This window comes from Bos javanicus, chromosome 5 (assembly GCF_032452875.1).
Source record: "Bos javanicus breed banteng chromosome 5, ARS-OSU_banteng_1.0, whole genome shotgun sequence".
Lineage (NCBI taxonomy): Eukaryota > Metazoa > Chordata > Mammalia > Artiodactyla > Bovidae > Bos > Bos javanicus.
In genome coordinates this window covers 102,976,940-103,185,013 of record NC_083872.1, presented here as the reverse complement: position 1 = coordinate 103,185,013, position 208,074 = coordinate 102,976,940, and the positions used below count along the sequence as shown (strand labels likewise).

At 41.6% G+C, this 208,074-nt stretch overlaps 4 protein-coding genes and 1 long non-coding RNA gene across 5 annotated transcripts; 4 read left to right on the top strand and 1 right to left on the bottom strand.

The window, feature by feature from the left end:
* Positions 1-12,082: 12,082 nt before the first annotated feature.
* Positions 12,083-42,551, top strand: LOC133248779 (antigen WC1.1-like). The gene is given in 13 exon segments (XM_061419087.1): positions 12,083-12,510; positions 12,608-12,922; positions 27,348-27,662; positions 31,227-31,291; positions 31,293-31,536; positions 31,628-31,945; positions 36,767-36,859; positions 36,958-37,272; positions 40,966-41,280; positions 41,625-41,666; positions 41,747-41,766; positions 41,768-42,062; positions 42,319-42,551. Coding segments are annotated over 12 exon segments (2,553 nt in total). The 5' UTR covers positions 12,083-12,510; positions 12,608-12,624.
* Positions 42,552-42,812: 261 nt separating this feature from the next.
* On the top strand, positions 42,813-46,522 carry LOC133248199 (antigen WC1.1-like). Its single transcript, XM_061418019.1, has 3 exons — positions 42,813-43,844; positions 44,350-44,493; positions 45,948-46,522. The coding sequence occupies exons 1-3, from the start codon at positions 43,778-43,780 to the stop codon at positions 46,091-46,093; spliced, it is 357 nt and encodes a 118-aa protein (XP_061274003.1). The 5' UTR covers positions 42,813-43,777; the 3' UTR covers positions 46,094-46,522.
* Positions 46,523-57,206: 10,684 nt separating this feature from the next.
* LOC133248200 (antigen WC1.1-like) lies at positions 57,207-119,438 on the top strand. The gene is made up of 20 exons (XM_061418020.1): positions 57,207-58,195; positions 65,646-65,975; positions 80,105-80,413; positions 80,504-80,821; positions 88,877-88,969; positions 89,071-89,385; positions 90,443-90,757; positions 102,065-102,379; positions 105,848-106,156; positions 106,248-106,565; positions 110,958-111,050; positions 111,128-111,442; positions 112,658-112,972; positions 113,318-113,359; positions 113,442-113,756; positions 114,008-114,040; positions 114,583-114,720; positions 115,106-115,195; positions 116,066-116,203; positions 119,151-119,438. Exons 1-20 carry the CDS (start codon positions 58,123-58,125, stop codon positions 119,294-119,296), a joined length of 4,320 nt encoding a protein of 1,439 aa, XP_061274004.1. The 5' UTR covers positions 57,207-58,122; the 3' UTR covers positions 119,297-119,438.
* On the bottom strand, positions 110,500-126,635 carry LOC133248205 (uncharacterized). The gene is made up of 2 exons (XR_009736635.1): positions 126,027-126,635; positions 110,500-112,456 (listed from the first exon to the last, which is right to left on the bottom strand). It is a non-coding gene; the product is annotated as an uncharacterized LOC133248205 (long non-coding RNA).
* Positions 126,636-132,180: 5,545 nt separating this feature from the next.
* Positions 132,181-195,434, top strand: LOC133248203 (antigen WC1.1-like). Its single transcript, XM_061418022.1, has 20 exons — positions 132,181-132,308; positions 136,089-136,409; positions 145,395-145,703; positions 145,797-146,114; positions 151,550-151,642; positions 151,718-152,032; positions 153,140-153,454; positions 160,576-160,890; positions 172,988-173,296; positions 173,390-173,698; positions 180,584-180,676; positions 180,753-181,067; positions 182,189-182,503; positions 189,452-189,493; positions 189,581-189,895; positions 190,146-190,178; positions 190,726-190,863; positions 191,251-191,340; positions 192,214-192,351; positions 195,160-195,434. The coding sequence occupies exons 1-20, from the start codon at positions 132,236-132,238 to the stop codon at positions 195,303-195,305; spliced, it is 4,302 nt and encodes a 1,433-aa protein (XP_061274006.1). The 5' UTR covers positions 132,181-132,235; the 3' UTR covers positions 195,306-195,434.
* Positions 195,435-208,074: the final 12,640 nt, after the last annotated feature.

The following is a 208,074-nucleotide window of genomic DNA, read 5'->3' as shown; positions in this document are numbered from 1 at the left end:
ATTGCTGGATCATAAGGCAGTTCTATTTTCAGTTTTTTAAGGAATCTCCACACTGTTCTCCTCTGCACTTTCTGCCATAAGGGTGGTGTCATCTGCATATCTGAGGTTATTGATATTTCTCCTGGCAATCTTGATTCCAGCTTGTGTTTCTTCCAGTCCAGCGTTTCTCATGATGTACTCTGCATATAAGTTAAATAAACAGGGTGACAATATACAGCCTTGATGAACTCCTTTTCCTATTTGGAACCAGTCTGTTGTTCCATGTCCAGTTCTAACTGTTGCTTTATGACCTGCGTACAGATTTCTCAAGAGGCAGGTCAGGTGGTCTGGTATTCCCATCTCTTTCAGAATTTTCCACAGTTTATTGTGATCCACAGAGTCAAAGGCTTTGGCATAGTCAATAAAGCAGAAATAGATGTTTTTCTGGAACTCTCTTGCTTTTTCTATGATCCAGCGGATCTGATCTGATCTGACACTGTTCTCCATAGTGGCTGTGCTAGTTTGCATTCCCAAGAACAGTGTAAGAGGGTTCCCTTTTCTCCACACCCTCTCCAGCATTTATTGCTTGTAGTCTTTTGGATAGCAGCCATTCTGACTGGTGTGAAATGGTACCTCATAGTGATTTTGATTTGTATTTCTCTGATAATGAGTGATGCTGAGCATCTTTTCATGCGTTTGTTAGCCATCTGTATGTCTTCTTTGGAGAAATGTCTATTTAATTCTTTGGCCCACTTTTTGATTGGGTCATTTATTTTTCTGAAATTGAGCTGTAGGGGTTGCTTGTATATTTTTGAGATTAGTTGTTTGTCAGTTGCTTCATTTGCTATTATTTTCTCCCATTCCGAAGGCTGTCTTTTCACCTTGCTTACAGTTTCCTTTGTTGTGCAGAAGATTTTAAGTTTAATTAGGTCCCATTTGTTTATTTTTGCTTTTATTTCCAGTTTTCTGGGAGGTGGGTCATAGAGAATCCTGCTGTGATGTATGTCGGAGAGTGTTTTGCCTATGTTCTCCTCTAGGAGTTTTATAGTTTCTGGTCTTATGTTGAGATCTTTAATCCATTTTGAGTTTATTTTTGTGTATGGTGTTAGAAAGTGTTCTAGTTTCATTCTTTTACAAGTGGTTGACCAGTTTTCCCAGCACCACTTGTTAAAGAGATTGTCTTTAATCCATTGTATATTCTTGCCTCCTTTGTCAAAGATAAGGTGACAATAGGTGCGTGGATTTATCTCTGGGTTTTCTGTTTTGTTCCATTGATCTATATTTCTGTCTTTGTGCCAGTACCATACTGTCTTGATGACTGTGGCTTTGTAGTAGAGCCTGAAGTCAGGTAGGTTGATTCCTCCAGTTCCATTCTTCTTTCTCAAGATCACTTTGGCTATTCGAGGTTTTTTTGTATTTCCATACAAATTGTGAAATTATTTGTTCTAATTCTGTAAAGAATTCTGTTGGTAACTTGATAGGGATTGCATTGAATCTATAGATTGCTTTGGGTAGTATACTCATTTTCACTATATTGATTCTTCCCATCCATGAACATGGTATATTTCTCCTTCTATTAGTGTCCTCTTTGATTTCTTTCACCAGTGTTTTATAGTTTTCTATATATAGGTCTTTAGTTTCTTTAGGTAGGTATATTCCTAAGTATTTTATTCTTTTCGTTGCAATGGTGAATGGAATTGTTTCCTTAATTTCTCTTTCTATTTTGTCATTATTAGTGTATAGGAATGCAAGGGATTTCTGTGTGTTGATTTTATATCCTGCAACTTTACTATATTCATTGATTAGTTCTAGTAATTTACTGGTGGAGTCTTTAGGATTTTCTATGTAGAGGATCATGTTATCTGCAGACAGTGAGAATTTTACTTCTTCTTTTCCAATTTGGATTCCTTTTATTTCTTTTTCTGCTCTGATTGCTGTGGCCAAAACTTCCAAAACTATGTTAAATAGTAGTGGTGAGAGTGGGCACCCTTGTCTTGTTCCTGACTTTAGGGGAAATGCTTTCAGTTTTTCACCATTGAGGATAATGTTTGCTGTGGGTTTGTCATATATAGCTTTTATTATGTTGAGGTATGTTCCTTCTATTCCTGCTTTCTGGAGAGTTTTTATCATAAATGGATGTTGAATTTTGTCAAAGGCTTTCTCTGCATCTATTGAGATAATCATATGGTTTTTATTTTTCAGTTTGTTACTGTGGTGTATTACATCGATTGATTTGCAGATATTGAAGAATCCTTGCATCCCTGGGATAAAGCCCACTTGGTCATGGTGTATGATCTTTTTAATGTGTTGTTGGATTCTGGTTGCTAGAATTTTGTTAAGGGTTTTTGTATCTATGTTTATCAGTGATATTGGCCTGTAGTTTTCTTTTTTTTGTGGCATCTTTGTCAGGTTTTGGGATCAGGGTGATGGTGGCTTCATAGAATGGGTTTGGAAGTTTACCTTCCTCTGCAATTTTCTGGAAGATTTTGAGTAGGATAAGTGTTAGCTCTTCTCTAAATTTTTGGTAGAATTTAGCTGTGAAGCCATCTGGACCTGGGCTTTTATTTGCTGGAAGATTTCTGATCACAGTTTCAATTTCCGTGCTTGTGATGGGTCTGTTAAGATTTTCTATTTCTTCCTGGTCCAGTTTTGGAAAGTTGTACTTTTCTAAGAATTTGTCCATTTCTTCCACGTTGTCCATTTTATTGGCATATAATTGCTGATGGTAGTCTCTTATGATCCTTTGTATTTCTGTGTTGTCTGTTGTGATCTCTCCATTTTCATTTCTAATTTTATTGATTTGATTTTTCTCCCTTTGTTTCTTATGAGTCTAGCTAATGGTTTGTCAATTTTATTTATCCTTTCAAAGAACCAGCTTTTGGCTTTGTTGATTTTTGCTATGGTTTCTTTAGTTTCTTTTGCATTTATTTCTGCCCTAATTTTTAAGATTTCTTTCCTTCTACTAACCCTGGGCTTCGTCATTTCTTCCTTTTCTAGTTGCTTTAGGTGTAGAGTTAGGTTATTTATTTGACTTTTTTCTTGTTTCTTGAGGTATGCCTGTATTGCTATGAACTTTCCCCTTAGGACTGCTTTTACAGTGTCCTGCCGGGGTCCAGCCCCAGCTGATCCAGGGTATTCGAAGGAGAGATGGCCTAGGCAACTATTTATATGCTAATTAGAGATGTAAAGAGTAATAGAATGAGGATAGCTCAGTAGGAAAATTCAGTGGAGAAAAGAGGCTGAGTAGCTTGGTTTACGCAGAAAATCAATATAACCTGTGACACCAGGTTAGCCCTGACCACGGAGGCCGCAGGCGCCCTCTCGAATAGCAGAAGGTGCCCCACCTTAGACACCTTCTCGAGTGGGTCTTAGAAGCCCAGGCAAATAAATGGCCGCAGAGGACCTCCGTGCTCCAGATGGAGACTTCAGCCAGAAGTTAAAGGGAAGAATGACATGGGGAGACCAAGCGTTGGTGAGCAAGGCCCGTAGCTTTATTTTCAACAGGGGTTTTTATACCCTAAGTTACACATAGAGGATAATAGGGGATGCAAAGTCAGCAGTTTTTGATCCTTATCAAAAACCAGGGTTTCTTTCCTGCAAATTTATCATATACAAATGGTTTAGGTGATTTACATCATCTTCTGGCCAGAAGACCTATTAACATTTTATGACTCTTGACAAGGACTTATCAACAAAGACTTATTTTCTCTGAGAGTAATTATTTTAAGGTTTGGTGCCATCTTCCGAAGATAAAATTGCATTCCTATAGGGTGGATGTGTAATGGGTTTACAACAAAGGAAAGAATTTATTACCTTAAGGGTCTAAAGTTACTAACACCAAGGCCACTACTTATTTTTTCTATATACCAACTATTAATTAATATATATTCAAGAATACAATTCAGGGGATGTGAAAACTTGGCAGCAAGCATTGGCTCATCAATGAAATCTTTTACTAGTTTTATTCTGACAGTTTCTAACTCTCTAAGAGGCTCTAAGCTATTTGAATATCTTAAGCTTCCTGTGTCTCTCGAGGCTGGGAGACTGTAAACAATCGTATGCATAGCTGTGGGAGTCTGGGTAAACTTGTCAGGCGAGTTAGAGAGCCATCTGAGGGGTTTGGATTTAAACACTCCTTATTGCCCAGGAACTTTATTAATTGGAGCTGTAAGTTAACTCTTTGACAGAGAGAGCAAGATGGTGGTGGGGGACAGCCCCCAGTAAAGTCAGAGGTGAGAGCACAAAGCAATAAAGTAGGCAGACTCTGGTTTTTTGGGGGGTAGATGCTCGAGAATATCCAGGGGGACTCCTGAGGCTCGATCCCGCCTTTGCCTATGCCAATCTTCCTTCTTCATGACCTTTGTCACGAGTGGAATGCCTCACCGGCTCCCAGCAGTGTCCCACAGGTTTTGGGTTGTTGTGTTTTCATTTTCATTCATTTCTATGCAAATTTTGATTTCTTTTTTGATTTCTTCTGTGATTTGTTGGTTATTCAGCAGTTTGTTGTTTAGCCTCCATATGTTGGAATTTTTAATAGTTTTTCTCCTGTAATTGAGATCTAATCTTACTGCATTGTGGTCAGAAAAGGTGCTTGGAATGCTTTCAGTTTTTTTTGAATTTACCAAGGCTAGATTTATGGCCCAGGATGTGATCTATCCTGGAGAAGGTTCCATGTGCGCTTGAGAAAAAAGTGAAATTCATTGTTTTGGGGTGAAATGTCCTATAGATATCAATTAGGTCTAACTGGTCTATTGTATCATTTAAAGTTTGTGTTTCCTTGTTAATTTTATGTTTAGTTGATCTATACATAGGTGTGAGTGGGGTATTAAAGTCTCCCACTATTATTGTGTTATTGTTAATTTCCCCTTTCATACTTGTTAGTATATGTCTTACATATACATGTTGGGTGCATATATAATTGTTATATCTTCTTCTTCTTGGGTTGATCCTTTGATCATTATTTAGTGACCCTCTTTGTCTCTTTTCACAGCCTTTGTTTTAAAGTCTATTTTATCTGATATGAGTATTGCTACTCCTGCTTTCTTTTGGTCTCTATTTTCATGGAAAATCTTTTTCCAGCCCTTCACTTTCAGTCTGTATGTGTCCCATTTTGAGGTGGGTCTCTTGTAGACAACAAATATAGGGGTCTTGTTTTTGTATCCATTCAACCAGTCTTTGTCTTTTGTTTGGGGCATTCAACCCATTTACGTTTAAGGTAATTATTGATAAGTATGATCCCATTGCCATTTACTTTATTGTTTTGGGTTCGAATTTATACACCCTCTTTGTGTTTCCTGTCTAGAGAATATCCTTTAGTATTTGTTGGAGAGCTGGTTTGGTGGTGCTGAATTCTCTCAGCTTTTGCTTATCTGAAAAGCTTTTGATTTCTCCTTCATATTTGAATGAGATCCTTGCTGGGTACAGTAATCTGGGCTGTAGGTTATTTTCTTTCATCGATTTAAGTATGTCTTGTCATTCCCTCCTGGCTTGAAGAGTTTCTATTGAAAGATCAGCTGTTATCCTTATGGAAATTCCCTTATGTGTTATTTGTTGTTTTTCCCTTGCTGCTTTTAATATTTGATCTTTGTTAAGTTGATTAATATGTATCTTGGGGTGTTTCACCTTGGGTTTATCCTATTTGGGACTCTCTGGGTTTCTTGGACTTGGGTGATAATTTCCTTCCCCATTTTAGGGAAGTTTTCAACTATTATCTCCTCAAGTATTTTCTCATGGTCTTTCTTTTTGTCTTCTTCTTCTGGGATGCATATGATTCGAATGTTGTAGCATTTAATATTGTCCTGGAAGTCTCTGAGATTGTCCTCATTTCTTTTAATTCGTTTTTCTTTTTTCCTCTCTGATTCATTTATTTCTACCATTCTATCTTCTAATTCACTAATTCTATCTTCTGCCTCTGTTATTCTACTATTTGTTGCCCCCAGAGTGTTTTTGATCTCATTTATTGCATTATTCATTATATATTGACTCTTTTTATTTCTTCTAGGTCTTTATTAAACCTTTCTTGCATCTTCTCAATCCTTGTCTCCAGGCTATTTATCTGTGATTTCATTTTGCTTTCGAGATTTTGGATCATTTTCACTATCATTATTCGGAATTCTTTATCAGGTAGATTCCCTAGCTCTTCCTCTTTTGTTTGGTTTGGTAGGCATTTATCCTGTTCCTTTACCTGCTGGGTATTCCTCTGTCTCTTCATCTTGTTTGTATTGCTGAGTTTGGGGTGTCCTTTCTGTATTCAGTCAGTTTGTGGAGTTCTCTTTATTGTGGAGTTTCCTCGCTGTGTGTGGGTTTGTACAGGTGGCTTGTCAAGGTTTCTTGGTTAGGGAAGCTTGTGTCGGTGTTCTAGTGGATGGAGCTGGATTTCTTCTCTCTGGAGTGCAATGAAGTGTCCAGTAATGAGTTATGAGATGTCTATGGTTTTGTAGTATCTTTGGGCAGCCTGTATATTGGAGCTCAGGGCTGTGTTTTTGTGTTGCTGGAGAATTTGCGTGGTATGTCTTGCTCTGGAGCTTGTTGGCCCTTGTGTGGTGCTTGGTTTCAGTGTAGGTATGGAGGTATTTGATGAGCTCCCGTCAATTAATGTTCCCTGGAGTCAAGAGTTCCCTGGAGTCAGGATTTGGACTTAAGCCTCCTGCTTCCGGTTTTCAGTCTTTTTTTCCAGTAGTCTCAAAACTTCTCCTTCTATATGACACCATTGATAAAACATCTAGGTTAAAGATGAAAAGTTTATCCACAGTGAGGGACACCCAGAGAGTTACATGGAGAAGAGAAGAGGGAGGAGGGAGTTAGAGGTGACCCAAATGAGATGAGGTGGAATCAATAGAGGAGAGAGCAGGCTAGCCAGTAATCACTTCCTTATGTGCACTCCACAACTGGACTGCTCAGAGACGTTCACGGAGTTATACAGAGAAGAGAAGAGGGAGGAAGGAGACAGAGGTGTCCAGGAAGATAAAAGGGGGGAATGAAAAGGAGAGGGACAGATCCAGCCAGTAGTCAGTTCCCTGTGTTCTCCACCTTCTGGAACACACAGAAATTCACAGAGTTGGGCAGAGCAGAGAGGGGTTGGGGAAGAGACACAGGCGACCTGGTGGAGAAAAAGGAGAGTCCAAAGGGGAGAGAGCAGTCAAGCCAGTAATCTTTCTCCCAAGTAAAAATGGGTACTGAAGATTGGGTTATTAAAAGTACAAAATTGATAAAATATACCAAAAAGCAAAATTTAAAAATCTAGAGTAGAGTTTGGAATTTCAAAAATACAATGTTAAAGAAAAGAAGAAAAAGAAAGAGAAAAAAAAGTCACAAAAATTATTAAATATAGGTACAAAATTGATAACAAATACCAAAAAGCAAAAATTCAAAATCTCCTTATGAAGACAATAGGCTGCTTTTCTGGATGCCTGATGTCCCCTGCCAGCATTCAGAAGTTGTTTTGTGAAATTTACTCGGTGTTTAAATGTTCTTTTGATGAATTTGTGGGGGAGAAAGTGGTGTCCCTGTCCTATTCCTCCACCATCCCAGAACAAGTTTCCCAGGAGGTTTACTGTATTCCTTTGGTGGGATTTTGCTTCTCTGATTCTTTTTGATGTCTTATTCTCTTGTAGATGTCTGCACATTTAAAAAAGCAGTCATCTGTACCAGAGTCTATATTATGATTTCAGTAGGGAAAGCCTTTCACCTCTGGGTAGGGGAACACTGGAATGTTCAGCAGGGTGCCAAAAGCAGAGGCATAAGGTGGCACTGGGTCTGAGAGGACATGAGATCCATTTGGCTCAGGCTGCTGATGTCCACAGCATTGACAACTGTGTGGTGTTTTGCAAGTGTTGCAGGGGGCTTGCCATCACTGGAATGGTTGTTGGTATCCTCAATAGTGCCTCTGGCTCCAAAGCCTAGAAATCATGACCAGCAGTGGTGGTGGCCAGAGCCAATGGTGTGCACACATTAGGCTTTAAGGGCCTGTTGCAGGTGCCTCTGTGGGGGGAGATGATGGTTGCAGGTGCTCAGGTTGTGAGAAGGCCTAGGAAGGCAGCAAAGACTGAGACCAACAATGGTTCATTGCTCAAACTCATGTCCATTGAGTTGGTGATGCTATCTGACCATCTGATCCTGTGCTGCTCTTCTCCTTGTCCTTCAGTCTTCCCCAGCATCAGGGTCTTTTCCAACGAGTCAGCTCTTTGCACCAGGTGGCCAAAGTATTGGACCTTCAGCCTCAGCATCCGTCTTTCAATCAATATTCAGGGTTGATTCCCTTTAGGATTGACTGGTTTGATCTCCTTGCTGTCCAAAGAACTCTCAAGAGTCTTCTCTAGCACCACAGTTCAAAAGCATCCATTCTTCGGTGCTCAGCCTTATTTATGGTCCAACTCTCACATCCATACATAACTGACTACTGGAAACAATCATCTGTGCTGTTATTAATTCTTTCAGGGGTAAAATCTGCTGCATCTGTCTGTAGAGCAGGTCACTGTGGACTGTGATTTCTCCTGCCATGTGGTTGCTATTGGTCCTTTGCTCTTCTTTCTTATGCCTAGCCATCTCTATAAGACTGGCTCAGCTTTGCAGGTCTGCGTGAAGTGAACCTGAAGCAGGACTTTCATATGGTGCCCCCAAAGGCTAGGGACACTGGTTACTCAGTCTGCTCTTACTCTCCTGGTGAGAGAAACTCTGAGTGATGCTGGTTTGAAGGATGGAATGATGCCACCAAAATGACAGTGTCTTGGCATGGTCAAACTTCTTAGAGTACTCCAGATCTTTCTGGAGCTGTTTTTATTACTGATCACTGTCTACCTTTTGGTCTTTTTTTAAAAGAGGATGGAGGCTGCTGTTTCCTACATCAGCATTTTGGTAATGGCACATTTGAGGTCTTTATTCCTTGAGAGACTGGTTTTGAGTGTAGAATTTTAGATTGGCAATTTTTTTTTTCCTTTCGATAAATTAAAAGTTTCAATCTACTCTACCCTGGCATCTCTTTTTGTTCTTGGGGATTTAGGTGTTAGTATAGGTGTTTATCAATTTTATATATCTAATCTTTATCTCAGTGTTTTTCTATTTGTCAGTGTTTTTCTATTTGTCAGTGTTCTGCTGTTATTGTCCATTTTAGTAAAAGTAAGCTAGGTTCAGGTCAGTTCAGTTCAGTTGCTCAGTCGTGTCCAACTCTTTGTGACCCCATGAATCACAGCACGCCAGGCCTCCCTGTCCATCACCATGTCCCGGAGCTCACTCAAACTCACATCCATCAAGTGGGTGATGCCATCCAACCATCTCATCCTCTGTCGTCCCCTTTTCTTCCTGCCCCCAATCACTCCCAGAATCAGCGTCTTTTCCAATGAGTCAACTCTTCTCATGAGGTGGCCAAAGTACTGGAGTTTCAGCTTTAGTATCATTCCTTCCAAAGAACACCCAGGGCTGATCTCCTTTAGAATGGTCTGGTTAGATCTCCTTGCAGTCCAAGGAACTCTCAAGAGTCCTCTCCAACACCACAGTTCAAAAGCATCAATTCTTTGGCACTCAGCTTTCTTCACAGTCCAACTCTCACATCCATACATGACCACAGAAAAAACCATAGCCTTGACTAGATGGACCTTTGTTGGCAAAGTAATGTCTCTGCTTTTCAATATGCTATCTAGGTTGGTCATAACTTTCCTTCCAAGGAGTAAGTGTCTTTTAATTTCATGGCTGCAGTCACCATCTGCAGTGATTTTGGAGCCCCCCAAAAGAAAGTCTGACACTGTTTCCACTGTTTCCCCATCTATTTCCCATGAAATGATGGGACCAGATGCCATGATCTTAGTTCCTGAATGTTGAGCTTTAAGCCATCTTTTTCACTCTCCTCTTTCACTTTCATCAAGAGGCTTTTTAGTTCCTCTTCACTTTCTGCCACAAGGGTGTTGTCATCTGCATATCTGAGGTGATTGACATTTCTCCTGGCAATCTTGATTCCAGCTTGTGCATTTTCCAGCCCAGCGTTTCTCCACAAAAAGTGCTTAATTCCACAAGCACTTTAATCATGGCTATTTAAATTCTCTGTCAGATAACTCTAGCAGCTGAAAACCCTGGGAAATTCTTTCCAGTATCTCCTTTTTCCTTTCTGTTTTTCATGAGATCTATTTTATGTGTTTGTTTTAAAGATAGATATTGAAGAAATTGTAGAACTCCTTCAGAAAGAATTTTGTTTTGCTTCTACTTAGGTGTAGATTTGGGCTTCCTGGTGGATTAGATGGTAAAGCATCAAAGCTGGAGACGTGGGTTACATCCCTGGGTTTGGAAGATCCCCTAGAGGAGGGTGTGGCAACCCACTCCAGTATTCTTGCCTGGAGAATCAGCATGGACAGAGGGGCCTGGAGGGCTACAGTCCATAGGGTTGCAAAGAGTCAGATAAGACTGAGTGACTAAGCACAGCTCAGGGATAGATTTAGCGACAAAACATCTTACTTAACTCATTCTTACAGCAACACTTGGGTTAAAACAGAAATTGTGGTACTGTCAGAAGCAGAACTCTCCTTGGAGAAGGTGAACACTAAGATTATGATAACTTTACTACTGGGTCACAACTTTCATCTTAGGCTCCATCACTAGGTCATTATTTCCTTTAACAGTTTCTTATTATTCAACCCTTCCAGACTTCTGATCATTGCTGTTTCTGCAGGAAATCACACCCAGGTGCTGCTGAAGTGCAACGACTCCGTATCTGAACCAGCAGGCTCTACGGCCTCAGAGGAGAGCGTCCCCTACTGCCCAGGTAAGGGTCCCACAGAACAGAAGACCCTTCTCAACCCCTGGGGTCACCGCCCGATTGTCCCATTTCTCCTTCCTCAGACAGCAGACAGCTCCGCCTGGTGGACGGAGGAGTTCTCTGCGCCGGGAGAGTGGAAATTCTTGACCAGGGCTCCTGGGGCAACATCTGTGATGATGGCTGGGACCTGGCCGATGCCCGCGTGGTGTGCAGGTAGCTGGGCTGTGGAGAAGCCCTCAATGCCACAGGGTCTGCTCACTCTGGGGCAGGATCAGGGCCCATCTGGCTGGACGACCTGAACTGCATAGGAAAGGAGTCCCACGTGTGGAGGTGCCCTTCCCGGGGCTGGGGGCAGCACAACTGCAGACACAAGCAGGACGCCGGGGTCATCTGCTCAGGTCTGCGCTGCACACTGTCCACAGGCTGGGAGAGGGGTGGGGCCCTGGAGGAAGGGGGTTTGAGTCCTGAGGGAGAGATGCTGAAAGGACCAGAGAAGGAGGCTTCCTTCCATGGAGCCTGTCTTTCCAGAAGATATGAAGATGAGGTGCTTTCACTTCCTTCTGCAGCAGCTGAGATTCTGGTCCTTTCTTTTCAGCAGTGTTTCCTGGCAGAGCCTTTTCTCACAGGTTTTCTTGAAAGCAGGGCTCTCTCTCCAGTTACATACAAAAAATTTAAACCCACAGTACTAGTTTTCATTTGCTTAGGTAACAACATACCAACTAGTGGTTTAAAACAGTATGTGTTTACTGCCTTACTTCTGCTTTTGAACTGTGGTGTTGGAGAAGACTCTTGAGAGTCCCTTGGACTGCAAGGAGATCCAACCAGTCCATTCTGAAGGAGATCAGCCCTGGGATTTCTTTGGAAGGAATGATGCTAAAGCTGAAACTCCGGTACTTTGGCCACCTCATGCGAAGAGTTGACTCATTGGAAAAGACTCTGATGCTGGGAGGGATTAGGGGCAGGAGGAGAAGGGGACGACAGAGGATGAGATGGCTGGATGGCATCACTGACTCGATGGATGTGAGTCTGAGTGAACTCCGGGAGTTGGTGATGGACAGGGAAGCCTGGTGTGCTGCGATTCATGGGGTCGCAAAGAGTCAGACACAACTGAGAGACTGATCTGATCTGATCTGTAGCTTAGATGTCCAGCATGGATCTCACTGGGCTGGGATCAAGGCTTTAGCAGTGCTGCATCACTTTTGCGGCTTTAGGGATGAATCTGTTTCTTGTCTTTTCAAGCTTCTAGAAACTGCCTACATTCTTTGGTTCATAGCCCCCTTCATCCATTTTCAGATCAGCAATGCTGCCTGTCTTCAACCATTATCCAGAGTCACATCCCTCTCTCTAACCAGAGCTAAGAAAAGTATTCTACTTTTAAAGACAGTGGGTCTAAGGATGTGGTTAGACTCAGCTCACATTGTTAATACAATATTCTAGCTTAAACTCACCATCCCACGGTCCTTACCTTAATCACATTTGTAAATCCCTCTTGTCAGATATGGTAACAGATTCACAAGTTGCAGAGATTGGGATGTGGACATTCTGGGGTTAATTATTCTGCCTATCTCCCCAGTATCTACATCACATCACTTTGATATACTCTAAAGATTTTGTAAAGAAGCAGGATTTAGCTTCCTTCCCTCACTAGCACCCACAAAGTTTGGTCTTCCTCTCAGTTCATTTCCACTACACCATTGTGGTAGAAATAGAAAGACAGACACAAATGGACAAAGTCAGTTAAAAGGGAGGCGATGTTAGTCTTGTCATCTAGTGGGTATCTCTTGAACAAGGTCAGAGATGAATGTTCACTATTTCTAGAAGAAAGGAAAACCTAGAACATCCAGCAAAGTTTTTACTGTGTCCTGTCTCCTCTCCTTTCAACCTTAGAGTTCCTAGGCCTCAGGATGGTGAGTGAGGACCATCAGTGTGCTGGGTGGCTGGAAGTTTTCTACAACGGGACCTGGGGCAGTGTCTGCTGCAGCCCCATGGAAGACATCACTGTGTCCATGATCTGCAGACAGCTTGGCTGTGGGGACACTGGAACCCTCAACTCTTCTGTTGGTCTCAGAGAAGGTTCTAGACCCCGATGGGTGGATGGAATCCGCTGTCAGAAAACTGACACCTCTCTCTGGCAGTGTCCTTCTGACCCTTGGAATTACACTTCATGCTCTCCAAAGGAGGAAGCCTATATTTCGTGTGCAGGTGACTCACTACATGTTTCTGTGTGTCTGTCCCAACCCTGTAGGATGCAGTGAGATTTGATATTTTAAAATCTAAGTGATATTTTAGTAATCTAAGTTTAATTTGGGTCCACAAAGATGACATTGAGTAAAAATGTTAGTCACTCAGTCGTGTCTGACCCTTTGCGACTCCGTGGACTGTATAGCCTGCCAAGTTCCTCTGTCCATGGAATTCTCCAGGCAAGAATACTGGAATGGGTTGCCATTCCCTTCTCCAGGGGATCATCCTGACCTGAGGTATCAAAATCGGTTTTCCACATTGCAGTCAGATTCTTTACCGTTTGAGCCACCAGAGAAATCTAAATCAGGTAAGGATGGAACTAATTTAATTCACATATTCCAACCTTGATTGTTAAAATTTCTGAGATGTAATTCTTGTAACATTGTACTAGTCCTAAGTGTACAACATAGCATTTACGTATTTGTACATATTGGTAAATAATCACCACGTGTATAGTAATATCCATCGCAACATGTAGTTACAATTTTTTTTCTTATGATGAAAACTTTAAGATGTATTTTCCTACCTACTCTCAAGTATAAGATACAGGGTTAACTGTAGCCACCATGCTGTACATTACATCCTCATGACATTAATTTTAGACCTGGAAGTTTGTATCTTTTGGCTACCTTCACCCATCCCATTTTGACCACATTGACCTTCTGGAAACCACCAAACTGTTCTTTGCATCTCTGAACTCATTTTTCTGTTTTTTTTTTTTTTTTTAATAATGCACATGTAAATAAGATTAAACGGTATTTTTCTTTATCTATCTGACTTAGTTCATTTAGCATAAGGCCCTCAAGTTCCATCCATGTTGCAAATGGCAAGATTTTCTTCTTTTTTATGGCTGGATATATGTACATAGCAAATTTTATTTATCCATTCATCCATCAAAAAAAGCTTAATGTTGTTTGGCTATTTTAAATAATTCTGCAATGAACATTGAGTTGCACATATCTTTTTAAGTTAGTGTTTTTATTTTCTTCTGGTAAATACCCCAAAGTGAAATTACTACCTCACATGGCAGTTTTATTTTTAGGTCTGAGTTTCTATTGAGGAACCTTAATACTGTTTTCCGTGGTGGCTGCACCAACTTATCTTTCCCCCAACTGTGCACAAGCTTTCTCTTCTCACCACAGTCTCAAAAATTCTCATTATTTCTTGTCTTTTTGATAAAAACAACTCTGAGGTGATATCTCATTGTGGTTTTGATTTGCATTTTCCTGATGATTAGTAATGTTGTATATCTTTTCATGTACCTTTTCATGAACAACTGTATGTTTTCTTTGAAAAAATGTCTATTCAGGTCCTCTGCCCATTTTTAAATGAGACTGTATTCTTTTGCTATTGAGTTATATGAGTTCTTTATGTATTCCACATATTAACCCATATCAGAAATACATTTTGCATATATTTTCTCTGATACTAAAGATTGTCTTTCCATTTTTTTAAAAAATATTTTTCAGCACGATATCTTTGCCCTTTATTTATATATTTACCAACCTGCATGACCTACTGGATCTTAGTTCCCCAAACAGAGATTTCATCTGGGCCATGGCAGTGAAAGCACTGAGTCCTGACCACTGGACTGCCCTCTAAGTTCCTCATTTTGCTGATGGTGTCCTTTGTTGTGCAGAAGTTTTTTAGTTGTATGTCATCCCACTTAGTTAGTTTTGCTCTTGTTGCCTAATCCAAAAAGCCACCACCAAAACTGATGTCTATAACTTTTTCTTCCAGGATTTTTATGGCTGCAGGACTTATGATTAAGTCTTTGATCCATTTTGAATTAATTTCTGTGAATACTACGAGAGAGTGGTCCAGTTTTATTTTTTGCATGTAGCTGTCCAGTTTTCCCAACACCATTTATTGAAGAGAATGTCCTTTCGGCATTGCATATTCCTAGTTCCTCTGTCAAAAATTAATTAACTGTATGTATTTGGGTTTATTTCTGGGCTCTCTATTCTATTCTGTTGATTTCTGCACCCATTTTTATACCAACACTATACTGTTTTGCTTAATACAGCTTTGAAATGTAGTTTTAAATCAGGAAACATGGCACCTCCAATATTGTTCTTCTTTCTCAAGATTGCTTTGGCTATTCAGGGTCCTTTGTGGTTCCATACAAAATTTAGATTGTTTGTTCCATGTCTGTGAAAATTTCCTTTGGAATTTTGATAACAAAATCCACTATCTTTCATCAGTGTCTTAGAGTTTCATTGTACAGGACTATCACCTCTTTGGTTAAATTTGTTCCTAATACTTTATCAGTTTTTTGTTCAACTGTAAATAGAATCGTTTTCTTAATTTTTCCTTATGGCAATTTGTATCAAAATGCAACTGATTTTTGTATATAAAGTTTGTATCTTGCGACTTCTCTGAGTGTATTAGTTCTAACAGATTTTGGTGGGGACTTTAGGGTTTTCTGTATATAATATTATGAAATCTCCAAATAGCATCAGTTTTGCCTTTTCCTTTCAGATTTGTGTGTCCTTATTTTTTTTCCTTGCCGGATTGTTTTGGCTAGGAATACCAAAACTATGTTGAATAAAAGTGGTGATTAGGCATCTTTGTCTTGCATCTGATCTCAGAAAAAAAAATATTCAGCTTTTTGCTGTTGAGTAGGAGGTTAGCTGTGAGTTTGTCATATGGTCTTTATTATATTGAGATATAATCCCTCTATATCTACTTTATAGAGGTTTTTAAAATCAGAAATGGATGTTAATGTTTTCAAATGTTTTTTCTACATCTACTGAGAGGATATGATTTTCATTTTCATTTTGTTTACTTGGTGTATCACATTGATTAATCTGTGAATATTGAACCATCCTTGCATCCTTTGGAACAAATCTCACTTGATCATCATGCATGATCCTTTGGATGCATGATTGAATTATGTTTTTTAATACTTTGTTGAGGATTTTTGTCCCTCTGTTTATCAGAGATATTTCTTGTCTGGTTTTGATATCAGAACCTTGTTGGCCTCATAAAATGAGTTTGGCAGTGTTCTTTTCTTCTGCTTTTTGAAGAGTCTGAGAAGGTTCTACCACTTAACACCATTACACTGGGAATTGGGATTTCAACAGCAAGTGCTGAATGAAGTAAATAAATGTTGGGGGGTGACAGATATTCAAACCAAAGTGCTTATTCCCTGCAACACTTCTCTCTCTCTCTCTCTTTCCTACATACACAAACACACACATGCATTCAGATATATCTTGAATGATATGCTGGGTGTTGCCTGAGAGAATGTGGTGATAGATATTTCAAAAACATACATTCACCACCCCTTGCCTCTCTTGCCTCATCTCTTTGTCTTTTCCACTTGAAGGCTAAAGAAGCATTAAACTGTTAAATCTTTTATTGATGATATTTTTCCTACAGTAAAGCACCAGAAAGTGGGAGGTGGTTAAGTCTCTGACCCTGAAAGTGAGTAACCACCTCGCAGAAATCCTGCCATCACTTTCTCAGAGGATCTCTGTATAGATTGGGTAGGAGGCTTGATAGGATGATGTGGAAAGAATACATTAATTCTGATATTTTTTAACAGGTAGATTTTATACTTATGTATATTTCTTTCAGTTTCAGGCTTTTGTGCCTTTTTCTTGGTGTTTTGTTTGTAATTTCTGTTTCCTCTGATTACTTAGCTTTCTCAGTATATCTATTTGAGTCTATTGCAGACAGTTTTACTTTCAGTTCAGTTTAGTCGCTCAGTCATGTCCAACTCCTTGTAACCCCATGGACTGCAGCACACCAGGCCTCCCTGTCCATCACCAACTCCTGGGGTTTGCTCAAACTCATGTCCCTTGAGTCAGTGATGCCATTCAATCATCTCATCGTCTGTCATCCCCTTATCCTCCCCCTTTCAATCTTTCCCAACATCAGGGTCTTTACCAATGAGTCAGTTCTTTGCATCAGGTGACCAAAGTATTGGAGTTTGAGCTTCAGCATCAGTCCTTCCAATGAATATTCAGGACTGATTTCCTTTAGGATGGACTGGTTTGAACTCCTTGCAGTCCAAGGGACTCTCAAGAGCCTTCTCCAATACTACAGTTCTAAAGCATCAATTCTTTGGTGCTCAGCTTTCTTTATAGTCCAACTCTCACATCCATACATGACTACTGGCAAAACCATAGCCTTGATTAGATGGACCTTTGTTGGCAAAGTACTGTCTCTGCTTTGTAATATGCTGTCTAGGTTGGTCATAACTTTCCTTCCAAGGAGTAAGCATCTTTTAATTTCATGGCTGCAGTCACCATCTGCAGTGATTTTGGAGCCCTCCCCCCCAAATAAAGTCTGTCACTGTTTCCATTGTTTTCCATTTACTTGCCATGAAGTGATGGGACCAGATGCCATGATCTTCGTTTTCTGAATGTTGAGCTTTAAGCCAACTTTTTCACTCTCCTCTTTCACTTTCATCAAGAGGCTTTTTAGTTCTTCTTCACTTTATGCCATAAGTGTGGTGTCATCTGCATATCTGAGGTTATTGCTATTTCTCCTGGCAATCTTGATTCCAGCTTGTGCTTCATCCAGCCCAGTGTTTCTCATGATGTACTCTGCATAGAAGTTAAATAAGCAGGGTGACAGTATACAGCCTTGATGTATTTCTTTCCCTATTAGGAACCAGTCTGTTGTTCCATGTCCAGTTCTAACTGATGCTTCCTGAGCTGCATATAGGTTTCTCAAGAGGCAGGTCAGGTGGTCTTGTATTCCCATCTCTTTCAGTATTTTCCACAGTTTGTTGTGATCCATACAAAGGCTTTGGCATAGTTAATGAAACAGAAACAGATGTTTTTCTGGAACTCTCTTGCTTTTTCGATGATCCAACGGATGTTGACAATTTGATCTCTGGTTCCTCTGCCTTTTCTAAAACCCGCTTGAACATCTGGAAGTTCATGGTTCATGTACTGTCGAAGCTTAGCTTGGAGAATTTTCAGCATTACTTTGCTAGTGCGTGAGATGAGTGCAATTGTGTGGTAGTTTAAACATTTTTAGACATTGCCTTTCTTTGGGATTGGAATGAAAACTGACCCTTTCCAGTCCTGTGGCCACTGCTGAGTTTTCAAATTTGCTGGCATATTGAGTGTAGCACTTTCACAGCATCATCTTTTAGGATTTGGAATAGCTCAACTGGAATTCCATCACCTCCACTAGCTTTGTTCGTAGTGATGCTTCCTAAGGCCCACTTGACTTCACATTCCAGGATGTTTGGCTTTAGGTGAGTGATCATACTATCATGATTATCTGGGTCATGAAGATCTTTTTTTGAATATTTCTTCTGTGTATTCTTGCCACCTCTTCTTAATATCTTCTGCTTCTGTTAGGTCCATACCATTTTTGTCCTTTATTGAGCCCATCTTTGCATTAAATATTCCCTTGGTATTTCTAATTTTCTTGAAGCAATCTCTAGTCTTTTGCATTCTATTGGTTTCCTCTATTTCTTTGCACTGGTCACTGAGGAAGGCTTTCTTATTTTTCCTTGCTATTCTCTCCCTTCAGGGAACTTCCATAAGCCTCTTATCCTCCTCCATCAGAGGGCAGACAAACTGAAAACCACAATTACAGAAAACTGACCAATCTGATCATATGGACCATGCTTTGCCTAACTCAGTGAAACTATGAGCCATGCCAATATGGCCACCCAAGATGGATGGGTCATGGTGCAAAGTCTTGACAAAATGTGGTCCACTGGAGAAGAGAATGGCAAACCACTTAAGTATTCCTGCCTTGAGAACCCCATGAACAGTATGAAAAGGCAAAAAGATAGGACACTGAAAGATGAACTCCCCAATTTGATAGGTGCTCAAATTGCTACCGGAGATCAGTGGAGCAATAACTCCAGAACGAATGAAGAGACAGAGTCAAAGCAAAGACAACACTCAGCTGTGGATGTGACTGGGGATAGAAGCAAAGTCCAAAGCTATGAAGAACAATATTGCATAGGAACCTGGAATGTTAGGTCCATGAATCAAGGCAAATTGCAAGTGGTCAAACAGGAGATGGCAAAAGTGAACATAGACAATTTAGGGATCAGCGAACTAAAATGGACTGGAATGGGTGAATTTAACTCAAATGACCGTTATATCTACTACTGTGGGCAAGAATCCCTTAGAAAAAATGAAGTAGCCATCATAGCAAACAAATGAGTCCAAAATGCAGTACTTGGATGCAATCTCAAAAATGACAGAATGATCTCTGTTCATTTCCAAGGCAAACCATTCAATATCATAGTATTCCAAGTCTATGCAATGGCAACCCACTCCAGTACTCTTGTCTGGAAAATCCCATGGACAGAGGAGCCTGGTAGGCTGCAGTCCGTGGGGTCTCTGGGAGATGGAGACGACTGAGTGACTTCACTTTCAGTTTTCACTTTCATGCATTGGAGAAGAAAATGGCAACCCACTCCAGTATTCTTGCCTGGAGAATCCCAGGGACAGGGGAGCCTGGTGGGCTGCCGTCTATGAGGTCACACAAACTCGGACACGACTGAAGCAACTTAGCAGAAGTAGCAGCATGCCCGAACCAGTAATGCTGAAGAAGCTGAAGTTGAAGCTATGAAGCTTCTATGAAAGCTTCTATGAAGCCCTACAAGACCTTCTAGCACTAACACCCCCAAAAGATGTCCCTTTCATTATAGGGGACTGGAGTGCAAAAGTAGGAAGTCAAGAAACACCTGGAGTAACAGGCAAATTTGGCCTTGGAGTAAGGAATGAAGGCAGGGCAAAGGCTAACAGAGTTTTGCTAAGAGAATGCACTGGTCATAGCAAACACCCTCTTCCAGCAACACAAGAGAGGACTCTACACATGGACATCACCAGATGGTCAACACCAAAATCAGATTGATTATATATTCTTTGCAGCCAGAGATGGAGAAGCTCTATACCATCAGCAAAAACAAGACCAGGAGCTGATTGTGGCTCAGATCATGAACTCATTATTGCCAAATTCAGACTTAAGTTGAAGAAAGTAGGGAAAACCACTAGACCATTCAGGTATGACCTAAATAAATTCCCTTACGATTATACAGCAGAAGTGACAAAAAGATTTAAGGGACTAAATCTGATAGAGAGAGTGCCGGATGGACTATGGACGGAGGTTCATGACATTGTACAGGAGACAGGGAGCAAGACCATCCCCAAGAAAAACAAATGCAAAAAAGCAAAATGACTGTCATGGAGGCCTTACAAATAGTTGTGAAGAGAAGCAAAAAGCAAAGGAGAAAAGGAAAGGTATACCCATTTGAATGCAGAGGTCCAAAGAATAGCAAGGAGGGTTTTGCTTTACTCAGTAGCTATTTGTCTATCTTTTTCTGAAGTCTACTTGGTAAATCTGTATATTCCCTTACAGAGTTTCTTCTTACTACAGAAATATTCTCTTGTGCGTATGTCATATTGAATAATAGATGAGAGTAGTTTAGAATCTATTTAACAATTTTCCACTGAAACCCGTGGCAGATTCATGTTGATGTATGGCAAAACCAAAACAATATTGTAAAGTAATTAGCCTCCAATTAAAATAAATAAATTTATATTAAAAATTATGTAAGTGAAATTTTAAATATAAATTTATTCTGTGTTTATGGACTAATTTTCTTTAATACACTTTATTTTCATAAACCATTATCATTAATTTATATTTGCTTCACTATTTGTTGATTAGCATTGATTTAAAGAAAATATATTTCACTGAATTTTATTCATCTGCTCATTTATTTAATAAATATTTAACAAGCACTTATCATGGTATTTGTCCAGCTTCCCTGGTGGTTCAGATGGTAAAGCATCTGTCTACAACGCGGGAGACCCAGGTTCGAGCCCTGGGTTGGGAAGATCCCCTGGAGAAGGAAATGGCAACCCACTCCAGGACTATTGGCTGGAAATCCCATGGACAGAGGAGCCTAGTAGACTACAGTCCACGGGGTCGCAAAGAGTCAGACACAACTGAGCAACTTCACAACTTCACTTCACTATCATGGTATTTAGAAAATGTTCTCCATCCATACTTGTTGAATGAGTGCATACAATGTGTAAGCACTGTCCTAATAGAATAAACACAGGGGAATTAAAGTATGCAAGGTCTTTCCTTCATTCAGGGGTGTGTTAGTGTGTGTGTGTGCCTTTGTAGACGCCTGTGTTTATATTTGTTATTGAATGTGGAGAGTGATTAATAAGTAAATATTTATAGGTGTTTCAGATATCTTTCTCTATCTTCAATTTTTTCTCTAGAATATTTTACAAATTTTCTTATTTATTTTTAGGAACTCTATAAACTAACATAATTTACCATTTTTCTTACATTATTTGGAAATATTTCCCCATCTTTTGTGTATGATTTTAGGTTTGTATATGTATATGGGAAGTTATGTGATCAAATTTGTAACATTTTAGTTTTTTGACTATGCCTTTACTGCAATGTTTCAAATGCCATTCTTCATCTCAAAAGAACTTTTAATCAAGTTTATTTTCTACAAATGATTTTATAATTCCACTAAATAATATTTAAAACCTTACTGCATATAAATTTATTTTGCTGTGTATGGGTGTAATACTGTCACCAGTTAGGAATTACACTTTAGATATGTGGTATTTTTACTTATAATTTCAAAATAAAAATATATTATCTCATGATCTCATGGGTATGACACCAAAAGAATAGGTAAAAATAGACAAGTGAGATTATCCCAGATGGCTCAGTGGTAAAGAGTTCACCTGCCAGTGGAGGAGACACACAAGACATGGATTCAACCCCTGGGTCAGGAAGATCCCCTGGAGAAGGAAATGGCAACTCACTCCAGTATTCTTGCCTGGGAAATCTCATGGACAGAGGAGCCTGGCAGGCTATACTCCGTGAGGTCGCAATGAGTTGGACATGACTGAATGACTGAACACCAGCACGACAGTAAAAGAAACAACAGTAGAGTGAAAAGGCACCTTATAGCAAATCATATAAGGGATTAATTTGCAAAATATATAAGAACCCTACAGCTCAAGAGCAAAACAAAAGCAACAACAACAAAACCGCTAATAAACTGATTAAAAAAATTAGTCAGGGACTAGCCATTTCTCCAAAGAAGACATATGAATAGCTAACAGGTATATGAAAATATACTGACATCTCTAATCATCAGAGAAATGTAAATGAAAACCACAATGAGATGTCATCTTACACCTGTCAAAAGGGCTATAATTAAAAAAAAAGACAAATGTTGACAAGGTTGTGGAGAAACTGGAACTCTTCTGGATATTTATCCACATTAAATGTGTATATTGCACCTCAAAACTATGACCAAAAAATCTGTATAATTTATAGTGATTTGCCTTTTCATTCTGGTATTAAGTTTTTTCTCTCTGCTCTTGATTAGTATTGCGCAGTGTTGATCAGTTTTCAGTGAGCCATGTTTGAACAGCTTTCCTCTGTTGTCTTTGTCTTATGCTTACTTTCTTTTTTAGATTAACTTTATTTTTTTCTTTATTAATTCCAATCTTATACATTCTTTAGGCTTTATTTCTCATATCCTAGCTTCTTAAATGAAAGCTTACATTTTTACATTTTCTGTCTCCCCTCTTTTCTAAATCTAGGGTATAAATTTCCCTTAGACACTACTTTAGTTGCATTGGAAGAATTTAGTTACAGCATATCTTTGTTACCATTATTTCACAATATTTTCAAGTTTGAAAGTTATTTCTAGACCCAGGAATTCTTTGGAAGAATATTTCTTAATTTTCTGAGTAGGAATGGCTAAGTATATTTTCTTATTAATACTTAACTTAATTTCACTCTGGTCAAAGTAAATATTCTGTATAAATTCAATTCTCTGAAGGTTTTTGTTCTATCACATGATCATCAAAACATCTACTTCTGCTTTGTTGACTATGCCAAAGTCTTTGACTATGTGGATCACAACAAACTGGAAAAATTCTTCAAGAGATGGGAATACCAGGCCACCTGAGCTACCTCTTGAGAAATCTGTATGCAGGTCAGGAAGCAGTAGTTAGAACTGGACATGGAACAACAGACTAGTTCCAAATAGGGAAAGGAGTAAGTCAAGGCTGTATATTGTCACCCTGCTTATTTAACTTCTATACAGAGTACATCATGAGAAATTCTGGGCTGGATGAAGCGCAAGCTGGAATCAAGATTGCTGGGAGAAATATCAATCACCTCAGATAGGCAGATGACACCACCCTTATGGCAGAAAGTGAAGAACTAAAGAGCTTCTTGATGAAAGTGAAGGAGGAGAGTGAAAAAGCTCAACATTCAGAAAACTAAGATCATGACATCCGGTCACATCACTTCATGGAAAATAGATAGGGAAACAGTGGAAACAGTGACAGACTTTATTTTGGGGGTTCCAAAATCACTGCAGATGGTGACTGTAGCCATGAAATTAAAAGATGCTTACTTCTTGGAAGAAAAGCTATGAACAACCAAGACATCATATTAAAAAGCAGAGACATTACTTTGTCAACAAAGGTCCATCTAGTCAAGGCTATGGTTTTGCCAGTAGTCATGTCTGGATGTGAGAGTTGGATTATAAAGAAAGCTGAGCAACAAAGAATTGATGCTTTTGAACTGTAGTGTTGGAGAAGACTCTTTTTTTTTTAATTCTTAATTTTTTTATTTTTTTAAATTTTATTTTATTTTTAAACTTTACAATATTGTATTGGTTTTGCCAAATATTGAAATGAATCTGCCACAGGTATACATGTGTTCCCCATCCTGAACTCTCCTCCCTCCTCCCTCCCCATACCATCCCTCTGGGTCGTCCCAGTGCACCAGCCCCAAGCATCCAGTACCATGCATCGAACCTAGACTGGTGACTCGTTTCATTCTTGAGAGTCCCTTGGACAGCAAGGAGATCCAACCAGTCCATTCTAAAGGAAATCAGTCCTGAATATTCATTGGAAGGACTGATGCTGAAGCTGAATTTCCAATACTTTGACCACCTGATGGGAAGAAGTGACTCATTTGAAAAGACTCTGATGCTGGGAAAGGTTGAAGGTGGGAGGAGAAGGGGACAACAGAGGATGAAATGGTTGGATGGCATCACTGACTCGATGGACATGAGTTTAAGTAAACTCTGGGAGTTGGTGATGGACAGGGAGGCCTGGCGTGCTGCAGTCCATGGAGTTGCAGTCAGACATGACTGAGCGACTGAACTGAGCTGAACTGATGATCATTTAAGAATGAAAATTTCCAGTGAATTTACAATAATGTAAATAACAAATTCTTTCATTGTTGGGTGTATTGCTCTATATATGTTATTTAGCTAACTGTTGTTTACATCTGCTATGTTCTTCATTCTTTTTTGTATACTTGGTCTGCATGCTATTGCAAAATGCATGTTAAAGTCCCCACATTTTGATTATGATTTTGTCTATTTCTGTTCTTCGTTCTGTCAAGTATTATTCTATATTTCAAAGCAATGTTTTGACTTTTTCTTGGATTTTAATATCTATAATATCTTCATTAAGGGTGTATCCTGTTATAATCATGAAAATACCCTCTTTAACTCAATTAGCACATCTTGCTTTGAAGTCTACTTTCTGTGACATTTATATAGCTATTCCAGTTTTCTTAGTTAGGATTCACACAGTATGTACATTTTCCCCATCATTTTACTTTCAACCTTTCTTTACCCTCATATATAAGCTGAATATCTTCATGGTAGCATTTACATGGATTTTGTGGTTTTATCAAGATGGGCATTAATTTGAAGTATCTAATCAATTTACCACTCCAGTACTCTTGCCTGGAAAATCCCAGGGATGGGGGAGCCTGGTGGGCTGCTGTCTATGGGGTCACACAGAGTTGGACACGACTGAAGTGACTTAGCAACAGCAGTAATCAATTTACTGTAAGTGCAGTTATTGGTATTGTTGGGCTAGTATCTGTCATTTCCTTTTAATTGACCCACATGCATTATGTTCTTTTTTCCTCTCTTTTCCCCCTTCTTTTGTATTAAACAGATCTGTTATTATTCCAAATTTTCCTTTTTCCTTTGATTTTCAGCAGCTTTACTAGGTGTGGGAGTTTTCATGCCCATCCATCCATTTTTTAAAAAATTATCAGTTATTATATCTTCAATTATTACTTCTGCTGCTCTGTCCCTCTGTCTTAGCTTCTCTTCTCCTCCTATCCCACTCCTCCTTCTTCTCATCTCTCATCTCTAGGACTCCTCTAAGTCAGTAATTCTGTGTTGATTTCTATCTAAAATTCTTCTAAACTTACTAATTCAACTCTCTAGACATTTTATTTTCAGTTGGTAACTGTTCCTTGATTTTTATAGTTATAATTAGTTGTTAATGTTTTTCATCTTTTCACCATTTATTCTCTCATCTCCTCTTTTTTCCTCAATATATTGATCGTAGTTAAAATCTATATCTGCTAACTCCAGCACCTCTATCATGTGAGTCTCTGCCTTCTCTTATTTTCTTTTTATTTCACTTTGTTAATATGTCATGTCATCCCATGTCTTCAGCATTGAAAAAATGATCCTCCAGATACATTTTCTAACCCTTGAGAGGATTCATATTCTGTTTTGTTAAGCAAGTAAGGGAAGGGTTGAAGATCACTCAAATATATAAATACAACTGAGAACTGAGCTGTAACAAGTCTAGGTTGCGGTTTTGGTAGCACTCAATCCACCTCTTATCTCTCTGTCCATGTGGCATGGGCCTTCAAAGATTTTGGTTGAGATATTTTGGTAGCTCAGCACCCAAGAGAATGAGGGAATATCTACTCTGCTCTCCAAGACTTTTGACATAGATCTTTGGCTTCGTGCCAGCTTCATGGCTTGTATAATGAGCACGTATTCGAGGAAAAAAATCTGTTGTGTGAGAAAGGCTTTCAGGTCTCCAATTCTGTATCACCACCAGGTAACCCCAAATTATGCTGGCTTCTCTGTCCAAATAGGAGTCCTTTGTTTCTCTGAGCCCAAATTCTGAGCCATTAATCCAGGCACCAAATTGGGAAATTCCTCCAGAGAAAAAGAAGCTGTAGATCCTTGGCTAACATTGAAACGTATTACATGATCTCCACTCTTGAGAATTTTAACATATTTAGTCCATGTTGTGTCCACAAATTTCTGATACTTTTCAGTTCAGTTCAGTCGTTCAGTCATGTCCGACTCTTTGCGACTGCATGAATTGCAGCACGCCAGGCCTCCCTGTCCATCACCAACTCCTGGAGTTCATTCAAACTCACGTACATCGGGTTGGTGATGCCATCCAACCATCTCATCCTCTCATCCTCTTCTCCTCCTGCCCCCAATCCCTCCCAGCATCAGTCTTTTCCAGTGATACCTTTACTTAAAGAAAATTTCCACCATTTAAAGTTGTGTCTAACAAGACCATTGGCCTGCTTTCTCTTCCATTCTTCATGGAAGTACAGAATTTGAGGTTTTATTCTCTACTTTTCACTTACTTAAAATACGACAGTGATAGACATCATTTAACCTTTCTTTCCATGACTGGTTATGTATCAAAGGAGAGAATAATGCAGTGTGTCTGTCAATATTGTTTGTTCAAAGGCTTTCAAAGCAGGAATATAACATATTTTTGCTCTGAGAGTTAGAAATACATATTTTACCCTAGAGAACAAATAACTCCAAATTTTAGATAATAGCAATTCCTGACACAAAGTCCAAGGAGTGATTATATTCATTTGGGAGAAGAAGCTACATTCTGTGATTCCCAGTGGAATCTGGCCAATGTCAGTCAATATCTTCTGACATAATCTCTCACGCAGGGTTGTTTAATCTACTCAAAGAGATTATATTTTTTTGAAACTAAGTATCCAGATCTGGAGTTTGAAGCTTAGAATCATAAGTGAACTATTCTGGGGTAAACCATGGTGTCTCACAGACCATTTGTTTTTCAGTTCTCATGACTATACCAAGGAGAATGATTTTAATGATAGAGGATTGATGGCTGCTCCCCGAGGCTTCTGATGAGGCCACTGCCTGACTCTAAAGTCAATGACCAAGAGTGTGTAGCTTATAAAGAATACATACAGCTACCAGCCTAATCCTGTGACTCTGAACTCATTTAACCCCTCAGGGTAGAGAGACCAACATTTCCTGTAAATGTTTCTCAGATTCTGTGCAGAGCTCTACAAATCAGAATGTTAACTCTGATAGGACCTTGTAACACCATCTGTCTCAGACTACCTAGTAGTAATATTTCCTGTTTTTGTCCATTTTCATCCTTGTTATACTCTTATCACTTCCATAAGAAACCAGATCCAAATGTTCCACAGGGCAATGGCTCCACAGCATCAGCTTCTGAAGAGAGCACCCCTAACTGCTCGGGTGAGGGTCCCACAGGACAGAAGATCTTTCTCATCTCCTGGTCAGCACCCCATTGTCCCATTTCTGTCTCCTCAGACAGCAGACAGCTCTGCTTGGTGGACAGGGGCGGGCCCTATGCCGGGAGAGTGGAGATCCTTCACCAGTGTTCCTGGGGCACCATCTGTGATGACAGCTGGGACCTGGATGATGCCCGTGTGGTGTGCAGGCAGCTGGGCTGTGGAGAAGTCCTCAGTGCCGTGGAGTCTGCTCCCTTTGGGGCGGGATCAATACCCATCTGGCTGGATCATGTGTATTGTGAAAGAATGGAGTCCCACGTGTGGCAGTGCCCTTCCCAGGGCCGGGGGAGGCACAACTGCGGTCATGAGGAGGATGCAGGAGTTATCTGTTCAGGTATGATCAGTGAATTGCCCACTGACTGAAAGAACAGAAAGCTCCAAGGAAGCTGGTGTCTAATCACCAGGGCAATAGATGTGTAAGCTAGAGACGTCTGAGATATCCTCCTTGAATGCATAAAGTATCTGTGAGTGATCAGTTCAGCTCAGTCACTCAGTGGTGTCTGACTCTTTGCTACCCCATGGACTGCAGCATGCTAGGCTTCCCTATCCATCACCAACTGCCAAAGCTTACTCAAACTCATGTCTATTGAGTCGGTGATGCCATCCAACCATCTCATCCTCTGTCTTCCCCTTCTTCTCCCATCTTTAATCTTGCCTAGAATCAGGGTCTTTTCAAAGGAGTCAGTTCTTCCCATCAGGTAGCCAAAGTATTGGAGTTTCAGCTTTAGCATCAGTCCTTCCAATGAATGTTCAGGACTGATTTCTTGATGGGCTTCATTTATTGCTACTTTCCTCTTACAAGTCTCTGCTATTTCTTCTCCAGTGATCTTACCTGATATAGCTTAATCTATATCCCAATGAAAATTGATACTCATTTTTATACAATTTACTTTTGGAAGAGTGAAACATTTGCAAATCACCACATGCACCTGCTTTGCACAGTGAGCCCATGGGAGGAAAGGGCTAGAATGAGGCTGTACCTTCCAGGACGGAGTCCTTTCTGTATATATAGTGCGAGACACATTTTTGTGCTAGGTTAGTAGGAGTGGAGGCACGGGGGACATCATCAAACAAATCGGAGAGGAACTTATGGATTTGTGCCAAATTGCAAGTCCCCTTTGAAATTTTAGATTTGAATATTCATAGCTCTTTGACTGGTAGGACAATAGAGTTGTGGATGAAATGTTCTGAGTCTGGGTTCTCCTTTCATTGTTACTAGAAAGGATTGTCTGTTCTTTTTTTTTTCTTTAAAGCCTCTGTATTAACCAAAATTTTGGAGGAACACTTAGCCACACACTGACAAGTCAAAGATATAGGCAATAAAATATGAATTCCTATGTTTTGTGGTAGTAAATCATATTTTATACCTGATGTCTTCAATGATATAAGAGAATTGTGTTTGGGGGCTTGTTTGATAGGAATAGGAGTAAGAGGACACCTGTAATTTTTGAAGAAGGTGGAGGAGACTTATAGTAGCTAAGAGGAAAAAGAAGGGCAATGGGAGATGTCAAAGGCCATATAGGTTTCTCTGAGCATCACTGTGGGTCCAGGTGTGGTGTGGAGGATGCTACGTGTGCCTAAGGATACAGGAGGTCTGTACAACAAGAGACCAGACAAGGATGTATTTTTATTATATTTAATACCTTTATCCACTCACACCAGCCTCCTATTGCACAAATTTTCTTACAATTTTCACACACATATCCTTTCATATAAAATTTAAAATCAAGTAGAAAATAAAGAAATAATAATATGTCTCAGAAGTATCTATGGTGATGTGTATAAGACTTTATTGATTATTCAGCATATATTTGAGTGTTTAGCATGTATCTTGGTATATGAAATAGCATACAAGAAATATTTCTTTCTTGTTCTTTTTAAATTTGTAATCTCATGGGATTGATATAGAAACTAACAACCTGTTAAGTAAAAATGTTTTAATTAGAATGTGTATCCTATGACCAAACTCCCAGCCAGACCACACCAGATGTCCTAACCTGGGCTGGGGAGTTGAAAGTGGGTAAGTAACAAAGGCTAACAGATCATCCTGGCTCTCACCATTGCCTCTTGGATAAGTGATCAAGCTGGTCCTTCGATTCATTAATTTCTATAGTGTCTTTTCTGTTCTCTCCTGTTCTCTATAGTAGATTTTTATTCTGTTGAAATATTCTTTCTGAACCTTCAATGTTCTCATACTTATGAAATCAGAGTCCTTTACCAAAAAGAATTCCACTGTGTACATAAATAATTATAAGCACAGTCAGAAATCAGGCAAATGTATTTAAAAATTGTTCTTTATGATAAGAAGTTTTATTTTTTTCATCAGGTTACCTTTCCTCTATCCAAAATGTGGTCCCTGAAGGTCAAATCATGTTGTGAGTCTTTCCCTTAGTCTCCCTCTTTCAGTTTCATACTCCATCCACTCCCAGTTTAACCTACCCCTCATCCCACCCACACTCCACTCCTACAGAAGTTCTTCCCTTTCAGAGTCTCTTTTCCATCCATTTGTAGCTCTTAGGATTGTTTTCTCTTGTCTGCAGTGGGAGAAATGGGAAAGGGAAACAGGGTTAAGTCATAGATGAAAGGAGCAAATGGAAGGGGTAAAGTGTGTTAAAAACTTGCTGGACAAATATTTTCCCCAAATCTTTCTTTCATCCATATCAAGGCTTTTGTAATGTAGAAATCTGTAAATTATATATGGCTGTTTGCTCTGTCTTCTCTTATTCTCCCTCTCCTTTTTTTTTTTTTTTTACAGCCTGATGACTATTTCTCAAGAAATAGGAAAGTAGTTTGCAGTTAGCATATGAGTGCATGCTAGGTCTCTTCAGTCATGTCTGACTGTTTGTGACTCTATGAACTGTAGCCCTTCAGGCTCCCTCATCCATGGGATTCTCCAGGACAGAATACTGGAGTGGGTTGCTATGCCCTCCTCCCAGGGATTGAACTTGTGCATTGGCAGGGGGCTTCTTTACCACTAGTGCCACCTGGGAAGCACCATTTAGCATATAGATAGAATTTAAAAACATTAAATTACCTCCACTCCATAGCATTTGCTAAGATTCTCATGTGTTGGAAGAAAACCAGTAATATGAACTAATCAACACAGTTAGTCATCTTGTATAGTCCCACTGAGAACTCATTCTCTCCTGGGTTCATTGGTAAATCCTAGGCTTTCTTGAAAGATGGCTAGGACCAACCCTTTCTCCTATGACTCTGACCTTTCTTCATATTCAAACTCATCTGTGGACAATTTCTTTTCACAATTCAAGTTGGATAAGAAATTCTTGGAATTTTTCACCATCAGAGATTATGAGAAATACATGGGAAACATAAGAAGTAGACTTGTTATAATATCTAGCTTTCCTTCCATGAGTCATAAGTCTGTTTATAGATTGACCTGCACTCAGATCTCTCAGTTGATTTCCCTTGTATCAGTGACTTGAGTACTGACTCCTGAGAAAAATCCGGCTGGACTTCTAGCCCCAGAAATGTCAGGATGGCCTTCTAACCTTGTCTGGATCTCAGTTCTCTAAACTCTTGAATCCCAAGGACCTATTTCACTCTGGGTTAGTTCAGTTCTGTACCCAAGTCTGATGCCCATTGCAGTGCAGTTTCCTTGGGCCCTATAGTTTCCAGACCCTTAAATGAGGAATTCACATCCTAACCAACATCAAATATAGGTTTTCGGAATTCAGCCATTCCAAACTGACTCTGCAAATCCTTCTGGATTTCTTTTCTGAAACTCGCCCATGAAAATGCAATTCTGAGACTGTCAAATTTTCTATTCATGCCTCAGTCCTGGAAAATAAAAGCTTTCACACCATTGCCTGTGACATGTTTCCAGTTGCCAAGCCAGGATCATGAACATGCAGTGGGTTTATTTATTTGTTTCTCTCAGGATTTGTGTGTTTGGTTGGAGAGGATGGACCCTGCTCAGGGCGAGTAGAAGTTTATTCTGGAGAAGACCGGGATCCCAGTGTCTGATGGAAACTTCACACTCCCCACTGCCCAAGTCATCTGTGCAGAGCTGGGGTGTGGCAAAGCTGTGTCAGTCCTGGGACATGAGCTCTTCAGAGAGTCAGATGGCCGGGTCTGGGCTGAAGAGTTCAGGTGTGAGGGGGAGGAGCCTAAGCTCTGGTCCTGTCCCAGAGTGCCCTGTCCAGCGGGCACTTGTCACCACAGTGGAGCTGTTCAGTTCGTCTGTTCAGGTGAGATGCAGGTCAGGACTAACCTTCCTGCACACTCTGTTCAGGTGAGAAATCATGAGATATTTCTGAAATTCTGTTGTCTCGTATCCAGCATACTCAGAAGTCCAGCTCATGACAAACGGCTCCTCTCAGTGTGAGGGGCAGGTGGAGATGAACATTTCTGGACGATGGAGAGCGCTCTGTGCCTCCCACTGGAGTCTGGCCAATGCCAATGTTGTCTGTCGTCAGCTCGGCTGTGGAGTTGCCATCTCCACCCCCAGAGGACCACACTTGGTGGAAGGAGGTGATCGGATATCAACAGCCCGATTTCACTGCTCAGGGGCTGAGTCCTTCCTGTGGAGTTGCCCTGTGACTGCTCTGGGTGGTCCTGACTGTTCCTGTGCCAACACAGCCTCTGTGATCTGCTCAGGTAAGAGAGAGGGAAAGGCTACTGGTACTTAGGATGCTCCTAGAGTGAAATGTCCCCAAGAGCAGAGAGTAGGGAGAACTGGCTTTAAAAGGTAATTTCTCTTTTAAAAATTTATTTATTTTAATTGGAGGATAACTACTTTATATTATTGTGATGGTTTTCACCATACATCAGTATGGATCGGCCATAGGCATCCATTTGTCCCCTCCATCCTGTCCCCTCCTCCCATCTTCCTCCCCACCCCATCCCTCCAGATTGTCACAGATCACCAGATTTGGGAGCCCTGCATTATACATCAAACTCTTGTCTATCTATTTTGCATATGGTAATGTATATGTTTCAATGGTATTCTCTCAAATCATTCCCCCATCAACAAATAGATTCAAGAGATTAGATCTGATAGACTACCTGAAGGACTATGGACAGAGGTTCATGACGTTGTACAGGAGGTGGTGATCAAAACCATCCTCAAGAAAAAGAAATGCAAAAAGGCAAAATGGCTGTCTGAGGAGGCCTTACAAATAGCTGAGAAAAGAATAGAAGTGAAAAGCAAAGGAGAAAAGGAAAGATATACCCGTATGAACTCAGAGGTCCAAGGTATATCCAGGAGAGATAAGAAAGCCATCCTAAGTGAAGAATGCAAAGAAATTGAGGAAAACAATAGAATGGGGAAAACTAGAGATCTCTTCTAGAAAATTAGAGATACCAAGGGAACATTTCATGCAAAGGTGGGCACAATATAGGACAGAAACAATATGGACCTGACAGACCAGAGGATATTAAGAAGAGGTGGCAAGAATACACAGAAGAGCTACACAAAAAATCTTAATGACCCAGATAATCTTAATAACTCAGATAATCACTCACCTTGAGCCAGACATCTTGGAGTACAAAGTCAAATGGGCTTTAGAAAGCATCACTACCAACAGAGCTAGATGGAATTCTAGCTGAGCTATTTCAAATCCTAAAACATGATGCTGTGAAAATGCTGCACTCAATATGCCAAAAAATATGGAAAACTCAGCAGTGACCACAGGATATGGAAAAATGGACTGGTTCCAAATTGGGAAAGGAGTGCGCCAAGGCCATGTATTGTCACCCTGCTTATTTAACTTATATGCAGAGTACAGCATGAGAAATGACAGGCTGGGTGAAGCACAAGCTGGAATCAAGGTTTCCAGGAGAAATATCAATAACCTCAGATGTGCAGATGACACCACATTTATGGCAGAATGTGAAGAGGAACTAAAGAGCCTCCTGATGAAGGTGACAGAGGAGAGTGAAAAAGCTGGCTTACAACTCAACATTCAAAAAATGAAGATTATGGCATCTGGTCCCATCACTTCATGGCAAATAGATGGGGAAACAATGGAACCAGTGGCAGACTTTATTTTCTTGGGCTCCAAAACCACTGCAGATGATGACTGTAGCCACGAAATTAAAGGACACTTGCTCCTTGAAGGAAAAGCTACGACCAACCTAGACAGCATATTATAAAGCAGAGAGACATTACTTTGTCAACGAAGGTCCATATAGTCAAAGCCATGGTTTTTCCAGTAGTCATGTATGGATGTGAGAGTTGAACCATAAAGAAGGCTGAATGCTGAAGAATTGATGCTTTTGAGCTCTGGTGTTGGAGAAATCTCTTGAGAGTCCCCTGGACCGCAAGGAGATCAAACCCATCAATCCTAAAGGAAATCAGTCCTGAATATTCATTAGAAGGACGGATGCTAAAGCTAAAGCTCCTATACTTTGGCCACCTGATTCGAAGAGCTGGCTCATTAGAAAAGACCTTTATGCTGGGAAAGATTGAAAGCAGGAGGAGAAGGGGACGATAGAGGTTTAGATGGTTGGATAGCATCCCTGACTCAGTGGACATGAGTTTGAGCAAGCTCTGGGAGATGGTGAACCACAGGGAAGACTGGTGTGCTGCAGTCCGTGAAGTTGCAAAGAATCAGACATGACTGAGCGACTGAACAACAACAACAACTCCTCCCAGTGAGTCCAAATGTCTGTTCTTGCATCTGTGTCTCAAAAGGTAGATATTCCATGGTGAAATATTATAGCAATTTAATTACTTTCTCTTGCATATAATTGTACATTTCTTCTGGGATTGATATCTGTGTAAGACAAGGGTCAGGTTGCCATTTCCTTCTCCAGGATTCATATGGACATCCAACTGACTCAGAATCCTTTACTGAACAGGCTCTTTCCCCATTGCAGTGTCACCTTTGTCATAAGCAGAAGGGCATATGTGTCTGTCCTTTATGACAGTCTACTCTGTTCCATTGTATTATTTGTCTGTCCTGGCACCAATACTGTATTTCTTAAGTATTGTATCTTTACACTGTCTGAATGATTTTAATTTATGAGTGTTACTTTTTATTAACTCCTCTAATGCTGTTTCTTTTCTTGCCAACTGTGTTGGTCTTTCTAGGCCTTTTGGATTTTGTATAAGTTTTGGAATCAGCTTGTCACTTTTCACCTCCACCCCCCCCCCCAAAAAAAAAAGCCTAAATGTATTTTGATTGTGACTAGATTGAATCTATGTATAAATTTGAGGATGATTAACAATTTTGAGTCTCCCAATTCATTGACATCATATATTCCTCCATTCAGTTAGGTCTTGAATTTCTCTCAGAGGTTTTGCCCATCTTCTACTAGGTTTCCTCTTAGGCATTTTGTTTTTGATGCTATTCATATTTTTTGTGTGTAAAAGTGTCCTAAGAATGAATTTTTTGGACTTGTTTCACCTTTTAATATTTTTTGAGACTTAAAGAAAAGCTGTAGAAATAATATAAAAATTCCCAGATGACCTTTACCTGATTTCCCAATGTTCGTATTTTGCTTTAATCTTTTTAAAAAATACATATATTTTAAATACATATTTTTTATTGAAGTGTAGTTCACTTACAATGTTTCAGGTGCACAGCAAAGTGATTCAGTTACACAAATACACATTATTATTTTTGAAATTATTTTCCATCATAGGTTATTAAAAGATATTGCTTATAGTTCCCTATGCTGTACAGTAAACCACTGTTACTTGTTGCATATCTATTTTTAAATCAGAAATCTAGCATTCTATTCATACTAAGTCAAACAAGTGGAATCAAAATGTCATAAACTTTTTAGTTAGGCAAAAATTTATGTTTTCTAAAATATACATATTATACATAACTATATATGTGTACAAAAGCTTTTCTACTACACTTGATAAAGGCTTGAGAAAGAACATCAAAAAAAAAAAAAAGAAGAGATGGAGAAATTGGAGAACATAAACTAAATGAAATGGGAGCACTGAATATGAAATAGAAAAAGTGAAACATGGTCTTTTACTTTTATCTAGTATGTTTCACTTTTTCTATTTCATATTCACTCTTTCTACTCTGCCATCTTGAATTGGAAGTCCTATTTTGCTTTAATCTTTATCTCTCTGTTTGTCTCCCTCTCTTTTTCTGTCTGTCCCCCTCCTGTTCCATTTGCCCCTAAATATGTAAACTCTTTCTGAATTAGGTTGCAGACATGATGTCCCTTTATCTCTAAAATACTTCAGGGAATTTCCACAGTTATTAACCACAGTTCAGTCAAGTCTCAGAAAACTTCAGCCCCAGATGACATCTAAGTGCAACCACATGAAAAACCCCAAGACAGAACTGCCAAGTTGAGTCTTTCTCAGATTACACCCAGGGAATCATAAGCAAACTGAAGTATATATGTTTTGCTTTAGTTGCTAAGTTTTGGGGGGAATTTGTTTTACAGCATGATAACTGGGACACTTACCATGTGACCAGCATTTCTAAATAGAGGAATATTAGTCCTCTGATCTTCCATTGTACTCTTTCTACCTTATGCTGATCTAACACTGAGATACACTCGTTCTCTAGTTCTTAATTCCAGCTATTAAGTTTTTTATCTCTAGAATTTTTGTTTTTGTAATTATTTCCTTGCCAAGATACATATCTTGTGAGTTAATTTTATGAGCATTTTAATCATGGCTGTTTAAATTCTCTGTCAATGGAATCTAGAAAAAGGGTACAGGTGAACCTATTTTCAGGGCAGAAATAGAGATGAAGACCTAGAGAACAGATGGGAACACACTGCGGTGGTTAGGATAGGGCAGGATGAATTGAGAGAGTAGCACTGACATGTATACACTGTCACATGTGAAACAAATGGTAACAGGAAGCTGCTATATAGCACAGGGAGCTCAGCTAGATGCTCTGTGATGACCTAAAAGGGTGGGATGGTGGATGGGGAGGGAGGGAGGCTTGAGAGGGAGGGTATATATGTATACTTTTGTCTGACTCACATTGTTGTACAGCAGAAACTAACACAACGTTGTAAAGCAATTATCTTCCAGTAATAAAAATAATAAACTAAAAAAATCAAATAAATTCTCTGTCTGGTAACTCTAATAGCTGGGTACCCTGGGATATTCTTTCCAATGTTTCCTTTTGCCTCTTGAGTTTCCAAGAAATCTCTTTTGTGTAAGTGTTTGTTTAAATGATAGACACTGTAGATGAAAAATTGTAGAAATTCTTCAGAAAGGATTTTGTTTTGCTTCTTCTACTTAGGGATAGATTTAGGAGTAACATACCTTATTCAACTCATTCTTAGTGCAACACTTGGCTTAAACCCAAATTATGGCACTGTCAGAAGCAGAATTCTCCATAGAGAAAGTGGATACTAAAGTTATGATAACTTTACTAATATGCCACAGCTTTCATTTCAGGCTCCACTGCTAGGTCATTTTTTAACCTTAATTTAGTTTTCTTTATGTTAACCCTCCCAGCCCTCTGATCATTGGTGTTTCTGCAGGAAACCAGACCCAGGTGCTTCCCCAGTGCAATGACTCTGTGTCCGAACCAGCAGACTCTGAAGCCTCAGAGGAGAGCGCCCCCTACTGCTCAGGTGAGGGTCCCACAGGACAGAAGACCCTTCTTACCCATTGTCCCCTCTCCCCCCTCACCACCCGTCACCACTCCATTGTCCCATTTCTCTCTCCTCAGACAGCAGACAGCTCCGCCTGGTTGACCGGGGTGGTCACTATGCTGGGAGAGTGGAGATCCTTGACCAGGGCTCCTGGGGCACCATCTGTGATGATGGCTGGGACCTGGATTATGCCCACGTGGTGTGCAGGCAGCTGGGCTGTGGACAAGTCCTCAATGCCACGAGTTCTGCTCACTTTGGGGCAGGATCAGGTCCCATCTGGCTGGACGACCTGAACTGCACAGGAAAGGAGTCCCACGTGTGAAGGTGTTCTTCCCGGGGCTGGGGGCAGCACGACTGCAGACACAAGGAGGACGCGGGACTCATCTGCTCAGGTCAGCACTCCACGCTGTCCACAGTTTGGGGAAGGGGTGGAGCTCTGGAGGACGAGGATCGGAGCCCTGAAGGAGAGATGCTGAAAGGACTAGAGAAGGAGGCTTCCTCCCATGGGGCCTGTCTTTCCAGCAAACGAGAAGATGAGGTGCTTTCACTTCCTCCTGCAGCAGCTGAGACTGTGGTCCTTTTTTCTCAGTAGTGTTTCCTGGCAGAGCCGTTTCTGACAGTTTCCATGTGAAAGCAGGGCTCTCTCTTCAGTTCCCTGTGGTAGTACAGTCTGGAGATCCTGTGGATGATGTAATGAAAGCACAGACTTACTCTGTTCAGTTCTGTATGCTAGGAGTCTGTTGAGGGTCTCCGTGGGCCAACATCCCAGTGTCCACAGGGCTGTGTTCTTCCTGGAGGACCCCTTTCCCAGCCTTTCCTGGTTTCTGTGTGGTCTAATTCCTTGGCTTGAGTCTTTCTTCTTCAGCAACAGCGCCTCTTCTGCCCATTCTTCCTCATTTACATTTCCCTCTGACTGGAACTGGGAAAGGTTGTCCATTTCAAAGGATAGTGTGGCTAAGGAGGTGTTTAAACTGTGGTCTATGAAAAGGTAAAATGATAGGATACTGAAAGAGAAACTCCCCAGGTCAGTAAGTGCCCAATATGCTACTGGAGATCAGTGGAGAAATAACTCCAGAAAGAATGAAGGGATGGAGCCAAAGCAAAAAGAATACCCAGCTGTGGATGTGACTGGTGATAGAAGCAAGGTCCGATGCTGTAAAGAGCAATATTGCATAGGAACCTGAAATGTCAGGTCTATGAATCAAGGCAAATTCGAAGTGGTCAAACAAGAGATGGCAAGAGTGAATGTCGACATTCTAGGAATCAGCTGAACTGAAATGGACTGGAATGGGTGAATTTAACTCAGATCAGATCAGATCAGTTGCTCAGTAGTGTCCGACACTTTGCGATCCCGTGAATCACAGCACGACAGGCCTTCCTGTCCATCACCAACTCCCAGAGTTCACTGAGACTCATGTCCATCGAGTCAGTGATGCTGTCCAGCCATCTCATCCTCTGTCATCCCCTTCTCCTTCTGCCCCCATTCCCTCCCAGCATCAGAGTCTTTTCCAATGAGTCAACTCTTCGCATGAGGTGGCCAAAGTACTGGAGTTTCAGCTTTAGCATCATTCCTTCCAAAGAAATCCCAGGGCTGATCTCCTTCAGAATGGACTGGTTGGATCTCCATGCAGTCCAAGGGACTCTCAAGAGTCTTCTCCAACACCACAGTTCAAAAGCATCGATTCTTCGGTGCTCAGCCTTCTTCACAGTCCAACTCTCACATCCATACATGACCACAGGAAAAACCATAGCCTTGACTAGACGGACCTTTGTTGGCAAAGTAATGTCTCTGCTTTTGAATATGCTATCTAGGTTGGTCATAACTTTCCTTCCAAGGAGTAAGCGTCTTTTAATTTCATGGCTGCAGTCACCATCTGCAGTGGTTTTGGAGCCCAGAAAAATAAAGTCTGACACTGTTTCCACTGTTTCCCCATCTATTTCCCATGAAGTGATGGGACCGGATGCCATGATCTTCGTTTTCTGAATGTTGACTTTAAGCCAACTTTTTCACTCTCCACTTTCACTTTCATCAAGAGGCTTTGACATCAGTTGCTAACTGATCTGATCTGAAACATCCCAAGGTCCTTAAGTTTGTTACATCTGTAAAGTTCCTTTTGCCACGTCAGGTACATATTCACAGGTACTAAGGATTTGTATGTGGACATTTGTGGCTCCGTTATTTTGCTTCCCTCCCCAAATACCCACATCACATTCCATCTACAAACCATTTTAGGATTTTTTTCAGGAAGCAGGAGTCAGTTCTCCATCCCGCAGGTGGCCTGGTAGGTCTTTCTCTGTTTGTACCCGCTACACCGTCGTGGTAGAAATAGAAAGACAGACACAAATGGATATAATCAGGTAGAAGTGAGGCAATGGTAGTGAAAGGTTGTTGTTGAATCACGCAAAGACGTTGGGATTCTTGGCCCCTGGAGGAGAAGAATTCAATCCATGGCCAGAGACGAGGCTTGACCGCTCAGAGCTTTTGTATAATAAAGTTTTATTAAAGTATAAAAGAGATAGAGAAAGCTTCTGACATAGGCATCCGAAGGGGGCAGAAAGAGTACCCCCCTGCTAGTCTTCGGCTGGATGTTATATAGTGACTAGAGGTCTGTTAATGAGAGAAAGGAATGGCTTAAAATTCAGATTGGCACCAGGCCCGTCACCCATAAGATGCATTTTGGGATAATCTTGGGACCAAATGTTTTATCCTGGGCCATAAAATGATTAACTTGAATCTTGAAGAAGGGCAGACCACCATACAAATAGTTTCATTTACATAGATTAGGGGAACAATATCTGAGTATAACATACTGGTTTGTCAAGTAGGTTCTGAGCCAAGAGGCGGAACCTTGGGGTAAATGGGAACCTTGGGAACCTTGAAGACGGAGCTTGGGGTAAATGCGTAGTATATTAGCATCAGTTCAGTTCAGTTGCTCAGTCGTGTCTGACTGTTTGCGACCCCATGAATCGGAGCATGCCAGGCCTCCCTGTCCATCACCAACTCCCAGAGTTCACTCAGACTCACGTCCATCGAGTCAGTGATGCCATCCAGCCATCTCATCCTCTGTCATCCCCTTCTCCTCCTGCCCCCATTCCCTCCCAGCATCAGAGTCTTTTCCAATGAGTCAACTCTTCACATGAGGTGGCCAAAGTACTGGAGTTTCAGCTGTAGCATCATTCCTTCAAAAGAAATCTCAGGGCTGATCTCCTTCAGAATGGACTGGTTGGATCTCCTTGCAGTCCAAGGGACTCTCAAGAGTCTTCTCCAACACCACAGTTCAAAAGCATCAATTCTTCGGTGCTCAGCCTTCTTCACAGTCCAACTTTCACATCCATACATGACCACAGGAAAAGCCATAGTCTTGACTAGACGGACCTTTGTTGGCAAAGTAATGTCTCTGCTTTTGAATATGCTATCTAGGTTGGTCATAACTTTCCTTCCAAGGAGTAAGCGTCTTTTAATTTCATGGCTGCAGTCACCATCTGCAGTGATTTTGGAGCCCAGAAAAATAAAGTCTGACACTGTTTCCACTGTTTCCCCATCTATTTCCCTTGAAGTGAATGGGACTGGATGCCATGATCTTCGTTTTCTGTATGTTGAACTTTAAGCCAACTTTTTCACTCTCCACTTTCACTTTCATCAAGAGGATTTTTAGTTCCTCTTCACTTTCTGCCATAAGGGTGGTGTCATCTGCAAGCTTAAGACAAACATTTTCATAAGAAAAAGGCATTGGTTATCTCTAGGTTTGCGAATAGTTACCTTCAGGCGAAACCAGGTGACATTATGGCAACACATTATTTTAAGAGAAACCTCCATTTAAATTTGTATAGAGAAGGAAAAAATATCACTAGTTTGTTTCCTCCTGCTGCTTAAGAGAGATAAAAATGTCTAACACTTGCAGGCTATTTCCTCCGTTTGGAGACCCCTAGCTTTCCTGCCTGTTACCCTCTCAATAGTCTTGTCAACTAGTGGGCATCTCTGCAGTTGGGTCAGGGATGTATGGTCACAGTTTCTGGGAGAGAGGAAGACCCAGAGCCCTGAGCGGAGTGCTCACTGTGTCCTGTCTCCTCTCTTTCAATCTTAGAGTTCCTGGCCCTCCGGATGGTGAGCGAGGACCAGCAGTGTGCTAGGTGGCTGGAAGTTTTCTACCATGGGACCTGGGGTGGTGTCTGCTGTAACCCCATAGATGACCTCACCGTGTCCGTGATCTGCAGACAGCTTGGCTGTGGGGACAGTGGAACCCTCGACACTTTTGTTGCTCTTAGAGAAGGTTCTAGGCCCTGGTGGGTAGATGGAATCCAGTGTCAGAAAACTGACACCTCTCTCTGGCAGTGTCCTTCTGACCCTTGGAAATACAGTTCCTGCTCTCCAAAGGAGGAAGCCTATATCTCGTGTGCAGGTGATTTACTGTCTGTTTCTGTGTCTGTCTCAACCTGGAAGGATGTTGTTAGAGTGATTTATGCTTTCCAATCTAAGTGATGATTTTAAGTTGAGTCTACAAAATGTCTATGTGCCCATGTCTGTGTGTGTGTTTGTATTTGTTGTGGGGTGTGGAGACCAATAAATGATGAACAGTTACACTTATTTCAGCTGATGATCACATGCACTGAATGTCTCAGACCAGGAGATAATGAGCCTGTGTTTTCACATGTCATTTGCACTGAGTCAGACCTTAGATAATCTTATGTGGAGACAGGACCACCCCCAGCTGTCCCTGATCCACTGTTTCCCCATTGTGTGCAGGAAGAAGACCCAAGAGCTGTCCAACTGCTGCACCCTGCACAGGTATGTCAGCCGCCTCCCCTGTGGCTTCCAGGGGCTCCCTCCCACCGGGGCAGTCACAGGAGGGGCTGCTGCCTTTTCAGACAGAGAGAAGCTCCGGCTCGGGTGGGGGAGACAGCAAGTGCTCAGGGCGGGTGGAGGTCTGGAACAGCAGCTCCTGGGGCACCATGTGCGATGACTCCTGGAGCCTGGCAGAGGCTGAGGTGGTGTGTCAGCAGCTGGGCTGTGGCCAGGCCCTGGAAGCCATGTGGTCTGCAGCATTTGGCCCTGGAAATGGGAGCATCTGGCTGAATGAGGTACGGTGTGGGGGCTGGGAGTCTTCCCTGTGGGACTGTGCTGCGGAGCCCTGGGGGCAGAGCGACTGCAAGCACGAGGAGGATGCTGGTGTGAGGTGCTCTGGTGAGTGAGGGGCTCAGGGTCCACCCTGGGTGAGCTGGGGCAGCACGGGGACAGTGGGCTGGACTGGGGGTGGTGGGGAGTTTGTGTTCAGAGAGTGTCTGGGTGCTGGGGCTCTGATCTAGCGCAGTGAAGCTGGGAGGACTGGGCACTGATGTCATGGAGACTGAGGTGGTAATTTCAGAGCTCAGGAGGGAAAAATGGGTTACCCTGTGATCTGGCCAATTCCCTTTACCCAATCTCCTGTTTTCCTCTTTAGGTGCAAGGACAACATTGCCCCCTACTACAGCAGGTACTGTGGTCCATCCATGGGCAGGGGAGAATACTAAGATTCTGGTAACCGGTTCTATGCGCTCTCTGACAACTCAGGAGATGAAAGAGCCTGAGGAGTCCTGGCTGTTGGGAAGGAGCCGGGGCATTATGATGGGGAACGCCCCTGCCTTGGTTCCCAGGGCCACATGTTTCTCAGGCCCAGGATCCAGGAGAGTCTAGTTCTGGTGTTGCAAATTCTAAAGTTCTCCCATTCTCCTACCTGCCCCTGAGTGTTGCTCCTCATCAGTGAGGTGCGGGTCTCAGGACTGTTTGAGGCCCAAGGAGAAGGGATGAGCTGGGTCCTCAGGCTGTCTCGGCAGGGAAGCTCCCTGACAATCCCTGGCTTTGCCTCAGGGCCACACTGGCTAGAGTGGAGTTGATTTGTCTCTGGATGAGACCTGGAGTAGCCCAGTCACTATTAGTATATTTGTGTCTGAGGCTAGGACACCATCATCCAGAGCCCCCAGAAATGCTGGTACAGGGGGTTTCTCTGTGCCCAGGACCTTCTTCACACTCTGTTGCCTTGCTTTCCTTAGGGGCCAGACCAACCTCAAATCCTCTCCCTGGCATCTTCTCCCTGCCTGCGGTCCTCTGCCTCATCCTGGGGTTTCTTCTCTTCCTGGTCCTCATCATCCTGGTGACTCAGCTGCTCAGATGGAGAGCAGAGTGCAGAGGAGGGCTGCAGGGGGAACTGGGGACCAGAGAGAGTGTATGCAGGCGGAAGATGTGGCAGGTGTGAGGAGGGGAACCTGGGCCAGTCTCTGTTTTGAGTCTGTAGAGCTCCACGTGCTCTGTGCTGAGCTCTAAGGCTGAACATACAGAGGTTCTTAGGGCTGGGGTGTGAACTCTCATATGTCATGGCCTCTCCTGTGAGACCAGAAAGAGTCAGGGCTGAGCTGTGGATTCAGGTCAGATGAGGAGAGAAGGTGCCAACACGGTGCATGGGGTAAGAAATGATGCTGAGGTCGAGGCAGCCTCTGTGTGAGCATAGGGGAGATGAAGGTGGGTCTGCTGGATCGGGGTGTCTGGGGTGGCATCTCTGACCTGCTAGGGGATCTCTCAGCCTTATCCAGCTATGAAGATGCTCTTGCTGAAGCTGTGTATGAGAAGCTTGATTACATTGTGACTCAGAAGGAGGTTCTTCTGGGAAGCTCAGGTGGGTGTCTCTGCCTGCCTTCCTGGGACCTCTGGTTGTCACCCCCCACTGGCTGTGAACATCTTCTCAGTGTCCACAGACCCCACGTGTGCCTCAGGCTTACAGAGGCATCTCTCCAAAGTGGCAGGGTGGCCTCTCAGAGCCTCATGAGCCCCCAGCCCCCATCTACACTGCAGGATCCAGGTCTTCCCCTTCCCAGTCTTAACACAGGTCCCGTGAGTGTGGGGAGGGTCATTCTGTGTGTTGTGTGATGTTTGTCTCCACTTTAGGCCTCCTGTCAGATGGTGAGGACAACAATGACTCCATATCTGCTCCAGGTAATAGAAGTAGACCTGCCTCAGCTGGGCTTTGGGGAGGAGAGTTTCCCTCATAGAGACGAGATGCAAGGGGAGCAGTCTTCATTTGATGGACCAGAGGCATCCATTGTGTCCAGATGGGGTCCGTCCTTCCCTTTCTCTGACTGTCCTGTGACGTCTCACATTGGGGTGGGGCTCTCTGTGTCCGGAATCACAACAGGCACACACTGATTTTAAAAGTAATTTCTGTAAAGCACAATTTGTTAAAATAATTGAATAATGCTCAATGGTAGGACAGTTACTTTGGAATATATATTTTTCAAACAGGAAATATTAAGATACGTAAAATCATGTTTTGGTTTTTGGACACATCAAAATGAAACATGGTCTTAGAGAAAAAAATCTTTTAAAACAAGGAGTGACTGGTGCCTCTAGCAGCTCAGAAACTCTGGGTCAGAAGGATCTTAGGTATTTCTCAGACCAACCCCCTTACTGTGGTTTCATCTGACCCTTGCTCTGCCCTCAGAAGCGCCAGATCAGAGGACTGTTGCCCTTGGTGAGGATTACGATGATGGTGGAGAGGTACCAGTGACTGGGGCTCCTCATGACTCTCAGGGGAGTGAGGAGGAAGCGTTCCCAGAGAAGGAAGATGGGATGAGGTCTCAGACAGGTGAGTGGGGAGATTAGCTGATCCCCTGAAATCTTCGGTCTTTGTCCTGGAAAAGGTGAATTTGAGCTCCTCAATGCCCAGCCTCTCTGCAGTTTCAAAATATGGATATCTCATACATTTGATGAGCCACCCTGATGGCTCAGATGGTAAAGAATCTAACTGCAATGCAGGAGACCTGGGTTTGATCACTGGGTCAGGAAGAGCCCCTGAAGAAGGGAATGTCTACTCACTCCAGTATTCTTGCCTGGAGAATCCAAGGGACAGAGGAGCCTGGTGGGCTACAGTTCATAGCGTTGCAAAGAGTCAGACACAACTGAGTAACTAGCACTTCACTTCTCAACCATATGCCATCTTTAATGCTGTCAGACTCCTTGGGCGGGGGGGGGGGGTGAGGAATCACTCTACTTTTGGCATTTATGTCCCCATAGTGCAACATAAATTTTCATTTTATTTGTGATATATCTACATTAAAATTTATAGATTAGGGGCTTTTCTGGTAATCCAGTGGTTAGGACTCTGCACTTTCACTGCTAGGGCCTGGGTTCAATCCCTGGTCAAGGAACTAAAATCCCACAAACATTGTGCAGTAGTCAAAAGAAATAGATAGCTTACAGATTAATTGAGCATATTTACCAAATCCAAAAATAGACAAGTGTTTTGATAACATCTCTGTGCTGCCCTGAACATGAAAGACAGAAATTTTAAAAATGTATTGCAGTATTGAAATTTGTGAGTCATCTGATAATTTAAGATGAGGTCTGTGTATAAGGTTGCAATGACATATACAAAGTCTATGGTATATGGTGGCCTTAACATTAAGCCATGTTGGTGGATCATTGACTCGGAGCTGATGGTCAGCTAAGGTCTAATTTCCCCCAGATATTTCAGTTGTCAAGAGAAAACACTCTTTCTCTGGAAGAGAGTATTTATCCATCTGAGGGCCTGTGTGGTCCCTGGGAGGGGCCATCTGTGGATGCTCCCGTGATACTCTTTGTGGACATTTGGGAACATGCATCAAGGCTACTAAGAGCAGAGTTGGTTTATGAGTGAGGAACTCAGATTTTCCCTGTGTCCACTCTCCCTCTCACTGTGATTTCACATCTGTCGGCTGTGAGAGGAGAACATTTAAGTTTGTTGTTATGCTCTTACTGTTCCTGGGCATCTCCTTGCTAGTGTGTAGCCTGGAAGCAGATCTTCCCAGAGCTCCTGTGTGAGCACAGGTCTCCTGTGATGCAGAATTTCCATATGAACTGAGGCCCCAGAGACCACATGGACCGGATCTGAGAGGACAGCCTGGATCCATCCGCACTGTAACTGGTGTGAAATAGTCTGAGCCTCCTGCCCACACCTGGGTCCCAGGGATGCTTTGTCATCATCACTTGTTTAACAGGCTTCCAACACACTGTCCAGTTCCTTTGTCTCCGTTCTAATTATGCTTCTCTTTGCTCTTTCAGGTTCTTCTCTAAATGTCTCTAGAAAGGAAGCTGATCCTGGGAAAGGAGAACAGAGCCCCTGCCTACTCCAGGGGGAGAAAGGGGACCCTGGGTACGATGATGTTGAACTCAGTGTCCCGGGAACATCCACAGTGGCTTTCCTGTGATGTTGTATTAAATACAAGATGATGCCTCAGATGTTCTGCTGCTGCTTCTAAGTCACTTCAGTCATGTCCGACTCTATGTGACCCCATAGACGGCAGTCCACCAGGCTCCCCTGTCCCTGGGATTCTCCAGGCAAGAACACTGGAGTGGGTTGCCATTTCCTTCTCCAATGCATGAAAGTGAAAAGTGAAAGGGGAGTCACTCAGTCGTGTCCGACTCTTTGTGACCCCATGGACTGCAGCCTACTGGGCTCCTCCATCCATGAGATTTTCCAGGCAAGAGTACTGGAGTGGGCTGCCATTACCTTCTCCGTCAGATATTCTAATTGCCTGTATTTCAATAGAGGCTGACCTGTGATGGTGTTATATGGAAATTGCTCAAAATGAAATATTCTGATTAAAGTAACTTTTTCTTTTGCTTGTTAATAATTACCAAGTTCCATATCAAATGCTTTTAGATGGTTGGTCCTCAAACACCATTTTCCTCAAAGGAAATACACGATGAGTGCACTGCCATATTTTCTCACCTTCTTCAAAGGCTAATGAGACTTTGCCTGGGATCACAAATGTTCCAGGTCACTCTTACCTAGAAAAAGCATCTAAACTTGGTCCACATTCACACTCTCCTTCCTAGCAAGATGAATTTGCCAACCAGAAAATGTAGTCAGAACTTTATAGAGTTATTTTATTTGGTGGGAATGCTTAGGAGTCTAAGCCCTGGAGACAGCATCTCGGTAGCTCTGAGAAAACTGCTCCAAGCAGGCAGGAAGGGAAGTCAGGTTATATACAAGTTTGCAACAAAGGGAGAGGCAGTCTGAACATCAAAGATCAGGTACCAAGTTAAGGAATTTAGCGTTCTGTTTCTGGGAAGATGCAAGCCTCTGGACTCACTTGATTCAATCCTTCCATATGCAGCTCAGCTATCTGGGGCCAATCCTTGCTCCCCTTAAGGAGTGGCAGATGGCTGCTTCTTGCTTTCCCCAGCTCCTCAGCAATCACCATGGAGGGGTGGCAGCATCCCCTGGATCAGTTTTGGGAGCCCTCATTCACAACTGGAGACCAGAAATCATTGATGTCTGTGACATTTCTTGTTTATTGATATGGCAGGAGATATTTTTATTTCACAAACTCATGAAAAAAACCCAATCCTGAACATTCCTGTATGTTCTCCTTGAGATGTCACATCACCTGTTTTAACCTGTTCTTGGTCACCAGACTTGGATGTGAGTTTCAAAGTTGGAGTTTGCTCTTTGGAGAAAAGGGATACAGTTTTCCTTAACCTGCCTAAGTGTTCACGGGCCAATTAAAACTCTAACTCTACCTAACTACCTCTCCCTTTTTCATCTCTCATTCCCTAGGTTACTTTATCTGTTTATTTCTCAAGCAGATATAGACTCCTCCTTGCTCTCTCCCATGTCTAGTCGGTTATCAAATCCTTATGAATCCATTCTTTCCATACCTTCGTACTTTTTCTTCAGGACATTACCATTTCTTGTCTGTCCAATTATCTATCCTTCTGAGTGAATTATATCAGCTCATCTCTCTCCCTAATTGATGGATGGCAAATTGTTGCTCACCCACACCCTGTATTCACGTGGGACAAGAGGGCAAGAAAGTGGAGACCTAGGCAGAGGGGATCCAGAAGAAGGGATATAGATGGGAAGATCAAGTACGTTTGTCTATTTATGTTTCAAAGATGTGGATGGAGCGACCTGATATGATTGAATTCTTAAAAGAAGTTCAGTTCAGTTCAGTCTCTCAGTCGTGTCCGACTCTGTGACCCCATGGACTGCAGCATGCCGGGTTTCCCTGTTTATCACCAACTCCCAGAGCTTACTCAAACTCATGTTCATTGAGTCAGTGATGCCATCCAACCACCTCATCCTCTGTCGTCCCCTTTTCCTCCCACCTTCAATCTTTCCCAGCATCAGGGTCTTTTCCAACGAGTCAGTTCTTCCCATCAGGTGGCCAAAGTATTGGAATTTCAGCTTTAGCATCAGTCCTTCCAAAGAACATTCAGGACTGATTTCCTTTAGGATGGACTGGTTGAATCTCCTTGCTGTCCAGGGACTCTCAAGAGTCTTCTCCAACACCACACTTCAAAAGTATTAATACATTGGCGCTCAGCTTTCTTTATAGTCCAACTCTCACATCCATACATGTCTACTGGAAAAACCATAGTCTTGACTAGACGGACCTTTGTTGGCAAAGCAATATTTCTGCTTTTTAATATGCTATCTAGGTTGGTCACAGCTTTTCTTCCAAGAAGCAAATGTCTTTTAATTTCATGGGTGCAATCACCATCTGCAGTGATTTTGGAGCCCCCCAAAATAAAGTCAGCCACTGTTTCCCCATCTATTTCCCATAAAGTGATGGGACCAGACGCCATGATCTTAGTTTTCTGAATGTTGAGCTTTAAGCCAACTTTTTCACTCTCCTCTTTCACTTTCATCAAGAAGCTCTTTAGTTCTTCCTCGCTTTCTGCCATAAGGGTGGTGTCATCTGTATATCTGAGGTTATTGATATTTCTCCCAGCAATCTTGATTCCAGCTTGTGCTTCATCCAGTCCAGCATTTCTCATGATATACTCTGCATATAAGTTAAATGAGCAAGGCGACAATATACAGCCTTGACATACTCCTTTCTGGATTTGGAACCAGTCTGTTGTTTCATGTCCAGTTCTAACTGTTGCTTCTTGACCTGCATATAGATTTCTCAGGAAGCAAGCCAGGTTTTCTGATATTCCCATCTCTTGATGAATTAAATCTAGAACTTAAATAAAGAATTTAAGGCTAATGGGCTTCTCTGAAAACACACTGTTTCAAGATTGCTTTAATCTGGTTACTACTGAAAATGTAAATGTGATACTGTTGTGATTCTTCAGGGTAGAGAGAGCTGTCATGTAGAAGTGGCCAAGTATTACATTTCACAACACCCCCTTGCCCCCAATTCTACTGTGGACATGTGGAGAGGCTGCTGAACTTATATAAGACCTGAGAGTGATGGCCTGGTTGTGAGCTGAACGACCCAGTCCCTGGTTGATGGCTCTGCATGGTGTCCAGTGCTCAGATCTACAAGTCATGCTTACAGTCTTCATAGTTCTAGGCTGTTCTTAGGGATGGGAAGATACCCAGGAATTCTCCCAGGGCAGCTCACGTAGCTATTCACCATTGGGAAGTAATGAAATAAATGACATACGATGAAAGAAATAAAGTATACTCACCAAGAAGCTCAGTGAACTCCAAAAAACACAGATAAACAATCAAATTCAGGTAAAGAATATGTGAACAAAATAAGATTAAAATTATTTATTATAATTATTGTTATTGTTTTTAATTTTTGGCTTTACTGGGTCTTTGTTGCTGCACATGGGCTTTCTCTAGTTGTGGCAAGCAGGCACTACTTCTCTTTGTGGACAGCAGGCTTCTCTATGCGGCGGCTTCTCTTGTTTGGAGCACAGGCTCTAGGAGCTCAGGCTTCAGTACTTGCAGAATGCAGGTTCCTGTTTGTGGTTTGCGGGTCCTACAGCATGGGCTCAGCACTTGTTGTGCACGGGCTCTGAGTCACTCCACAGAATAAATTCAGTTTTTTGTTTTTGTTTTTTTTTTTTTTAAAGAGACAGAAATCATAAAAAAAGGAAGCAAACAGGGAGTTTGCTGTTGGTTTAGTGGTTAGGATTCGATCCTTTCACTGCTGTGCCTGGATTCAATCCTGGTCAGAGAACTGAGATCCCTGAAGCTGTGCAATGAGGCAGAAAAAGAGAAGGAATCAAACAGAAATTCTTTTTAAGATTACAATGAATGAAATGCAACAAAATGGAAAATGCTACAGAAAGCATCAGCAATAGCAGAAGAATCTTTGAGGCAGAAGACAAGAAAATTGAAACTAACCAGCCAGAGGACAAAGAAAAAAAGAATGAAAAAATTGTGAAAGAACCTGTGTGAACTATGGTATAACATTCACAGTAACAACCTGCACATTATTGGAGTCCCAGAAGGAGAAGAGAGGGAGAAAGGGACAGAGATTGTACTTAAAGAAATAATACCAGATAAGTTCCACATCTGATGAGATTTAGACATCCAAGTTCATGTAGCTAATAGGTCACTCCTCAGAGTTCATTCAAAATGATTGTCTCCAAGACACATTGTTCGTAATCAACACAAAGAGAGAATTTTAGAAGCAGCAAGATAAAAGCAAATGCTCTCTCACACACAAAATCTCTGAAGAACCTTAAGAATATCAGCAGACTTCTCAGAAGAAAGCTGACAAGCCAAGAGAGAAAGGGATGATATATTCAAACTGATGAAAGAAAAAAAAACCTGCAAACCAAGAATACTTTTCTCAGGAAGGTTGTCTTTCAGAAATGAAGATGCGTTAAAAACTTTCCCCAAAAAATAACAGTTGAGGAAGTTTACCAACAGAGTTCTGTCTTAGAAGATTGCTGAGGGGAGTTCTTAGGTCTCCCACATTGCAGGCAGACGGTTTAACCTCTGAGCCACCAGGGAAACCCAAATGAAGGATACTAATTATTATATTAAAGAAGTGAAAATATACAGCAGACGTGTAAATGTAAATATGTAATGCAATTCCAAATATTCTAACACTGAGCATGGTAGTGTGCTAACCAGTTAGCTCTAGTTTAAGGGGAGCATTAAAATAACTATAGAGAAAAATATTTTATTAGTGATATACAATATAAATACAGATAAATTCTGACATCAAAAGCAGAAAGTATAGGAGAGGATCAAAAGGTAGAGCTTTTGTATGCGATTGAAATTAATTTGTTATCAGTAAAATATAGACTATTGTGTCTTTAAGATATTTTATGTGAGCCATGTAACAAACATGTAAAAACCTACAGGAGATTCACAAAAAATAGAGAGAGAAAAATCAAAGCACATCATTATCCAAAACGATCAGTTCACAGTTCTAACTGTTGTACAGAAAAGTCAAGTTATCGTGGTCTCTACAACATCCTTCAGTATCAGCCCCAGAGGACCTTCCTTTTACAAAGTGAAAGACTAAGTAGTCTGTTTGTTATTTTAAGCCAAAGAACTCTATCTGCACCTCATCTCCTTCCTTATGTCATATAGATGGTGTGGCTGTGCTTTTTTAATTGCAAATTTTCTTCTTGTGATGTTCCTGTGTGGTTTTAATTGAAAAACTTCCAAGTGATAAATCATCCAAATACCCTGTCTCCTCTGTTGGGTCTGATTAAGACTTAATAAGAAGCCACATGTGAGTGTGTTGTGGTTTGTCTTGTGTATCCTTAGAGATAGAGGTTTATAGTGTTTGTTGTGATGTATCTGGTGGTGATATGCACATTCTTTTTTGAAAATCAAATTTTGGCCTGTTAATTGCTGAAAACATTTATCCTTAAAACAAAAATGTCAATTAGCTAAATAATGTCCTCAAAAATAGTTCTTCATAGTTAAGATAATTTCTCTTAAATATCTAGCATAGTGCCATTCAATCATTCAATAAACCTTAGATGAGCATCTATTAACTTATAGAGAGTGGAAATACAGAGCTTATACTCAGGTACAGGCCTCACTCCAATCCTGGGCCCTGGCAGGGCCTCAGCAGATGCCTGTAGCCTGTAGGAGCCTTGGATAGCATGCCCAGATGGGGAAGAATTCGATAATAAGGAAAAGAGAATCTGTTCACAGACTTTAAGATGTTAAAGAAGGAGCACATTTTGCTGTATTTCCAGTGTTCTTAGGCTGGTCCTCAGACTGGACTCAGCTGCACCAATGCTCCATGTGCAATAGAGCATCAGGTCATGGAGTTCAAATCTGAGCAACCACTCAGCCTTTGAACTCTGAGTGCCATTCCAGTGGCACTAATCTTGGATTTAAGTGGCTTAAGAATGACCACCCACAAAAACTCAATAGCTCTGGAGTTGGCAATTACATAAACTCTGAACAGAGGTGGATTAATCATGAAGCTAACAGCCTCTCCTTACACGTGCCCCTTCCAAGTCCTGTTAGGGGAGCCCTAGGGCTGTGCTCATAAGAATATAAGTTTTGAATGTGCCATTTTCTTGAGTTGAGGGGAAAAATTCAGCAAAATTATTTCTTAACCAAAGGTGAAGTAGTTAATTATCTGCATGGAGCACTAAACTCAGGAATCAGATGTGTTCAGGAAACCAAAAAAAAAAAAAAAACTTACAGGGCTTAGAAATACATGCTGCCTTTTCATTAGTATACAATTGGTAGAAGGCAAAAACAGGATCAAAGATGATGGATAGGCTAACTCAGAGTAAAGAAGAGCTGTTTAAGGATGAATGTCAAGATGCCAAGAGTCAAATTTGGGAAACTGAGCCTGATAGTCAGCATCGAGTGATGTAAAGGGAACAGGAGATGCACTAGGGGCAGGTGCTCTTAAACAGGACTTGGATCTAGGTGTTGGTCAGTCAGAAATGGTGACTGAGAAACAACCAAGCCCAACAGAGGAAGCAAGGTGAGATCAGAGGGAGTAGCTTAAGACGAAGACACAGAAGGAAGATATTTAGGAAAGGACCTGCTTCATGTGACAGATTCTGTCTTCAAGTCTTCTTTCTCCTTGGTATCCATCAGAAGAGACTCTGTTCTGCTGCTGGAAAAAGTGACCCACAAATCTCAGGGGCAACACACACACACACACACACACATATACAAGTGAACACATACTTAAATACTCATATACAGACACACACATACACACACACTCATCACAACCTACAGACATCTGTGGTCTGTGAGGCTCTCGCACATGCACCATCTGGAACATGCAGCTTCTGGGGCAGGAAAAAGAGAGAGACTAGAAAGTCACACTTGGGCTTTTCCTGCCTCCACTCAGAAGTGACACAGGTGACACCGCCCACGTTTCATTGGCCACAATGAGTCACCGGGGAGTAGAAATACAGCTATTTGACAAGTATTACTGTCTATCTACATCCTTCAGTAGAACTCCTGAGAGCAGTGCTGTCAGTTTTTTCTCACCTTGGAGAAGCTTCTTAGGTACAGCTTTGTGCAGAGATTGAACGTGATCTGACCCTCTCAGAGTGGGATTTGAAGGCAATTTCTATCTGGCTCCTTTGGTGTGTCTCTGACTCCTTACTCCACTTCAGCTTGTTCGAATGGGATTAATCAGATTTGTGTCTCCCCTGCCCTTCTCCCTTCCCCACTCAGTATCACTAACTGCAGGGTGATTGTTCAGCATTTGTTCATGCATTCATTTCTTATCTGATATTTGTTAAGCTCTTTCTATGTGTCTTTACTTGACCTTATGGAGGCATTGAAGAACAAGACACAATACTTGCTCCCAAAAAATACCACTTTAGAGACAAAAAGAAAGTTTTTACAGATTAAATAGACACAGCAGTAATTCTGAACTGGAAGAATTAGAAAGTATTTCCAGAAATGACAACTCTGTGCTTTTAAAAATAAAGGAAGTTATACATATTTTCTTTCTGTAGTGGGCTTGAACATGTGTCCTCTAGATTCAAATATGCATAAATGTAATACTCGCTATTTTTATAACTGATTTCATCTTGTGCAATAGCAAGGGGTGTTTACATGGACTGAAACTTCCGTGAAGTTAACATAGACTCTCCCATTTGAAATTTGTCCCCCAAGTTAGCTCGGATTTATGCTAATAATTATCTTGTCAAATCCAGTTCCAGCTCCTGCTAAGACTGGTTTTCCTCTATTTCAGGAGGCATCTTCTTGTCTCTCCTCCCACAGGTGGTGTCTGGGGTGGGAGGGCTTCTTCCTTTCCAACAGCAGCAGGGAAGGGCCCTTGGTCTGCTTGCTCACCACTTAGAATATGCTTGTCTTTGATTTAGTAGCTTTGATCTGCTCTGGTCTCTGGGTATTTGATGTTGCACTATGGAGGAATGAATGAGGCCAATTCAGTGCCATACACTTTGTTTGATGTTGCCAGTCATATATTATAAAGGGTTGAACAGAGATGATGGGTTGGACCTCAGTCAGCTCATGACCAGCTCATGACCAAGCTCATCACATGCCCTTGTGAAGAAGTTGTCTTTAGTAAAGAAGCCTTTACAAATCTTGGTCCAGCCATGCAAGGAACACAGATGGTGAGGTGGGTCACCAGTACTTTTGTGTAACAACTCAATTGATTGTTTCCTTTTAAGGTCATATAGTTCTTTTTTAATTCAAAAATATTTTGTATATTAGTCCCTCTGATTGGTCCCCAAAATGTCCCTCTACCAAGGATATTTAATTATTAACTTTCCTAGCAAAGAGATTGCTGAACCTCTGAAACCTCCATATTTTCATGGTGATTTGGGATTAATAATGCTACATATTGTATTGCTTTACAATCCATAAGACTGAATAAACAGTTAGTCTAAGTTAAAGAACAGGATTCTTCCTGCTCTTTACTTCTGCATTTCTAATTCAATATAGAGCTGTTAAACTAAAATTTTTTATAACAAAATTTCTTCCTGTTACAGTTATGTGTGGTTTGAACTGAAAATATGCCAAATGATAAATATATAAACATCCGGACCACATGGCCATATCTGATTAAGACCAGAACAGGAGGCTTCATGGTGTTCACCTGTCAGTGTGCTGAGGTTTGTCTTCTTTATCTTCAGATACATAAAGACGCAGTGTTTACACATGTTTAGAACTGGCTCTCTCAGCACTGCTCTTGGAATGGGGCTAGCCTTGTTTCTGGTATTTCAATTTACTGCATTCATTGTAGAAAAGTGTAGAAGTTAACCAATACATAGTTTATACCATTTAATCATATAAATATCATTACAACAAGCGACACAACTTGCATTGTGCTGTTAAGTCCTCACATCAAGTTAAATTATATCTCAAAAGATTTCTTTGGATTGAAATGATTTGTGTAAAATACCTGGCTGACATTCATTCATTCAGGTATACAATAGACATCATTTGGGATTTTTAATTAACAGGCATCGGGGATAAGGAGGTGAATTAGACACAGAACTTTAACAAGTCCATTTATAAAGTAAAATTAGCAAGTAAACAACTTAATTCATGAGGTTCACAGTTGATAAGGTCGAGGTTTATGAGCAGTAGAACCTCTCTCTGGGGCACAGAGAGAAGGGGCGATGTGTGGAAGACTCACAACTCTGGCCCCAATCACCGTCACAGCATGTGGTTCCTGGGAGAGTTCTGACAGCTCCAGTCAAGGCTCCAGGTAACAGAATTAAATTCCTGTTCTAGAGTCCTGGGGTTCCTGGGATGGGATGGAGAGAGGGGCCCTGATATTGCTTTTCTGCCAAGATGATGTACTATTGTTGACTAGTTATATCTCTTACTAATGCCAACTCATTTAATTCTAACCAAAACTCTGTCATCTATACACAAGTATAACTCTTCTTTTACAGACGAAGCCACTATACAAAGAGTGTAAGGATCCTGTTCAAGGTCACACACATGGTATGTGGCTGAGCTCTGAGTCAGGCCAGGCAGACTGGTTCCTGAGCCTGTTCTGACCCCTGAAGTTCACGTGGACAAGTTTAGTGTCCTCCCTAAAGCTTTCCTCCTTGAAATCTTGGATGAGATGGGACATTGAGATTTCCTTATGTGTCAGAGAAGATAAACCTTCATCAGAGGGTGAGTTGGTCCATGTTGACCTGCATCCCAGCTCTGGGGTACAGGGTTCTGCCTGGACACAGCCTGCAAGCCCTGGGTTAACCTCTCCTTCCATCCCACTCCATCCTTATAATGGGGTATGGAGTCCCTAACAGTATGTTACCTACGAGATCTCAATCCCGAGGTGAGATCATGTGTACCTGGTTCACTAAACACATCCCTGTGTCATCCTGTGGGAGGAATGACTGGAGTCCAGGAAGCACGTCCTGTGTTCTAGGTGTTTGTCCGGTGGTTTCTGGTGATGCTGCAGAGTCCATAACTGGGTAGGGAATGGTGACTCTGGGACCCACGGGGAGTAGAGCATCGACTCTAGTGACTGAGCAGATCCTGTTCCTACTCCAGTCCCTGAGTTTATATTCTGGTTTTGATATTTATAATCAGTTATTATCACTACTGTTTTAAGCATCCAGAGGAGATGGGGTTCATGTACAGATGGAGGCTTGGAAGTCAGAGGAATACAGGGCAAATAAGTGACTATTGTAAAATAATGGATTAATATTAGCATATTTAGAGGGAGAAAAACATATGTTCAATTGAACTTTCTCCGTTTTCATTTACCTGAGTCTCAAGGACAGAGAAGCTATGTCTGCTGACCAGGATGAGGTGTTCTCCCAGTGGGGATGTGACAGGGCTGTGGACTGGTCCACAGCTGCCCTCAGGTGTGGGAGGGGAAGGGTGTGAAGCCGTTTCTGAGCTGTGGTGGGGACTCTGGGGCATGTGTGTCACAGGTGGGTCCTTCCCACATTTGTGCTGAAATGATGAGAGTCAGGGTGACGGGGCCTCAGGGTGGGTTTGTGTAGACCACAGAGGAGCATCATGGGAATCTTGAGCCTGAGGGAGCATGAGGAATGAAGGCAGTATGTTAGTGACCTTGAATTTCAATGGGGGAGCTCTATCTTGCATCATTTACGGCCCTACTCAGTCTCTATACTCATCCCCGGGCTACTTTCTGGAAAGCATCTGGGAGCTTCTCTGATCAGTGGAAACAGAACAAGGCAGCAATGGCCACATTGGACATCAGACCCTTCTGCTTGGCTCTGTGCACCCAATCTACCTGGGCTTCCATTCTTGCTGCCACCTTCCCTCTTAGGCTCAGAAGAGGTTCTGTTTTCTGCTTCACTTGCCTCTTCTTTGCCCCTTGCATGCAGCCACTGTGCAGCAGAATACTTTCTATTTATCCTTCTGTCTGGGGGCAGTTGCTTTAAATTATATTTTACATCTTCTTTAGTTATGGCTTATAATACAAGGGTGTTCTGAATCTTATAAAACCAAACTCTCAATATGCAAAGAGGGACAATGTGAAGTTTAGAAAACCCAAATCTTTCTAAGTTATATATTTTCTTCTCTTAGATCCCCAAATCTTATTTTGGCAGGCTAGAGTTGAATGATACGTCCTACTTTCTCTTTGTTTCCTGTAACAGCAATCTCTTTCTCTCTTGAAGCATCATTTGTTGACTAGCTGAGAGGGACATTTCACATAAAATTAATGAAATAAAGGGAAAGGGACTTAGCATGTCTGAAAATCCCTTATAAGGCTTCCCAGGTGGCTCAGCAATAAAGAACCTGCCTGCCAATGCAGGAGACACAGGAGACGTGGGTTCAATGCCTGGGTTGAGACGATCCCCTCAAGAAGGAAATGGCAACCCATTCCAGTATTCTTGCCTAGGAAATCCTGTGGACAGAGGAGCCTGGCAGATTACAATCCAGGGGTCACAAAAAGTAGGACACAACTGAGCATACATGCACCTTCTCTGGGACCCAGTCTCCAGATCATTCTGTGAGGAGAAGACCTGCAATCTCATCCACTCAACTTAATGGTTCCCTCCCCACCTTCTCCACGGTCACCTGTGAATTCCTGAAATCCTTGTCCTCATTTTCTGCTGGCCCGAGAAATGTTCTTGTGCTTGAAGCTTTCTTGTAGTACTCTGCTTGATCCTGAGCTCAGTGCTGGGGAAGATCAATGCTTGATACCATCAAAGTTATTCTACGTGGTCCAGTGAATTCCACAACCTGACCCTGCAAGATTTTACAGTTCTTGGGGATTGGCCAAGGTAATCAGAGGAAAGAATGGTACTCATAGTTTTTGATGTGACTTTTCTACTCTAGCCCTGGTCAGGGGGCCTGGCTCTCAGGACCACGGAAGCAGGAGGTCAAAGGACCGTGTTGCTCATATAAGGAGATGTTGAAGATTCAGAAGCTCATTGGTGTCTGAGCTGCAGAAAGTGGCAGATGCAGCCTCCGATACTGCCTGAAATGGTGAGAGGTGTCGCTATTGGCTCCCAGGAGGGAGGGTGTAAGGGGTGGTCTATATAGACCCCGGTCGGCACCCTGACGCCTCCTCACAGGCTGATCCTGCAGCTGGGACTGTGACCTTGAGGACGTGGGGTCAGGATGGCTCTGGGCAGACACCTCTCCCTGCGGGGACTCTGTGTCCTCCTCCTCGGCACCATGGTGGGTGGTCAAGGTAAGAGCTGCCCCTCTGCCCTGGGTCCACACCAGGCAGTGCACGCCTTGGTGAAGGGAAAGGTGTCTGTAGCTGTGGAGCTGAACCTCAGTGTTTTTGACCAAAAAGGAGCCACGCTGACTGTGAATACTTGTCCGTCTCCTGTGGGGGGTCCACTGCTAGTTGTGGCAGATTTTACAGAGCAGTGAGGTTTGCTCTGGACTGAGCTGGGTCAGCCTGAGTCCCCTCCACTCCCTCAGGGAGCTTCTAGGGCCCAGTGGCTCCCAGTGTGTGGAAGCTCCAGTGACTGACCTCAGCTGGGACTCTGGGCTGTTCCCACATGCTCCACATGCTTGGTGTGTGAGCACTGCCACTGGGTCCCCATGTTTCCTGTGTGTATGTTCCTGTAGGCTCTGTGTTTGTGTTTGTGTGTGTTTGTGTGAGGGTGAGGAGTGTGTGTGTGTGTGTGTGTGTGTGAGCGGGTGAGTGAGGAGTGTGTAAGATTGTGTGTGTGTGGAGTGTGTGTGTGTGTGTGTGTGTGATTGTGAGGCATGTGTGAGGGTGTGTGAGGAGTGTGTGAGGGTGTGTGTGTGTGGAGTGTGTGTGAGAGAGTGTGTGTGTGAGGAGTGAGTGAGGAGTTTGTGTGTGTGTGTGTGTGTGTGTGGAGTGGGAGTGTATGAGGAGTTTGTGTATATGTGTGTGTGTGAGGAGTGTGTGGATCCTGTCTCTGTGAGAGGAACAGAGCTGATGAGCAGGGACTGAGTCCATTGGTCTGTGAAGCAAACAGGGTCCCACAGGGCTGGGTGTCTTGGCCACTGCTTGTAACCAGATCAGAGATAATGGTGCACCTGCCTGCCTCTCTCTGGCTCCTCTCTCCCCATCCTCCAGGCTCCCCTCTGCATGTTGCTGTGTCTGCCCAGCACTGGGCTCTGTGAGACACTCTGCCTGCTTACCTCACCTGTCCCCACCAGGTGTCCATTACAGAGCAGAAGCCCACAGCCAGGAGAGGGGACCTCTTGTCTGTAGAGATCAGTTGATGTGCAGCCGCAGGTGTATAAGTTCCCTAGTCTCTGCCCTGGTTCCTGTGACATTTCCTGATGTGCTGGGGCCCTGGGATGGTCCTTTCCCCTCCCAGGATCTGCTGTGACTCTGTAGGGAGCACTTTCTGCCTCGCGCCCTCTCCTGTTCCTCTCTGGAGCTGGTTTCCCCTGAGTGAGAGGACGGCGGGCATCAGGGCTGGGGCTGCGGAGAATCTGGTCTCCAGCCTGGAGAAGGCAGCTTTCTCAGATGTGGGTGCTGATCTGGCTGAGACTCCGGGCAGCCCCATCTCGTCTCAGAGCTCACTGTCATCCCCTAGACCTCAGCCTTGCGTCCACAGCTCTCCTCAGGAAGTCCCCTCCCTCCTCATCTCTGCTCCTTGAGTGCTGGGCAGGTGCTGGTGAAATGTCTCCTTCTGAGGGCTTTGGAGGTCAGAGGTGGGTTTTGGTCGCAGAAGGGGGAGATGATGGGTGTTTTGATGCATGGCCCCCTCCTCTTACAAGAAAAACTGTAGGAAATTTCATCAGTTGTTTTTTAAGAAGCAAGAATATTTCACCAAAGCAAGCACTATTTTCATTTTCTTTGAAACAACACCATTCAGAGTTATCCTATAACATTTTATTCTTCTACTTCATGTTACAGTAGACTTGCTCCTTGTAGAATAAGAGTCTTGGCCTTTCTGAACACCTGATGATTTCTCACATGTTACAGGAATCTCCACCTTGAAATTCATGATAGGCATTGGCATAAAACTCTCTCTCAAATGCAATTGATGCCATTAGCATAGATCCTCAGGATTAGATAATCTGGCATATATGTTTTGTATCCTGTTTTTACAATCCAGAATATATTTTGGGCATTTTTCTATATCATTAACTATTCTTTTACACACTAAAGCATTTTATTGTAGAATTAAAAAATACAGGCTATCACAGGGATAGTACTGAATTTTTTAACTGCCTCCAGCTATTTCACTATATGCAGAAATGCAATATGCTCACCTGACCATCTGTATTGAGCATTTAGTTGTTTTCAACATTTTTTGCTATTATGAAAATGTTACTCTGAACTTCCCTGTGTTTAAATGTAGGACCATCCATGACTGCTTCTCTTAATCATATTCTAAAGGTGAGGTTTCCAGGAATTCCCTGGTGGTCCAGTAACTAAGACTCCCTGCTCCTAGTGCAGGGTCCTAGATTCGATCCCTGGTCAGGGAACTAGATTCCACATGTGGCAACTGAGAGTTCGCATGCTGTAGCTAAAGATCTTGCATATGGCAACTAAGACCTAGGCAGTCAAATAAATAGATAAATAAACAAATATTTAAATGTCAAAAAAAAAAAAAAAAGTGAAGTTGCTGCTTTATAGATTGAGTACCTCTAAGGCTTTAAGGCTTTGTACCCTATACCTTTACAGTTTTTGGTACATAGAGATTAATGCTTGCCAGAAATAGCTGCACTGAACTTTAGTTCTACAAATGGTGAATGAGAATGTTAGTTTCCACATAGCTTCACCAACTTTGTCTTCTTACGAGGTTCTAAAACCTTAGCCAGTTTGGTAGGCAAATACTGGCATATATTAGCTAATTTAATCCTTCGTTTGTCAATTACTTTGCTTATTACATTTGTCCTTTTTACCTTGTGATGGCTATCATTTTTGTCATGATTTGTATTGAAGCTCTTTATACTACTACTATCATCTACTGCAAAACCTACAGTGCACTTACTTATATGAACTCATTTGAGCACACAACAGTCCAACAAGCAGAATATATATTTTATCCACCGAACAGATCACTGAGGCAAAGCAAAGTCACTTGCCCAAGATGAGTCAGTTGTAAGACACAGAGGTAAGACTTGAAACCAGGCAGTTTGGGTGCAAGTCCCTGTCCTATTGAATTACATTATTTATAGACCGAATATGCTTCCTTCAGTTTATTGTTTGATTTTTTTGGCTGTACCAAACCAGACCAGGAATCAAGCCTGTGGTACCTGCATTGGAAGTGCAGAGCCCTAATTGTTGGACCACCAGGGAAGTCCCTCACGGAAGTTTCTAATAATATTAATTGCCTGTTAAAATTTCCCATTTTTGTTTCCACTTTCAGAGCCTTGTCAAGCATGTTCTTCCCCACTTCAAATTTAAATAAATTATTTTTATCTGTAATAATTTTATGAATATATTTAAATGTGTAAATACTAAATAATTGTGTAAGTTATTTTATGTATGATATGACATTCTACCTAATTTTATTTTTTCCAATGTCATTCCTGAATTATTTCTTTTTCTTTTCTTACTGATTTGAATGCCATAAATGTGCTAAATTATATCATTTCCATACCTTCTTTTCAGAATTTATTTAGACTTTCATTCCACAAATGTTTATTAATTTAAAGGTGGGTTTGTGGGGCGTTCAATCCATACCCTTTGCAATTCACCAGATGCTGAGGCCCTAATGATGGTGAATAAAGCTCCCTGGCCCATATTAACTGATAGTCTAGTGAAGCTGGACAATAAAACTAGAAATTAAAATAAACTCTGATAAGTGCCATCAGTGGGGACACTAGCGGGTTTTTTTTTTTTTTTTCCCAATGAGTTATCTTTTCGCATCAAGTGGCCAAAGTATTGGAGCTTCAACTTCAGTATCAGTCCTTCCAATGAATATTCAGGGTTGATTTCCTTTAGAATTGACTGGTGGGATTTCCTGACAGTCCAAGGCACTCTCAAGAGTCTTCTCCAACACCACAGTTCAAAAGCATCAATTCTTCAGTGCTGCTTCCCGGGTGGTGCTGTGGTAAAGGACCCACCTGCCAATGCAGGAGACATAAGAGATACAGTTTCAGTCCCTGGGTTGGGAAGATCCCCTGGAGAAGGAAATGACAATCCACTCCAGTATTCTTGCCTGGGGAATCCCATGGATAGAGAAACCTGGCAGGCTGTGGTCCATAGGGCCACAAAGAGTTGGACACTACTGAAACGACTTAGCACGCATGCATGCAGCTTTCTTTATGGTTCAACTCTCACATCCATACATGACCACAGGAAAAACATAGCTTTGACTATACGGACTTTTGTTGGCAAAGTGATGTCTCTGCTTTTTAATATGCGGACTAGGTTTGTTATGGATTTTCTTCCAAGGAGCAAGTGTCTTTTCATTTCCTGGTTGCAGTCATTGTCCACAGGGATTTTGGAGCCCAAGAAAATAAAATCTGTCACTGCTTCCACTTTTTCCCCATTGAATTTAGTTCAGATGACCATTTCAAGTATTAAAAGCTGAGAAATATATTTCAAGCTCCCATTACTATTATTCCTGTCATTCTTTCCCTTGCATTTGCAAAAGTTTTTGTCTCTCTATATAGTTGTTTTTATCTATTGTTTCCAGCTTTATTGGAAGGTAATCACCATATAATAAGATATAAGTGAAAGGTGTACAGTATGATGACTTGAAATACATATGTATATATTCTCCAGTGAAGACATACAGGTGTCCAAAAAACACATGAAAAGATGCTGAGCATCACTAACCATCAGAGAAATGCAAATCAAAAGTACAAAGAGGCATCACCTCACACCAGTCAGAATTGGCCATCAAAAACTGTATAAGCATAAATACTGGGAATGGTGTGGAGAAAAGGGACTCAACCAAGAGCAGACTCATTGGAAATGATGCTGGGAAACATTGAAGGCAAGAAGAGAAGCGGGTGGCAGAGGAGGAGATGGTTAGATAGCATGATGGTTAGAAATCATCATGAATTTGAGCAAACTTCAGGAGATAGTGGAGGACAGGTGAGCCTGGAGTGCGTCAGTCCATGAATTGACAAAGAGTTAGACATGACTTAGCAACTGAACAACAACAAATAACTGATTCACTGTGCTGTACAGAGGATACAACATTGTAAAGCAACTATACTCCAATAAAAATTAATTTTAAAAGGATACAAATGAACTTATTTACAAAGCAGAAGCAGATTTACAGATATCCAAAACAACTTATGGTTACACAAGGGGAAATGTTGGGAGTTAGGGAGAGGGATAAATCAGGAATTTGAAATTAACACACACACACCTTACTATATATATATGATAGATAATCGACATGGACCTACTGTATCGCACAGGGAAGTCTAACCAGTATTCTGTGATAAGCTATGAGAGAAAAGAATCTAAAAAAGAATGAGTGTATGTATTAAAATATATAACTGAGTCACCTTACTGTACACCTGAAACTAACACAACATTGTAAATCAACTATACTCCAAAACTTAAAGTATTAAAAAAGAAATACATATATATTTTGAAACTATTAACATAATTAAGTTAGTTAACACATTTATCACAGCACATAATTACTGTGTGTATGTTATGAGAACTTTTAAGATTGACTTTATTAGTAATGATCAAATATACAATCCAGTATTGTCAACTAAGATCATGACAACTGATTCCATCATTTCTTGGCAAAAAGATGGGGAAAAAGTGGAAACAGTGACATATTTTATCTTCTCAGGCTCCAAAATCACCATAGTTGGTGACTGAAGCTGTGAAATCAAAAGATGTTTTCTCCTTGGAAGAAAAGCTATGGCAAATCTAGGCAGCATATTAAAAAACAGAGAGATCACTTTACCAATAAAGGTCCTTATAATCAAATCTATGGCTTTTCCAGTAGTCATGTATGGTTGTGAGAGCTGGACCATAAAGAAGGTTGAGCGCCAAAGAAGTGATGCTTTCAAACTGTGGTGCTGGAGAATACTCTTGAGAGTCCCTTGGGCAACGAGGAGATCAAATCTGTCAATCCTAAAGGATATCAACCTGAATATTCATTGGAAGACCGATGCTGAAGCTCCAATACTTTGGCCACCTGATATGAAGAGCCAATTCACTGGAAAAGACCCTGATGTTGGGAAAGACTGAGAGCAGGAGAAGAAAGGAGTGACAGAGGATGAGATAGTTGGATGGCATCACCAACTCAATGGACATGAGTTTGAGCAAACTCCAGAAAATAGTGAAGGACAAGGAAGCCTGATGTGCTGAAGTTCATGGGCTTGCAGAGAGTAGGACATGACTTGGTGACTAAATAACAATTGTCAACTACAGTCACATGTACATTCCATCCCCAGGGCTTATCTATATTCTAAGTGGAAGTTTGTACCACCATCATCCTTTCCTCCCACTCCCATCCCTACCCAGGCAACCACCAATTTACTCTCCTTATCTATGAATTTGTTTTTTGTTTTTAAGAGTTCACATGTAAATGAGACCAAACAGTATTTGCTTTTCTCTGTCTTACTTCTTTCACTTAGCATAATGCCTTCCTACATTAGTTATGTGTTGCTGTGCTACAAATTACTGCAAAGCTTGGCCCTCATGATTAGAGCCCGTGCTCAGCAACAAGAGAAGCCACTGGCATGAGAGGCTCATGCACCACAATGAAGAGTAGCCTCTACTCTGTAACTAGAGAAAGTCTGTGAGTGGCAACAAAAACCCAGCACAGCCAAAAATAAACAAACAAAACAAAGCAACAGCTTAAAGCAACAAACATCTAGCACCTCATAATTTCCATGGGCTAGGAATCGGCAAGGATTACCAGGGTCCTCTGACTTGTGTTGTTTCACTGGTTCAATCATCTGAAGGTTCAACGAGGGGTGGGTACCACTCAAACCCACCTGGTTGTTGGCAGCATTCAGACTCTAGGAGACTGTTTAACTGAGAGCCTCAGTCTCTTGCTGGCTGTTGCCAAGAGGCCTCCCTTGGTTGCTTGTAGTGAGGGTCTCTCCATACACAGCTCACAGTGTGGCAGCTGGCTTCATTAGAGCAAGAGAGAGAGAGTAAGATAGGTCACCAAAGGGAAACCAGAGTCATCTTGAAACCTAATCTCTTAAGTGACATCTCATCACTTTTGCCAAATACTATATGTACATGCATGTTACTAGATACATTGGAGTGTGGGGATTATACAAGGGCATGAACACAGGTGACGGAAATAACTGGGACACTGTGGAGCCTGTTACCCCAGCCCTCTGTTCCTGAGCTGGATGAGATGCTCCCTATGGACAGGGAAGGAGAGGGAGGATTCCTCCCTGGGTCCTGGGCCATGAGCTGTAACTGAGATGGGGAAACTGGGCCCTATTAGCCTTGGGCACATCTACAGGGAGGGCAGCATCCAGAGTCTCTGGAGGCCTGTCCTCGGTGGTGTCCCTGGAGCTGGTTCCACAGGCTTGTGAGAAACACCTGGTGCCTCCCTTCCTGCTCCACGTTCAGTGATGGCACACTGGGGGCTTTGAGCTGGCCACGGTGGGAATGTTTAGACCATAAAAGCCAACAAATGCAGGGATTTTTTTTCCCCTCAGAGAGAAGATTTTTTTTAATACTTACCAGCACACCACTGCACTCTCTCTTAAAATCTCTCCTGTGTCCTGTGTCTGTGTCTCTCTTGCAGTTCTGGAGCTGAGGCTGAAGGATGGAGCCCACCGCTGTGAGGGGAGAGTGGAAGCTAAGTACAAAGGAGAATGGGGCACAGTGTATTCTGAGAACTGGCTCATAGGTGGTGCAGAAGACGTGTGCAGACGACTGGAATGTGGAGTTGCCATTGATGCTCCCAGAGGGTCTTATTTTGGACCAAGACTTGGCCCCATTTGGTTGTTATATGGTTCTTGTGAGAGTATAGAGGCTGAATCAACTTTGAGTATCTATAAGTGTGTTCATATTGATTTTAAAAACTATAATGACACCTTCTCTCATGACCAGGATATTGGAGCAGTCTGCTCAGGTAAGGCCTGTCTGGTCTGGGAGGGGATTCCCAGCAGGAAACACGTCTGTCTTATTCACAGAATGACCATGGGGAAACCAGATCACATGCTTTAGAGCACCCTTGGGGGAAGACTCTGGTCACACTTGATTCTTAGAGCATTAGGTTCTCAAGGCAGGTTAAGGGTTTGCTTGGCCCTGGACAGTAAAAACTTCAGACTTGTGGACAGCTGGACCCTTCAGATCTCTGTGATGTGTCATAAGAGGTGGGGAAGTGAGGTCAAATGTTACAAACAGGTACAACTGCTGGGTTATACTTTCATACAATGATGTGACAGATTAGTTTCATCATGATTATTTTTTATTCTATTGAGATGGCCAGTCAGGTTTGGCCACAAGAGAGGGCATAAGAGAGGGCAAGCATAGTTTATTACACTCTCTGGTCTTAAAGAAACAGAGTCACCAGAGGTATGAAGGGATCATATCAGGGAGGATGCAAGGAGGTTGACTCAACAAAGCATGAGAAGCCAAAAGAGAGAGTGAAGACACATGGAGAAGTGACAACACTGGGAGTCAGGGTGCAACACAAGGAAAAGGCATGAGGGGATTTCACTCGTGCATTTGAAGGTCCTAGGTCACAGTCAGGGCAAGAAGGAGGATTTGTGGCAGGAGCTAGTCTCATCACCTGGCCACCTTGGTGGGGAGCTCACATTCTGTCTGTGGGGTTGTTGAAGGAGAAGCAAAATATGAGGCTTAGAAATTAACAGCACAGTAGCAGTGAGGCTAATAGGACCTGAAGTGACTCATGAGAAGTGCTCAGTGCTAAGCACATTGGATTGTGCCAAGGTGGAGACAGTAAAGACAGCAGTGAGACTAGGGTATGAGTAGGTGGTCAGTTTCCAGTGGTTATTACAATGGTGGAAGATCTAGATGCTTTACACATTAATCCCATCAGACCAGGTGGACTAGAGGAAAAGTAAGATATCACAGTGAATTCCTAATGTAGGTAGTTGAGTCTTTCAAAATGGTCAGCCATCTGGTGGGTGAGACAGGGGGAGACCTGAGAATATTTGCAGTACATTTCTAGCAGCTCATGGCTAATCAGCTCTTTTGGGGAAGATCACCGGAAAAGTGGCTTTTCCAATCTCACCCTCAGCAGATCTTCGATGATACTAGTGAGACCCCTAAGAAAAGAATTACTTTCATTTTAAGCTACTTTATTGAGGTATGACTGACATACCAAACGCTGTATGTATTTAATGTATACAACTTAGAACTTTGGGAGGTAAGTATACATCTGCAAATGTTTTCTTCTGTTATTATTATTATTAAAAATAATTAGTTTCAAGGGGCATTTGAGTTTCAGATAGGAATTTTTTGTTTTAAGAAAATCTGTTTTCTGGCATTTCAAATAATATTTCTATTGTTACCATGCCCTAATCTTGGTTTCAACTGCAGATAAACTTGTGGAAACACTACATGGGTTTCCACCTTATTTTGATAAATCAGCATCTGAGTAAAAATACACTGTGTGGTGCTGTAAGCTTATGTGATGTTGGAGCTCCTAATGTTACTGTTTTAAGAAAATCAATGTTTCAATATTAATTTCAGTTAGGATATACTTAAGAATTAACAGGGTGCTATGACATTTTAACCTTGATTATGGTTTTTACTCCCTAAGGCTGCTCTAATTTAGACTTTCACATGTATATGAACTGTTCCAGTTTTTTGTGCTAATCTCTTTGTCAGTTTCTTCCCTCTGGTCTATCGCTTGTATATTTTCAGAAACATGTTTTAGTGACAGCAGGTCAAAGTGGTGACACAGGAGAAGTAAAAAGAGAATAGCATGTCTGTTCCAATTCTCTAATTGAAACTGAAGTCTTGGAGTTTCTTTTTAATTTTAGGAAAGTGGTGTGAAAGAGAATTTCACCCTCTTGACCTTTTAGAACTAACACCCAAAAAAGATGTCCTTTTCATTATAGGGGACTGGAATGCAAAAGTAGGATGTCAAGAAACACCTGGAGTAACAGGCAAATTTGGCCTTGGAATACAGAATGAAGCAGGGCAAAGACTAATAGAGTTTTTCCAAGAAAATGCGCTGGTCATAACAAACACCCTCTTTCAACAACACAAGAGAAGACTCTACACATGGACATCACCAGATGGTCAACACTGAAATCAGATTGATTATATTCTTTGCAGCCAGAGATGGAGAAGCTCTATACAGTCAGCAAAAACAAGACCAGGAGCTGACTGTGGCTCAGATCATGGACTCCTTATTGCCAAATTCAGACTTACATTGAAGGAAGTGGGGAAAACCACTAGACCATTCAGGTATTACCTAAATCAAATCCCTTATGATTATACAGTGGAAGTGAGAAATAGACTTAAGGGCCTAGATCTGATAGATAGAGTGCCTGATGAACTATGGAATGAGGTTGATGACATTGTACAGGAGACAGGGATCAAGACCATTCCCATGGAAAAGAAATGCAAAAAAGCAAAATGGCTGTCTGGGGAGGCCTTACAAATAGCTGTGAAAAGAAGAGAAGCCAAAAGCAAAGGAGAAAAGGAAAGATATAAACATCTGAATGCAGAGTTCCAAAGAATAGCAAGAAGAGATAAGAAAGCCTTCTTCAGCGATCAATGCAAAGAAATAGAGGAAACCAACAGAATGGGAAAGACTAGGGATCTCTTCAAGAAAATCAGAGATACCAAAGGAACATTTCATGCAAAGATGAGCTCGATAAAGGACAGAAATGGTATGGACCTAACAGAAGCAGAAGATGTTAAGAAGAGATGGCAAGAATACACAGAAGAACTGTACAAAAAAGATCTTCACAACCCAGATAATCACGATGGTGTGATCACTGACCTAGAGCCAGACATCCTGAAATGTGAAGTCAAGTGGGCCTTAGAAAACACCACTACGAACAAAGCTAGTGGAGGTGATGGAATTCCAGTTGAGCTATTCTAAATCCTGAAAAATGATGCTGTGAAAGTGCTACACTCATTAAGCCAGCAAATTTGGAAAACTCAGCAGTGGCCACAGGACTGGAAAAGGTCAGTTTTCATTCCAATCCCAAACAAAGGCAATGCCAAAGAATGCTCAAACTACCGCACAATTGCACTCATCTCACATGCTATTAAAGTAATGCTCAAAATTCTCCAAGCCAGGCTTCAGCAATATGTGAACCATGAACTTCCTGATGTTCAAGCTGGTTTTAGAAAAGGCAGAGGAACCAGAGATCAAATTGCCAACATCCGCTGGATCATAGAAAAAGCAATAGAGTTCCAGAAAAATATCTATTTCTGCTGTATTGACTATGCCAAAGCCTTTGACTGTGTGGATCACAATAAACTGTGGAAAATTCTGAAAGAGATGGGAATACCAGAACACCTGATCTGCCTCTTGAGAAATTTGTATGCAGGTCAGGAAGCAACAGTTAGAACTGGACATGGAACAACAGACGGGTTCCAAATAGGAACAGGAGTCAGTCAAGGCTGTATATTGTCACCCTGTTTATTTAACTTATATACAGAGTACATCATGAGAAACGCTGGACTGGAAGAAACACAAGCTGGAATCAAGATTGCTGTGAGAAATATCAATAACCTCAGATATGCAGATGACACCACCCTTATGGCAGAAAGTGAAGAGGAACTCAAAAGCCTGTTGATGAAAATGAAAGTGGAGAGTGAAAAAGTTAGCTTAAAGCTCAACATTCAGAAAACGAAGATCATGGCATCCGGTCCCACCACTTCATGGGAAATAGATGGGTAAACAGTGGAAACAGTGTCAGACTTTATTTTCTTGGCTCCAGAATCACTACAGATGGTGACTGCAGCCATGAAATTAAAAGACACTTACTCCTTGGAAGGAAAGTTATGACCAACCTAGATAGCATATTGAAAAGCAGAGACATTACTTTTCCAACAAAGGTCTGTCTAGTCAAGGCTATAGTTTTTCCTGTGGTCATGTATGGATGTGAGAGTTGGACTGTGAAGAAGGCTGAGCACCAAAGAATTGATGCTTTTGAACTGTTGGAGTGTTGGAGAAGACTCTTGAGAGTCCCTTGGACTGCAAGGAGATCCAACCAGTCCATTCTGAAGGAGATCAGCCCTGAGATTTCTTTTGAAGGAATGATGCTAAAGCTGAAACTCCAGTACTTTGGCCACCTCATGCGAATAGTTGACTTATTGGAAAAGACTCTGATGCTGGGAGGGATTGGGTCAGGAGGAGAAGGGGACGACAGAGGATGAGATGGCTGGATGGCACCACTGCCTCGATGGACGTGGGTCTTAGTGAACTCTGGGAGTTGGTGATCGACAGGCAGGCCTGGCGTGCTGCGATTCATGGGGTTGCAAAGAGTCAGACAGACTGAGTGACTGATCTGATCTGATCTGATCAGATTGTTGAAGGTGAGGTACTGTGTTTAGGATAAATCCAGAGTAGAAATAGTTTCTGAGCTCTCTGGAAGATCTGACATTGGAGGACTGCAATTGTCTTAATGGGAATGTTTTTAGGAAACTTCAGATTTTTTTCAGATTTTCCATTTTTTGTGCTTTCAAATATTGGTAGTTTTATTTTCAAGGGAAGACATGCAAGGACCTAACAGAAGTAAAAGGATAAAAAAGAGGCAGCAGGAATACAAAGAAGAACTACACAAGAAAGGAGTTATTGACCCAGATAACGATGATGATGTGGTCACTCACCTAGAGCCAGATATCCTGGAGTCTGAAGTCAAGTGGGCCTTAGGAAGCATTAAGATGAAAAAAGCTAGTGAAAGTGATGGAATTCCAGCTGAGCTAGTTCAAATCCTAAAACATGACGCTGTTAGAGTGCTGCACTCAATATGCCAGCAAATTTGGAAAACTCAGCAATGGATTCCACAGGACTGGAAAAGGTCAGGTTGTTTTCATTTTAATCCCAAAGATGGACAATGCCAAAGAAAGTTTAAAGTTCCACACAACTGCACTCATTTCATATGCTAGCAAGGTAATGCTCAAAATCCTTCAAGCTAGGCTTTAACTGTACGTGAACTGAGAACTTCCAAATGTACACGCTGGATTTAGAAAAGGAAGAGGAACCAGAGATCATAGTGCCAGCATCTGCTGGATCATAGAAAAAGCAAGAGAATTCCAGAAAAAAATCTACTTCTGCTTCATTGATTATGCTAAATCTCTTGACTGTGTGCATCACAACAAACTGTAGGAAATTTTTAAAAAGATGGGAATACCAGACTACCTTACCTGTCAAGAAGCAACAGTTAGAACCAAGCATGGAACAATGGACTGGTTCAATGTAGGAAAAGAAGTATGACAAGGCTGTATGTTGTTACCCTGCTTATTTAATTTATATGCAGAGTACATCATGCGAGATGCTGGACTGGATGAAGCACAAGCTGGAATCAAGATATTCAGGAGAAATATCAACAACCTCAGATATGCAGATGTTATCACTCTAGTGGCAGAAAGTGAAGAGGAACTAAAGAACCTCTTGATGAAGGTGAAAGGAGAGTGAGAAAGCTGACTTAACACTCAACATTCAAAAACTAAGATCAGTCTATGGTCACACCACCCTGAACTTGCCCAATATTGTTAAAAAACTAAGATCATGGCATCCAGTCCCATCACTTCATGGCAAATGTGCAGTGCTAAGTTGCTTCAGTTATGTCCAACTCTGTGCAACTCTATGGACTGTAGCCTGCCAGGCTCCTCTGTTCATGGGATTTTCCAGGCAAGAATACTGAGGTGGGTTTCCATTTCCTCCTCCAGGGAATCTTCCCAGGATGGAAGGGAATTAAACCCACATCTCTTATGTCTACCTCCATTGGTAGGAAGGTTCTTTACCACTAGCATCACTTGGGAAGCAAATATATGGGGGGGGGGATGTAAACAGTGGCACATTTTATTTTCTTGGGCTCCAAAAGCACTGCAGATGGTGACTTCAACAATGAAATTAAAAGATGCTTGCTCCTTGGAAGAAAAGCTGTGATAAACCTAGACAACATATTAAAAAGCAGAAACATCACTTTGCTGACAAAGGTCAAAGCTATGTTTTTTCCAGTAGTCTGGTATGGATGTGAGAGTTGGACCATAAAGAAGACTGAGCACCAAAGAATTGATGTCTTTGAACTGTGGTGCTGGAGAAGACTTTTGAGAATCCCTTGGACAACAAGGATATCAAACCAGTCAATCCTAAAGGAAATCAACCTTGAAGATTCATTGAAAGGACTGATGCTGAAGGTGAAGTTCCAATAGTTTGACCACCTGATGTGAAGAGCCAACTCATTGGAATAGACCCTGATCCTGGGAAAGATTGAGATGAGAGCAGGAGGAGAAGGTGGGCGACAGAGGACAAGATGGTTGGATGGCATCACTGACTCCATGGATATAAATTTGAGCAAACTCCAGAAGACAGTGAAAGACAGGAAAACTTTGGGTGCTGCAGTCTATAGGGTCGCAGAGTTGGATACGATTTAGTGACTGAACAACAGTGTATCTTTTACATATTGGTAGGATCTAAAGTGATAACCCCCCTTTCATTCTTGGTGTTTTTAAATTTGTGTTCTCTTAGTTTTTCTTGATGACTTTTTTGCTAGAGGATTATCAGTTTTATTAGCCTTTCAAAAAGATTACCAGTTGACTTTGTTGATTTTCTTTATTGTGTATGTTTCCTATTTCATTGATTTCTATTAGTTTTTGTTCTTCTCGTTTGGTTTTGATTTGCTGTATTTTTGTAGATTCTTGAGGTGGAATCTTAGATCATTTGCTCTCAGTTTTCTTTTCTTTTCTAATGTAAGCCTCAAGGAAGCATAAAGGCTATAAATTTTCCTCTAAACACCATTTCAGTTGCTTCATGCTGATTTTGAAACTACATAATTTCTTTTGTATTTTATCATCATGAAATGTTCTTTTCTCTCTGAATATATTCTTTATCCTATAGGCTTACTTCATATAATGTTAATATATATAACACAGCTTTCTCTGATCAGTGTTTCCATGGTATATCTTTGTGACCCTATGTTTCTGTGTTTATACAGTGTATGATTTTGTCTTTATGTAGTCTTATCATCTTGCTTTTAGTTGGAGTGTTTAAATTATTTAAATTTAACATAATTATTTATATACTTGTGTTTAAGTTTACTAGCTTGCTGTTTGTTTTATGCTTTTTTGTTCTTATTTTAATCTTTAATTGAGCATTTTAATACTCTATTTTATGTACTCTGTTGGTTTATTGGCTGTATCTCTTTTTGCAGAGCTTATCATAATGTTGAAAATATTACTCTTTAATCACATTTTTCTTTATATAGCATGTCACTTAATATATAATGTAAGACCTTATTATAGTATACTTCTATTTCCCTGTTCTTGTTATTTATGTTACTGTTGTCATATATTCTACTTATAAATATATCATAATTTTGTAATACACAATTGTTATTTTTGTCTTAAATATTGTAGTATTTTAAAAATGAGAAGAAGTTTTTAAAATATTTACTTGCAGAATTATCATTTAACGCAGTTTTTATTGCTTTGGGTAGATTCAAGCTTTCATTTATTATCACTTTCCTTTAACTTTTAGACCTTTAGATAACATTTTTGTGTAGTGTATGTCTGATAGCCTCACATTCTATCATCTGTTATTCATCTGAAAACACTTTAATTTTCTTTCAGGTTTGAGTTATTTTCAAAAGTGTCTGAATTATCTGGCTTGCATTACTTCAAACAAGAAGTCAGTAATACTTAACATTGTTCCCCTATATATAGTGTGTCAAAATTTCCTGGCTGCTCTTGAGTTATTTTTGTTTATGAATGGACTTCAGCAGTATATTATCAAGTGCCATGGGTGGTTTTATTTACTTTATCTTGTTTGAGGTTTGTTTAGCCTCTTGGATCAGTGGGTTTATAGCTTCATTAAATTTGGAAAAATTCCATCTATCATTAAAAAATTTTTTTTCTACTTATCCCTTATTCTGAATCTCCAAATAACATATTTTACATGGTTTGATATTATCCTTAATGATAATAGTTTCTACTCGTATTTTTCTCTCTCTACTTCAATTTGGATAGTCAATTGCTATGTGTTGAATTTCAAATTCTTTTATTCTGCAATGTCTTGTGTCTTGTTAAGTTAATCCAGACAAATTTTCATTCCAGATATTGTATTTTAGTTTTAGAAGCTCCATTTGCTTATTTTTTCTCTACTTTGTTTTTATGCCTCAGTAGGTATATTTATATTAGAGGTTTAAAGACCTTATCAGCCAATTAAATCATCTCTGTAATTTCTGAATTTGCTTTTAATGATTGCTCATTTAAATTCTTTTTTTATGGATTATATTTTTCTTCTTTGGAAGTCTAGTTTTTTAACTGGATTCAGGCATTACTAGGTAGTCCTTTACCAGAAAGAACTCTAGCAATAAATAATCAGAATATACTCAGAAACAAGGGAATTTAAAAAATTAGGTAATTGATTCCCTTTTATTCTTTACAAAATATGCTCCTTGGATGACTAAAGATACATTGTCATTTTGGTTTCCCTCCTTAGCCTCAAAACTTTTTATGATCTCACCTTACTTGCCACAAACCCCACCTATATACCTACCCTTCACTTCTATAGCAGTTGCTTACCTTTTCAACAAACCCATCTTTAAATCAATAAACATTTGTATATTTAAGATCATGTTTACTTGTGTGAAAAGGGAGAAATGACAAAAATCCAGGGTTAGGTGATAGATAGGATGAGCAGAGGGTGATGAAATATGCTAAAAACTGATTCAACTAATATTTTCCCCAAATATTTATGTGTCTTATGAGTATTGAGGCTTATGCAACTTCAGTTCAGTTGCTCAGTCACATCTGACTCTTTGCGACCCCATGGACTGCAGCATGCCAGGCTTTCCTGTCCATCACCAACTCCCAGAATTTACTCATGGCCATTGAGTTAGTGATGCCATCCAATCATCTCATCCTCTGTCATCCCCTTCTCCTCCCACCTTCAATCTTTCCCAACATCAGGGTCTTTTCCAAAGAGTCAGTTCTTCACATCATGTGGCCAAAGTATTGGAGTTTCAGCTTCAGTATCAATCCTTCCAATGAATATTCAGGACTGATTTCCTTTAGGATGGACTGGTTGGATCTTCTTGCAGTCCAAGGGACTCTCAAAAGTCTTCTCCAACACCACAGTTCAAAAGCATCAATTCTTCAATGCTCAGCTTTCTTTCTAGTCCAACTCTCACATCCATACATGACTATTGGATAAACCATGCTGCTACTGATTAAGTCGCTTCAGTCGTGTCCGACTCTGTGCGACCCCATAGACAGCAGCCTGCCAGGCTCCCCCATCCCTGGGATTCTCCAGACAAGAACACTGGAGTGGGTTGCCATTTCCTTCTCCAATGCATGAAAGTGAAAAGTGAAAGCGAAGTCGCTCAGTCGTGTCCGACTCTTAGCGACTTCATGGACTGCAGCCTACCAGGCTCCTCCCTCCATGGGATTTTCCAGGCAAGAGTACTGGAGTGGGTTGTCATTGCTTTTGTCAGCAAAGTAATGTCTCTGCTTTTTAATATGCTGTCTAGATTGGTCATAGCTTTTCTTCCAAGGAGAAAACATCTTTTAGTTTCATGGCTGCAGTCATCATCTGCAGTGATTTTGAAGTCCCCCAAAATAAAGTCTGTCAGTGTTTCCATTGTTTTCCCATCTATTTGCCATGAAGTGGTGGGACTGGATGCCATGATCTTAGTTTTCTCCAACTGGGAGCTCTCCAAATAATGGCTTACTTGCTCTCTACTTTCATCTTCTACTTAAAAAAAAAAATGTCAGTTTCTTTTAACATTATAAAAATGTTTAATACATTAAACCATCATGAAGGAAAATTAAAAAGATACAAATAATTGGAAAATCATTCTGTGTTAATAGATTGAAAGAATTAATATTGCTAAAATGTCTATACTGCTCAAAGTAATCTATAGACTTGGTGCAATCCCTATCAAATCTCAATAGCATTCTTTATATAAATAGAGAAAAGCCTCAAAATATGAGTGTGTCATTTAGTTTTCATGTATTTATGAATTTTTCCTGTTTTCTTTTCATTCTTGATTTCTAGCTTCCATTGTGGTCAGCAAAGACACTTGAATTATTTTGATATTCTTAAATTTTCTGAGACTTGTTTGTGATCTAGCATGTCCTGGAGAATAGTTCATGTGTCACTGAGAAGAATGTGTATTTTTCTATACATTGGGTAAAAATGTGCTGTATGGGTCAGTGTATTGGGTGAATGGGCACTATGTGTCTGGTAATGGCATTTCGACTATAGTGTTTTTCAGTTCTGTTGTTTTCTTATTGATTTTCTGTCTAAACAATCCATCCATTATAAACAGTGGGATATTTTTGTATTGCTTCTATTTCTCCTTAAGATCTGTCAATGTTGGCTTTGTTTATTTACATTTTTTGATGTTGGGGGCATATATTGAATATATATATAATAACATGGGTTATCGATTCTTGTTGAACTATTTAATTATTATGTCTCCTATAATGGTTTTGGCTTAACTTCTCTTTTGCCTGACTTTGCTTTCTTTTGATTATTATTTGCATGGAATCTCTGTCTCTACCTTTTCACTTTCATCCTATATGTGTCATGAAATCTAAAGTATGTAGTTGGGTCTTGTTTTTTAATCTACTCAGGCCATTCAACATTTCTCAATTGGAAGGTTTAATACATTTACATTTAAAAGCATTATTGAAAGGTCAGGACTTATTGTTACTACTTTCTTCATTGTTTTATGTCTGTTTTGTAGTTCTCTTGTTCTTCCCTTCCATTGCTTTCTTTGTGAAGTGATTTTTAATAGTGCCATGCTCTGACTCTTTTCTCCTTATCTTGTTATCCACTATACTTTTAGTTGTGGTTACCTGGGAACTTGCATCAAGCAATTGATAGATGTAACAGTCTATAACTGAAGTCAAGTACAATTAAGGTAACAACTTAAATTTAATAGCACACGGAAACTCTATATTTTACTATCCCCCCAACACTTTATATCATTGACGTCAGATTTTATTTCTTCACATATTCTTTTTCCACCAGCAAATTTCTGTGGTTATAGTTATTCTTGCTGTGTTTGAATTTTGATTTACAAAACATGGTGAAAATTATGTGCTGAAATTACAATATATTAGTATTCTGTACTTCTCTTCATATTTATCCTTACTAATGAGAGGCCCGACAAGATTAGTGGTAATGAAACCCCTCAGTTTTTGCTTTTTTAAAATTAAAAAAAAAATCTCCCTTCATTTTTAACGGAAAGTTTGCTAGATAAAGAGTTGATGATTGGCAATTTTTCTCTCTAAGTCCTTTGTATACATTACCCTACTCTCTCTGGTCAGCAAGGTTTCTGCTGAGAAATCTGCTTTATGACAGGAACTGCCTTATATGTAACAAGTCACTTTTCTTTTAATGCTTTCAAAATTATCTTTGTGTTTGAATTTTGATAATTTAACTATAGCGAGTCTTGGTGTGGAATTCTTCAGGTTCTACCTACCTATGAACTTTTGGGCTTCATAAATCAAGTTGTCCTTTTTTCTCTCCCTAAACTTGGGAAATTTTCAGTCATTGGTTCTTTATATAAGCTATCTGCCTCTTTCTTTTTTCCTATTGGGGCTCTCATAATGCATGAATAATTTTGCTGTACAGTTTCCCATGTATTGTGTATGAATAATTTTCACTTTTTTCCATCTTGTTGCTGTTCAGTCACTAAGTCATGTCTGACTCTTTGCGACACCATGGACTGCAGCACACCAGGCTCCCCTGTCCTTCACTATCTCCCAGAGTTTGCTCAGATTCATGTCCAAGCCAGTGATGCTATTTAACTATCTCATCCTCTGCCACCCCCATCTCCTTTGCCTTAATATTTCCTAGCATCAAGGTCTTTTCTAGTGAGTTGGCTCTTCACATCAGGTGGTCAAACTGATGTGGAGCTTCGACTTCTGCATCAGTCCTTTCAATGAATATTCAGGGATGATTTCCTTTAGGACTGACTGGTTTGATCTCTTGAACGTCCAAGGGACTTGCAAGAGTCTTCTCCAGAACCACAATTCAAAAGCATCAATTCTTTGGTGTTCAGCCTTCTTTATGGTCCAAGTCTCCCATCAGTACTTGATTTGTTCTTCTAACAAGATAATTTGAAATAACCTGTCCTTAAGTTTGCTGATTCTTTGTTTTGGACAATAGTTTGCCTGAAGCACTCTTTTGAATTTTTCAGTTCAGTTATTGTATTCTTGAGTTTCAGCAATTCTGTCTGGTTTCTTCTTGTGGTTTCTGTTTTTTAGTATATGTGCTGCTGAAGTGAGCACTGTGTTTTCTATTTTTTAATTAAACTTTGCCATTTGTTCACGTACTTTTCCAGATGGTGTTCAGTTGTCTGTTTCTGTTCTATTGTAGCCATTGAGTTTGAACCAATTATTTTGAATTTTTTCTCAAGCAGTTCATAAATCTTCATTTCTTCAGAGTAGTTGCTGGAGTTTTCTTGGTTTCCTTAAGTGGCATCTTATTTTGCAGATTCTTCATGATCTGTGTAGTCTTGCATTGGTGAGTGTGCATTTGAAGGAGCAGACACTTCTTCCAGAATTTCAACAAATAAAGATTTGTTGAAATCTGATTTCAACTAATAAAGATCTACTGCCTTGTCCTTGAACTGATAGGACTGCCCTTGGTCTTGTGGTCCAGCAAAGCTGGAGTCAGGTTATGTGGCTGCTTCTGGGGCTGCTGTTGTGTCTCTGGTCAGTGGCCCTGTTGGCAGGTACATGGATGGGTGTCGCTTCCTCTGAGTGTTGAGGTGGGAAGGATTGCTTCCCTAGTGTAGTAGAGTGAGACTGAGCCTAGGTTGCAGGGTGCACTAGAATCTGCACTCATACTCATGTCCACAATTGACAGTCCTGTTGTCAGGGATGCCAAATGGTGTGACTCCTTCTGGATGTCTGGGCAGACAGGACTGCCTAGGACCATGGTGGTGCAGGGTTGTGCCACATCAGGGAGCAGTTTCTGAGTCAGTTCTGTCTGAAGTTGACAGGCATGTTGCTGGGGGCACACTGTTTCTTTGGGAGAGTGAGGGTTGGGGACCCTCCTTTTTTATCATCTCACTGATGTCAGATATGAATACAGAATTAGCATGATGATAGAATTAAAATCAATTAATACCACTCCTTATGGTTCTTTATGATTTCTGTTTCAGAAGAAAAGTCTGTAGTAGGAACTCTTTGGCAAACTCACTGTTTTATAAATTTCCATTCAGAACTCATTCTCTCCCAGGTTTGTTGACAAATACCAAGTTTTCAAGAGAAATTTCTAAGACCATCCCTTCTCTCTCCTGTGACTTTCTGAGCTTACTTAACAGAACAGACTCATCTTTTTTCCTATTTAGGTAATCTAAGAAATTCTTGGAATATTTTGTCATCAAAAATTATCAGAAAAATAAAATTTGGTACATTAAAAGTGAATTAGTTATTATGTCAGTATTTCTTCTCTTGAGCCATTATCTGTCTACAGGTTGGCATGCACTAATGGATCCAGCCTATATGATTTTCTCTACACCAAGCCACTTGAGGAGTGGCACATGGGAGAAAAAACTGATTAGATTAGTAGCAGAGAGTCTCAGAAAAGCTTTCTAACTTTGTCCAGATGATAGATCTCTACACTCTCAGCCATTTTGCTCTGGTTTGGTTCTGCTCTTCATGTCTCTATACTCAAGTTTGAGTGCCACACATTACATGTTATTTTCTGGGGCTCTGTAGATCCCAGGCTCCTAAATGAGAAACTTCTCTAACCAAAATAAAATATATATACCTGGCATTTAGCCAGACAGATGATTTGTCTTGGTCCCTGTAGTTTCCTGGACCTCAGAAAAGGAATTCACATTTCTAACCAACCTCAAAGTATACCTTGCTGGGATCCAGTCATTTGAAATTGACCCTGCTTCTGGGTTTCTCTTTAGAAACTCGGTCACGAAAATGCAACTCTGACACTAACTGTTAAATTCTCAGTTCATGCTCAACTCCTGGAAAGTTTTCACACCATTGCCTGTGGCATATTGTTTTCAATTTGCAAGCAAGGAAAATGAAAACTCACTGTATTTGTCGTTATTTTTATCTTAGGATCTGTGCATCTGTTTGGAGGGGATAGACCCTGCTCAGGGCGTGTAGAAGTACATTCTGGAAAAGCCTGGATTCCAGTGTCTGATGGGAATTTCACACTCCCCACTGCCCAGGTCATCTGCGCAGAGCTGGGATGCGGCAAGGTTGCATCTGTCCTGAAACACATGCCCTTCAGAGAGTCTGATGGCCAGGTCTGGGCTGAGGAGTTCAGGTGTGAGGGGGAGGAGCCCGAGCTCCGGGTCTGCCCCAGAGTGCCCTGCCCAGGGGGCACGTGTCACCACAGTGGAGCTGCTCAGGTTGCCTGTTCAGGTGAGATGTAGATCAGGACTAACCTCCCTGCACTCTTGTTGGGGTAAGAAAATCATGAGATTTTGCTGAAATCCTGTCTTCTTCTACTAGCGTACTCAGAAATCCGGCTCATGACAAACGGCTCCTCTCAGTGTGAGGGGCAGGTGGAGATGAACATTTCTGGACGATGGAGAGTGCTCTGTGCCTCCCACTGGAGTCTGGCCAATGCCAATGTTGTCTGTCGTCAGCTCGGCTGTGGAGTCGCCATCTCCACCCCCGGAGGACCACACTTGGTGGGCAGAGATGACCAGATCTCAACAGTCCGATTTCACTGTTTGGGGGCTGAGTCTTTCCTGTGGAGTTGCCCTGTGACTTCCCTGGGTGGTTCTGACTGTTCTCATGGTAACACGGCTTCTGTGATCTGCTCAGGTAAGAGAGAGGGAAGGGCTGTTGGTACTCAGGATGCTCCTGGAGTGATATGTCTCCAAGGGCAGGGAGGGAGGGAAAACTGACTTCAAATGTTAGATATTTCTTGACGAAATATGGGTTTTGTCATTATTCATTCATGTTTCAGATCAGGGCAAGAAGCATAAAGGAGAATACATATTTTAAGTAAACATAGCTATTTAAGTATAATCATAGTGAACAATATATAAGCAAAAAGGGTATACCTCAGTCAGAGATTTTTCCCCACTGAACCATGTGAGAATTTCTATGCCCATCAGTTTCCTTTACCTGATAACCTCAGCATGTATTTCTTAAGACATCATTCAAATTCAGGAAATTTCAATTTCACACATTATTAACAATTTTGAAATACATCTGAACTTGAAATTGTTTTGTTTTAAAGTTATAGTAGAAAGGTTTAACTACAAATTCAGTATTTTTAATAAATCAGAATTATTCAGATTTTCTATTCATCCATATGTCATTTCAAATGGAACTATTCAAAGAATTTCTCTACTTCAGCTAATTGTGTAAAAGTCTTGGCAAAGAGGGAATGATGTCAGCATCATGGTGGTTTGCTTCCTTCCTATTTGCTTCTCTTTTTAACAACTAATTAACCATACATCCATGATTCAAAGTGCCTCTGTGAAAGTTGTGGGATCCATAACTTATATCAAAGGACCAGGAAGATGGTCACTCACCTGGGCATCCAGTAATAGGTGGGTAGACATTGGTACAGACTGGAGCCAGCAGGAGTAGTGAAGCTGTCCCAGCCCCCTGGGCCATGGTCAGGGAAAACATGGAGAAACATGGTGAGTGCTCATTTGGTCAGATACCTATAGAAATTGTTAGAAGTCCAGGATTCCTGAAGGGAGAGTTCATTACTCTGTTGGAGCCAAAAAAGTTAAGTTTGAATTATTGGGGAGGATTAAAGGATTTTGCCAGTGCTGCTCCTTACCCCGAGGTGACAGCATAAATTTGAACTAGTTGGTGGGGCCTCTCTCATGGGCGAAAAGGAAAGCAATGAGCTAGTGCCCACTTGATATTGCTGGGGAAACCAATTTCTTTCCAGCAGCACCCAGAGTTCTAGGGCTGAACCTCCATGACTGAGGCAAGAGAGGAAATATGAAAGATCATTAAAAATGTCAAAGAGTGTAAAAGGGATGCAATTCCTGCGACTACACTCAGTGCTTCAGCAGGAAGCCCATCCATAAGCCTCTAGGAGAATGTCACCCAAAGATCTCTCTCCCTGGGCCTGTAGGTACTCCAAGTCCCTGAGGGTACTAAATCTTTAGTAAATCATCTTTACTACCACCCTTCTGACAGCTGCTTTTGTGTGTTTCCAAGTGTGGAAATGAAAGCAAACTCCAGTAAATGGAGTGATCTTAAAAAACAGACTAGGGTCTGTGGGCAGGGAGGTAACCACAGGCTTGAGCTGTAGCTCAACATTCTGCAAAACAGAAGAGAGGTTTTCAGCAGCCTGTTGAGTTTTATGGACCAAATAAGACATAAAAGCTTAAGGTATTTTCTATAAGATGAAGCAATAAATATAGAGTGAATCTATATAAGGTCAGAGAAGAGTATATACCACCTGAAGGTAATCAGTAAAAATTTAATGTGGTGTCTGCTACATCTAAGTCAAAAGCAGCAAAGCAAAATTTCAAGGAACTTGAAGAATTAAAGAAAGTAGTCATCACCAAAGAGTAACAGTAACTTTTCAAAACTGACAAAGACACATGTCAATGACATGGATCTTTGCAATCTAGCTTATAAAGAACCCAATTCAGCTGTTTTGAGGAAACTGAATGAGCTGTAAGAAAAGACAGAAAGGCAATTCAATGAAATAAGGGCAACAATAGATGAAAAAATAAGAAGTTTAATAAAGAGAAGTTATAAAAAGAACCAAACAGAAATTCTGGTGCTGAGGAGTTTAATGAATGAAATGGGGAAAAATGCAGCAAAGAGCATCTACAACAGAGTAGATCAAATTAAAGATAGACTCAGTGGTCAAAAATGAGTAAAAAGGGAAGAATATATCCTATGTGACTTATGGGTCTATGCTAACATAAAAATGTCTAGGAGAAGAGAGGGGGAGGGTGGGAGAAATTGTATTTAAATGAATAATAGCTGTGAATTTTTCTAACTTGGGGAGAGGCTTGAAAATTCAAGCTGATAAAACTAATAGGTAACCTTATAATCCTAATGCAAAAGACCTTTTCTCAGAAACATAATTCAACTGTAAAAACCAAAGACAAAGAATCATAAAAGTAGCAGAAAAAATATTGAATAAAGTGAAATAACTAAATGATTATTTAGCATACTGTTTAAAATTTGAAACTCTGCTGGTCACATGCAGGACCAGCTAGTTCACATTGCTTAGGGTTGATGTGATTGCTTAGATTGATGACTAACAGAGTTCATCCATGTACACAGACTGTCTTCACTAATGACCAATGAACCATAAACCAAACATAAGTGGTACTATTTTATACCAGCAAAGTCCAGGGAGAAATTGGGAAAATTCCATTTATTATAGTATAAAAACTATTAAATATGTAGGAAGAAACTTAAAATATCTAAAGGGCTTTCATTGAAAGTCACAGAGCATTTAAAATATAAAAATGGATACCATGTTCATGGATTAGAAAACTTAATAGGCTGTCAATTCTCTTCACTTAGTACACAAAATAAATCTAATCCTAATAAAAAGCCAAGCAATATTTTTGTAGAACTTTACAAGCAAATTCTAAATATTTATTTAAATGTGAAAGAAGTGAAATGGACAAAACATTTTTGAAAAAGAAGGGCCAAAAAGAACTTCAAGTTTCCTACTGCATATCCACAGCAACATGGCCATTGAATAAGAATAGCTAAATAGATCAACAGAACACAATAAAGTTTAGTAACAGACCCAAACCCATGTATGTGTTGAAATTGTACAAAGGCATAGAGATATTTCAAAGGGGAAAATATATTCTCTTCAAAAATGATCCGCTAATTGAATATCTTCATGGGATGGGGGGATGAACCATGATCCTGATTTCACATCATAAGTGCCATTCCCCTCATCCTCACCCTGAAGAAAAATCCCAGTCCATCAGGGTAGCTCAAATAAATGGTTATTCCCATATTAAATTTAATTATAAAACTGGTAGAAGAAAACATAAGAAACATTATTATGATTGTGGAGTAGGCAAACATTTCCTAAGTCAGATAAGACATTAACCATTAAAAAATGAGAAGTGATTTTCATTAAAATTAAAACTTTTTGATTTTTGAAAAAAAATTAAGACAATAAAATGGCATTCAACTAACAGGGAGAAGTTAATTGCAATACATAGTGAAGAGGAACTAAAAAGCTTCTTGATCAAAGTGAAAGAGGAGAGTGAAAAAGTTGGCTTAAAGCTCAACATTCAGAAAACGAATATCATGGCATCTGGTCCCATCACTTCATGGCAAATAGATGGGGAAACAGTGGAGACAGTGTCAGGCTTTATTTTCTGGGGCTCCAAAATCACTGTAGATGGTGATTGCAGCCATGAAATTAAAAGACTCTTACTCCTTGGAAGGAAAGTTATGACCAACCCAGATAGCATATTCAAAAGCAGAAACATTACTTTGTCAACAAGGTTCGTCTAGTCAAGGCTATGGTTTTTCCAGTAGTCATGTATGGATGTGAGAGTTGGACGGTGAAGAAAGCTGAGTGCTGAAGAACTGATGCTTTTGAACTGTGGTGTTGGAGAAGACTCTTGAGAGTCCCTTGGACTGCAAGGAGATCCAACCAGTCCATTCTAAAGGAGATCAGTCCTGGGTGTCTTTGGAAGGAATGATGCTAAAGCTGAAACTCCAGTACTTTGGCCACCTCATGCGAAGAGTTGACTCATTGGAAAAGACTCTGATGCTGGGAGGGATTGGGGGCAGGAGGAGAAGGGGACGACAGAGGATAAGATGTCTGGATGGCATCACTGACTCGATGGAGGTGAGTCTGAGTGAACTCTGGGGGTTGGTGATGGACAGGGAGGCCTGTCATGCTGCAATTCGTGGGGTTGCAAAGAGTCGGACACGACTGAGCAACTGAAATGAACTGATATCTAACAAAGGACTTGTAATAAGAATAAGTGAAAAATTTATAACAGAAAAATAAGTAAAGAACTATCCAGTTTAAACATGGGCAAGATATTAAGAAAGACACTTTCCCAAAGATGATATACAAATGGCCAATAAGTAAATGAAAAGATATCAAATATCATTAGCTATTAAAGAAATTCAAATTAAAGTATGACATATAAATTCACAAATTAGACTGGCTAGAATTAAGGAGACTGACAATTCCAAGTTTGGAGAAGGTTATTGATCCACTAGAACCTTTATACATTGCTTATGATAAAGTAAGAGAAAACAACTCTTAGCAACTCTATGTTACCCAAAATTTCTGTTACCCAAGAGGGATGAAAAGATATGTCCACAAAAAATTTAGGCAGAAAAGTCAGACATGTTTATTTAAAAGAGGTAAGATAGTACAAGCCACTCTATGCTGGGGTCCAGCCCCGGCTGATCCAGGGTATTCGAAGGAGAGACGGCATAGGCGACCTATTTATTTAAATATTTATCAAAGATATAAAGAGTAATAGGATGAGGATAGCTCAGTGAGGAAATTCAGTGGAGAAAAGAGGCTGAAATAAGGATAGCTCAGTGAGGAAGTTCAGTGGAGAAAAGAGGCTGAATAATTCAGCCAGAAGGTAAGAAAAAGAACGACATGGTGAGACCAAGTTTCAGTGAACAAGGCCCGCACTTTTTTTTCCAAAGTAGTTGTTATACCTTAAGTTATGCATAGAGGATAATGGGGGAAGGGGTAGAGTCATGCAGCAAGCCAGGCTTTCTTTCTGCAAACTTATCATATGCAAAAGCTTAGGTGATTTGCATCATCTTTTGCCCTGGAGGCCTGTTAACATTTTAAGGCCCTTTCTTCAGAAAACTTATTTTTCTCTAAAGGTGATTGGTCAGGAGCCACCCTCCAAAAGCATTAGATAAAGTTGCATTCCTACAGAGCAAAGGTGTGGTGGGCTATAACAAGAAAAAGAATTAACTCAAGGGTCCCAGGTTACAAACATTAAAGCTACTACTTACACCAATTATATTAATCAATACACTGCCAGGGACACAGCAGGTAAGGGATATGGAAACTTAGCAGCAAACATTGGCCCAACAAGTGAAAATCCCTTCACCAATACAATTTCTAATCAATCTTTTAACTACTCAAAAGAATCTGTGTTTAGACGGTTTAGAACACCTCCTGCCTCTCACAGTTGGGAGGCTCTGAACAATCACATGTGGCCGGAAAAACCTATTCAGGCAGGCTAGAGGATTTCCAAAGGAGTTTGTAGGTTGAAACACTGTCACACCCAGGAATTATTAACTGGAGCTGTAAGCTAACTCTTTTTCAGAGAGAGGTAGTGGGGGACAGCCCCCTGTAAAGTCAGAGGTGTAGCTGAAAGCACAAAGCAGAAAGTAGGCAGACTCTGGTTTTGGGGGTAGATGCTCGAGAATTTCCAGGGGGACCCCTGAGGCTCGATCCCGCCTTTGCGTATGCCGAGCCTCCTTCCTCATGACCTTTGTCATGGGCAGAGTTCCTCACGCTGGCTCCCAGCAGTGATAGAATTCCAGTTGAGCTATTCCAGATCCTGAAAGATGATGCTGTGGAAAGTGCTGCACTCAATATGCAATATGCAATATGCACTCAATATGCAATATGCTGGCTCCCGGCAACTCTAATTTTCTTTAGTGAAAGAAAGGAAAACTTTCTTTGGCATAGTCATACAATGTAAGACTTTAACAATAGAAAGAATAAGCTACTCATAAATCCAACTACACAGAAAATCTCAAAGCATGCTAAATGAAAGAAGCCATCTAAAAGGGATTCCATATTGTATGATTTTATTAAATTCTCAAAAAATACAACTAATCTATTATAATAAAAGACAGATCAGTATTTGCCTGGATCTGGGTTTGTGGGGCTTTTATTGGTTGCAAGAGGCACATAGGAACTTTGCGAATAATCCTATATATTCTGAATTTTAACTGTGATAATGGTTATGCTGGCATAGGCAATTGTCAAACTTATGAAAACATACTCAAAATATGTGTATTTTAATGCATGAAAATTATACCTCACTACAGAAGGTTTTGGAGAAGGAAATGGCAACCCACTCCAGTATTCTTGCCTGGGAAATCCCATGGATAGAGGAGACTGATGGGCTACAGCCCTTGAGGCCACAAAAGAGTCAAACATGACTTAGCTACAAAACAAATAACAGGAGATTTTACTATTTGTCTTTTGTTTTTAGCTTAATTCCACTTTAGTAAAAAAAAAAAAAAACATATTTTTAATTATTTTACCCTTTGAAAAAATTTTTGGATCTCACTTTTTGTATAATATATGATCAGCCTTGAAAAATGACCTATAAGTGCTTAGAATAAGGTGTATTCTCTAGTTTTGAGAGGTATGTTTGTTAAATCACCCCACTCAAATGTTCTAAATATTTAGTGACTGGCTTTGCTTGTTTTGCTCTATAGTTACTGAGACTGAAAAAAGGTGTTTCCGGTTACTGTTGCCGGGTAACAAAGTACTTCAAAATCTAGTCACTTACAGCAACCATTTTATTTTGCATAAATATCAACATATATTTTTCTTTCAGCCCCAATTGTATTTCCTCACTTCCTTTGAATCCTCATTGACAGCATTGCCCAAGCCCATTAGGCTTCTGCTAATAACCTCCTTCACCCCTTCTAGCTTCTGCCTGTTACTTTGTTCCAAAAGCAATGTCATGTGTTTTAGGTGGCATCCCAAATTTGGGCCATTATGGATAAAGATGCTATGCATATGCATATACAAGTTGTTCTGAAAACAAACACTTCAGTTGTCTTCAGTAAATACTTAAGCTAAGCTAAGTCGCTTCAGTTGTGTCCAACTCTGTGTGACCCCATAGATGGCAACCCACCAGGCGCCCCCGTCCCTGGGATTCTCCAGGCAAGAACACTGGAGTGGGTTGCCATTTCCTTCTGCAATGTAGGAAAGTGAAAAAGTGAAAGTGAAGTCGTTCAGTCGTGTCCGGCTCTTTGCGACCCCATGGACTGCAGCCTACCAGGCTCCTCTGTCCATGGGAGTTTCCAGGCAAGAGTACTGGAGTGGGGTGCCATTGCCTTCTCCAGTAAATACTTAGTAGTGTGGTAATTATAAGTGTTTGGTTACTATTGCTGCATAACCAAATTTCCAACAAAACTTACCATCCTAAAACCCCTTTTTACTTTTGCTCACGATTTCCTGGAGTTTGGAAAGGAATTTGGGAAGCGCTCTGATTTGTACTGTCTTGGAGTCTCATCAGGTTGTAGCCCAGTATCAGCTGGGCTGACATCATCTGAGGACACAACTGGGCTGCGGATACAAGATGGTTCATGAGGACAAGCCTGGCAACTGGAAGGTCACCTGGGTTGAACTGAGTGACCAGAGACCTGCATATGACCATCTCCACACGATGAGTGTCTCAACAGGGCAGACTTGCCCTAAAGCAAAAGTCCTCAGTGATTTCACAGGAGGCTGCATGCGTTTTCAGACCTAGTGCTGATAGTCAAGCAACTTTATCTTAACTCCCTTCTGTTACTACAGAGTCGGGCATGACTGGGAAGGCTTGGCATGCATTCATGCATTGGAGAAGGAAATGGCAGCCCACTCCAGTATTCTTGCCTGGAGAATCCCAAGGACAGAGGAGTCTGGTGGGCTGCCGTCAGACACGACTGAAGTGACTTAGCAGCAGCAGCAGCATTATAACTTACTAGGAATTCACAAAGGTCAGCAGAACTTCAAGAGAGGGAGACACATTCACTTCTCAGTGAATGTAACAGCAAAGATTATGTGCTGCTGTTCAGTCGCTCAGTCGTGTCCAATTCTTTTCTATCCCCTGGACTGCAGCACGCCAGGCTTCTCTATCCTTCACTATCTTCCGGTAACTCATGTCCCTCTGATCATTGCTATTTCTGCAGGAAACCAGACCCAGGTGCTGCCCCAGTGCAGCGACTCCCTTTCTGAACCAACAGGCTCTGCAGCCTCAGAGGAGAGTGCCCCCTACTGCTCAGGTGAGGGTCCTACAGGACAGAAGACGCTTCTCGTCCGCAGCCCCCCACCACCCCCACCCCTGCCTGGGTACCGCCCCATTGTCCAATTTCTCTCTCCTCAGACAGCAGACAGCTCCGCCTGGTAGATGGGGGCGGTCACTGCGCCGGGAGAGTGGAGATTCTTGACCAGGGCTCCTGGGGCACCATCTGTGATGATGGCTGGGACCTGGACGATGCCCACGTGGTGTGCAGGCAGCTGGGCTGTGGACAAGCCCTCAATGCCACGACATCTGCTCACTTCGGGGCAGGATCAGGACCCATCTGGCTGGACGACCTGAACTGCACAGGAAAGGAGTCTCACCTGTGGAAGTGCCCTTCCCGGGGCTGGGGGCAGCACGACTGCAGACACAAGCAGGACGCGGGGGTCATCTGCTCAGGTCTGGGCTGCACACTGTCCGCAGGAAGGGGGAGGGGTGTGGCCCTGGAAGAAAGGAGTCTGAGTCCTGAGGGATAGATGCTGAAAGGACCAGAGAAGAAGGCTTCCTCCCATGGAGCCTATGTTTCCAGCAGACGTGAAGACTAAGTGCTTTCACTTCCTTCTGCAGCAGCTGAGAGTCTGGTCCTTTGTTCTCAGCAGTGTTTCCTGGTAGAGCCGTTTCTTGCGGTTTCCACATGAAAGCAGGGCTCTCCTTCAGTTCCCTGTGGTAGTACAGTCTGGTGATCCTGTTGACATTGTAATGAAAGCACAGATTTACTCTGTTCAGTTCTATATCCTAGGAGTCTGACAAGGGTCTCCGTAGACCAACACCCCAGTGTCCACAGGGTTGCGTTCTTCCTGGAGGCCCTGGGGAGAACTCGTTTGCCAGTCTTTTCTGGTTCCTATGGCCTCATTCCTTGGCTTGGAGCCCATCTTCTTCTTCAGACAACATTCCCTCCCCTGACCATTCTTCAGTGTCTCATCTTCTTCTAACCACACTCAGGAAGAGTATTCCAATTTTAGGGATAATTAGATTGGGTTTATATGGTTAATTCATAATATTGCAGGTTAGTTTCACCATCCCAAGCTCCTAAGTTTCTTGTCTTAATAATGTCTGTAAAACCCCTTTTGAAATATAAGGCAACATTCACAGGATTGAAAGACTGGAACATAGACATTTGTGGGTTCACTGTTCTGCCTGTTTCTCCACTACCCACATCCCTTTCACATGCTCTTTTACAGGTTTTATCAGGAAACAAGGCTCAGGGCCCTTCCCTGCAGGTGCCTATGTTGGTCTTTCTCTCTGTTCGTATTCACTACATCATTGTGGTAGAAATAGAAAGACAGACATTAATGGACAAAGTCAAGTAAAAGGGAGACAGATTTCAGTCTTGTCACCTAGTGGGTATCTCCTCAGCTGGGTCAAGGGTGAGTGTTCACGATTTCTGGGAAAGAGGAAAACCCAGAGCACTGGGGGGAAAGCTCACTGTGTCCTGTCTCCTCTCTTTCAACCTTAGAGTTCCTGGCCCTCAGGATGGTGAGCGAGGACCAGCAGTGTGCTGGGTGGCTGGAAGTTTTCTACAACGGGACCTGGGGCAGTGTCTGCCGCAGCCCCATGGAAGACATCACTGTGTCCGTGATCTGCAGACAGCTTGGCTGTGGGGAGAGTGGAACCCTCAACACTATTGTTGGTCTCAGAGAAGGTTCTAGACCCCAGTGGGTAGATGGAATTCGGTGTCGGAGCACTGATACCTCTCTCTGGCAGTGTCCTTCTGACCCTTGGAATTACACTTCCTGCTCTCCAAAGGAGGAAGCCTATATCTCGTGTGCAGGTGACTTGCTGGCTGTTTCTCTGTGTCTGTCCCAACCCTGTAGGATGTCAGTAGTGAGATTTTATATTTTAAACTATCTAAGTGATGAGTTAAAGTTGGGTCCACAAAATGACGTTAGGATGGAGCTAATTTAATCCACATTTCAACCTTGTTATTTAGAGTTTTAATTTGGATATAATTCATATAACATTGTATTAGTTTCAGGTGTTAAATGTAAAGCTTATATATTTCTGTATATTGGTAAATGATCACCACAATAAGTCTAGTAATATCCATCACCATGTATCATTACAATTTTTTGATTATGAGGAGAATTTTTCTTACCAACTTTCAAGTATATAATACAGATTCATTGTAGTCACCATGCTGTACATTACATCTTCATGGAATTCACTTTAGAACTGCACGTTTGTACCTTTAGACTACCTCCACTTGTTTTGCCCACATCAATCCACCTCTGGCAACCACCAAACTGTTCTCTGCATCTCTGAACCCCCTTTTTTTGGTATTTGATTTAAGATTCCACATATAAATTAGATCATATGGTATTTATTTCACTTAGCATAATGCCCTCAAGGTTCATCCATGTTGCTACACATGGCAGGATTTTCTTCTTTTTGTTGGCTGGACATACGTACATATCACCATTTATCCATCAGTGAAGACTTACGTTGTTTGGCTATTGTAAATAATGCTGCAATGAACATTTGGTTGCACAGTTTTTTCAAGTTGGTATTTTGTTTCCTTCAGATAAATACCCAGAAGTGAAATTGATGAACCATATGACAGTTTTATTTTTAATTTTTGGAGAGCCTCAATACTGTTCTCCATAGGGGCTGCATCAACTCACATTCCCCCCTCCCTGCCCCGCCCAACTGTGCACAAGGTTTGCCTTTTCTCCGAGTTTTCACCAACTCCTGTTTTTTCTTGTCTTTTGGATAAAAGCCATTCTAACAGATGTGAGATATTACCCCATTATAGTTTGATTTGCATTTTTCTGACGACATAACATTGTGCGCCTTTTCATCTACCTCTTGGCCCTCTTTATGTCTTCTTTGAAAAAAAAATGTCTATTCAGGTCTTCTGCACATTTTTAATCAGATTGTCTGTTGGTTTGCTTTTGCTATTGAGATGTATGAATTCTTTAAGTATTTTGGATATTAACCCTTGTCAGAAATGTAATTTGCAAATATTTTCCCCAACTCCATAAATTACGTTTTCATTTTGTGACCCTTTCCCTTTGTTGTGCAGAAGTTTTTTAGCTTTCTGTAGTTTCAATGCTTATTTTTTCTCTTGTTGCTTTTGGCATCAAACCCAAAATATCCTCATGATGATTGATGTCAGGACCTTTTCACCCTAATTTTTCTTTAGGATTTTTAAAATAATTTTTAAAATTTATTTATTTTTGGCTGTGCTGGGTCTTTGTTGCTGCATGGGGTTTTCTCTAATTGCAGTGAGCAGGGCTACTCTTCATTGCATTGCACAGGCTTCTTATTGCAGTGGCTTCTTTTGTGGAGGAGAACAGGCTGGAGGGCACTGAGCTTCAGTAGTTGTGGCATGTGGGCTTGACAGTTGCCGTTCCCGGGCTCTAAAGCACAGGCTCAACAGTTGTGGTGAATGGGCTGAGTTGCTCCGTGGCATCTGGGATCTTCCTGGATCAAGGATCACACTTGAGTCTCCTGCATTGGTGGGTGGATTCTTTACCACAGCCACAAGGGAAGTCCCTCTTCTAGGATTTTTATGGCTTCAGGACTTATGATCAAAGTCTTTAATCCATTTTGAGTTAATTTTTGTGAATGGTGTAAGTTTTTCAGTTTCATTCTTTTGCGTGTAACCATCCAGCTTTCACAACACCATTTTTGAAGAGACAGTCCTTTCCCAATGCTATAATCTCTACTTTTTTGTCATAAATTAATTGACCACATATATTTGGGTTTATTTCTGGGATCTCTATTCTGTTCCAGTGATTTTTGTGTCCATTTTTTATAGCAATACCATACTGTTTGATTAATACAGCTTTGTAATATAGTTTGAAATCAGGAAGCACGACCCTTCTGTCATTCTGTCTCAAGATTTCTTTGGCTATTCACTTTTTTTGTGTGGTTCCACACAAATTTCAGAATTCTTTGTTCCATATTTGTGAAAATTTTCATTGAAATTTGGATAAGGATGGTAGCAATCTGTAGGTTGCTTTGTGTAGTGTGATCATTTTAACAATATTAGGTCTTCCAATCCATGAGTGCAGAATATCTTTCAATTTATTTGTGCCTTCTTTAATATCTTTCACAATGTGTTAAAGTTTTCAACAGTGTCTCAGTTTTGACTCTTCCTTTCAGATTTGGATGTTCTTATTTTCTTTTGCTTGCTTGATGATTCTGACTAGAACTACCAAAACTATGTTGAATAAAAGTGATGAGAGTAGGCATTTTTGCCTTGTGTTTGACCTCAGAAGAAAAGCTTTCAGCTTTTTACAGTTGAGTAGGATGTTTGCTGAGGGTTTGTCATATGATATTTATTTTGTTGAGGTATAATCCCTTTATATCTACTTTGTAAAGACCTTTTGTATCATAAACAGCTGTTGAATTTTGTCAAATATTTGTTCTTCATGTGTTGAAAGGGTATGATTTTTGCCTTTATCTTATTTGGTATATCACCTTGATTTAATTTGTGAATATTGAACCATCCTTGCATCCTTGTTGGTCTTGGTGTTGTTATTATTATTGTTGTTCAGTCATTAAGTTGTGCCTGATACTTTGTGATCCAATGGACTATAGCTAGCGAGGCTCCTCCGTCTTAGATTTCCCAGGCAAGAATACTGGAGTGGGTTGTCCAGTATTATTGAATTTGGTTTTCTAATATTTTGTTGAGGATTTTTGCATCTATATTTATTTGGGATATTAGCCAGTATTTTCTTTTCTTGTGGTGTCCTTGTCTGGTTTTGGTATCAGGATAATCTCGGCCTCATAAAATGGCTTTGTAAGTGTTCCTTTCATCCTTTTTGGAAGAGTTTAAGAGGGCTCCAGTGCCTTATACCATTACACTGGGAATTGGAATTTCAACAAAAATTGTTGGTGGGGTGACAAATAGGCAAACCATAGCACCTTACTTCCTTCAACATTTCTCTCTCTCTTATTCCCCACCTTCCACACACACCCCATTCAGGTATACCTTGAATGATATGTTGGGCATTGCCTGAAATCTACAAATGAGATAATGAGATAGATTAAAGTAAATGAGATAGATATTTCAAAAGCAGAGATTTGTCCCTTTCCTTGCCTCTGTTTCTTCATCTCTTTTGTCTTTTCATTCAAAGGCCAAAGTAGTGTTAAACTATTGGACTTTTATTTATGATATTTTTTCAACAATAAAGCACCATAAAATGGGTTGTGGTGAAGTCTCTAACCCTGAAAGTGAGCAATCACCTCACAGAGGCCCTGCCATCATTTTTTGAGAGGTTCTCTGCATGAAGAGGGTAGCAAGTTTGGTAGGATGATGTGGAAAGAATACACAAGTTCTCATATTTTATGACAAGAGCCATTTACACTTCCATTTTCTTGTGTTTTTTGAACTTATGTGTATTTCTTTCACTTACAATTCTTTTGTGTCTTTTTGGGGTTAATTTTGCTTCCTCTAAATACAAATCTTTCTTAGAAAATTTATTTGAGTTTACTGCACACATTTCTGCCTTACTAGGTAGCTATTTGTTTTTTTTTTTTTCCCCCTGACTTTTACTATATATTCCCTTTTTAAAGAGTTTTCTCTCTTTATAGCAATCTTTGCTTGACCAATGTCATACTGAATAACACATAACAGTAGCTTAGAATTTATTTAATAATTGTGTATTGAAAATTGCATAAGTGGGGCTTCCCGGGTGGTCCAGCAGTTAAAAATCCACCTGTCAATGCAGAGGACATGAATCTGATCTCCCATCCAGGAAGTAGTAAAGAACCTGCCTGCCAGTGCAGAAGATATAAGAGATGCAGGTTTGATCCCTGGGTCTGGAAGATTCTCTGGAGGAGGGCATGGGAACTCACTCCAGTATTCATGCCTGGAGAATCCCATGAACAGGTGAGCCTGGCAGGCTACAGTCCATTGGGTCACAAGAGTTGGACACGACTGAAGAAACAGCACACACATGCACACACCCCAGGAAGATTTCATATGCCATGGAAGAACTAAGCCTGTGCACCACAACTAGAGAAAGCCCACGTGCAGCGCCAACACCCAGTACAGCCAAAAATAAATTTAAGAAAAGCTTTTTAAAAATCACATAAGTGGAAATTTGAATATAAATTAATTCTGTGCTTATGTACTAATTATTTTTTATATGCACCATTATCAGAAAACATCACTATTAATTTATATTTGCTTTACTATTTTGCTGATTACCATGAATTTAAAGAAATTCTATTTCACTGAATTTTATTTGTCTACATATTCATTCAATAAATATTTATCAAGCCCCATCATGGTATTTAGAAAAGCTTCTCCATGCATTCTTGTTGAACGGTGAATGTGCAATCACCATCCTAATAGCAGAAACATTGGGTAAATAAGATATGCAAGGTCCTTGCTCTAGTGGAACTTTCATTCAGGGGTATATATGTGTGTGTATTTGTCGTGGAATGTGGACATGATAAACAAGTAAATACTTAAAGGTATTTCAGATAAGATATCTTCCATCATTGTTTATATTTTTTCTCTAGAATGTTTAAAATTTCATTTATTTATAGGAACTCTCTACAAATTAACACCACTTACTGCTTTTCTTAAATACTTCTGAAAGTACCCCATTTTTTGCATATGTCTTTAGGGTTGTGTATGTGGTGTGGTTATATGATCAAATATACTATGTTTTACTTTTATGAATTCTGCCTTTAATGCAGTGTTTCAGATGCCATTCTTCATCTCAAAATAGCTTTTAATCAGATTATTTTCTTTGAGGATATAGGAGTTTTTTGTTGTTGTTTTTTTTTACAAAAAATTCTTTTTTTTTTTTTAACTTTACAATATTGTATTGGTTTTGCCATATATCGAAATGAATCCGCCACAGGTATACATGTGTTCCCCATCCTGAACCCTCTTCCCCACTCCCTCCCCATACTATCCCTCTGGGTCGTCCCAGTGCACCAGCCCCAAGCATCATATTATTTTCTTCAAATAATTTTATAATTTGAGTAAAGAATATCTATAACCTTAAGTTCAGTTCAGTCGCTCAGTCAAGTCCGACTCTTTGCGACCCCATGAATTGCAGCATGCCAGGCCTCCCTGTCCATCACCAACTCCCAGAGTTCACTCAGACTCACATCCATCAAGTCAGTGATGCCATCCAGCCATCTCATCCTCTGTTGTCCCCTTCTCCTCCTGCCCCCAATCCCTCCCAGCATCAGAGTCTTTTCCAATGAGTCAACTCTTCACATGAGGTGGCCAAAGTACTGGCGTTTCAGCTTTAGCATCATTCCTTCCAAAGAAATCCCAGGGCTGATCTTCAGAATGGACTGGTTGGATCTCCATGCAGTCCAAGGGATTCTCAAGAGTCTTCTCCAACACCACAGTTCAAAAGCATCAATTCTTTGGTGCTCCGCCTTCTTCACATTCCAACTCTCACATCTATACATGACCACAGGAAAAACCACAACCTTGACTAGACAGACCTTTTTTTGGCAAAGTAATGTCTCTGCTTTTGAATGTGCTATCTAGGTTGGTCATAACTTTCCTTCCAAGGAATAAGCGTCTTTTAATTTCATGGCTGCAGTCACCATCTGCAGTGATTTTGGAGCCCAGAAAAATAAAGTCTGACACTGTTTCCACTGTTTCCCCATCTATTTCCCATGAAGTGATGGGACCAGATGCCATGATCTTCGTTTTCTGAATGTTGAGATTTAAGCCAACTTTTTCACCCTCCTCTTTCACTGTAATCAAGAGGCTCTTTAGTTCCTCTTCACTTTCTGCCATAAGGGTGGTGTCATCTGCGTATCTGAAGTGATTGATATTTCTCCTGGCAATCTTGATTCCAGCTTGTTTTTCTTCCAGTCCAACATTTCTCATGATGTACTCTGCATATAAGTTAAATAAGCAGAGTGACAATATACAGCCTTAACATACTCCTTTTCCTCTTTGGAAACAGTCTGTTGTTCCATGTCCAGTTCTAACTGTTTCTTCCTGACCTGAATACAGATTTCTCAAGAGGCAGGTCAGGTGGTCTGGTACTCCCATCTCTTGAAGAATTTTCCAGTTTATTGTGATCCACACAGTCGAAGGCTTTGGCATAGTCAATAAAGCAGAACTAGATGTTTTTCTGGAACTCTCTTGCTTTTTCCATGATCCAGCGGATGTTGGCAATTTGATCTCTGGTTCCTCTGCCTTTTCTAAAACCAGCTTGTACATCAGGAAGTTCACGATTCACGTATTGCTAAAGCCTGGTTTGGAGAATTTTGAACACTACTTTACTAGCATGTGAGATGAATCTATAACCTTACTGAATCTGAATTTATTTTACTGTGTGTGATGTTGTAATATCATCAACATATACAAATTACATTTTAGATACCTGATAATTTAGTTCCTCACCAAATAAATATACATTATTTCATGATTTCATGGATATGACACCAAAAGAACAGGCAAAAATAGACAATTTGCAACATATATAAGGAAATCCTAAAACTCAAGTGCAAAACAACAACAAGAAAAAAAGCATAATAACCCAATTAAAAAATTAACCAGAGACTTGAATGGACAGTTCTCCAAAGAAGATATAGAAATAGCCAATAGGTATAGGAAAATATGCTCAACATTATTAGTCATCAGGGAAATGTAAATCAAAACCATAAGAGATATCATTTTACACCTCTCAAAATGGCTATGATTTAAAAAAAAAGAATAAGTGTTGGCAAGGTTGTGGAGAAATTGAATATCTTCTGAGTATTTATCCACATTAGATATGTAAATTTAATCTCAATAAAACTATGACCAAAAATTTTGTATGATTTATAGTGACATTTCTTCACTCTTGGTATTGTTAACTTCATTTTCTCTTTGTTCTCGTTAGTATTGCTCAGTGGTTATCAGTTTTCAAGGAGCCATGTTTGAAAGGTTTTCCTCTGTTTTCTCTATCATGCTTACCTTGGGCTTCCCTGGTGGCTCAGCAGTAAAGAATCCACTTGCAATGCAGGAGACCACCTGCAATGCAGGAGACCACCTGCAACACAGGAGATGCAGGTTCAATCTCTGGGTTAAGAAGATTCCGTGGAGAAGGAAACGGCAACCCTCTCCAATATTCTTTCCTAAAATCCCATGGACAGAGGAGCCTGGTGGGCCACAGTCCATGGAGTCGCAAGAGTAGGACTTGACTTAGGGGCTAAACCACCATCACTACCACCATGCTTACCTTCTTTTTTAAAATTAATTTTTGTTCTTTTCTTTGTTAATCCCAACTTCTGTATCCTTTAAGCTTTATTTTCTCTTCTCCTAGTTTCTTAAATAGAAGCTTACATGTTTTTTCATTTTCAGCCTTTCTTCTTTTCTAAATCTAAAGTATAAATTTCCCTTAAGCACTACTTTAGTTGCATTAGAAGAATTTAGTTATATCATATCTTTGCTATCACTATTTCACAATATTTTCTAAGGTTTAAATTTATTCCCAGACCCAGGTACTGTTTTGGAAGGGTGTTGCTTAATTTCTCCAAATAAGGATGGCTAACCGTATTTTCTTATTAATTCTTAATTTAATTACACTGTGGCCAGAGTAAATACTCTGTATAGATTCAGTTATCTGAAGGTTTTGGTCCTACCATATGGTCATTTTTGATAAATGTTCCTAGTGCATTTACAATAATGTGAATTCTTTCATCATTGGGTGCATTGCTCTTTATATGTTATTTAGCTAAATGTGTTGATTGTGGTGTTTTACATCTACTATAGTCTTCCTTCTTTTTTGTATGCCTGGCCTGCATGGTATTGAAAAAGATTTGTTAAAGTTCCCCCAGGTTGACTGTTATTTTATCTATTTCTTCTTTTCATTCTGTCAAGTATTATTCTGTATTTCAAAGCTATGTTTCAATATCTTCCCTGGATTCTGATATCTGTAATATCTTTATTAAGGGCGTACCACTGTATAATCATGAAAATATTCTCTTTAACTAAATTAGCACATCTTCCCTTAAAATCTCCTTTCTGTGACCTTGCTATAGCTACTGCAGCTTTCTTATAGTTAGTATTCACATGTGTCCAGGCTTGCTAAGTCGTTTCAGTCATGTCCAACTCTTTGCTAAGGACTGTAGCCAGCCAGGCTCCTCTGTCCATGGGATTCTCCAAGCAAGAATACCGGAGTGGGTTGCCATGCCCTCCTCCAGGAGATCTTCCTGACCTAGGGATTGAACCCATGTCTCATATGTCTCCTACATTGGCAGTCAAGTTCTTTACCACTAGCACCACCTGGGAAGCCTAGTATTCACATAATATATACGTTTTCCCCATCATTTTACTTTTGACCTTCCTTGGCTCTCATATACAATGTGAGTATCTTGCAGGTAGCATTTACACAAATTTTGTTGGTTTATCAGTTAGTGCTACTGCTGCTAAGTCGCTTCAGTCGTGTCCGACTCTGTGCGACCCCATAGACAGCGGCCCACCAGGCTCCCCCGTCCCTGGGATTCTCCAGGAAAGAACACTGGAGTGGGTTGCCATTTCCTTCTCCTTATCAGTTAGTAGAGGGGCTTTAATTTGAAGTATCTAATCCATTGTAATTAGATTGCAAGTCCAATTACTGATATTGTTGGGTTAGTATCTACCATTTCCTTTTTTTAAAATTAAATTTATTTATTTTAATTAGAGGCTAATTACTTTACAATATTGTTTTTGGTTTTGCCATACATCAACATGAATCCACCACGGGTGTACATGTGTTCCCAATCCTGAACTCCGCTCCCACCTCCCTCCCCATACCATCCCTCTGGGTCATCCCAATGCAGTATTCCATTTCCTTTTAATTGACCCATGTGCTTCATGTTCCTTTTTCTCTCCTTTTTTTCTTTCTTTGGTATTAAAAAAATTTATTCCAGATTTTCCTTTGATTTTTTGCAGCTTTACTAGATGTGGAGGTTTTCATAGACTTCTATCCATTTAAAAAATTCTTAATTATTATATCTTCAAATATTACTTCTGCTGCACTGTCTCTGTTTCTCTTCTCCTCCTATTCCCCCTCTTTTTCCTTCTCGTCCTTCTCTTTTTCCTCCTCATCTCTCAACTCTTGGATTCCTCTAAGACACTAATTCTGTGTTCAGTTCTGTCTAAAATTCTTTTAAACCTATTCATTCAGTTCTTAATTCTACATATTTTATTTTCAGTTGGCAACTGTTCCTTTGATTTTCTTATAGTTACAATTATTTGTTAACATTTTTCACCTATTGATTCTTTCCTTTCCTCTTTTCCCCCTAAACACATTGTTCATAGTTAAAATCCTTATCTGCTAACTCCAGCATATCTAGCATGTGTGTCTCTGCCTTCTCTTACCTTCCTTTTTTCAATTTTTAAATTTGTCATGTCATCCATCTGTTTACATACCATGCAATTTTTAACTGAATGAGAAAAATGATGCATAAGAAAATAAGATATCCCAGATACATTTTCTAACACCTGAAAGGATTAATATTCTGTTTTGTTAAGCAAGTGGGAGAAGGGGTTCAGACAACCCAGATGTCTAAATACTAGCTAGGGTTGAGCTGTAACAAGTCTGGGTTGCAGTATTTGTAGCACTCAGTCTACGTCTGATTTCTCTGCCCCTGTGTTATGGGCTTTTAGAGTTTATAATTGAAAACCTGAATGTTTTGGTAGCTCAGCAGTCAGGGGAATGAAGGAATATCCACTCTTTCCAAGGTGTTTGACACAGTTCTTTGGCCTCCTGTCATTGACAGCGTGTTTACTGGGCAGATATTTGAGGAGAAAATCTGCTATATGAGAGAGGCTCTCAAGTCTCCAGTTTTGTCACTGCAGCACCAGGTAACCCCCAAGTCATGCAGGCTTCTCTGTCACACTTTGATCCATTAACCCAGGCAACAAATTGGGAAATTCCCATAGAGAAAGAGAAGCTTCAGATCCTTGGTTAACAATGAAATGATCTCCATTCTTTAGAATTTTAGCATGTCTAGTTCATATTGTGTCCACAAATGTCTAATATCTTCATTTTTTATCTAACATTTTATAGCATTTAAAGTTGTATCCAGCAGACCACTGGCCTGCTGTGAACCCCTCCATTGGAACCCTTCTTCATGAAAGTATAAAATTCTAAATTTTATTCTCTACTTCATCATTCACTTAAAATGCAACACTGAATAGACATCATTTAACCTTTCTTTACATTACTTTTTATGTATTAAAGAAGAACAACGCAGTGAGTCTGTCAGTATCGTTTGTTCAGATGCTTTCAGAGCAAGAATTTAACCTATTTCTGCTCTATAGTAAAGTTATAAATGCATAATATTTTCCCCCTGGAGAACAAATAACCCCTAACTTTGAATAATAGCGATTCCTGACACAAAGTGCAAGAAAAGATAATATTTACTTGAGAGAAGAAGCAGCATTCCAAGATTCCCAGTGGAATCTGGTCAATGTCAGTCAATATCACCTGAGACATTTCTCGTGCAAGGTTGCCCAATCCACTCAAAGAGATCACATTTTCTTAAAACAAAGTATCCAGATCTGGAGTCTGAAGCTTAGAGCCATCAGTGAAATATTCTGGGGCAAACCAAGACATCTCAAGGTCCATTTGTTTTTCAATTCTGCGTGACTGTACCAAGGAGAATGATTCTAACGATAGAGGATTCATGGCTGCTACCTAGGGCTTCTGATGAGGCCGGGTCCTGACTCCATTTCCTTTAATCTAATCCCTTTAGCTCTCAGGTCAAGGGCACCAATGTGTGTGTGATTTATAAGGAATCCATTAAGCAGCCAGCCCATACCTGTGACTCTGAACTCATTCAATTGCTCCTGGTAGAGATTAACATTTCTTTTAAGTCTTTCTCAGATGCTGTGCAGAACTCTACAAATCAGAGGTTAACACTTCTGTCTCACCCTACTCAGTAGTGTAATATTTCCTGTTTTTGCCCATTTTCAATGTTATTATTCTCTTATCACTGCTGTAAGAAACCAGACTCAGGTGCTGCCCCAGTGCAATGACTCCCTGTCAGAACCAGGGGACTCTGAAGCCTCAGAGGAGAGCGCCCCCTACTGCTCAGGTGAAGGTCCCACAGGACAGAAGACCTTTATCCCCCTTGTCAATGCCCCATTGTCCCATTTCTGTCTCCTCAGACAGCAGACAGCTCCGCCTGGTGGACGGAGGAGGTCTCTGCGCCGGGAGAGTGGAGATCCTTGACGAGGGCTCCTGGGGCACCATCTGTGATAACGGCTGGGACTTGGACGATGCCCGCGTGGTGTGCAGGCAGCTGGGCTGTGGAGATGCCCTCAATGCCGTGGGGTCTGCTCACTTTGGGGAAGGATCAGGGCCCATCTGGCTGAACGCATTGGACTGCAGAGGAAAGGAATCCCACGTGTGGAAGTGCCCTTCCTGGGGCTGGGGACTGCACAACTGCAGTCATGAGAATGATGCAGGAGTCGTCTGCTCAGGTATGGTCAGTGTATTACCCTGTGATGGCAGAATGAAAAGTGCCATGGAAGCTGGTGTCTGATCACTGGGGCAATAGGATATAGATGGGCTAGAGAGGACTGACAGACCCATCCTCCGTGAATGCACAAAGCTTCTGTGGGTGATGTGCTTCATTTACTTTCCTGCTGTAAGTCTCTGCTATTTCTTCTCCAGTGATCTTACTGACATAGTAGATTAAACTATTCCAATGAAAACTGATCTTCATAATGAAGATGAAGATCAATCACATGAGACAGGAATTGATGGATTTGTGCCAAATTGCAAGTCTCTTTTGAAATTTTAGATGTAAATATTCATAGGCCTTTGCAGGTAAGACCAGAGAACTTTGGATGAAGTGCTCTGAGTGATAGGTTCTCCTTTGATTGTTACTATCAGAGATTCTCTGCCCATTTTTTCTTTTAAGACATCTGTATAGGCCAAAACTTTGGAAGAACACTTAGCCATACACTGACAAGTCAAAAGTGGAAGTAATACAATTTCTGTGTTTTATGGTAAGAAATTATATAGTTTATACCTGATGACTTCAATGATTTAAGAGAATTGAATTTGGGGGTTTGTTTGATATGAATAGGAGTAATGGGACAGATGTAATTTTTGAAGAAGGTAGAAGAGAGTTATGGCAGCTGGGAGGGAGAGGGACTGTAATAGGAACTGCAAAGGCACATGTGGGGTGTTCTGAGCAGCACTGATGGTCCAGGAGTGGTGTGGAGGATGCTGTGTGTGCCTAAGAAAGAAGGATGTCTGTACAGCAAGAGACCAGAGAAGGATATATTTTTATTATATTTAATATCCTTATCAACTGACATCAGCCTTCTATTCCACAAACTTTCTCGCAGTTTTCACACACATAATCTCCCACACAAATTTTAAAATCAAATAGAAAACAAAAAAAGTCTTAATTTGTCTCAGAAGAGTCTATCCTTATGTGTATAAGACTTTTTTGATTATTCAGTGTATATTTGAACATTTAACATATATCAGGGTACATAAAACAGCATATAACAAATATTTCTTTCATGTTCTGCCTAATCTATAATCTTCGGGGTTAATATAGCAACTAAAAAGTGTTGACTGAAAATGCCTTAATTAGAATGTGTTGCCTATGAGCAAACTCCCAACCAGACCAGACTAGAAGTTCTAACCTGTGTCTCTCTGGGGAGATGAGAGTGATAAATAATAAAAGGCAAGCAGACCATCTTCTCTCTCACCATTGTATAAGTAGTCAAGCTGATCCTTCAAGTCTTTAATTTCTTTTAGGTCTTTTCTGTTCTTTCCTGTTTTTCTGTAGTAGATTTTTATTTTGTTAGAATATTCTTTCTGAACCTTCAAAGTTCACATATTTATATAATCAGAATCCTTTACCAGAAAGAATTTCACCATATACATAAATTATCATGAGCATACTTTGAAACCAGACAAGTGTGTTAAATAAAGTGTTTTATGTTGTGGGTTTCTTTTTTATTTGGATTACCTTCCTCTACCCAAAATATGGTCCCTGAAGTTCAAACCATGATCATGAGTTTTTTCTTTGGTCTCTCTCTCAGTTTCATACCCCATCCACTCCCCATTTAACCCACCACACACCCTACCTCACTCCACTCCTACAGAAGTTCTTCCCGTTCAGAATTTCCTTTGCACCCATTTGTGGTTCTTAAGATTGTTTTCTCTTGTCTGCAGTGGGAGAAATGGGAAAGGTGGCAGGGTGAAGTGGTTGATGGGAGGAGCACAGGGGATAAAATGTGTCAAAAACTTGTTGGACAAATATTTCCCCCAAATATTCTATCTTTCATCCATATTGAGGCTTTTGCAATTTGAAAATTTCTAAATTATGTATGGCTAATTTGCTCTCTGGGCTTCCCTCATAGCTCAGTTGGCAAAGAATCCACCTCCAGTGCAGGAGACCCCAGTTAGACCCCTGGATTGGGAAGATCCACTGGAGAAGGGATAGGCTATCCACTCCGGTATTCTTGGGCTTCCCTTGTAGCTCAGTTGGTAAAGAATCTGCCTGCAATGTGGGAGACCTGGGTTCGATCCCTGGGTTGGGAAGATCCCCTGGAAAAGGGAAAGGCTACCCACTCCAGTATTCTGGCCTGGAGAATTCCATGGACTGTATAGTCCATGGGATCTCAGAGAGTCAGACATGACTGAGTGACTTTCACTTCACTTCACTATTTGCCTTCTGCTCTCTTCCTCTCTTTCTTTATAGCATGGTAGCTATTTCTCAAGAACCCAAATAGGAAAGGAAAAAATAGCATATAGACAGGATTAAAATACTTTAACTCATCTTCACTCTTTAGCATTTCCTAAAGTTCACATGTCTGCTGCTGCTACTGCTGCTAAGTCGCTTTAGTCGTGTCCGACCCTGTGCGACCCCATAGACGGCAGCCCACCAGGCTCCCCCGTCCCTGGGATTCTCCAGGCAAGAACACTGGAGTGGGTTGCCATTTCCTTCTCCAATGCATGAAAGTGAAAAGTGAAAGTGAAGTCGCTCAGTCATGTCCGACTCTTAGCGATCTCATGGACTGCAGCCTACCAGGTTCCTCCGCCCATGGGATTTTCCAGGCAAGAGTACTGGAGTGGGTTGCCATTGCCTTCTCCATCACATGTCTAGTATGAAGTAATTAAAAACCTCAGCTGTTTTACATGCTCCCACTGAGAACTCACTCTCTCCCAGGTTCTTTGATAAATTCTAAGCTTTCAAGAAAGATGGCTATGACCAGCCCCTTCTCCTATGACTCTGAGCTTTCTTCCTATCCAAACTGATTTCTGGACAACTTTCCAAAATCAGGTCACCTAAGAAATTCTTGGAATTTTTCACTGTGAAAAATTTTAAGAAACATGTGTGAAATCTTGTTATAATGTCTAGCTTTCCTCCTGTTAAGCCAGAAGTCTGTCTACTGTCATTGAGCACTCACAGATCCAGCCTGCGTGATTTTCCTTATCTTCAGAGACTTAAGTGTTGTTTCCTGAGAGAAAACTGGCCAGTATTCTGGCCCCAGAAATCTCAGGATGGCCCTCTAACCTTGTGTGGCACTTAGTCCTCTAACCTCTTGAGGCCCATGGATCTACTTCACTCTGGGTTAGTACAGCTCTGAACCTGAGCCTGGTGCCCACTACAGAGCAGTATCCTTGGGCTCTGTAGTTTCCAGGCCTCTAGATGAGAAATTCACATCCCTAATTAACCTCAAAATGCATGTTTTTGGAAATCAGCCATTTCAAACTGACCCTGAAAATCCTTCAGGGTTTCTTTTCAGAAACTTGGTCTTGAAAATACTTGCTCATGAAATTCTGAAAATAACTGTCCAATTCTCTTTCCAGGCACCACTCCTGGAAAAGAAAAATTTTCACATTATTGCCTGTGACATTGTTTCCAATTGCCAAACCAGGTCTATGGGCACTCACTGGATTTCTTGTTGTTGTTTTCTTAGGATTTGTGCGTCTGGTTGGAGACGATGGACCCTGCTCAGGACGAGTAGAAGTACGTCCTGGAGAAGACTGGACCCCAGTGTCTGATGGAAACTTCACACTCCCCACTGCCCAAGTCATCTGTGCAGAGCTGGGGTGCGGCGAGGCTGTGTCTGTTCTGGGACACAAGCTCTTCAGAGAGTCTGATGGCCAGGTCTGGGCTGAAGAGTTCAGGTGTGAGGGGAAGGAACGTAAGCTCTGGTGGTGCCCCAGAGTGCCTTGTCCAGGGGGCACTTGTCACCACAGTGGAGCTGCTCAGGTTGTTTGTTCAGGTGAGATGCAGGTCAGGACTAACCTCCCTGCACACTCTGTTCAGGTGAGAAAGTCATGTGATTTTGCTGAAACTCTGTCTTCTTCTACCAGCATACTCAGAAGTCCGACTCATGACAAATGGCTCCTCTCAATGTGAGGGGCAGGTGGAGATGAAGATTTCTGGACAATGGAGAGTGCTCTGTGCCTCCCACTGGAGTCTGGCCAATGCCAATGTTGTCTGTCGTCAGCTCGGCTGTGGAGTCGCCATCTCCACCCCCAGAGGACCACACTTGGTGGAGAGAGGTGATCAGATCTCAACAGTCCGATTTCACTGCTCGGGGGCAGAGTCCTTCCTGTGGAGTTGCCCTGTGACTGCCTTGGGTGGTCCTGACTGTTCCCATGGCAACACGGCCTCTGTGACCTGCTCAGGTAAGAGACAGGGAAGGGCTATTGGTACTTAGGATGCTCCTGGAGTGAAATGTCCCCAAGAGCAGAGAGTGAGGGAAAACTGGCTTTGGAAGATATTTCATGATGAAATATGGTGCTCCTCATTGTTCACTCATTTTTCAGGTTAGGGCAAGAAGTGTGAAGGGGAATAATATATTTTAAAGCAACATTGTTATTGACATATGATCATAGAAGACAGTGTATAAGCAATATGTGTAGACTTCAGTCATGTACCCAGAGGAGCAAAGAGAACATTCCCAGCCCCAAGAGTCACTGTTGCCTCCAATAACTGGCCTCCCTCCTCTCCAGGGAAAACTGCTTATCTAACTTCTACTATCATAGAGTGTTTTATCAGTTTTTGAACTTTATATAAAATGATGCAGTGTGTTTTCTTTTGTGTGTGACTTCTTCGACTCAACATTATGTTTAGGATTCACTGATGATGTTGTTTATAGCAGTACTTTATTCATTTTTATTACTGTAGAATATTGCTTTCATTGATAACATGGCCATTGATCCATTCAACTGATGTTAGAGATTTGAGTTGTTTCCTGCTCTTGACTATTATAAATATGATGCTAGAATGTAGCATGACAATGACTTGGGGCACAAATATATGTTACTTATTTTGTGTGTTTAACACTTGGTCTTTTCTTTTTCTAAATGGTACAGGATCCTTTGATAAAGCAAGTTTTTAATTTGAAGGAAATATTAATACAATTGCCAACTTTTCCCTGTATATTTAATACTTCTTATATCCCTTTAAAAAGAACTTTCCCTTCTCCAAGATCATGAAAATATTCTCTTAGAGTATCTTCCAAAAGTTTCTTTTTCTCTTGCATGTAATTGTACCTTCCTTCTGGGGTTGATATCTGTGTAAGATAAGTCATGTTTCACATGGACATCCAATTCACTCAGAATCTTTTTCTGGAGAGACTTTTTCCCCCTGCAGTGCTACCTTTATCTTAAGCAGAAGAGCACATACGTCTGAGTCCTTTTAAAGACTCTGTATTCTGTTCCACTGTATCATTTGTCTATCTTTGCACCAATACTGCATTTTCTTAATTACTATAACTTTATAATAAGTCTAGATAATTTTAATTTACAGGGGTTACTTTATATTAACTCCTTTAACTTTGTTCCTTTTCTTACTGACTGTGTTGGTCATTCTTGGTATTTTGTATTTTGTCTAAATTTTGGAATCTGCTTGTTATTTTTCACACTCCCTAAAAAATTAGCATAAGAGTATTTTGATTAAGATTAGATTTAATCTACATAGAAATTTGGGAATGACTGACTTTGACAATTTTGGATCTCTCAATTCATTGACATAATTTTTATTGTTGTTTAGTCACAAAGTTGCATCCAAGTGTTTTGTGACCCATGGACTGCAGTCTGCCAGGCTCCTTTGTCCATGGGATTTCCCAGGCAAGAATACTGGAGTGGGTTGCCATGCCCTCCTCCAGGGCTTCTTCCTGACCCTGATATTGAACCAGATATTGAACCCACTTCTGCACTGGCAGGCAGATTCTTTACTACTGAGCCATCTGGGAAGCCATTGACATAATATATCCCTCCATTTAGCTAGGTCTTGAATTTCTCTCAGAAGTTTTGTCCACCTTCTTCTACATTTTTCCTAAGCATTTTATTTATTTTTTATGTTATTAGTATTTCTTTTATGGACGATGTCCTAGGAATGAATTATCTCTGACTTGTTTTCACCTTTTAACATTTTTTTTTAAATTTTGATGTAATATGAGACACTGAAAAGTTAGAAGAATAATATAAACATTTCCAGATGACCTTTAACTGGAATCCCTCAATGCTAGTTTTTGGTTCATTCTGTCTCATTTCTCTCTGAACATATAAAATCTTTCTGGATTAGGTTGCTGTCATGATGTCCCTTTACCACTAAAATACTATGAGGAATTTCCTTAGTAACCACAGGTTCAGTCCAGTTCTCAGCTGATTGCAGCCCCAGATGATACCTAAGTGCAAGCACTGAAAGACCCCAAAACAGAACTGTTGAGCCTTTCCCAAATTGCTGACTCAGGAAGTCTTAAGCAAAATGAAGTATATATTTTTTCCTCCAGTGGCTAAATTTTGGGGGGAAATTTGTTACACAGCAGTATAACCAGGACACTTACCATGTGACCTGCAGTTAGGTTGGTGCAATAGTCATTGCTGTTTTGCATTATTGAAATTTGCCATTTGATCTTGGAATGCATTCTTAAATAAATTTGGTTATGTTACACATCATTTAATGTGTATTTATTGCTTTTTATTTTGCTAATGGTTTATTACTTGCTGCTTATTTCATATGTATTTTAGACTATAGACATGATGTTAGACACAGAGCAATTTCAAGTGATTTTCTTATTCGAGTTCAAAATGGGTCGTAAAGCAGCAGAGACAACTTGCAACATCAACAATGCATTTGGTCCAGGAACTGCTAATGAACATATAGTTCAGTGGTTGTTCAAGAAGATTTGCAGGGCTTCCCTGGTGGCTCTATGGTAAAGAATCCGCCTGCCAATGCGGGAGACATGGGTTCAATCCCTAGTCCAGGAAGACGCCACATGCTGCAGAGCAGCTAAGCCTGTGCACCACAACTATTGAGCCTGTGCTCTAGAGCCTGGGAACCACAACTACTGAAGCCCAGAAGCCCTAGAGCTTGTTCTCCGTAACATGAGAAGCACCACAGTGAGAAGCCTGCGCACTGTAACAAAGACTAGTTCCCACTCGCCACAACTAGAGAAAAGCCTGAGCAGCAGCAAACACCCTGCAAAGCCAAAAATAAATAAATAATAAAGAATTTTATTTAAATGAAGTTTTGCAAAGGAGATGAGAACCTTGAAGATGAGGAGTGCAATGGCCCGCCATTGAAAGTTGACAACAACCAATTAGAGCAATCATCAAAGCTGATCCTTTTACAATTACATGAGAAGTTGCCTAAGAACTGAATGTTGACCTTTCTACAGTCGTTGGGCATTTGAAGCAAACGCCAAAAGGTGAAAAAACTTGATAAGTGGGTGCCTCATGAGCTGACCACAAATCAAAAAACTTGTCATTTTGAAGCATTATCTTCTCTTATTTTACACAACAACAATGAACCATTTCTCAATTGAATTGTGACCTGTGATGAAAAGTGGATTTTATATGACAACTGGAGATGACCAGCTCAGTGGTGGGACTGAGAAGAAGCTGCAAAGCACTTCCCAAGGCCAAACTTGCTGCCAGTCTGATCCACTACAGCTTTCTGAATCCCAGCGAAACCATTACATCTGGAAAGTATGCTCAGCAAATCACTGAGATGCACTAAAAACTGCAACACCTGCAGTCGGCATTGGTCAACAGAAAGGTGCCAATTCTTCTCCGTGGCAACGCCTGGCCACACATCACACAACCAACGCTTCAGAAGTTTAACGAGTTGGGCTACGAAGTTTTGCCTCATCTGCCATATTCACCTGACCTCCCGTCAACTGAATACCACTTCTTCAAACATCTTGACAACTTTTTGCAGAGAAAATGCTTCCACAACCAACAGGAGGCAGAAAATGCTTTGCAAGAGTTCATCAAATCCCAAAGCACAGCTTTACACTACAAGAAAAAACAAACTAATTTCTCGTTGGCAAAAATATGTTGATTGTAATGGTTCCTATTTTGATTAATAAAGATATGTCTGAGCCTAATTATAATGATTTAAAATTCGTGGTCTGAAACCGCAGTGATGTTTGCACCAACCTAATAGAATATTTGTCCTCTGATCTTCTGTATTAATAACTGCCTTATGCTGATCTAATGTGCTTATACATTCATTCTTTAGTTCTTAAATTCAAATATTAAGTTTCTTAGCTCTAGAACTTTTATTTCTTTTTTTGTTAAAATTTCTCTGCCAAGAAAAACATCTTGTCAATTAATCTTAAGAGCACTGTAATCAGGGCTATTTAAATTCTCTGTCAGGTAACTCTAATAGTTGAATATTTGGGGAAATTTTGGGGAATGTCTTCTTTTTCCTTTTGATTTTCCATTTGATGTCTTTTATATGAGTTTTTTTCCCTTCTGTTAGTGACAGACACGGAAGATGAAAACTTTTAGAAATCTTTCAGAAAAGATTTTGTTTTGTTTCTTCTATTTTGATATAGATTTAGGTATAGAACCCACTATTTAACTCATTCTCAGTGTAAAGCTTGGCTTAAACAAAAATTGTGGCACTGTCAGAAGCAGACCTCTCCATGGAGAAACTGAACTCTATAATAACTTCACTGCTGTTACAGCTTTCATCTCAAACACCATCACTAGGTTATTATTTAGTTTAATTCAGTTTCCTGTTCTTCAACCCAACCAGACCCCTGATCATTGCTGTTTCTGCAGGAAACCAGACCCGGGTGCTGCCCCAGTGCAACGACTCCGTGTCTGAACCAGCAGGCTCTGTGGCCTCACAGGAGAGCGCCCCCTACTGCTTAGGTGAGAGTCCCACAGGACAGAAGATGCTACTCAACCCCTGAGGTCACCACCCCATTGTCCCATTTCTCTCTCCTCAGACAGCAGGCAGCTCCGCCTGGTGGACGGGGGTGGTCCCTGCGCTGGGAGAGTGGAGATCCTTGACCAGGGCTCCTGGGGCACCATCTGTGATGATGGCTGGGACCTGGACGATGCCCGCGTGGTGTGCAGGCAGCTGGGCTGTGGAGAAGCCCTCAATGCCACAAGGTCAGCTCACTTTGGGGAAGGGCCAGGGCCCATCTGGCTGGACGACCTGAACTGCACAGGAAAGGAGTCCCACGTGTGGAGGTGCCCTTCCCGGGGCTGGGGGCGGCACGACTGCAGACACAAGGAGGACGCTGGGGTCATCTGCTCAGGTCTGTGCTGCACACTGTCCACAGGCTGGGGGAGGGGTGGGGCCTTGGAGGACGGGGTCTGAGCCCTGAGGGAGAGATGCTGAAAGGACCAGCGAAGGAGGCTTCCTCCCATGGAGCCTGTCTTTCCAACAGACATGAAGACTGGGTGCTTTCACTTCCTCCTGAGGCAGCTGAGATTCTGATCCTTTATTCTCAGTAGTGTTACCTGACAGAGCTGTTTCTTACAGTTAACACTTGAAAGCAGGGCTCACTCTGCGGTTATCCGTGGAAGAAACACCTGGAAATCCTAGGTTTCCCAGGTTGTGCTAGTGGTAAAGAACCTGCCTGCCATTGCAGGAGATGTAAAAGATGTGGGTTCAGTCCTTGGGTTAGGAAGATCCCCTGGAGGAGGGCATGGCAACCCATTCCAGTATTCTTGCCTGAGAATCCCATGGGCAGAGGAGACTGACATAGTGAAAACTCAGATTTTTCCTTTACAGTTATGTTTGCTAGGAGTCTAACTAGGGTCTCTGTGGGCCTACATCCAAGTGTCCACAGGGCTGCATTCTTCCTGGAGTCTCTGGGGAGGACTCCTTTCCCAGCCTTTTGTGGTTTCTGTGTGGCCTCATTTCTTGGCTCAGGGCCCTCTTTATTCTTCTTCAGACAACAGTGCTCTTCCAACTGTTCTCCCTCACTCACATTTCCCTCTGACTGGAGCTGGGAAAGATGATGCATTTCTCAGAATAGCAGGTTTAAAGATGTGTAAGGCTGGGCTCACATGGTTAATCCACAATATTTGAGTTTTATGTCTCCATCCCAAGGTCCTTATTAATCACGTCTGTAAAATCTCTTTTGAAATGTAAGGTGACTGTCACACGTTCGGGGATTAGGCTGTGGACATCTCTGTGGGTCCATTATTCTGTCAACTACCTCACTGTCCACATCATTTTCTGTTCTTTTAGAAGTTTTGTCAGGAATCAGAATTCAGCTCCCGTCACTGCAGCTGCCCAGTTTGGTCTTCCTCTCTGTTCATATCTACATTGTTGTGGTAGAAATAGGTATATAGACATTAATGGACAAAGTCAGGTGAAAGGGAGGTAAAAGTCAGTCTTGTCACCCAGTGGGCATCTCCTCCGCTGGGTCAGGGGTGTATGGGCACTATTTCTGGGGTAGAGGAAAACCCAGAGCTCTGAGTGGAGTGCTCACTGTGTCCTGTCTCCTCCCTTTCGATCTTAGAGTTCCTGGCCCTCAGGATGGTCAGCGGGGACCAGGAGTGTGCTGGGTGGCTGGAAGTTTTCTACAACGGGACCTGGGGTAGCGTCTGCCGCAGCCCCATGGATGATGTCACCGTGTCCATCATCTGCAGTCAGCTTGGCTGTGGGGACAGTGGAAGTCTCAACACCTCTGTTGGTCTCAGGGAAGGTTCTAGACCCCACTGGGTAGATGGAATCCAGTGCCAGAGAACTGACCCCTCTCTCTGGCAGTGTCCTTCTGACCCTTGGAATTACAACTCATGCTCTCCAAAGGAGGAAGCCTACATCTTGTGTGCAGGTGACTTACTCTCTGTTTCTGTGTCACTGCCAACCATGTAGGATGTCATTAGTATGATTTCATATTTTCAAACCTAATTGATGGGTTTTGGTTGAGTCTACAAAATGTAGGTGTATATTTGTATTTGTCTCTGTGTCTGTTTGTTTGCTGTTGTTATGGTAAACAACTAATTAGATAAAGTAATTTCAGCTGCTGATAACATGCAGTGAACCTCTCAGCCAAGTAGATGATGAAGCTTCTGTGGTCTCTTGTCATTTGACTGTGACAAAAAACCTTAGATACTCATGTTTGGGGACAAGACCTCCCCCAGCTATTCCTGATCCACTGTATCCCTGCTGTTTGCAGTAAGAAGACCCAAGAGCTGTCCAACTGCTGCCCCCTGCACAGGTATGTCAGCCCCCTCCCCTGTGGCTTCCAGGGGCTCCTTCCTCCACCAGGGCAGTCACAGGAGAGGCTGCTGCCTTTTCAGACAGAGAGAAGCTCCGGCTCAGAGGAGGAGACAGCGAGTGCTCAGGGCGGGTGGAGGTCTGGCACAGCGGCTCCTGGGGCACTGTGTGCGATGACTCCTGGAGCCTGGCAGAGGCTGAGGTGGTGTGTCAGCAGCTGGGCTGTGGCCAGGCCCTGGAAGCCGTGCGGGCTGCGACATTCGGCCCTGGAAATGGGAGCATCTGGCTGGACGAGGTGCGGTGTGGGGGCCAGGAGTCTTCCCTGTGGGACTGTGCTGCGGAGCCCTGGGGGCAGAGTGACTGCAAGCACAAGGAGGATGCTGGTGTGAGGTGCTCTGGTGAGTGAGGGGCTCAGGGTCCACCCTGGGTGAGCTGGGGCAGCGCAGGGGCAGTGGGCTGGGCCGGGCGTGGTGGGGAGTTGTATTCAGACAGTGTCCAGGTCCTAGGGCCCTGATCTATGATACAGAAGCTGGGAGAACTGGACACTGATGTTGTGGAGACTGAGGGGTGATTTCAGGCTCAGGAGGGAAAAGATTTGCCCTGCGTTCTGGCCAATTCTTCTTCCCCATACTACTGTTTTTCTCTTTAGGTGTAAGGACAACACTGCCCACGACTACAGCAGGTACTGTGATCCATCCATGGGCAAGGGAGAATACTCAGTACTGGGGACATGTTCTGTGGGCTCTCTGACAGCTCCGAATAAGAAAGAGTCTGAGGAGCCATGGCTGTTGGGGAGCAGCCAGGGCATTACACTGGGGAAATCCCCTGCCTTGATGTCCAGGGTCAAATATTCTCATGCCCGGGGTCCAAGGAAGTCTGGTTTCCATGTTATAGAATCTAAGGAACTCCCACCCGACCTTGAGTGTTGCTCCTCATCAGAGAGGTGCAGGTCCCTGGACTGTTTGATGTTCTGTTTCCTGAAGCCCAAGGAGAAGGGATGAGCTGGGTCCTCAGAGGCTGTCTCAGCAGGGCAGCTCCCTGACAATCCCCATCTCTGCCTCGGGGCCACACTGGCCAGAGTGGAGTCGAATTGTCTCAGGACGAGACCTGGGGGAACCCTGACACTCTCTGAAGCTGAGACGCCATTGTCCGGAGCTCCTGAAAATGCTGACACATTTCTCTGTGCCCAAGAGTATCTCCAGCCCTTTTTCCTGTTCTCCTTAGGGACCAGAACAACCTCAAATCCTCTCCCTGGCATCTTCTCCCTGCCTGGGATCCTCTGCCTCATCCTGGGGGCCCTTCTCTTCCTGGTCCTCATCATCTTTGTGACTCAGCTACTCAGATGGAGAGCAGAGCGCAGAGGTGGGCTGCAGGGGGAACTGGGGACCAGGAGAGTGTGTGGAGGCGGGAAATGGGGCAGGTGTGAGGAGGGGAACCTGGGCCAGTTACTATTCTGAGTTGCAGACTCCATGTGCTCCGTGTTGAGCTCTAAGGGCTGAGTAGACAGAGCTTTTAGGACTGGGGTGTGAACTCTCATAAGTCATGGCCTGTCCTGTGAGACCAGACAGAGTTGGCGCTGAGCTGTAATCAGGGTCAGACGAGGGGAGAAGGTGCTGACATGGTGCATGGGGTAGGAGATGATGCTGAGGTCCTGGCAGCCCCCATGTGAGCACCAGGGAGATAAAGGTGGGCTGGCTGGATTGGGGTACCTGGGGAAGCTTCTCTGACCTGCTGAGGGATCTCTCAGCCTTATCCAGCTATGAAGATGCTCTTGCTGAAGCTGTGTATGAGGAGCTCGATTACCTTCTGACCCAGAAGGAAGGTCTGGGCAGCCCAGGTGAGTGTCTCTGTCTGCCCTCCTGGGAGCTCTGGTTGTCACCACCCACTAGCTGTGCACATCTTCTCAGCATCTGCAGACCCCATGTGTGCCCCAGGCTCACAGAGACGGCTCCTCCAAAGAGGCAGGATGGCCTCTCAGAGCCTCGTGACCTCCCAGCCTCTGTCTACACTGCAAAAGCCAGGCTTGTCCCTTCTCAGCCTTAACACAGGTCCCGTGGGTGTGGGGAGGTTCATGCTGTGTGTTGTGTGATGTTTGTCTCCACATGAGGCTTCCCATCAGATTTCTCACTGACTAAACTGCCGTATTACACCAGAGATGGTGAGGACAACAGTGAGTACAGATCCAGTCCAGGAAATAGAGGTGGACCTGCCTCGGCTGGGCTCTGGGGAGGAGAGTTTCCCTCATAGAGAGGAGATTTAAGGGGAATGGTTTTCCTTTGATGGACCAGAGGCAACCCTTGTGTCCAGATGGGGTTCATCCTTCTTCTCTGGCAGTTCTGTGATGTCTCATGTTGGGGCTGGTCTCTCTGTGTCCAGAATCACAACAGGCACACAATGTTTTAAAAAAATAACATCTGTAAAGCACAATTTGTCAAAATATTTTAGCAATGCTCAGTGGTGAAAGAGTTGCTTTGAGATATGTAGTTTCCCCCAGAAAATATTAAGATATGTAAAATCATGTTTTGGCTTATGGACACATCAAAATGAAACATGGTCTTAGAGAAAAAAGTCTTTTGAAACAAGGAGTGATTGGTGCCTTTATTCAGAAACTCAGAAACTCTGGGTCAGAAGGTATCTTAGGTATTCCCCAGACCAACCCACCCACTGCGGTTTCATCCACTCCCTTGTCTGCTCTTGGAACCCCCAGATCAGAGGACTGATGTCCCTGCTGAAAATTACGATGATGCTGAAGAAGTACCAGTGCCTGGAACTCCTTCTGCCTCTCAGGGGAATGAGGAGGAAGTGTTCCCAGAGAAGGAGGATGGGGTGAGGTCCTCTCAGACAGGTGAGTGGGGTCAGTTCATCCCCTGCAATCTTTCTATCTGAAAAGAGTGAATTTTTGCTCCTCAATGCCCAGCCTCCCTAGAGATTCAAAATATAGGTAATCTCATATATTTGGTAGCATCATCTTGAACATATGCCATATTTAATGCTGTCAGACTCCTTGCAAGGAGTGAGGAATCACTCTGCTTTTGGCATTTATGTCTCCATAATGTGACATAAACATCACTTTGTATGTGATATACTTGCATAAACGTTTATAGATTACAGAATCTCCTGGTGGTCCAGAGGTTAGGATTCTGCACTTTCACTGCTAGGGCCTAGGTTCAACCCTGGTCAAGGAACTAAGATCCCACAAACATTGTGTCATGGCTGAAAGAGAAACTTATCAATTAATTCAACATGTTTAAAAGAAAGCTAAGTGCTGAAGAATTGATGCTTTTGAACTGTAGTGTTGGAGAAGACTCTTCCGAGACCCTTGGATGGCAAGGAGATCAGCCCAGTCAATTTAAAGGAAATCAACCTTGAATATTCATTGGTAGGACGGAGCTGAAGTAGAAGCTCCAATACCTTGGCCACCTTATGCGAAGAACTGACTGCTTAGAAAAGACCCTGATGCTGGGAAAGATTGAAGGCAGGAGGAGAAGGAGATGACAGAGGATGAAATGGTTGGATGGCATCACCGACTCAATGGATATGAGTTTGAGCAAGCTCTGGGAGTTGGTAATAGACAGGGAAGCCTTTGTGCTGCAGTCCATGGGGTCACAGAGAGTCAGGCATGACTGATTGACTGAACTGAATCAAATTCAAAGGTGGAACAAGTGTTTTAATAATATCTTTACACTGTCACATACATGAAGGCAAACCATTCAATATCACAGTAATCCAGGTCTATGCTGAATCAGTAATGCTAAAGAAGCTGAAGTTGCTGTTCTGTGATAACCTACATGACCTTTTAGAACAATCACCTAAAAAAGATGTCCTTTTGATTATAAGGGACTGGAATGCAAAAGTAGGAAGTCAAGAGATACCTGGAGTAACAGCCAAATTTGGCCTCGGAATACAAAATGAGGCAAGGCAAAGGCTAATAGAGTTTTGCCAAGAGAACACACTGGTCATAACAAACACCCTCTTCCAACAACACAAGAAAGGACTCTACACATGGACATCATCAGATGGTCAGTACCGCAATCAGATTAATTATATTTTTTGCAACCAAAGATGGAGACACTCTATACTGACAGCAAATACAAGATTGAGAGCTGACTGTGGCTCAGATCATGAACTCCTTATTGCCAAATTCAGACTTGAAGCAAGTAGAGAAACCCACTAGACCATTCAGGTATGACCTAAATCAAATTCCTTATGATTATACAGTAGAAGTGACAAATAGATTCAGGGGATTACGTCTGATAGGCAGAATGCCTGATGAATTATGGACAGAGGTTCATGACATTATACAGGAGGCAGGGATCAAGACCATCCCCAAGAAACAGAAATGTAAAAAGGCAAAATGGCTGTCTGAGGAGGCCTTACAAATAGCTGAGAAAAGACGAAAAGTGAAAACAAAGGAGAAAAGGAAAGATATATCCATTTGAATACAGAGTTCCAAAGAATAGCAAGGAGATATAAGAAAGCCTTCCTCACTGATCAATGCAAAGAAACAGAGGAAAACAATGGAATGGGAAAGACTAGAGATCTGGTCAAAACAATATACCAAGATACCGAGGGAATATTTCATGCAAAGATGGGTACAATTAAGGACAGAAATGTTATGGACCTAACAGAAGCAGAAGATATTAAGAAGAGGTGGCAAGAACACACAGAAGAACTATACAAAAAAATCTTCATGACCCAGATAATCATGATGGTGTGATCACTCACCTAGAGCCAGATATCCTGGAGTGTGAAGTCAAGTGGGCCTTAGGAAGCATCACTCTGAACAAAGCTAGTGGAGGTGATGGAATACCAGTTGAGTTCTTTCAAATCCTAAAAGATGATGCTGTGAAAGTGCTGCACTCAATATGCCAGCAAATTTGGAAAACTTAGCAGTAGCCACAGGACTGGAAAAGGTCAGTTTTCATTCCAATCCCAAAGAAAGGCAATGCCAAAGAGTGTTCAAACCACCACACAATTGCACTCATATCACACGCTAGCAAAGTAATGCTCAAAATTCTCCAAGCCAGGCTTCAGCAGGTCATGAACTGTGAACTTCTAGATGTTCAAACTGGACTTAGAAAAGGCAAAGGAATCAGAGATCAAATTGCCAAAATTCGCTGGATCATCGAAAAAGCAAGAGAGTTTCAGAGAAACATATATTTCTGCTTTATTAACTATGGCAAAGCCTTTGACTGTGTGTATCACAATAAACTGATATTTCAGTAGCTGCAAGAAGACCCTCATTCTCTAGAAAAGAGTGTTTCTCCATCTGAGGGCCTGTGTAGTTTCTGGGGAGGAGATATCTGTGGGGGCACCCGTGATACTATTTGTGGATATTTGGGGACAGGAGTCAAGTCAACTAAGAGCAGACTTGGGTTGTGAGTGAGGAATTCAGATTTTTCCTGTCTCCAGTCTCCCTCTTATTGTGAATTTGCATCTATCACCTGTGAAAGGAGAACATTTAAATTCCTTTTCATGACTCTTACTGTTGCTGGGCATCTCCTTGGTATTGTGTTGCCTGGAAGCAGGTCTCCCAGAGCTCCTGAGCACGGATCTCCTGTGATGCAGGATTTCCCCATGCACTGAGGCCCAGGAGACCACATGCAGTGGATCTGAGAGGACAGCTGGGATGCATCCTCACTGGAACTCATGTGAAATAGCCTGAGCCTCCCTCCCCACACCTGGGTCCCAGGGATGCTTTGTCATAAGCACTTGCTTGACTCCCTTCCACCAGAGGGTTCTGTCCCATCCTCGTGTCTCAGTTCTAATCAAACTTCTCTTTTCTATTTCAGGCTCTTGTCTGAACTTCTCCAGAGAGGCAGCTGATCCTGGGGAAGGAGAAGAGAGCTTCTGGCTGCTCCAGGGGAAAAAAGGGGATGCTGGGTACGATGATGTTGAACTCAGTGCCCTGGGAACATCCCCAGTGACTTTCTCATGATGCTGTATTAACTAGGAGATGAAGCCTCAGATATTCTAATTGCCTGTATTTCAATAGAGTAGTGCTGACCTGGAATTGTGTCATATGAAAATTGCCCAAAATGAAATATTCTGAATAAATTAACTTTTTGCTGTGCTGTTAATTTAGCAAGCTCCATGTCAAATACTTTTAGAGGATTGGTCCTCAAATGCCATCTTTCTCAAAGGAAATGCAATATTAATTGGCTGACCTGCTTTCTCACTTGTCTTAGAGGCTAATGAGGGCATGCTCACAAGTGCTCCAGGTCACTCTTATTTAGAAAAGGATGTAAAATTGGTCTACATTCTCACACTCCTTCCTAACAAGATGAACTCGTGGAAAAACAAAACAAAACAAAACAGTTCTAAACACCTCTGAGATGTCACATCACCAGTTTGTAACTTGTTCTTGGACACCAGCCTGGTATGAGTTTCAAAGCGGAAGGTTGGCTGGTGGAAGAGAATGGATACAGCTTTCCTTATCCTGCCTCAATATTCACAGGGCAATTAATAATCTAACTGTACATAACTACCTCTTCCTTTTTCATCTCTCTTTAATTTCTTTAGTGGATACAGACACCTCTTTGCTCATCTCCCATATCTATTTGATTATCCAAATTTTATAAATCCATTCTTTCTTCTCTATATCTTCCTACTATTTCTTTAGGATGGTGCTATTTCTTGTCTCTCCAAGGATCTCTCCTTCTAAGTGAATTATATCAGTTCATATATATCTTCAAGTTGATGGAAGGCAAATTGGTGCTCACCCACACCCTATATTCAGATGGGACAAGAAGGCAAGAAAGTGGAGACTTAGGCAGAGGGGATCCAAAAGAATGAATGTAGATAGAAAGACCAGGAACATTTGGCTATTTATGTTTCAGAGATATGGATGGAGGCATCTGACATGACTGATCTCTTAGAGGAAGAATTTCAGATCAAGGGGCTTCTTTGAAAACATCTATTTTTCAGATGTTTCAAGATTGTTTCAAGATTGCTTAAACAGTGTCAGACTTTATTTTTTTTTTTTTTTGGCTCCAAAATCACTGCAGATGGTGATTGAGACATGAAATTAAAAGATGCTTACTCCTTGGAAGGAAAGTTATGACCAACCTAGAGAGCATATTCAAAAGCAGAGATATTACTTTGCCAACAAGGGTCCATCTAGTCAAGGCTATGGTTTTTACAGTGGTCGTGTATGGATGTGAGAGTTGGAATGTGAAGAAAGCAGAGTGCTGAATAATTGATGCTTTTGAACTGTGGTGTTGGAGAAGACTCTTGAGAGTCCCTTGGACTTCAGGGAGATCCAACCAGTCCATCCTAAAGGAGATCAGTCCTGGGTGGTCATTGGAGGGACTGATGATGAAGCTGAAACTGCAATATTTTGGCCACCTCATGCGAGGAGTTGACTCATTGGAAAAGACCCTGATGCTGGGAGGGATTGGGGGCAGGAGGAGAAGGGGACGACAGAGGATGAGATGGCTGGATCACATCACTGACTCGATGGACATGAGTTTGGGTGAACTCCGGGAGTTGGTGATGGACATGGAGGCCTGGCATGCTGTGATTAATGGGGTCGTAAAGAGAGGGACAGGACTCAGTGACTGAACTGAACTGAAAAAGTAATTGTTATCATGCTGTGACTCCTCAGTGCAGAGAGAGCTGTCATGAAGAAGTGACAAAGTAAAGATTGCGTTTACACAGCACTACCCCCACAACCCCCCCTGGCCCCCACCCCTATCCCCACTCCCGGTCAATTCCATTGTGGGCATGTGGACAAGCTGCTGCACTAATATAAAACCTGAGAGTGCTGGCCTGGTTGTGAGCTGGACCCACCCAGTTACTTGGTTGATGACTCTGGATGGTTTCTAGGGCTCGAACCTACACTCACGCTTGCAGTCTTCATAGTTCTAGGCTGTGCTTGGGGATGGTAAGATGTCCAGGGCTTCTTCCAGGGCATCTCACATGTCTATTCACTTGGGAAGTGATGAAATAGATGACATATGATGAAATAAGGCACACACACGAAGAAGCTCAGTGAACTTCAAGAAAACACAGATAAACAATGAAATTCAGGAAGACAATATATGAAGAAAATAAGATTAAAAAAAATTCTCATCATCATTATTACTGTTTTCAATTTTTGGTTGCATGAGTCTTTGTTGCTGCACATGGGCTTTCTCCAAATGCAGCAAGCAGGCACTACTCTTCTCTGCGGACAGCACATTTCTCCATGTGTGGCCTTCTCTTATTGTGAACAGGTTCTAGGCACCCAGGCTTCAGGGGTTGCAGCATCGCTTCCTATTTGTAATTTGCGGGTCCTAGAGCTCAGGCTCAGTAATTATTGAGCTAGGGCTCAGTAATTGTTGAGCTAGGGTGTTACTTCACAGAATAAATTCAGAGTTTTTTTTTAAAACAGAGAAAGAAAGCATAAAAAAGAAGTAAACAGGGAGTTTGCTGATGGTTTAGTGGTTAGGATTCAGTGCATTTGCTGCTGTTGTCTGGATTCAGTCCCAGTAGGGGAACTGAGATCCCTTAAGCTTTGCAGTGAGGCAAAGAGAATAACAGAAGAAACAAAACAGAAAAATGAACCAAACAGAGATTCAGTTGCTTAAGATTCAGTTCAGTTCAGTGGTTCAGTCGTGTCCGACTCTTTGCGACCCCATGGACTGCAGCACACCAGGCTTCCCTGTCCATCACGGACTCTTAGAGCTTGCCCAAATTCATGTCCATTGAGTCGGTGATGCCATCATCCAACCGTTTCATCCCCTGTCGTTCCCTTCTCCTCCTGCTGTCAATCTTTCGCAGCATTAGGGTCTTTCCTAATGAGTTAGTTCTTCGCATCAGGTTGTCAAAAGATTGGAGTTTCAACTTCAGCATAAGTCCATCCAATGAATATTCAGGACTGAATTCCTTTAGGATGGACTGGTTAGATCAGTTGCTTAAGACTACAATGAATGAAATGCAACAAAATGAAAAATGCTACCTAGAGCATCAACAACAGCAAAAGACTCTGTAACTTAGAAGGCAGGACCATTGAGATTACCCAGCCAGGGGACAAAGAAAAAGAGGAATGAAAAAGAGTGAAAGAACCTGTGTGAGCTCTGGGGTAACATTCACAGAAACAACTTGGACATTATTGGAGTCCCAGAAGGACAAGAGAGGGAGAAAGGGACACAGATTGTACTTAAAGAAATAATACCAGATAAGTCCCAAATCTGATGAGATTTAGACATCCAAGTACATGTAGCTAATAGGTCACTCTTCAGAATTCATTCAAAATGATCATCCCCAAGACACATTGCTTGTAATCAAGAAAAAGAATTTTACAAGCAGCAAGAGAAAAGTGCTGCTGCTGCTGCTAAGTCACGTCAGTCGTGTCCGACTCTGTGCGACCCCATAGACTGCAGCCCACCAGGCTCCCCCGTCCCTGGGATCCTCCAGGCAAGAACACTGGAGTGGGTTGCCATTTCCTTCTCCAAGAGAAAAGTAAGTGCTCAAAAAAAGAAATTCCCTTAAAAATATCAGTGGACTTTTTAGTAGAAACCTGACTGTCCAGGAGAGAAAGGATGATATATTCAAACTTATGGGAAAAAAAAGCCTACCACCCAAGAATATTTTTCTCAGGAAGGTTGTTTTTCATAAATGAAGATGATATGAAGACTTTCCCAAGCAAACAACAGTTGAGGGGATTCACCACACTAGGCTTGTCTTACAAGATTGCTGAGGGGAGTTCCTCAAACTAAATGAAGGATGCTAATTTTTATATGAAAGAAGTGAAAATATGCAACAGACTTGTAAGTGTAAATACTGCATCCAATTCAGCATACTCTGACACTGTAATATGGTAGTGTGCTAATCAGTTAGCTTTAGTCTAAAGAAAGTATTAAAATAGCTATAGAGAAAAATATTTTGTTAGTGGATATACAATATAGAGAGTGGTAAATTGTGACATCCAAAACAAAATGTGTAGAAGGGGATAAAAAGGTAGAGCTTTTGCATATCATTGGAATTAATTTGTTATCAGTACAGTATTTACTGTTGTCCCTCTAAGATGTTTTATGTGAGCCATGTGGCAACAGAAATGTAAAAATCTACAGTAGATTCACAAAAAGTAACAAGAAGGGACTCAAAGAGCAACAGTATCCAAAATTATCAGTTCACAGTTCTAACTGTTGTGCAGAACAATTGAGTTGTCCTGGTCTCCACATCATCTTTCAAGATCAGCTGAAGAGGACTCTCCTTCGAAAAGTGAAAGACTAATTAAGCTGTGTGTTATTTTAAGCCAAAGAAGTCTTTGGGCACCTCATCTGCTTCCTTACGTCATATCAATGGTGCAGCTGTACTTTTTTAATTGCAAATCTTCTTCCTGTGATATTGCTGTGTGGTTTTAATGAAAAAACTGCCAATGATAAATCATGTGAATATCCTGTCTCCTCAGTTGGGTTTGATTAAGACTTATTAAGAAGCCACATGTAGGTACTTTGTGGTTTGTCTTGTGTATGCTTAGAGAGAGAGATTTGCAGTGTTCGTTGTGACATATTTGTAGGTGATAGCTGCTTGTTTTTGAAAACCAAATTCTGCCTTGCTAATTGCCAGAAACATTTGTCTTTAAAACAAAAGTATTAGCTAAATGATGTTTTCAGAAAGATTTTTTGTATTTAAGATAATTTATCTTCAATATTTAGTACAGTGCCATTCAGCCATTCAATAAATATTAGCTGAGCATCTGTGAAGTTATAAAGAGGGGAAATATAGAGCTTATACACAGGCACAGTCCTCACTCCAATCCTGGGCCCTAGCAAGGCCTCAGACAATGCCTGCAGACTGCAGGAGCCTTGGTTAGCATGCCCAGATTGGGAAACATTCGATGACAAGGAAAAGAGATCTGTTCACAGAGTCTTTGATGTTAAAGGAGGAACACATTGCTGTATTTTCCAGTGTTCTGAGGCTGGTCTGCGGGCAGGACTCAGCTGCACCAAAGCTCCATGTGCAATAGAGCCTCAGTTCATAGACTTTGAGTCTGAGCAATCACTCAGGCTTTGAACTCTGAGTGCCACCCCAGAGGCACTAACCTTAGGTTGCAGTGGTTTAAGAATCACCACCCACAAGAACTCAATAGCTCTGCAGTTGGTAATTACATCAGCTCTGAGCATAGGTGGGTTAATCATGAAGTTAATGAAACCTGTTCTTCAGAGCCTCTCCTTGCACCAGCCCCTTCCAAGTCCCAAGGGGGGCCCTAGGGCTGTGGTTGAAGCAGAGAGGACTCTATGATCCTTGCCCCTTCACTGTGTCTTCTGCGTGCCTTTTGCCTGTGGAAAACTTTAGTCAAAGAATATGTTTAATTGGAGAAGCGAGAAATGTGGAAACAAAGGAAAACAGTCAGAGGAGACTAACTAATAATAATGTACTCATTAAGCACAGTCAAGGACGTTTAGTTGTTTCTCAAGGGTTATAGATGATATTCTGAGCCATGTGCTGTGAGCTGTCTTATAGACACAAAACACCAGGTGGAGCAGTGAACTACATGATGACCACACTGTACCCTGGACTTGAGCATCCACAATTCTGAGAACTGACCACAAAGACATGGGAACAAGTACACACAGGTACTAAAGATTAACTGTACCTAAAACAACCAGTGGATGTTTTGGATGGCATCACCAACTTGATGGACATGAGTATGAGCGAGCTCTGGGAGTTGGTGATGGACAGGAAAGCCTGTTGTGCGGCAGCCCATGGGGTCACAAAGAGTTGGACTCGACTGAGTGACTGAAATGAACTGAAGACAACCAAGATGATGCTAATCAGACCACTGATGACCAATTTGAAGATGACTGTTAGAGATGACTGTGCTGTTTCTGCATATAACCTCCCCCAACCCCAGCTCTGCTATATAAGCTCTCACCCTCTTCTTGTCATGGGGTGGGTGGAGTCGGCCCTTGTACCGATGTCCACCACCGTCCCCGCCAGTTGCTGGCATCTGAAATAAAACAAACTTTTCTTTCCACCAACCTGGCCTGTATACTGGCTTTTGAGCGGTTAGCAGCTGGACCCCTCACACATACCTTTCGGTTGCATGGTCACAAGGAGATAGGTTTTGAATGTGCCATTTGCTTCAGTTGAGGGGAAAAAAATTCAGCAAAATTATTTCTTACCCAAAGGTGAAGAATTTAATGAACTACATGGAGAACTAAATCCAGGAATCAGATTTGTTCTGGAAATCAAGAAGAAACAGAAGAGGTTTGGAAAGTACATGCTGCTTTTCATTAGTACAGGATTGGTGGAATGTAAAAATAAGATCAAAGATGATGAACTGACTAACTCAGAGCTGTTTAAGGATGAAGGTCAAGATGCTCAGAGACAAAAATGGGGAAATGGAAGCACAACTGTCAGCACAGACTGATGTAAAGGGAGGAGGAGCTGCACCAGGTGTGGATGCTCTTAAGCAGAAGTTTGGATCCAGTTGTTGGTTAATCAGTGATGGTGACTAGGAATCAACCAAGCCCCAAAGAGGAATCAAGTTGAGACCTGAGGGAGCAGCGTGGGATGAAGACACAGAAGGAAGAGGAGATCCAGAAAAGTACCTGCTTCATGTGGCAGATTTTGTCTTCCTTTCACGTCTTCAGAATAGGCTCTGTTCTGATGCTGGAACAACTGACTCCAAAATCTCAGAAGGAACACACACATGCATACACACATTCATTACCAACCTGCAAAAGTACTGTGGTCAGTGAGGCTCCACTAGCTTACACGTGTACCAAGTGGAACACGCAGCTTCTGGGGCAGGAAAGAGAGAAACCAGAGAGTCGCATGGGGTTTTCATGCCTCTACTCAGAAGTGACACAGGTCACAACACCCACGTTTCATTGGCCAGAATGAGTCACTGGGAGACAGAGAAAGAGCTATTTGATGAATATTACTATTGATGCCACGTCCTTGGTAGCAATGCTGTCAGTTTTTTTTTTTTTTTCCTTGCCTTGGTGAAGTTTCTGAGGTACAATTTTGTGCAGAAATTAAATGTCATTAGACCATCCCCAGAATGGGATTTGAAGAAGGCCTTCTGTATCTGGTTCCTTCGTCTGGTGTGTCTCTGGCTCCTTACTCCACTTCTGTCTGTGCTGAGTGGGAGTAGTCAGATTCATGTCTCCCCTGCCCCCACCACCCTCCCCACTAGTATCACTAACTGCAGGGTGATTTCAGCATTTGTTTATGCATTCATTTCTTTCTTTATCCACTATTTGTTAAGCTCTCTCTATGTGTCTTTACTTGACTTTAAAGAGATATTGAAGAGTAAGACACAATACTTCCTCTCAAGAAGCCCCCACTTTAGAGACAGTGAGCAAGGTTTTACAGATTAAATAAACACAGCAGTAATTTTGAGCTGGAGGAATTAGAAAGAGTTCATAGACGTGACAACTCTGTGCTCTTAAAAACAAGAGAAGACTTATGAATTTTCTTTCTGTAATGGGCTTAAAAATGTGTCCCTAGGCAATGGCACCCCACTCCAGTACTCTTGCCTGGAAAACCCATGGACGGAGGAGCCTGGTGGGCTGCAGTCCATGGGGTCGCTAAGAGTCAGACACGACTGAACGACTTCACTTTCAGTTTTTACTTTGATGCATTGGAGAAGGAAATGGCAACCCACTCCAGTGTTCATGCCTGGAGAATCCCAGGGATGGGGGAGCCTGGTGGGCTGTCGTCTATGGGGTCGCACAGAGTCGGACACGACTGAAGTGATTTAGCCTTAGCCTAGCCTAGAATTGAAATATACATAAATGTAATATTCTCTATTTTTATCACGGATTTCATCTTGTGCACTAGCAAGGGATGTTTGTGTGGATTGAAAGTTCCATAAAGTTAACACAGACTCTCCCATTTAAAATTTATCCCTCAACTTAGCTCGGGTTCATGGTAATAACTGTCTTGTCATTTCTAGTTCAAGCTCCCTGCTGAGACTGGTCTTCCTCTCTTTCAGGAGGCATCTTCTCGTCTCTCCTCCCACAGGTGGTTCCTGGGGTGGGAGGGCTTCTTCCTTTCCAACAGCAGTAGGGAAGGACCCTTTGTCTGCATGCTCTCCACTTAGAATCTGCTTGTCTTTGATTTCTTAGCTTTGATCTGCTCTTGTCTCTGGGTATCTGGTGTTGCACTATGGAGGAGTGAATGAGGGCTACACTCTGTTCAATGTTTCTGGTTATAGACTGTAATGGGCTGAACAAAGGTGATGGGCGGGACCTCAGCCAGCTCATGACCTTGCTCTTTCCTTCATGCTCTTGTGATGAAGTGGTCTTTGGTAAAGGAGTCTTTACTAACCTTGGTCCCATCCATGCAAGGAACGCAGATGGTGAAGGGCGTCTCCAACGCTTTGCTGTAACAACTCAGTTAATCATTTTCCTTTAGAGTTGTACACCTCTTTTTTAATTTAAAAATATTTTGTATTTTAGTCTGTCTGATTGGTCCTGAGGAAATTTTCCTCAAGCAAGCAGGTTTAATTATTAACTTGCCTAGCAAAGAGATTACTGAACCTCTGACCACCATTTTCTCATGGTGATTTGGGGATAATAATGCTACATGTTGTATTGCTTCACAATCCATAAGGACAAACAGTTAGCCTAAGTAAAAGAACAAGATTCTTTCTGCTCTTTACTTCTGTACTTCTAATTCAACATAGAAGATGTTTAAATTTTTTTATAACAAAATTTCTTCCTGTTACAGTTGTGTGTGGTTTGAATTGAAAATATGCCAAATGATAAATACTTAAACATCCTGACCACTTGGCCATATCTGATTAAGACCAGAACAGGAGGCTTCATGGTCTTCACCTGTCAGTGTTCTGTGGTTTGTCTTCTTTATCTTCAGATATACAAAGAAATTTGCAGCATTTATACGTGTTTAGAACTGGCTGTCTCAGCACTGCTCTTGTGCTGGGGCTAGGTTGTTTCTAGTTATTGAAATTTACTGCATTCATTGCATAAATGTGTTGAAGTGAACCATATATAGCTCATACCATTTAACAGTATTGAAATATCATTAAAACAAATGATGCAGCTTGCATTGTGCTGTTACATCCTCACAACAAATTAAATTATTTCTCAAAAGATTTCTTTTTGATTGAAATGATTTGTGTAAAATACCAGGCTGACATTCATTCATTCAGGTATACAAGAGACATCATTACGATTTTTAGTTAGCCAAACACTGGGGATATGGAGGTGAATTAGACACAAAATGTTTTACAAAAAGTATATTCGAGTTTATAAGGTAAAATGATTAAGTAAACAACTTAATTCACAAAAGCTCACCAATGGTAAGGTCGAGGTTCTTGAGCAGTTACATGGGGCACAGAGAGAAGGAGTGATGTGTGGAAGACTCACAACTCTGATTGGCACCAATGACCGTCGCAGCATGTGGTTCCTGGGCGAGTTCTGACAGCCTCAGCCAGGGCTCCAGGTCACAGAATTGAATTCCTGTTCTAGAGTCCTGGGATTCCTGGGATGAGATGGTGGGAGATGCCCTAACACTGCTTCTCTACTACTACTACATGTGTAAGTATGTGTGTTAGCCACTCAGCTGTGACCAACTCATTGCGACTCTATGGACTGTAGCCCCTCCAGGCTCCTCTGTCCATGGGATTTCCCAGGAAAGAATACCAAAGTGGGTTGTCATTTCCTTCTCCAGAGAATCTTCCTGACCTAGGGATTGAACTCAAATCTCCTGCATTGCAGGCAGATTCTTTATCATCTGAGCCATCAGGAAAGCAAGTTAACAGTAGTACATACTACTACTACTATGCACTACTGCTATTGCCTGGAGAGTTCCATGGACAGAGGAACCTGGCATGGGTTCACAAGGCATTGGCCACGACTGAGCACATCAGCATCGGCACATGTACTACTGTTAACTAGTGTTGTAATATCACATGCTAATGCCAACTCACCTAATCCTCACCAAAATCAGTCGTCTTGGTGGGATCATCACCCTCCTTTTACTAATCAGAGAGTGTAAGAACCCCCTGTTCAAGGCCTGCACTTGGCATGTGGCTAAACTGAGTCAAGACCAGGCAGTCTGGCTCCTGAGCCTGTTTTCCTGACCCTGTACTGCACTCTCTCATGTTCATTGTGGACACAGCTGGGTTAGTGTCCTCCCTAAAACTTTCCTCCTTCAAATCTTTGATGAGATTGGATACTGAGATTTCTTTATGTGTCAGAAAGATGTAGCTTCATCCGAGGGTGACTTGGTCCATGTTGACCCTGCACCCCCAGCTCTGGGGTAGAGGGTGCTGTGGGGACAGGCTGCCAGCCCTGAGTTTGCCACTCTTTATAGCCCATCCCTTTCTATAAAGGGTCTGGAGCTGCTAACAGCATCTTACCTGTGAGATCTCCATCCCAAGTTGAGACCATGTGTACCTGGTTCACTAAATGCATCCCTGTGTCATCCTGTGGGAGGGATGACTGGACCTCAGGAAGCACGTCCTGTGTTCTCGGTGTCTGGCTGGTGGTTTCTGGTGATGGTGTGGACTCCACAACTGGGTAAGGAATGATGACTCTGGGCCCAGAGAGAGTAGAGCATCAATTCTAAGTGACTGAGCAGATCCTGGTCTTACTTCATCAACTGAGTATAAATTTTGGTTTTGATATTTATAGTAAGTTTTTATCATTAACGTGTTAAATGTCCAGATATAGAAGGAGATGGGGTCAGGTACAGTCACGGGGCTTGAGTGTGAGAGGACCAGATGACAAGGAAGTGATACTTAAATAAATAATGGGTAAATATTAGCATATTTAGAGGAAGAAAAGCATGTGTTCAACTGTCTTTTTTCCCATCTCAAGTATGAAGAACAGGCATGGCGGGACAGAGAAGTTGTGTCTGCTGACTGGGATGAGGGGTCCCTCCGGTGGGGGATGTGGCAGGGCTGTGGACTAACCTGCAGCTGCCCTCAGTGTTGGCCCTACTGAGACCTTAAGGTGGGCCGTGGGTGGCTCTTGAAGCTGTCTCTGAGCTCCGGTGGGGATCCTGGGGTCTGTGTGTCACAGATACTTCCTTCTACATCTGTGCTGAAAAGATGGAGTCAGGGTGAGGGGGCCTCAGGGTGGGGTTGTGTGGACCATAGGGCTTCATCATGGGAATCTTGAGCCTGAGGCAGCATGAAGAAAGGGGGCAGCACATTAGTGACCTTGAATTTCGATGGGGGAGCTCTATCTTGCATTACTTACGGCCCTTCTCAGTCTCTCTATTCATCCCTGGGGTACCTTCTGGGGGAGCATCTGGGACTTCTCTGATGAGTGGAAACAGAACAAGGCAGCAATGGCCACACTGGACATCATCCCTTCTGCTTGCATCTGTCCCCTCAACCCACCTGGGATTCCATTCTTGCCGCCACCTTTCCTCTTAAATGCAGAACAGAGGAGATGGGTTCATTGGTGGTTTCAGGCAGCATGAACCCCTTTCTCTTCTCTGCTTCACTCACCCCTTCTTTGCCCCCTGCCTGCAGCTATCATGTAGCAGACTTTCTATTTCCCCATCTCTCTGGAGCTGTTCCCTTAAATTATATTCTGTGTCTTGTTTAGTTATGGTTTTATAATACAAAAGTATTCTGAATCTTATCAAACCATACTCTCAGCATACAAAGGGGGTACATGTGAAGTTTAGAAAACTTTAGTCTTTCTAAAGTATAATTTTCTTCTTGTTTTCACTGTTTAGTCACTTAGTCGTGCCCAAGTCATTTCAACACAATGGACTGTAGCTGGCCAGGCCATTCTGTCCGCGGAATTGTCCTGGCAAGAATACTGGAGTGGGTTGCCATTTCCTTCTCCAGGGGATCTTCCCGACCCAGGGACTGAATCCATGTCTCTTGCTTTGTAGGCGGATTCTTTACTGCTGAGCCATCAGTGAAGCCCCATGTTTTCTTCTAGAGATCCCTGCTCCTATTTTGGTGGGCTAGAGTTGAATGATGACTCCTACTTTCTTTTTGTTTCCTTTAATAGCAATCTCTTCCTCTCTGTCAGAATCATTTAGTGACTAGCTGCAAGAGATACTTCACATAAAATGAAATGCAATAAAGGGAAAGGGAGTTAACATGTCTGAATGTCCCTATAGGGAACCCGCCTGCCAATGCAGGAGAAGCAGATTTGATCCTTGAGTCAGAAAGATTCCTTTAGAAGGAAATGGTAACCCCCTCCAGTATTCTTGCCTGGGAAATCCACTGGACAGAGGAGGCTGGCGAGCTACAGTGCAGGGGTTTCAAAGAGTCAGACACGACTGAGCATGCAGGCACATGCTCCAGGACCAAGTGTCCAGATCATTCTGAGAAGGGGGAAAACCCTGCAATCTCATCTGCCCAACTTGATGGATCTCACTTCATGGCTTCACAGTCACCTGTGAATTCCTGTACTCCTGGTCCTCATTTTCTGCTGACCTGATAAATACTCTTGTGTTTCAAGACTTCTTGTAGTTCTCTGCTTCCACCCTGAGCTCAGTGCTGGGGAAGATCAATGCTCGATTCTACAAAAGTTATTCTCCACCGGTCAACAGATTCCACACCCAGACCCTGTGAGATCTCACAGTCTGCAGATATTGACCAGGCTGATCAGGGGAGAGAAAGGCACTCATGATTTTTGATGAACCGTTTCTACCCCAGTCCCAGTGGTGGGACCCAGCTGTCAGGACTACGGAAGCAGGAGCTCAAAGGACCGTGTTGCTCATATAAGGAGATGTTGAAGATTCAGAAGCTCATTGGTGTCTGAGCTTCAGAAAGTGGCAGATGCAGCCTCTGATAGTGCCTGAAATGGTAAAAGGTGTCGCTATTGGCTCTCAGGAGGGAGGGTGTAAGGGGTGGTCTATATAGACCCCGGATGGCACCCTGACGCCTGCTCACAGGCTGATCCTGCAGCTGGGACTGTGACCCTGAGGACGTGGGGTCAGGATGGCTCTGGGCAGACACCTCTCCCTGCAGGGACTCTGTGTCCTCCTCCTTGGCACCATGGTGGGTGGTCAAGGTAAGAGCTGCCCCTCTGTCCTGGTTCACAGCAGGGGAGAGGACGCCTTGATGAAGGGAAAGGTGTCTGGAGTTGTGGAACCTGGCCTCAGTGTTTCTGACCAAAAAAGAACCATGCTGATGTGAATCCTGGTTCCTCTCCTGTGGGGGGGTGGTGTCCATTGGTCATAGTGGCAGATTTTACAGAGCTATGAAGTTTTGTCTGGATCGGGCTGGGTCAGCCTAAGTCCCCTCCATGGTGTCCCTTGTTTTCAGGGAGCTTCTAGGAGTCCCAGTGGCTCTCAGCGTGTGGAAGGTCCAGTGACTGAGCTCAGCTGGGACTCTGGGCTGTTTCCACAAGCTCCATGTGCCTGGTGTGTGAGCACTGCCCCTGGGTCCCTGTGTTTCCTGTGTCTTCGCTCCTGTAGGCTCTGTGATTGTGTGTGTGTTTGTGTGTGTATGTGTGCAGGTGAGGAGTGCGTGAGGGTGTGTGTGTGTGTGAGGGTATGAAGAAGTGTGTGTGTGAGTGTGTGAGGGTGTGTATGTGTGAGGGTGTACATGGGTGTGAAGAGTTTATGTGTTTGTGGAGTGTGTGAAGAGTGTGCAAGTGATGTATTAAGGTGTGTGAGGAGTAAGTGTGGGTGAGTGAGGGTGAGTGAGGAGTGTTTGAGTAGTGTGTGAGGCTGTGTGTGTGGGGGGAGTGTGTGAGCCTGTGTGTGTTTGTGTGTGTGTGTGTGTGTGTGTGTGTGTGAGGGAAGGTGGAGCCTGTCTGTGTGAGAGGAACAGAGTTGCTGAGCAGGGAGTGAGTCCGTTGGTCTGTGAAGCACACGGGGTGTCCACAGGGCTGGGTGTCATGGCTGCTGCATGTAACTGGATCAGAGATAATCATACACCTGCCTGCCTCTCTCTGGCTCCTCTCCCCCATCTCTCGGGCTCCCCTCTGCTTGTTGCCATGTCTGCCCAGCACTGGGCTCTGTGAGAGGCTCTGCCTGCTGGCCTCACCTGTTCCCACCAGGTGTCCATTAGGGAGCAGAGAAGCCTGCATCCAGGAGAGGGGACCTCTTGTCTGTTCAGTTCAGTTCAGTTCCATTTCTCACTGGTGTTTGACTCTGTGATCCCATGGACCGCAGCACGCCAGGCCTTCCTGTCCATCACCAACTCCCGGAGTCTACCCAAACTCATGTCCATTGAGTCGGTGATGCCATCCAACCATTTCATCCTCTGTCGTCCCCTTCTCCTCCCACCTTCTCTCTTTCCCAGCTTCAGGGTCTTTACAGATGTGTTAGCTCTTCACATCAGGTGGCCAAAGTATTGGTTTCAGCTTCTACATCAGTCCTTCCAATGAACGACTTGTCCCTCTGTTTGTAAAGATCAGTTGATGTGCAGCCCCACGTGTATAAGTTCCCAAGTCCCTGCCCCAGTTCCCATGACTCATTTCCTGATGTGCTGGGGACCTGGATGGTCCTTTCCCCTAGCAGGATCTGCTGTGACTCTGTAGGGAGCACTTCCTCTCATGTCCTCTCCTGTCCCTCACTCCCTGGGAGCTGCTTTCCCCTGAGTGAGGGTGGAGTATGTTACCAATCCTTCTGTCGTGGTCTGCAAGGTTTCTTTGGACAAATCTGCTGATGTCCTTATGGGAGTTCTCTTGGGTGACAGCATTGTTTTCTTCTCTTTAGACTTTTAGAATTCTCTCTTTCTCTTTGCATTTGAACAGTTTACTCTGTGAGTCTTGGATAAGGTTGTTTTGGATTGAAATTTTGGGGTGACTTATTAGCTTCTTGGACTTAGATGTCCAGACCTTTCCCCAGGTTTGGAAATTCGCAGCCTGTCTTTCTTTCTTTTTTATAATTATTTATTTTCAGCTGTGCTAGGTCTCCTTGCTGCATGTAGGCTTTCTCTAGCTGTGGGAAGCAGGGGCTACTCCTTGCTGCAGTGCACAGGCTTCTCACTGCAGTGGCTTCTCTTGCTGGAGACCACAGGCTCTAGGTGCACACGTTTCAGCAGCTGTGGTGCACTGGCTTAGTTGCTCTGTGGCATGTGGAATCTTCCTGGACCAGGGATTGAACCCATGTCCCCTACATTGGCAGGTGGATTCTTAACCACTACACCACCAGGGAAGTCCTCAGCCCTTAATTCTTTTCTCCTTCACTTCTTCTGCTATGACTCCGGTCCATACACTGTTTCTCTTTATAGGGTCTTTATATATAGGCTTTCTATATTCCTTTCATTCTCTTTTGGCTCCTCTATTTGGGTGCTTTCAACTAATCTTTCTTCTAACACATTGATTCTTGTTTCTTTTTCTTTCCCTTGGTCAATTCCCTGTTGTTGAATCTCTGTGTTGAATTCTTCAGTTTACTCATCATATTGTGTATGTTAAGTCACCTCAGTCATGTCTGACTCTTTGTGACCCTATGGACTGTAGCCCACCAGGCTCCTCTGTCCATAGGATTCTCCAGGCAAAAGTACTGAAGTAGGTTGCCATGCACTCCTCCAGGGGATCTTCCAGACCCCGGGATTGAACCCGAGTCTCTTGTATATCCTGCACTTGCAGACAGGTTCTTTACCAGTAGCGCCACCTGGGAAGCCCACTCACTTATTATTCAGCTTCAAAATATATGGTTGAAGAATTGAAGAAGTGAAAGTCACTCAGTCATGTTTGACTCTTTGTACACAGTCCATGGAATTCTTCAGGCCTTAGTGGAGTGGATAGTCTTTCCCTTCTCCAGGGGGTGTTTCCAACCCAAGGATCAAACCCAGGTCTCCAGCATGCAGACTGATTCTTTACCAGCTGAACCACAAGAGAAGACCAAGAGAAGACTGGAGTGGGTAGCCTATTCCTTCTCCAGCAGATATTCCTGACCCAGGATTTGAACCGGGATCTCCTGCATTGCAGGTGGATTCTTTACCAACTGAGCTATCAGATAATTGCAAAAATATCTGGTTAGTTCTTTTTTTATAAAAAATAGAGTCTTCTGATGCTGGGAAAGATTGAAGGTGGGAGGAGAAGGGGATGACAGAGGATGAGATGCTTGCATGGCATCACTGACTGAATGGATATGAGTCTGAGTAAACTCCGTGAGTTGGTGATGGACAGGGAGGCCTGGTGTACTGTAGTCCATGGGATCTCAGAGAATCAGACATGACTGAGCAACTGAACTGAAATGAACACTGGTGATGTCTCCATCTATGATGTTCCTACTAATGAAATCCTTTTTATATGCACAAACCAGAGTCATCTTATGACTTAATCACTAAAGTGACATCTGATCATGTTCGTCAAATTCCATTTGTTAGATGCGTGTTACTAGGTACATTGGAGTGTGGAATTACACAAAGACATGAACACCAGATGGCAGGAAAAACCAGGACATTTTAGAGCCTGTTACCCCAGCCCTCTGTTTCTGAGCTGGATGAGATGATTCCTATGGACAGGGAAGGAGAGGGAGGATTCCTCCCTGGATCCTGGGCCATGAGCAACTGAGATGGAGAAGCTGGGCCCTAAGTACCTTTGGGCACATCTACAGGGAGGGCAGCATCCAGAGTCTCTGAAGGCCTGTCCTCGGTGGTGTCCCTGGAGCTGGTTCTACAGGCTCCTGAGAAATACTTGGTGCCTCCCTTCCTGCTCCGTGGTCAGTGATGGTGCATTGGGGGTTTAGAGTTGGCCATGCTGGAAATGTTTATACAACAAGGTCAGGAAATACTATATCCCATGCACTGTTTTGCTCCTCAGAGAGCTAATGTTTTATATATTATACCACTCTAAGTCTCCTAAAATCTTTCCTGTCTTGTGTCTCTTTTGCAGTACTGGAGCTGAGGCTGAAGGATGGAGCCCACCGCTGTGAGGGGAGAGTGGAAGTGAAGCACCAAGGAGAATGGGGCACAGTGGATGATCTGAAATGGAGCTTGAAGGATGCATCTGTAGTGTGCAGACAGCTGGGGTGTGGAGCTGCCATTGGTTTTCCTGGAGGGGCTTATTTTGGGCCAGGACTTGGCCCCATTTGGCTTTCGTATACTTCATGTGAAGGGGTAGAATCAACTGTCAGTGACTGTAGGCATTCTAATATTAAAGACTATCGTAATTATAGCTATTTACATGACTGGGATGCTGGAGTGGTCTGCTCAGGTAAGTCCGTCTGGTTTGTGTGGGGATCTCTAGCAGGAAAAGCCTCTGTCTTATTACCAGAATGACTTGAGATTATGGATACAGCCTTTAGAACATACTTGGGTGAAGGGTCTTTGTGATGTGTCACAGGAGGCAGAGGTGAGGTCAAAAGTTTCATACAGATTAGCTTCTGGATTCGACCTCTGTGACCAGTCTCAGCATGGTAATTGTTCTGTATTCTTTGACATAATGGTCAGTAGGGTGTGGTTACATTGATGGGGGGGGGGTGTCATAGGAGAGTTGTAGGCAACAAGGTTTATTATCCTCATTGGTCCTAAACGTCAGAGTCACCACACTGCATCAGGTTGGTATGAGGGTGATGTGCCAATAGAACAGGCTCAACCAAGCAATGGTGACCCCAAAAGGGCATGTGAAGACCCATGGACAAGTGACCATACCCGAAGTCATGGTGCAGTTACACAAGGAAAAGGTGTGAGAGAAATTCAGTGGTGCATTTAAATGTCCCTAGGTCACAGTCAGAGGAGGCCAGACGTGGGACATGTGGCAGGGAAATCTCATCACACTGGTGTACCTGATGAATCAAGTGGGGAGCTCACACCAATTTGCAAGGATGTTGAGGGAGCAGGAAAATGAAGTCTTGAAGTTTACAACACAGCAACTGAAGTGCATCATGTATAAGAGGCAGTGAAGCTAAGAGTTCATGGGGTTCTCAAGGCAAGAATACTGAAGTGGTTTGCCTTTCCTTCTCCAGTGGACCATGTCTTGTTAGAACTCTCCACTAAGACATGGCATGGATCATAGTTTCATTGAGTTAGACAAAGCTGTGGTCCATGAACTGTGAACTTCCAGATGTTCAAGCTGGATTTAGAAAAAACAGGAACCAGAGGTTACATTGCCAACATCCGTTCGATCACTGAAAATGCAAAAGAGTTCCAGAAAAACATCTACTTCTACTTTATTGACTATGCCATAGCTTTTAACTGTGTGGATCACAACAAACTGGAAAATTCTTCAAGAGATGGGAATACCAGACCATCTGACCTGCATCCTGAGAAATCTGTATGTAGGTCAAGAAGCAACAGTTAGAACTGGACATGAACAAAAACTGGTTCCAAATTGGGGAAGGAGTACGTCCAGGCTGTATGGTTTGTCACCCTGCTTATTTAACTTATATGCAGAGTACATCATGAGAAATGTTGGACTGGATGAAGCACAAGTTGGAATCAAGATTGTCAGGAGAAATATCAATAACCTTAGATGCAGATTACATCACACTTATGGCCGAAAGCAAAGAACTAAAGAGCCTTTGATGATAGTGAAAGAGGAGAGTGAAAAAGTTGGCTTAAAACTCAACATTCAGAAACTAAGATCATAGCATCTGGTCCCATCACTTTCTGGCAAATAGATGGGGAAACAGTGGAAATAGTGACAGACTTTTTTTCTTTTGGCTCCAAAATCACTGCAGATGGTGACTGCAGCCATGAAATTAAAAGATGCTTGCTCCTTGGAAGAAAAGCTATGACCAACCTAGACAGCATATTAAAAAGCAGAGACATTTCTTTGCCAGCAAAGACCGATCTAGTTAAAATATGGTTTTTCCAGTAGTCCTATATGGATGTGAGAGTTGGACTATAAAGAAAGCTGAGCGCCAAAGAATTGATGCTTTTGAACTGTGGTGTTGGAGAAGACTCTTGAGAGTCCCTTGGACTGCAAGGAGATCCAACCAGTCCCTCCTAAAGGAAATCAGTCCTGGGTGTTCATTGGAAGGACTGATGCTGAAGCTGAAACTCCAGTACTTTGGCCACTTCATGTGAAGAACCGATTCATTGGAAAAGACCCTGATGCTGGGAAAGATTGAAGGTGGGAGGAGAAAGGGTTTACAGAGGGTGAGGTGGTTGGATGGCATCACCGACTGGATGGACATGAGATAGAGTAAACCCCGGGAGTTGGTGATGGACAGGGAGGCCTGGCATGCTGCAGTCCATGGTGTTGCAAAGAGTCAGACATGACTGAAGAACTGAACTGAACTGAATTGAAGCTAAGAGGACCTGATGTGACTCCTAAGAAGTACTCAGTGCTACCTAAGTGTGTTTGACCTATACCAAGGTGGATGCAGGAAAGACAGCAGTGAAACTAGGGTGTGAATGGGTGCTCACAGTGTTTGGTAGAGATGCTTCTAGTTGTTATCACAATTGCAGATTGGATGTCCAGGTTATTAATCACATCAGAACAACTGGACTGGAGGAAGATATTGTCAGTTATCACAGTGAATTCCCTAAGGTAGAGGGCTGGTCTTAGGATAGTAGCACCCCGTCTAATGGGATGGTGGGACAGGGGAGCCCTGAAGACATCTGCAGTAGGTCCTTAAGCCACAGCCAATCAGCTGTTGGGTGTTTATGTACAGGAAGATCATTGTAAAAGTGATCTTTTCTAATCTCACCTTCAGCAGATCTTTGATGATTCTAGTTGATGTCCTTAAGGAAACAATTCTTTTCCTTTTTAAAAAGTACTTTATGAGGTATGTCTGACATACAAAACTGCTTGATAAGTATGCATTTGTGAAACCACTACATCACTTATGTCATAAATCTATTCATCTCTTCAAAATGTTTTCTTCCATTCTCTTTATCATTCTTATTAAAAAAATTATTTTCAAGATGAATTTGAATTTTAGTTAGAAACTTTTGTTTTAAACAGACCTGTTTTCTGGCATCTTGAGTAGCCTTTCTCATTGTCACAATGTCATAATCATGGTTCCAACTGAAGATAAATTTGTGGAAATACTACAGGTGTCTCAACCATATTTTGATAAATCAGCATCTGAATGAAAATGGAGTGTGTGATGTTGAAACTTTATGTGAAATTAGAACTCCCAATGTTATCCTAAGAATACTGATGTCTTGATATTAATTCCAGTTAAGATATACTTAGAAGTAAAGAATTGGAAGTGCTCTGATATTTAACAAAGGTCTATCTAGTCAAGGGTATGATTTTCCAGTGGTCACGTATGGATGTGAGAGTTGGACAGTGAAGAAGGCTGAGTGCCGAAGAATTGATGCTTTTGAACTGTGGTGTTGGAGAAGACTCTTGAGAGTCCCTTGGACTACAAAGAGATCCAACCAGCCCATTCTAAAGGAGATCAGTCCTGGGTGTTCATTGGAAGGACTGATGCTAAAGCTGAAACTCCAATACTTTGGCCACCTCATGCGAAGAGTTGACTCATTGGAAAAGACTGATGCTGGGAGGGATTGGGGGCAGGAGGAGAAGGGGACGACAGAGGATGAGATGGCTGGATGGCATCACCGACTCGATGGACGTGAGTTTGAGTGAACTTTTGGAGTTGGTGATGGACAGGGAGGCCTGGTGTGCTGCGATTCATGGTGTTGCAAAGAGTCGGACACGACTGAGCGACTGAACTGCATTGATCTGAACTAATATTCAAACCCTGATTGTGGTTTGTACGCCCCAACTACCATTGCTCTAACTTAGACTCTCACATTTTTATGAACGGTTCCATGTTCCTTCTTTTTCTCTTTTTGTCACTAGTTTCCTCCTCCTGGTATGTTTTTTTTTTTTTTTTCTGTATTTTCAGACATATTTTAATGATGTGAAGATAAGTCAAAGTGGTGGTGGTGTAGCAGAAATAAGATTAGAATAGCATGTATTTTCATTATTTTAATCAAAACTCTTGGAGTTTCTTCTGCTCAACCTTAGGAGTCAGGTAAGGGAAAGAAATTTCAGCCTCAGTAGTGGATTGCTGGAAGTGAAGTACCGTGTTTAGGATAAATTTAGAGTGGAAACAAAGACCAGAGGAGAATGTAGAGAAGCTTGTTTGAAATAATGAAGAGATTTCATGGGGTTCAGGTGGAAGATCTGGGAGGGAACACACAAATTGTGAAGGACTGTGATGCAAGCGTTCCAAGTTCCTTCAGTCCTGTCCTACTCTTTGTGACCCCATGAACCATAGGATTCTCCAGGCACGAATACTGAAGTGGGTTGCCATTTCTTTCTCTAGGGGATCTTCCTCACCCAGGGATCAAACCTGGGTCTCCCGCATTGCAGGCAGAGTCTTGATTATCTTCTGAGCCACCAGGGACTACAGTACTGAAGTGCAAAATGGTGAGGGGATGAAGATGCAAGGATTGCAGGAGGGGAGGGTTGGAAAGATGCAGGTCAATTCGTACATTCACCACAGCCTCTGTGTTACATTTCCTTCCGTGCCCTCATTCCTTCCCTCCCTCTCTTCCTTTATCTTGCTGTGGGAGTCATTTCTCAGCTCTGTGGAAGTGCTAGCATTTGTAGCTGGCAGTTTTCTTAGTGAAAAACTTTTATAATATGGATTCTGTTTATTTAACAAATAAGTTTACTCATATTTTTCTCTTTTTTTGTATCAGATTTTGGTGAGTTGTGTTTCACAAGTAACGTGTTTTTAAGGACTTGGCCCATTTTACAAAAAATCTTCAAATTAGTAACACTGGTTCATATCTCATATCTTTACATGTTGGGAAGATCTACAATGATGTTCCTCCTTTTATTACTGGTGCTGTTAATGTGCTCCCTCTTTTTTTTAATTGGTTTGCTAGAAGATTATCAGTGTTAATGTTCTTTTTAAAAGAATCACTAATGGACTGTATTGATTTTCTTGATCGTGTATTTGCTTTCTTCTGAATTGATTTCTATGCTCAGTTTTCATTCCTCCTTTTCTGTCATGATTGTGGTTGCTTTTGTAGATTCTTGAAGTGGAGTCTTGGATCATTTCCTTCTGTTTCTATTTTTATTCTAATGTAATCATCAAGGAAGCATCAAGGTTCTAAATTTTCTTCTAAGCATCACTTTATTTTTAACCCACCAGTTTCAATACTATATAATTTCTTTTGGATTTTATTATCATAAAATGTTTCTTTTTCTCTGAATGAATTCTTTGTCTTATAGTCTGACTTTGTATGATATTAATTTAGATATTATATAGAGTTTTCTCTGATTTGTGTTTGCATGGTATGTAATTTTTACCTCTTTAATATGTTTCTGTGTTTATATTTAAACACATATAAGTTTGTAGACAGTATATTGTTTTGTCTTATTTTATCTGGTCTGATTATCTTGTTTTTTTTATTTGGAGTACTTTAATTATTTACAGTTAATGTTATTATTGATATAATTGGGTTTAAGTGTACTTGCCTGCTATTTGTCGGAGAAGGCAATGGCAACCCACTCCAGTACTCTTTCCTGGAAAGTCCCATGGACGGAGGAGCCTGGTAGGCTGCAGTCCACGGGGTCGCTAAGAGTCGGACACGACTGAGCAAATTCACTTTCACTTTTCACTTTTATACATTGGAGAAGGAAATGGCAACCCATTCCAGTGTTCTTGCCTTGAGAATTCCAGGGACCGGGGAGCCTGTTGGGCTGTCATCTCTGGAGTCGCACAGAGTCAGACACAACTGAAGTGACTTAACGGCAGTAGTAGCAGCAGCTGCTATATGTTTTATCTTTGTTCTTATTTTAATCTTCGAGTATATTTTATCATTTTAATTTAAATACTGTATTGGTTTATTAATTGTATCAGATTTTTAGGTGATTATAATGTTTAATTAAAAATTTTTTAAGTAATTTTTATTTGTTGCTGGCTGGGTCTTCACTGCTGCATGGGCTTTTCTCTAGTTGTGGAGATCAGAGGCTGCTCTCTAGTTGCAGGCATGAGTTTCTCATTGCAGTGGCCTCTCTTGCTGTAGTGCACAGGCTCTATGGTGCACAAGCTTCAGTAGTCATGGCCCCTGAGCTCTAGAGTACAGGCTCACTAGTTGTGGTGCACAGGCTTAGTGGCTCCCTGGTATGTGGGCTTTTCCTAGACAATGGATTGAACCCACGTCTCCTGCATTGTCAGGTGGAGTCTTCACCACTGAACCACCGGGAAAGCCCAATGTTGAATTATTAATCTTCAATTACATTTTACCTTGAAATGATATTATGTCACAACATGCAATGTCAGTCACTATACTTTTCTTCCACTTTCCTGTTCCTGTCGTTGGTGTTGTCATTGTCATACATTCTACTCATAAATTTATTATGAATCTTATAGTTTGTTGCTAATATTTTTGCCTTAAATCTTCTAATAGAGGATCAACATTTAGCACAGTCTCTATAGCTTCGAGAGGATCCATGTTTTCATCTGCTGTCATCTCCCTTTAGCTTGAAGAACTTTCTGAGGCAGTTTTGTGTAGTGTGTGTCTGGTGGCCTCCAATTCTATCATCTTTCATTTACCTGAAATAATTTTCATTTTCATTCAGTTTTGAAAAGTATTTTCATAGCTGATTCAATTTTAGGGTAACAAATGCCCAATCCCAGTACTTTAAATATGTTCTTACATTGTCATCTGACTTTCATTGCCTCCAACAAAACGTCAGTAAATAATACTTATCCTTTTTTTTCCCTGTATATAATGTGTCAAACTTCCCTGGCTGCTCTTAACATATTTTTGTTTGTTTATTTACCAATGAATTTCAGTAATTACATTGTCAAGTTTTCTGAGAATGGTTTCATTATCTTGTTTGGGGTTTGTTTAGTTTTTTGGATCAATGGGTTTACAGTTTTCAATAACTTTGGGAAAATGTCATTAATCTTTTCTTAATATTTTTCTGCACATCCCTTATTCTGAATCTCCAAATACACATATTTTATATATTTTTATATTATCCTACATGCCATTGAGTTTCCATTCATATTTTCTGCCTTTTTACTCTCTTTGGTTCAATTTAGATAGTCTCTACTGCTGTGTTTTACTTCCCAGTTCTTTTATTCTGCAATGTCTAGTCTCTTGTGTAATTAATCCAAATGTTCATTCCAATACTATATTTTTCAGTTTCAGAAGTCTCATTTGTTTATTTTTCCTAGTTTTTCTCCCTGTTTATTTTTATGCTTCATTAAGCATATTGATATTAGGGGTTTAAGGAGCTCTTCAGCCAATTCAATCATTTCTGTAATTTCTGAAGCTGCTTTAAATGATTGTTTTAAAAAATGTGTTATGGGTTACATTTCTCTCTTTTGGAAATTCTAATAATATTTTGGTTGGATTATGGGCATCACTAAGCAGTCCTTTACCAGGAAGAACTTCAGAAGTAAATAATCAGAACACACCCAGAAATCAGGGAATTGTACTTGATGAATTAAATAAAGTTTTTTCATTGGGTTATCATCATTCAGTTCAAAATGTGTTCCTTTGATGACCAAATGATGAACTTTTATTTTGGTTTTCCTCCTTTAGTTTCAAAACTTCCTTGATCCCCCCTTGAATGCCATATATCCCACCTACATCCTACTTCTTCAGCAGTAGCTACCCTTTCTGATTTTCTTTTCCATCCGTGTCTTTTAAAATGGTGTTTGCTTGTCTGAAGTGGGAAAAATGAGAAAGGATAGCAGTTTAGGTGGTAGATGGGAGGAGCAGAGGGTGATGTAGTATGCTAACAACCTATTCAACAAGTGTTTGCCACAAATATTTGCATATTTATCCGTATTGAGGCTTTTTCAACTTGGAACTCTCCAAATTATGGCTTGTTTGCTCATTTCCTCCTCCTTCTCCTTCTTCTTCCTCCTCTTTGGCAACATGCCATCTTCTTTTAGAATTGTAAAACATTCATGAAAGAAATTAAAGACAATATGATCAACAGAAAGTCATTCTGTGTTTCTGGCCTGAAAGAATTAGTATTGTTAAAATGCCTGTACTTCTCAAAGTGATCTATAGATTTAATGCAATTCCTATCTAAATAGCATTCTTTATAGAAATAGGAAAACAATGTTAAAATATGAGTGTGTGGTTTAATTTTTATAGATTCATGAATTCCTGTTTTGTGATCATTATTGAATTTTAGTTCCATTCCATTATGGTCATGTAAGATACTTGGAATTATTTTAATATTTTTGAATGTGTTAAGGATTATTTGTAACCTAGTCTGGAGACTATTCCAGGTGTACTTGAGAAGAATGCATATTTTTCTGTGGTTAGAGTTAGTACAATGATAGTACTAAAATCAATTATTATCAGCCCTTAGCATTTTCTATGAGTCCTGTTTGAGAAGAAAAACCTTTAATAGGAGATGATGTGGAAACTAAGCTATCTGGTAAACTCCCACTGATGGCACACTCTCCCCCAGATTCTTTGACAAATCCTAGGATTTCAAGAGAGATGGCTGGGACTCTCTCTCTCTATGACTCTCTGAGTTTTCTTAACTCATTTTCCTTCTCACTGAGGTCACTGAAGGAATTCATGAAATTTTTGGCATCAAAAAGTATCAGAAAGACAAGATGTGATGACTTAAACATGAATTAGTGATAATGTCCATATTTCTTCTCTGGAGCTGTCATGCATCTACAGGTTGGCATGCCCTCATCGATCCAGCCTCAGGACTTTCCTTAACCTAAGTCACTTGAGGACTAGCTTCTGGGAGAGAAAACTGGTCAGAATATTTGCCCCACAAGTCCCATGAAAGCTTCTAAGCTTGTCTGGATGCTAGGTCTCTAATCTTAGCCCACGTCCCTCTGGGTGGCTTCTGGTCTGCATATCTCCATGTTCAAGTTTAAGTGCCTGAATATTATACAGTGTCCTTGAATCTGTATATAGGTCCTAGGCTGGTAAGTGAGAAATTCACTTCTTCAACCAATGCTAAAACACGTGTTTCCCGTATTCAGCCATTCCAATGATCTGAATTGGGCTCTGTAGTTTCCAGGCTCCTAGACCAAGGAATTCACACTTCTAACCAGTCTCAAAGTGTATGTTCTTGGGATTCAACCATTCCAAACTGACCTTGTAATCCTTCTGGATTTTTCTTCAGAAACCTGCTCATGAAAATTCAATTATGACACTAACTGTCAAAGACTCTACATGCTCCACTCCTAAAACGAAAAACTTTCACTCCACTGCCTGTGATGTGCGGTTTCCAGTTGCCAAGTCAGTACCATGAACACTCACTGGTTTTGCTGTTGTTTCCTCTTAGGATTTGTGCGTCTGGCTGGAGGGGATGGACCCTGCTCAGGGCGAGTAGAAGTGCATTCTGGAGAAGCCTGGATCCCAGTGTCTGATGGGAACTTCACACTTCCCACTGCCCAGGTCATCTGTGCAGAGCTGGGGTGTGGCAAGGCTGTGTCTGTCCTGGGACATGAGCTCTTCAGAGAGTCCAGTGCCCGGGTCTGGGCTGAAGAGTTCAGGTGTGAGGGGGAGGAGCCTGAGCTCTCGGTCTGCCCCAGAGTGCCCTGTCCAGGGGGCACTTGTGACCACAGTGGAGCTGTTCAGGTTGTCTGTTCAGGTGAGATGCAGGTCACGTCTTTCACCTCTGTCAACAGCCTGTTCAGGTGAGAAAGTCATGTGATTATGCTGAAACTCTGTCTTCTTCTACCAGCATACTCAGAAGTCCGGCTCATGACAAATGGCTCCTCTCAGTGTGAGGGGCAGGTGGAGATGAACATTTATGGACAATGGATAGCACTCTGTGCTTCCCACTGGAGTCTGGCCAATGCCAATGTTGTCTGTCGTCAGCTTGGCTGTGGAGTTGCCATCTCCAGCCCTGGAGGACCACACTTGGTGGAAGGAGGTGATCAGATCCTAACAGCCCGATTTCACTGCTCTGGGGCTGAGTCCTTCCTGTGGAGTTGTCCTGTGACTGCTCTGGGTGGTCCTGACTGTTCCCATGGCAACACAGCCTCTGTGATCTGCTCAGGTAAGAGAGAGGAAATGGCTACTGGTACTCAGGATGCTCCTGGAGTGAAATGTCTCCAAGAGTAGAGAGTGAGGTTAAACGGGCTTCAAAGTCAGAGATTTTGTGGTGAAATATGGATCTTCTCATTGTTCATTCATTTTTCAGGTCAGGGTAAGAAGTGTGAAGGGGAATAATATATTTTTAAGCAGCATCATTGCTTACATAAAATCATAGAAAACAATGTAGGAGCAGTAAGTATAGATCTCACTATGAACCCCAACCCAGAGCAACAAAGAGAATGTCCCCAGCACCACAGTCACTGTCATCCCCAGTAACTGTGTCCTGTCTCCTTGATGGGGAAAAGCGCTTACCGAACGCCTACTAACATAGAGAGTTTTATCAATGTTTGAACTTTATATAAAATGGTCCTGTATATTTCATCTTTTGTATCTAATTTCATAGACTCAAAATTATGTTTGGGATTCACACATGATGTTGTATATTGTAGCACTTTATTTTTTTTTTATTACTGTAGAGTATGCTTTGAATGATCACATGGCCATGTACTGATCCATTCTACTGACAGTATAAATCTGAGTTATTTCCAGTTCTTGACTATTAAAAATATGATATTATAACTTACCATGAAAATGTCTTTGGATGCAAATATGTGTTACTTATTTTCCATGTTTAACCCTTGGTCTTTTATTTTCATTTTCTTAATCAAATGGTGTCCTTTGATGAACTCATTTCTTAATTTTATGTAAATATAACTTACCAACATTTTTCTGTACATTTAATGCTTCTTATATCCTTTAAAAAAGAATTTTGCCTACTCAAAGATCTTAAAAACATTCTCTAAGAGTATCTTATGGAAATTTTATTATATTTCTCTTGCATATTATTGTGCATTTCTTCTGGGATTGATATCTATGTAAGATAAGGGTCAGGTTTCATATGAACATCCAGTTGACTCAGAATCTTTTTCTGAAAAGACTCTTCCCCATGGCAGTGCTGCCTTTGTCATAAGCAGAAGAGCAATTATGTCTGTCTTTTTTGAGACTCTCTATTCTGTTCCATGTTATCATTTGTCTATCCTTGCACAAATACTACATTTTCTTTCTTTCTTTTTTTTTTAGTTTAAGCCAATCAACAAACTTTTAATAGTTTAATAACTTTAATAAAGAAATATGTACAAAATTGTTAAACAAGCATGAGTTCATACTATTTGTCTTGTTGTGCAATTTCCTTTTCTCACCTAGTATGGTAGAAGCATCTTTCTATAACAATTAAGTGTAGCTCAGCTTCATTCTTGTGAAAGGCAGAGTAGAATCTCACTGAATGAAGCCACAGCTTATATGACCCATCTTTTATTGATAGACATTTAAGTTTCCATAATTTTGCTATCGTAAAGAATGCTGCTTACTATTCATTGCTTTAGACTGCCAAGTCCATTCTTTAAGTACTGGGTCATTATCACTTGATTCACACCTAAGGCTCTGCTTCCTTCAAATGTGTCCTGCTTAATTCTGGTGACTTGCTTCACACACCTGCAAAAAATGGCGGTGTGACACTCTAGCTCCTTTTCTTTACTCATAGCCCTTTCTGTTCACATTCCCTCTGGCAGAGGTGTTCTTTGTAGGCGGCGACTACAGGCAGGATTTTCAAACCTCTGAAAAGAGCTACTTTTTAGTCCGAGGTGGATAAGAACCATTTATTCTGTAGGATCTTGATTCTCTCTTTGTCATACCATTAGCCTGCAATGAAATGTAGCACAAAAGGTACGAGACAGCAAAAGAGACACCGATGTATAGATCAGTCTTATGGACTCTGTGGGAGAGGGAGAGGGTGGGGAGATTTGGGAGAATAGCATTGAAACATGTATAATATCATGTATGAAACGAGTCGCCAGTCCAGGTTCGATGCATGGTACTGGATGCTTGGGGCTGGTGCACTGGGACGACCCAGAGGGAGGGGAGGGGAGGGAGGAGGGAGGAGGGTTCAGGATGGGGAACGCAGGTATACCTGTGGCGGATTCATTTCGATATTTGGTGAAACTAATACAATATTGTAAAGTTTAAAAATAAAATAAAATTAAAAAAAAAAAAAAAAGAATCCAACTGCCAATGCAAGAAATGCAGGTTTGATCCCTGGGTTGGGAAGATGCCCTGGAGAAGGAAATGGCACCCCACTCAAGTATTCTTGCTTGGAAAATCCCATGGACAGAGGAGCCTGGCAGGCTACAGTCCACAGGGTCACAAAAGAGTTGGACATGACAGACACTAAACTACAACATTATGCTAGACAACGAGGAGTACGTTTGGTAGAGTCAGATATCCATGCTGATTTTAGCAAAGTACACCTCAAGTGGGAGGAATAAACATATTTCCAGAATCTATGACTGAAGCTTTTGAAGGAGATAAATCATGAGAATTTGGAAGCTCTCAAAAGCATAATTCTAATCATGCATTTTCTTAATTATCATAACTTCGTAGTTGTTGTTCAATCGCTAAGTCATGTCTTACCCTTTGTGACCCCATGGACTACAGCACACCAGGCTTCCTGTCCTTCACTATCTCCCAGAGTTTCAAACTTTGTAGTTAGTCTGAATAATTTTAATATACAAGTTACTTTATATCAACTCCTGTAATATCATTGCTTTTCTTACCAACTGTGCTGTTCATTCTTGGTTGTTGTATTTTGTATGAATTTAGAAATCAGCTTGTCGTTTTCACCAGAAGAAAAGCTTAAGGGTATCATTGAGATTAGATTTAAAAATTTGAGAGTAGACATAGAAATTTGAGGATGATTGACACTGACAATGTTGAGTTTTCCAAATCATTGACATAATACATCCCTCCATTCGGTTAGATCCTGAATTTCAGAGGTTTTGCCTATCTTCTACTAGGATTTCATTTTTGATGTTATGAGTATTTTTGTGAAAGTGTCCTGGCAATGAATTCTCTTTGACTTGTTTTCATCTTTTAATTCTTTCAATTTTGATCTATGTTGAGATATAAAAGTGTTGGGAAAACAATATAAAAATTCCTTTATGACCTTTACCTGGGTTTCTAAATGTTAGTATCAATATTTTGCTTTAATCTGCGTGTGTGTGTCCTTCCTTCTCTCTTCCCCTTCTGCCCCATTTCTTCCTGAATATGTAAATTCTTTCTGAATTCAGTCGAAGACATGATGTTCCTTTATCCTTAGAACAGTTCTGGGAATTTCTTTCCAGACCAGATTTCAGTCAAGTCTTTAAATGACTTCAGCTCCAGGTGACATCTAATTGCAGCACTGAAAGACCCCACTGAAAGACTGCCAAACTGAGTTTTTTCTGATTAATGACCCAAAGTCATAGGCAAAATTAAGTACATACTTTTTCTTCAGATACTAAGTTTTACCTTTTCATGTTGACCAAATTGCCAACATCTGTTGGATCACAGAAAAAGCAAGGGAGTTCCAGAAAAACCTCTACTTCTGCTTTATTGACTATGCCAAAGGCTTTGACTTTGTGGATCACAACAATGTGTGGAAAATTCTTAAAGAAATGGAAATACTAGACCACCTACCTGCCTCCTGATAAATCTGTGTGCAGGTCAAGAAGCAACAGTTAGAATTGGACTTGGTACAGCAGACTGTTTCCAAATTGGGAAAGGAGTACGTCAAGACTATATATAGACACCCTGATTATTGAACTTATATGCTGAGTACATCACGTGAAATGCTGGGCTGGGTGAAGCACAAGCTGGAATCAAGATTGTCAGGAGAAATGTCAATAATCTCAGATAAGCTGATGACACCACCCTTATGGCAGAAAGTGAACAGGAACTGAAGAGCCTCTTGATGAAAGTGAAAGAGGAGAGTGAAAATGCTGGCTTAAAACTCAACATTCAAAAAACAAAGATCATGGTATCCAGTCCCATCATTTCATGGCAAATAGATGGGGAAACAATGGAAACAGTGACAGACTATTTTCTTGGGCTCCAAAATCACTGCAGATGGTGACTGCAGCCATGAAATTATATGATGCTTTCTCCTTGGAAGAAAAGCTATGACCAACCTAGACAGCATATTAAAAAGCAGAGACATTACTTTGCTGACAAAGGTCCATCTAGTCAAATCTGTGATTTTTCCAGTAGTTATATATGGATGTAAAAGTTGGACCATAAAGAAAGTTGAGCACCGAAGAACTGATGCTTTTGAACTGTGGTGTTGAAGACTCTTGAGAGTCCCCTGGACTGCAAGGAGATCAAACCAGTGGATCCTAATGGAAGTTAGTCCTGAATATTCATTGGAAAGACTGATACTGAAGCTGAATCTTCAATACTTTGGCCACCTGATGAGAAGAGCTGACTCATTGGAAAAGACCCTGATGCTGGGAAAGATTGAGGGCAGGAGGAAAATGGGATGACAGAGGATGAGATGGTTGGATGGCATCACCGACTTGATGGACATGAGTTTGAGCAAGCTCCAGAAGTTGGTGATGAACACGGAAGCCTAGCAAGCTGCAGTTAATTGGGTCACAAAGAGTTGGACATGACTGAGGGACTGAACTGAAGTGAACCAAGTTTTTTGGAAAAACTGCCATATAACAATATAACCAGAACTCTTGCTATATGACCTGAATTAATTGAAGAATATCCTCTCATTTTGCATTTTGATTTTTCTACTTTATGTTGAGCTAATGTGAGGCTACACTTATTCTTTAGTTCTTAATTTCAGCTGAGTTTTTCAGCTCTAGAAGTATTTCTTTTTGCTATCATTTCTCTGCAAAGATGCACATTTTGTCAATTAATTCCATAAGCACTTTAACCGTGGCTATATGTATTCTCGTCAGATAACTCTAGCAGCTGAAAACCCTGGGAAATTCTTTCTAATGTCTCCTTTTTCCTTTCCATTTTTCATGAGATCTATTTTATATAAGTGTTTGTTTTAAAGATATACATTGAAGAAATTGTAGAAATCCTTCAGAAAGAATTTTGTTTTGCTTTTACTTAGGGATATATTTGGGCTTCCCTGGTGGCTCAGATGGTAAAGAATCTGCCTGCAGTGCGGGAGACCTGGGTTTGATCCCTGGGTTGGGAAGATCCCCTGGAGGAGGGCTTGGCAACCCACTCCAATATTTTTGCCTGAAAAATGCTATGGGCAGATGATACTGGTGGGTTATAGTCCAAGGGGTTACAAAGAGTCAGACACGACTGAGCGACTAGCACAGCACAGGGATAAATTTAGGGATAAAACTTAACTCATTCTTACAGCAACACTTGGGTTAAAACAGAAATTGTGGTACTGTCAGAAGCAGAACTCTCCAGGGAGAAGGTGAACTCTAAGAGTATGATAACTTTAATGCTGGGTCACAGCTTTCATCTTAGGCTCCATCAGTGGTCATTATTTTCCTTAATTCAGTTTCCGGTTCTTCAACCCTTCCAGACTTCTGATCATTGTTGTTTCTTCAGGAAACCAGACCCAGGTGCTGCCCCAGTGCAACGACTCTATGGCAGAACCAGCAGGCTCTGCGGCCTCAGTGGAGAGCGCCCCCTACTGCTCAGGTAAGGGTCCCACAGGACAGAGACCCTTCTCAACCCTAGGGTCACTGCCCCATTGTCCCATTTCTCTCTCCTCAGACAACAGACAGCTCCGCCTGGTGGGCGGAGCCGGTCCCTGCGCCGGGAGAGTGGAGATCCTTGACCAGGGCTCCTGGGGCACCATTTGTGATGACGGCTGGGACCTGGACGATGCCCATGTGGTGTGCAGGCAGCTGGGCTGTGGAGAAGCCCGCAGTGCCACGGGGTCTGCTCACTTCGGAGCAGGATCAGGGCCCATCTGGCTGGACGACCTGAACTGCACAGGAAAGGAGTCCCACCTGTGGAGGTGTCCTTCCCGAGGCTGGGGGCGGCACGACTGCAGACACAAGCAGGACGCAGGGGTCATCTGCTCAGGTCTGTGCTGCACACTGTCCACAGGCTGGAGGAGGGGTGGGGCCCTGGAGGATGGGGGTCTGAGCGCTGAGGGAGAGATGCTGAAAGGACCAGAGAAGGAGGCTTCCTCCCATGAAGCCTGTCTTTCCAGCAGACTTGAAGATGGGGTCCTTTCACTTCCTTCTGCAGCAGCTGAGGATCTGGTCCTTTCTTCTAAGCAGTGTTTCCTGGGAGAGCCATTTCTTACAGTTTTTCTTGAAAGCAGGGCTCTCTCTCCAGTTATATACAAAAAATTTAAACCCACGGTACTAGTTTCTGTTTGCTTCCCTAACAGTTTACCAATTAGTGGTTTAAAACAGCATATATTTATTTCCTTACTCTTCTCTAACTTAGATGTCCAGCAGGGATCTCATTGGGCTGGGATCAAGGCTTCAGCAGGGCCGCATCACTTTTGTGGCTCTAGGGGAGAATCTGTTTCTTGCCTTTTCAAACTTCTTGAAACCACCTACATTCCTTCCTTCATAGCACCCTTCGTCCATTATCAGATCAGCTATGCTGCAGGCCTCCAACCATTATCTAGAGCCACATCTCTCTGTCTAGCCGGAGCTAAGAAAAGTATTCCGTGTTTAAGGATAGTGGATCTAAGGATGTGATTAGACTGGGCTCATACTGTTAATATATCATCTCACCATCCCGAGGTCCTTACCTTAATCACATCTGTAAATCCCTCTTGTCAGGTATGGTAACATATTCACAGGTTGTAGAGGTTGGGATGTGGCATTTTTGGATTAATTATTATCCCTGTCTCCCTAATATCCACATCACATCCCTTTGACACACTCTTTAAAGATTTTGTCAGGAAGTAGAATTCAGCTGCCCCTCCCTGACTAGCGCCCACAGTTTGGTCTTCCTCTCAGTTCATATCCACTACACCATTGTGGTAGAAATAGAAAGACAGACACAAATGGACAAAGTCAGTTAAAAGGGAGGCGATGTCAGTCTTGTCATCTAGTGGGTATCTCTTGAACAAGGTCAGAGATGAATGTTCACCATTTCTAGAAGAAAGGAAAACCTAGAACATCCAGCAAAGTTTTCACTGTGTCCTGTCTACTCCCCTTTCAACCTTAGAGTTCCTGGCCCTCAGGATGGTGAGCGAGGACCAGCAGTGTGTTGGGTGGCTGGAAGTTTTCTACAACGGGACCTGGGGCAGTGTCTGCCACAACCCCATGGAAGACATCACTGTGTCCATGATCTGCAGACAGCTTGGCTGTGGGGACAGTGGAACCCTCAACTCTTCTGTTGGTCTCAGGGAAGGTTCTAGACCCCGGTGGGTGGATGGAATCCGCTGTTGGAAAACTGACACCTCTCTCTGGCAGTGTCCTTCTGACCCTTGGAATTACACTTCATGCTCTCCAAAGGAGGAAGCCTATATCTCGTGTGCAGGTGACTTACTATTTCTGTGTGTCTGTCCCAACCCTGTAGGATGCAGTAAGATTTGATATTTTAAAATCTAAGTGATGAGTTTAATTTGGGTCCACAAAATGATATAAAGTGAAAATGTTAGTTGCTCAGTTGTGCTCTTTGCGACCATGTGGACTATAGCCCGCTAGGCTCCTCTGTCCCTGGGATTCTCCAGGCAAGAATGCTGGAATGGGTTACCATTCCCTTCTTCAGGGGATCATCCTGACCCAGGTATGAAATCGGGTCTCCTACACTGCAGATTCTTTACTGTCTGAGCCACCAGAGAAGCTTAAATGAGGTAAGAATGAAACTAATTTAATTCACATATTCCAACCTTGTTTGTTAAAATTTTTAATTGAGACGTAATTCTCATAACATTATATTAGTTCTAAGTGTAAAACATAGTGTTTATGTATTTGTACATATCAGTAAATCACCACACATACAGGAATATCCATCACCACATGCAGTTACAATTTTTTTCTCTTATGATCCCACAAGTAAGAATTTGCATGCTGCAACTAAGACCCAGCACAACCAAATAAATACTTAATTTTAAAAGAGAGTATTGTTTTCTTCAGGGCATCATGGTTTTTTATCCACATAAGGGCTTCCCTGGTAGGTCAACTGGTAAAGAATCTGCCTGCCATGCAGGAGACCCTGGTTTGATTCCTGTCTGGAAAATCCGCTGGAGAAGGATATGCTACTCACTACAGTATTCTTGGGCTTTCCTTGTGACTCAGCTGGTAAAGAATCTGCCTGCAATGTGGGAGACCTGGGTTTGATCCCTGGGTTGGGAAGACCCCCTGGAGAAGGGAATGGCTACCCACTCCAGTATTCTCGCCTGGAGAATTCCATGGACTGTATACTCCATGGGGTCACAAAGAGTTGGACATGACTAAGTGACTTTCACAAACACTATATGCAAAAATATTATCTTCTTTCCTATATTACTGTCTTAAGATATCTTTTATGACAATATTTTTTCTCCAGAATGTTTTAAAATTTCTTATTTATTCATAACTCTTTATAAACAAACATCACTTACTGTTTTTTTTTTAATATTTTTGTAAGGTTTTCCCCATATTTTACATATATTTTTAAGGTTGTATATGTGTATGGGTGGATTATGTGATCAAATCTGTAATGTTTTACTTTTTTGAATTCTGCCTTTAGTGCAATGTTTCAAACGCCATTCTTCATCTCAAAATAACATTGAATCAAGTTTTATTTTCTGCAAACAATTTAATAGTTCCACTAAAGAATATTCAAAACCTAATTTAAAATTTATTTATTTATCTGAATTTATTTTACTATATGTGATGTTGAAACATCATCACCAGATAGGAATTACATTTTAGATATGTAATATCTTAGCTCCATCACAAAATAAAAGCACATTGTTTCATGAGTTCATGGATATGACATCAAAAGTACAGGCAACAAAGCAAAATTAGACAAGTGGGGGTATAGCAAACTAAAAAGCTTCCACAGATCAAATGAAAGATCAACAGAGTGAAAAAGCAAGCTAGCACAAATTATATAAGGTATTAATTTCCAAAAATAAGGAACTCCTATAACCTAAGAGAAAAAAAAAACCCAACAAACTTAAAACCTAATAACTTAATTAAAAAATTGGCCAAGGGCTTGAATAGACATTTCTCTAAATAAGACATACAAATGGCAATAGGTATATTAAAAAATGCTTGACATTGTCAATCATCAGGGAAATGTAAATTAAAACCACAAAGAGATATCATCTCACACATGTCAGAATGACTTTTTTTTTTTTTTTAAGACATTTAGTGTTGGCAAGGCTGTAGAGAAATTAACACTTTATGTGTACTTATCCACATTAAATGTATAAATTGTACTAATAAAATATGTAATCCAGGGGTTAAATCTCTGGGCTTTCATTGTCATGGGTCCAGGTTCAATCCCTGACCTGGAAACTATGATCCCATGAGCAACAGCACAGCTAAAACACAAACAAACATCAGCACAAAAACTATGACGAAAAAATCTGTATGGTTTATACTGATGTCCCTTTTCATTCTTGGTATTGTCAACTTCATTTTCTCTCTGCTCTGCATTAGTATTGCTCAGTGTTCATCAATTTTCAATGAGCCGTGTTTAAAGGGTTTTCTTCTATATTTTCTACCTTATGCTCACTTCTTTGCCATTAATTTTTAAAATTTTTATTTTATTTTTAAACTTTACAATATTGTATTAGTTTTTGTTCCTTTTAAAATTAACCCCAACATTCTACATTGTTGACTTTCTCATCTAGTTTCTTAATTGGAAGCTTACTTTTTTTCACTTTCAGTCCTTCCTCTTCTATAAATTGAGGGTATAAATTTCCCTTAGGCACTACTTGAGTTTTATTAGAAGAATTTATCATACCATTATTTTGTGTTTATTATTATTTCACAATATTTTGTAAGTTTTAAATTTATTCCCAGACTCAGGTGGTGTTTGGAAGGATCTCGCTGAATTTCCCCAAATAGAAGTGGCTATAAATATTTTCTTATTAGTCTTAATTTTATTCCACTGTGTCCAGAGTAAATACTCTGTATGAATTCAAAGAGTGAAAGATTTTGTCCTATTACATGGTCATTTTGATAAAAGTTCCCAGTGCATATACAGTGATGTGAACTCTTGCATTGTTGGGTGTGTTGCTCTCTGTGTTACTTAGTTAAATGTGCTGATTATGTTGTTGTACATCTACTGTATTCTTCTTTGTTTTTTGTATGTTTGGTGTGCATGCTATTGAAAAAGATATGGTAATAAGCCCCATTTTTATTGTGATTTTGTCTATTTCTTCTTTTCACTCTGTCAAGTATGTTTCAAAGTTATGTTCTGTTACCTTTCTTGAATTTTGTTGTCTAAAATATCTTTATTAAAGGTGCATCTCATTATAATCATGAAAATTCCCTCTTTAATTCAATTCGTGTCTCTTGGCTTAAAGTCTACTTTCTGGGACATTGATATAGCTACTTCAGTTTTGTTACAGTTAGTACATTTTTTCCATCATTTACTTTCAACCATTCTTTGCTTTCATAATATAAGGTGGGCATTTTGCAAGTAACATTTGTGTCAATTTTGTTTTATCTTAATCCATTTACTGTAAATGCAATTACTGATATTGATGTGTTGGTATCTGCCATTTGTTTTTAATTGATCCACCTGCTTTATGTTCCTTTTTGTCTCCTTATTTTTCCTCCTTTTGTATTAAATAAATCTGTTATTATTCCAGATTTTCCTTTTTCCTTTTGATTTTCAGCAGCTTTACTAAGAGTGGGGGTTTTATACTCCTTCATTTATTTTTTTAAAAAGTTCTCTATTGTTATATCTTCAGATATTACTTCTGCAGTTCTGTCTCTCTGTATCTCTTCTCCCTCTCCTCCTCCTCTTTCTTCTCTTTCTCATCTCTCATCTTTCAGTTCAGTTCAGTCACTCAGTCATGTACGACTCTTTTTGACCCCATGAATCGCAGGACACCAGGTCTCCCTGTCCATCACCAACTCCTGGAGTTCACCCAGACTCACGTCCATCGAGTCAGTGATGCCATCCAGCCATCTCATCCTCTGTTGTCCCCTTCTCTCCTGCCCCCAATCCCTCCCAGCATCAGAGTCTTTTCCAATGAGTCAACTCTTTGCATGAGGTGGCCAAAGTACTGGAGTTTCAGCTTTAGTATCATTCCTCCCAAAGAAATCCCAGGGCTGAGCTCCTTCAGAATGGACTGGTTGGATCTCCGTGCAGTCCAAGGGACTCTCAAGAGTCTTCTCCAACACCATAGTTCAACAGCATCAATTCTTTGGCGCTCAGCCTTCTTCGCAGTCCAACTCTCACATCCGTACATGACTACAGGAAAAACCATGGCTTTGATTAGACGGACCTTTGTTTGCAAAGTAATAGCTCTGCTTTTGAATATGCTGTCTAGGTTGGTCATAACTTTTCTTCCAAGGAGTAAGCGTCTTTTAATTTCATGGCTGCAGTCACCATCTGCAGTGATTTTGGAGCCCAATAAAATAAAGTCTGACACTGTTTCCCCATCTATTTCCCATGAAGTGATGGGACCGGGTGCCATGATCTTCATTTTCTGAATGTTGAGCTTTAAGCCACCTTTTTCACTCTCCACTTTCACTTTCATCAAGAGGCTTTTGAGTTCCTCTTCACTTTCTGCCATAAGGGTGGTGTCATCTGCATACCTGAGGTTATTGATATTTCTCCCGGCAGTCTTGATTCCAGCTTGTGTTTCTTCCAGTCCAGCGTTTCTCATGATGTACTCTGCATGTAAGTTAAATAAGCAGGGTGACAATATACAGCCTTGACGTTCTCCTTTTCCTATTTGGAACCAGTCTGTTGTTCCATGTCCAGTTCTAACTGTTGCTTTCTGACCTGCATACAGATTTCTCAAGAGGCAGGTAGAAGCTGACTGTGGCTCAGATCATGAACTCCTTATTGCCAAATTCAGACTTAAATTGAAGAAAGTAGGGAAAACCACTAGGCCATTCAGGTATGACCTAAATCAAATCCCTTATGATTATACAGTGGAAGTGAAAAATAGATTTAAGGGACTAGATCTGATAGATAGAGTGCCTGATGAATTATGGATGGAGGTTCGTGACATTGTACAGGAGACAGGGATCAAGACCATCCCCATGGAAAAGAAATGCAAAAAAGCAAAATGGCTGTCTGGGGAGGCCTTACAAATAGCTGTGAAAAGAAGAGATGTGAAAAGCAAAGGAGAAAAGGAAAGATACAAGCATCTGAATTCAGAGTTCCAAAGAATAGCAAGAAGAGATAAGAAAACCTTCCTCAGCGACCAGTGCAAAGAAATAGAGGAAAACAACAGAATGGGAAAGACTAGAGATCTCTTCAAGAAAATTAGAGATACCAAGGGAATATTTCATGCAAAGATGGGCACAATAAAGGAAAGAAATGGTATGGACCTAACAGAAGCAGAAGATATCAAGAAGAGGTGGTAAGAATATACAGAAGAACTGTACAAAAAAGATATTCATGTCCCAGATAATCACGATGGTGTGATCACTGACCTAGAGCCAGACATCCTGGAATGTGAAGTCAAGTGGGCCTTAGAAAGCATCACTATGAACAAAGCTAGTGGAGGTGATGGAATTCCAGTTGAGCTATTTCAAATCCTGAAAGATGATGCTGTGAAAGTGCTGCACTCAGTATGCCAGCAAATGTGGAAAACTCAGCAGTGGCCACAGGACTGGAAAAGGTCAGTTTTCATTCCAATTTCAAAGAAAGGCAATGCCAAAGAATGCTCAAACTACCACACAATTGCACTCATCTCACATGCTAGCAAAGTAATGCTCAAAATTCTCACAGCCAGGCTTCAGCAATATGTGAACCATGAACTTCCTGATGTTCAAGCTGGTTTTAGAAAAGGCAGAGGAACCAGAGATCAAATTGCCAACGTCTGCTGGATCATGGAAAAAGCAAGAGACTTCGAGAAAAACATCTATTTCTGCTTTATTGACTATGCCAAAGCCTTTGACTGTGTGGATCACAGTAAACTGTGGGAAATTCTGAAAGAGATGGGAATACCAGACCACCTGACCTACCTCTTGAGAAATCTCTCATCTTTAGGACTCCTCTAAATCACTATATTCTCAGTTCTATATAAAATTCTTTTAACTTATTCATTCACTTTTTAAACCTAGATATTTTATTTTAGGTTGGCAATAGTTCCTTAGATATTTTAATTTATTTATGACTATTTTTTCTCATCTTTTGACCTGTTTATTCTCTTCTCTCTTTTCCCGTAAATACATTGATTGTATTTAAAATCCTTATCTGCTAAGTCCACCATTTCTATCATAGGTGTCTCTGCATTCTCTTATCTTTTTTCACTTTGGTCATTTGTCATGTTATCCTAGCTTGTCAAATGTCATGTCATTTTTTATTGAATGCTATAAATTATATATGAAAAAATAAGATACTCCTGATACATTTTCTAACACCTGAAAGGATTTACCCTTTGTTTTCCTAGGCAGGTGGGGGAAGGGGTATGTCTCACTCAAACATCTAAATATAACCTAAAACTGAGCTGTAACAGTATGGGTTGCAGTTTTGGTAGCACTCAGTCCACCTCTGATTTCTCTGTCCCTATGACATAGGCTTTTAGAGATTTCAGTTCAGAGCCTATATTCTTTGGTAGCTAAGTACCTAAAATAATGAAAAAGACTCTGCTTTCCAAGTCTTTTTATATAGTTCTCTAGCTTCCTGCCCTTCACAGCTTATATACTGGGCAAATATTTGAGGAGAAAACCTGCTGTGTGAGAGAGGCTCTCAAGACTCTAATTTTGTCTCTCCAGCATCAGGTAACCCCCAAATTATGCTGGCTTCCTGTCACAACAGTAGTCCTCTGCTTGTCCAAGCCCAGATTCTGAATCATTAAATTATGCAATGAATCGGCAAATTGCCACAGAGAAAAAGAAGCTATAGATCCTGGACTAACATTGAAATAATCTCCACTCTTTAGAATTTTAGCATATTTAGTCCATGTTAACAAATGTCGAATACATTTACTGTTTCTTAAAAAATAGTTTCCAGCTTTTAAAGTTGTATCCAGAAAGACCCAGCAAGACACATTGGCCTGCTGTGAACTCCATTCTCCCTGGAAGTGGAAAATTTTAGGTTTAATTCTCTACTTCATTATTTACTTAAAGTGCAGCACTGATAGACATTATTTAACCTTTCTTTACCTACTTTTTTTTTTTTTAACCTTTCCTCCTACTTTTCAACCTTATTAATTCTCTTGCCACCGCTATAAGAAACCAGACCCAGCTGCTGCCCCAGTGCAATGCTGCTGTTGCTGCTGCCAAGTTGCTTCAGTCGTGTCCGACTCTTAGCGACCCCATGGACTGCAGCCTACCAGGCTCCTCTGTCCATAGGATTGTCCAGGCAAAAGTACTGGAGTGGGTTACCATTGCCTTCTGCACGAGTGCAAAGACTGTATCAGAACCAGCAAGGTCAGCAGCCTTAGAGGAGAGCGCCTCCTACAGCTCAGGTGAGGGTCCCACAGGACAGAAGACCCTTCTCATTCTCGTGTCCCATTTCTCTCTCCTCAGGTAGCAGACAGCTCCGCCTGGTGGACGGGGACAGTCCCTGCACCGGGAGAGTGGAGATCCTTAACCAGGGCTCCTGGGGCACCATCTGTGATTACAGCTGGGACCTGGACGATGCCCGCGTGGTGTGCAGACAGCTGGGCTGTGGAAAAGCCCTCGATGCCACTCTCTCTTCTTCCTTTGGGGCGGGATCAGGGCCCATTTGGCTGGACAACGTGAAGTGCACAGGAAACGAGTCCCACGTGTGGAGGTGCCCTTCCCGGGGCTGGGGGAAGCACTACTGTGATCATAGCCGGGATGCAGGAGTCATCTGCTCAGGTATGGTCAGTTCATTCATTGCCCACCAGCTGAGAGAATGGAAAGTTCCAAGAAAGCTGGTGTCTGATCAGAGGGACAGTAGGGGACGGGTGGGCTAGAGAGGGCTGAGACAACTACCCATCCTCCGTGAGTGCCCTGTAGCTGTGAGCAATGAGCTTCATATACTTTCCTCTTACAAGTCTCTGCTATTCTTTTCTTCTCCAGTGGTCTTACCTGACACTAAAATAGCTTTATTTATTCTCCCAGTTAAAATAAATCCTCATAATTTTTTTTTTCATAATTCACTTTTTGTAAAAGTGAAACATTTGCTAACAGCCACATACACACTCCCTTTGCACAGGAAGGCTATGAGAGGGAGGGACAAAAAATGAGGATGTACTTTCCTGGGTGGAGCTGTTTCTATACAAACAGTGTGAGACATTATTTTGCACTAGTTTAGTATGAGTGGAGGCTACTCCTACTGTAGGAAGATATCATTTACATGTATAGAGGGTATCCCTATGGGGGTTATCATTTAACAGATCAGAGATTCTTATGGATTTGTGCCAGATTTCAAGTTTTCTTTGCAAATTTAGACATAAATGTTTATAGCTCTTTGATGGTAGAGAATTGTTGATGAAATGCTCTGAGTCATATATTCTTCCATTGTTACTAGAAAAGTCTCTCTCTCAAATTTTTCCTTTAAAATATCTGTATAAATGCAAACTTTGGAGGAATGCTTAGCCATACACTGACAAGTCAAAGGTGGAGGTAATAAAACTTGAATTTCTGTGTTTTATGTTAAGAGATTATATAGTTTATATTTTATGGCTTCAATGATATAAGAGAATTGCATTTGGGGGCTTATTTGGAGTAAGTGGACAAATATAATTTTTGAAGAAGGTGGAAAAGGTTTTATAGTAGCTGGGAGGAAGGTGAATGGCAATGGGAGTTGATGAAGGTTAACTGTGAGGTTCTCTGAGCAGCACTGAGGGGCCAGGTGTGATGTGAAGGATGTTACGTGTGCCTAAGAACACAGGATATGTACACAGCAAGAGACCAGACAAGGATATGTCTTTACTATATTTAACATCTTTACTCACATCGGCCTTCTATTTAATAAATTTCTTGGACTTATCACACACTTATTCTTACATGTAAATTTTAAAATCAAGTTGAAAATGAAAGAGATATACTATATCTCAGAAGTCTCTATTCTGATATGTATAAGACTTTATTGAGTATTCAGCATATATTTGAATTTTCACATGTATCAGGGTATATAAAACAGAATGCAAGAAATACTTTTTTCTTGTTCTTTCTAAATTTTTACTCTCATAGAATTAATATAACAATATCAATAACCTCATATATGCAGATGACACCACCCTAATAGCAGAAAGTAAAGACGAATAGAGGAGAGCCTCTTGATGAAAGTGGAAGAGAAGATGAAAAAGCTGGCTTGAAACTCCGCATTCAAAAACTAATATCATGGCATCCAGTCCCATCACTTCATGGCAAAGAGATGAGGAAAAAATGGAAACAGCAACAGACTTATTTTCTTGGGCTCCAAAATCACTGCAGACTGTGACTGCAGCCATGAAATTAAAAGACGCTTGCTCCTTGGAAGAAAAGCTATGACAAACCTGGAGAGCATATTAAAAAGCAGAGACATTACTTTGTGACAAATGTCCATATAGTCAAAGCTATTTTTTTTTCTTTCTGGTAGTTATGTATGGACGTGAGAGTTGGATCATAAAGAAGGCTGAGCACTGAAGAATTGATGCTTTTGAACTGTGGTGCTGGAGAAGACTCTGGAGAGTCCCTTGGACAAGGAGATCAAATCAATCAATCCTAAAGGAAATCAACCCTGAATAACTCATTGGAAGGATGTATGCTGAAGCTGAAGCTCCAATACTTTGGCCACATGATAAGAAGAAATGACTCATTGGAAAAGACCCTGAGGCTGGGAAAGATTGAAGACCAGAGAAGAAGGGGACGACAGAGGATGAGAAGGTTGGATGACATCACTGACTCAATGGACATGAGTTTGAGTAAACTCAGGGAGATAGTGAAGACAGGGAAGCCTGGAGTGCTGCAGTCCATGGAGTCACAAAGCGTCGGACATGACTGAGTGACTGAGCAACAAAAACAACCAGTTAAATAAAAATGCTTTAATTAGAATGTGTAGCCTGTGACCAAACTCCCAGGCAGAGGAGGCTAGGGGTCCTAACCTGGGCCTCTCTGGAGAGATGGAAGTGGATAAATAATAAAAGGCAAGCAGATCATTTTCTCCCTCATCATTCATTCTTATATCAGTGGTCAAGCTAATCCTTCAATACTTTAATTTCTGTGGTGTCTTTTCTGTTCTCTCCTGCTCTCTATAGTAGATTTTTATTCTGTTACATCATTGTTTTTGAGACTTCAAAGTTCACATACTTATGCAATCAGAGTCCTTTACCAGGACAAATTCCACCATTATGTACATAACCATGAGCACACTCAGAAACCAGGCAAATTATTTTAAAACTTGTTCTTTATGATTTGCAGGCTTTTTTTTCCCATTGGATTACCTTTTCTCTGTCCAAATATGGTCCCTGAAGAATGAAATCATGATCATGAGTCTTTTCTTTGGTCTCTTTCTCATACTCCATCGACTCCCCATTTAACCTACCACTCACCCCACCTCACTCTCTACAGAAGTTCTTCCCTTTTGGAGTGTCCTTTGCATCTATTTGTAGCTCTTAAGTTCATTTCTTCTTTTCTGCACTGGGGGAATTGGGAAAGGGTAGCAGTGTTAGGTGGCAAATGGGAGCAGCCCAGGGGATAAAAGGTGTTAAAATCTTGTTGAACAAGTATTTGGTTTCCAAATCTATGTTTCATCACTATTGAGGCTTTTGCAATTTAGAAATCTCTAAAATATATATGGCTTGCTTGCTCTCTGCTATCTTCCTCTCACTCTCCTTTTTTGTAGCTTGCTGGCTTCTTATCTCAGAAATCCAAATAGGAAAGGAATATGCAGTAGGCATATAGATAGGGTTAGAATACATTAAATTGTCATCACTCCTTCACATTTGCTAAGAATCTCATGTCTAGGATGAAGTAATCAACTAACTCAGTTGTCTTGCATAATCCCACTGAGACTTCACTTTCTCTCAGGTGTGTTCATACATCCTAGATTTTTAAGAAAGATGGCTAGGATCATTCCCTCCCTCTCCTATGATCTCTGAGCTTTCATCACTTCCAAACTTATCTGTGAACAACTTTTTTTTTTTTAATTTTATTTTATTTTTAAACTTTACATAATTGTATTAGTTTTGCCAAATATCAAAATGAATCCATCACAGGTATACATGTGCTCCCCATCCTGAACCCTCCTCCCTCCCCATACCATCCCTCTGGGTCGTCCCAGTGCACTAGCCCCAAGCATCCAGTATCATGCATTGAACCTGGACTGGCATCTCGTTTCATACATGATATTTTACATGTTTCAATGCCATTCTCCCAAATCTTCCCACCCTTTCCCTCTCCCACAGATTCCATAAGACTGTTCCATACATCAGTGTCACTTTTGCTGTCTTGTACACAGGGTTATTGTTATCATCTTTCTAAATTCCATATATATGCGTTAGTATACTGTATTGGCGTTTTTCTTTCTGGCTTACTTCACTCTGTATAATAGGCTCCAGTTTCATCCACCTCATTAGAACTGATTCAAATGTATTCTTTTTAATGGCTGAGTAATACTCCATTGTGTATATGTACCACTGCTTTCTTATCGATTCATCTGCTGATGGACATCTAGGTTGCTTCCATGTCCTGGCTATTATAAACAGTGCTGCAATGAACATTGGGGTACACGTGTCTCTTTCCCTTCTGGTTTCCTCAGTGTGTATGCCCAGCAGTGGGATTCCTGGGTCATAAGGAAGTTCTATTTCCAGTTTTTTAAGGAATCTCCACACTGTTCTCCATAGTGGCTGTACTAGTTTGCATTCCCACCAACAGTGTAAGAGGGTTCCCTTTCCTCCACACCCTCTCCAACATTTATTATTTGTAGACTTTTGGATTGCAGCCATTCTGACTGGCGTGAAATGGTACCTCATAGTGGTCTTGATTTGCATTTCTCTGATAATGAGTGATGTTGAGCATCTTTTCATGTGTTTCTTAGCCATCTGTATGTCTTCTTTGGAGAAATGTCTATTTAGTTCTTTGGCCCATTTTTTGATTGGGTCATTTATTTTTCTGGAGTTTAGCTGGAGGAGTTGCTTGTATATTTTTGAGATTAGTTGTTTGTCAGTTGCTTCATTTGCTATTATTTTCTCCCATTCTGAAGGCTGTCTTTTCACCTTGCTGATAGTTTCCTTTGATGTGCAGAAGCTTTTAAGGTTAATTAGGTCCCATTTGTTTATTTTTGCTTTTATTTCCAATATTCTGGGAGGTGGGTCATAGAGGATCCTGCTGTGATGTATGTCAGAGTGTTTTGCCTATGTTCTCCTCTAGGAGTTTTATAGTTTCTGGTCTTATGTTTAGATCTTTAATCCATTTTGAGTTTATTTTTGTGTATGGTGTTAGAAAGTGTTCTAGTTTCATTCTTTTACAAGTGGTTGACCAGTTTTCCCAGCACCATTTGTTAAAGAGATTGTCTTTAATCCATTGTATATTCTTGCCTCCTTTGTCAAAGATAAGGTGTCCATATGTGCGTGGATTTATCTCTGGGCTTTCTATTTTGTTCCATTGATCTATATTTCTGTCTTTGTGCCAGTACCATACTGTCTTGATAACTGTGGCTTTGTAGTAGAGCCTGAAGTCAGGTAGGTTGATTCCTCCAGTTCCATTCTTCTTTCTCAAGATCGCTTTGGCTATTCGAGGTTTTTTGTATTTCCATACAAATTGTGAAATTATTTGTTCTAGCTCTGTGAAGAATACTGTTGGTAGCTTGATAGGGATTGCATTGAATCTATAGATTGCTTTGGGTAGTATACTCATTTTCACTATATTGATTCTTCCAATCCATGAATATGGTATATTTCTCCATCTATTAGTGTCCTCTTTGATTTCTTTCACCAGTGTTTTATAGTTTTCTATATATAGGTCTTTAGTTTCTTTAGGTAGATATATTCCTAAGTATTTTATTCTTTCCATTGCAATGGTGAATGGAATTGTTTCCTTAATTTCTCTTTCTGTTTTCTCATTATTAGTGTATAGGAATGCAAGGGATTTCTGTGTGTTGATTTTATATCCTGCAACTTTACTATAGTCATTGATTAGTTCTAGTAATTTTCTGGTGGAGTCGTTAGGATTTTCTATGTAGAGGATCATGTCATCTGCAAATAGTGAGAGTTTTACTTCTTCTTTTCCAATTTGGATTCCTTTTATTTATTTTTTTTTTTTTCTGCTCTGATTGCTGTGGCCAAAACTTCCAAAACTATGTTGAATAGTAATGGTGAAAGTGGGCACCCTTGTTCCTGACTTTAGAGGAAATGCTTTCAATTTTTCACCATTGAGGATAATGTTTGCTGTGGGTTTGTCATATATAGCTTTTACTATGTTGAGGTATGTTCCTTCTATTCCTGCTTTCTGGAGAGTTTTTTATCATAAATGGGTGTTGAATTTTGTCAAAGGCTCTCTCTGCATCTATTGAGATAATCATATGGTTTTTATTTTTCAATTTGTTAATGTGGTGTATTACATTGATTGATTTGCGGATATTGAAGAATCCTTGCATCCCTGGGATAAAGCCCACTTGGTCATGGTGTATGATCTTTTTAATGTGTTGTTGGATTCTGGTTGCTAGAATTTTGTTAAGGATTTTTGCATCTATATTCATCAGTGATATTGGCCTGTAGTTTTCTTTTTTTGTGGGATCTTTGTCAGGTTTTCGTATTAGGTTGATGGTGGCCTCATGGAATGAGTTTGGAAGTTTACCTTCCTCTGCAATTTTCTGGAAGAGTTTGAGCAGGATAGGTGTTAGGTCTTCTCTAAATTTTTGGTAGAATTCAGCTGTGAAGCCATCTGGACCTGGACTTTTGTTTGCTGGAAGATTTTTGATTACAGTTTCAATTTCCGTGCTTGTGATGGGTCTGTTAAGATTTTCTATTTCTTCCTGGTTGAGTTTTGGAAAGTTGTACTTTTCTAAGAATTTGTTCATTTCTTCCACGTTGTCCATTTTATTGGCATATAATTGTTGATAGTAGTCTCTTATGATCCTTTGTATTTCTGTGTTGTCTGTTGTGATCTCTCCATTTTCATTTCTAGTTTTATTGATTTGATTTTTCTCCCTTTGTTTCTTGATGAGTCTGGCTAATGGTTTGTCATTTTTATTTATCCTTTCAAAGAACCAGCTTTTGGTTTTGTTGATTTTTGCTATGGTCTCTTTTGTTTCTTTTGCATTTATTTCTGCTCTAATTTTTAAGATTTCTTTCCTTCTACTAACCCTGGGGTTCTTCATTTCTTCCTTTTCTAGTTGCTTTAGGTGTAGAGTTAGGTTATTTATTTGACTTTTTTCTTGTTTCTTGAGGTGTGCCTGTATTGCTATGAACTTTCCCCTTAGGACTGCTTTTACCGTGTCCCACAGGTTTTGGGTTGTTGTGTTTTCATTTTCATTCGTTTCTATGCAAATTTTGATTTCTTTTTTGATTTCTTCTGTGATTTGTTGGTTATTCAGCAGCGTGTTGTTCAGCCTCCATATGTTGGAATTTTTAATCATTTTTCTCCTGTAATTGAGATCTAATCTTACTGCATTGTGGTCAGAAAAGATGCTTGGAATGATTTCTATTTTTTTGAATTTACCTAGGCTAGCTTTATGGCCCAGTATGTGATCTATCCTGGAGAAGGTTCCATGTGCGCTTGAGAAAAAGGTGAAATTCATTGTTTTGTAGTGAAATGTCCTATAGATATCAATTAGGTCTAACTGGTCTATTGTATCATTTAAAGTTTGTGTTTCCTTGTTAATTTTCTGTTTAGTTGATCTATCCATAGGTGTGAGTGGGGTATTAAAGTCTCCCACTATTATTGTGTTATTGTTAATTTCTCCTTTCATACTTGTTAGCATTTGTCTTATGTACTGTGGTGCTCCCATGTTGGGTGCATAAATATTTATAATTGTTATATCTTCTTCTTGGATTGATCCTTTGATCATTATGTAATGACCTTCTTTGTCTCTCTTCACAGCCTTTGTTTTAAAGTCTATTTTATCTGATATGAGTATTGCTACTCCTGCTTTCTTTTGGTCCCTATTTGCATGGAAAATCTTTTTCCAGCCCTTCACTTTCAGTCTGTATGTGTCCCCTGTTTTGAGGTGGGTCTCTTGTAGACAACATATGTAGGGGTCTTGTTTTTGTATCCATTCAGCCAGTCTTTGTCTTTTGGTTGGGGCATTCAACCCATTTACGTTTAAGGTAATTACTGATAAGTATGATCCCATTGCCATTTACTTTATTGTTTTGGGTTTGAACTTATACACCCTTTTTGTGTTTCCTGTCTAGAGAATATCCTTTAGTATTTTTTGGAGAGCTGGTTTGGTGGTGCAGAATTCTCTCAGCTTTTGCTTGACTGAAAACTTTTGATTTCTCCTTCATACTTGAATGAAATCCTTGCTGGGTACAATAATCTGGGCTGTAGGTTATTTTCTTTCATCATTTTAAGTATGTCTTGCCATTCCCTCCTGGCTTGAAGAGTTTCTATTGAAAGATCAGCTGTTATCCTTATGGGAATTCCCTTGTGTGTTATTTGTTGTTTTTCCCTTGCTGCTTGTAATATTTGTTCTTTGTGTTTGATCTTTGTTAATTTGATTAATATGTGTCTTGGGGTGTTTCGCCTTGGGTTTATCCTGTTTGGGACTCTCTGGGTGTCTTGGACTTGGGTGATTATTTCCTTCCCCATTTTGGGGAAGTTTTCAACTATTATCTCCTCAAGTATTTTCTCATGGTCTTTCTTTTTGTCTTCTTCTTCTGGGACCCCTATGATTCGATTGTTGTAGCGTTTAATATTGTCCTGGAGGTCTCTGAGATTGTCCTCATTTCTTTTAATTCGTTTTTCTTTTATCCTCTCTGATTCATTTATTTCTACCATTCTATCTTCTAATTCACTAATCCTATCTTCTGCCTCTGTTATTCTACTATTTGTTGCCTCCAGAGTGTTTTTAATCTAATTTATTGCATTATTCATTTTATATTGACTCTCTTTTATTTCTTCTAAGTCCTTGTTAAACCTTTCTTGCATCTTCTCAATCTTAGTCTCCAAGCTATTTATCTGTGATTCCATTTTGATTTCAAGATTTTGGATCAATTTCACTATCATTATTCGGAATTCTTTATCAGGTAGATTCCCTATCTCTTCCTCTTTTGTTTGGTTTGGTGGGCATTTATCCTGTTCCTTTATCTGCTGGGTATTCCTCTGTCTCTTCATCTTGTTTAAATTGCTGAGTTTGGGGTGTCCTTTCTATATTCTGGCAGTTTGTGGAGTTCTCTTTATTGTGGCTTTTCCTCGCTGTGTGTGGGTTTGTACAGGTGGCTTGTCAAGGTTTCCTGGTTAGGGAAGCTTGTGTCGGTGTTCTGGTGAGTGTCCAGTAATGAGTTATGAGATGTCTATGGTTTTGGGGTGACTTTGGGCAGCTTGTATCTTGAAGCTCAGGGCTGTGCTCCTTTGTTGCTGGAGAATTTGCTTGGTATGTCTTGCCCTGGAACTTGTTAGCCCTTGTGTGGTGCTTGGTTTCAGTGTCGGTTTGGAGGCGTTTGATGAGCTCCTGTCAATTAATGTTCCTTGGAGTCAGGAGTTCCCTGGAGTCAGGGTTTGGACTTAAGCCTCCTGCTTCCAGTTATCAGTCTTATTTTTACAGTAGTTTCAAAACTTCTCCTTCTATACAGCACCATTGATAAAACATCTACGTTAAAGATGAAAAGTTTCTCTACTGTGAGGGTCACTCAGAGAGGTTCACAGCATTACATGGAGAAGAGAAGAGGGAGGAGGGAGTTAGAGGTGACCCAATTGAGATGAGGTGGAATCAATAGTGGAGAGAGTGGGGTAGCCAGTAGTCACTTCCTTATGTGCACTCCACAACTGGACCACTCAGAGATGTTCACAGAGTTATACAGAGAAGAGAAGAAGGAGGAAGGAGACAGAGGTGGCCAGAGGGATAAAAGGGGGGAATGAAAAGGAGGGAGACAGATCCAGCCAGTAATCAGTTCCCTAAGTGTTCTCCACCATCTGGAACACACATAAACTCACAGAGTTGGGTAGAGTAGAGAGGGGTTAGGGAGGAGACACAGGCGACCTGGTGGAGAAAAAGGAGAGTCCAAAGGGAGAGAGAGCAGTCAAGCCAGTAATCTCGCTCCATAGTGAAAAATGGGTCCTGAACATTGGGTTCTTAAAGGTACAAAATTGGTAACAAATACATAAAAGCAAAAATTAAAAATCTAGAGTAGAGTTTGGAATTTCAAAAATACGATGCTAAAGAAAAGAAGAAGGAAAAGAAAGAGAGAAAAAACGAACAAAGAAAAACAAACAAGGTCGTGAAAATTATAAAGAAAATACAGGTACAAAATTGATAACTAATACCAAAAAGCAAAAATTAAAAATCTAGAGTAGAGTTTGGAATTTCAAAAATACAATGTTACAAAAAAGGAAGAAGAAACATAAAGAGAGAAAACAAGCAAACAAAAACAATGTCGCAAAAATTATAAAGAAAATACAGGTACAAATTTGATATCAAATACCAAAAAGCATAAATTAAAAATCTAGAGTAGAGTTTGGAATTTCAGATATACAATGTTATATAAAAGAAGAAGAGAATGAAACAGAAAAAAAAAAGTCACAGAAATTATAAAAAAAAAAACTGTAGGTACAAAATTGATAACATATACCAAAAAGCTAAAATTAAAAAGCTAGAGTAGAGTTTGGAATTTCAAAAATATAATGTTAAAGAAAAGAAGAAAAAAAAAAAAACAAGGTCAAAAAATTATAAAATATATATATATGAAGTTTGCTGAAGAAGAAAAAAATAAGGTCTTTTTTTTTTTTTTTTGCAAAGTAATAGGTTATAAAAGTGAAAATTAAAGGAACAATAGAGGACTTAAAAATTTTTTTTTAATTAAAAAAAAAGAAAGAAAGAAAGAAAGAATGATCGTAAAAATAGTAAAAATATATCTAGGACTTTCTCTGGTTTTGTTGTATGGTGGGTTCAGTTCATTTTTGGCTAGTTCCTTGGTCCGACTTCTATTTCTCAAGATCTATAGGCCCCTTCCTATGTTGTCCGTAGTAACCACGGGGTTTTAATCTATTGCCTGTAGCTTCCAAGGCGTTTCCCTCTGTTATAACTTCTTCTGTTTGCTGGTCTCTTCAGTGTCTGGCTTCCGCCCTGACACAAAGGGGACGGTGGGGGAAACTCTTTTTTTTTTTTTTTTTTTTAGGCTCACTTGTTCAGTCGCGCTGTGGGGAGGGAGGTAGGGATGCTGCAAACAAATAACACTGGCGTGCGCTCGCAGTGCCTCAGCCACACTGGGTCTGCCCCCACTCACGGCGCGTGTAGCCTCCCTGCCCACACTGCTCGGGCTCTAGGTTGTTCCGCCGAGAACAATCCGAGGCCGGCCCTGGGCTGCATGTACCTCCCAGGTCCAAGCTGCTCAGGTTCAGGCACTCGGGTAGTCCTCAGAGGCACAGACTCTGTTGGGCCTGCATTTTGTGCTCTTCCCAGGTCCGAGCAGCTCAGGTGATGAGGTGTTTGGCGAACGCCAATGCTGCGACTTATCGCCTCCCCGCCACTCAGTTATCTGTGTGTAAAACCGGCGCACCTTCTCAGGCAGATGTTGACCGTCCAGACCCCCAAGAAGTTTTAGTTAGCAAAGAAGCCTGCTTACAGTTTTATAGATAATGTCTCTCTGGGGTTGCGATTGTCCCCTTCCGGCTCTGGCTGCCTGTTACAGGAGGGGGAAGGTCTGCAGCCGGCTATCTCTGTTCAGTCCTTTGTTCCATGCGCGGGCCTGGCGGTGTCTTAGGTTGGGGCTGGCTTTTCGCGTGGTAGATATCCCACAGTCTGGTTTGCTAGCCCAAATTATTTCGCTCAGATAGTGCTCAGGGTATTCAGGCCAGATTCTTACTCTGAGCGATGCAGCCCGTGCCGCGCCTCCCTGCCCAGCCCCCACTCGCTAATGGCATGTGCAGGCGTCTGCGCTGCTTCTTGCTGTGGGAGTTACCATAGGGCTCGCAATCTGCGAGTTTTAATTGTTTATTTTTTCTCCCTGTTATGTTGCCCTCTGTGCTTCCAAAGCTCGGCACATATTCGGCAGTGAGAAGGTTTCCTGGTGTTTGGAAACTTCTCTCTTTTTAAGACTCCCTTCCCGGGACGGAACTCCGTCCCTCCCTCTTTTGTCTCTTTTTTTTTGTCTTTTATATTTTTTCCTACCTCCTTTCGAAGAGTTGGGTTGCTTTTCTGGGTGCCTGATGTCCTCTGCCGGCATTCAGAAGTTGTTTTGTGGAATTTACTCGACGTTTAAATGCTCTTTTGATGAATTTGTGGGGGAGAAAGTGTTCTCTCCATCCTACTCCTCCGCCATCTTGGCTCCTCCCCCCTGTGAACAACTTCTTTCACAATTAAGTTACCTAATTGTGACCTAATGCCTGCACTCAGATCCAGCCCATATGATGTTCCCATCCCCAGTGACTTGAATACTGGCTCAGAGAAAACTGCCCAAAATTCTAGCCCCAGAAATTTCAGGATGACTTTCTAAACTTCTCTGGCTCTTAGGCCTCTGACCTCTCGAATCCCATGATCTTCTTTCACTCTCAGTTAGTTCAGCTATGCACTCACGTTTGAATGTCTACCACTGTGCAGTTTCTTTGGGCCTTTGTAGTTTCTAGGCCCCCAGATAAGAATTAACATTCCTAACCAATATATATTCTCGTGATTCAGCCATTCCAAACTGACCCTGCAATCCTTCTGGATATCTCTTCAGAAACTTGCTCATGGAAATGCAATTTGACAATGACAGTCAAATTCTCTCTTCTTATCCCCTTTTATACCACTGCTGGAAAAAGCTTTCCCACCATTGCCTGTGAGGTGTTGTTTCCAATTGTCAAGCCAGTTTCATGAACAGTCACTGGGTTTGTTCTTTGTTTCTCTTAGGATTTTTGCGTCTGGCTGGAGGGGATGGACCCTGCTCAGGGCGAGTAGAAGTGTATTCTGGAGAAGCCTGGATCCCAGTGTCTGATGGGAACTTCACACTCCCCACTGCCCAGGTCATCTGTGCAGAGCTGGGGTGTGGCAAGGCTGTGTCTGTCCTGGGACATGTGCCATTCAGAGAGTCCAGTGCCCGGGTCTGGGCTGAAGAGTTCAGGTGTGAGGGGGAGGAGCCTGAGCTCCGGGTCTGCCCCAGAGTGCCCTGTCCAGGGGGCACTTGCTACCACAGTGGAGCTGTTCAGGTTGTGTGTTCAGGTGAGATGCACGTCAGGATTTAGCCTCTGTGTACACTCACTTCAAGCTAAAAAAGAAATATGATTTTTCTGAAATCCTGTCTGTTTCTATCAGTGTACACAGATGTCCGGCTCGTGACAAACGGCTCCTCTCAGTGTGAGGGGCAGGTGGAGATGAATATTTTTGGACAATGGAGAGCGCTCTGTGCCTCCCACTGGAGTCTGGCCAATGCCAATGTTGTCTGTCGTCAGCTTGGCTGTGGAGTCGCCATCTCCACCCCAAACAGAGCAGAAGGAAGTGATCAACTCTGGAAAGCCCGATTTCACTGCTCAGGGACTGAGTCCTTCCTGTGGAAATGCCCTGTGACTACCCTGGGTGTTCCTGACTGTTCCCATGGCAACACGGCCTCTGTGATGTGCTCAGGTAAGAGAGGGAAGGTCTACTATACTTAGGATGCTCCTGGAGTGAAATTTCCCCAGAGCAGAGAGTAAGGGAAAACAGGCTTAAAAAGAAAGATATTCTGTAGTGAAATGTTTAATCTTGTTACTGAACTCGAGTTTCAGCTACTCATTACTCAAGAATCCAACAGTGAGAGACAAGTGTGGGGCAAAATTAAAGACAGCTTTATTGAGGAAACCAGCTGTTCTGAGGAGACAGAGGACTAGTGTACCAAAGAACCAGCTCCTCCTTGCTAATCAGGAGTGCACAGGTGGAAGTAGGGGACAGGTTACCTGCAGAGTAGCACAGCTAGCTCTGACAATCATCTTGAAATAGGTCTGGTCAGTGTCACCTTTATTGTTTGAATTACAGTTAATCATCAGTTCTAGTGTTGGTTTGTTCCCATTTCCTTGAGGCCGATCTTGGAATTGTGTAAGATGAAGATTATGAACTTCCCTGTTGGCTCAGATGGTAAAGAACCTGCCTGCAATGCAAGAGTCTCGGGTTTGATCCCTGGGTTGGGAAGATCCCCTGAAGAAGGAACTGGCTCCCCACTAGTCTGGTCATCATGTAATTTATTTCTACCACCTGTTTGGGATTTCAGTATCTGCAAAATAGCTCAAAAGATATGGCTTAGAATGTTATCTATAGCCCATAAGAAGGAACTAAAGGTCCTTGACTTTGTTTAGGGCTAAACTATTATTATTTTGTCCTATTTGACTGTTTTCCTTTGTTTCTGATTTTTTTTTTCATTTCTGTGATTAAATTTATTCTTTGGCTAGGTTTTTCTACAAACAGAGGCAGGTGGAGGACATGAGGGTGGTCTGCCCTGAGAAGGCTCTTTAAGGTCCTGCTCCATAGCATTCTCATTGTTCACTCATTTTTTCAGGGGAAAGAAGTGCTAAGAAATGCTAAGAAGTGCTATGTCAGGGAAAGAAACACCTCGATGAATAATATTTTTTATGAAACCTTATTATTTAAGGATAATAATAGAGAACAAAGTACAAACAGTAAGTGTATACCTAGATCATGTTCTCCAACCCAGATCCACAAAGAGAACATTCACAGCACCACAGAATCACTATTGCCTCCCAATAGCTGTGTCCTCCTCCTCTCCAGGGAAGACTGCTTACCTAAGACTTGTACTGCCATAGAATATTTTCTCAGTTTTTGAACTTTATGTAAATTCATACAATATGTTTTCTTTTGTGTCTAATTTCTTTGACTCCAAACTGTGTTAGAGATTCACTCATGATGTTGTTTATGGCAGCATTTCATTCATTTTTATTATTATAGAGTATTCCTTTGAAAGATCACATGACCATGCATTGAACCATTCAACTAATGGCAGAGGTTTGAGTTTATTCCCAGATCTTGACTATTACAAATACAATGGTGCAAATTACCATGATGATGACTTTTGGCAAAAGTATTTATGATTTTTGTGTGTTTAATTCTTGGTCTTATATTTTTATTTTCTTAACAGTATGCTGTACTTCAGTGAACCAAGTTACTCATCTTATGTTTGACTTATCAACTTTTTTTCTATACATGTAGTGCTCTTTCAGTCAGTCAGTTCAGTTCAATCGCTCAGTCATGTCTGACTCTCTGCAACCCCATGGACTGCAGCATGCCAAGCTTTCCTGTCCTTCACCATCTCCTGGAGCTTGCTCAAGCTCATATCCATTGAGTCGGTGAAACCATCCAGTCATCTGATTCTCTGTTGTCCCCTTCTCCTCCTGCCTTCAATCTTTCTCAGCTTCAGGGTCTTTTCCAATGAGTCAGTTCTTCCCATTATGTGGCCAAAGCATTGGAGCTTCAGCTTCAGCATCAGTTTTTCCAATGAATATTCAGGACTGATTTCCTTTAGGATTGACTGATTGGACCTCCTTGCCATGCAAGGGGCTGTCAAGAGTCTTCTGCAACACCACAGTTCAAAAGCATCAATTATTCAGTATTCAGCTTTCTTTATGGTCCAACTCTCACAGCCATACATGATAACCGGAAAAATCATAGCTTTGACTGGATGGGCCTTTGTCAGTAATGTCTCTGCTTTTTAATATGTTGACTAGGTTGGTCATAGCTTTTCTTCCAAGCAGCAAGCATCTTTTAATTTCATGGCTGTAGACATAATCTGCAGTGATTTTGGAGCCCAAGAAAATAAAGTCTGTCCCTGTTTCCCCATCTTTTTGCCCTAAAATGATGGGACCAGATGGCATGATATTAGTTTTTTGAATGTTGAGTTTTAAGCCAACATTTTCACTCTCCTCTTTCAGTTTCATGATGTATGGCAAAACCAATACAATATTGTAAAGTAAAGAAAAAAATAAAAAAATTTAAAAATAAATTTAAAAAAGAGGCTCTTTAATTTCTCCTCAGTTTCTGCCATAAAGGTGGTGTCATCTGCATATCTGAGGTTATTGATATTTCTCCCAGAAATCTTGACTCCAGTTTGTGCTTCATCCAGCCCAGCATTTTGCATGATGTACTCTGCATATAAATTAAACAAGCAGAGTGACAATATACAGCCTTGACGTACTTCTGTCTCAGTTTTGAGCTAGTCCATTGAACCAGTCCCTAGAACTCCTTATATTCTTCTTAAATGAACTTTGTCTACTCCAAAATTACAAAAATGTTCTCTGAGAGTATCTCACAGAAGTGTAATTACTTTTTTTTTTGCATATAATTGTACATTGCTTCTAGGATTGACATCTGTGTAGGATAAGGGTCAAGTATCCTGTTTTCATATGGGTATCTATTTGACTCAAAATCTTTTTCTGAAAAGACTATTCCCCACTGCAGTGCCACCTTTGTGATAAGCGAAAGGGCACATACATCTGAATACATTGTTTATACTCTCTATTCTGTTCCACTGTATCCTTTGTCTCTCCTTGTACCTGTACCACATTTTCTTAATTATTGTAATTTTATAGTAAGTCTTGAACCTTCCCTGGTGTCTCAGAGTAAAGAATCTGCCTGCAAGGCAGGAGACCTGGGTTTGATCCCTGGGTTGGGAAGATCTCCTGGAGAAGGGCATGAGAATCCACTCCAGTATTCTTGCCTGGAGAATCCCCATGGACAGAGGAGCCTGGTGGGCTATAGTCTATTGGGTCACAAATAGTTGGACATGACTGATTGACTAAGCACACAAAGTAAGTCTGGGTAACTTAAATTTAAAGAAGTTATGTTGTTGCTTTTCTTGCCAACTGCTTTGGTCAGTCTTGGTTTTTGTATTTTGTATACATTTTTGAGCTGAAGCTCCAATACTTTGGCCACCTGATGCGAAGAGCTGACTCACTAGAAAAGACCCTGATGATAGGAAAGACTGAAGGCAGAAGGAAAAGGGGATGACAGAGGATGAGATGGTTGGATGGCATCACTGACTCAGAGGACATTAGTTTGAGCAAGCTCCAGGAGTTGGTGATGGACAGGGAAGCCTGGTGTGCTGCAGTCCTTGGGGTCACAAAGAGTCAGACACGACTAAGTGACTGAACAACAGCAACATACATTTTGAATCAGCTTGTCATGTTTCAAACAAACAAAAGCACAAGAGAATTTGATTGAGGTCAGATTTAATCTGTATATAAATTTGAGAATGACTGACTTTGACAACATTGAGTTTCCCAATTCACTGACAAAATATATCCCTTCATTCAGTTAGGTCTTGAATTTCTCTCCAATGTTTTGCACATCTTTAACTAGGTTTTCTCCTAGGCATTTTATGGGTTTGATGTTATTAGTATTTCTTTTAGTGAAGGTTTTCTAGGAATGAATTCTCTCTGAACTTTACCTGGATTCCCCAAATGTTAGATTAGTATTTTGTTTTAATCCTTCTTTCTTTCTTTTCTCTCTCTTGCTCTAGCTTTACCTTTCTCTCCTTATTTGTTCCCCTCCTGCCCTGTTTTTCCCTGAGTATGTAAAATTTTTCTGGATTAGGTTGCAGACATGATGCTCCTTTATCCCTCCCTCCTAACAACAACAAAAATACTTCTGGGAATTTCCTTACATAACCACAGTTCAGTCAGACCTTTAGAGATGTCAGTCCCAGATGACATCTAAATGCAACCACATGAGAAACCCCAAAGATGAAACTGCCAAGTTGAGTCTTTCCCAAATTACTGACCCGGGAAATTATGAGCAAAATTAAAAAAACAAATTCCTTCAACTACTAAGTTTGGGGGGAAATTTTGTTATATAGCATTATTAACCAGGCACTTACCATAGGACCAGCATTTCTGAATAGAGGAATATTTATCCTCTGATTTTCTATTTTACTATTTCTACTTTATGTTGATCTAATGTGCTGATACACTCATTCTCTAGTTCTTAATTTCAGCTGTTAACTTTTTCAGCTGTAGAATTTTCATTTGTTTTTGTTATCATTTCTCTGCAAAGATACATATTGTGTTAATTAATTCTTTGTGCACTTTAATCATGGCTATTTAAATTTTCTGTCAGAGTAAAGAACTCTTAGAGGAAAACATAGGCAGAACATTCTTTGACATAAGTTGCAACAAGATCTTTTTTGATCAACCTCCTAAAGAAAATAAAAACAACAACAAAAAAATAGGACCTAATTAAACTTAAAAGCTTTTACATATCAAAGGAAACCATAAACAGAACAAAAAGACAACTCTCAGAATGGGAGAAAATATTTGCAAATGAAGTAATTAACAAGGGATTAATCTTCAAAATACACAAACAACTCAATATCAACAAACCAAACAATCCAGTGAAAAGATGGGAAAAAGGCCTAAATAGACATTTTTTCCAGACATACAGATGGCTAACAAATACAACATCACTAACTATTAGAGAGATGCAAGTCAAAACTACAGGCAGGTAATACTTCACACCAGTTAGAATGTCTATCATTAAAAAAAATCCACAAATAAATGCTGGAGAGGATGTGCAGAAAAGGGAATCCTCCTACATATGAATATGTAAATTGGTAGAACTACTGTGGGTTGCCATGCCCTCCTGCAGGGGACATTCCAACCCAAGGATCAAAGCCAGGTCTCCCGCATTGCAGGCGGATTCTTTACTGTCTGAGCCACCAGACTCAGAAGCCCTACACTATTGATACTAAGTACAAAATAGATATTGCTTGGAGAATCCCATAGACATGGAGCCCGATGGGCTACAATCCAGAGTCAGACACTACTGAAGTGTCTTAGCATGCATGCACACATAAATAGATATATAATAACTTTTTTTATAGCACAGGGAACTCTACTCAGTGTTCTGTGGTGACCTAAATAGGAAGTAAATCCAAGAAAGAGGGGATATGTCTTTAAATATATAAATAGATAGATAGATAGAGTTGTTGTTGTTTAGTCACTGAGTTGTGTCTGACTCTTCTGTGACCTCATGGACTGCCATGCTCCTTTGTCCATAGGATTTCTCAGGCAAGAATACTGGAGTGGATTGCCATTTTTTTCTCCAAAGGCTCTTCCCAACCCGGGGATAGAACTCCAGTCTCCTTTTTGACAGGCAGGTTCTTCACCACTGAGTCACCTGGGAAGCCCATATGTATATGTATAACTTACTAAATTTGCTGTACAGCAGAAGCTACCATAGCATTGTAAAGCAATTATACTCAAAAATTAATAAATGAAATAAAATAAATTCTTTGTCAGGTAACTTTAAGAGCCAAATACCCTGGGAAATTTTTTAATGTTTCTTTTTGCTCTGGTTTTCCATGAGATGTCTTTTATATAAGTATTTTTTAAATCACAAACATTGTAGATAAATAATTGTACAACTCCTTCAGAAAGGCTTTTGTTTTGCTTCTTCTATTTAGGGGTAGATTAAGCTCAACATTCAGAAAACTAAGATCATGGCATCTGGTCCCATCACTTCATGGGAAATAGATGGGGAAACAGGGGAAAGAGTGTCAGACTTTATTTTGGGGGGCTCCAAAACACGGCAGATGGTGATTGCAGCCATGAAATTAAAAGATGCTTACTCCTTGGAAAGAGGGTTATGACCAACCTAGATAGCATATTCAAAAGCAGAGACATTACTTTGCCAACAAAGGTTCATCTAGTCAAGGCTATGGTTTTTCCAGTAGTCATGTATCGGTGTGAAGAAAGCTGAGCGCTAAAGAATTGATGCTTTTGAACTGTGGTGTTGGAGAAGACTCTTGAGAGTCCCTTGGACTGCAAGGAGATCCAAGAAGTCCATTCTAAAGGAGATCAGTCCTGGGTGTTCTTTGGAAGGAATGATGCTAAAGCTGAAACTCCAGTACTTTGGCCACCTCTTGCGAAGAGTTGACTTATTGGAGAAGACTCTGATGCTGGGAGGAATTGGGGGCAAGAGGAGAAGGGGATGACAGAGGATTAGATGGCTGGATGGCATCACAGACTCGATGGACGTGAGTTTGAGTGAACTCTGGGAGTTGGTGAGGACAGGGAGGCCTGGCGTGCTGCAATTCATGGGGTCGCAAAGAGTTGGACATGACTGAGCGACTGAACTGAACTGAATTGAAGGATAGAACAACTTGTTTAACTCATTCTTAGGGCAAAGCTTGGCTTAAAACAGGAATCGTGCCATTGTCAGGACCAGGGCTCTTCATGGAGAAAGGGAACACGAAGATTATGGTAACTTTACCAGTATGTTCCAGCTTTCATCTCAGCTCCATCACTAGGTCATTATTTATTTTTTTTCTTTTGAACTTTTTACTTTGTCTTGGGGTATAGCCGATTAACAACGTTGTTATGGTTTCAGGTGAACAGCCAGGGACTCGGCCACACACATACATGTATCCATTTTCCCCCAAACTTCCCTCCCCTCCTAAAAATTATTTAGTTTAACTGACTTTCCTGTTCTTTAACCCTCTCAACCCTCTAATCATGGCTGTTTCTTCAGGAAACCAGACCCTGGTGCTGCCCCAGTGCGATGACTTTGTGTCTGAACCAGCAGGATTTGCGGCCTCAGAGGACAGCGCCCCCTACTGCTCAGGTGAGTGTCACACAGGACAGAAGACCCTTCTCATTCCCTAGGTCAATGCCCCATTGTCCCATTTCTGTCTCCTCAGACAGCAGGCAGCTCCGCTTGGTGGACGGGGGCGGTCACTGCGCCGGGAGAGTGGAGATCCTTGACCAGGGCTCCTGGGGCACCATCTGTGATGACGGCTGGGACCTGGACGATGCCCACGTGGTGTGCAGGCAGCTGGGCTGTGGAGAAGCCCTCAATGCCACGGGGTCTGCTCACTTTGGGGCAGGATCAGGGCCCATCTGGCTGGATGACCTGAACTGTGCTGGAAATGAGTCCCAGGTGTGGACGTGCCCTTCCCAGGGCTGGGGGCGGCACGACTGCAGACACAAGGAGGATGCTGGGGTCATCTGCTCAGGTCTGTGCTGCACACTGTCCACAGTTTGGGGGAGAGGTGGGGCCCAGGAGGACGGGGGTCTGAGCCTTGAGGGAGAGATGCTGAAAGGACCAGAGAAGGAGGCTTCCTCCCATGAAGCCTGTGTTTCCAACAGAGGTGAAGACGAGGTGCTTTCACTGCCTCCTGCAGCAGCTGAGATTCTGGTCCTTTCTTCTCAGTAGTGTTTCCTGGCAGAGTCTTTTGTCACAGTTTTTCTTGAAATCAGGGCTCACCCTTCTGGTACATATAGTAGAGACGTCTTAAAGCCACTGTGCTAGTTTTTGCTTGTTCTATAACAAATTGCTACATTGTTAATGGTTTAAAACAACATATTTATTTCCTTACACTTCTGTAGCATAGATGTCCAGCAGGGATCTCACTGGAATGTGATAAAAGTTTCAGCAGGGCCACATCACTTCTGAGCCTCTGGGAAAGAATCTGTTTCCTGTCTTTTCAAGCTTCTAGAAAGCACCTGCCTTCCTTCACTCATAACCCCATTCTGTTCATCATCAGACCAGCAATGCTCCACCTCTCTAACCATTATCCATATTCACATCTCCCTCTAACCAGAACGAGGAAAAGGATTCCACTTTAAAGGACAGTGAGTCTAAGAATGTGATTAGACCGTGCTCAGGTGGTTAATCTGCCATATTTCAGGTTACTCTTAGCATCCAAAGGACCATACCGTAATCACATATGTAAAGTCCCTTTTGCCAGATAAGGAAACATAGATACGGGTTCCATGTAGACATCTGTGGGTCCATTACTCTATCTGCCTCCACACTGTCCACATCACATCCCTTTCATACACTCTTTTAGATGTTTTGTCAGGAAGCAGGAGTCAGCTCCCTCTCCCTGCAGGTGTCCAGGTTGGTCTTCCTCTCAGTTCATATCCACTACATCATGGTGGTAGAAATATTTAGAAAGACAGACACAAATGGACAAAGTCAGGTGAAAAGGAAACAAGTTTCACTCTGGTCATATAATGGATTTGCTTCCTCAGCTGGGTCACAGATGAATGTTCACAATTTTGGGGAGAGAGGAAAACCCAGAGCACTGAGTGGGGTGCTCACTGTGTCCTGTCTCCTCTCTTTCGATCTTAGAGTTCCTGGCCCTCAGGATGGTGAGCGAGGACCAGCAGTGTGCTGGGTGGCTGGAAGTTTTCTACAACGGGACCTGGGGCAGTGTCTGCCGCAGCCCCATGGATGAGGTCACCGTGTCCATCATCTGCAGACAGCTTGGCTGTGGGGACGGTGGAAGTCTCAACTCCTCTGTTGGTCTCAGGGAAGGTTCTAGACCACGTTGGGTAGATTTAATTCAGTGTCGGAAAACGGATACCTCTCTCTGGCAGTGTCCTTCTGGCCCATGGAAATACAGTTCCTGCTCTCCAAAGGAGGAAGCCTACATCTCATGTGCAGGTGACTTATGTCTGTTTCTGTGTCTGTCCCAACCCTGTAGGATGTTGTTAGTGAGATTTGATATTTTAAAATCTAAGTGATGGGTTTAAGTTGAGTTTATAAAATGAAGTTTGGATGGAGCTTATTTAATCTACATGTTCCAAACTGCCTTATGATCCAGCAATCCCACTGCTGGGCATACACACTGAGGAAACCAGAAGGGAAAGAGACACGTGTACCCCAATGTTCATCGCAGCACTGTTTATAATAGCCAGGACATGGAAGCAACCTAGATGCCCATCAGCAGATGAATGGATAAGAAAGCTGTGGTACATATACACAATGGAGTATTATTCAGCCATTAAAAAGAATACATTTGAATCAGTTCTAATGAGATGGATAAAACTGGAACCTATTATACAGAGTGAAGTAAGCCAGAAAGAAAAACACCAATACAGTATACTAACACATATATATGGAATTTAGAAAGATGGTAACAATACCCCTGTGTATGAGACAGCAAAAGAGACACCAATGTATAGATCAGTCTTATGGACTCTGTGGGAGAGGGAGAGGGTGGGGAGATTTGGGAGAATAGCATTGAAACATGTATAATATCATGTGTGAAACGAGTCGCCAGTCCAGGTTCGATGCACGGTACTGGATGCTTGGGGCTGGTGCACTGGGACGACCCAGAGGGAGGGTAGGGGAGGGAGGAGGGAGGAGGGTTCAGGATGGGGAACACAGGAACACGGGTATACCTGTGGCAGATTCATTTCGATATTTGGCAAAACTAATACAAAATTGTAAAGTTTAAAAATAAAATAAAAGTTAAAAAAATTTTTTAACTGATATAATTGATACAACATTATATTTTTTGCTGTATACAACATAATGCTTATATATTTGTGTGTATTGATAAATGATCACTACAGTAAGTCTAGTTATATCTCTATATATGGATCCATATATATAGATCCATATATATAGTTAAAAATGTTTCTTACATGATGAGAATGTTTAAGATGTATTTTCTTGCCCTCCTTCAAATAAACAATACAGTATTCACCATGCTGTATGTTATATCTCTTCACCCATTAATTTTATAATTCAAATTTATACCTTTTGATTACCTTTGCCCACACCAAATCCCCCACCTCTGGCAGCCACCAACTACTCAGCATCTCTGAACTTGCTTTTTGTTTTAATATGACACATATAAATGAGATTATATGGTATTTTTCTTTCTCTGTCTGATTTGTTTCACTTAGCATAATGCCCTTGAGGTCCATCCATGTTGTTGAAACTGGCAAGATTTTCTTCTTTTTTTATGGGTGGATATAAGTCTATACTACATTTTATTTATCCATTCATCAGTGAAGACTTACATTGTTTGACTCACAGATATTGCTATAAAATACTAAAAGGTAATACTGTTAAAGTGCTGCAGTCAATACATCAGCAAATTTGGAAGATTCATCAGTGGCCACAGGACTGGAGAAGGTCAGTTTTCGTTTCAATCTCAAAGAAGGGCAATGTCAATGAATGGTCAAACTACCTCACAGTTGTGCTCATTTCACATGCTAGCAAGGTTATGCTCAAAGTCTTTCAAGCTAGGCTTCAGCAGTAAGTGAACTGAGAACTTCCGAGATGTACCAGCTGGATTTAGAAAAGGCAGAGAAACCAGAGATCAAACTGCCAACATTTGTTGGATCATAGAGTAAGCCAGAGAATTCCAGAAAAACATCTGCTTCATTGGCTACATAAAGCCTTTGACCATGTGGATCACAATGAACTGTGGAAAATTCTTAAAGAGATGAGAATACCAGGGCACCTTACCTGCCTCCTGAGAAACCTGTATGCAGATCAAAAAGCAGCAGTTGGAACTGGACATGAAACAACCGACTGGTTCCAAATTGAGAAAAGAGTTCATCAAGGCTGTATATTGTCAGCCTGTTTATTTAACTTGTATGCAGAGAACATCATAGGAAATGCCAGGCTGGATGAATCACAAGCTGGAATCAAGATTGCTGTGAGAAATATCAGCAACCTCAGATACACAGATGATACCACTCTAATGGCAGAAAGCGAAGAGGAACTAAAGAGCCTCTCATTGAGTGTGAAAGAGGAGAGTGAAAAAGCTGGCTTACAGCTCAACATTCTAAAACCTAAGATCATTAGCACTTCATGGCAAATAAAAGGGGAAAAAGTGTAAACAGTGACAGATTTTCTTTTCCTGGACTCCCAAATCACTGCTGATGGTGACTGCAGCCATGAGATTAAAAGAGGCTTGTTCCTCTGTGACAAACCTAGACAGAGTATTAAAAAGCAGAGACATCACTTTGCTGACAAAGGTCCATATGGTCAAAGCTATATTTTTTCCAGTAGTCAAGTCTGGACATGAGAACCGGGCTATAGAAGAAGCTAAAAAGAGTTGATTCTTTTGAATTGTGGTGCTTCAATGCTACAATTGAATTGAGAGTCCTTTGGGCAGCAAGGAGATCAAACCAATCAATCCTAAAGGAAATCAACCCTGAATAGTCATTGGAAGGACTGATGCTGAAGCTGAAGCTCCAATACTTTGGCCACATGATGAGAAGAGCTGACTCATTGGAAAAGACCCTGATGCTGGGAAAGATTGAAGGCAAAAGAAGAAGGGGGCCACAGAGGATGAGATAGTTAGATAGCATCACCAGTTCAGTGGACATGAATTTGAGCAAACTTTGGGAGTTAGTGAAGGACAGAGGAGCCTGGCATGCTGCAGTCCATGGGGTTGCGAAGAGTCAGACACAACCTAGCAACTGAACATATGTTGCTGCAGTGAACAATCGGTTTTCAAGTTAGTGTTTTTGTTTCCTTCAGATAAATACCCCAAAGTGAAATTCCTAAATCATATGGCAGTTCTATTTTTAATTTTTGATGCACCTCAATACTGTTTCCATAGGGGCTGCATCAACTTACATTCCCTCTAACTGTGCAAAAGCTTTCCTGTCTCTTCACATTCTCCTCAACTCCTGTTATTTCTTCTTTTTGATAAAAGCCTTTCTAGAGGATATGAGGTCTTCTCATTGTGGTTTTGATTTGTATTTTCTGATGATTAATAGTGTTGAGCATGTTTTCATGTACCTATTGGCAAGTTGTATGTATAGTTCAAAAAAATGTCTGTTCAGGTTCTCTGCCCATTTAAAAAAAATCAGACTGTTTGTTTTTTGCTACTGAGTTGTATGAGTTCCTTGTGTATTTTGGATAATCATCCTTACTGGAGATATAATATGCAAATATTTTCTCCAATTCCACAGGTTGCTTTTTCACTTTGTTGATGGTTTCCTTAATTGGACAGAAGCTTTTTAGCCTTATGTCGTCACAACTGCTTGCTTTTACTCTTGTTCCCTTTGCTTTTGGTGTCAAATCCAAAAAATCATCACAAAGACTGGTGTTAAGGATTTTATTTTCTATTTTTTTCCTGTAGAAATTTTATGGCTTCAGGACTTGTGATCAAGTCTTTAATCTATTTTGAGTTAAATTTTGTGAATGGTGTAAGATAGTGGTCCAGTTTCATTTTTTGTGTGTGGCTGTCCAGTTTTCCCAATATCATTTACTGAAAAAACTCCTTTTCCCACTGTATATTCTTGGCTTCTTTGTCAAAAATTAATTGACCATAGAAATGCGGGTTTATTTATGGACTCTCTATTTTGTTCCATTGATCTCTGTGCACATTTTTATACCAACGACATACTGTTTTGATTAATATAGCTTTGTAATATAGTTTGAAATCAGGAAGCACGACACCTCTAGCTTTGTTATTCTTTGTCAAGATTGCTTTGGTATTAAGTGTCTTGTGGTTCCATGCAAATTTTAGGATTGTTTCTTCAGTATCTGTGAAAATTTTCATTGGAATTTTGATAAGGACTGCAGTGAATCTGTAGATGCTTTGGGTAGTATGGGCGTATTAATAATATTAGATCTTCCAGTCCATGAGCACAGAATATCTTTCTCTTTATTTGAGTCATCTTCAGTATCTTTCATCAGTATGTTTATATTTTTCAGTGTACAGGTCTTTCACCTCCTTGGTTAAATTTATTCCTAGATATTTTATTCATTTTAATGCAAATGTAAGTAGAATTGTTTTCTCAGATTCTTTTATAGCAGTTTGTTGTTAGTGTAAAGAAATGCATATGATTCATTTTTATATATGGCAAAACCAATACAATATTGTAAAGTTAAATAAAATAAAATTTAAAAAAAAGATAAATGGAAAAAAAGAGAAATGCATATGATTTTTGTATACAGATTTTTCTTCTACAACTTTACTGAGTGTATTAGTTCTCATATTTTTGCTGAAGTCTTTAGTGTTTTCTACATATAATATCATGTAAGGGGGTTTCTTTCCTCATGACTCTGATGGTAAAGAATCTGTCTACAATGCAAGAGACCCGGGTTCAGTCCCTGGGTCAGGAAGATCCCCTGGAGGAGGGAATGGCAACCCACTCCAGTATTCTTGCCTGGAGAATCCCAGTGGACAGAGGAGCCTGGCAGGCTGCAGTCCTTGGGGTTGTAAAGAGTCAGACACGACTGAGCGACTAACACTTTCACTTTTCAATCTGCAAATAGTGTCAGTTTTGCCTCTTCCTTTCAGATTTGGATATCTTGAGTTTCTTTTTATTGCCTGATGGATCTGTATAGGACTACCAAAACTAAGTTGAATAAAAGTGGTGAGAGTAGATATTTTTGCCTTGTGTCTAATTTCAGAGGAAAAGCTTTTAGTTTTTTACAGTCAAGTATGATGTTAGCTGTGTACTTTTCATATGGCCTTAATTATGTTGAGATGCAATCCTTCTATACCTACTTTGTAAAAGAGTTTTTACTGTAAGTGGATGTTGAATTTGTCAAACACTTTTTCTGCATCCTTTGAGGATATGATTTTTACCTTCATTTTGTTTATTTGGTGTATCACATTGATTAATTTGTGAATGTTGAACTATCCTTGTATCTTTGGAACAAATATCACTTGATCATGGTGTATGATTCTTGTAGTGTATTGTCAAATTCAGTTTTCTAATATTTTGTTGATGATTTTTGCACCTGTACTTATCAGAGTATTAGCCCGTAATTTTCTTTTCTCATGGTGTCCTTATCTGGCTTTGGTATCAGACTGATGTTAACTTCATAAAATGAATTTGGAAGTGATCTTTTCTTCTGTTTTTGAAAGAGTTTGAGAAGGCTCCACCACTAAATACTGTTACATTGGGAACTGAGATTTCAGCAGTAAATTTTGAATGAAATAAATAAATGTTGGAGAAGGCGACAAATAGTTAAACCATAGCACCTTATTCTTTCAACATTTCTCTCTCTGTTTCTCTTTCTCCTTCCCTCCCCCTCCACATACACAAACACACATACCCCATTCAGGTACACCTTGAATGGTATGCTGGATGTTGCCAGAAACCCATAGCTAAGAGAATGTGGAATCAGATACTTCAAAAGCAAAGGCTCACTCCCTTCCTTGCCTCTTTTTGCTCATCTCTTTGTCTTTTTCATTTGAAGGCCAAAGAGGCATTAAACTGTGAGACCTTTTATTGATGATGTTTTTCCTACAATTAAACCCTGTGAATTGAGAGGTGGTAAAATCTTTGACCATGAAAATGAGCAAGCCGCTCACAGAGGTCCTGCCATCGTTTTCTCAGAGGTTCTCTGCATAGAATGGGTAGGAGTTTTGATAGGATGATCTGGAAAGAATATATAAACATTGATACTTTATGACAGGTACTATTTACCCTTCTGTTTTTTTGAATTTCTACTTCTCTCAGCTTCAATTCTTTTATATATATTTTCAGTCTTTTGTTTATTATTTCTGCATCTTCTCAATACAAATTGTTCTCAGTAGGCTTTTTTTTTAACTATTGCAAAAATTTCTGGCTTACTTAGTGTGTACATTTATGTGTCCATATGTCTTCTCAGAATTCTACTAAGTCTTTCCTGTATACTTTCTTTTTAAGAGTCTCCTAACCAACACTATGGGCTTTTCTGGTGGCTCAGACAGCAAAGAAACTGCCTGCAGTGTGGGAGACCTGGGTTTGATCCCTGGGTAGGGAGGATCCAGTGGAGAAGTGAATAGCAATCCACTCCAGCATGTTTGTTTGGAAAATCCTATGGACAGAGGAGCCTGGTGGGCTGCATTCCATAGGGTCGCAAAGAGTTGGATAAGACTGAGTGACTAACACACACACACACATAACCAACACTACATTGTGGAACAATTTCTTCCAATTAAAAATAAATTTAGAAAAGAGAGTTTCCTTTTACAACAGTAGTCTTCACTTGCACACTTGTCACACTGAATAATAGGTAAGAGTAGTTTATAATCTATCTAATAATTTTCCATTAAAATTGTGTACATGAGATTTTGAATATAAATTGACTCTGTGCTTCTGGACTGATTATTTTTAATATGAACTATTATCATAGACTGTTACCATTAATTTATATTTGGTTTACTATTTCACTGATTAGTATGAATTTAAACAAAGAAATTTTATTTCACTAAATTTTATTTGTCCATTCATTTCATAAATATTTATCAAGCCCCTATCTAGGTATTTTGAAATGGTTTTCCATAGATATTTGTTGAATGAGTGCATACAATGTGCAGGCACTCTCCTAATAGAAGAAACATGGCACATATAAGATATACAAGGTCCTTCTTCTAATGGAACTTTCATTCAGAGGGGTGTGTGTACATTCGTAGATGTCTGTGTTTATATTTGCTGTGGGGTGTGAAGACTGATAAACAAGTAAATATTTAAAGATATTTCACCTGGTGATCAGATGCAGTGAATGTTTCAGCCCAGGAGATAATGAGCCTGTGTTTTCACATGTCATTTGCACTGAGCCATGGATCTTAGATAATCTTATGTGGGCACAGGAACACCCTCAGCTATTCCTGATCCACTGTTTCCCTGTTGTGTGCAGGAAGAAGACCCAAGAGCTGTCCAACTGCTGCCCCTTGCACAGGTACGTCATCCTACCCCCTCCCCTGTGGCTCCCAAGGGCTCCTTCCTCCCACCAGAGGAGTCACAGGAGGGGCTGCTGCCTTTTCAGACAGAGAGAAGCTCCGGCTCAGGGGAGGAGACAGCAAGTGCTCAGGGCGGGTGGAGGTCTGGCACAGCGGAACCTGGGGCACCGTGTGCGATGACTCCTGGAGCCTGGCAGAGGCCGAGGTGGTGTGTCAGCAGCTGGGCTGTGGCCAGGCCCTAGAAGCCGTGCGGTCTGCAGCATTTGGCCCTGGAAATGGGAGCATCTGGCTGGATGAGGTGCGGTGTGGGGGCCGGGAGTCTTCCCTGTGGGACTGTGCTGCAGAACCCTGGGGGCAGAGCGACTGCAAGCACGAGGAGGATGCTGGTGTGAGGTGCTCTGGTGAGTGAGGGGCTCGGGGTCTGGCCTGGGTGAGCTGGGGCAGTGCAGGGGCACTGGGCTGGGTCGGGCGTGGTGGGGATTTTGTGTTCAGACATCCTGGGTGCTGGGGCTCTGATCTAGGATGAGGGAGCTGGGAGGACTGGACACTGATGTTGTGCAGACTGAGGGGTGATTTCAGGCTCAGGATGGAAAAGGTTTGCCCTGCGTTCTGGTCAATTTTTCTTCCCCACACTACTGTTTTTCTCTTTAGGTGTAAGGACAACATTGCCCACGACTACAGCAGGTACTGTGATCCATCCACAGGCAGGAGAGAATACTCAGATACTGGGGACCTGTTCTGTGGGCTCTCTGACAACTCAGAAGAGGAAAGAGTCTGAGAAGCCGTGGCTGTTGGGGAGGAGCCAGGGCATTATACAGGGGAAATCCCCTGCCTTGATGTCCAGGGTCAAATGTTCTCATGCCCGGGGTAGATGAAAGTCTGGTTTCCATGTTGTAGAATCTAAGGATCTCCCACCTGCCCTTGAGTGTTGCTCCTCATCAGAGAGGTGCAGGTCCCTGGACTGTTTGATGCTCTGTCTCCTGAAGCACAAGGAGAGGGGATGAGCTGCATCCTCAGAGGCCGTCTCGGCAGGGCAGCTCCCTGGCAATACCCATGTCTGCCTCGGGGCCACACTGGCCAGGGTGGAGTTGACTTGTCTCAGGACGAGACTCAAGGGAACCCTGACACTGTCTGAGGCTGAGACGCCATTGTCCGGAGCTCCTGAACATGCTGATACAGAGATTTCTCTGTGTCCAAGACTATCTCCAGCCCTTTTTCCTGTTCTCCTTAGGGACCAGAACAACCTCAAATTCTCTCCCTGGCATCTTCTCCCTGCCTGGGATCCTCTGCCTTATCCTGGGGGCCCTTCTGTTCCTGGTCCTCGTCATCCTGATGACTCAGCTGCTCAGATGGAGAGCAGAGCGCAGAGGTGGGCTGCAGGGGGAACTGGGGATCAGGGAGAGTGTGTGGAGGCAGGAGATGGGGCAGGTATGAAGAGGGGAACCTGGGCCAGGTACTGTTCTGAGTTGCAGACTCCATGTGCTCCGTGCTGAGCTCTAAGGGCTGAGTAGACAGAGGTTCTTAGGACTGGGGTGTGAACTCTCATAAGTCATGGCCTCTCCTGTGAGACCAGACAGAGTTGGCGCTGAGCTGTAATCAGGGTCAGACGAGGGGAGAGGTGCTGACATGATGCATGGGGTAGGAGATGATGCTGAGGTCCTGGCAGCCCCCATGTGAGCACCAGGGAGATTGAAGGTGGGCTGGCTGGATCGGGGTATCTGGGGAAGCTTCTCTGACCTGCTGGGGGATCTCTCAGCCTTATCCAGCTATGAAGATGCTCTTGCTGAAGCTGTGTATGAGGAGCTCGATTACCTTCTGACCCAGAAGGAAGGTCTGGGCAGCCCAGGTGAGTGTCTCTGTCTGTCCTCCTGGGATCTCTGGTTGTCACCACCCACTGGCTGTGCACATCTTCTCAGCATCTGCAGACCCCATGTGTGCCCCAGGCTCACAGAGACGGCTCCTCCAAAGAGGCAGGATGGCCTCTCAGAGCCCCGTGACCTCCCAGCCTCTGTCTACACTGCAGAAGCCAGGCTTGTCCATTCTCAGCCTTAACACAGGTCCCGTGGGTGTGGGGAGGAAAAATTCTGTGTGTTGTGTGATGTTTGTCTCCACATGAGGCTTCCCGTCAGATTTCTCACTGACTAAACTGCCATATTACACCAGGGATGGTGAGGACAACAGTGACTACAGATCCACCTCAGGAAATAGAGGTGGACCTGACTCGGCTGGGTCTGGGGAGGAGAGTTTCCCTCATAGAGAGGAGATTTAAGGGGAATGGTTTTCCTTTGATGGACCAGAGGCATCCCTTGTGTCCAGATGGGGTTCGTCCTTCTCCTTCTCTGGCTGTTCTGTGATGTGTCATGTCGGGACTGGTCTCTCTGTGTCCAGAATCACAACAGGCATACAATGTTTTAAAAAAATAACATCTGTAAAACACAATTTTTCAAAGTACTTTAGCAATGCTCAGTGGTGGAAGAGTTGCTTTGAGATATGTAGTTTCCACCAGAAAATATTAAGATATGTAAAACCATGTTTTGGCTTATGGACACATCAAAATGAAACATGGTCTTAGAGAAAAAAGTCTTTTGAAACAAGGAGTGACTGGTGCCTCTATTCAGAAACTCAGAAACTCTGGGTCAGAAGGTATCTTAGGTATTCCCCAGACCAACCCACTTACTGTGGTTTCATCCACTCCCTTGTCTGCTCTTGGAACCCCCAGATCAGAGGACTGATGTCCCTGATGAAAATTACGATGATGCTCAAGAAGTACCAGTGCCTGGAACTCCTTCTGCCTCTCTGGGGAACGAGGAGGAAGTATCCCCAGAGAAGGAGAATGGGGTGAGGTCCTCTCAGACAGGTGAGTGGGGTCAGTTGATCTCCTGCAATCTTTCTATCTGAAAAGAGTGAATTTGTGCTCCTCAATGCTCAGCCTCCCTAGAGATCCAAAATATAAGTAATCTCATATATTTGGTAGCATCATCTTGACCATGTGCCATATTTAATGCTGTTAGACTCCTTGCAAGGAGTGAGGAATCACTCTGCTTTTGGCATTTATGTCTCCATAATGTGACATAAACTTATCACTTTGTGATATACTTGCATGAAGATTTATAGATTACGGAATCTTCTGGTGGTCCAGAGGTTAGGATTCTGCACTTTCACTGCTAGGGCCTAGGTTCAACCGTGGTCAAGGAACTAAGATCCCACAAGCATGTGTCATGGCCGAAAGAGAAACTTATCGATTAATTGAGCATACCCCACTCCAGTACTCTTGCCTGGAAAATCCCATGGATGTAGGAGACTGGTAGGCTGCAGTCCATGGGATCGCTAAGAGTCAGACATGACTTAGCGACTTTAATTTCACTTTTCACTTTGATGCATTGGAGAAGGAAATGGCAACCCACTCCAGTGTTCTTGCCTGGAGAATCCCAGGGACTGGGGAGCCTGGTGGGCTGTCGTCAATGGGGTCACACAGAGTCGGACACGACTGAAGTGACTTAGCAGTAGCAGCAATAAAAGAAAGCTAAGCGCTGAAGAATTGATGCTTTTGAACTGTAGTTTTGGAGAAGACTCTTCAGAGACCCTTGGATGGCAAGGAGATCAACCCAGACAATTTAAAGGAATTCAATCTTGAATATTCATTGGTAGGACTGAGCCGAAGTAGAAGCTCCAATACCTTGGCCACCTGATGCGAAAAACTGACTCTTTAGAAAAGACCCTGATGCTGGGAAAGATTGAAGGCAGGAGGAGAGGGAGATGACAGAGGATGAAATGGTTAGATGGCATCACCGACTCAATGGATATGAGTTTGAGCAAGCTCTGGGTGCTGGTGATAGACAGGGAAGCCTGGTGTGCTGCAGTCCATGAGGTCACAGAGAGTCAGGCATAAGTGAGTGACTGAACTGAACTAAACCAAATTCAAAGGTGGAACAAGTGTTTTAATACTATCTTTTCACTGTCACATACATGAAGGCAAACCACTCAATATCACAGTAATCCAGGTCTATGCCGATTCAGTAATGCTGAAGAAGCTGAAGTTGCCATTCTATGAAGACGTACATGACCTTTTAGAACTGTCACCTAAAAAAGATGTCCTTTTGATTATAAGGGACTAGATTAGATTCAGGGGATTACGTCTGATAGGCAGAGTGCCTGATGAATTATGGATGGAGGTTCGTGACATTGTACAGGAGGCAGGGATCAAGACCATCCAAAGAAAAAGAAATGCAAAAAGGCAAAATGGTTGTCTGAGGAGGCCTTACAAATAGCTGAGAAAAGACAACAAGTGAAACCAAAGGAGCAAAGGAAAGATATATCCATTTGATTCCAAAGAATAGCAAGGAGATATAAGAAAGCCTTCCTCACTGATCAATGCAAAGAAACATAGGAAACAATGGAATGGCAAAGACTAGAGATCTGGTCAAGACAATTACAGATACCAAGGGAATATTTCATGCAAAGATGGGTACAATAAAGGACAGAAATGTTATGGACCTAACAGTAGCAGAAGATATTAAGAAGAGGTGGCAAGAGCACACAGAAGAACTATACAAAAAAATCTTCATGACCCAGATAATCACGATGGTGTGATCACTCATCTAGAGCCAGATATCCTGGAATGTGAAGTCAAGTGGGCCTTAGGAAGAATCACCACAAACAAAGCTAGTGGAGGTGATGGAATACCAGTTGAGTTCTTTCAAATCCTAAAAGATGATGCTGTGAGAGTGCTGCACTCAATATGCCAGCAAATTTGGAAAACTTAGCAGTGGCCACAGGACTGGAAAAGGTCAGTTTTCATTCCAATCCCAAAGAAAGGCAATGCCAAAGAATGTTCAAACTACCACACAATTGCACTCATCTCACACGTTAGGAAAGTAATGCTCAAAATTCTCCGAGCCAGGCTTCAACAGGACATGAACCATGAAATTCTAGATGTTCAAGCTGGACTTAGAAAAGGCAGAGGAACCAGAGATCAAATTGCCAAAATTCGCTGGATCATCAAAAAAGCAAGAGAGTTCCAGAGAAACATCTATTTCTGCTTTATTAACTATGCCAAAGCCTTTGACTGTGTGTATCACAATAAACTGATATTTCAGTAGCTGCAAGAAGACCCTCATTCTCTAGAAAAGAGTATTTCTCCATCTGAGGGCCTGTGTAGTTTCTGGGGAGGAGATATCTCTGGCTGCACCTGTGATACTATTTGTGGACATTTGGGGACAGGAGTCAAGTCAACTAAGAGCAGACTTGGGTTGTGAGTGAGGAATTCAGATTTTTCCTGTCTCCCATCTCCCTCTTATTGTGAATTTGCATCTATCACCTGTGAAAGGAGAACACTTAAATTCCTTTTTATGATTCTTACCGTTGCTGGGCATCTCCTTGGTATTGTGTTGCCTGGAAGCAGGTCTCCCAGAGCTCCTGAGCATGGGTCGCGTGTGATGCAGGATTTCCCCATGCACTGAGGCCCAGGAGACCACATGAACTGGATCTGAGAGGACAGCTGGGATCCATCCTCACTGGAACTCATGTGAAATAGCCTGAGCCTCCCTCCCCACACCTGGGTCCCAGGGATGCTTTGTCATAAGCACTTGCTTGACTCCCTTCCACCAGAGAGTTCTGTCCCATCCTCGTGTCTCAGTTCTAATCAAACTTCTCTTTTCTACTTCAGGCTCTTGCCTGAACTTCTCCAGAGAGGCAGCTGATCCTGGGCAAGGAGAAGATAGCCTCTGGCTGCTCCAGGGGAAGAAAGAGGATGCTGGGTACGATGATGTTGAACTCAGTGCCCTGGGAACATCCCCAGTGACTTTCTCGTGATGCTGTATTAACTAGGAGATGAAGCCTCAGATATTCTAATTGCCTGTATTTCAGTAGAGTAGTGCTGACCTGTAATAGTGCCATATGAAAATTGCTCAAAATGAAATATTCTGAATAAATTAACTTTTTGCTGTGCTGTTAACTTAGCAAGCTCCATGTCAAATACTTTTAGAGGATTGGTCCTCAAATGCCATCTTTCTCAAAGGAAATGCAAGTGAGTGAGCTGACCTGCTTTCTCACCTGTCTTAGAGGCTAATGAGGGCATGCTCACAAGTGCTCCAGGTCACTCTTATTTAGAAAAGGATGTAAACTTGGTCTACATTCTCACACTCCTTCATAACAAGATGAACTCATGGAAAAACAAAACAAAACAGTTCTAAACACCTCTGAGATGTCACATCACCAGTTTGTAACTTGTTCTGGGACACCAGAGTGGGTGTGAGTTTCAAAGTGGAAGGTTGGCTGGTGGAAGAGAATGGATACAGCTTTCCTTATCCTGCCTCAATATTCACAGGCCAATTAAAAATCTAACTGAACATAACTACCTCTTCCTTTTTCATCTCTCATTTATTCCTTTAGTATATACAGACACCTCTTTGCTCGTATCCCATGTCTGTTTGATTATCCAATCCTTATAAATCCATTCTTTCTTCTCCATCTCTTCTTACTATTTGTTTAGGATGCTGCTATTTCTTCTCTCTTCAAGGATCTCTCCTTCTAAGTGAATTATATCAGTTCATATATATCTTCAAGTTGATGGAAGGCAAATTGGTGCTCACCCACACCCTATATTCAGATGGGACAAGAGGGCAAGAAAGTGGAGACCTAGGCAGAGGGGATCCAGAAGAATGGATGTATATAGAAAGATCAGGAACATTTGGCTATTTATATTTCAGAGATATGGATGGAGGCATCTGACATGATTGATCTCTTAGAGGAAGAATTTCAGACCAAGGGGATTCTTTGAAAACATCTGTTTTTCAGATGTTTCAAGATTGCCTAAACAGTGTCAGACTTTATTTTTTTTGGCTCCAAAATCACTGCAGATGGTGATTGCAGCCATGAAATTAAAAGACGCTTACTCCTTGGAAGGAAGGTTATGACCAACCTAGATAGCATATTCAAAAGCAGAGATATTACTTTGCCAGCAAAGGTCTGTCTAGTCAAGGCTATGGTTTTTCCAGTGTTCATGTATGGATGTGAGAGTTGGACTGTGAAGAAAGCTGAGTGGTGAAGAATTGATGCTTTTGAACTATGGTGTTGGAGAAGACTCTTGAGAGTCCCTTGGGCTGCAAGGAGATTCAACTAGTCCATCCTAAAGGAGATCAGTCCTGGGTGTTCATTGGAGGGACTGATGCTGAAGCTGAAACTCCAATATTTTGGCCACTTGATGTGAAGAGTTGACTCATTGGAAAAGTCCCTGATGCTGGGAATGATTGGGGGCAGGAGGAGAAGGGGACAAAAGAGGTTGAGATGGCTTGATGACATCACCGACTCAATGGACATGAGTTTGGGTGAACACTGGGAGTTGGTGAGGACAGGGAGGCCTGGCATGCTGTGATTCATGGGGTCACAAAGAGTGGGACACGACTGAGTGACTGAACTGAACTGAACTGAAAATGTAATTGTGATCCTGCTGTGACTCCTCAGTGTAGAGAGAGCTGGCATGAAGAAGTGACAAAGTAAAGATTATGTTTACACAACACTACTCCCGCAACACCCCCTCCTCCCCACCCACACCCCCGGCCAATTTCATTGTGGACATGTGGAGAAGCTGCTGAACTAATATAAAACCTGAGAGTGTGGCCCTGGTTGTGAGCTGGACCCACCCAGTTACTTGGCTGATGACTCTGGATGGTTTCTAGGGCTCCAACCTACACTCATGCTTGCAGTCTTCATAGTTCGAGGCTGTGCTTGGGGATGGGAAGAAGCCCAGGGCTTCTTCCAGGGCAGCTCACATGGCTATTCACTTGGGAAGTGATGAAATAGATGACATATGATGAAATAAGGCACACACACGAAGAAGCTCAGTGAACTCCAAGAAAACACAGATAAACAATGAAATTCAGAAAGACTATATATGAAGAAAATAAGATTTAAAAAAATTTCTCATCATCATTATTATTGTTTTTAATTTTCGGTTGCATGAGTCTTTGTTGCTGCACATGGGCTTTCTCCAAATGCAGCAAGCAGGCACTACTCTTCTTTGTGGGCAGCAGGTTCTCTATGTGCGGGCTTCTCTTATTGTGAACAGGTTCTAGGCACCCAGGCTACAGGGGTTGCAGCATTGCCTCCTTTTGTGATTTGTGGGTCCTAGAGCTCAGGCTCAGTAATTATTGAGCTAGGGCTCAGTAATTGTTGAGCTAGGGTGTTACTTCACAGAATAAATTCAGAGTTTTTTAACAGAGATAGAAATCATAAAAAAGGAAGTAAACAGGGAGTTTGCTGATGATTTAGTGGTTAGGATTCGATGCATTCACTGCTGTTGTTTGGATTCAGTCCCAGTAGGGGAACTGAGATCCCTCAAGCTTTGCAGTGAGGCAAAGAGAATAACAGAAGGAACAAAACAGAAAAATGAACCAAACAGAGATTCAGTTGCTTAAGTTTCAGTTCAGTTCAGTGGTTCAGTCGTGTCCGACTCTTTGTGACCCCATGGACCGCAGCACGCCAGGCTTCCCTCTCCATCACCAACTCCTAGAGCTTGCCCAAACTCATGTCCATTGAGTCGGTGATGCCATCATCCAATTGTTTCATCCCCTGTCGTTCCCTTCTCCTCCTGCCCTCAATCTTTCCCAGCATTAGGGTCTTTCCTAATGAGTCAGTTCTTTGCATCAGGTTGTCAAAATATTGGAGTTTCAGCTTCAGCATCAGTCCTTCCAATGAATATTCAGGACTGATTTCCTTTAGGATGGACTGGTTGGATCAGTTGCTTAAGACTACAATGAATGGAATGCAACAAAATGAAAAATGCTACCTAGAGCATCAACAACAGCAAAAGACTCTGTAACTTAGAAGGAAGGACCATTGAGATTACCCAGCCAGGGAACAAAGAAAAAGAGCAATGAAAAAGTGTGAAAGAACCTGTGTGAACTATAGGGTAACATTCATAGAAACAACCTGCACATTATTGGAGTCCCAGAAGGAGAAGAGAGGGAGAGAGGGACACAGATTGTACTTAAAGAAATAATACCAGCTAAGTCCCAAATCTGATGAGATTTAGATATCCAAGTTCATGTAGCTAATAGGTCACTCCTCAGAGTTCATTCAAAATGATCATCCCCAAGACACATTGCTTGTAATCAAGAAGAGAGAATTTTATAGGCAGCAAGAGAAAAGTAAATGCTCACAAAAAAGAAATTCCCTTAAAAATATCAGTGGACTTTTTTAGTAGAATCCTGACTGTCCAGGAGAGAGAAGATAATATATTCTAACTTATGGGAAAAAAAAAAGCCTACCACCCAAGAATACTTTTCTTAGGAAGGTTGTTTTTCATAAATGAAGACGATATAAAGACTTTCCCAAATGAACAACAGTTGAGGGGATTCACCAACATTAGGCTTGTCTTACAAGATTGCTGAGGGGAGTTCCTCAAACTAAATGAAGGATGCTAATTGTTATATGAAAGAAGTGAAAATATGCAACAGACTTGTAAATGTAAATACTGAATCCAATTCAGCATCCTCTGACACTGTAATATGGTAGTGTGCTAATCAGTTAGCTTTAGTCTAAAGAAAGTATTAAAATAGCTATGGAGAAAAATATTTTGTTAGTGGATATACAGTACAGAGAGAGGTAAATTGTGACATCCAAAACAAAATGCGTAGAAGGGGATAAAAAGGTAGAGCTTTTGCATGTTATTGGAATTAATTTGGTATCAGTGTAGTATTTACTGTTGTCCCTCTAAGAGGCTTTATGTGAGCCATGTGGCAACAAAAATGTAAAAACCTACAGTAGATTCACAAAAAGTAACAAGAAGGGACTCAAAGAGCAACATTATCCAAAAGTATCAGATCACAGTTCTAACTGTTGTGCAGAATAGTTAGTTGTCCTGGTCTCCACATCATCTTTCAAGATCAGCCGAAGAGGACTGTCCTTTGAAAAGTGAAAGACTAATTAAGCTGTCTGTTATTTTAAGCCAAAGAAGTCTTTGGGCACCTCATCTGCTTCCTTATGTCATTTCGATGGTGCAGCTGTACTTTTGTAATCGCAAATTTTCTTCCTGTGATATTGCTGTGTGGTTTTAATGAAATAACTGCCAATGATAAATCATATGAATATCCTGTCTCCTCAGTTGGGTTTGATTAAGACTTATTAAGAAGCCACATGTAGGTACTTTGTGGTTTGTCTTGTGTATCCTTAGAGAGAGAGTGTTCGTTGTGACATATTTGTTGGTGATAGCTGCTTGTTTTTGAAAATGAAATTTTGCCTTGCTAATTGCTAGAAACATTTGCCTTTAAAACAAAAATATTAGCTAAATGATGTTCTCAGAAACATTTCTTTATATTTAAGACAATTTATCTTCAATAATTAGTACAGTGCCATTCAGCCATTCAATAAATATTAGCTGAGCATCTGTGAAGTTATAGAGAGGGGAAATATAGAGCTTATACACAGGCACAGGCCTCACTCCAATCCTGGGCCCTGGTAAGGCCTCAGATAATGCCTGCAGACTGCAGGAGCCTTGGTTAGCATGCCCAGGTTGGGAAGCATTTGATGACAAGGAAAAGAGGTCTGTTCACAGAGTCTTTGATGTTAAAGGAGGAACACATTGCTGTATTTTCCAGTGTTCTGAGGCTGGTCTGTGGGCAGGACTCAGCTGCACCAAAGCTCCATGTGCAATAGAGCCTCAGTTCATAGACTTTGAGTCTGAGCAATCACTCAGGCTTTGAACTCTGAGTGCCACCCCAGAGGCACTAACCTTAGGTTGCAGTGGTTTAAGAATCACCACCCACAAGAACTCAATAGCTCTGCAGTTGGTAATTACATCAGCTCTGAGCAGAGGTGGGTTAATCATGAAGTTAATGAAGCGTGTTCTTCAGAGCTTCTCCTTGCACCAGCCCCTTCCAAGTCCTGAGGGAGGCCCTAGGGCTGCAGTTGAAGCAGAGAGGACTATGATCCTTGCCCCCTCACCGTGTCTTCTGCCTGCCGTTTGCCTGTGGAAAACTTTAGTCAAAGAATATGTTTAATTGGAGAAGCGAGAAACGTGGAAACAAAGGAAAACAGTCTGAGGAGACTAAATAATAATAATGTAGTCATTAAGCACAGTCAGGGACCTTTAGTTCTTTCTTAAGGGTTATAGATGATATTCTGAGCCATGTCCTGTGAGCTGTCTTATAGATACAAAACACCAGGCGGAGCAGTGAACTACATGATGACCACACTGTACCCAGGACTTGAGCATCCGCAATTCTGAGAACTGACCACAAAGACATGGGAACAAGTACACCCAGGCACTAAAGATCAACTGTACCTAAAACAACCAATGGATGTTTTGGATGGCATCACTGACTCAACGGACATGAGTTTGAGCAAGTTCCAGGAGCTGGTGATGGACAGGGAAGCCTGGTGTCATGTAGTCCACTGGGTACAAAGAGTTGGACATGACTGAGTGACTGAACTGAATTGAAAGTAACCAAGATGACACTAGTCAGACCACTCATGACCAATTTGAAGATGACTGTACTATTTCTGCATGTAACCCCCCTCCCACTTTGTCTATAAAACTCTCACCGCCTGCTTGTCATGGGGGTGAACATTGGCCTTTGTACAGATGGCTGCCACTGCTCCTGCCAGTTGCTGGCATATGAAATAAAGCAAACTTTCTTTTCCACCAACCTGCCCTGTATACTGGCTTTTAAGCAGTGAGCAGCCAGACCTCACACACATACCTTTCGGTAACATGGTCACAAGGAGATAGGCTTTGAATGTGCCATTTTCTTCAGTTGAGGGGGAAAAAATTCAGCAAAATTATTTCTTACCCAAAAGTGAAGAAATTAATTAACTACATAAAGCACTACATCTAGGAATCAGATTTGTTTGGGAAATCAAGACGAAACTGAAGAGGTTTAGAAAGTACATGCTGCCTTTTCATTAGTACAGGATTGGTGGAATGTAAAAATATGATGAACTGACTAACTCAGAGCAAAGGAGAGCTGTTTAAGGATGAAGGTCGAGATGCTAAGAGACAAATTTGGGAAACTGAGTCTGACTGTCAGCACAGAGTGATGTAAAGGGAACAGGAGATGCACCAGGGGTGGGTACTCTTAAACAGGACTTAGATCTAGTTGTTGGTCAATCAGAAATGGTGACTGAGAACCAACCAGGCCCAACAGAGGATGCAAGCTGACCACCTGAGAGAGTAGCTTGGGATGAAGACACAGAAGGAAGAGGAGATCCAGGAAAGTACCTGATTCATGTGACAGATTCTTTTTTTTCAAGTCTTCCTTCCCCTTTGGATCTGTCAGAATAGACTCTGTTCTGCTACTGGAACAACTGACCCGCAAATCTCAGAGGCAACACATACATGCATACACACATTCATTACCAGCCTACACAGGTACCGTGGTCAGTGAGGCACCATCAGCTCGCATGTGCACTATTTGGAACACACAACTTCTGGGGCAGAAAAGAGAGAAACTAGAGAGTCATATGGGGTTTTCATGTCTCCACTTGGAAGAGACACATGTGACACCACCCAGGCTTCAGTGGCCAGAATGAGTCACTGGGAGCTAGAAAAACAGCTATTTGATGAGTATTATTGTCGATGCCACATCCTTGATAGCAATGCTGTCAGTTTTTTTCTTCCCTTGGTAAAGTTTCTGAGCTACAACTTTGTGCAGAAATTAAATGTGATTGGACCCTCCCCAGAGTGAGATTTGAAGAAGGCATTTTCTGTCTGGTTCCTTTGTCTGGTGTGTCTCTGACTCCTTACTCCACTTCACTGTGTGCCGAGTGGGATTAGTCAGATTTGTGTCTCCCCTATCCCTTTCCCACTCAGTATCATTAACTCAGGGTGATTTTCAGCATTTGTTCATGCATTCATTTCTTTATCCACTATTTGTTAAGCTTTTTCTATGTGTCTTTACTTGACTTTAAAGAGATATTGAAGAGTAAGACACAATACTTGCTCTCAAGAAGCCCCCACTTTAAAGACAGTGGGCAAGATTTTACAGATTAAATAGACACAGTGGTAATTTTGAGCTGGAGAAATTAGAAAGAGTTCACAGAGGTGACAACTCTGCACATTTAAAAATGAGAAGATTTATGAGTTTTCTTTCTGTAGTGGGCTTAAAAATGTGTCCTCTAGAATTCAAATATACATAAATGTAATATACTCTATTTTTATCACTGATTTCATCTTGTGCACTAGCAAGGGATGTTTGTGTGGATTGAGAGTTCCATAACATTAACACAGACTCTCCTATTTAAAATTTGTCCCTCAACGTAGCTCGGGTTCATTGTATAATTGTTTTGTCATTTCTAGTTCAAGCTCCCTGCTCAGACTGATTTTTCTCTGTTTAAGGAGGCACCTTCTTGTCGCTCCTCCCACAGGTGGTGTCTAGGGTGGGAGGGCTTCTTTGTTTCCAACAGCAGTGGGGAAGGTCCTTGGTCTGCATGCTCTCCACTTAGAATCTGCTTGTCTTTGATTTCTTAGCTTTGATCTGCTGTTGTATCTGGGTATCTGGTGTTGCACTATGGAGGAGTGAATGAGGCCAATTCAGTGCCACACTCTTTGTTTGATGGGTACAGACTGTAAAGGGCTGAACAGAGGTAATGGGCTGGACATCACCAGCTCATAACCTCGCTTTCCTTCATGACCTGGTGATGAAGTGGTCTTTGGTAAATAAGTCTTTACGAACCTTGGTCCCATCCATGCAAAGAACACAGATGGTGAGGCAGGTCTCCAACGCTTTGGTATAACAACTCAGTTAATAATTTTCCCTTAGAGTTGTATGCCTCTTTATAGTTTGTATTTTAGTCACTCTGATTGGTCCTGAGGAAATTTTCCTCAAGCAAGAAGGTTTAATTATTAACTTTCCTAGCAAAGAGATTATTGAACCTCTGAAACCACCATATTCTCATGGTGATTTGGAAATAATAATGCTACACATTGTATTTCTTTACAATCCATAAGGACAAATAGTTAGCCTAAGTAAAAGAACAAGATTTTTTCTGCTCTTTGCTTCTGCACTTCTAATTCAACACAGAAGCTGTTCACATTTTTTATAACAAAATTGCTTCCTGTTACAGTTGTGTGTGGTTTGAATTGAAAAAGTGCCAAATGATAAATACGTAAACATCCTGACCACTTGGCCATATCTGATTAAGACCAGAACAGGAGGCTTCATGGTCTTCACCTGTCAGTGCAGTGTGGTTTGTCTTCTTTAATCTTCAGATATACAAAGAGATTTGCAGCATTTATATGTGTTTAGAACTGGCTGTCTCAGCACTGCTCTTGTACTGGGGCTAGGCTGTTTCTGCTGTTGCTGCTGCTGCTAAGTCGCTTCAGTTGTATCTGACTCTGTGCGACCCCATAGATGGAAGCCCACCAGATTCCCCCGTCCCTGGGATTCTCCAGGCAAGAACACTGGAGTGGGTTGCCATTTCCTTCTCCAATGCATGAAAGTGAAAAGGACAACCCAGAGGGATGGTGTGGGGAGGGAGGAGGAAGGAGTGTTCAGGATGGGGAACACATGTATACCTGTGGCAGATTCATTTTGATATATGGCAAAACCAATACAATATTGTAAAGTTAAAAACAAAACAAAACAAAACAAAACAGATGCAGACTCACAGACATAGAAAACACTCTTACGGTTACCAATGGGGGAAAGGGGAGCAGGGAGGGATAAATTAGGAGTTGGGAATTAGCAGATACACACTAACATCTATACAACAAAGTCCTACTGTACAACACATGGAACTATATTCAATCTTATAGTAAATCATAATGAAAAATAATATTAAAAAGGATATATGTATATATATGTATAACTGAATCACTTTGCTCTATACTAGAAACTAACACTGTAAATCAACTATACTTCAATTAAAAAGCAGTATCAGTTCAGTCAAAAAAAAAAAAAAAGTGAAAGGGAAGTCGCTCAGTCGTGTCTGACTCTTTGCATCCCCAAGGACTGCAGCTTACCAGGCTCCTGCGTCCATGAAATTTTCCAGGCAAGAGTACTGGAGTGGGGTGCCATTGCCTTCTCCGAGGTTGTTTCTAGTTATTGTAATTTACTGCATTCATTGCAGAAAGGTGTTGAAGTGAACCATATATAGCTCATACCACTTAACAGTATTGAAATATCATTAAAACAAATGATGCAGCTTGCATTGTGCTGTTACATCCTCACAAGTTAAATTATTTCTCAAAAGATTTCTTTTTGATTGAAATGATTTGTGTAAAATATCAGGCTGACATCATTCATTCAGGCACACAAAAGACATCATTTAGGATTTTTAATTAGCCAGGCATTGGGGATATGAAGGGGAATTAGATGCAAAATGTTTTGCCAAGTACATTCGAGTTTACATTTACATAAAGTAAAATGATTAAGTAAACAACTTAATTCACAAAAGCTCTCCGATGGTAATATTGAGGTTCTTGACCAGTTGCATGGGGCACAGAGAGAAGGGGTGATGTGTAGAAGACTCACAACTCTGATTGTCACCAATCACCATCACAGCCTATAGTTCCTAAGAGAATTCCAAGAGCCACAGCCAAGGCTCCAGGTAACAGAATTGAATTCCTGTTCTAGAGTCCTGGGATTCCTGTGACGAGATGGGGGGAGATGCCCTAACTCTGCTTCTTTACGACTACTGTGTGTGTGTGTGTGTGTGTGTGTGTGTTAGTCACTCAGTAATGACTAACTCTTTGCGACTCCATGGATGGTAGCCCTTCCAGGCTCCTCTGGCCATGGGATTTCCCAGGCAAGAATATTGAAGTGGGTTGCCATTTCCTTCTCTAGAGGATCTTCCTGACCCAGGGATTGAACTAAGATCTGCATTGCAGGCAGATTCTTTACCATCTGAGTCATCAGGAAGGCAAGATAACAGTAGTACATAATACTGCTACTATGTACTACTGCTATTGTCTGGAAAATTCCATGGACAGAGGAAGCTGGTGGGCTACAGTCCATGGGGTCGCAGAGTCGGCCATGACTGAGCACATCAGCATCAGCGCATGTACTACTGTAAACTAGTGTTGTAATATCACATGCTAATGCCAACTTACTTAATCCTCACCAAAACTCAGTAATCTAGGCACGATCACAACCCTCCTTTTACTAATCAGAGAGTGTAAGAACCCTGTTCAAGGCCCACACATGGCATGCAGCTAAACTGTGAGTCAAGACCAGGCAGTCTGGCTCCCCAGTCTGTTCTCCTGACCCCTGCCTTCCACTCTCTCAAGTTCACTGTGGACACAGCTGGGTTAGTGTCCTCTCTAAAACTTTCCTTCTCAAATCTTGAATGAGATTGGACACTGAGATTTTCTTATGTGTCAGAGAAGAAGTAACTTCTTCCGAGGGTGAGTTGGTCCATGTTGACCCTGCACCCCCAGCTCTGGGTTAGAGGGTGCTGCCTGGGGACAGCCTGCAAGCCCTGAGTAAGCATCTCCTTTCCAGCCCCTCCTTCCCTACAAGAGAGTCTGGAACCCTCAACAGTGTCTTACCTGTGAGATCTCAGTCCCCAAGGTGAGTGAGACCGTGTGTACCTGGTTCACTAAATGCATCTGTGTGTCATTTTGTGGGAGGGATACTCGACCCCAGAAAGCACGTCCTGTGTTCTAGGTGTCTGTCCCATGGTTTCTGGTGATGCTGTGGAGTCCATAACTGGGTAAGGAATGATGACTTTGGGCCCAGAGGGAGTAGAGCATCAATTCTAAGTAACTGAGCAGATCTTGGTCCTTCTCCAGCCCCTGACTTTAAATTTTGGTTTTGATATTTATAATCAGTTTTTATCATTAATGTGTTAAAGGTCCAGATATAGGAGATGGGGCTCAGGTACAGTCACTGGGCTTGAGAGTGAGAGGACCAGATGACAAGGAAGTGAATCTTGTATAAATAATGGGTAAATATTAGCATATTTAGAGGGAGGAAAGCTTGTGTTTAATTGTCTTTTCTCCTGAGTCTCAAGAAGAAAGGATGGGTATTACAGGACAGAGAAGCTGTGCCTGCGGACCAGGATGAGGGTCCTTCTGGTGTGGGATGTGGCAGGGCTGTTAAATGGCCAGCAGCTGCCCTGGGTGTTGGCCAGGCTGAGACATTAAGGTGGGCATGTGTGTGTGGCTCATGAAGCTGTCTCTGAGCTCTGGTGGGGACCCTGGGGCCTGTGTGTCACAGATGCTTCCTTCCATGTCTGTGCTGAAAAGAAAGAGTCAGGATGAGGGGGCCTCAGTCTGGGGTTGTTTGGACCACAGGGCTGCATCATGGGAATCTTGAGCCTGAGGGGGCATGAGGAAAGGGGGCAGCACATTAGTGACCTTGAATTTTGATGGGGGAGCTCTCTCTTGCATCCCTTATGGTCCTTCTCTGTTCTATACTCATCCCAGGATTACTTTCTGGGAAGCATCTGAGAGCTTCTCTGATCAGTGGAAACAAAACAAGGCATCAGTGGCTATACTGGACATCAGTCCCTTCTGCTTGTATCTGTCCCATCAACCCACCTGGGATTCCATTCTTGTTGCCACCTTTCTTCTTAAATGCAAAACTGAGGAGGTGGGGTCAACTGATGGTTCCAGGAAGCATGAACCCCTTCTATTCTCTGCTTCACTCGCCCCTTCTTTCCCCATCACATGCAGCTATCATGTAGAAGAAGACTTTCTATTTCCCCTTCTGTCTGGAGCTGTTGCCTTAAATTACATTTTGCATATTCTTTAGTTATGGTTTATAATACAAATGTATTCTGAATCTTATCAAACTATACTCTCAGCTTACAAGCGGGATAAATGTGAAGTTTAGAAAACTTTAGTCTTTCTAAACTATAATTTTCTTGTTGTTGTTTAGTTCCTTTGTTGTGTCTGACTTTCTTCAAAGCGATGGACTGCATTGGACATGAAAGGACCACCAGGTCCTTCTGTCCACAGAATTCTCCAGGCAAGAACACTGGAGTGGGTTGCCATTTCCTTATCCAGGGGATCTTCCTGATCCAGGGATCAAACCTACATCTCCTGCTTTGCGGGCAGATTCTTTACTGTTGAGCCATCAGGGAAGCTCCGCGCTTTCTTCTAGAGATCCCTGCTACAATTTTGGAAGACTAGAGTTGAATGATGATTCCTCCTCTGTTTGTTTCCTTTAATAGCAATCTCTTTCTCTCCATAAACATTTTTTGGTGACTAGCTGAAAGAGATACTTCACATAAAATGAAATGCAATAAAGGGACAGAGATGTAACATGTCTGAACGTCCCTATAGGGAACCCGCCTGCCAGTGCAGGAGACACAGGTGACATGGTTTTGATTCTTGAGTCAGAAAGATCCCTTTAGAAGGAAATAGTCACTGACTCCAGTACTCTTGCCTGGGAAATCCACTGGACAGAGGAGGCTGCCGAGCTACAGTGCAGGGGTTGCAAAGAGTCAGACACGACTGAGCATGCAGGCCTGTGCTCCAGGACCCAATCTCCAGATCATTCTGAGAAGGGGGAAAAGACCTGCAATCTTATCCGCCCAACTTGATGGGTCTCACTTCATGCCTCCACAGTCACTGTGAATTCATGTACTCCTGGCCCTCATTTTCTGCTCACCTGATAAATATTATTGTATTTCAAGA

What these genes read in the sequence shown, in the direction of transcription:
- LOC133248199 (XM_061418019.1), top strand. Translation starts at nt 43,778, where the DNA reads ATGTTTGTCTCCACTTTAGGCCTCCTGTCAGATGGTGAGGACAACAAT. An exon ending in TGACTCCATATCTGCTCCAG is followed by an intron (nt 43,845 to 44,349) that starts GTAATAGAAGTA and finishes CTCTGCCCTCAG; the next exon opens with AAGCGCCAGATCAGAGGACT. An exon ending in TGGGATGAGGTCTCAGACAG is followed by an intron (nt 44,494 to 45,947) that starts GTGAGTGGGGAG and finishes TTGCTCTTTCAG; the next exon opens with GTTCTTCTCTAAATGTCTCT.
- LOC133248200 (XM_061418020.1), top strand. Translation starts at nt 58,123, where the DNA reads ATGGCTCTGGGCAGACACCTCTCCCTGCGGGGACTCTGTGTCCTCCTC. An exon ending in TGCTCAGGTTGCCTGTTCAG is followed by an intron (nt 80,414 to 80,503) that starts GTGAGATGTAGA and finishes TTCTTCTACTAG; the next exon opens with CGTACTCAGAAATCCGGCTC. An exon ending in CGCGGGGGTCATCTGCTCAG is followed by an intron (nt 89,386 to 90,442) that starts GTCTGGGCTGCA and finishes TTTCAACCTTAG; the next exon opens with AGTTCCTGGCCCTCAGGATG.
- LOC133248203 (XM_061418022.1), top strand. Translation starts at nt 132,236, where the DNA reads ATGGCTCTGGGCAGACACCTCTCCCTGCAGGGACTCTGTGTCCTCCTC. An exon ending in ATTGCCCACGACTACAGCAG is followed by an intron (nt 190,179 to 190,725) that starts GTACTGTGATCC and finishes TGTTCTCCTTAG; the next exon opens with GGACCAGAACAACCTCAAAT. An exon ending in GGTGAGGTCCTCTCAGACAG is followed by an intron (nt 192,352 to 195,159) that starts GTGAGTGGGGTC and finishes TTTCTACTTCAG; the next exon opens with GCTCTTGCCTGAACTTCTCC.